The sequence below is a fragment of the Chlorocebus sabaeus genome, chromosome 22 (genome assembly GCF_047675955.1).
Source record: "Chlorocebus sabaeus isolate Y175 chromosome 22, mChlSab1.0.hap1, whole genome shotgun sequence".
NCBI classification, from domain to species: Eukaryota; Metazoa; Chordata; class Mammalia; order Primates; family Cercopithecidae; genus Chlorocebus; species Chlorocebus sabaeus.
Window position 1 is genome coordinate 19,224,700 of NC_132925.1, and position 243,793 is coordinate 19,468,492.

The following is a 243,793-nucleotide window of genomic DNA, read 5'->3' on the forward strand; positions in this document are numbered from 1 at the left end:
GTTTTGGGGTGATTTGTTAGGTATCAGTACATAATTGGAACAGGAAAACATGCAAAGGGATATCGCTGTTGTCTAAGATTGAGGAAGTGAATATTATCAGCAGGAGGGCTCTGTGCCCTCTGTGCTTCCTACATCTAGATTGGCTTTGAATGTTTCAGCCTAACATCCAAAAGTATCCTGCTTAACTTCCATATGGATATGAAAGTTAAACAGACACACACATTAAACAAGGTTATGTATTGGTCAGTTGATAAAAATGTGACAAGAGGCTCACAGGATCCTAAGCCTATATTTCTCCTAGAAACAATGGTTCAGTAATAGCAAATTCAGCATTCATGTAGACTTTATAAAACATTATTGTCATGAACAAGAATCAACTTTACATATTCCAATCTAACATCTCAATGATTCTGCCTAAATTGCAGGTATTTATGTACATGCACACACACACATAAAAGACAACATGATAATATAGGAAATCATTGATATAAACCATGAAACATCAGCCTTGATTCTATATGGTCTTTTATCATATAAAATTTATTAAAATATATGAAAAACTACAAGTGCTATTTTATGGACAGACTCACTAATATGGTGTCCAAGTAATCTGTTTCTCAGTCATCTTTGCCACGTGTAAATTATGTTATCCACACTTTACCTTTTGAAGAAGGCATTATTCTCTGGATGAGAAGTGAGAATAAATCATGATTTCCTACATATAATGTGAACTTAATAAAAACTATGTTAAACTGAAATACATCTGATTAGATAAGTACAAGGCAAAGATGCTGTGGGTTGATTAAATGTGAGTACTCTAAATAGACTGGTTAATACCCCAAACTCTTAGCTGTGATTAAAGATTTTTTCTAACACTCATTTGCTCTTTTCTTTTTGTCACTGATAAAACTCATCAGTTCACTGTCAGGAGAAGACCTCCTTCTGAATATATGAGGATTATATGATGAAAAATCTTTAGTCCCAAATGTTAACTTGTATTTCATTTTCTAAACTTAAACTCAAATCCTTTAGAGTTGGCTCACAGCAGCTGAAGGGTTGGAAACAGAGGAGCACTTAAATCTAACTTTTCCTGCATGAGCTACAAGTAATCATTTACCCTCTGCTCTCTCTTCCAGATGTTCCTAATCACCCCTCATCCTCCTCCCTCCTGTCACACTGAACTTTTTAATGTGCAGCATACTAGAGAGAAAAAGAGTACTTTGGTCAGATAAGGAAACAGAGCTGAACATGGGAAAAAGAACCATATTCTAATTTTGAAGAAAGAGGGTCAGTAGAATCTTAGATTTTCCAAGCTGTGGGGCCTTTATTGTGCTAGGGGCAAAAATGGGAAAATAATACAAAAAATGGATTCTATTATATTTTCCCTTAATGGCAAATCTTAATAAAAGAAAATAGAACTTTAGAATGGAAGGAGCATCTGGGCTCATTTTCTAATGAAATATCTTTACTTTACAAATGAGAAACCTAAGGATGAAAGAGAAAATGTGACTTGTCCAAGCCCTCACAGCTTTCCATGACAGAACCTGAAGTAGAATCAAAGTCTCAATGCTCATATTTTAGTATAAAATATGAGTCAGATTATAGTAGAGAACACTCAGAAAAAAACTTTAACAGTTTGTCAACATTCTTATTTCTTGGGCTATAATGTTGACGACCGTTTTAGGATTGATTATTTTAAAGATATGAAAAATTTTTTTCTGTCCCTTTTTTTTTGCAACAACAGGGCATGCTTTTTTCTCTCCCCATTATTCTGTGGGGGAAATTTTGTGAAATTCCATCCAGTAAAACTGACTGAGGCAGTTGGGAGGATGGCCACTGCTTTCATCTAGTAACGAAAGCAACAATCTCTGGTGAGAAGACAACTGGTTGCAGGCAAGTCTCACTGGTACTATGATAGGGGACCCAGACACAGCAGAGAAAAGCAAATTAACATGACCCCCCGGTCTCTGGAGTCATATAAGACACTAAGTCATATAAATCCCTTATAACATCATAGTCATAAGGGACTATGAAGCCTATGTGAGTTCAGTGTTAGGCCATGGAGAGTGGGGTAATGGAGCAAGGGAGAATGAGTGGGAAACTGTTTGGTGTTTAACTAATGTGCTCATAGAAAACCTGGTAATTTTTGGCTAGTTCAAAGTTGTGTCTGACCTGAAGCAACTGTTATTGCCTACTGACTAGAGTTTCTTTGTGGAGGTTATATGATTCACTTGAAGTGTTTTCCAATACCAAATTGGTTAGCTAATTTAAATAAGGAACCAGATATGTTATTTCTTCTCCAGACTTCTTTCAACAAAAGCTAATTTTCTTTCCTTCCTCCTATCCAAAACACAACTAATAAAATTGGGAATTCTTAATAATTTAGAGAAACTCAGGAGAACTCCTTAGAAGTATAAACTATCAATAAGAAATAATCTGTGACTCATGGTTAAAATATGCTTAGTCAGTGTTCAGGGACTTTGCTTGGCACCACTCCAAAGACGTCATTTGTAACATTTTTGCACAAATGGAGCAACACTATTAGTCTGGTTTGATGAAACACAAATCTGAAAAGATGGGATAATGGAGTAGTATTACAAATCAAGAAAGCCTGAACTATGTGAAAAACCTTGACCCATATAAGAGAAATATGAAGAAAAACATGTTAATCAGAAAAAATGAGAGCCATAATAAATTATCTAGTTTGGGGAGAATGCAGAACATTCTCGAGTCCAGCAGGAGGGACATATGTCATATTTATACCTAGGATCACAAAAATGGCAGAATTGAGGATGCAATGGCAGCAAGGAGGACCTCAGATATCTATCCTTGAAATCTCCAGTAGATCCATCGTTGGGTTCTTTATTTCTACCTTTCTCAATCATGTCTACATCTATTCCTCATCTGTAGTCAAAGTCAACTTGAAAAATATTCCCTGCCTTTCCATATCCTGCCCGCCCTTGAACGTTGATTCCCACCACTGCATTCTTGATTCCTTACATTCAGCAATTTGGCCTTGTTCCTCTTTCTAGAAGATGCAAAGACTGTTCACACCTTAGGGCTAGTGCACTTGCTATTGCTCTGTGTGGAATATTCTACCCTAGGGTATTTTTATGGGTTAATCCCTCTTGGAATTTAGCTCTCAGCTGAAGTGTTACTTCTTTAGTGAGACCTTTCCTGAGCATCTAATTTAATAGTCATGGTGGATATAACTCCTTACCCATAACTTTCTGTCATGTTATGGTAATTTACTTTGTTTATAGAACCTGTAATTAGCTGAAATTATTTTGATTTTTTGTTGTTGTTTACTATGTCCTCTGTCTCCTCTCTCTGTCATGTTTTCTGCTATATTTTTCTCAACAAGAGCCTTACTTGATATATGGTAAGTACCCTTTATATATTTAATGTGAAAATCAAGTTACCAGACTAACCCTGAGGTTGCTTAGCTAACAATTTCATCTCTTAATGAGTCCATAAATAACCAAAAGGAGTTGATAATTTGAATTTAATTCTTAGCAACAAGGGAAAACTGACTGAGTCAACGGACGTGATAGTAGCTTTGGAGAATGTGAGCAATGTTCTTGGAATTTATAATAAAGCTGTGGAAAAGAATCCTGGGGGACAGCCAGATATCTACTCTGGGCTTCAGGAAAGCAGGCCTCAAAAAGTGTAAGACAAATTAGGAATGACCACATGGCTAGAGATTCAAAAGGGAAGACTGCTTCAGGAGATGAAAGAATAACAATAACATTTTGATAATACAGTCACTGATTATATTTTTTAAAACAAACAAAAATTGGAACCCTAGATACTGTCTGGGTTGAGGTCATTTTTAAAAAGACATGTACAAAAGTCAGAATAAACACTGTATAGCCAAAAATAAAAATATAAGAGTTCCATAAACTATAAGAACCATGCATCAAGTTGAAAATGGGCTGTGGAGAACAAAATACAAAGTACGGAACTTAAATGATTTTTTAAAAAATTAAGTTTGCTCTTCCCACAGTGAAAAGAACATATAGAATCGAATTTATTTGGGAGAGACAGAGTAACATTAGCATAACACTAAACTCTTATTTATTGTTTTCTTCCAACTTTTATATAAAGATATTAAATCCAAAAAAAGAAGAAATAAGAAGAGGAAAATGAGGCACAAAATAAAATAAGACAAATTAATGGTGAGATCAATACAGCCCAGAGTATTAAAACAACTTGAAGTAACACAATATTTAAGGAATCACGTTGACTAACAAGGAGACAAAAAGGAGCCTTATCTTAAAGTTCACAATGAATAAAATTAATTTTTGAAACTAGAGACCTGTTAGTTTGTGTCTTTCATGATAAAGTTCTAAAGCATGTTATTAGGGCTAAATGGAGGTGTATTCCATGAACTAGGAACATGGCATTATGTTAATATAAATAAATCCAAACAACTGCTAAATGAGTTTTTTTATACAAATAAGCTTGAAAAATGTTGGATCAAGAAGATTTTCCTTTATTTACTGCAAGTTCGCAGTTTATAATGTGTAATCTGCACTGAGATTTTCCAAGAAAAAGCAGATCATATGTGGTGTTTTTAGTATCTCATGGAACTAGTATCTTAAAGAATATACTTTGGGAAACAGTGTTCTGGTGACGTGCTGCAGGGTTTTATACTTTCATATATTGTGCTCCACACTTTTGCTAATGACTTAAACAAGGACAAGATGGCTTGCTTATCACAAATACAGCCAACCCAAAGCTGGGAGAGACAGTTAATATGATGGATGACTAAATCAAGTTTAAAAAAATATTATGACAGGTTGGAATATTGGGCTGAAACTAACAAGATAATACTGGTCTCCAAAATTATCTCATATGTACAAGATAGGAGACACCTGGCTTAATAGTCATTTCTATCAACAAAATCTAGAGAGCTACAAACTCAGTATGAGCCAACAGTGTGTTGCCTTTGCAAACAAAAACAATGTAGTAACACTGTTATACTGGGATGTCTTAACAGAAGAAAAGGGCTTAGAGGAATTCCTAACTCCGTTGTCTTCAGTACTGGTCAGGCAACATTTGGAAGATGGAGTGATGGAAATACGCTCAGTTGAAAGCTACTGCACCTATCATTAGCCATTAAGACCTGCATTCTACATTAGCTAAACTCTAAATCAACCTTAATAGACACCTACTGTGAAGAATAACTCTTGGCCAGGTGCAGTGGTTCATGCCTGTAAGCCCAGCACTTTGTGAGGCTGAGGCATGAGGATCATGAGGTCAGGAGTTCAAGACCAGCCTGGCCGACATAGCAAAACCCTGTCTCTACTAAAAATACAAAAATTAGCTAGGCGTGGTGATGGGTGCCTGTAACCCCAGCTCCTCAGGAGGCTGAGGCTGGAGAATCACTTGAATCCGGGAGGCAAAGTTTGCCATTGCACTGCAGCCTGGGCGACAGAGACACTCCATCTCAGAAAAGAAAGAAAGAAAGAAAAGAGAATAATGCTTAAACATGGAGGTAAAATAATGCATATAATGTTTTCAAGAGGAATAAAAAAAATGCTCATTCACATTAAAAACCGATTTTACTCAAAAGGAAAAAGAAAACAAAAAGAATAAAATACCAGAAGTCATCAGTCCTAAAATAATATTTCTACTTATTGATCACCCCACATGTATACATATTGCTTCTAATCCTCAGAAAAACTCTGCAAGGCAGATATTATTAATCCCTATCAACAGATGAGGAACTGGGATGTCGATGTAATGCGTCAGTAAGTTGCTGAACCTGAGTACAAACTCAAATTTGTCCGACTCCTGTGCTCATGATATTTCCTCTACAGCACTCAATCGTCTGCTGGGGAAAGGAAGGCAGGCTTGGTCAGATTGTCCTTTTCCATGCATCATTCTCTATTTTATAATATAAAAAAATTACGGAATGTAAATTTGTCTAGGAAAATGACCTTACTTTATACCATTCCTACCCACTCCCACTGCAACCAGTATAGCAATAGTATAGTATATAGTAAGCAATTTAATCCAATTCAAAAAACATTGATTCATTCAGCAAATATTTATGAAAAGTCTATCATGTGGAGGCTATATTGTTGGCTGTGAAATACAACAATGAAAAAAACATGCAAATTCCCAGCCCTCATGAGGCTGATTTTACAACAGGAGTAATTACAATGCCATGAGAAGCTTATGAAAGATATGTTTATTCTTGGCCATTACACAAAAAATATTTAAAATTGCTCATTAAATGATTGTTTTTAGGACTGTGGATTAGTTTGTATTGCTGTGTGACAATTGACCACAATCTGTAAAACAACACTTATTTATAATCTCACCGTTTCCATGGGTCAGGAATCTAGCACCACGCAGCTGAGTTCTCTGCTCAGAGTCTCGCATAGCTGAAATCAAGGTGTTGCCTTGGGATGCTGCCTCACCTGAAGCTTGTGATTCTTTTCCAGGCTCCCTCAGAGTGTTGCCAGAATTCAGTTCAGAGATTGTAACACTGAGGTCCCTGTGTTCTTGATTGATGTCTAGGAGGCCCCTTCTTGATTAATGTGAAGGAGCTCTTCACAACATGGCAAGTCCCATTCAAGGCCAATTAAAAGAGGTCTCTGCTACTTCTAATTTCTGACTTCTGTCCTCAACCTCTAGATTCAAATTTATAGGACTCAGGTGATCAGGCCAGACCCACCCAGATCATCTCTGTTTTGATTAACCCAAAGTCAGTTGATCAGTAAATTTAAGTACGTCTACAAAATCTTCAGTAATTAAAATCAAAATTTACAGTGATTAAACTCTATCATTAAAATTAGTAATCTTAATTATCTCTTCAGAAATCTATTTTGCTGCATAACATAACATAATCAGAGGAGTGATAGCTCATCATATTTTCATCCATCCACGCTCAAGGGAAGGAGACTACACAAGCATGAGTCATTTGGGGGTCACTGAGAATTCTGCCAATCACAAGCTATAAAAGGAGTTCGAGAAATCATTTCTTCCAATTTCTTGCTTTATATTTTTCATTCATTAATTCACTCATTTAAAAGATATTTACTGAACACAATTACATGTGTCCTATGCGAAGAGATGCAGTTACATAAGTAAGACAGAAGTAATTGCTCTCAAGGCCCTAAAAATCTAAAGTAATTCAATAAATTGGGACAGGTGTGGTGGCTCACTCCTACAATCCCAGCACTTTGGGAGGCCGAGGTGGGTGGATCACTTGATGTCAGGAGTTTGAGACCAGCCTGGCCAACGTGTTGAAGCCCTGTCTCTACTATAATATATATAAAATATATTTTTTATATATATATATATATATATATATATATATATATATATATATAGTAGCCAGGAAGTGTGGTGGCATGCACCTGTAATCCGAGCTACTCAGGAAACTGACAAAGGAGAATCGCTAGAACCTGGGAGGCAGAGATTGCAGTGAGCTAAGATCACATGCTGCAACCAGCCTAGGTGACAGACCAAGAGTCTGTCTCTAATAATAATAATAATAATAATTCAATAAATAATAGTAATAATAAACAGTATGATAACAGCAATAAAAGTATGTGAACATACAGATTTGGCACAGAGGGAGGGATCCATCATCTCGAAGGGCAAGAGAGCATTGTGAATATGATGCAATAACTACATATTAGTAAGTGGACTCAAACCCTTCTAAATAAATAACCTTTATTTTGAGTTTCATGGAAGGACTTACCATGATGACATATTCTCTCTTACTAATATTAGTTTGTTTTCATTAACAAGTATGAATGCTAAAATTTCCCACCTCTTCTGAGGTGGGAACACCTCATGTTACATGTTGCAGCTCCTCACTCCAAGGACTAATCAATTTCCAGGTATGTCTGTAAAGTGAAATTGATGAGTCTATAGAGAGGTATTTCTCCTCCATGAATGGAGTCAGAAAGATCCCATTTTCTGTTAACAATAACACTATCTACTGGCTTTATTACTATCTTCCATATGTAGGTTGGAAATACAGGTTAAGTCATACCACTAGTAAATCTGTAGCAAGATCTCACAGGGGAATAAAAAACAGTGAATGCATTCATTTCTTGGCTTACATATGGGGGAAGTACATGAATGCCTGGACTCCAAAAGGAAGACTTTGTACAGTTCTGTTTGTAGTTACATATGGTCTGTATAAACAGATGAAGGGTCTTTGGCTTCCTTTAGACCAAGAAGGGTAGTGAGATTCTAGCAGCCAGAAACAAAACACTGAAGGTTGGCTACAAACAAGTTTGATCAATGGTCTGAGAGCTTCAATTCGCCATTCTATTTCCTTAGCAAGCACTTCATCTTGTGCCAGCCACTGCTGTGCATGCCATTTGATTTTAGGGACTGGCTATTCATCATCTTTTGGTTTTCTCACCAGGCACAAGGGTGCCAATAAGGCTGCTTATTGCCTCGGGATAGCAGGTGGCAATGTTGGCAGTTAAACAGTCAGAGAGACGTCAATCTTACTTTTATTTCTCTGTTCCAGAAAAACATAGGACTGAATGAAAGCACATTTCCCCACCTCTCAAGTTTTCTAAACTGTTACATTATTTGAAAAAAAGAAAAGCTTTGCCACATAGAAGTTTATTTTAGTTCAGAGAGTCTACTTGATATTTATTTCAAGAATAAATGAATGAATTCTTCATAGATTCTCCCTAATGTATCAAGTAAGATTTATCTTTTTTCTGTAAAAGCAAATATGGAAATTGTCTTTTGTAGTAAGACTTTGAGTGATTTACTGTTTCATGGGTTGATCCACACATGTCATCTGCAAGGTTTCATATCATCCCAGTGAAATGTTTCATCCCAATGAAACATGATGAGAACATGTGTTAATTCTATGCCTAGATCCTCTAAGAATCCCTTTATGGTTTCTTTCTGTGCTCCCACCCCTTAGCTCCTCCATGCTGTCCTCCCACAGGTTTACTCCCACACTTTGCTTCAGAGGACTGTCGATGAGCAACTGGAGCTGCTCTTCCCAGAGATGCAGCATGCTGGGAGGTGTTGTTCCCAGGGTAGCTCACAGTTTACAACATCAGTTCTGTGTTGTAATTTCTGTTCTACCCTACCTTAGATAGAGGCTGAGGTTGAGACATGGCTTGACTTCTTCCCTTCTATCTTCTCTCATCAGCTTCTGTTGGAAGAACTTCCTTAATGAATCTACTCAATAAGGTAAGTATTTAAAGAGATCCTTCTAGCTGTGGTATGGAGAAGAGAGGGTTGGCCAAGATTACACGAAAATAAGACTGGTCTTCAAAATATTGAGCATATCATACTTGTTTGGGTAGAAACACTTCGCTGGGGGGGCATGCAGTCCCACCTTCAGTCAGAGCAGAAACTCCTTCTAAAATATCCATTACAGAGAATCATTCAGCTTAAGCTTGAAGATCTGGAAGCTCATCCTCTTGCAGAACAGTTTTTTTCTTAATATAGTCATGCCTGTTATAAACATCTTCCTATAAAAGGATCAAATGAGTCTCCCATGAGTTTTGCCCATTGCTCCTAGTTCTGCTGTCTAGAATCTCACAGATTAAAACTGATCCTTTTTCCATGTGTGTAATGGTTAATTTTATGTGTCCATATATCCCCCTGAACTTAAAATAGAAGTTGAAGGGGAAAAAAAAACAGAAAAAAGAAAGTGCTACCCCCCAAAATAGATTGTTCCCATAACAACAAATTGATGCCTGCATTCTCTCAAGTGTGCATTATTGTATACCAGATCACTATGCACAAACATGACAAGAAAGGACCTATCCCAAAAGTATTTCTGGAAGAGTTTAATATCTGCCTCCAGCAAATGCTTGGCTGTGTGGTTAAGCGCCAGGGTCAACATCACTGCATTACAGTGAATGTAATGCAGGGAGCCTTCTTCACGAGCTGCACTGGGGAGAAGCTTGGGGATTATCTTCCCCCAACACTGAAGTAACACAAATCAAAACTGACACACAACTTTAAAGATGCCAGCCCCAGGATACCAGTACTTAGGATCACTGCCCCTGAGATTACAAATGCAACTGGCAAAATGATCCTTGAAAGTCACTTACATGCAATAAACACATAAGATCATGAAAAAAGAAATCATGTGTCAACTTTACTGGGCCACAGGGTGCCTAGACATTTGGTCATACATTATTCTGAGTGTGTCTTTGAAGGTGTTTCTGGGTGAGATTAACATTTAAAAGAATGAGTAGAGTGAGTAAAGCAGATAACCCTTCCTAATGTGAGAGGACCTCATTCGAGCAATTGAAGACCTGAATAAAACAAAAAAGCTGAGTTAATGAGAATTCCTTAAACCCTGATTGCTTGGAATATTGATCTTTTCCCACCTCCATCTCAAACTGAAATCCAGCTCTTCTTGGGTCTAGAGCCTGCCAGTTTTTGAACTGGAACTACATCATTAGCTCTCAGTTCTCCAGTTTGCCAAGTGCATTGAAGCATATACTACATACATACATACATGCAAACACACACACACACACACACACACACACACACACACACAATTAATTCTGTTTCTCTGCAGAACCTTGACTAATACAACAACCTTCAGGTAGGAATATCCCTAGGTAGTCTAATTTAAGATCTACTGATATCTCAAATATATTTCATCCCCCTTGCCCAGCAGAAATCTTTGGCACTCGTAAGTACAAATGAACAACATGAGAAAACAGTATATTAATTCAAGAATAACTTTTGTTTTACTCTTATCCTAAATTTTATCACCTTTTGAAATAGAAGACACCTGACTAAAGCTGTAAAGAACTGGGTTGTACACCAAGAGTTAAACTAAGGTTGGGTGACCTTGAGGAAGTCATACCATCCATCTAGGACTGCCGCTTTTTCTTCTATGTCAAAAGAGCTTTGAGTGGGTGAGATACGGGGAAGTATATTTTAATTTGGGAAGTAGAAGTATTGATAAGAGAATTAATACAGGAAGTTGGGGTCTGGTAGAGTCTCATAATTGAGGCTTCTGTAAATTCTGGAGTGGCATGAGGTGTTTGAGATAAGGAAGGGTGCAAGAGGGTGGAAAAAGACGTCTGGTCATCTTTTTTTTTTTTTTTTTCTCAGCCCAATATAAAAAGCTCAGCATAAAAAGAAATTTCTACTGATTATTTTGACTGATGCCTAGTTTACACATACTTCTAAAACTAATTACTAAATTTAATATCTTTGTGTATTTTAGACACAAACTATTGTCTTTGATCACTTTTTGTGTGGTGAATTCAACTGTTAAGAACAGAATCAAAAAAGTGTTTCTTGGCTACGAAACAATTGCTAAATCATATGTTAATATCTGACTTGGTTGGCAACTTTAGGATAAAATTCTCTAAGAGTATAAGTCAAGGAAATGAAACCTCATGGCCTTCAATTATGATCATTCCTATAGGCCTGGCTTTTAAAGCTATGGAACAGAAGGATTGCACATGACTAAAACTTGCAAAGAAGTTTTGTGTTTTAGCAACAGTTATTTCCTGATAAAAATTAGTATCTCCTTGAGAAGATTACTTTCATCTTTATAAAATCTTGGCCATTTCTCTTTATGGGTCAAAAATTAATGGGTTAATAAAAAAGATCTGGAAAATGATAACAGGCATTGAACTATTTGAACACCTAGACATCTTAACTGGATTCATTTACTTAACTAACACTACTCTACATTTGATAGTAATTTTCCTTTGGCTACATACCAATAGCATTTCTAACTTCAGTCAACTTTATTTATACACAAACTCTCTGAAGAGAATGTGTATCATTTCAAATGTATGGCCTGAAATTATTTTAATAATCTTCTATCATATCAAATTATTATTTAAATCTTATCCTAGATTTCCTCATCTTTTAAAATAAAAGATAACTTTCTAAAGCTCAGAAGAATGGGTTGAAGTCCAAGAACTAAATTAAGGCTGGGTGACCTTGAGGAAGTCATAACACCTCTTTAGGATTGCTGTTTGCTATTCCTTTTATGTCAAAATAGGCTTTAAAATACAAGATCTCTGAAATCACTCTCAACCAGAAGATTCTACAAATAGGTTCTGTCAATAGAAATTACATGTATAGTCTTATTTAGCAGTATTTACTTTTTAAAAACTTAAATTAAAAAAGTACAAGCATTTTCTTTTACCTATTCACAATAAATCCCCATTGTTAGTAGACTGGATAAAAAAAATGTGGTACATATATACCATCGAATACTGTGCAGTCATAAAAAGGAGCAAGATCATGTCCTTTGCAGCAACATGAATGGAGTTAGAGGCCATTATCCTAAGCAAATTAACATGGAACAGAAAACCAAACACTGCATATTCTCATATATAAGTGGGAGCTAAACAGTATTATATATGGGCACAAAGAAGAGAACAATAGGCAGTGGTGCTTCAGGGTGGAGGGAGAGAGGAGGGTGAAGATTGAAAAACGACCTATCAAGTACTATGTTTATTACCTGGGTGATGAATAATCTGTACAGCAAAGCCCCATGACACACAGTTTACCTATATAACAAACCTGCATGTGTGTCCCTGAACCTAAAACACAAGGTAAAAAAAAAGAGAAAGCATCATGCTTAATGAAATAAGTCAGACACAGAAAGCCAAATATTATATGATTCCACTTATTTGAGGTTACCCAGAGTATTCAAATTCATAGAGACAGAAAGTAGAATGATGACTGCCATGAGTTGGAAGACAAGAGAAAATGGGGAGTTGTTGTTTAGTGGCAACAGGGTTTCATTTTGGAAGATGAAAAGAGTCCTAGAGATTGACTGCACAGTGTAAACATACTTAACCTACTGAGCTCTATGCCTAAACATTATTAAGATGTGAATTTTACATTACCTATTTTACAATTTTACCTTAAAATTAAAAATATATTTAATACATAGAAAACAGAAATACACAGAACAAAGCAAAAAAGCAAGCATTATTTTCATAAATACTGAACAAGCGAGTCTAAGTGAGAAACAAATTTTTTTAAAAGGAAATGTACATTCCTTGGCATAATAGCCATAGCATATTAACTTTACAGTTGGTATCTTATAAAGTTGTGGGAAATGTCAGATGTGGGGTAGGAAAGATGTCTTCCCTTCTTCACACAGTGTTCTGCCTCTAAAATTTAGTAGGCTCATTCTCACACCTTCCTGAGATCTTAAGTTAAAGCAGAGTTTATCTCCCCATTTCAGATTCCCTATGAATACTGGGCTCACATCCTAGTTCGAGTGGGAAATTAGAGCTTTTTGTTGAATTGTAAATGAAACTGTGTGGTTTCAACTGATAAGGAGGATGACGGCCAGGCCACTGGCACACCCACACAGTGTCCAGAATTTGCTATGTATTTGCAGCAAAGGCACCAATAATTATCCAGGGAACGCTCCTGGAAAGCACATAGTGATTTCTCTTCTCTTACAGACATCAGACCCTATGATGACTCTACAGTAGGGCTTTTATTTGAGAGTACACATGTAAAAGAACAGAAAGAATCAGCATACACTGAGAAAAAAAGGGTATTTGAGTGCGAATTCCTCACACCAAATTAACCTCTTTTGTCTTTTCGTTTGGTTCCTAACATCCTGAGCATCAATATATATGTCTTATCTATTTATTGAACAATCATATTTGGAGTGGCTACTAAGTCTATTTTAATGCAGAAGATGCAAAAATGTATGTTACAGACAATGCCTTTAAAGAGATAATCGGAAGAGAGGAACGTAAAGGTCATTTGGCACAAATGCAGCATTTCAAGTACGTATTAAGTGCAGTGATCATGTAGAACCACTGAGGTAACAACGGCCACACATACAAAGGCATGTAGGACTAGAAAAACCATGTCTTTTGGGCTGAAGAAAGTTGTTTGGAGCTGAAGGCAAGGTAAATTGGAAAAGTAGGCAGGTATCAGGCAGCTATAACCGATTTCAAGCCAATTTATGACACAGACATATATTGTTATTGGATGTCAACAGCAGAAATGGATATCAGACAAAGACATTTTTATTCTCCAAAATTATTGGTGACAAGTTTATCTGTTTTGTGGTAAAGTTATACACTTAAGTTTTCTACTTATACAAAGTTAATCATTCAGACTCTGCAAGAAACTGAAACAAAACAAATATAACTTAAACCCAAATTCATCAATTCCATTCATTCTTCTACACAAGGACATGTTATAGCATGAGCATAATGTGAGTCTGAACTCTTGCTGTTTCCTCTGTTGGTCTCAGTTCCAGAGCATTGCTCATACTGTGAGTATGTCTCTTTATTTATTTTATCATTATTATTATTATTATTATTATTATTATTATTTTGAGACAGAGTCTTGCTCTGTCAGCTAGGCTGGAGTGCCTTATTTATTTTATTATTATTATTATTATTATTATTTTTGAGACAGAGTCTTGCTCTGTCAGCTAGGCTGGAGTGCAGTGGCACAATCTCGACTCACTGCAACCTCCATTTCCCAGGCTCAAGCAATTTTCCTGCTTCAGCGTCCTGAGTAGCTGGGATTACAGGCATGTGCCACCATGCCTGGCTAATTTTTGTATTTTTAGGAGAGACTGGATTTCACCATGTTGACCAGGCTGGTCTCGAACTCCTGACCTCAGGTAATCCACCCTCCTCAGCCTCCCAAAGTGCTGGGATTACAGGCATGAATTTCTCCTTATTAATTAAGATTGTGAGATAATGCATATCCTTATCAGATTCTCTATATCTCCTTACTAGATTTGGATTTTATTTAAAAATATATGTGTGTATATATATATTTACACACATATATATAAAGCAATTCTACACAATCTAAATGCAAATCAACTGCCTGATGCTTAACCAAATATAAATACATAAATATACAAATAAAATAAATGTAAGTAACATTCCTATGCTGGAGAAAAAATAATGAGCTGTGTTAGACTACTTGAGAGATGCTAATTTGATCCCCAGTATGCACCTTCTTAAGAGACTTAGAGTAATTCTGATTTTATACTAATTTTATCATCTGCATCTGACTTTGTATCCTAAAGTGGATAAAATACATAATTCCATGGTGTACTCATGTTCTTTTCCAAAAAAAATTTGTAACTTAAACTAATTTTGAGAAAATAGGCAAATGAGTCAATGATGTAATAATTTTATCAATATGAAACCTTATATTTCACATTAATGAAGATTTGTAATCCTAGTGATACCGCTTTCCTAAAAAGCATCACCACATTGTCATCCTTATCATCATCAGGCATGCAGTTTTCAAGAGGAAAACAACAGAATAATAGCAAAACTTGAAGAGATAGTGTCTGTTTTGTAATATTTTAAGTTATTTGATCTTGGTGAACTGTGTCCTTCCTGCCATCCTGACTTTGGCCTGTTTTATGCTTTCCTCCAAATTCCTCACCTGCTTAGGAAATGTGTCCAATCTTTTAAGGAAAGACTTTATAGTTTATCCAGGCACATGCCATTCTGTTGAGGTCGGGGGTGGGGATCCTCAACCTTTATGTTTTAGAGATGACAGGATAATTTTGATAAATATTTTCAAATTTTTTACAGTGATACATTTCTGTGGAAAATCCTGTCACAGCTGGGAAAACCAGTTGAGTATCAAGCATACTGACATTATCAAATCATCTTTTATTTTTTCCACCCAGATAAATGCTTGATGGGTACCGTGGCTCTGCATATCTTGAATCTTTCATGTAGAAGGCAGAGTGTGGGTGTGGAAAGATCATGGTAGGGAGAAGTCTGAGGAATGGAATGTGGTAAGGAAATTTATTGGAATATGGGAACAGACCAGAGCTAAATTGAAAGTAGTCAGCCAGCACCCAGGCCAAGAATACAAGCTTCTCTAGAACAGGAATGTTGGCTGTTCTCTTGTGGCTCATCTGGGCTATGGATTCTCACACTGTGTGTGAAATACCACAGATGTGGGAAAAAATAATGTATGTTGATATTTGAATCTACTATCCACTGACCACTCTGTTGTGATAGATATTAGGTGGAAGATACTCTGCTACCACAAAGCATCATTATTTCATCTTATAAATGTCTAAACCAAGCATGATTTTTTCATAAGAGATAAAATGTGGAGTTTTGCTTTTCCAGGATAGTTAGGCAGAATACCACATGACTTACAAGGGAGGAATAAATTAGGAGAGATGTGAAAAATCAAGAGTTCCTACAGTGTATAAACAAATGATACTTATGCTGCAGTGCCAAAAAATTAAACTTTTTAAAGTATATATATATGTGTGTATATACATATACATATATACACATATGTATACATATATATAAATAAATGAATTACCATGGAGAGAAAAATCCCAAAGATGAAGCATTTTTCTCCATGACTAGTCCTTTCTGACATTTAAGAGAATAAATAAGTGGGAATCTTGAACTTATTTCAATTTTTAAGGAGAAATAGAATTTGAACTTGGAAACAAAGATGAACTCTTCGGGTAAGGGAACAAGCACGATCAGAGGCTCCTTATGCTGGATTTTGGTGTCAATTGGAAGATCGATGTAGCCTAAATAGAAGAGTTATACTGAAGACAAGAGGGAGGCATTAGATTCAGGACAGGATGTAGAAGGCTGGGAATGCCAGTTTCAAGAAATTATTCTAAAAATAAAATTTAAAACTGTTACTCATAGAGATTTCATAGGATACTGTATAATTTTATAATGTAATCTTATTTTTAAGGTTTTTTTGGCAGGCGATAGTATACAGTCTTGTTCTGTCACCAGGCTGGAGTACAGTGACATGAACATGGCTCACTTCAGCCTTTACCTCCTGGGTCCAAGCAATCCTCCTGCCTCGGCCTCCCATGTTGCTAGGACCAGAGGCACATGCCACCACACTTGGCTAATTTTTTTTTAGAGACAAATCTCACTTTGTTGCCCAGTCTGGTCTTGAACTTCTGGGCTCAAGCAGTCCTCCCACCTTGGCCTCACAAAGTGCTGAGATTACAAGTGTGAGCCACTGCACCCAGCTTAATAGAAATTTTTTAAAAAGCAAATATTATAAACCATGAGGAAGATGCAACTAAGTCAAAATTTAAAACTTCCATATGATAAAAATTAAAAGATGATGGATGGTACAGTACTTTGGAAGACAATTTGGCAGCTTCTTATAAAACTAAACATACTTACCCAAAGATCCAGCAATTATTCTTCTTGATATTTACCTTAAACTCATGTCGTGCAGAAAAAAGAAACAAATAACACCCTGGATATGAATATTTAAAGCAGCTTTTATGATAATTGCCAAAACTTGAACCAAAATGTCCTTCAATAGGTGAATGTATTAAAAAAAAAAACTGTGGTACATCTATAAAATGGAATATTATTTAGCAATATAAAGAAATAAGCTCATGAGCCACAAAAAGACATGGATGAACCTTAAATGCATATTGCTAAATGAAAGACACCTGTCTGAAAAGACTACATGATGTGTGATTTCAACAATATGGCATTCTGGGAAAGGCAAAACTATGGAAAGAGTAAAAAGATCAGTAATCGCCAAGGGTTTGGAGAGAGGCAGGGCAGGACAAATAAGAGCACAGAGGACTTCTGGCTAGTGAAACTGTTCTGCATAATACTGCAGTGGCAGATACATCTTACACATTTTTCAAAACCCATAGAAAGTACAACATAAAGAGTGATTCTTAATGTAAACTATGGACTTTAGTCAATAACAATGTATCAACATCAGCTCACGAACCATAATAAACATACCACACTAATGCCGCATATTAATAATGAAGTAAACTTGAGTAGAGGATGGGTTGAGAGGGTATATGGGAACTCTCTGTTTTTATATAAGCCCAAAACAGCTAAAACATCTGTTGATTAAAAAAGGACAATAGGATAAAGATGTCTGCAACATATACAACAGGAAATTAGTGGATGGAATATATAAACAAGCTCCTAAAATCAATAAGAAAAAGACAACGCAATAGAAAATGAGCAAAGGAAATAAACCAGGGAATACACAGAAAAATGCTGAATAGCAAGTAAATATGCACTTGCTGCAGAAAATGCTGAATCTCAAGTAAATATATTCAACATTCGACAAAATATTTATGGAGTCTTTCTGAGCCAGGCACCGTTCTAGGTGCTTGGGATACACGAGGAAACTAAATATGGAGGTGTGTTTCTATGGAGGTAACATTATTGCAAGTATGACATCATTTGGGCAAAAATTAAATATTAGATTTTAGCAACTGTTGGCAAAGATTTAGAACAGAACATTCTATGCCCTAATGGTAGAAGTAAAATGTTTCAAAATTAAAACAAATAAACAAACAAAAAACCAGAATCTTGATAGTATCTTGTAGTATTAAACAGGCATGGTCTATGACCCAAAAATTACACTTGTGAGTATATAACCTAAAAAGACTGTTACGTACACAAGTATATATAGCAATAATGTTTATCACAGCATTGTTGCAATATTTTAAGAATTGGAAGCAATGAGAGATTTGAAAAATATGAGGTATATACAAAGGAAGGAATATTATCAAGTAGATAAAAGAAATTAAGCAGATTTTAATATATCAACATGGCTAGATCTGAAACCACAAGTTTAAGGAGAAAAACAATCAACTGGCAGAATACAGAGTATGCAATAAATTATAGTAATAAAATTATAAATAACATAATATGTATATTTAAATATATTAGAATATTATGGGTATAATATTTGTTGCTTATAGGGAGAGCAGAGTGGAATGGGTAGGGGGAACAAAAGCAACTTCAACTTTATCTCTAATATTTTATTTACTTCATACAAAATTGATAAAATATATATGGCAAAATGTTAACATTAGTTTCAATGAATAGGCATAGCTGTCATATATTTTTTATATTTTTCTGTAATTTAAAAAAGATCTGTAAATATAAATGAAATTGTAAGAATAAGAAGTGAATTTTTTACAACTCTACTCCAAGACAAGGAAATAGTTGTATATACCTATCAGGATTTCTGAGCCAATAAGCTTTAACATAACCACTTCCAAACTTTTATAAAAATTGAGGATGTAGACACCAAAAAGGTAAAAGCTTCCAGAAACACAGTGACAATCTGGGCAGAATTTCCTTTAATTTTTAGACCAAAGGAATTGAAGGAAAAATTACAATCTGTGGAATGCTTAAAGCAGGGGAACTAGAAATAAAGCAAACCTACTCACCAGATAGTAATTTAAAAATCCCCTTAACTTTCCCTGTAGTCTTTTCATTGGTCCAGGGAGGGAACAAAATACCTTACCAGACAGAACAGTTGGCAGCTCTCTTCACTGTGATGGTAGTTCTTTTGTGATGGCCAAAAGCAGGCTCTCTTTATACCTTCAGTCATCAGTATTTCTTGGTCTACAGCTCATCTATCGAGAGGACACATTGACTGAGAAGCTGGGATGGGCAACAAGTACTGAGCTGCCTTCCAGGTAGTGAAGTCTCCACATGTAAAGCATTATTGCAGATGTTCTCAATGTAGACGTAATCACCTGGGAGCCTGTTTATAATATAGGTTTCTAGGTCTTCCTCCTCCTCACACGAAAGATTGTGATGCAGGGGAACTGGGATTAGGCCCAAGGCTCTGCATTCTGGTGCTAACTGGCTCATGATTGTATATTAAAAACCACATTGTCATCTAACCCCCAGCAAAAAGATCCCAAATAACAATGTAAACTTAAAATTGTAGGGGCTTTTTTTTGTTCTTTTATATGTTCTGAGTCCTTTTAGCCATACATTGAGAAAAGTCACAAATCAGTCCAACAAACTGAAAGACACAAGGTGTAGGACTGTAGTTCATACTTATCACCTGTCTTGGGCTGTAGATCTTAGAAGAGAGTTTGAGCACCATCCAACTAAGAATATGCAGAGTCAAAGGCAGTTTGCTTACCTGGTCTATTGACGAAAACTGATCTGGGTATGTTTTTCCTTGTTTAAGGAGAAGTAAACAGAAAGACAACAGCATGGGATCCAGGAAAGACTATGACAGCACAAGTGAAAGCACAAATTTCCCTCGATAATGAAGAGAAGAACAAACTAAATACATCCCTGAAAATAACACATTATAGAAACAGAAATAAAATTTTATAACATTTTGCAGTCCTCTTTAAAATATAAGAATATATTTTCATTTTAGCAGATGCAGAGAATCATCAGAGAAAAATCTGAGGTAATTTGACTGGAAGATGAGATGAAAAGGATAGGAAAAATAGAAGAGAAGAGGGAAATAAAAGAAAAGGTAGAAAGGAATAAAATAGAAAATGCAGAAAATAAAGCAGCCATTGAAGTTAAAACATGACAATTCTCCTATAATATATTTTGAATTTCAGTTGATTCCAGTTGGTTTATGTGCTGCTGGATAAATTCTGCAGCCCAGGAGGAAAGCTCACCCTTGAAGTATGCTCTCTTAACTTTCTCTTTGGATTCCGCTCCTCTGCCAGGTCCAGGTACTGTGTCTACCACCAAATAGCTTATCCCAGAGTTGAGCTGGAGTCTCTTATTATTTTTTATAAAAAGAATGCAATTTTTCTGCTATTTTTATTTAGCACTTGAAAAAAGTATTAAGCTATTTGCATGAAGCGCTTTGCCAATAAAGGTTCCTTACGTATCTCTACAATGCAGAGCCGAAAGAGCAATACCAAGCCAACTACATTGACAAGGACTTGAGGAAATATTTTTTGCGTGGTCGAAGCTCTTACTAGAATGGCTTGTGTAATTTCGTTCAATTAAGAAAGATCAAAAAGCCACCCAAAGAGGATATTAGCTGTCATCATGCCCTGGATCTATTATCTTCTACCTAGGAACTGTGAATGATCCTTTAACTGTTAATCTTTTTATTAATAATTTTTTAATTGACAAATGCATATATTTATCAAGTACAACATGACATACACACACACACACACACACGCACACACATTGTGGAATGGCTAACATAACCTATTTAATGTATGCATTACTTCACACACTTATTGTTTTTATGGTGAGAATACTTAAACCCTACTCTCTGCGATTTTTCAGTTATGCAATATATTGTTATTAACCGTAGTCACCATAATATACAATAAATCTCTTAAACTTACTTTTTCTAACTGAAATTTTGTGTTTTTTCACCAATATCTCCCCAATCCTCCCACCCTCAGGCTCTGTTAACTACCATTTTTCTCTCTATTTCTATGAGTTTGACTTTTTTACATTCCATAAATAAGTGAAAACAAGTGGCATGTGTCCTTCTGTGCTTGGCTTAGTCCACTTAACGTAACGTCCTGCAGATTCAGCCACATTGGCACAAATGACAGGATTTCCCCACTTTTTAAGGCTGAATAGCATTCCATTGTGTATATATACCACATATTCTTTATTCCTTTATCTACTGATGGACATGTAGGTTGATTCCATGTGTTGGCTATTGTGGGTAACGCTGCAATTAAAATGAGAATGCAGGTGTCTCTTCAACATATTGATTCAGTTCCTTTGTATAAATGCCCAGAAGTGGGATTACTGGATCATATGGTAGTTCTACTTTTAGTTTTTTACCTATGATTTTCCATAATGACTGTACTAATTTATGTTCCAACAAACAATGTTAAAGGGTTCCCTTATTATCTATCCTTGCCAATATTTATCTCTCTTTTTTTTTTTGATAAAAGTCATTCTAACAGGAATAAGGTGATATATTATTGTGGTTTTAATTTTGCATTTCCCTGATGATTAGAGGTGTTGATCATCTTTTCGTGTACCTGTCGACTATTTGTATGTCTTTTTTGTGAAATATCTAGTTACGTTTCTTGCCCATTTTTAAATATGGTTATTTGTTTTCTTGATTTTTTTGTGTTCCTTACATATTTTGGACATTAATCCCTTATCAGATGTATGGTTTGCAAATATTTCCTACCATTTTGTAGGTTGTCTTTTCATTTTGTTTGTTGTTTCCTTTGCTTTGCAGAATATTTTTAGTTTGTTGCCATTCCGTTTGACTGTTTTTGCTTTCATTGCTTATGCTTTTAGTGGCATATCCAAAAAAATCATTGCCCAATGTCATGGAGCTTTCCCTCTATGTTTTCATCTAGTAGTTTCACAGCTTCTGGTCTTATATTTAAGTTCTTAATCCATTTTTAGTTCATTTGTGTATGTGGTGTGAGATAAAGGACCAGTTTCATTCTTTTGCCTCTGGAGATCCAGTTTTTCCAACATCATTTATTGAAAAGATTGTCCTTAACCTTTTGTGTGATCTTGGCACCTTCGTTAAACATTGATTGGCTATAAATCTGGGGGCTTATTTTTGAGATTTCTATTTTGTTTCATTGGTCAAATTGTCTGTTTTTATGTAAGTACCATGCTCTTTTGATCATAATCCCTCTGTAATATATTTTGAAATCAGAGAGTGTGACGCATTCAGCTTTGTTTTTTGCTCAAGATTGTTTTTGCTATTCTGGATCTTTTGTGATTTCATACAACTTTACGGGTTGTTTTTTCTACTTCTGAAAAAAATTACGCTGGAATTTTGATAGGGATTACATTAAATCTCTGGATCACTTTGGGTAATTTGCATTGGATAATACAGACATTTTCATAGTATTAATTCTTCTAATCTATTAATGCCAGATCCCTTTGAATTATTTGTATTTCTTCAATTTAATTAATCAATATTTTATAGTTTTCAGTATACAGGTCTTTTACACCTCCTTGTTTAAATTTACTCATAACTATTTAATATTTTTGTTGGTATTGTAAATAAGGTTTCCTAATTTTCATTTTTGGATGGTTTGTTATTAGTATATAAGAATGTTACTAATTTTTTATGTTGATTTTGTATCCTGAAATTTTACTGAGTTTATCAGTTCTTATAGCTTTTTGGTGGAATCCTTAGGGTTTTATATGTATAAGATCATGTTGTTAGTAAATAGAGACAATTCCACATCTTCCTTTCATACTAGGATGCCGTTTATTTCATTCCCTTTCCTAATTGCTCTGGTTAAAACTGCCAGCACTAAGTTGAAAAGAAGTGGCAAGAGTGGGTATTCTTGTCTTGTCGCTGATATTAGAGAAAAAGCTTTCAACATTTTAGTGTTGAAAATCATGTAAGCTACAAGATTTTTATATATGAAATTAATTGTGTTGAAGTACATTTTTTTCCTCTATTTTTTATTTTTGTGAGTACATAGTAGGTATGTCTATTTATAGGGTACATGAAATATTTTGACACAAGCATACAATGTGTACTAAACCTATCAGGGTAAATGGGTATCCATCACCTTTAGCATTTATCTTTTCTTTGTGTTACAAACAATCCAATTATACTCTTTTAGTTATTTTAAAATGTACAATAAATTATTGTTGACTGTAGTCACCCTGTGGTGCTATCAAATACTTTTATATCTTACTCATCCTTATATTAGTCCACTACTCCATAAAGAATACCTGAGACTGGGTAATTACAAAGGAAAGAGGTTTGACTCACACTTCTGCATAGTTGGAGAGGCCTCAAGAAACTTACAATCATGGCAGAAGGCAAAGGAGAAGCAAGGCATGCCTTACATGGCTGCAGTAGAGTGACAGGACAGAGGGGCAACTGCCAATTGTAGAACCATCAGATATCATGAGAACTCATGCATCACAGCCCCCATGATCCAATCACTTCCCATCAGGTTCCTCCTTTGACACCTGAGAACAACAATTTGGGATGAGATTTGGGTGAGGACATAGAGCCAAACCATATCAATCATCTCTAATTATATTTTTGTACCCATTGACTATCCTCTTTTCCTTCCTACCACTACCCTTCCCAGCCTCTGGTACATTTTCTCTATACCTAATCTGTTGAGAGTTTTTATTTATTTATTTATTTTCTTTTTTTTTTTTTTTTAATTTATTTATTATTATTAAACTTCAAGTTGTAGGGTACATGTGCACAACGTGCAGGTTTGCTACATATGTATACTTGTGCCATGTTGGTGTGCTGCACCCATCAACTCGTCATTTACATCAGGTATAACTCCCAATGCAATCCCTCCCCCCCCTCCCCCCTCCCCATGACAGGCCCCGGTGTGTGATGTTCCCCTTCCCGAGTCCAAGTGATCTCATTGTTCAGTTCCCGCCTATGAGTGAGAACATGCGGTGTTTGGTTTTCTGTTCTTGTGATAGTTTGCAGAGAATGATGGTTTCCAGCTGCATCCATGTCCCTACAAAGGACACAAACTCATCCTTTTTTATGGCTGCATAGTATTCCATGGTGTATATGTGCCACATTTTCTTAATCCAGTCTGTCACTGATGGACATTTGGGTTGATTGCAAGTCTTTGCTATTGTGAATAGTGCTGCAATAAACATACGTGTGCATGTGTCTTTATAGCAGCATAATTTATAATCCTTTGGGTATATACCTAGTAATGGGATGGCTGGGTCATATGGTACATCTAGTTCTAGATCCTTGAGGAATCGCCATACTGTTTTCCATAATGGTTGAACTAGTTTACAATCCCACCAACAGTGTAAAAGTGTTCCTATTTCTCCACATCCTCTCCAGCACCTGTTGTTTCCTGACTTTTGAATGATCGCCATTCTAACTGGTGTGAGATGGTATCTCATTGTGGTTTTGATTTGCATTTCTCTGATGGCCAGTGATGATGAGCATTTTTTCATGTGTCTGTTGGCTGTATGAATGTCTTCTTTTGAGAAATGTCTGTTCATATCCTTTGCCCACTTTTGGATGGGGTTGTTTGTTTTTTTCTTGTAAATTTGTTTGAGTTCTTTGTAGGTTCTGGATATTAGCCCTTTGTCAGATGAGTAGATTGCAAAAATTTTCTCCCATATGGTTAAATTTGTCAAATGCCTTTTCTGCATTTATTGACATGATTATAGTTTATTCCTTTCATTTGCTAATATGCTGTGTCACATTAATTTGCATATGTTGAACCATTCTTGCATCCAAGGGAAAAATCTCACTTGATTATGGTGAATAACCCTTTCAATGTGCTATTGAATTTAGTTTGTTAGTATTTTGTTGAGGATTTTTCCATTTTGTGTTCATCAGAGATAGTGGCCTGTAATTTTTATAAATACTGTCTTTATCTGGCTTTGGTATCAGGGTAATAATGGTGGCCTTGTAAAATGAGTTTGAAGCTTTCTCTTCTCTTCACTTGGAAAGAGTTTCAAAAGGATTGGTATTAGTTGCAATCTAAGTGTTTGGTAGAATTTAGCAGTGAAGACATCATGTCCTGCGCTTTTCCTTGATAGGAGACTTTTTATAACCAATTCTATCACTTTATTCATTATTGGCCTGTTCAGATTTTCTATTTTCCTAGGATTCAGTGTTGGTAGCTTGTATGTGTCTATGAATTTATCTATTTCTTCTAGGTTTTCAATTTGTTGTTGTATAATTGTTCAAGTAATAGCTTATGATCCTTTGTATTTTTGTAGTATTTCTGAGTTTTAATGTCTCTTCTTTTGTTTCTGGTTTTATTTATATATTTGAGACTTTTCTCTTTTTTCTTAGTTTAGGTAAAGATTGTAAATTTTATTTTTTTTTAAAAAAAACTCCAAGTTTCACTATCTTTTCTATTTTTTCCTACTCTCTATTTCATTCATTTTGCTATTAACTTTGTTATTCCCTCCATACTACTAATTTTGTGCTTAATTTGTTTTTCTTTTTCTGTTTCCTTGAGGTGTAATATCAGATTATTTGATATCTTCCTTCTTTATCGATATAGGCATTTATTGCTATACATTTTCCTCTTAGAACTGGTTTTGCTGCAATCCATAAGTTTTGATACATTGCATGCCCATTTGTGTTTGTCTCAAGATGTTTTAAATTACTATTTTAATTTCTTTTTTTTATTTTTTTATTTTTATTTTTATTTTATTTTATTTTTTTAAATTATTAAAAGAAGTATGTCCTTTTTTTAAAATTTATTTATTATTATTATACTTTAAGTTGTAGGGTACATGTGCATAACGTGCAGGTTTGTTACATATGTATACTTGTGCCATGTTGGTGTGCTGCACCCATCAACTTGTCATTTACATCAGGTATAACTCCCAATGCAATCCCTCCCCCCTCCCCCCTCCCCATGATAGGCCCCGGTGTGTGATGTTCCCCTTCCCGAGTCCAAGTGATCTCATTGTTCAGTTCCCACCTATGAGTAGGGACATGGATGCAGCTGGAAACCATCATTCTTAGCAAACTATCACAAGAACAGAAAACCAAACACTGCATGTACTATTTTAATTTCTATTTTGATCCTTTGGTAACATATTCAGGAGAGTGTTATTTAATTTTTATGCATTTGTGATTTTTTCAAAATTCTACCTATTATTAATTTCTGGTTTCATACCATTGTGCTCAGAAAAGATACTTTATATAATTTCAATATTTTAAAATTTATAAAAACGTACTTTTTGGTCTAGCATAAGATCTATCGTAATGTTTCATGTGTGTCCATGTGTGCTTCGAAAGAATATGTATTCTGCTGCTGTTGGATGAAATGTTCTGTATACATGTCTGTTAGTTTCATTTGGTCTAAAGTGTGGTTCAAATTCAATGTTGCTTTACTGATTTTCTGTCTGGATAATCTGTCCACTGTTGACAGTGGCATATTAAAATCCTCTACTATTATTATGTTGCACTCTATCTCTGACTTCAGATTTATTTATATTTGCTTTGTATATTAAGTTGTTCCCATGTTGAATGCATATATATATATTTATTATATCATTTCAATTTATTGATCACCTTATCATTACATAATGACTTCCTTTGTCTCATTTTATAGTTTTTTACCTAAGCTCTATTTTATCTAAGTATAGCTATCCCCATTCTCTTAGCCTGCATTTTCATTGAATATATTTTTCCATTCTTTACTTTCAGTCTGTTGGGGTCTTTGTGAGATTCTTATGGACAGCATATAGTTGGTCTTGCTTTTTTATCCATTCAGCTACTCTGTCTTTTGATTAAAGAATTTAATCCAGTTGTATTTTAGGTAATTATTGATAGGAGCTTACTACTGCCATTTTGTTAATTGTTTTCTGATTGTTTGGTGTATCCTTTGTTCCTTTCTTTCTCTCTTGCTGGCTGACTTTATTTATTTATTTATTTATTTATTTAGGAATGGGTTCTTGCTCTGTTGCCCAGGCTGGAGTGCAGTGACATAATTACATCTCACTACAGCCTTGAACTCCCAGACTCAGGTGATCTCGCCTCAGCCTCCTGAATAGCTGGGACTACAGGCGCATGTCACCATGCCAGGCTAATATTTTTATTTTTAAATATTTTGTAGAGATGAGGTCTCACCATATTGCTCAGGCTGGTCTTAAACTCCTGGGTTCAAGTGATCCTCCTGCCATGGCCTCACAAAGCCCTTAGATTATAGGTGTGAGCCACCAGGCTAAGACTGTCTTCCTTTGTGATTGAATAATTTTCTCTAATGATATATTTTGATTCCTTTTTATCTTTTGTGTATCTATGGTAGGTCTTTGCTCTGTGGTTACTATGACCCTTACATTAAACACCAGATGGTGGTTTTTTAAGGCTATTTTAAGTTGATAACAACTTAACTTCAATTACGTAATATAACTTTACATGTTTTCTCCACCTCCTTCCCACATGTTGTATTTTTGATATTAAAATTTACATTTTTATATTGTATATTCCTTAATAAATTATTGTAGTTATTATTTTTAATAGTTTTATCTTTCAATCTTTGTCCTAAAGATATAAGTGATTTATACAACATCCACATAGTATTAGAGTATTCTGAATTTGACTGTGTACTTACTATTACCAGCACATTTTATATTTTCATATGTTTCTGTGTTAATAATTAGTTTTCTTTGTTTTAGCCTGAAGAACTTTCTTTAGCATTTCTTGCAAGAGAGGTCTGGTGATGCTGAACTCCCTCAGCTTTAGCATGTCTGGGAAAGATTTTTTCACTTCTTTATTCTCAAAAGATGCCTTTAGCACTTTTACTATATCATTCCACTCTCTCTGGCCTATAAGGTTTTTTTTTTTTTTTTTTTTTTTTTTTCCTGAGAAATCCATGGCTAGCCTTACTAAAACTTCCTTGTATGTAATTTACTTTATTTATCTTGTTACTTTCAGGATCCTCTCTTTGTCTCTGATTTTTGACAGTTTGGTTATAACATATTTTAGTATAGTTTTGTTTGGATTGAAACTTATTGGAAACACTTGACCTTTAGTACCTTGATATTGATATATTTTCCCAGAATTGGAAAATTTTATGCTATTATTTCTTTAAATAAGCTCCCTACTACTTTGTCCCTTTCTTCTTGAACCCTATAACTCAAAAATTAGCTTTTTTAAATTAAATACATAAATCATGTAAGCTTTCTTTATTCTTTTTCAATTTTTTCTTTTTTCTCTTTCAACTGTATATCATCAAATAACTTGTCTTTGAGTTCACATTCTTTCTTCTGCTGCATCAATTTTGCTATTAATGCTATTGTATTTTTATTTCATTAATTGTAATTTTCAGCTCCAGAATTTCTGTTTGATTTTTTTTTGTATAATTTCAATCTCTGTTAAATTTATATTTTTGGTTATTTATTGCCTTCATGATTCCATTGAGTTGTTTTTCTATATTTTCTTGAAGTTCACTAAGCTTCCTTAAAGCAATTATTTTGAATTATTTTTCAGTCAATTTGTATAACCGCATTTCTTTGGAATCAGCTATTTGAATATTATTCTATTCTTTTGAGGTTTTATATCTTGGTTTTTCATGTTTCTTGCTGCCTTACATTGATGTCTGCACATTTTGTAGAGTAGTCGTCTCTTCCAAACTTTAAAGGTAGTTTCACTATAAAAAGACCTTCCCCTATGTATGGGTAAGGGGTTGCAAGGCCATTTTCTAGGTGGTGTACAGCAGTTCTGGCATCAGTGAGAATGCAGCTGTGTAGTCTCTATCCAACTCTGTCAGCTGAGATCAGTGTTGAAGAAGATTGCAGGTGTCCTTAGGGGTCAAAGCTGTGAATGTCTGTAGTGAGTAGTGGTGAGAGTTGTTGGGGTCTTTGAAGTACTAGCTGCTAAGGCTTTACTGATCTCTTCTTCTCTCACCAGGGACTTGTAGCTGAGGAGATTCTCAGTGGCACTGGGTCTGGTTTATAAACTTGTTTGCAGTGGTTATGGCACCAGTGTCTGATGGGTGGTGCCTATGGTGTGGTCATGGAGTTGAAGTCTGAAGCATGGGCATGAGTGGAAAGACTCTGGCTTTGGGCTTTGGAGAAGTAATGGCACTGGGGCCTGGGGCATAGACACCTCTGCTGTCATCTTGGCAACAGAATTCAATGCATGGATGCTCGCGAAGCAGCAGGGAAGTCAAGAATGGAAGCACAGGTATAGAAAAGTTAGAGTAGATTCAGGGTTGGTGCAGGGTCTAGCTCTCCATGACAGCTCAGCTGGTGCCCAAGGCACAAGCATTCCTGCTGCTACATTGGTAGCAGTATACAAGACACAGATGCTTGTGATGTAGCCAGGGAGCTAAGAATGGGAACACATGAGTATACAAAGTCAGAGAAACTGTAGGATCAGGGTGAGGTCTAGCTTTCTATGGTAACTAAAACAGTTCCTGGAGTATGGGAATGCACAATGAGAGCTTGGCTCTGGGGTTTGGAGTACAAACTCTCTTACTGTGATGGTGACTCCAATGTCTTAGACATGAGCAGCCCAAATGCAGCTACAGAGCCTGAGTCTGAAAAGTGGGCACTCATGAAGTGGTCACAGCTCCAGCGTTGGGGCTTACATGGGGTTGTGTCAGGTGGTGGTTTCTTTCCCAAAGTGAAGGGAGGTATGTGGAGCCCCATCTCTCTCTCTCTCTAGAGTCTCTCAGCAGGAATGGCTGTTGGTTATCTCAGTGGCAAGAGATGATGGTGTCATCTGCGGAGCAGACCACTGGGAACTACAGATAGCCTCCAAGTCTCTAATTTCTATGCACACAAAAGGTGAACAAACATAGGTTATGATTATGTTAATCAAGATGATATTAATGTAAACTTCAAGTGATGTTTGTCATGAAAAAAAAAATCTTAGCAAAGAGAAGGACATCTGCTTTAAACCTATGCTTGATCTGTTTCTGGAGTGATCAAGTAATTTGTAGCATAGCCAAGAGAAGAATAGGCATACATGTTGTATTAATCCTTTTTCTTTGGTTTGTAAGACTGAATAAATGGACACAACGAAAATACAACCTAACATTCAGGATGTGCATGAGGCTGTGTTTGGTACAAATATATATATTTACAACACTTATTTGGGCTACTTTGTTAGAACTGAAAAAAAAAGTTATCCCACAGACAAATACCAGTATTAAGTCTCATCACAACTGCTTTTAATTATGAGTTAACTTTTAAAAGTTAGCTAAATACATCCACCGCACTCCATTCTTCCCAATAATTTATTAACAAGCACTCTTGATCTAGGTTCAGTATACCTTTAGCAGTGAAATCAATTTAGTTCCAATGACAAAAGTGATTATTTTATAATTCCCTTGATACATTAAGTGTACACAAAAGTCACACGTGCCTGTCCTACTGGAGAGCTCTGGCTCACATGCGGTGTCAGATATGCCCATTAGAGCCTTAGCTCGGTTTTGCTCATTTTGGAGTCCTTAGGAATGAATCCTATCCTCCATTCCCATACTAAGGCCTTCATGCAGTGTGGGTCACTCTCACCCTCTCTGATGGTATTTTTGTTGAGGTAGATCAGATTTGTGTTGAGCCCTTAAAACAGCAGCCTGTGTTTCCGTATCCCATACAATATTGTCACGTCTATGCATCCTCAGCTCAGTCAAATGACTTCCACAAATGTAGTTTATAAGGAATATAAAATATCAACATAGGGAGGCAGAAACCTGCATTTCAAGTACCTGTACTTGTCAATTTAACTGGTGCTTTGAGATATATGCTTAAAACACATGGAGTTCATCACTACTTTCAGTGCTAGCGTAATGTCCATCAAATAGATATTTAATAAACAAATAAATCAATAATCTTAAATAAAAAATTAATAGTTCTTTACAACAATTTGTATTGTATCTCTCAGTTGTATTCTGTTTTACCATCTGTCACAACCAATTTGATTTCAAAAGTTAAAACTAAACTTTGGAATTATTAATAAAATGGATACAAAATTACTTTATTTTTTTCCCTACTAATAAGGAATAGAAAGGCCCAAAAGGAATATATTTTCCATTTTAATCTTCAATATGAAACTTTTTAATTTCATTCATAAAAATATCTTCCTTTTTCCATAAAACCTAGAAAATCCAGAGGTTTTTCATAAAACCTGGCATATTAAAACAGAATTATCTCCTGACTTGCCTGTGTAATACGTGTATATATTTCTCTTTGCCACTCCGCCTGAGTTCGAATACAGACAAGGTATGCTTAAGGGAAAACATAGTAGTTTAAAGCGTCATCCTAATCCCAAATCTCATGTGACTGTATTGTTTTCCGTATTTAGAATTAACATCCAGACTAGTCAGGTGTTCATGAGCCAAGCTACCACACAAATGAACCTGATGAAGAGAGACCCACATAACTCAGACACTGGTCTCACCCCATCAACAACAGTCTTCTGGAATACTATTTTGAGAGGCTGTTTGTCTTTCAGTATCTGATCCTTTAAGACATAAGAAACATAGCCCACCATGGCTTGTCCATACTACTCTACCTCCACGTTCCCAAAGTTGCCTTACTTCCTTACCTCCAAGATAGCACAGTTCCTAAGGGTAGCTGAGGCCTTCCCACTGCAGTCTGATGAGAATGCTGCTCCAAGAGATGTGGGATGCAGTTGAAACAATTCTTTACATCTTTACAGCCTCATAAATACCTTTAAAGCAAGAAGGAAACAAAATTCAAAGTATCAAAATAAAAGATTAAAATGTGACAGAATCAATCAGTGTAGATTATGAGCACCCACTTCCTGCCTTACACTGTGTCTACAGGACTTTAAATATACCATTGAAGTGTGTGTGTGTGTGTGTGTGTGTATAATTAATAAGTACAATAAGAGTTTAAGACATATTCACTCTTTTCACTTGCTTGTAATCTTGTGGAGGTAAAATTTACTCACTTAAAGCAGCAAAAGTATAATAAGCTCAGATGCCTATAGTAAGTATAATAGATATTCAAAAGAGAGAATAGATTGTGTTATACGGTTATATAGAGTCAATTTTAATTTTTCTATTAGTGATATTCAAAAGTAATCTTCATTGGCTATCTACCCAGTTACTAAGAAACTATCTTACTTATTTAAACTGCTAAAGCTGAACCCTTCCCAGTAAAGCTAAATCTGAAACTATCACCCCAGAGAATGTAACACAGAGGTTAAGCATACAAAAGCTGCAGCTGGAGTGTCTGCACTCATGTTTTGACTTTATTAGGTATGTGACTTTGGGCAAGTTACTTCACCTCTTTGTGTCTCACTTTCCTAATTTGTAAGATGGTATATTTCTAAATTTTTCCATGGGATTACAGTGAAAATTAATTATATACATATTATTTCTAGTATAGTCCCTGCTGGTAAGCATCATGTAAGTTTTCACTATTATTTCAAATACAAGGATTTGTATAGGCATTATGTGAGCATTTGCTATCATTTCTGGTTTCTACCATCACGTGGCTGACCTTCTCCTACATGGTAATATAATTTGGGAATGATGGGCCAGCACAGTACCCTTAAAACTGGAAGTTCATGGTTGCTGAATGAAAGAGTCCAAACCAAGCAGAGTACAGATAGGTTGAGTGTGCCCAGAAGGCATTGGAATAAGTTATTTGAAAAAAATTGGCCTAATCCTCCATTTCTTTGAGAAAGAAAACAGTTACCGTAAAGGGTTAAGAAGCCTTCACATTCGGAGGCTGACAACCTGTGTCAAAATACTAAAATCATGTTCGAATGTGCTAGTTTTATGAGGCTGAACCCTCAATTAGCCAAGGGAGGCCTGTATACATCACTGCTTCTTTCTTCCTGCGGAAGTCATAAAGATAAATTTATTCAATGTCTCGAGATTTTCAGATATAACAATCAGTGCCACACTGCTTGAAAGCGGTAGGAAATGGTTGGGCACCATGGCTCATGCCTGTAATCCCAGCACTTTGGGAGGCCAAGGTGAGTGGATCACCTGAGGTCAGGAGTTCAAGACCAGACTGGTCAACATGGCAAAACCCCGTCTCTACTAAACATACAGAAAAATTAGCTGAGCGTGGTGGTGGGCACCTGTAATCCCAGCTACTTGGGAAGCTGAAGCAGGAGAATTGCTTGAACCAGGTAAGTGGAGGTTGCAGTAAGCCAAGATCGTGCCATTGCACTCCAGCCTGGGCGACACAGCAAGACACTGTCTCAAAAAAAAAAAAAAAAAAAAAAAAAAGTTTTTTAAATAAAAGAAAAGAAAGAAAGAAAAAGAAAAAAAGAAAGTGGTAGGTAATTAGGCAGACTAGACATGTTGCCTTAAATCACTCAGTTATATTTCCTTTTCTTTTTTTTTTTTTTTTTTTTTTTTTTTTTTTTTTTTTTTTTTTTTGAGGCGGAGTTTCGCTCTGTCGCCCAGGCTGGAGTGCAGTGGCCGGATCTCAGCTCACTGCAAGCTCCGCCTCCCGGGTTCACGCCATTCTCCTGCCTCAGCCTCCCGAGTAGCTGGGACTACAGGCGCCCGCCACCTCGCCCGGCTAGATTTTTGTATTTTTTAGTAGAGACGGGGTTTCACCAGGTTAGCCAGGATGGTCTTGATCTCCTGACCTCGTGATCCGCCCGTCTCGGCCTCCCAAAGTGCTGGGATTACAGGCTTGAGCCACCGCGCCCGGCCCCATATTTCCTTTTCTTGATAGGGAAGTTTTGTATTCCCTTTTCTTTACATGAAAAATCAGAAAGTTCACACCTACCTCCATAGCTGAAAGAGGAGAGCCCAGTTTGACTAGGAATAGCTTTGAAGATAATTGTCTCATTCCATACCTTATTTTGTGCTTCTGCAATGTTTTACAAAGAATTTTTTCAAAAGTCACTTTTACGTCTATTGTTTGTGTATAACCTCACAAAAAAAGCAGTTGTCTTTATCCTCATTTTTAAATGAGTAAACTGTGGATTAAAGACATAAAATATTTTAACCAATCACCTTTTCACAGCAAAAATGGGACTAATCCCAGTTTGGCTGGTCCTCAAACCCCTTCTCTTCCTAATCTTCATTACTGAATATGTTTTTAATTTTTCAGAGACGGTGCAGTGGCACAATCACAGCTCACTGCAGCCTTGAACTCCTGGGTTCAAGGAATCCTCCCGCCTCAGCCTCTCAAGTATGTAAGACTGCAGGTGTGTGCCACCATGCCTGGCTATTTTTTTTTTTTTTTTTTTCCTGTAGAAACAGAGTCTCACTATGTTAACCAGGCTGGTCTTAAACTCCTAGGCTTAAGTGATCCTCCCGCCTCAGCCTCTCACAGTGCTGGGATTACAGGTGTAAGCCACTGTGCCTCACCTGAAAATTTGAATTTTCTTAACGTCTGGTAAAAATACAAAAATAAGGCTTTAAAATTAGTTGGAGAAAATGTATTAACATACTTGTTATTGCTTTATAGTTTATCCAGTTATATTTGTATCCAAGAGGAATGAAAAATCATTCTTTACTATCTTTCTCCCAAATGCTCTTGATCCTTTCCCATAAGGGAGAATCCCAGTTAACATACAGCTTCAAATTGTATATTATGAGTTTCCATGAACTTCCTTTTCATTATTTCTTGGATTCCTCAAACTAATCCCACACAGCTGACAGACAACTGGGGTTTACCCTTTTCTCCAATCCCATTCTTCCAAACAAGAAAAATAAATCCCATGATCAAGGTACAAAGAGCTTTACTGAACTGTTAAAAAAAGTTCACACCCCATTCTGTTTTTGAAAAATTAATTCATTCACACATTCACCAAAATATTTACTAAGAAACTGTGATAAGCTGAGCTCTGGAATACGTGTAGGGAAAGAGATTTTAAAAGTAATAGTACAATGAAATAAATCCTGATCTCAAAGAGCTTATGTTCAGTGAAACAGCCCAGTTGCAAAGCTATATTTTAATGCTATATGTTTAATGCTCTGAGATGTCTAGGGAAGCCTTCCTGGGGAAATGACATAACATATTAAAAAGACTCCGATCTTGTAGCAACACTAAACATTTGAGGAAGAGGAAACATCTGTTTCCACTGAAATGGTACCAGTACCACTGTAAGTTGGCTGGGAACAAGGTGGAAAATGGGGCGTGGAAAGAGTTGGTGCTCCCCTTTCCCCTTCCAAAATATTTTTTTACATATAGATAAAGTCAGCATTGAGACAAATTTAAAGCAAAAGGAGTATACAACAGGCAACCTGGAAGCAAATGGATGGAGTGGGGAGGGTATTTTATCATCTTCCATTGTGGTAGTGTAGGAAGAAGTGCCTAAGGTGAGTCTGTACAGCCACTTCACTACTTCCTTCTGTCTCTCAAATATTTACAGATTCATTGGAAAGGTCAGGCACAAATCAGTGACCCTGGGTGATAAGAAAAAGTACATAAATAAAATATAAGAATTATGAGACTCTGGTTGAGGGAAAGAGAGGGGAAAATAAATACAAACAGACAGAAAAGATGAGGAGCAGAGATTTTAAGCCATTTAGAAGGCAAAAATTTTAGAAACTTGGTGCAAATAAGCAAGATGTACTTTCACTATCAGTAGGATTTTGTCTTTCTATTCTTTCTTCTTTTACTTTTTTTCTTCATTTTTGAAGTATTCTGACATCCTCCTTGAAAAAACTTTTAGCAGAGATACAAAGAAAAAAGTCAAATAAGTATTTCTTAATCTAATAGTCTAATTCAGTTCTGGTACACTCAATGACAATTGATAAGCCAATAAATCAGTCAATCAATCAATGACTTCAGTAGTTTAAAATTTATAATTATAAGCTGGATGAGGTGGTTCATGCTTGTAATCCCAGCACTTTAGGAGGCCAAAGCAGGCAGATCACTTGAGCTCAGGAGGTGGAGACCAGACTGGTTAACATGGTAAAACGTCATTTCCAAAAAAAAAAAAAAAATTAGCCAGGTGTGGTGGTCTGTGCCTGTATTTTCAGCTACTCAGAGACTGAGGTTGGAGGATCCCTTGAGCTTGGGAGGTCAAGCCTGCAGTAAGCCATAATCATGCCACTGCACTCCAGCCTGGGTGACAGGGCGAGACTCTATCAATAAAAAGCATGAATGAATCAGTTATAATTATATAGAGGACACAGTGGCAAACCGTAGTGTGAACATTTGACATAATTGAAGGGAGGAAGGATAATAAATGGTAAAGTAATGAGTCTAATAGTGCCAAGGTGTATGTAAAAGGGAAATCCTAAGTATGTCTCAGTCTTGAAAGGGGAAGGGGAGCCTGTGTTCAGAAGCCTAAGAGAGCAGCAAATTGAAGTCATGTCCTAAGCTGAGGCTATACCTACTGATACGGTTTGGGTCTGTGTCCCCACTCAAATCTCACGTCAAATTGTAATAACCAGTGTTGGAGGAGATGCTTGGTATGAGGTGATTGGATTATGGGGGTGGATTTCTCCCTTGCTGTTCTTGTGATAGTGAGTGAGTTCTCATAAGATCTGGTTGTTTAAAAGTGTGCAGCACCTCCCCTTCTCTCTCTTCCTTTTGCTCAGACCATGTGAGATGCGCATGCTTCCTTTTTGCCTTTCACCATCACTGTAAGTTTCTTGAGGCTTCCCCAGCCACATTTCCTGTACAGCCTGGGGAGTCAAGAACCAATTAAACCTCATATCTTTTTAAATTACCCAGTCTCAGGTATTTCTTTATAGCAGTGCAAGAACAGACTAATATACCCATATACTGATAAAGGAAAATTAGTATGAGACATGTCCAAATGGTGTGTGTGTGTGTGTATATATATGTATTTCCAAGAGGTAGTTAATCTTTAATGTGACTATCTGGGGAACAAGGTGAGAATTGTGGTAAAACCACTCAGTTATCTACAGTAGCTGAATTTTTTATGTTGAATAATTTTAAGGATAAATGCAATCAAACATTTTTAAAGACCACATGTCTGCAATTTCTGATCAGAGGGCTCTAATATAGATTGGTTCTATTAAGATAAAGTCTAGGAGTTTAGAAGAGCTGAGCTGTTTGTGGGGAATAAACACAGCTGATGTCTACCTGCTCTTCATGGTATGACCCCCTGGGTGTTTCTTTGGGATGGGGGCTGGCCATTCTTATTGGTTAGGCACTTCTTTTGATTGATGTGCCTCTGCCATTATGATTGTTACGTATTTTGAACAACACCCCTGGAATAACTCCATGCCAGAAATGTGACCTAACAACACAAAAGCTTCCCTTGTCAAGTGGCATTGCTTGCTCTAAGTTGTATATTATAAAGAGCAATCCTGCTGGTGCACTGGTTTTTTTTTTCCCCCATGGGGTAAAACCCATAAACAAGTAAGATCTCCTAGGAACCACCTATGCTAGAATGAATAACTATGTGATGCCAGTATGTCGTGCTGTAACTATCAAGCAGACTGTCTCCGAGAAAACCAGGACTGTTTATTGGCAGGTAAGAATTCCTTTTGGAAATATAATCCTCCTTCTCCGTTGACATAAGGATTCCCTTCCTATACTTGGGGAGAAGATATGAAAGAGCCTTGATCTCCTGATGTATTCCCAAGTTTATTATTGCCAAAGAGATCTGTAATCCAACCAAGAAAAAAATCTCCATGTACTTGTGGACTCTTCCCAGCCCTTCTGCTCTCCTCAGTACTCAGGTGAAAGTGTAGTCATCTTTCAGATCCAGCCACTGCAGTACACAGACTCTTTGGCTCATGCACTGCAAACTCTGGAACTCTCTTCCACAAACTGTTGTGCAATGTGTAAGGAATATCAGTCGTGTCAATAATTAAATATATGGCAATAATCATTGCAGGAATTTGTGCAATGTCAATCCACGTGGGAACTGAGAAGTAGTAAATGCTTTGGAGTAAATTTTCCAACCAGGGCAGAGACTGATGGCTCTATACAACTGCTTGCTGAAATCTATATGACCTCCACAAATCCAGCTCCTAGCAGGCAAAAGAATTCAATGGATCTGCAAAAGGAAGTGCAGGAGAGGGAAATAGAAAGAAACACTCTCTTGTATCCAATGAATATGTTTTTCTTTTCCTTTTACAGGAAAACAACTTTCTTATTTAGGTGTTTTAAAACACATTTTAGTATATCTCTTGTATTGAGACACGTCACAGGACCTTGTAGAATGTGATTGGCATCTCTGAGTTAGAAGAAAAAACTATCATGGATGAATAAGATTGACATTCAGATGTTCCTTGGATACATTTGACCTCTAGATTTTTCTGGGTTTTATTTTTTCGTGTGTGTGTGTGTGTGTGTGTGTGTGTGTGAATTTAGGAATGATTTTCATAGCACCAACCTTCTAAGACATCTGGTCCTAGATGGCAAAAAAAGTCATGTTGTTCAGACAGTGGCAAGTTCTCAAGACAGCACAGTATTTGCTTTGCTTCATTTCTAGAGCAGCCTACATGTAACAACATGGCTTTCATTTCCCTTCGCGTTCTTCTCTCTACACGTGCCTATTAAAAAGAAGAAAATAAAATGCTCATGCCCCAACCAAAGACTTGTGCCTGCTATTTTCCATAGGGAAAATAGCTTTGCTCTGGTTGAAAAGGGAAATCTTATCACACACTATATGTGTAGGGATGAATTCTGATTGCTTGCCACCAGACCATGAAGCAAAAGAAGAGTGAATAATAACCATACACTTTTCAGTTGGAGATGGAACTGGTAGACAGAATTTGAACACTGGCTGACTGTAGAATTATTTGCCACCTTATTCAATACTGATATTTCTGCAAAACACTTCACTTGGGCTCAAGAATAGAACCAGAGGCAGACAGAGAATTCAACAATGGTTATTTATTTGATTAATTTATTAATTCCACAAATATTTTTAAACCTCTTCTATATGCCATAGACAAAGCACTGAGGATACAGAAATGAAGAGCACAGCCCTATAGGAGCTTGACTTCCAAAAACAACAACATAATATACACTTGTAAACACCTAAAAATATGATATAATGTCGTGTACTGTAAGTGCTGAAAAGCATAATAAAGCAAAAGTTGAAGCTACGATCCAGGTGCACTATAGATGTGCCTTCAGAGGAAGCCTCCTTGATCTGCATGTGTATGTGGGAGAAGTAATTTGAACAATCAAACAAGGGTTAAGAGCATACAGCATGATTTGATTTGATTTTATCGTAGAAGATGGCATGAATTAAAAAACATTAAAATGCATGACATTATCTAAATTCAGAAATGTGAACTCTTCTACACATTATTTATACAATTCTGTGAAGTGGATAGAAGGTGTTAATTTTATCCTCTTCCCCTACAAAGTAAACTGTTAATAAAAAATTTATATAGATTGTGAGAGGCATAACCAGGATCATGAACAAAGACTTCCTGACTCCAAATATAACATGTGCTCAAAACACAATATTTGTCATCTATAACCAAATAGAGGTATTGAATTTTGCAGAGGAGCTCTTTTATTATGGATTCTAAACTGAACTAGACCTGCCCTATTTATGGCCCCCGAATGGAAGCCCATATTTCTGTCTTCTACTCATGTCCTCTTTCCCTCAGATTTTAAGCAGAATAGACTCCTAACCCAAAAGGAAGAGACATCCAAAGATGGGTGAACAGCCCAGATTCCATCTGGTAAAAATTTGTTTTTTGTTTGTTTGTTTGTTTTTGAGACAGAGTCTTGCTCTGTCACCCAGGCTGGAGTGAGGTGGCATGATCTCAGTTCACTGCAACCTCCACCTCCCACTGATTCAAGCAATTCTACCGCCTCAGCCTCCTGAGTAGCCGGGATTACAGGCACGCGCCACCATGCCCGGCTAGTTTTTGTGTTTTTAGTAGGGACAGGGTTTCACCATATTGACCAGGTTGGTCTCAAATTCCTGACCTCATGATCCACCCACCTCAGTTTCCCAAAGTGCTGGGATTGCAGGTGTGAGACACCACACCTGGCCCCATTTGGTAAGAATTTGAACTAAGAGGTCAATGATCTGTAGACAATGGAACTCACAAATCAACTCAAATTGAGAGAGAAACAGAGGAAGTTCATAGGGTGAGAGGGAATAAAAGAGGGAACTAGAGAAAGAAGTAACTAACACTGAGAAACAGAGACAACTACATTCGTCCTGTAGAAAGTAAGGAATTACCCAAGATACTTGCCAAATCCTCAAACATAGCATATGCCATTGGTAGCTAGACTGAGAAAATCAATGACTTTTATCCTAATAAATATCTCTAGGGATAAAATGACTTATTTGACAAGGATAAGATAGGAGCTGAAGAACTGTCATCACTTGTTTACTGATAGAAATAAAAAATGTAAGTCCTCTAAAAATCTCGGTTGTGCTGTCTTTTTCAACTTCTTCACCCACAGTAAAGAGCTATAGCATTTCAGAACTGAAAGAGAACTCAAGAGTTCATCGAGTTCAAGTAGGTCAAAATAATTTGATTTTATTTGGCCACATAATATCCCTGTGAGGTTCAGAGAAGCAGAGATTACAGATGGACAAGCTAAGGCACCCGAGGCTTCACCCAAGTCGTGGGCTTATGTATGTCACAGAACTCCTGGCTTCCAGTTCTGTGTCTCTTCTTCAGCAACAGTTACATAACAGAACATACTTTATTATCTTAAAGCAGTCGCTTTGTCAAACTTAAAAAGAATAAGGCTTAAGAACTCCACTTCACGGCTGGGCACAGTGGCTCACGCCTGTAATCCCAGCACTTTAGGAGACCAAGGCGGGTGGATCACCTGAGGTCAGGAGTTTGAGACCAGCCTGACTGACATGGAGAAACTCCATCTCTACTAAAAATACAAAATTATCTGGGCTTGGTGGCGCATGCCTGTAATCCCAGGTACTCGGGAGGCTGAGGCATGAGAATCGCTTGAACCTGGGAGATGGAGGTTGCAGTGAGCCAAGATCCCATCACTGCACTCCAGTCTGGGCAACAAGAACGAAACTCTACCTCAAAAAAAAAAAAAAAAAAAAAATAGAACTCCACTTCAAAATAACCACAGGCCAGAGGGATCACACAAGAAAAAGACCTTAAATGAATACAAATGAAATAAAAAGTAGAGACTTAGATGAGGAGACTCTTTCGGGGCCTAGTGGCCTCTACAACAGCATGTGTTCCAAAAACTTCTAAGCTTCCTCTCTGGTCCTATCCTGTTTATTGAGATGAATTGCTCAATTCACCAAAATTCTCCAGGCCCAATTTTCATCTGCTAGGTAGAAAGAAGTTCTGATAAACCAGCATGCTATGAGGAATACAAATGAGCAAAATGAAAGGGACACTCTCTACAGCATGAAGAGATGAAGAGCTGTGAAGTAATGGGTTGATAAAGTTGAAAACAGGCCTTGACAGGTAATCTGGCTGCAAAATATAGGATAAGGCAAATTATTATCTGCTACCCTGGCAGCTATTAGAGAGTTGAAAATACATGTATTTGTATTTCCAGAACACTTTGTCATGCAGTTGGGAAGAATGCAGAATGGGGAGCGATTCATTTATCTACTTCCACTGCTCCCCTCCATGATGGGGGTTTCTGCTTAATCCAAGATGAGAGTTGATTGGAGCAAAAGAGGTAACCATGAATTAGAATGAAGTTTATTCCTGGAAACATTCCACCCATTCCCGTTCTTACTGCCACCCCCACACTACTACTCAGCTGCTCCCCACTATCTTTTGCCATATTTAATAAATGTCTTTATGCTATCCATCATTACCCAAGGCTTCACACTATTAACTACTACAGGGAATGTTTTCCCCCAATAAATAAGTTCCTTTCCCCTCTAGATTTACTAACTAACAGTCATCACATCAACTTCATGTACTCTTCCACAAACATTTGTAGACCTTATTATTTATTAGGCACCAGCTTTAGCATGTAACTTCTCACCTCACCAAAATCCTTAATCAGATAAAACGCAGCTAGGTTCCAAAAGATGCTGATGCTACAAATGTCAGCTGCACAGCAGGCCAACAGAACCTGCTACTTCCAACCCCCCGAGATAGGGCAATGAGTCATGTGAGGCAAGGCTGCTGCTTGAATGGCTGAGCAGAGTCAGGACCTGACAGTGGCCCTAGACCTCCTGTTCTCTGAACAGCTGCTGAGCCTGAGCTTTCATCAGCGGACGCATGAGTAAAAGGGAAGTTCAACCCTGGGGAGCTGCCATGCAGTCAGAGGATGTGAGTGACCAGCAGATATTGATCTGGCTTATTCCCTTTATACCCCAAAGACAAATAGATCTTTTCACAAAAAGTAGAATGAGGTCTAATGCACACACATGACCTCAGGTTGAGGAACAGCAAAGTGTTTTCAGATATCTCCATTGATGTTCAGAAAAATGCCCCGATTTTCTCCATGCAGTTGAAGTGCCATTTTTTCAACCCTCATAGCACCTGTTAAGAATAAATCAGACAGGCTTTGTTACCATCTAAAATTCTATAACAAGCATTTTTCAGCCTTGGCCAGCATTCTAAAGAGAACAGCTTAATTCTCACCACTGCAAAGTCCAAGGAAATCAGAATATGAATCCACTGTTGATATATTTTCTTTTGACATACACAATTTTACTGAAACTGCTGACTTGGAGTTTGAAATGCAAAGATGTTTCATTTGAAAATTTTACAGGGACAATAACTTCAGGAAAGCTCTTTATATCCTATTTCAGAAATGCCATATTGCTTATCTGTTTGAATTCACTATATTCTTAAATCTAGAAGCCTTTTCAAAAAGGTTCAAACTATAATCCCCAACATAAACCTCCTTTGTCTTTATTGTTCACTTTACTGTATACCAATGACCAATATGAAAGATGTTTCATTTAGCACTATAGCTAGCAGTATATCCATTCCTGAATTTCTGAGACAGCTGCCAAGGTCCATATTTGAGCAAAAATATCACATATTCTGTGTTGATCTCAATTTCTCAGGAAGATATGTGAAATGGGAATAGGCAAATCAACATTGTACTTTAGTGTCTGCTGGAATTATTTTGGATCCTTGATATATAGAAAAGTGGTTTGGATAGTTGGTCAGGCCAGACATAGTGTATCCCTGTTTCAAGGAAGGCACAGCAATACACTGGGCCATTCCCAAGCATTGGGGAAATGCTGTTTGATTAGGGAAGTTGCTGGTTCTGAAGATTGAGTGATTTAAATACTCTGTGAGGAAAGTTATTGGTCAGTTGATAGGTCAGCCATGGTCTGAAGACTTTTTCTTTTAACATAACAGTTTGTTTTCAGACTTTTGAAAACCTCCAATAGACTCAGTACTAGCCAAGTATTTGGTGGTTTTGTGAAGGTTTTTGGTATTCATGTTGACTGCAGTTCTTCAGAAACCCATTTAAAATGTTGTTTCCTTTCCATATGGCATTCTGAAAGGGAACAAGGGATTACAAATTTAAGATTGTGACAAAAAAGAATGTTCTTTGTAACTATTTCTGTATTTTCTAAGCTTTGTAAATGAGTTTGACTCATATTTTGCCAAGACTAAATACTAGATTTATTATTGGATTGTGATTTAAAACAAAAACAAAGATACATATATTCTTGGCAACTGGAACATATTATATATGTATAATTTGTTGTAGGCTTTTGGTTTTCATTTTTCACTATGTTTTGAAGTTTGATTGACTCTATAAATGAGTCTTGAAGAAGGATAAATCATCTAAGCTTTATTTCAACACTTTCAAAGCAGGTTTAGCACAATTTTAAAGTCTAAGACACTCAGCATTCTTTGCAAGGCTTACCTCATTATCTCACATTGCACACTGGGAATACCACATTTTCATGGACTTTCAAACACTCTTAAGGCTGTAACCTTGTCCACTCTTACAAATTTGACTTTACTAGACAAGCCAAGTAATGTATCCTTCTGAGAAAACTTGGAATCTCTGCTGAGACCACAGCCCCCTTCAGAATGGTTCTCCATTCATAGATTGCTGCACTTTATGTCTTATGATCTTCACCCCTTACCCTTCAACTCTGATTGCAACATCTCTGTCCAGATAATGCGTGGCCAATCCAAACGCAGCATCCACAGACTGGGCAAGAACCACAAGAAGTGCAGCTTGAAAATTCCACTCAGTAACATAATGGAATGACTGATACCATCAGATCTCTCAGTGAGAGATCTGTCTGAGAGATGTACAAACATAGTCAGTAGTGGGAAAGAATTTAAGAGATAAATGAAATAAGATAGAAGGTGCAAACAAGGGGTAGAAGCCTGAAGGAAGCACAACCCATAGGTTGCAGATTTCGTTCTCAAGCAGAAGTTATGGCATGGAAGGAAGGAGAGAGAAGAGAAAGATTTATTAGTGGTAGAAGGTTTCGAAGAGAAAATAGGTAGAGAACAAGGCAGAGGGGAAACTGAACCACGAACATGGCAGAGTATCAATGGGGATTGCCATGCACCACCACAGCTGAGATATTAGAGAAACAGATGCATTCTGACCAGCTGCCCAGTCCTCTGTAAGTTTGACTGTGTATTTCTTGAGGTTATACCCTGTCCTCCTTTATTCCCCTTACAACTCATCCCCCCTAACTAAAACAAAAGAGTAGAGCTTTATCCACTTTCTGATAAAGACATTGAAACCTTAAGTAAATAATTCATTTACTGTAATGAAATATCTATTTTGTGGGTTGGTGCTTTGACAGGTTCTGTGAAGACTATGAATATGAAAATCTGCAATCATTGCTTTCAAGGGGCTCATTTGTTTAAATATATCAGTCCATAGTATGCTGACAAAGGGAGCGAAGGGTTAAAAACAGGCACCATGGAACCAAATTGCCTGATTTCAAATCCTGGCCCCAATATCAACTAGCTGTATGACCTTGGGCCAGTTCCTGAACCTCTTTGTGCCTAGGTTTCCTCATCTATAAAAGAGGGAAATACTCTAAAACCTACCTCATAGTAGTGTTCTTGTAAGGGTAATATGAGTTAAGTCCTACAAAAAGCTCAGAATAGAGTTCAGAGTAACTGAGGTTGTTCAGGCTCTTCTCAGATATCTTGAATTTTTGTGGAAAAGGAAGGAATTGGGTGGATTAGAAGCACCTATTCCTCATGGGAGAACAGTCTTTATGCCAAACCAGGCAGGGTGGTTCAGGAGTTACACCTATATTCCAAGGCAACTATCCACAAAACAGACATCCACCAGTGCTCCTGAGTCTTGGCACAGAAGATCCCTCCTCTCTTCAGTCACTCACATGCCAGGGAAGAAATCTGGCTCTCCTGCCTCCCTGCCTGGCTCCTGTTGGCCAGACATCTGCTACATATGCTGCTGTTGTTTCTGCTTCACCTTTCCCCACATGATCTTATTCTTGCCCCTTCTCTTCCCTCTTCATACTTTCTTACAGGCAAGACGCTGGGGCAATTTTCTTTACAACATATGGAACCATGCAAAACATATATTTCTGCTTGACTCTGGTGGGTTCTCGAGTCAATCAAGACCATCTGGGCTTGCATATCTAATATCCCCCAGTCTACCCCATCTCCTAAATCAAATCCTTTCTGTATAATTTAACAGTGTCTTTGTGCTACAAAGCCCTTAATAATTTTTAAACAAAATTGCCTTAATACATAGCAATTGCTAAATGCAATACGGAAATATTTATTTCTCTTGCCAGCTATGGATTCCAAAGGCTGCCTTGCACAATGTGCAGAACTCTTTGTGATACAAACTATATAAGACATGTTTCTGAAAAGCCACTTTTTTGGGGAGTCTAGCCACACATCACATTCAATTCTACTAGATATGAACATTGAAAAATTATCAGCAAGTTAATTGCCCAAGGAAAGAACTCAAACTAGCCCTGTAATATTTAATTTCCCCTTGTCCCTTCCATGGCTAACATCTGATATGCAGTGCTGAGTCTTTCTGATGGCACCTGTTTTCCAATTGTTGACTTGTACTTATCATTACTGCAAAACACTAAGGCATGAATTCTACTGATAGAGGGAAATCCAGCTGGAAAGTAACACCATCAGAGCATCCTGGAATATGTGATATGGTTACATAATTAGAGTGATGTATAACCACCAAAGATAAACAATAATTTTTTAATCATATACTTATAAAATCATTTAAATGATCAGGAATTTTTCAGTAGATTTGGAAATATTTCAAAGATCATTCTTTCAGGGATTTTTAAAGTCCCACAAGTATGCCATTTTCTTGAATGAATCTTTGAAATTGCTTCAGTTCTTCTGATGCATTCAGCAAATGCTGCGATCTAAACCTTTGTTGTAAGCAGTAGACTTGGATAGATTCTGTGAGGAATACAACAATACATCAGACACAGATTTGAGGCTCCAAGGAGTTTACAATCTAGTAAAAAGAAATAAGACATATATACCTGTGTTCAGCAGATTGATAGCCATCTTAAAGATGTTTGTGCCCTACACTCAGGAACCTGTGAATATATCACCTTACATGGCAAAAAGTACTTAGCAGATGTGATTAAAGTTAAGCATCTTGTGATGGGAGAGATTATCCTGGATTATCTGGGTGGGCCCAACATAATCACATGATTCCTTAAAGTGAGAGACTATTTATAAGCAGAGAAAGATGTAAATGGTCAAAGAAATACAATATTGCCAGCCTTGAAGATGAAAGGGGCCCAGGAGCCAAGGAAAGTGGGTGGCCTGAAAAGCTGGAAGAAGCAAGAAAATGAATTTTCCCCTAGAAAATTTTCCAAATGAGAACTCAGCCCTGCTAACATCTTGATCTGAGCCAAGTGACACCCATGTCACATTTTTCACCCCCAGAACTGTAAGCTAACAAACTTTGTGTTGTTTTAAGCCAGTGAGTTTGTGGTAATCTATTAATGTAGCAACATAAAACTAATACAATGTGAAACTTGAATACAAATCAGAATGTGCCAATTGCTGTAGAAGAGATACAAAGTAAAGGAGATGTTAGATGAAGGTTAGCATGGCAAAATCAACTATCTTCTCTCTGATCTTTATCTTTCTTGACTCTATGACTTGGATTTGTAACAAATAACATCCATATCGAAACAGTATTGTAATGTCCCCCCCATCTTCCTGGGAACTCTGCATCACAAAACTAAGGAAATCATGCAAATGAGATGAGTGACTTTTACAAGATAGGAAGCTAGCAAAATTGGCTATTCCTGCACTGAACACAATTCACACCCAAGAAAAAGTTTCCAAAGCCATGTCTAATGCAGCCCAAAGTAAGTTTCTGAAATCACAAAGGTAGATTTATGATAGGATCACAGTGGCATCAAATGCTATTGCTACCTAAGACCTTTTCATTAAAAAACAAATTATAGCATTTCCAGAATGTGATACTCAGTTTAGCAAAGATGGAGTTCAAATAGGTAAAACGTTTTTGACTCAATTAAAGAGATAATCAAAAACAAAAAGTGGGGGGAAGGAATCTGTATGAGAGTCAATAGAAATAATACCTCATACTTGCACATGCAGATTATATTTATGTATAGGATGACACTTAATACTTACAAGAATGCTGTTAAGGTCTTATTATCCTTGCTTTTACTGGTGAGGAAACCAAGGTCCCAGAGGTTTGATGGCTTGTTACTAAGTAGCAGGGCACAGGCTCACACCTAGGAGTAAGTAGAAACCCAGATGTCTTTTTTTTCACTGGTCTAGTGTAAGAGAAAGATACTAGACTATAGACTCCAGGAGAGCAAGGGCTCTGGATACTCCCAACACTTGGCACAATACCTGCACATAGGAGGATTTCAAAAGTGATTGTGAAATGAAGGAGCGCAGTCTGGTGAGGGACAGTACTCTCTGCACACTCCTTTACCAGACAGCCCTGGAAAAGAAGACAAAATAGCACGCCTTAGGACAACCTCCTCAAGTGATTTTAGGCAGAACTTTTAAGCCTTTGGCACATATTTGAATCATCTGTGGAGCTTTTAAAAATTCAGACATCCTGGCCACACCCTAGACCTGCTAGCATAAGATCTAAATGAGACCCTCTAGAGCTGGATCGCACTGAATCTTTGCTATTGAAAAACAAGTTTTCCATAATGGTTGAACTAGTTTACAATCCCACCAACAGTGTAAAAGTGTTCCTATTTCTCCACATCCTCTCCAGCACCTGTTGTTTCCTGACTTTTGAATGATCGCCATTCTAACTGGTGTGAGATGGTATCTCATTGTGGTTTTGATTTGCATTTCTCTGATGGCCAGTGATGATGAGCATTTTTTCATGTGTCTGTTGGCTGTATGAATGTCTTCTTTTGAGAAATGTCTGTTCATATCCTTTGCCCACTTTTGGATGGGGTTGTTTGTTTTTTTCTTGTAAATTTGTTTGAGTTCTTTGTAGGTTCTGGATATTAGCCCTTTGTCAGATGAGTAGATTGCAAAAATTTTCTCCCATTCTGTAGGTTGCCTGCTCACTCTGATGGTAGTTTCTTTTGCTGTGCAGAAGCTCTTTAGTTTGATGAGATCCCATTTGTTAATTTTGGCTTTTGCTGCCGTTGCTTTTGGTGTTTTAGACATGAAGTTTTTGCCCATGCCTATGTCCTGAATGGTACTACCTAGGTTTTCCTCTAGGATTTTTATGGTATTAGGTCTAACATTTAAGTCTCTAATCCCCATGGAATACTATGCAGCCATAAAAAAGGATGAGTTTGTGTCCTTTGTAGGGACATGGATGCAGCTGGAAACCATCATTCTTAGCAAACTATCACAAGAACAGAAAACCAAACACCGCATGTTCTCACTCGTAGGTGGGAACTGAACAATGAGATCACTTGGACTCGGGAAGGGGAACATCACACACCGGGGCCTATCATGGGGAGGGGGGAGGGGGGAGGGATTGCATTGGGAGTTATACCTGATGTAAATGACGAGTTGATGGGTGCAGCACACCAACATGGCACAAGTATACATATGTAGCAAACCTGCACGTTGTGCACATGTACCCTACAACTTGAAGTTTAATAATAATAAATAAATTAAAAAAAAAAAAAAAAAGAAAATGAAAAAAAAAAGAAAAAAAAAAAAAAGAAAAACAAGTTTTGAGTCAGCACACAGCAGAAACCAAATGGTTTTGTTGTTTCTTTTTTTCACTAAACAAATGACACCTGAATCTTTCCAGACTCCTGAGGTAAGTAAGTACAGTGCTGAACCCTGAGCAGGCCTGGATTCCTTAGTAATGAAGTGCACCCGGATGAGTTCTCCTTGCAACTGACAACCAAATTCTGTTGGTGGAGGGAGAGCAATGGGCAACTGAAAAACTAGCCTTGGCACAGGGAGAGTAACAACACACACTGGGGCCTGTAGCAGGGAAGGGAGAGCATCACAATAAATAGTTGGTGCATTGCGGCTTACTACCTAGGTGACAGGTTGATAGGTACAGCAAACCACCATGGCACACGTTTACCTATGTAACAAACCTGCACATCCTGCACATGTATCCCAGAACTTAAAATATAATTAAAAGAAAAAGAAAAACTGTTCTTGGTATGTTGGAGAGGTCTATATGCTTGTACATATAGCCCAAATTAATGAGAATATTATATCATAATGCTCTTACCTCATTCTTTACTCTGAGGGACCTGTTTTTCTCTTAATAGAAACCTAAAACAATGAGCACTCATAATTCTGAATAGAGCTAAAGTTTGGAATGGGAACTCTGCAAACATTATATATTCTCTCTTATTGTAGCATCTTGTTTATTTTCAGCAGGAGGGCACAGAAATCTGGGTGAGTTAAGAACAATGGTCACAGTTTATTGAACTCACCTGTTTTCTTAAAAAGGATAAATTATGCCTGATGCAGTAAAGGGTTCTTTTAAGTCTCCCAGGGGGATGGGCCAGACACAGAGATTCTTGAAAGATGTCCATAGGTCATTTGGATGCACACCAGAATTGATGACCAATGTTCTGTAATCAAAACCCCAGCTACTCATGTAGGTAAACCATGACCAACCCTTCATTAATTCATCATAAAATGGGTCTGATCCTTGAATCTACACTCCCTCCGTTGTCTTAATGAAGTTACTCTTCTCAAGTCTCCTAAATACAAAGAAAGAAACTGGTGAAATCTAGGAAGGGTAATATTTTAAAACAAACTTTTGAAATTGTAGCTGAAAGGAACTGGAGAAATAACGAATTATTTTAAGAGGTCTAATGGCAGAATTTTCTCAAAAGGAGAAAAACAAATGTTCAAGTATTCCTTTTGCAAGACAGACCCAACGATGAGGTCAGTCAAGCAAAGTGGCATTTTTCCTTGGAATTCACTGAGGTATCCAGGTCATAATTGGCTGTAGGACTTGGGAAAATGTGGGAGAAGAAACTTGGTTTTGGAAAACAGGGGAAAATTATCTTAATGCCCCACAAGCTCTCTCAAACTACAGATCTGCAATGGGAAATTTAGAGTTATAATTTCCAGTAATGAAGACAATATATCAAATCCCTGGATTTCAAACAAGGGGGAAGGTCAGGGAATTGGTTAAAAAAGGAAAATAAAACTCTGAAATAAATAGTCTTGGACAGTTGAATGGTCAGATAATCTAACTGAGTCATAGGAAAGAATGATATGGTGTCTAAATGTTAAGTTGGGGGCGAGTGTCTTGTGCTTATGATCTGATTATACATTGTTAAACAGGGGTACACAAAACAGATGCAACACCCACTAAAAAGTTTCATTTATCAAGTTTAACATAATAATTTCTTCTTTATCATATTCCCTCTTTAGAATCTGTCTTGCTTGCTTTTCATATTCCTTCCTCAGAAATATTAAGGGTTATTGTTATTCTCAATAATAATATCAGTAATCCATCACTTGAGCACATATTTCAGTTGTACCTACTATGTGTCCGATACTGTGTTGAGAAATATAAGATCCACAAAAGAAGTAAAACATGATGTCTATTCACACAAAACTTAAAACCCAAGTGGAATAGAATTTGTTCACATTCAGACATTAAATAATAATTGCCTATATGATACCAATAGGAAGTGTGATGTGATATGATTTCTGGAATGGGAGGTATCAGTACTAGGTTATGCTGAGCCAAACCCCAGAGGGAAGTTGGGGACTTGATCTGGACCTTGATAATGGGGCAGAAGTGGAAGGTGTTAACTATTAGGTTGATGCACAAGTAATTGCAGTTTTCACAATTAAAAGTAATGGCAAAAACCGCAATTACTTGTGCACCAACCTAATACTAGCATGTGGAACTAACTGAGAGACATGAAAAAGCTCAGCTGGTATAAAGAAATTGGTATGTCTGCTTGACCATTGGAATCGAAAAGTCTATATTTAATATTTAAGTTACAAGAATCATAGAAAAAGACTGTAGCCTGATGGAATGAACACAGGTTTTGAGACTGGATTCTGATTTTGCCACTATAACCTCAGATTTCATCTAAAATAAGAAGAAATTTTGGATTTACATATTTGAAAATGACTTCTGACTTATTTCTGCTTGAATATTGCTCCTCAGCCTCCTGTGTTTCTCAAACTGCTTCCCCCTCTGGCCAAATGCCATCATTACTTTCCCCGTTTTGAGCCCCACCTAGAACTCTTAGGTACTGTCCACTTGATAGGCCATTGCTTCCTCTCACGTGGAAAGAGTCATGTTGAACAAGTTTCCTTAAGATCTCTCCACCAGGGTGGATTTCAGACAAACCTGTCTCTTCCTTTGATTGACCCATGAGTAGTTGCTAAACAAAACATATACATTGCTTCCAAGGATAAATATTTATTCTCAGAGACTGTACAGTCTAAACCCATGAAAAGGGTGGAAATATATTTATAATTGTCTCATGATTTCTTCAAAAAATTTAAACTTATTTGCCATTCAGGGCTACATGTGCAGGTTTCTTATACAGGTACTCCTGTCATGAGAGCTTGTTGTACAGATTATTTCATCATCCATATACTAATCTTAGTATCCAATAGTTATTTTTTCTGATCATCTCTTCCTCCCACCCTCCCCCGCCAAGTAGGCCCCAATTGTGTGTGTTCCCTTCTGTGTCTATGTGTTCTTATCATTTAGCTCCCAGTTAAAAGTGATAACAATGTAGTATTTGGTTTTCTGTTCCTGTGTTAGTTTGCTAAGGATGATGTTCTCCAGCTCCATCCATGTTCCTGCAAAGGGTATGATCTCATTCTTTTTATAGCTGTGAAGTATTCCATGTTGTGTATGTACCACTTTTTCTTTATCCAGTTTACCATTGATGGCCATTTAGGTTTGTTCCATGTTGTTGCCATTGTGAATAGTGCTGCAATGAACATATATTGCATATGTGTTTATGGTAGAATGCTTTATATCCCTTTGGGGATATACGCAGTAATAGGATTGCTGGGTTGGGTGGTACCTCTGTTTTCACCTCTTTGAGGAATTACCAAACAACTTTCCACAATGGTTGAACTAATTTACACTCCCACCAACAGGGTATAAGCTTTCCCTTTTCTCCACAACCTTACCAGCATCTACTTTTTTACTTTTTAACTAATAGCCATTCTGACTGGTATGAGATGATATCTCATTGTGATTTTGACTTGCTTTTCACTAATGATCAGTGAGCTTTTTTTCATAGGTTTGTAGGCTGCATGTATGTCTTCTTTTAAAAAGTGCCTGTTCATGTCCTTTGCCCACTTTTTAACAGACTTGTTCTTTTTTTCTTGTAAATTGGTTTAAGTCCCTTATAGATTCTGGATATTAGAGCTTTGTTGGATGCATAGTTTGCAAATATTTTCTACCATTCTATGGGTTGCCTGTTTACTCTGTTGATAGTTTCTTTTGCTGTGCAGAAGCTCTTTAGTTTAATTAGATCTAATTTGTCAATTTTTCTTTTGTTATGATTGCCTTTGGAGTCTTCATCATGAAATCTTTTCCAGTTCCTATGCCTAAAATGGTATTGCCTAGGTTGTCTTCCAGGGTTTTCATAGTTTTGGGTTTTACATTTAAGTTTTAATGCATCCTGAGTTGATTTTTGTATATGGTATAAGAAAGGGGTCCAGCTTCAATCTTCTTTATATGGCTAACCAGTTATCCCAGTACCATTTACTGCATACCATTTACTTTCCTATTTGTTGAATAGGGAGTCCTTTCCCCATTGATTCTTTTTGTCCAGCTTGGTCGAAGATCAGATGGTTGTAGGTGTGTGGCCTTATTTCTGGGCTCTCCATTCTGTTCCACTGGTTGACGTGTCTGCAGAGGTGTGTTGGATTCTTTCCTTCCTTTTACTGCTCCCATTCTATGTCTTTTTCAGTTTGTGGTCACTTTTGAACCACTCAAACATAAGAAAAATGTCAATGTTGTACTGTATCCATTTCATGGCATGCTGTTAGCCAGACAGTAGCCTAAGTTTGAGGATTATTTCCCAAAAGAATTAACTGCTCAAACACTTTTTGTTTCTCTGTGAGGGTTGGAAAAATGTAGTTGTATTCTAGGTAATGCCTAGACTCATGTATAGACTTGGTTGGGTTGCTTAGCCTTTCAGAGCCTCAGTCTTTTCATCTGGAAAAACATAATATTAGCATCAAGCTCCAAGATCATTAGGATAGTTACATCTAATTTATGGAATTATGTATATGGAGCATAATGGATGGAATATGAGAGTGTTCCAAAATTGATCATTATTATTTCCACTCAAAAAAAAGGGCCAGTATCTCACTTTAAGTAGAAAAAGAAAGCAGAAAAAAATAATAGAAGTAGATGGAAAAAGAAGAAAGAACAATTGATGCTATTTGAATGCCCACTATATGCCAAACATTGTGTGAAGTTCTTCACAAATATGTTATCTCAGTAATAACTACCTATGCAATGGGTGCTAATATGCTCATTTTTGTAGATGAGAAAATTGGTACCTAGGGAGTATAATAATCTATTTAATGTAATAGAGAGGAAGTGACTAAGCCAAGATTAGAAGATTGATTTTAGGCAACCTTTATTAGTGAGCTTTTCTTGGGCTACTTTCCTCTCCTATCCCCATTAGATTGTGTACTTGATTCCACAAAGGTTTTTGACACTTGCAGCTCTCTTTAGGAGGTTCAAACCATTGAGAAATTCTCAGTTGTTGTATGTGTGCATGTGTTGCAGATGTGTGCAATTCCTCTCCCCATTTCAGATGAGTTCATTTCCATTCATGCAAGATTCATCTCACTTCTCACTTTATTATTCATTTTTTAAAATTATCATTCATCACATTGGTGCACAAATAATTGTGGTTTTGGACTGTGAATTTTAAATAATTATAACTAGGCTCAAACACATCTTTATTAATTAAAATAGGAACAGTTACAATCAACACATTTTTGCCAATGAGAAATAAGTTTGTTTATTCCTGCAGTATAAAAATCCATGTTTCGGAGCTTGATGAACTCTTGGAAACCATTTTCTGCATCTTGCTGGTTGTGGAAGCATTTTCCCTGCAAAAAGTTGTTGAAATGCTTGGAGAAGTGGTAGTCAGTTGGCGAGAGGTCAGGTGAATATGGTGGAGGAAGCAAAAATTAGTAGCCCAATTCATTCAACTTTTGAAGCACTGGTTGTGCAACATGCAGTTGGGTGTTGTCCTGGAGAATTGGGCTGTTTCTGTGGATCAGTGCTGGCTCCAGGCATTGCAGTTTTCAGTGCATCTCATCGATTTGCTGAGTATACTTCTCAGAAAGCTGTAGTGGATCAGACCAGCAGCAGACCACCAAACAGTGACCATGACCATTTTTGGTGCAAGTTTAGATTTGGAAAGTGCTTTGGAGCTTCTTCTCAGTCAAACCACTGAGCTGGTCATCACTGGTTGTCGTATAAAATCCACTTTTCATTGCCCATTACAATGGGATCAAGAAATGGTTTGTTGTTGTGTTGAATAAGAGGTGGCAACACTTCAAACTGACAATTTTGAAAAAATTTTGGCTCAGCTCACGAGGTGCCAATGTATTAAGATTTTTCACCTTTCCAATTTGCTTCAAATGCCGAGCTATGCTCCTCATCTTCAAGGCTTTCCTTTCCTTTGCAAAACTTCTTGAACCACCATTGTATTGTATGGTCGGTAGCAATTCCTAGGCCAAATGCATTGTTGATGTTGGGAGTTGTCTCCGCTGCTTTATGATACATTTTGAACTCGAATAAGAAAATTGCCCAAATTTGCCTTTTCTCTAACATCATTTCCATAGTCTAAAATAAACATAAAATAAACAGCAAGTAATAAGTCATTAGCAAAAATACATAAAGTGAGAAAAGTCCATTAAAACACTGTATAACATAACCATATTTACTTAACAATGTATTCCAATATCTAACGGCAAATTCCAACAATGCAAAAACTGCAATTACATTTGCACCAACCTAACATTTCACTTCCTCACTTCAGTCATTATTATCCTTCCATGGGACCTCATTCCAAAATGTCTTCAAATTAACCTTTATTTACTTGTACTGTTGGAATAGCTATATTGATGTGTGTGTGTGTGTGTGTGTGTGTGTACATGCATGCTATGATGAATATGTTTCTAACTTTTTCACTCAATATTAATTTTTGGAAATCTGCTTATGCTACTCTGTGAACATTAAGTATTTCTTCTATTGTTGCACATATTCCATAGTGTGCACTAAACCACATCTGCCAATGGCAGACACCAAGTTTGGCTGTAAGACTCCAATGCCACAAACAATACCATTTCATTGTAGACTTATGTGAGAATTTTTCTAGGTTATATATCTAGACATAGGATTTCTGGACCATGTGGTTAGTACAGGAGTGTTTAAACTAAATTGAGCACTACATGCTTCTCATTGGAATGGTCCACATGCAATCCCACTTGTTCCGGAGGGTTTCTACTGTATCCCTAGAGAGCCTTCTGCACTTGCCTTTGTGGAAGAGCATGCCATGTTAAGATAACATTCATGTTTATTAACATTAAGATCTTCAAAAGCCTTTAAAATCACACTTCATAAAATATAAAGAGAGATAGCCCCCAAAAGGACATTTCACAAATCAAATTCAATTCTTACAGCAGAATAGTTGTGATCCTTTTACAAGAGATTGGAACATACTAAGTTTCACGTCTCCCCTGTGGGGACGATATTACATGCCCTCCATCGGAGGGAGAGTCTGTGCTTTAGTTTAATGGGAAAATGTCAAGTTTTTCTTTTGTAACCACTGTGTACTGTGAAAAATGACTTTTAAATGGGAGAATGAGATGGGCACTAGTACCCAGGTACTTGGCAAGCCTACCAAGGACTAAATGAGACATCAGAGCTTCGTATAATGGCGTGGACCTAAGAAGCCTCCAAGACTATGGTGACGAGCAAGATGCAGACAGTCCGTCATCTTGGAACATGTAGTTCATTGTTTCTTATCTCCCAATTGAGAAGCCTTTCTCAGGCTATGTCTCCACTGGCTGCAAGGAACACGAGGTCTCTTGCTTACATAAGCTATTTTATAACTCAGTGTGTTCAGGCCCTCACTCCTTTTATTTAAGCAAGATTGTCTCAATTTAAATTTGTCTGGCACATCCAGACCCATCTTTTTGGCCAGGACTTCACTCAAAAATGTATGGCTCAGAGAATAATGTTCTTCACACTAGATTTCTGAGGAGCTGTTCAATGTCTTTCCTAATTCAGCAGTGAAAATAATGAGCTGAAACAAAAGTAATTGTGACAGGAATTGTCCTCATTAATCATTTTCCCAACATCTCAAGAGGATCTGGTGGGCTCTTGACCTTGCCCCTTAAGTTAAGTACTTGGAATGCATTTTGACTCCTGGCAACTTAGCCAGTACTGTGATAAATGTGACTTAGCTACCTTAGTTCTGGTTTGTGGGAAACAGTTGAATTTTGTATGGTTATGTTAGTGCACTGTTAACAAGAGAGAAATCTTTTTAAAAAATATGTGTGGGCAGGAAGGATTGTGAAGGAAAAATTATATGGCAAATCTGATTGACTCCTGGGATTTCAAATATGACAAGCAGTGCTTTTTCTCTCCACATCATCAATTTCATGCTGTTTAGAATAACTGCTAGGTTTTCTTTTAGGTCTATTAGAAAATATTGGTATGTGACTTACTGTTGATAAGACACATGGGATAAATATTAACAAAAGGGATGCTCACTCCCTACATGATATGTGGGTTATTATGTGTGTTAATAAAAAAGACTGTGCTTTTTTATTTTACTTTGTAGATTTGAAGATCTGTAACAAGGGATGTATTGAAATTTAGGGAACTCTAGTATTTTCTTCTTACAGCCATTTTTATGGCTAATAATTATCATATAAATTATGAAACTCAGAAGATCCTATAATAAAACCATGCACTGGGCATTTACTTCATTTCAGGCATTGCATCATTTGTTCACTCATTTATACATTTAACAAATATTTATTGAGTACTTAATATATGTCAGGCATTTTGACAAAAACTGAGGCTATAATGGCAAGACATAGACAGTCCTTAACCAGTGGGAAAGACAGAACCCAGAAAGATAACAAGCAGACAACCACAAGAAAATGTTTCAAATGTTATAATAAAAAAAAACCAGGACACTATTTATTTATCATAATAAAGAAAAAGAGAACAAAAGGAAAACTAAACTAAGGGACATGGAGAGAGAAAATTATATTTAAGCTGAAACCTAAAGGATGACTGAGAGTTCTGCTGAGGAAGAGAAGGGAGGCGTGATTTGCAGGCAATTAGCTTTTAGGAAGAATATAAACCAAAAGAAAGATTACAGCACATTCACGGAATGGAAATGAGTCCTGGTTTTCCTAAGTTGTGCAATGAAAGGTGGTCATAAGCAGTGGCTAAATTATGAAAACCTCGTAAAGTATGTTTTGGACTTCAGAATTTATCCTAAAACCACAGATAGATAAATACTATACGACATGGACAGACAGTATTATTTTCACATATCAGATTAAAAATTAGCATAGAGAGGTTAAATATGCTTTTGTTTATTCAGCAAGCAATTGGTAAAACCAGATTTATTATTATTATTATACTTTAGGTTCTAGGGTACATGTGCACAACGTGCAGGTTTGTTACATATGTATATTTGTGCCATATTGGTGTGCTGCACCCATCAACTCATCATTTACATCAGGTATAACTCCCAAAGCCATCTCTCCCCCTCCCTGCTCCCCATAATAGGCCCCAGTGTGTGATGTTCCCCTTCCAGAGTCCAAGTGATCTCATTGTTCAGTTCCCACCTATGAGTGAGAACATGTGGTGTTTGGTTTTCTGTTCTTGCGATAGTTTGCTGAGAATGATGGTTTCCAGCTGCATCCATGTCCCTACAAAGGACACGAACTCATCCTTTTTTATGGCTGCATAGTATTCCATGGTGTATATGTGCCACATTTTCTTAATCCCGTCTGTCACTTTTTTTAACAATCACTGCCTGGCTCCAAAAACTCGGACTTTTACTTTATATGTTATGGCCTGTCTTCTAACTCACATAAAACCTAGCTACTGGGTGGCCTTATCTTGACCTACTATTGCATTCAGAGAGACATTGATCCAACATTTAAACATGATTTTTTAAAGATTAAATATATACTACTGTGCCTCAAGAAATTTCCAGGATGGAAGGAAGTTCTATTCATATTTCAAGTAAAGCTTTATATCCTCCTTTTCGTCTCTTTTGGTCTCAATGACACCTACACTTATAAGCTGTTTCCCACGTCTCTCCTCTTTCCACATCCAAAACACAAATTCCCTAAGTCTTATCCACACAGGCACTCATACCCCTTCATTTTCTCACTCTTAGTGTAACCTTCATTTATTTCTGTGAGTAACTCTTGGTTTATTCCAAAGTGAACTTAGCCATCTTCTACAGATTCTCCAATTTTTGTCTCTCACCTTCCTCCAATTAGCAGAGGCAGAATAAGCCAGATAGTACTCTGCCTGACAACGTTCTATTGAAGGACAAAACTCCTAAATAATCATGGCTGAGAAGAATTCAGACATACATTAAATCTTATATGAATAAGGTGCATGAATGGGGTGTTACTGAGAGCCCAGTGACTTGGAAAGAGGGTTGCTTCTGTGCAAAGACAGATGCCACAATTCCAAGTGCCCTGGGATGGAAATCACATGGGATATCTGGCCAGTTACTAACGTGAATTTATTGGAATGGGAAAAAAATACAGCTTGCTATATGCCACTCTAGAAAAGGCAGGCCATTTCCTTAACACAACGGCCCCAGCTGTAAATTTCAAACTGCTTCCATTTCACCCTAAAGAAGAAAAACTATTCCTCTGAAAAGCCTCAAGAGAAAAGCATCAACTTGCCAAACTTATCACCACCTGGAGGAAAAAACTCCCTATGCCATTATTCACTTTCCAACAACATTTATTGATAAGAAAAAGCAATGGGTCTATTTAAGGGACATAATACCTTAAGAGAAGATGATAGCATCAAATAATAAGGACACTGTAAGTGGAACTAATGGAAGAAACATGAGATTCTAATAAAAGCCTTATGAAAGAGACAAATAAGTGCACACACACACAAAGAGTATTTGGACCAAAATAAAGAAAAATCCAAACTTAAAAATTAGAGAAATTGAAAATAAGTTGGCTACCAATAAAAATTATGCTGTGTAATTTGAAGTATAAATTGCAAAGTACAAAGAAAGGAAATTCATAAATGAAATCTTAAGAGATACATAGATGAAAAAAATAGATTAAAAATGATAATCAGGAAGGAACCTCAAGATGACTGACTAGAGGTATCTGATACTCGTTCTCCTCCTCCACAAAGAAAAACCACAAGAGTGAGTAGATAATCACACTTCAAATGGATCATCTAAGAGAGAACACTGGAATTCAACAGAAAAATAACAGGAAACACCTAGCACAAGGAGAAAGAGGAAAATGAGTCAGCCCACTTGGCTGGGATTGGCTGGGGAGACTGAAGAGACTTCCCAATATGGGGAAAGGGAAGTGAATGACCCCCAGGAGTCCATACTCCCAACACAGATTCCTACAATCCTAGCCACAGTAGAGTCTCTAGACCCGTGCAGACCCTAAGACTAACATAGATAGTGTCTGGATATCACATAAAGGCATTGCTACAGGGAGAGAACTCACACTGGGTCCCACGCACCTGTAGCTACAGCAAGGCTCATATTGAGAGCCCAGTCCCAACTAGACTGTATCCTGCCTTGGAGCCTACGACAGTTGGTTCCTGGAACCAACCCAATGCCCATCAATGATAGACTGGATAAAGAATTGTGGCACATATACACCATGGAATACTATGCATCCATTAAAAAGGATGAGTTCATGTCCTTTGCAGGGACATGGATGAAGCTGGAAACCATCATTCTCAGCAAACTAACACAGGAACAGAAAACCAAACACTGCATGTTCTCACTCATAAGTAGGAGGTGAACAATGAGAACACACAGACACAGGGAGTGGAACATCACACACCACGGCCTGTTGGGGAGTGGGGGCTAGGGGAGGAATAGCATTAGGAGAAATGCCTAATGTAGGTGACCAGTTGATGGGTGCAGCAAACCACCATGGCCTGTGTATACCTATGTAACAAACCTGCACATTCTGCACATGTATCCCTGAACTTAAAGTATAATAATAAAAGAAAAAACACTGATGAAATAAATTGCAAAGGACACAAACAGATGAAAAAGTACCACATACTCATGGATTGAAAAAATTAATATTAAAATGACCATGCTGTACAAAGCAATCTACAGATTTAATGCAATCCCTATTAAAATATCAATGTCATTTTTCGCAGAAAAATAACAACTATAAAATTCATTTGGGTGAAATAAAGGGCCCAAATACCCAAAGCAGTCCTGACTGAAAAAGAACAAAGCTGGAGGTGTCACACTTCCTGGCTTCAAAGTATATTACAAGGCTATAGTAACCAAAATAGCATGATATTGGTATAAAAACCGACACATAGACCAATGGAGAACAGAATGGATAACCCAGAAACACATCCGTGCATTTACAACCAACTGTTTTTCAACAAAGGCACCAAGAAAATACAGTAGTAAAAGACCTCCTCTTCAATAATTGGTACTGAAAAAACTGGACATCAATATGCAGAAGAATAAAATTAGACATCAATCTCCTAGCATATGCAAAAACAATTCAAGATGGATTACAGGCTTAAATTTAAGAGCTGAAACTATGAAACTACTGGCAGAAAACATAGAGAAAATTCTTCAGAACACTGATCTAGGCAAAGATTTTATGGCTAAGACTTCAAAAATGCAGGTAAAAAAAAAAAAACATAGACAAATGGGGCCGTACTAAAATAAACAACTTCCACACAGGAAAGGAAACAATCAACAGAGTAAGGAGACAACCTGTCGAATGAGAAAACATCTATAAACTATGCACCCACAAGGGACTAATATCCAGAATGTGTGAGGAATTCAAACAACTCAACAGCAAAAAACAAATAATCTCTTTAAAACGTACGCAAAGGACGTGAATATCAAAATAAGACATACAAATGACTAAACAGGTATATGAGAAAATGTTTAACATCACTAATCATCAGATAAATGCAAATCAAAACCACAAGAAGATATCATCTCACACCAGCTAGAATGGCCATTATTAAAAAGACAAAAAATAAAATAACAGATTCTGGTGAGGATACAGAGAAAAGGGAACTCTTACACACTGTTGGTGGGAATGTAAATTAGTGTAGCCACCATGGAAAAGAGTGTGGAGATTTGTCAAAAAAACTAAAAAACAGCTACTATATGACCCAGCAATCTCACTATTGGATATTTACTCAAAAGAAAAAAAATCAGTATATCAGATGGATACCTGCACCCTTATGTTTATTGTAGCGCTACTTGTAACAGCAAAGATACGGAATCAATCTAAGTGTCAATCAATGTATGAATAGTCATACATTTTGGGTGTCTGTCCCCTCTAAATCTCACGTGATTCCCAATATTGTGTGTGGGGCCTTGTGGGAGGTGACTGGATCATGGTGGCAGATACCTCTTGAATGATTTAGCACCGTCCGTTTGGTAATAATTGAGTTCTCACTTAGTTAGTTCATGAGATAATTAAAAGTCTGGGAGCTTCCCCACCTCACTCTATCTTACTCTTTCTCTTGCACACATGATATGCCTGCTTCTGCTTTATCTTCTACCATGATTGTAAGCTTCCTGAGGCCAACGACAGAAACCAGAAGATATTGGTGCCATGCTTGCACCAGAAGCCAAACAGATATTGGTGCCTACAAAACTGTGAGCAAATTAAACCTCTTTTCTTTATAAATTACCGAGTCTCAGGTATTTCTTTATAGCAATGCAAGAAAGGCCTAAATGGATAAAAAAATGTGATGTATATATACACAATGGAATACTATTGGGTCATAAAAAGAAAGATATCATGTCATTTGCAGCAACATGAATCGAACAGGAAGTTATTATGTTAAATGAAATAAGCCAGGCACAGGAAGATAAATAGTTCATGTTCTCACTCATACATGGGATCTAGAAAGTTGATCTCATGGAAGTAGAGAGTAGAATGATAGATACTAGAAGCTGGGAAGGGTGCGTGGGTTCAAGGAGCAGGGAGATAAAGAGAAGTTAGCTAATGAGTACAAACATATAGTAAGATGGAATAAGTTCTAATGTTTGATAGCAGAGTAGGGTGAGTATAGTTAACAGCAATGTTTGGTATATTTCAAAATAGCTGTAAGAGAAGACTTGAAAGGTTCCCAATACATAGAAATGACAAATATTTGAGGTGATTGACATCCCATATATCCTGACTAGGTCATTAGAGTATATGCATGTAATGAAATATTTCATGTATTACACAAATATGTAAAAATATTATGTATCAGTAAAATTAATCTTAAAAATGATAATCAGAGGAATATTAGAATGCAAATTCAATAAGAATAGGAATCTTGTACTTCTTCATTATTGTCAATTGCTATAATGATCCCAAACCCACGGGAGGTGCTAAATGAATGAGTGAATGAAGACACAGTTAATAGGAGAAAAGTTACCTAAGCTCAAAGTGTTTTAAATAGCCTACTAGATGGGTACAGGCCTGATTGTCCCTACTCCTCTCTAGAAAGTACGACTATAAACTCTGGAAATGGTGTAAACGAACAAACAAACACACACATTAGAAAGAACTCTGAAAGATGTAAAGGAGAAGGCAAGCTAGTTTGGGAGCCTAGAACTAGAGGAATGGCACAGTAGTAGGATGTCTTGCATACCTCACCGAAGAGGAGTGTCACTCAGCCCCATCTTTCCTGGTCCTCAACCTAACAACAGAAGGCAGCTGAGATAGACTCATCCCTTCACCAGATTGAGCAGAAGTCCCTCTGGCAACATTAGGTGAGATAGACCACATGGGTAAGGTGAATGGATTTAGAGCCCTGCCAATAATAAGCAGCCTGAAGAAGCATTCTTCTTTCCTGTAGAGCCTGAGACTCCTGTATTCCATCAACAGACGTTAAGCCAGGTTGGAGAGACTGGTAAAGACACCCAGCCTGTCTAGGAAGTTCTTTGCTCCAGTGGCCCAAGAATCTCTCCCTCCTGCCCAGAGATATCATGATACCCAGGAGGCGTTATCCCTCCCCAGCTGAGAGACACTCAGCAGCTTCATCTTGGGAAACCCCATCTTCAATCCCAGGTAACACTGTCAGAGAGCAACTGTTGTTCCAGAATCACTAGGTAAATCAAGTAGACCAAAAGAATACCACAAAGGCTCACTTTTCTGAGCTTCAGAATAATAACTCACAAAGGTCACAGGATGACCCTAAATAGGACATGGCCTCTAAAAATAGAAGATTTAAATAAGATTCCACATCTCCTCACATAATAGACAAAAATGTCAGGAAAATAATTAAAAATCACCCATCATACCAAGAACCAAGAAAATCACAATGTAAATAAGAAATCAACTGACAGCAAAATAAAGGTGAATCAGATGTTGGAATTACCTTACAAAGATTATAAAGCAACTATCAGAAAAACGCTCCAACAATCAATTACAAATTCTCTTGAAAAAAATAAAACTAGAAAATATTAGCACAAAAATAGAAGTTATAAAAAAGAGCCAAATAGAAATGAAAAATGCAATAGAAATTGAAACTCACTGAATGGGCTAAATAGTAGAGTGGAGATGATGACAGCGAATAGTGTCAGTGATTTGAGGACAAAACAATAGATTGGTTCTTCACCAAATCTGAGCAGAAGAAAAAAACATGAATAAAACAATTAACAGAGTTTTAGAGACCTGGCGAACAATAACAACAAAAAAATGTTCATATCATTGGAATCCCAGAAGGAGAGGGAAGATAAAAGGAGACAAAAAGATTATTTGAGGAAATAATGCCTAAAAATTTTCCAAATTATATATGTTAAAGACAAAGACCTACAGAACCAAGAAGCTGAGCAAAACCTCTCTGACCACCAAAAAAAAATAAATTCAATGAAATCTACACCAAAATCACATCAACTTTTGAAAACTAAAGGCAAAGAAAAAAACATTGGAAGCAATCAGGCAGAAGTAACATACATTTTTTTTCTTTTTTATTATTATTATACTTTAAGTTCTAGGGTACATGTGCACAACGTGCAGGTTTGTTACATATGTATACTTGTGCCATGTTGGTGTGCTGCACCCATCAACTCGTCAGCACCCATCAACTCGTCATTTACATCTGGTATAACTCCCAATGCCATCCCTCCCCTCTCCCTCCTCCCCATAATAGGCCCCAGTGTGTGATGTTCCCCTTCCAGAGTCCAAGTGATCTCATTGTTCAATTCCCACCTATGAGTGAGAACATGCGGTGTTTGGTTTTCTGTTCTTGCGATAGTTTGCTGAGAATGATGGTTTCCAGCTGCATCCATGTCCCTACAAAGGACACAAATTCATCCTTTTTTATGGCCGCATAGTATTCCATGGTGTATATGTGCCACATTTTCTTAATCCAGTCTGTCACTGATGGACATTTGGGTTGATTCCAAGTCTTTGCTATTGTGAATAGTGCTGCAATGAACATATGTGTGCATGTGTCTTTATAGCAGCATTATTTATAATCCTTTGGGTATATATCCAGTAATGGGATGGCTGGGTCATATGGTATTTCTAGTTCTAGATCCTGGAGGAATCACCATACTGTTTTCCACAATGGTTGAACTAGTTTACAATCCCACCAACAGTGTAAAAGTATTCCTATTTCTCCACATCCTCTCCAGCACCTGTTGTTTCCTGACTTTTTAATGATCATGATTCTAACTGGTGTGAGATGGTATCTCATTGTGGTTTTGATTTGCATTTCTCTGATGGCCAGTGATGACGAGCATTTTTTCATGCGTCTGTTGCCTGTGTGAATGTCTTCTTTTGAGAAGTGTCTGTTCAAATCCTTTGCCAATTTTTGATGGGGTTTTTTTTTTTTTTTCTTGTAAATTGGTTTGAGTTCTTTGTAGGTTCTGCACAGTAGCCCTTTGTGAAATGAGTAGATTGCAAAAATTTTCTCCCATTCTGTAGTTTGCCTGTTCACTCTGACGGTAGTTTCTTTTGCTGTGCAGAAGCTCTTTAGTTTAATGAGATCCCATTTGTCAATTTTGGCTTTTGTTGCCATTGCTTTTGGTGTTTTAGACATGAAGTCCTTGCCCATGCCTATGTCCTGAATGGTATTACCTAGGTTTTCTTCTAGGATTTTTCTGGTATTAGGTCTAACATTTAAGTCTCTAACCCATCTTGAATTAATTTTCGTATAAGAAGTAAGGAAAGGATCCAGTTTCAGTTTTCTACTTATGGCTAGCCAATTTTCCCAGCACCCTTTATTAAACAGGGAATCCATTCGCCATTTCTTGTTTTTCTCAGGTTTGTCAAAGATCAGATGGCTGTAGATGTGTGGTATTATTTCTGAGCACTCTGTTCTGTTCCATTGGTCTACATCTCTGTTTTGGTACCAGTACCATGCTGTTTTGGTTACTGTAGCCTTGTAGTATAGTTTGAAGTCAGGTAGCGCGATGTCTCCAGCTTTGTTCTTTTGACTTAGAATTGTCTTAGCAATGCGTGCTCTTTTTTGGTTCCATAGGAACTTTAACATAGTTTTTTCCTATTCTGTGAAGAAAGTCATTGGTAGCTTGATGGGGATGGCAATGAATATATAAATTACCTTGGGCAGTATGGCGATTTTCATGATATTGATTCTTCCTATCCATGAACATGGTATGTTCTTCCATTGTTTGTGTCCTCTTTTATTTCTCTGAGCAATGATTTGTAGTTCTCCTTGAAGAGATCCTTTACATCCCTTGTAAGTTGGATTCCTAGGTATTGTATTCTCTTTGAAGCAATTGTGAATGGAAGTTCATTCCTGATTTGGCTCTCTGTTTGTCTGTTACTGCTGTATAAGAATGCTTGTGATTTTTGCACATTAATTTTGTATCCTGAGACTTTGCTGAAGTTGCTTATCAGCTTAAGGAGATTTTGGGCTGAGATGATGGGGTTTTCTAAATATACAATCATGTCATCTGCAAACAGGGACAATTTGAATTATTTTCCTAACTGAATACACTTGATCTCTTTCTCTTGCCTGATTGCCCTAGCCAAAATTTCCAACACTATGTTGAATAGGAGTGGTGAGAGAGGGCATCCCTATCTTGTGCCCATTTTCAAAGGGAATGCTTCCAGTTTTTGCCCATTCGGTATGTTATTGGCTGTGGGTTTGTCATAAATAGTTCTTATTATTTTGAGATACGTTCCATCAATACCGAATTTATTGAGAGTTTTTAGCATGAAGGGCTGTTGAATTTTGTCAGAGGACTTTTCTTCATCTATTGAGATAATGATGTGGTTTTCATCTTTGCTTCTTTTTATATGCTGGATCACGTTTATTGATTTGTGTATGTTGAACCAGCCCTGCATCCCAGGGATGAAGCCCACTTGATCATGGTGGATAAGCCTTTTGATGTAGTGCTGGTTTTGGTTTGCCAGTATTTTATTGAGGATTTTTGCATCGATATTCATCAGGGATATTTATCTAAAGTTCTCTTTTTTTGTTGTGTCTCTGCCAGGCTTTGCTATCAGGATGATGTTGGCCTCATAAAATGTGTCAGGGAGGATTCCCTCTTTTTCCATTGATTGGAATAATTTCAGAAGGAATGGTACCAGCTCCTCCTTGTACCTCTGGTAGAATTCAGCTGTGAATCCGTCTGGTCCTGGACTTTGTTTGGTTGGTAGGCTATTAATTATTGCCTCAATTTCAGAGCCTGCTATTGGTCTATTCAGGTATTCAACTTCTTCCTGATTTAGTCTTTGGAGAGTGTAAGTGTCCAGGAAATTATCCATTTCTTCCAGATTTTCTAGTTTATTTGCATAGAGGTGTTTATAGTATTCTCTGATGGTAGTTTGTATTTCTGTGCGGTTGGTGGTGATATCTCCTTTATCATTTTTTATTGTGTCTATTTGATTCTCTCTCTTTTCCTCTTTACTAGTCTTGCTAGCGGTCTATCAATTTTGTTGATCTTTTCAAAAAAACAGCTCCTGGATTCATTGATTTTTTGGAGGGTTTTTTGTGTCTCTATCTCCTTCAGTTCTGCTCTGATCTTAGTTATTTCTTGCCTTCTGCTAGCTTTTGAATGTGTTTGCTCTTGCTTCTCTAATTCTTTTAATTGTGATGTTTAAGTGTCAATTTTAGGTCTTTCCAGCTTTCTCTTGTGTGCATTTAGGGCTATAAATTTCCCTCCACACACTGCTTTAAATGTGTCCCAGAGATTCTGGTATGTTGTATCTTTGTTCTCATTGGTTTCAAAGAACATCTTTATTTCTGCCTTCATTTCATTATGTACCCAGTAGTCATTCAGGAGCAGGTTGTTCAGTTTCCATGTAGCTGAGTGGTTTTGATTGAGTTTCCTAGTCCTGAGTTCTCGTTTGATTGCACTGTGGTCTGAGAGACAGTTTGTTATAATTTCTGTTCTTGTACATTTGCTGAGGAGTGCTTTACTTCCAATTATGTGGTCAATTTTGGAATAAGTGCGATGTGGTGCTGAGAAGAATGTATATTCTGTTGATTTGGGGTGGAGAGTTCTGTAGATGTCTATTAGGTCCACTTGGTACAGAGATGAGTTCAATTCCTGGATATCCTTGTTAACTTTCTGTCTCGTTGATCTGTCTACTGTTGACATTGGGGTGTTGAAGTCTCCCATTATTATTGTATGGGTGTCTAAGTCTCTTTGTAAGTCTCTAAGGACTTGCTTTATGAATCTGGGTGCTGGCTGTATTGGGTGCATATATATTTAGGATAGTTATCTCTTCCAAATGAATTGATCCCTTTACCATTATGTAATGGCCTTCTTTGTCTCTTTTGATCTTTGATGGTTTAAAGTCTATTTTATCAGAGACTAGTATTGCAATCCCTGCTTTTTTTGTTCTCCATTTGCTTGGTAGATCTTCCTCCATCCCTTTATTTTGAGCCTATATGTGTCTCTGCATGTGAGATGGGTCTCCTGAATACAGCAAACTGATGGCTCTTGACTCTTTATCCAATTTGCCAGTCTGTGTCTTTTAATTGGACCATTTAGTCCATTTCCATTTAAGGTTAATATTGTTATGTGTGAACTTGATCCTGTCATTGTGATATTAGCTGGTTATTTTGCTCATTAGTTGATGCAGTTTCTTCCTAGCATCAATAATCTTTACATTTTGACATGTTTTTGCAATGGCTGGTACCAGTTGTTCCTTTCCATGTTTAGTGCTTCCTTCAGGATCTCTTGTAGGGCAGGCCTGGTGGTGACAAAATCTCTAAGCATTTGCTTGTCTGTAAAGGATTTTATTTCTCCTTCACTTATGAAACTTAGTTTGGCTGGATATGAAATTCTGGGTTGAAAATTCTCTTCTTTAGGAATGTTGAATATTGTCCCCCACTCTCTTCTGGCTTGTAGAGTTTCTGCCGAGAGATCTGCTGTTAGTCTGATGAGCTTCCCTTTGTGGGTAACCCACCTTTCTCTCTGGCTGCCCTTAACATTTTTTCCTTCATTTCAACTTTGGTGAATCTGACAATTATGTGTCTTGGAGTTGCTCTTCTCGAGGAGTATCTTTGTGGCATTCTCTGTATCTCCTGAATTTGAATGTTGGCCTGCCTTACTAGGTTGGGGAAGTTCTCCTGGATGATATCCTGAAGAGTGCTTTCCAACTTGGTTCCATTTTCCCCCTCACTTTCAGACACCCCAATCCGATGTAGATTTGATCTTTTCACATAATCCCATACTTCTTGAAGGCTTTGTTCATTTCCTTTTCCTCTTTTTTCTTTAGATTTCTTTTCTCACTTCATTTCATTCATTTGATCCTCAATCACTGATACTCGTTCTTTCAGTTGATCAAGTCGGTTACTGAAGCTTTTGCATTTGTCACGTATTTCTCGTGTCATGGTTTTATCTCTGTCACTTCATTTATGGCCTTCTCTGCATTGATTATTCTAGTTATCCATTCTTCATTTTCAAGATTTTTAGTTTCTTTGTGCTGGGTACATAATTCCTCCTGTAGCTCTTGGAAGTTTGATGGACTGAAGCCTTCTTCTCTCAACTCGTCAAAGTCGTTCTCCATCCAGCTTTGATCCATCACTGGCGATGAGCTGCGTTCCTTTGGAGGGGGAGATGAGCTCTTATTTTTTGAATTTCCAGCTTTTCTGCCCTGCTTTTTCCCCATCTTTGTGGTTTTATCTACCTTTGGTCTTCGATGATGGTGATATACTGAAGGGGTTTTGGTGTAGGTGTCCTTTCTGTTTGTTAGTGTTCCTTCTAACAGTCAGGACCCTTAGCTGTAGGTCTGTTCGAGATTGCTTGAGGTCCACTCCAGATGCTGTTTGCTTGGGTATCAGCAATGGAGGCTGCAGAAGATAGAATGTTGCTGAACAGCAAGTGTTCCTGTCTGATTCTTGCTCTGGAAGCTTCGTCTCAGGGGTGTGCTGTACCGTGTGAGGTGTGGGATGCCGGTCTGCACCTAGTGGGGGATGTCTCCCAGGTAGGCTACTCAGGGGTCAGGGACCCACTTGAGCAGGCAGTCTGTCCATTCTCAAATCTCAACCTCCGTGTTGGGAGATCCACTGCTCTCTTTAAAGCTGTCAGACAGGGTCATTTGCATCTGAAGAGGTTTCTGCTGCTTTTTGTTTAGCAATGCCCTATCCCCAGAGGTGGAGTCTACAGAGACAGGCAGGCATCTCTGAGCTGCTATGGGCTCCACCAAGTTCAAGCTTCCTGGTGGCTTTGTTTACCTACTTAAGCCTCAGCAATGGTGGGCACCCCCTTCCAGCCTTGCTGCTGCCTTGCAGTTAGATTGCAGACTGCTGTGCTAGCAATGAGGGAGGCTTCATGGGCTTGGGACCCTCCCGGCCAGGTGTGGGATATAATCCCCTAGTGTGCCATTTGCTAAGACCCTTGGTAAAGTGCAGTATTAGGGTGGAAGTTACCCGATTTTCCAGGTGGTATGTGTCTCAGTTTCCCTGGCTAGGAAAAGAGATTTCCATCCCCCTGTGCTTTCCAGGTGAGGCAATGCCTCGCCCTGCTTCAGCTCTCGCTGGTCGGGCTGCACCAGCTGACCAGCACTGATTGTCTGGCACTCCCCAGTGAGATGAACCCGGTTCCTCAGTTGAAAATGCAGAAATCACCCGTCTTCTGTGTCGCTCGCGCTGGGAGCTAGAGACTGGAGCTCTTCCTATTCGGCCATCTTGCTCCAAAACCCACCAGAAGTAACATAAACCAACTGTTCAAATAACAGTTGATTTCTCACTGGAAATCATGCAGGTCATAGGATGTGGCACTATATTTTTCAAGTGATAAAAAAACTGTCAACTGTGAATTCTATATCTTAAAAAACCCTATTATTTATGATTAAAGGGGAAATAAAAACATTCTGAAAGAAAAAATAACTTTACACTAGCAAGCCTATTCTCAATTATTACCTAAAGGAAATTCTTCCAGCTGAAGTGAAATGAAAGAATGAAAGATGGAAAGAAAGATAGGGAGGGAGGGAAGGAGGGAAGAAGAAAAGAAAGAGGAAAGAAGAAAAGAAAGAAGGAAGGAAGTGAACTTTGGGGTTTGTCTTCAATCAGAATAGTTCCCTGGAGAGTCATCAAGTTGTTTGTATAAATTATCAGTTATTTTTAATTGATAAGTGGTATTTTGTGATATACTTTTACTAAATTTTGTTTAAGCATTCACCTTCAGAAAGGAAAGACAGATTAGTGACTACCAGAAGTTAAGGTTGAAGAGAGGGTGAGAGGTGGTGCAAGAGAACGGAGGGTGTAGTTATGAAAAGATAACAGGAGGAATTCCTGTGGTGTTGGAAACTTGTGGTGCAGTATCTTGACTGAGGTGTTGGATGCACAAACAATGCATGTGATTTAATTGTATAGAACTCAATATATAGATGCAGACACAAGTACACACATGCACACAGAGATTAGTAGCAGTAAAACTAGTAAAGCTAATAGAAATAGGTGGGTTATATCAATGTCAATCTTCTGGTTTTAACAACGTTTCACTATAGATTTTCAAAATGTTACCATTGGGAAAATTTAGACAAAGTGTGCATTGGATCTTTCTGTATTGGTTCTTACAGCTACATAAACATCTACAATTATTTCAGTGCAAATCTCAATGAAACAAAAAGTACACTACTATGTTTGTCAGCCTCAAAGACAGCTCTCCCTGATCCTGGGATTCCCACTCATCCCCAGTATTCAGCCCTTGTGTAGCTCATAAAAGACATTGTAGTTTCTACCTTACTTTTCCATGATCATTCACTTTGGGGAAGCCATCCATCTGGCATCAAATGTCTCATCTTCACCAATGGGAAATTCAAGAGATAGCTACATTTATTGACTAATGAGAAAAATAACTAACATAGAAGATTCTTATACCTCCCTAAGATATCCTTCATTTTCAGATATCATAAAGATCCAAAACTTATTCAGCTACTAACTCCATGCACTATGACTGAAGCAATTACCTGAGAAACCAGTATGATTCACCAAGAAAATTGTGTACAAACTCTCTAGATGTAAACAGTGCCTATAATAGAGCATTGTGCACAATTAACTTGGTAATATTCACAGCGAATCCTGAATAAATGCTTTTAATATAATTAAAAATTATAATATAAGTAAGTGAGAATTCATGTCATAAAACAGACATTCTGTGAAGAAAAATACATGTTAACAAGGAAGCAAAATACAAAACTATTTTAGCAAACCCAGGAGTTGGAAGAGAAATGAAGGATTCATTTGGAGAGTATAACTATCCTAAAGGTCTAGTTCTTGTGGAGATAATGGATAGATTTGACCAAGTAAATACAGTGGGTGGAGATCATAACATCATTTAATTTTAGTAAATTATGTAGATGTAACTGTTACAGGTAAGATTTTAAAGATAAAAAAGTAATCACTAGTTAAAAAGTAGATGCCAAATTATACTTCTAAATTATGAAGGAGAGAAAGAGAATATTTGGAAAGGAATATGATAAAACTGGCTCATAGAAATTAAGGTTCTTGCTTTAGATTAGACAGAGAGGCAGAGATGTCTACACTAGGTCCATCTGGCTCCAAAATTCATGTATTTCTACTCTATTGTGTGGCCTCTATTTATGATTCTAACAGGCTTATACTGAAGATTTTCCAGGTTCACAAGCATCTGTCCCATGTTTTCATCATTTCCAAAATCAGTGAACAAAGCAAATGTTAACAACTTACCCTAGTAGCTTAATTTGGCACTGCAAAATAGCTGGAGTAACTAGCAACAGGAAAAAGAAAGAGAGAGAGAGAGAATAGTCATTCACAAAAGGAAAAACGAGTTAGATATTAGTAAAGGACATCTGACTCATTCAATGACCACCCAGGAGATCAAGAAGGAAGATACTCAGAGAATTGGTGGTGTCTAGGAACTCCAAATATAATATTCGCAATATGTTTTTTCTCATCATCCATATTTATGTTACTAATAAAATAACAATACATAGCAGTTCTAAAGAAATCAGCCATTTCTTAGAATATCATGTTCCGATGATCTTACAACATTGGCTTGTAAAGAACCCCAACAAAAATGAATTTGGATGGCCAATAAACTTATTTTTAAAATGCTCAACATCACTAATCATTAGGAAAATGCAAATTAAAATCACAATGAAATCCTACTTTACATCTGCAAGAAGAGCCATTATTAAAAAGTCAAAAAACAGTAAATGTTGACATGGGTATGCTGAAAAGGGAACACTTATAAACGGCTGATGGGAATGTAAATCAGTACAATCTCTATGGAAAACAGTATGGAGGTTACTTAAAGAAATAAAAGTAGGTCTACCATTTAATTTAGCAATCCCACCACTGGGTATCTACCAAAAGGAAAATAAGTCATTATATCAAAAAGACACCTGCATGCATACGTTTATTGCAGCACAATTTACAATTGCAAAGATATCAACCAACCTAAGTGCCCATCAACCAATGAGTGAATAAAAAAAATATGGTATATATACACCACGGAATATTATAAAAAAGAATGAAATTATGTACTTTACAGCAACTTGGGTGGAACTGGAGGCCATTATTCCAAGTGAAGTAACTCAGAAATGGAAAACCAAATTAAGCTATGGGTATGCAAAGGCATACAGAGTGATATAATAAAATATGGAGACTCACAGCAGGGAGGGTGGCAGAGGGACAAGGTTTAAAAATTTACATATCGGGTACAATGTACACTATTTGAGTGATAGGCACACTGAAATCTCAGACTTCACCACTATACAATTCATCCGTGTAAGCAAAACCACTTGTACCCCAAAAGACATTGAAATTTTAAAAAACTTTGCACCTGGAAAACAAAATTATTTTGGAGATCTCAGAGCATGTAGTGAGAGTGAGTTTGATTTTTAGAGAAATTTGAAAGAAAATTCTCTTTTCTAATCAAAATTTTGTTTTTTGAAAAATTGTATCCTTCCTTCAGAAGAAGGGTGCCTCTTTCAGGATGTTTCTAAATGCTCTGTGGCAAAAGTATTCCTTTTCTTTCAGACAATGCAGTATTGGCCTTCCCCCTAATGGTGCCAAGTGCTGTGAATGAGGTTTCATGGAAAAGACAGGACTTGAACAAGGAGAATTTTATCCAGGCAGAAGCACATTGCTTAATGTTACAACTGAAGCTTATGGCAACTGTGGCCCTGAATTGTTTCTGTCCCGCAATGAGTGTGGATATTATCTTGAAGTTTCCGAGAAAAAAGTCTCATGCTGAGGTTTGGAAATTTTCATTCTGAAGTAGTCAGAACATTTTTTAAAATGACAAGTTCTGAGCACGAATATCAAAATATTGAATAAGTTGGGGCACTGGATAACAGAGAAAGATGAAAGATCTAATTCAAATGACTGGGCCAAATAATGACTAAGGAGAAATAACAACCATCTGTAAATATTTTAGGAAAATAGGGAGCAAGAAGGTGAGAGGAATTTCTCTGAATTATCCAAAGGGGTATAACTAAGAGAAACAGGATTAAATTGAGCAAAGAAAAGGTAGGCAGAGAATGAGGGGGAAAATGACCACATAATGAGATCTGTCAGTCTGTGAAATAGTCCTTCAAAGGAGGTGGTGGAAACCCCATTGCTTGAATCATTTTCAGCTAAGTTGGAAAAATTGATCTATTAAGAGTATTATCCAACCATGGAAGAAGAGAGGCTTGAGGATGAGCAATGTATCTTTTCCATCTTTAACTTCCATATTTTTAGAAAAGGAAAAAAAATGAAGATAAGGAAGCAACCTAGTAGAATATCTTGGAGGAAAACAAAAATAATCTAGAAACCACAGGATAACAGTGATAAGTGAAACAAATGGAAAGAGAAAACCCACAAAAACACACCACTTTCAAAAAATATGTAAACACTTAAAACATGGCTAACGAAGGGGTGACTTCAAAGAGAGGAATTTATTTAAGGGTTTCTGTTTTTCTATTTATAATAAAATATCAAAATCACAACATTCCTCTTAAGTAACTGAAGGATTGTCATGATTATTTGAGTTAGGCTAACACGGTTGTGTTTGTTTAGGACCCCAGCAAATCTGCATGCTTCAGAGAAATCTGGATGATCTGATCCTCTATAGTGGCCAGACCCTGGTAATACTGGTTAAGCAAAGCGATAGAATAATCACAATTAAATAATATATAATTAAATTATTAAACATATAAACTATGTAAAAATATTGAGCATCGACCATAGGCAAAGCACAATTTCAGATAATGTAAGGATTACAAAAGTTTATAAAACTTGGTCATTTTACTCCTTGAGATGTGAGTCTATTGGAAAAGACAGACTGATGGGAAACAATATGTCTCTGGGCAACGAAGCACCAATGCCCTTCTTGGACAGAAATGTTCTTCTTACTCCCACTCAAAGTCTCAGGGACTCATCCTGCTTTTCTCTTCTCAGGGTGGCTGCTTCTTCCCACTCTTTCTCCTTTCCGCAAACTCAGCTTTACCATTTCTTACTACTGTGAAGAAGAGAAATGAGGGCTTTTTCCTTTTTCACATTTAATCAGTACTGGAATAGCAATGGAAACTCATAACAATATCATATTTATTTTGTGCTTATTCTATGCCCAGATACTATAATGGGTCCTTAAAATGCAATGTTTATTTTAATCCATGTCAACATCTTGTGTGTTGAGTAGTAGAATTACCCATATTTTATAGATTTTCAAATTGAGGCTTAGAGATGTTTATAACTTGTCCAAATTCAAACAGGAAGGAAGCAATGGAGCTATGATATGAGCACATGTTGCTATCGACTGAGTTATGTGCCTCTAGATTCATATGTTGATGCCCTAACCCTCAATGTGATTGTATTTATAGAGAGGGCTGACAAATTTTGTATGATTTCACCACAAAAAAAAGACAGACCTTGATTTATATTTTGTTTCCTCCTACTATTAGCACATAGTTGCAAGCATGACTGTATTTCATTTAATAACCTAATTATTGGTTTAATAAGTATATTTTTATAATTTTTAATTTTATTTCTCAATGTAAAATCAAATAAACCCTTTGTTCACTGTTACTGAAGTTAATTTAAGTAGCCTTTCTGCAGAACAAGTTGTAAAGCTTATAAGACTTAGATAACAAAAGTTCTTTCACCTACAGCTCTCTATATACTTTTTAAAAATAAAATGGAAACTTCTTCAGTGTGTTTTATTCTACTTTTGTATCTAAGAAACACAGTTAACAATCAATCCCCATCTCTCCTTTTCTGATATCTGCTACTACAACAATGATAACAGACAGCAAAGTCCATATGTACGGTCCCTGATTTAGGATAGTTTGGCTTACAATTTTTCAACTTTACAATGTGTTTATGGGATATTAAATACATTTCTGACAGGGTATAGTTTACTTATGATGGGTTTATTGGGATATAACTCTATTGCATACCAAGGAACATCTGTATATTATTTGCGTTTAAGTCCTGAATTTAATTAACAATCCTACAACTCTTTATTTTGGTTGACTCTTTTGGTGAAAATCCAGGCTACAAAGAAATGCTCTATGTTCTCCAATGGGACAGTTGTTTAAGCTAAATAAGTCCAACAGGTAAAAAGGAATCCACTCTAAGAACAAAACAGGATGCTATCTGGGAGTGGATAATCATCATTACAAGAAAGCATCCAACATATGTACATTTATGGAGCAAATATATATCCATGATTACAAATAGGAGACTACAGGTTAATATCCTAGGAAAATGCTACTTTGGCAATGTTCCCAAATCAATTTGGTAACAGAAATTCTTGACAATACTACCTAAAACTCCTCAAATCTACTTTTTCTGAGAAAGCATTGTCTTTCAGTCTGAAGCAAGATGTGTAACAGTCTGAAATATCCTTTCCATTGTTGAAAGCTTCAAACCTTTCCACACTAAGGGATTTATGACTATTTCTGATATATTCAGTCATTTCCCCTATATTTTTCCTGGCACTATGTTGAAAGGATAATTTAAACATTAAGATTTATGTGCCATTTAAAGTAAAGGCAATCGGTTCATTCTCTAAGAGGTGTGATTTGACTGCCATCTGGCTAAAGTAATGGCTTCTTTCCAGGTTAGTGACAAGTGAAAAGAAAAAAAGTGAAGACTAGAGAAGCGTATTCCTAAATAAACTCCAAGCAACAGATGAGGGGAGCCATTTGTACACCAAATGTCATAGAGGAAAGGTTAGGACGCATTGGTTTTGGTGTCAGACAAACGCAAGTCCTGGTTCTGAATCTATTTACCATATGTATAAACCTTGGCTGAGCTTCTCAGTACTCTGAGTTTTAGCTTCCTCATAGGTGAAATGGGAACAATAACAGGGTTGTTGTATATATTAAATGGGGTAATACACATATAGTGGTAAGTGGTGAATGGACATATAACAAAGTCAATAAAATTATACATTATATCACTATCAAAATACCTTATAAAAAGTAAATGAAAGTTAATTTTTTATACTCCTTAACCACTAAATTATTCTTTCTGAGAATATGGTATGAGGAAAATTTGCATCAACATCACAACGTGAGCTACTTGTTAAAAATGCTCATTTCTAATGCCCACACAGCTATACTTAATTTTTTCAATTTATTTATCTGTTGAATGAATCAACAAGTATTTTGGAACACTTGGTATATGCCAGTCACAGTACTGGAAATAAAATGATGAATATGACAAACAAGCTCCCTGCCCTTATAGAATTTACATTCTAATGGAAAAGACACAGTAAATAAATAATATAATTAACAGATTGTGTTAAATGTTACATAGTAAGCAGGTTGATGATACAGAACAACCTGAAAAGGCCACTTTAGATAGGGTGGTTTGGTGAAGACATTTAGGGGAGATGATATATGAGTTGATACTTGAAGAAATTGAGACTACTATGATAACAGCCAGAAGAAGAGCATTCCTGGCAGAAGGAAGAAAAATCCAATGGCCTAGAAGTTTGAAAGACTTGGAATGTTTTTATAAGGAGATCAATGTAACCGGAATGTCGTGAGAGAGGAATGGTACAAACTGATATTGAATATATTGAAGAGAAAAGCCCTTGTACCTCTTGGATCCATTTGCTTTCTATTATAAATTCATCCCATCCACTTTTCCAGAATTGTGGTTGGTGTCTTTCTCTGGGGAACTATACTAAGGAAAGTTAATGGGATAAGCTACAAAACCCACCATATTGCTGTCTCAAGATTGCAACTAATGCTCATCTTTCTTCTCTGCTGCCCATTCTAGAATTCCTTCAACTTCAGCACTTCTACTGGTCCAGGTGGCTTATTGAGTGAGGTGATCCAGAACCTCATGTGGAATATAAGCTTCTGGTCACCATGTTGTTCTAGGCCATGACTATTGCACTTTACTACTACTGTTAAAATTAAGAAGAGCTGCAGGAGCATACTAAAAAAATTCCCTATTGTATCACCCAGTTGTCAAACATATTACTTCCTATTTTCACTGTATAGTAGCTATCCTGCTTCCTTCTGGTCTTCAGAGCCTATTACCCTTTGTGCTGATCTCTTTGCATGGAGATCCCAAAGTAACTGAATGGAAACCTTACCTTAGAGTTTAATGGGATTTTTACTGTGTTCTCTAAAGGAAGCATTATCCTTCTCAGTTAACTAGAACTCCTAGCCTCAAAAAACATGAAGCTGCTGGGCTGGAAAGCACATATGTGGACCATTGGAGGTGATGATATGTGGGGATATTCTGATTTCCACAATTTGTTTCAAGAACCAATGTGTTTAACCTACGGGGAACCCTGCACCATATGATAGTCATTGACTTAGAGCAGGGGTCAGCATATTTTTTTTGTAAAAGGCCAAACAGTAAATAGTTTGGGCTTTGCAGGCAATGATCTTTGTTGCAACTCTTAATTCTGCTGCTTTAGTGTGAAAGCAGCCATAGGCAATATGTAAATGAAGGAAAGTGGCCATGTTCTATTAAAACGTTATTTACAACAAAGCTGGCAGGTCCTTGGACTGTAGTTTGTTGACTCCTGATTTAGAGGTGTAGTGCATTCTAGGGAATGGCATTCCATTCTTGCAGAGTAACATATCCCACTGATGCCAGAACTGAATATTCAAAAGGCAAATCCATCGCTCTACTGGGTGGGCAGCTTCTAAGTAGTGGGCTGTCATGTGACAGAACCCACAACTATAACCATTTTATTGTTGTAGGTGGTGTTTTGGGTCTTATTTGTTATTATGAAGGACCGTTTATTATCTGTTCAGTTGATTTAATATTCTGTAGCACTCAGATGATAGTACTAACCAAGACTATGTCAGCAGGAAAGACAAAATGAATCGCTGTCTTCTCCAGAGTAAGAGTGATTCCATGTAATCAGTTTACTATCAATAGGCTGGTTACCCTTCTGCTATATTAGGGGCTCAGTATTAGTACCCTTTGCTGGATGCTGAATATTTAGAAGTGGCAGTAGCTAGATAAGTTTTTGTAAGTGGGAACAAATAGGGGATATCCTCTATTCTTGCCATTCTGGTTACTCCTCTCATAAGCCTATTGTCTCAGCAGTGAGGTGGTAGATGACAGATGCTATCTGATATCAGTTGACTCATAAGTTCAACATTGTGCTTTTCCTCACCACAGAACCTCTGGTAACATAAGGTCTGCTGGGCCTTATGACCCAGATGGTAGAGCTGCCTGAATTCTAGCCTGGACGTCCTGCAGACCTCTTATCTGTGTTGAGCCCTGCTAAGAGCAGATAGCTTTTATATCACTTGGTTAGTGGGTTTAAGAAGTATTCCCAAGTATGTAAAATTTTCTTTCCAGGAACCTGAAGGGGCTTACAAGGCATTGTACTACCTTTCTAATGATAGGAGTTGTAAGTTTTAATAGTTTATCCCTTATTTTGGAGGGGATTTACATGCATGCCCCTGACCACTGTAAAATTCACTGACGCAGCAGTCCTTGAATCTCCACAGGGTGTATCTTCCACCTCTGGACTATACATGATTTCCCAAGGAGCACATATATCTTATCAGAGCCTCCAACATACTTGTCACTTTTTGCTTATTTGTTCCAATTAAGATGGGTCATCAATACAGTGGAACAATATGACATACTGCAGAATATCCAGACAGTTGAGGTCTCTTGGAAATACATTACAAGAGAGGGTTGGAGATTTAATATAGCTTTAGGCCAAGACTGTATATATTTATTATTGTCTGTTCCACGTGAATGAAAACTGGTTTTAAGCCTCTTTCTTGACAGAGATGGAAAATAACACATCTGCTAAGTCAATGGCCAAATGCCATCTACCCAAATCCATGGTAATCTGCTCTAGCGATAATACCACACCTGGCATAGAAGCTGCAATTGGGACTCGTATAATAGTTTGTTGAGTCTGCAGCACTATACTGTTATCCAATAGAATCTCAACGTTTTTACAGGGGCCAGACTGGTAAATTAAATGATAGCATCAATCATCTCTGCCTCCTTTAGGTCTTAATTTCTACCATTCTTGCTGAAATGCAATATTGTTTTTATTTATCATTTTGACTGGGCGTGGAGTGGGCAGCTTCAATAGCTTCCACCTAACCTTTCGTATCATGATAATGCTTATTCCACAAGCCAAGGAATCAATGTGAGAGTTGTGCCCATAATGAATTACATATTTGGAGATAGGAATAAGAACTTACCTGTGAGCCATCCCTGGGCCAGAGTTCCACTTATTACCTAGCTTTCATAATCACCATTGTAAGAAGGACATCCATGACAATGCTTCATGTTTCTGAGTATCAGTGCTAACTCAGAGCTTATGTACGAGAGTCCTTGAAATTTCTGGAAATTCCTCTTTTCCCATTGTATAGTGTTATGTATAGTTACATTTCCTTTGGGGAAAGAACTGGAAGAATTATTCCTATATATATTTACCATAGAGTTGCAGAGCCCCTTGTTCTGAGCACCCAGTCGCTCTCCCCTTCAGTCAGCAGGTTCTGGGCCCAAGATTTCCCTCAAGTCTGGAAACTGGGCCAACGATTGTGGTATATTATTGAGGGAGGTGCTGTCAGCCTCCTAATCATTAATTTTTCTTGTATTTGGTAGTATAAATTAAGCAATATCCCTGTTTGCTGCCCGTGTATCTTTCTCCCCAGGAATTTTGTATTCTGTTAATCATTTTATAGCTCTGTGCGGGTCAGACCCGGAATTGGCACTCCGGTTTGGCCTGTCATTACAGTAACTGTGCACAGCTTGCTTCTGATGAGTAAGCACCTGCCCTCTTTCATCCTCATTGCCTGTTTTGGGACAGCATTTCCTCCTATCAATCCTGGTCTGCAAGGGAAAGCCAGTGTTGAGCTTCCCGTTGACACTGGTATCCCTCTCCCAAGTGCAATCCTTGTTCCTTCGGTAAAAAGATTGTCTGCCTAGCCCTCCCACGAACATTGTCAGCTGGTAAGTTTTCCAGCCATATGTAGTGTATCCTTTCTAACATGTTCACTTCTCTCCTCCTATTGATCCCTCTGTCAGCTGTTTGTCCCTGTAGTTCTAGTATTCTTACTTCATTTAGAGCAGTCTTCGTTTTTGTCAAGCTTCCAAGGAGCATCCTAGCAGTATATTAATACTTTCTTCTAAAGTCTTACCAAGGGGTTAAATCCTATATCCCAGAAAAGCAGCAAATAAAGTCTTGCTTATCCAACTTTATATTCTGCCCCCTGATCCAGCACCTCAGGAACAAATTTCAAAAAACACTCCTGGCCCCTGCTACTGTCTGTTGACTGGGTCTCATTGATCGTTTGGATTACATTTTTCCTTTTTTGGCAGATCCGGCACTTCTCTGGCTGGGATGTATTATGAATTAACCCTAAATATTGATCTGGTGGTCAGGAGAGGAGATAGGGACAGATCCTGAGAGGAGTGCATACTGTCTTTTAAAGCAGGATGGGGAAGCACTGGCCTTTTAAAGGAATGTGTGGGCCATTCCTGCAGGCCCGAAAGGAACAGAGTATCTGGAAATCCAGGATTTTTGATGATTTGACCCATAATGGCCCCATCTCTAGACTCCGAATTCTCCGCCTTCATAATAGGCTTCTGATCTCAGCATGTCAGACTTGCCATGGTTGACAAGTCAACTTTCTCTGGAATTCTACTAGTCTTATAACATTCTTTTCTTCCCTTCAAATTCCAAGAATTGAGTCTCTTTTCTACTACCAAAAAAGTTCTCCAGTTTTTAGAGCTATTATTTAATTAATTGTTAATTATCGTCAGCATTTTAAGGTATTTCTTCAATGACTCAGTAGCACCCAGCAAAGACTGTCTGATTGATTTCACAGCCTTTATAATTACTATTTTCTCAGAATCTTTCAAATGCCTAAGACGATCTCACACTTGTACATTTCCTTTCACCAGGTATCTTGTTCCAGTTCACCATTAGTAAAAGTTTTCACAATAACCACTATAACACGTTAGGGGCTATGAGTACTCTATTCACCTTCTATAATGGGGTCCTCATTTCCAGTTGGCCATAGGTAGATCCAGCTCCTAGATTTTCACTTTATAATCTATTTCCTGGAGTCGCTCCTGACTTCATCTGCCAGAGGATAGGTTCCCTGTGAGAAATACTCTAAGACAAAAATTTGTATGCAGGAGATTTTTGTGGGAGAAAGCTCTTGGGAACACCACCAGTAAATGATGGAAAAACTGCAGCATTAGGGAGAGGAACAAGTGGAACTGCAACACAGTCAAACAGAGGTCTCAGCCAGTCCTCCAGGAAGCTCTGGAGCTGGGAAAGGCCTTCAAAGTAGTCCAAAATGGAGGCAATAAAGTTGGGCCATTGTACCTTCATCAACAATCAGTCACTGGGTGCAGACTGTCCCAGGGAAGGAAGCACAACTTTAGAAGAAGTGGCTTCCTGTAGTTGAGGGGAATTCCCAGAGAGAAACTCAGAGCTGTTTGCAACCAACACCTATAAATTGGGATAATGAGTGTCCTGGTCCTGAAAGCAAGGATCTGTATTGCACTCCATAGCATTTACTAAATCATCACTATTGAGTTCACTTTTTAGTGAGTCTAGAACACTAGATGTCTTTCAAAATCACCATGGTGGCAAAGACACTTGGAGCCAGGAGAGTTTTTGGATGTGTGATCAGTAAATGAGATCTGCACAAGAAATGGTTCATCTCAAGTGTCCAAAAATTTTACTTTACCACAGCTGCCTTCAGTATAATTCACAATTGTTTCCAAAGATCCAAGACAATTACTCACTTATTTCTTCCCAAAAAAATCTCTTCCAATTTTACAAGTGAGGAAAGAATGTCATAATATTTAGAATAATAGAATGAGTTGGTATGGTTGCAGCAAAGCCAATCCTACAAGTGAACTTCTAAGCAGATCTTCCTGTGAATAAATGGCCAACAGAATCAAAGTCCTCCCATCATCTTCTGAGTTTGGCCTATAAGCCTGCACATGTACTGGAATTAGAATTCCCATTTACCCTTTATAATTAAGGTATTATCCAGTTAAGCAAAATATTTGTTAAACTACTGTGTGCCTTTAGCAAGAACTATAAGATATGGGGTTGTTGCAACATCAATGACTCAAAGGTTAAGGATGCAATTTCTTTCATCAACATTTAATGTGGTGAAGTGACTTTTATGACTTTTCACTATGCGTATTTTTTAAGCTGGTAAGAATTATGGTAATCAATGACACATCAACTTCCTAGAACTAAAGAATTAACAAGGTTCAAAAGCAAGTTCGTTGCTCTACTTCGTCACCTGAATTCAGTTCAACTTAGATCTAAATCCCTGGAATCTTCAAAGAGAACCAGTAAGCCCCTAATATCTACCCTAGTTGATTTCTGATGATCCTTGTAGGATATCTTCCTTTGTGAGGAAAGAAGAAAATAATAGTGCATTGCCGTCAATCATTAAATTATGGAAGCTGGTCATGGTATTGAGAAGAAAACTAAACATTTTAGCTGTCAGCAATGTTTAAATACTTTAAAGAATGCCAAATTTGAGGACTTAACCAAAATCCTATTTAAATAGATTTAGTATAAAACCTACATAAGGAAATAAGTCAGTATAAGTATGTGAATTCACATTAAGTTGTTTATAAATAGCAAACAGTTTAGGGAGCCTAGTTTTATGTACAGTGCATTCTTCACTTGGTACTTACAGTGCATTTGGGAAAATGGAAATATTTTCAGTATTACAACTGGAAAGTCAGTAAGCTATTTTATGCCAATGCCTCAGACTTTTCCTAGGACAAGTCTGGAAATATGGATCCCATATTCCTAGGAAACACTTGAGATGGTACTGGAGTTTCAACCTTTTCCTGGCCACAAAGAAACCTGGATATGGCACTTCCTGGCTTCCTTCTATACAGAATAGGCACTGAGAATTTTCTAGGCTGTATAACCATGTTCCTTGTCACAATGCAAGTCACATCACCACTTGTTAAAATCCTGTGAAGGTATTACCATTATCCCCATTTCATAGATAAAGATTCTGAAGCACAGAGATGTTAAATGTCTTGCTCCAAGTCATAAAGTCAGTAAGAAGGGAGACATAATTCAAACCCAGGCAGTTTGCTTGAAGAACTTGTGGGTTTAATTACTTGGCAATGCTGACTTCTGCTCACATTATTTATTAACAGTATTAATAAAACCAGGAGAATTTGAGGAGAAACAGAAATGAAAATATATATAAATCATACCATTGAAGCTGATTACCCCATTTGATTCTGTTTTGTTACCCAGTCAGTCAGGCATCTGCATTTGATTTGCAAATCTTTACAAGAATTATGACTCTCAATGGATCAACAAATGTTCCAGACACTTAAAAGAAACAGGATGAAAAATTTTGGTTTTGGTAGTTGTATTAGTCAGAGTTTTACAGAGAAACAGAACTGATAGGATATATAGATATAGAGAGAAATAGAGATAGAGGTATAAGAGTAGATTTATTATAGGGTTGGCTTACATGATTATAGGGGCTGAGAATTGGCATGAAATGCTGTCTGCAGGCTGGAGAACCAGGAAACCTGGTGTCGTAATTTAGTCCAGTTCCAAAGGCTTGAGAACGAGGAGTGCTAATATTTGAGGGCAGGAGAAGATGGATGTCCCACCCAAAACTTCTGCCTTTTGTTCCACTGGGGCTCTCAACAGATTGGGTAATGCCCATCTACATTGGTGAGAGCCATCTGCTTTACTCCGTCTACAGATTCAAGTGCTGATCTCTTTTAGAAATACTCCCACAGCCCCACCCAGAAATAATTTTTTATCAGCTATCTGGGCATTTCATAGCCCAGTTAAGTTATCATAGTGGTGTTGAAAATACTGTTACCCAGACTACTCCTTTTAAAGTTCTGAGTTATCCCAGTGGCATATTTGCTTTGCCAGCTAACTAATCTACAAAATGAATTGCACATGCAAATCTATCAGATGTACTTCTTGAGTCTCTTTAATTCATTTTTTGGCTATAATTTTCTAAATAGAAATGTGAAATAAATTATATTATCGTATCTCATTTTTTTCTGATTTTAAAGACAATATACACTTACTGTAAAAATTTACTAAATAGTGAAATACATACAATTGAAGATACACTTAATTTATACTCTTACCTAACAAAGAAACTAGTAATATTTTCATAGATTTTTCTTCCTCCTCCTCTTCCTCTTTCTTTTCCTTCTCCTTCTTTTAGCTTTTCAATAAAAGTACATCCTGCAGGTGTGGCTTTCCATTCTACTTTATATCACTGTATATTTGTCTTAGTCATTAACTATTCTTCAAAAGCAAATTTCAGTGGGCAACTGAATAATACCATATTACATGGATACAACTTAAAAGACATTTGGACATTGTATCAGCTCATTTTCATGCTGTCAAGCCGTCTTATAAAACCATCAGATCTTCTGAGAACGCACTCATTATCATTCACTGTCAGGAGAACAGCATGAACAGCATGAAGGTAACCATCCCCATGATTTAATTACCTTCCACCAGGTCCCTCCCATGACATGTAGGGATTATGGGCACTACAACTCAAGATGAGATTTGGGTGGGGACACAGCCAAACCATATTATTCCTGCCCCTGGCCCCTCCCAAATCTCATGTCCTTGCATTTCAAACACAATCATGCCCTTCCAACAGTCCCCCAAAGTCTCAAGTGATTCTAGCATTAATTCAAAAGTCCAAGTTCAAAGTCTCATATGGAAGGGACAAGGCAAGTCCCTTCCACCTATGAGCCTGTAAAATCAAAGGCAAGTTAGTTACTTCCTAGATACAATGGGGACACAGCCATTGTGTAAATACAGCCATTCCAAATGGGAGAAATTGGCCAAAACAAAGAGACTATAGGTCCCATGCAAGTCCGAAATTCAACAAGGCAGTAATTAGATCTTAAAGTTGTGAAATAATCTCCTTTGATCCTATGTCCCACAGCCAGGTCGTGATGATGAGGTGGGCTCCCATGGTCTTGGGAAGCTCTGCCACTTTCACTTTGCAGGGTATAACCCCCCTCTAGACTGCTTTAATGGGCTGGTGTTGAGTGCCTGCAGCTTTTCCAGGCAAGCTGTAGGTGGATCCACTATTCTCGGATCTGGAGGATGGTGGCCCTCTTATCACAGCTTCACTAGGCAGTGCCCCAGTGGGGACTCTGTATGGGACCTCTGACACCACATACATGGTACCAATTTACAGTATTAGTTCATTTTCACACTGTTATGAAGAAATACCCAAGGCTGGTTAATTTATAAAGAAAAGAGATTGAATTGACTCACAGTTCAGCATGGCTGGAAAGGCCTCAGGAAGCTAACAATCATGGTAGAAGGGAAACCAAACACATGCTTCTTCACATGGCAGCAAGAGTGAGAAGAATGAGAGCCTAGCAAAGGTGGAAGCCCCTTATCAAACCATCAAATCTCATGAGATCTCATTAACTATCACAAGAAAAGCAAGAGCAGCATGAGGGTAACCATCCCCATGATTAAATTACCTCCCATTTGGTCCCTCCCATGATACATAGGTATTATGGGAACTACAATTCCAGATGAGATATGGGTGGGGAAACAGGAGAGAATTGGTTGAGAACACAGCCAAACCATATCAGACATCGTTTACTTAAAACAATAAAACTATAACAAACTTTTCTGTTCACTTCTCTAGTCAAATTATTATCACCTATTTCTTACTTTAAACGGTCTCTTTAATGAGCTCCTACAGCTCCTGTTAATTCCCTTCAATCTATCTTCATGCAGCAGCCAACACAATCTATAAAACTAATGGTTACTCTTGGAATAAAGACCGGAGACTTTATTATGGATCTCCAAATCCCTCGTTCATCTCACCGCTGCCTCAATCACCAATCTTATTCTAAACCCTTCTTAGAATTCACCTTTTTCACCATATTTATTTATTTAGAAACAAGGTCTCACTATTTTGACCAGACTGGACTTTAACTAAAGTGATCCTCCCACCTCAGCCTGCGAAATAGCTAAGACTACAGGTGTGTTGTGCCATGTCTGATTTAGACTATTTAATTCCTCATCGTTCCTCAAGTTTCAGGTCAATTACCACTTTTCAAGGGAAAACTCTTATGTCCAGAACTCTGATTTCTTGTTATATGTTTATATGACATGTGTACATTACATTCATAGAAGTAATCACACTTGGTAATTACCAATTCTGTGTAATTACTTTATTAATGCTTATATTCTTCCCTATACAATAAGGTAATTAGATCAGCAACTAAGATCATTTTTCATGGTATTGCTACTGCTTTGCAGTAATTGGCTCATAAAAGTTACACAGTGAATATTCATAAAATAAACTGATTTCTAGAAGAATTTTAAAGCATAATCACATCATTTTGACAGCTTGTCAAAATTTATTTTTATACCAGCAATATAGTAGAAACATCTTTTATCAGTATCATCTTTACCCTTTATAAGGAATTCTGACTTATTTACTTGACATGAAATACCATACCGCTGTTATTTTGTTTCTATTCATTTAAAGAAAACATTTTTTAAAACTTCATACTGGTCTTTCATAGTTTTTCTCCAAATCCTCTATATGGTCATTGCTCATACTTCTATTGTGTTGCTAATGTGTTTCTTATTAATAAGTGCTCTTAATATATGCATACATAAATATATGTGTATCATATATAAAATCAATATATGTATACATAAATATATGTATATATGTATTTATAAATATATATGTTTCAAAACATGTATATATGAATATATATTTGAATATGTATTTATGGACACTTTGCATATTGCTTATTTTTTAATGTCATAAAAAATCGTATGTTGGCAGAGTGTGCTAGTACTTGTTAGTTGTTTTCTTAGCATTTCTTTTTAAGTTTAGGCAGACTTTATTACATTCAAATGCTCAGTGGTTGCTAGATGTGTAATTTGTTTTTATTATTATACTTTAAGTTCTAGGGTACATGCGCACAATGTGCAGGTTTGTTACATATGTATACATGTGCCATGTTGGTGTGCTGCACCCATTAACTCGTCATTTACATTAGGTATTTCTCCTAATGCTATCCCTCCCCCCTCCACCCCACATCTGTCCCCAGTGTGTGATGTTCCCCATCCTGTGTCCAAGTGTTCTCATTGTTCAATTCCCACTTATAAGTGAGAACACGCAGTGTTTGGTTTTTTGTCTTTGCGAGAGTTTGCTCAGAATGATAGTCTCCAGCTTCATCCGTGTCCCTACAAAGGACACGAATGCATCCTTTTTTATGGTTGCATAGTATTCCATGGTGTATATTTGCCACATTTTCTTAAACCAGTCTATCATTGATGGACATTTGGGTTGGTTCCAAGTCTTTGCTATTGTAAACTGTGCCACAGTAAACATACGTGTGCATGTGTCTTTATAGCGGCATGATTTATAGTCCTTTGGGTATATACCCAGTAATGGGATGGCTGGGTCATATGGTATTTCTAGTTCTAGATCCTTGAGGAATTGCCACACTGTCTTCCACAATGGTTGAACTAGTTTACAGTCCCACCAACAGTGTAAAAGTGTTCCTATTTCTCCACATCCTCTCCAACACCTGTTGTTTCCTGACTTTTCAATGATCGCCATTCTATCTGGTGTGAGATGGTACCTTATTATGGTTTTGATTTGCATTTCTCTGATGGCCAGTGATGATGAGCAGTTTTTCATCTGTCTGCATAAATGTCTTCCTTTAAGAAGTGTCTGTTCACGATATTGATTCTTCCTATCCATGAGCATGGTATGTTCTTCCATTTGTTTGTGTCCTCTTTGATTTCACTGAGCAGTGGTTTGTAGTTCTCCTTGAAGAGGTCCTTTACATCCCTTGTAAGTTGGATTCCTAGGTATTTTATTCTCTTTGAAGCAATTGTGAATGGAAGTTCATTCCTGATTTGGCTCTCTGTTTGACTGTCACTGGTGTATAAGAATGCTTGTGATTTTTGCACATTAATTTTGTATCCTGAGACTTTGCTGAAGTTGCTGATCAGCTTAAGGAGATTTTGGGCTGAGACAATGGGGTTTTCTAAATATACAATCATGTCGTCTGCAAACAGGGACAATTTGACTTCTTCTTTTCCTAACTGAATCCCCTTGATTTCTTTCTCTTGCCTGATTGCCCTAGCCAGAACTTCCAACACTATGTTGAATAGGAGTGGTGAGAGAGGGCATCCCTGTCTTGTGCCAGTTTTCAAAGGGAATTTTTCCAGTTTTTGCCCATTCAGTATGATATTGGCTGTGGGTTTGTCATAAATAGCTCTTATGATTTTGAGGTACGTTCCATCAATACCGAATTTATTGAGCGTTTTTAGCATGAAGGGCTGTTGAATTTTGTCAAAAGCCTTTTCTGCATCTATTGAGATAATGATGTGGTTCTTGTCTTTGGTTCTGTTTATATGCTGGATTATGTTTATTGATTTGCGAATGTTGAACCAGCCTTGCATCCCAGGGATGAAGCCCACTTGATCATGGTGGATAAGCTTTTTGATGTGCTGCTGAATCCGGTTTGCCAGTATTTTATTGAGGATTTTTGCATCGATGTTCATCAGGGATATTGGTCTAAAATTCTCTTTTTTTGTTGTGTCTCTGCCAGGCTTTGGTATCAGGATGATGTTGGCCTCATAAAATGAGTTAGGGAGGATTCCCTCTTTTTCTATTGATTGGAATAGTTTCAGAAGGAATGGTACCAGCTCCTCCTTGTACCTCTGGTAGAATCGTGAAAATGGCCATACTGCCCAAGGTAATTTATAGATTCAATGCCATCCCCATCAAGCTACCAATGAGCTTCTTCACAGAATTGGAAAAAACTGCTTTAAAGTTCATATGGAACCAAAAAAGAGCCCGCATCTCCAAGACAATCCTAAGTCAAAAGAACAAAGCTGGAGGCATCACGCTACCTGACTTCAAACTATACTACAAGGCTACAGTAACCAAAACAGCATGGTACTGGTACCAAAACAGAGATATAGACCAATGGAACAGAACAGAGTCCTCAGAAATAATACCACACATCTACAGCCATCTGATCTTTGACAAACCTGAGAGAAACAAGAAATGGGGAAAGGATTCCCTATTTAATAAATGGTGCTGGGAAAACTGGCTAGCCATAAGTAGAAAGCTGAAACTGGATCCTTTCCTTACTCCTTATACGAAAATTAATTCAAGATGGATTAGAGACTTAAATGTTAGACCTAATACCATAAAAATCCTAGAGGAAAACCTAGGTAGTACCATTCAGGACATAGGCATGGGCAAAGACTTCATGTCTAAAACACCAAAAGCAACGGCAACAAAAGCCAAAATTGACAAATGGGATCTCATCAAACTAAAGAGCTTCTGCACAGCAAAAGAAACTACCATCAGAGTGAGCAGGCAACCTACAGAATGGGAGAAAATTTTTGCAATCTACTCATCTGACAAAGGGCTAATATCCAGAACCTACAAAGAACTCAAACAAATTTACAAGGAAAAAACAAACAACCCCATCCAAAAGTGGGCAAAGGATATGAACAGACATTTCTCAAAAGAAGACATTCATACAGCCAACAGACACATGAAAAAATGCTCATCATCACTGGCCATCAGAGAAATGCAAATCAAAACCACAATGAGATACCATCTCACACCAGTTAGAATGGCGATCATTCAAAAGTCAGGAAACAACAGGTGCTGGAGAGGATGTGGAGAAATAGGAACACTTTTATACTGTTGGTGGGATTGTAAACTAGTTCAACCATTATGGAAAACAGTATGGCGATTCCTCAAGGATCTAGAACTAGATGTACCATATGACCCAGCCATCCCATTACTGGGTATATACCCAAAGGATTATAAATTATGCTGCTATAAGGACACATGCACACGTATGTTTATTGCAGCACTATTCACAATAGCAAAGACTTGGAATCAACCCAAATGTCCATCAGTGACAGATTGGATTAAGAAAATGTGGCACATATACACCATGGAATACTATGCAGCCATAAAAAAGGATGAGTTTGTGTCCTTTGTAGGGACATGGATGCAGCTGGAAACCATCATTCTTAGCAAACTATCACAAGAACAGAAAACCAAACACCGCATGTTCTCACTCGTAGGTGGGAACTGAACAATGAGATCACTTGGACTCGGGAAGGGGAACATCACACACCGGGGCCTATCATGGGGAGGGGGGAGGGGGGAGGGATTGCATTGGGAGTTATACCTGATGTAAATGATGAGTTGATGGGTGCAGCACACCAACATGGCACAAGTGTACATATGTAGCAAACCTGCACGTTGTGCACATGTACCCTACAACTTGAAGTTTAATAATAATAAATAAATTTAAAAAAATAAATAAATAAAAAAAATAAAAAAATAAAAAAAAAAAAGAAGTGTCTGTTCATATCCTTCACCCACTTTTTGATGGGGTTGTTTGTTTTTTTCTTATAAATTTGTTTAATTATTTGTAGATTCTGGATATTAGCCCTTTGTCAGATGGGTAGATTGTAAAAATTCTTTCCCCATTTTGTAGGTTGCCTTCTCACCCTGATGGTAGTTTCTTTTGCTGTGCAGAAGCTCTTTAGTTTAATTAGATCCCATTTCTCAATTTTGGCTTTTGATGCCATTGCTTTTTGTGTTTTAGTCATGAAGTACTTACCCTTGCCTATGTCCTGAATGGTATTGCCTAGCTTTTCTTCTAGGGTTTTTATAGTTTTAGGTCTAACATTTAAATCTTTAATCCATCTTGAATTAATTTTTGTATAAGATGTAAGGAAGAGATCCAGTTTCAGCTTTCTACATATAGCTAGCCAGTTATCCCGGCACCATTTATCAAATAGGGAATCCTTTCCCCATTTCTTGTTTTTGTCAGGTTTGTCAAAGATCAGATGACTGTAGATGTGTGGTATTATTTCTGAGGTCTCTGTTCTGTTCCATTGGTCTATATCTCTGTTTTGGTACCTGTACCACGCTGTTTTGGTTACTGTAGCCTCGTCGTATAGTTTGAAGTCAGGTAGCATGATGCCTCCAGCTTTATTCTTTTTGCTTAGGTTTGTCTTGGCAATGTGGGTTCTTTTTTTTTGTTCCATATGAACTTTAAAGCAGTTTTTTCTAATTCTGTGAAGAAAGTCATTGATAGTTTGATGGGGATGGCATTGAATCTATAAATTACCTTGGGCATTATGGCCATTTTCACGATATTGATTCTTCCTATCCATGAGCATGGAATGTTCTTCCATTTGTTTGTGTCCTCTTTTATTTCGTTGAGCAGTGGTTTGTAGCTCTCCTTGAAGAGGTCATTCACAGCCCTTGTAAATTTTATTCCTAGGTATTTTATTATCTTTGAAGAAATTGTGAATGGGAGTTCACTCATGATTTGGCTCTCTGTTTCTCTATTATTGGTGTATAGGAATGGTTATGATTTTTGCACATTGATTTTTGTATCCCGAGACTTTGCTGAAGTTGCTTATCAGCTTAAGGAGACGTGGGGCTGAGACAATGGTGTTTTCTATATATACAATCATGTCATTTGCAAACAGGAACAATTTGACTTCCTTTTTTCCAAATTGAATACCCTTTATTTCTTTCTCCTGACTGATTGCCCTGACCAGAACTTCCAACACTATGTTAAATAGGAGTGGTGAGAGAGGGTATCCCTGTCTTGTGCTGGTTTTCAAAGGGAATGTTTTCAGTTTTTGCCCATTCAGTGTGATATTGGCTGTGAATTTGTCATAAGTAGTTCTTATTATTTTGAGATACGTCCCATTAATACCTAGTTTATTGAGAGTTTTTAGCATGAAGGGTTGTTGAATTTTGTCAAAGGCTTTTTCTGCATCTATTGAGATAATCATGTGGTTTTTGTCTTTGGTTCTGTTTATATGATGGATTATGTTTATTGATTTGCATACTTTGAACCAACCTTGCATCTCACGGATGAAGCCAACTTGATTGTGGTGGATAAGCTTCTTGCTGTGCTGCTGGATTTCGCTTGCCAGTATTTTATTTAGGATTTTAGTATCGATGTTCACCAAGGATATTGGTCTAAAATTCTCTTTTTTTGTTGTGTCGCTGTCGGGCCTTGGTATCAGGATAATGCTTGCCTCATAAAATTAGTTAGGGAGAATTTCCTCTTTTTCTATTGATTGGAATAGTTCCAGAAGGAATAGTACCAGCTCCTGTATGTACCTCAGGTAGAATTTGGCTTTGAATCCGCCTGGTCCTGGAGTTTTTTTTTATTGTTAGGCTATTTATTATTGCCTCAGTTTCAGAGCCTGTTATTGGTCTATTCAGGGATTCAACTTCTTCTTGGTTTAGTCTTGGGAGGGTGTATATGTCCAGGAACTTATCCATTTCTTCTAGATTTTCTAATTTATTTGCATAGAGGTGTTTATAGTATTCTCTGATGGTAGTTTGTATTTCTGAGGGATTGGTGGTGATATCCCCTTTATCATTTTTTATTGCATCTGTTTGATTCTTCTCTCTTTTCTTTTTTATTAATCTTACTAGCAGTCTATTTTGTTGATCTTTTCAAAAAAAAAAACTCCTGAATTCATTGATTTTTTTGAAGGGTATTTTTGTGTCTCTATCTCCTTCATTTCTGTTCTGCTCTTAGTTTTTTCTTGCCTTCTGCTAGATTTTGAATGTATTTGCTTCTGCTTCTCTAGTTCTTTTAATTGTGATGTTAGGGTGTCAATTTTAGATCTTTCCTGCTTTCTCTTGTAGACATTTAGTGCTATTAATTTCCCTCTACACACTGCTTTAAATGTGTCCCAGAGATTCTGGTACATTGTGTCTTTGTTCTCATTGGTTTCAAAGAACATCTTTATTTCTGCCTTCATTTTATTATGTACCCAGTAGTCATTCAGAAGCAGGTTGTTTAGTTTCCACGTAGTTGTGCAGTTTTGAGTGAGTGCAGTTTTGAGTGAGTTTCTTAATCCTGAGTTCTAATTTGGTTGCACTGTTTTCTGAGAGACAGTTTGCTATAATTTCTGTTCTTTTACATTTTCTGAGCAGTGCTTTACTTCCAACAATGTGGTCAGTTTTGGAATAAGTGTGATGTGGTGCTGAGAAGAATGCATATTCTGCTGATTTGGGGTAGAGAGTTCTGTAGATGTCTATTAGGTCCACTTGGTGCAGAGTTGAGTTCAAGTCCTGGATATTCTTGTTAACTTTTTGTCTTCTTGATCTGTCTAATGTTGACAGTGAAGTGTTAAAGTCTCCCATTGTTATTGTGTGGAAGTCTAAGTCTCTTTGTAGGTCTCTAAGGACTTGACTTTATGAATCTGGGTACTCCTGTATTGGGTGCATATATATTTAGGATAGTTAGCTCTTCCTGTTGAATTGATCCCTTTACCGTTATGTAATGGCTTTCTTTGTCTCTTTTGATCTTTGTTAGTTTAAGGTCTGTTTTATCAGAAACTAGGATTGCAACCCCTTCTTTTTTCATTTTCCATTTGCTTGGTAGATCTTCCCCCATCCCTTTATTTTGAGGTTATGTGTGTCTCTGCAAGTGAGATGGTCTCCTCAATACAGCACACTGATGGGTCTTGACCCTTTATTCAATTTGCCACTCTGTATCTTTTAATTGGGGCATTTAGCCCATTTACATTTAATGTTAATATTGCTATGTGTGAATTTGATCCTGTCATGATGCTAGCTGGTTATTTTGCTCATTAGTTGATGCAGTTTCTTCCTAGCATCTTCTAGGTCTTTACAATTCAGCATGTTTTTGCAGTGGCTGGTACTGGTTGTTCCTTTCCATGTTTAGTGCTTCCTTCAGGAGTTCTTGTAAGGTAGGTCTGGTGATGACAAAATCTCTCAGCATTTGCTTGTCTGTAAAAGATTTCATTTCTCCTTCACTTATGAAGCTTAGTTTGAGTGGATACGAAATTCTGAGTTGAAAATTCTTTTCCTTCAGAATATTGAAGAGTGGCCCCCATTCTCTTGTGACTTGTAGAGTTTCTGCTGAGAGATCCACTGTTAGTCTGATGGGCTTCCCTTTGTGGGTAACCTGACCTTTCTCTCTGGCTGTCCTTAACATTTTTTCCTTCATTTCAATCTTGGTGAATGTGACAATTATGTGTCTTGGGGTTGCTCTTCTCAAGGAGTATCTTTGTGGCATTCTCTGTAATCCCTGAATTTGAATGTTGGCCTGCCTTGCTAGGTTGGGGAAGTTCTCCTGGATAATATCCTCAAGAGTGTTTTCTAACTTGGTTCTATTCTCCCTGTCACTTTCAGTTTTATCCATCAGATGTAGATTTGGTCTTTTCACACAGTCCCATATTTCTTGGAGGCTTTGTTCATTTCTTTTTTTCTCTAAACTTCTCTTCTCACTTTATTTCATTAATTTGATCTCCAATCACTGATACCCTTTCTTCCACTTGATCAAATCAGCTACTGAAACTTGTGCATGCATCACGTAGTTATCGTGCCTTGGTTTTCAGTTCTATCAAGTCATTTATGGTCTTCTCCTTGATGTTTATTCTAGTTAGCCATTCATTTAACCTTTTTTCAAGGTTTTTAGCTTCTTTGTGATGGGTTCAAACATCCTCCTTTAGCTCAGAGAAGTTTGTTATTACTGATCTTTTGAAGGCTACTTCTGTCAACTCGTCAAAGTCATTCTTGGTCAAGCTTTGTTCCATTGCTGGTGAGGAGCTATGTTCTTTTGGAGGGGAAGAGGCACTCTGATTTTTAGAATTTTAAGCTTTTGTGCTGTGGTTTCTCCCCATCTTTGTGGTTATATCTATTTTTGGTCTTTGATGATGGTGACCTACAGATGGGGTTTTCTTGTGGATGTCTTATTTGTTGATGTTGATGCTATTCCTTTCTATTTGTTAGTTTTCCTTCTAAGAGTCAGGACCCTCACTGCAGGTCTGTTGGAGTTTGCTTGAGGTCCACTCCAGACCCTGTTTGCCTGTCTATCACCAGCAGAGGCTGCAGAACAGCAGATATTGCAGAACAGCAAATGTTGTTGCCTGATCCTTCCTCTGGAAGCTTTGTCTCAGAGGGGTGCCCTGGGTGTCAGTCAACCCCTACTGGGAGGTGTCTCCTAGTTAGGCTACTCAGGGGTCAGGGACCCACTTGAGAAAGCAGTCTGTCTGTTCTCAGATCTCAAACTCCATGTTGGGAGAACCACCATTCTCTTCAAACTGTCAGACTGGGAAATTTCTTAGCATTTTTTTTTTTTTTTTACCAAGGTTTATCCATATTATTGTATAGAATTGCATTATTTAATCTATGGTTTATTGCACTATAAGAATATGCCACAATTTACTAATCCATTCTCCTGTCAATAAACATTTTATTTCAATTTTTTTGTTATTACAAACGGAACAAAGCTGGGATCACAGGTGTGCACCACCACACCCAGCTAATATTTGTATTTTTAGTAGAGATGGGGTTTCACCATGTTGCCCAGGCTAGTCTCAAACTCCTGACCTCAGGTGATCTATCTTCCTCAGCCTCCCAAAGTGCTGGGATTACAGCTGTGAGCCACCACACCCGGCCCAGAAATAACTTTTTTTCTGAATTTCTGGGATATACAATTTGTTCATTTAATATACCAAGAAAAGTCACAAATCTGGCCAAAGTCATTGTAACAATTTACATTCACCAACAATGTAAATGAGCTTCCCCAGATCTACATTCTCTCCAAGTCTTGGTACTGTCAGATTTTCTTAGGTTCTGCCAAGTGGGTGTAAAGTGGTATCTCATTTGGGTTTTGGTTTTATTTTCTTAAGTTCTGAACATCTCTTCATGTGTGATCATGTGTTTCTTTGTCTGTAATATGTCTCTTTATGTCTTTTACCAATTTTTCTTTTGAAGTTTTTTCTTTTATCATTGTAAGCATTCTTGATATGTTTTTAAGGGTAATCCTTTTGTCACAGATATCTACTACCAGTTTGTACGTGGAAAGCAAGTTTCTTTACTTTGAAAAGTTTTTTCTTAAACATAATTTTAAAATTGTAGCCCAATTACCTTATTAGTCTTTTCTTTTATGGTTAACATATTTGTCTTCTTTAGAAAATCCTTCAGCTATATTTTAACCTAAAAGAATGAGATTTTTCTCTTCACATTTCTTAATCTGCTAAGTTCTTTTTTGCCTCATACAGACAACTGATTTTTCAATCTTCACTTATTGAATAGCTCTTTCTTTTCACAGTGACTTGCCATTTCACTTTTGTCATTCGTGAAAGTTCAAATATTTGTGTTTATAGGCTCTGTGTGCCGTTCCATTGGTTAATTTCCCTATTTTTTCACTAATATTCCACTTAATTGCTATAGCTCAAAAATAAGTATTATATCTGGCTATCCTCCATGTCTTAATATTCTTATTTAAATATATATTGACCATCTGTTATTCCAAATCAATTTTAGAATAGGCTTGTCATATTATACTGAATGTATAGATAATTTAGGAGAAAACTGACATTCTGACAATATTGGATATATCTATTTATCTATAGGATATCTTTCAATTTACATGTATCTTCCTTTTTACTGTTCAGTAAAGTTTTGTTAATTTCAGGAAATAAATCCTGCAAATTTTTATTTGGTTGATCCTAAATTCTTTATAGCTCTTTTTGTCATTGCAAATATTATCCCTTTAAAATTTCATTTTCTAAGTTTTGTATCTAGCATATAGAAATGCACTTGACTTTTGAATATTGAATTTATATCCAATAACCTGACTAAGGTCTCTTATAATTTTTAATAACTCATCTATAGGTTCCACCAGGTTTCTCTGTTGACATTCATATCATTTGAAAATCACAACAGCTTTATTTCCTCCTTCCCAATCATTAGGCTTTTATTTGCTTATTGTACTAACTGGGACCTCAAATATAATTTCTCACAGAGGTGGTATAGCAAATATTTTTATATGGTTGCTGGTTCTACAGGAAATGCTTCTAATATTTTCAAAGGTTGAATTACATTAATTTAGGTTTTTTATGGATGTCTTTATCAGATTTAGGAAATTCCCTTTCAATTTCAGTTTACTAAAAATTTTGCCATGTTTTTTCCCCTTCATCTATTGAGACAGTTTTCCAGGTTTCTCTTTTAATCTACTGATATAATAAAGCATGTTTAACAAATCTTCCTTGAATTTGAGGTATTAAGCTCAATTTCATCATATATGATATATCATGCATTTTATACATTTTTAAATTTAGTTTGCTAACTTTTGGTTCAGGATTTTTGCAGCTATATCCAGGGGTGAAATAAACCAATACTTTTTATTTCCTCTCTTGCTGTTTCCTGGTTTGGGTAAAAAGTTTACAGTATTCTTGTAGAATAAAATGATGACACTTGCTAATACTTCTCAACACTTTAAAAGACTTTACACAAGATTAGATGATGACAATTAGATTAGATAATCATTTAAAACTTGTTAAAACTTACCTGTAAAATTATTTAAGATTGATGTTTTCCCTGAGGGAAGACTCCCTTGGCGACTGTTAACTATTAATTACTACTGTAAGAAACATATAGTCTAGGAAACTGAAACACAAACCATCTCTTAACTCCATTTCATCCAACTTTAAAAATTTATATTAACTTTATATCTGTTGATGCTTTCATGGCAAAAACTCACCAAATTTCAATTAAGGAATTAAAACTGTATGTCTTTCCAAAAAGTTTAAATGTTACAATAATATAATATTGCTCATAATAAGTTCATTCATATTTTCCTAAGATAATTCTCACAGACTAAGATTATTATTTTCCTTATCCAAAATTTTCAACACTGTAATCATAGTTGTATTACAGTCAAATATCTTCCTCATTTGTAAAACACTTGTATTGTTATTTACTTATTTCCTTTAAGTCAACTATTTTTTTCATATTTATTAATGGGAAATTCAAACATCAGAAAGAAATTTGTATTATGAACCCCATGTACTTATCACCTAGTTTAAATCATTATTAAATTGTGGAAAATATTATGTCAAATACATACTCAATCACCTCCTCCAACCTCTAGTTATAGTAAAGTTAGTACCAAAAATCATTTTTTTTCATTTTTAAATATATCAGAATGTATCTCTAATATAGTTGTTTTTTTGCATGCTCTGGTTGACTACTGGTGGTCCCTAAGACCGTTTCAGGGAGTTTACTATAATAATAATAATAAGATGCTGGTTGTCTTTTTATCTCCATTCTTGTGAAGTTTTCCAGAGGCTACATGACTTGTGATATCACAAAGGATTGACTATAAAAGAAAATATGAGACTCCATTTGTCTTCTACTAAAAAAAACTCTTAAAGATTTGTAAACACGAAATAATGCCACACTTATCCTTTTCTCTTGCTTTGGAAAATGTACTTCTTTTTGTAAAAATATGTTAACATGTAATTGGATTCTTATTATAATTTTAAATAAATTAATAAACAAGTTTTGTTTTAATTTTTGAGTCTTAAAATTTGAATGCATACCTATCAGTAAGTATAAAACCAAAAGATATAAATAGATTCTTCCCAAAGGAAGCATACAAATGGCCAACAAGTATAAGAAAAACTGCTAAACATCACAAATCATCAGAGAAATGCAAATCAAAACTACAGTGAGATATCATCTTACCCCAGTTAAAATGGCTGTAATCCACAAGACAGGCAATAACAAATGCTGGCAAAGATGTTGAGAAAAGGGAGCCCTTTTACACTTTTGATGGGAATATAAATTAATACAGCCACTATGGAGAGCAGCATGGAAGTTCCTCAAAAACCTAAAAATAGAACTATCATGCTATCCATCAATCCCACTGCTGAGTATACATCTTCAAAGAAAAGGAAATCAGTATATTGAAGAGATATCTGTACTCCCATGTTTATTATAGCACTTTTCATGGTAGCCAAGTAGAAATCAACCTAAGTAGCCATCAATGAGTGGGTAAAGAAAAAGCAGAGCATATAAACAATGAAATATTATTCATACACGAAATGAATGAAATCCTGTCATTCGCAACAACATGAATAGAACTGGAGGTTATCTTGTTAAGTGAAATAAGCCAGGAGCACAAAGACAAATATCACATGCTCTCATTCATATGTGGGAGCTAAAAAAGAAAAAAAAAATGAACTCAGTGAGCTAGACAGTAGAACGATGCTTACCAGAAGCTGAGAAAGATAGTGGGGAGTGGGGCATAAAGAAGGGATGGTTAACAGGTACAAAAAACAGTTGGAATGAATAAGATCTAGTAGTGAGAAGCACAATAGGGTGACTATAATTAGCATCAATTTATTAAATATTTTAAATAACTAAAAGAGTAAAAGTGGAATGTTCGTACTACAAAGAAATGATAAATGCTTGAGGTGACAGATACCCCAATCATAAATATATATGATTAATACGTATACATAATTAAAAATTTTTAAATGTAATAACTTTGGAATTCTCAATAATTTTTAAAAGTATAAGCAATCCTGAAAGCAAATTTTCAGAGGAAACATTCTCATATTTAAGCACTTTAAAAATCCATAGCCATAATGACACTCTCACAGGTAAAACAAATTATAGTTTCTTTTTTTTTTTAACTTTTATTTTAAGTTCAGGGATACATGTGTAGGTTTATTACAGAGGTAAACTTGTGTCATAAGGTTTTGTTGTACAGCTTATTTCATCACTCAGGTAGAAGGCCTAGTAAACATCAGCTATTTTTCCTGATCCTCTCCCTCCTCCCAACCTCCACACTCTGATAGGCCCCAAGGTGTGTTGCTCTCCTCTATGTGTCCACGTGGACATTTAGCTCCCACTTATAAGTGAGAACATGTGGTATTTGGTTTTTTGTCTCTGTGTTAGTTTGCTAAAGATAATGGCTCCCAGCTCCATCCACGTTCTTGCAAAATACATTATCTTGTTATTTTTATGACTGCATAGTATTCCATGGTGGTGAATTTTATTGAAAGCCTTTTCTGCATCTATTGAGATAGCCAAGTGGTTTCGCCTGTAGTTCTGTTATCTTATTTCACTTTATTGATAGCTCCCTTTGTCCCTTACCACGTGATGAAAACCTGAAATTGACTCAAGTACAGTTTATTATAATGACTTTTTAAAAATTACCCTCAGTATACTAGCAATCCCTCTGCCAGCTCTGGAGAAGGCCATTAACATTTAAGAGATTGTTTAGTCAAACAGCAACAGGGTGGAAGTGAAATGCTGTCAGAGCAATGGTTGCTGTTAGGGCTTCCCACAGGACATGGTTTCCTCTGGCCCACACAGTCAAGCTCAGTATGACTCCACATTGCTGGAGGGGCCAGCTTATGTTCTTAACACAGATGCCATATATTTTGCTTTCACCCTGCATATACTGTCAGCATAAACTGAAGGGAGCATGTGTATATGTTATCTCAATTCTTAAGTGTTTCATTTCTTGTGGACAAACAAGAAAGTATGAAAGGTGGTTTTTCCACCTCTGGCTTCTGCAGAAAACTTCAAAGAGGCCAAAGCTGATGTGCGAATTTTTATGATTAAGGGGTGCAGCATGTCTTCTCAATCAGGCTTCTTCAAAATCTGGTTGAGAGAGTTTGGTGGATTGATTCAGTAAAGAGTTAGAGGATGCATGTTTCAGAGTGCACTAAATGTGCTTGCCACTGATTAATATCGGCATCTTTTTTTCCACTTCAAATGGGATGAACAAAACAATACAAGGAGATAGTAATAAACATTAATTCAAAGGTGATAAAGTTCAGCTATTTAATTCTAAACATTTTAATTAAAAATGAAAGGAGTTCAGAGTATAAGAAAAATGTCCTAGGGGCCAGAGACAAAGTTATAGTGCCAGCCAAGCCATTAAAATTTGCAATATGGATGTCCAAGTGTTTCATTTCATGAATCTCTCATGCTAAGAATAATTTGAGATGGTAGTCTATAGGTACAAAGGATTTTTTTTTTTTTTTTGAGACGGAGTCTTGCTCTGTCACCCAGACTGGAGTGCAGTCGCACAATCTTTGCTCACTGCAAGCTCCACCTCCCGGGTTCACGCCATTCTCCTTCCTCAGACTCCCAGTAGCGGAACTACAGGTACCCGCTACCACGCCCGGCTACTTTTTATATTTTCAGTAGAGACGGCGTTTCACCGTGTTAGCCAGAATGGTTCAGATCTCCTGACCCTGTGGTCCGCCCACCTCGGCCTCCCAAAGTGCTGGGATTACAGGCGTGAGCCACCGTGCCTGGCCAGATACAAAGGATTTTTGTACACTTTCTCTTAGTAAAACCTCATAAAATTTCTGTGACCCTTCTGTGTTCAAATTACATGCTCTTTCATTCAATCCCCACCTAAGCTTTACTTGTTTTGCTTTGCTCTTTAATGAAGTACAGTCAGTCCTTTGTATCCATGGGTTCCACATCTGTGGATTCAACCAAATCCAGATCAAAAATATTCAGGAAAATAACGATTCTGATGCTTAAGTCTGTTACATAAAATGTCACAGTATTTGTGTATAACCTGCATATATCCTATAATAGACTCAAGCATCAGAGGAATTTGGTACATCAGGGGTGTCCTAGAAGCAATCCCCCCAGGATATCAAGAGATGACTGTATTTTAAATATATAATCTCAGCTATGTTTCATAGGAAACTACATGGTTAAGTTGATTTCCAAATTCACTCGGCCAGCAATTGTTAATTATCAAGAGATATGTCAAATTTCTAGCCTAAAGAAGCATATGATTTTCTGAATAGACATGACATGGAAGAGAGTAATGGACAGTTACCAATACCACACACTTAATTTCAGAGTGATCATGAAAACGATGGTCCAAATGATAAGACAAACATTGTCTATAGGTTTGAGAGAACCCAAGGAGTATTTCTTGGAGGAGGTAGAATTTTATCTGGACCTCAAAGGCAGGTAAGACTCAGCTAAGAGGAGTGGAAAAGCCATCTCAGATAAGGAAGCAGATATGGCACAAGTAGATTCCAGTTGGAGAGATATATTCAGTTGAAGCCAAGAGTTCATGATAGGGAATAGAAGAAAGAAAGCTGGAAAATAGATAAAGATGCAGGTCTAGAAGGCTAAATAATTTATCCAATTGGGAGTCATCAAAGATCTTGGAGCAGATAAATATCATGATGATAAATACTGTGTCTAAATATGGAAGTGAAGTGGAGCAAAAGAATTGAATATAACTTTTTTAATATGGATAATGAGAAAAATGGTGTCAGTGACAGAAATAGAGATGCTAGATTGAGAAGTTCTTTCCCCATACCGAACTACGCATATTTTTATTTGAGATTCTCTTCATTTTGGATTTAGTCAATTGAAAGATGTTCTCCAAACTCTAACCTTAACTAAGTACCACTTAGCCCAACTACACAATTGACATTCTCACTTGAATTTCTAAAGCACCTATCAATTTTAGTTCTGCCTATCAGAGGTCTTAACTCCCACCCCCTACCAATTATTCTTTCCTGAGTCTTCCTCATGTTAGTAGATGTCATCTATCCATCAACAAAAACTCTCGGCTCCATCTAAAAAATATATTTCACATCTTTTTATTTCTTTTCACTTCTACCATTTTTCACCTTGGTCTAAGTCACTGCTATCTCTAGCTTTGATTATTATGAAAGCATTATTCTATTTGAGCTTCTCTATAATCTATTTTAAAAGTAAGAGTAGTGCTATGAAAATATGACATTTTTTTAAACCCCCATATCAAAATCTCCAGTTGCTTCCTACTGCATTTAGAACAAAATTTAATTATTTTTCATGGTCCATTAGGTTCTACGTGATTGATCCCATTCTTATCTATGACTTCCTCCCCCTTTACCCCCATCTCTCTATGCTCTTGCCACATTGCCCTTCTAGAGTAGGTTAAGATATTTCCTTTCTTGAGGCTGTTGCCCCTGATGATCCCTCATGCTGGAGTTCTCTTCCTCCAGGCCTTTGCGTAGTTAGTTCCTCTAGTCACTAAGCCTCAGCTGAGATGTCACCTCCTCACTGACATTCACTTACAAGTAGCCCTTCCCCACTGGCCTCCCCAACACTTTCTATTACACCACTCTTATTTCATAGCATGCGCCACTGATCTTATTTATTCGGTTATTTGATTATTGCTGCCTGCTTATCCCAATGCCATCCCTTGAGAGGGGATCTAGTCTGCCTGGTTTAGCCCTCTATGCCTTCAGTAGTGTCTGGCATACAGTCAGCTCTCATTTAATATTTGTTAAATGAGCAAACAAAGTCTCTCTTATATAAGTCAATATAACTCTAGCTATGAGGAATTCCCATTCTATGTTAGTCTTGAGGATGTGAAAATATGATGGGAAATTAACATTTTTCAGCTAGCGATGCCAGAGATCCAGGAGTTTCCCCCTTACAATGGAAAATTTAAACCATGAAGGAAAACAAATGAAGGTTAAATACTTGAGGATATTTGTGGACAGTTATGCTTTCATTCCACAGACTCTGTAAACCTGTAATCAGAAGTTTATACCACATCTTATCTGGTGTTCTGCTGCTTTCTATAGAACAGGAAGAAAATGCAGCTTGTCTATCACAGCAGGACTGGTGGCTTGAAAGGCAGCAGGATTTATGTTTTCAAATGTGACAGGCTCTCTCACCCTCAGCTCCCAGAGGGCGGAGACCAAGGACCACATAACCACCAAAGCCAATGCTCCGATCTCTGGAGGACTGACAGGCTCCAGGATGAGTAATGAGTTGGGCCCGGCAGATTATACAGTGCCCCTGAGATGAAGAAAAACAGAACAGGGGTGGATGAGTGCCTGTGGGAAAAGAAGTGTATCGGCTCTCACACAACCACCGTGCCCTGCGTGACTGGCTTAAACAGAAATCTGGCAGCAAGAAAGGGAACTAAAGGAACTAAAAAAAAAAAAAAAAAAATAGCAGGCAATCTCCTCCCTTTTCATTCTTTAACTTTCTGATGAGAGAATAAAATGCTGCTACCAGATGTAGCATGTGCTGGCATTAATTATCTCATTCTTCCATCATCAAGAAAGAATCGATTCATATCATCGTTAGCGTGAGACCACTTCAGAGAAAGCAGGATGTTGTTGTAATGAATAGTTCAAGCTCTGGATTCCACACAGACCTGGACTCAAATTATGGTTGTTATCATTTAGGGCCATGACACCTTTTACAACGGGAACATTTTACTACCACTACATGAGATTATGTAAGGAAAACACAGACAGTTCATGTGAAATGTTTAATTTAGCACTTGGAGCTCTCAATAAATACTAATAAAATATAAAATTACTATTTTATTATCTAATCTATGTTTTTTCTCCCCCGCCCCTCCCATAAAAAACAAGTAGTCTAAATAAACATAAATTTTCTGCACAAGAAAAATCTATCTGATGATGTTCTGAATTTGGAAGAAATTGAAGAACTTTAGAATTTTAAACTTTAAGAAATTTAGAACTTTAAGAATTATTCTGCATTTAAAATAGGTGTAGTTCTAGCAAGCCATTCCCACCACCGTTACCAAGCATGAGCTACAGAATTTAATCATTAAGGGTAATCACCAAGCAGTTAAATAGTGAATGAATAAGTAAACTTTTAGAATTAAAATAGAAACTTTTATTCCAATGCAATTTAGTGCTGTTATTTTCCATTCACAAGTTTGGCAAAAAATAAAAAGCTGAATAATAGCTTTTGATAACAATAATGTATATGGAAACGGGCTTTCTAATACAGTATTGTTAGAGGCATAGGTAGATACAAACTATTTGAAGGACAGTTTCTCAATAACTGCCAAACTCTTTAGAAACATTTCCCATTAGATCCGATAATTCCATTTCTAGGAGCTCACCCTAAGAAAATAACAAAAGATTTTCACAAAGATATATATATGAGTATCTCATTTTTGGATTGTGTCTAACAATACCTGCTCCCACAAAAAAAAAAAAAAAAAATTCAACCATTAATCATTTGAGACTTGGCTAAATAAATGATGGTAAATATTTTATTGACACTAAAAATGATATGTAGATAAATATTGACATTAAAATGATTACGAAGGGTCATTCACTTAAAATTGTTATAAAATAATTTATAGTACAATCTCATTTTTCCTAATAATAATTATTTTTATGTATAGAACAGAAAAGCACTTGAAAAGATATCCTACAAAATATCAACTCTTATTATTATTTGGATATAGGATTATAGTTTACCTGTATTTTCTTTATGCTTTGGTATTTTAAAAACATTTTATGATGTCCAATTATTTTTCATAATCTATTTTAAAAACTTAATAGACTATGAAAAAATCTTTTATACAGAAGTAGTATCTAGGTCTTAACATTTATAACATGTAGGGCCTTTAAATTATATCGAGTCTTTTGGGAGGGTTCTGTGGATAAGTTAGTATTTTCCTGAACTTAGAAACATGGCAGCAGTTCTTCGCTATATGTATCACTGAATAAAAAGAGACTAGAAAGGCATCATGATGGCACTAAAAATTACCATGCTAACATGGTCAGTGGAACCATTTTTCCTTGGAGTACTATCAGCATTTGCTTGTAGCCTCTCGCTTTGTCTCATCAGTAAAATCAATAGTATAGTATTAAATTATTTTTTACCCATTATAACTTGACCAAAATATTGGCTAGACCATAACACATTAAAGTATATGCTGCTTCGGCACTTAGTGGGAATGATGCTCCTTGTTTGTTTTCAGTATGTTGGTGAAGAAAGGTCATCTAGTTTTCTGTGACCATTTCTCCTCTCATGAATGACAAAAATAAATGCCAGTGTCCTGAAAGCATACAAGTAGAAAGCACGATAGTGAGAACATTTTGAAAACCTACAGGTGTAACTACGAGATATAATTCAAAACAAAAGAAGCAAGAAACAATAGGAGAATTTGCAAATAAATATTTCTAAGACTCAATATTGAAAACCCTTTTCTTCCTTTTTTAAAACCAATGAGAGCTTTAAAAAGTACTGTATTGTTTCCCACTACAACTTACGTCATCACTAACACTTATAGCATAAAGAACACGTGCCTCTTGTCTGCCCTGGGTATTAGTGAGGTTATAGCAGCCACTGAAAGAAAACTCAGATTTTGGCAATAAAAAACATGTTTTACTTGAGTTCTATTTCTCTTTCCTTCCAAGTCAATGTGTATTTAGTTTATAATTTTGAGACCATTTTGGACTGAATAGAATAACCTTTAAGCCAAATGTACAGCTTATTTCATGGTATGTTTAGAATCAGGTCTACACTGCCAAAATGAGAAAGAACTTTGGATAAATCTGAGTAGTACAGACAGCTCCTCTGGAAACTGCTAAGCAAAAAAAGTTTCCTTGTCTGCCTAAAATTACTTGAATTATCAGAAAGTGTTCATTTGCACATCTTGTGTTTCAGGAAACCAACGGAATTTGTTTTTTAATATCCCCCATTTAGTTGGAATCTGTTGACCAAAATAATACATTGGAAAATATGGTGACACATAGTGGAAGAATCTTCACCCCTCCAAACTACGCGAGTTCTCTCTCTGGGACAGGAAATACCAAGCAAGTTTTAAATGAATTCCAAGGCAATGCTTAAAGCCAAAGCATCGTGGAAAATATATAAGAGCTATTCAATAAGTATTTATTAATGTCTGTATCTATATTAATAATTTAAAGCATATTAGCATATTATATTAATAACCAGCTAATCTGTACTGCACACTTACTCCATGTTAGTCCTCAGGCTAAATGCTTTATTCCGTTTAATCCTACATAATCTAGTGAGAGATATATAATTATTATATTTATTTACTGCCAATAAAACATAGAGAATTTAGGAAGCGTACACAAGGTCAGATTGATCAGTACATGATTAGGTCAGGATTTGATCCCTTAACAGGCTTTGAAATCTCAGTCCGATTTCAGAGCCTAACTTTTAGTCACTATGTTATAATTCTTATAGCAGTAGCAGGCATTGAGTGAACTACAAAGAAGTTAAAGGCATGGCCCCAACTCCATAGAATTTCCTTTTCCAGATAAAGTGACTAGCTAGAGAGAATGGACTGAGAAGAGTTCTGGTTCACTTTGGGAAGGACCTGAATTTTCTGTATTACAAAGGTTGGTTTGCTAATAATAGAAAATCCCAAGAAATTCCCCCCAAAATAAACTCCTAAACTAATAAGTGAGTTAAGCAAGGTTATAAGCTAAAAGGTAAAAGTACATAATCAAGTATATTTCTATGTTCTATCAATGAACCCTGAAATTAAACAATCCATTTACACTTCACTCCAATGAAAATTATATACTTAAGTACACAATTAACAAGACATGCACAGGATCTATTAGGTTGGTGCAAAAGTAATTGTGATTTTTGACATTGAAAGGAATTTTTTAATGCTGAAAATTACAAAATTCAGATGAAATAAATCAAAGACTTACACAGAAAGACATACTTCATGTTCATGCATTGGAAGATTCATTTCTCCTGAATTGATGTGCAGTTTTAAAGAAAAACCATTATATAAAAAAAAAAACCTGACTGCGCACAGTGACTCACGCTTGTAATCCCAGCACTTTTGGAGGCCAAGGCGGGCGGATCAGTTGAGGTCAGGAGTTCGGGACCAGCCTGGCCAACATGGTGAAACCCCATCTCTACTAAAAAATACCAAAAAACTAGCCGGGTCTGGTGGTGCGCGCTTGTAGTCCCAGCTGCTGGGGGCGCTGAGGGAGAATTGCTTGAACCCAGGCAGCAGAGATTGTGGTGAGCCAAGATCGCGCCACTGCACTCCAGCCTGGGCGAAAGAGTGACTCCATCTGAAAAACAATAAGCTAAAATAAAATTAAAATTAAAAAAAAAAAAAAACCCTAACAAGCTTTTTTTGTTAAAATAGATATTATTATGAAATATGAATACGAAATGGCAAAAGAATTAGAATAGCTACAGCAGTGTTGAAAAAGATAAATAAAATGAGAGGAATTAGTCTTCCCAATTTTAAGACATACTCTATACCTATAATAATCATGACCGTAAGTATTGTAGAGGATAGAGAGATAAATTGAAACAGAATACAGAACCCAGAAATTGACTCATACAACTATGCCCAATTGACTTTTGCTAAATGTGCTAAAGTATTTCAATGGAGGAAATATAGTGTTTTCAAAAAATAGTGCTGGAGCAGTTGGATATTTTTAAAAAGAAAATAAACCTCAACCTCCTCAACCTAAGTCTCATACCTTATATAAAAATAAAAAAAAAAAAAGATCATGGCCATAAATGAAAATGTAAAATTATACGAATTACATAAAACCACAGAAGGAAATCTTTGGAATCTAAACCTAGACAAAGAGTTCTTCGACTTGATAACAAAATCACAATTTATAAAGGAAACCACTGATACACTGTACCTCACCAATGTTTAAAACTTTTGTTCTGTGAAAGGCCTTGTAAAGAAGATAAAAAGACCTCCTAGAGACTGGGAGAAAATATTTGTAAACCACATATCTGACAAAGGATCCATATCCACATATATAAATAACCCTGAAAACTAAACAGTGATAAATAAATAAATAAACAAACAAAAAAATCCAGTTAGAACATGGGCAAAGGGTATAAAGACCCATTCACTGAAGATCTAAAGATATACAGATGCAAAATAATCACATGGAAAAATATTCGACTTCATTTGTCATTAGGGAAATACAAATTAAAGCCACAATGAGATATCACTACCTACCTCTTAGAATTATGAAAGTAAGTGTAGTGACAATGCAAAATGCTGGCAAGGGTATAGAGAAACTATATCACTCACGTATTGCTGGGGGGAATGTAACATTGTCCAGCCACTGTGAAAAAGTTTGACAGTTTCTTCTAAAATTAAAAATGCACTTATCATACAATCCATAATTCACACCTTTGGGAAACTTTTGGGGATTTATCCCAAAGAAATAAAGACTTGTGTACACACAAAAACCTCTACTGAATGTTCATCACAAATATATTCATATTAACCCCAAACTGGAAACAACCTAGATGTTCCTTCAACGGGTAAATGGTTAAACAAACTGTGATACGATCAGAGCACAGAGTACTCAGAAGAAAACAAAAGGCAGGGGAGGGGGGAACACTGGTGATACACGTGACAGTCTCAATGAATCTCCAGAAAATTAAACCAAGTGAAAAAAATCAGTTTTAAAACTTACATACTGTATGACTTCATTCATATAACATTTTAAAAATGATAACACAATAGAAATAAAGAACAAATTACTGTAATTATTTGTCAGGGATTAAGGAGGTGAATGGGGTAAAAGGGAAATGGGTGTGGCTACAAGAAGCAACATGAGGAATCCCTGTTGTGATGTAAATGTTCTATATGTCTATTGTATCAATGTCAGTATTCTGATTGTGATATTACAGTATAGTTTTGCGAGATGTTAACATTGGGGAAAACTGGATAAAGGGTAGATGGAATTTCTCTGTGTCATTTGTTACAACTGCACATGAATCTATAATTATCTCAACATTAAAAGTTTAAAAAAACAATAGAACAATTTGTGTGTGTGAGTGTGTGTGTGTGTGTGTGTGTGAGACAGAATCTTACTCTGTCACCAGGCTGGAGTGCAGAGGCACGATCCCGGCTCACTGCAACCACCGCCTCCTGGGTTCACGCCACTCTCCTGCCTCAGCCTCCGGAGTAACTGGAACTACAGGCACCCGCCACCACGCCTGGCTAATTTTTTGTGTTTTAGTAGAGACGGGGTTTCACCATGTTGGCCAGAATGGTCTCAATCTCCTGACCTCATGATCCACCCACCTTGGCCTCCCAAAGAATAATTATTTTTAAAGGAGGGAGAACAGCATTGGACATAAGTTCTTGTCCAGTAACACCACTCAGAAGCCGTATGACCTTGGGTAAGTCATATCAGCTTTCACAACCAAAGATTTCTAATGCCTAAATGTGTAGATTAGATAAATTGATTTTTGAAATTGTGTTCCAGTTATATAATTCTTCCATGGTATTTTATTTCCTAGAAAAGACTGTTTCCATAAAATATACTTTTCTCCACACAACTGAAATAAAGTACATGGGAATTATTTTAAATCCAGGAAAACAGTCATACCCAAGTGTAAAGATCTTGCACTTAAAAAAGACTGATCTGTTTGCTTAGTAATGAAAAAATCTCGAAAAAGGGTCTTCAACCCAGCACAAGACAGCATTTTCCCCAAATATTAGATATGAGAGACTGGTTTAAGATTACATTATAAGCCCCTACCTTTTCAGCCAATCAGAGAACTAAAGAAATATGTCCTTTCTAGCTATTTTTGATGTTTTCAGAAAACCAAACTTTTCCCATGCCCTATTTCTCAGGGAAGGGGAATAAGTGCATGGCAGGTCCTTTACTTCACTTTAGCCTCAGCGATGTTGGGTTTGGCTTAGTTTTTAGAACTAACATGTTTACATGACATCGGGGGCACACTTCTTCTGCTCTTCTGTCTGTCACCAGCTGATGGACTCCAAGACAGTCTGGATAAGAATCCATTGCTCTTACTAGAAGCTAGTCTGTCTATATTACCTTCAAACATGGTTTTTTAAAAGTCATTTTCTCATTAAAAATCTACAAAATATCTTAAAGGAACTTTAAAGGAGCAAAATGGTTATTTAAATACCACATGGCTCTTAAATTCACAAACAGTTATTATTCTGAGTTCAAATTACATAGGCACTGTTATATACAAAACATAATAGCATGATGGAATTCCATGTATACAATGCATACCTGGTGATGTATACATAGAACGATGCACTAGATGAGGAAAGTGATACTCTTGTTATTCAACCAACTATGAAAAACATCCTACATGTTAAATGTAAAACTGGGGCCCATGGGCTGTCTTTAAAAAAAAAGTTAAGGTATTGGAGAACTGTTTGAAGATTTTTGAAAGTTATCATACTTGAATTCTTTTCAGAAGCTCAAAGAGTATGCAGAGTTACAGCTTGCTTACATTTGTTATGGCATTTATTTATTATAAATTTGTATCGGAACCTGCCATGTGTCATGTACTGTCTAGGTGCTAAGGAGAGATATGAATAGGCAATTACCTTAACATGAAGTACTAAATTCTATGATAGAGGTGAGTACTAAAGTGCTATAGGAGGACGGGAAATGATCTAACCCAACCTTGAGAAGAGTTTTCACATGCTTACTACTGCTTTTTAATCTCAGACTCCCATGTGAACAGCAACATCCTGTTTTTCATGTTATGAATATCAAACAGGTTCCAATGTTTCTAATAGCTGGGTTACAGATATATCCAGAAATCTGTAAACAACTGACAACTCAAATTCAGACTACCTGGTGCCAAGCAGCCCAGCTCACTTGTCAATACCATTGAAGTAACCTTCACTTCTCATGACAGAGTGGAGGTAAAAATAGACCCACCACCAAATGGTCATCTATACAGTATGTATTACAGGCTCAGCAGAAGTCTGGCCCCACAGGCTTCTCTGTGGGATGTTCACCTACATAGCTTTACTTCTCTCCTCATAGTAACTCTGGCCTTGTGAGTTTTTCCTTCCTTCTCTAATAAACTAGGCCAATAGCTTCAAAGAATGTATTCTGAACCCCGTTACATGACAAGTGAAAACTCAACTGTACTCCTTTGCAAAACAGGCTTCCTAGGTGATGTTGAAATGGAAATCATATGATAGTATGTCAAAGGTTTTTCCCCAGACTTTTCTGACACAAGAGAGTTGGAGTGAAACTTAGAATTCTCATGTAGAGAATGACCTTAGGTTCCCCATGTAAACTCAACTCTCTCCACTCCAGACTGCTGGACTGTGTTAGTGTCTGGTTTGTCTGATTTGATTATGAACCCCCTGGGCAAGAACTTTGTCTAATTCTATGTTCTCTACAGCACCTAGCAATGGTGTTGGCACCATCTAATGCCAAAGGACACTCAATCTCTGTTAACTAGTAATAGGATTGACTTCTCAACTCAACATGATGAGGTTTCTGTCATCTTTATGCCAGTGTTTTTTCTGATATGTATTTCTATTTGTGTCTGGAGAGCAAGCTTCATGTGTTACTGATTCACTCCTGGGCTGATCTTCTTTTCAGGAAATGTAGGCATGAAGTTGAGATTTTTTCAACCACAAGTTTTGGGAACACAGACTGCTGAAATATGCTAGGTTACATGAAGGGGAAATGTTTTTGAAAGCATCGCTTTTTTTTTTTTTTTTTTTAGCAGTCATGGGGATCTTTGTGAGCCAAGGATGCAGACTGGTTAGCAGATGTGACCATAAAACCAGCAGGTCTTTTCAATGCAAATATTTCGTTTTAGTTTCTCCATTCCTAAGGAAAACAGTCAGCCTTTTGTTTGATTGACAAGTCTTTATAATGGTATTTCTTTAATTGCACTTCTTGTTTGCTCTAGTACTGAATTATTAATTAAATTTTCCTCATGTTGTATGAGCCATTGTATTGATCTTTGTAGTCATAAATCAGATGTTACGTATGAAATTTTAGAGCACAAATATAACAAAGGATTTTTCTGTGCGATTCCATCTTAATTCAACTGAAGGTGGAAAATATGTTCATAAAAAAGAGGACTCTTTGTTATATGGGTTTTTCTCTTGCCATTTAGCATGCTTTGTAATTGGCCTTTAGTGTAAGGTTTTAGGCTAATCTGGCTAGGAGTTGGGCTGTGTTTAATGTTTTCTATACTTGTACATACCAGAGGTTTCAAATTCCTCTATTGCTCTTTTCGCCCCTGTGGGTTTTTTTTTCTTTTTTTTTTTTTTTTTTTGGTTTCCCTAAGAACTCCTCCTCAGAGACAGTCTGTGTCCTGTGCCTCTTTCAGCTGTAATTCTTTGTTATACTGTGTTCTGTTGGTGTGTTGGTGTGTTGGTAAGGTGTTGGGGCAGAGGGGGAAGGAGCATTCTGTAATTTTATAATTAAATCTCAGTCTTTACATGGGTCTGTATCACTCAGCCGTGACCTTAACAAGTATTTCTTAGCTTTACTCCCCACTTATATGAAACAAGGTGGCTAGAAAGAGCTAGAGAGGAGTAGATGCTCTTCTCTCAGTTGGGATAAGGCTCTAGTAATATCTTTTACCCTGGAAGGTGAGCCTTTGTATGGTGATTGCTTTGGGTAAGTCACTTTTTCCCCCTTGTGCCAAAGCTACAAGGGGATCTTTCTTGACTGTACCATAAGAATCTGGTGGAGTTCCTGAAGGCAAAGTCCAAGAAAGTTGGCGGGTGGAGGTTGCGGGGTGGGGGGGGGGTGGGGGAGGCTAACACTGTATTCCTTAGGAGTTTCTCATCCATATGCTCATCCACACTCAGCATGTACAATTCATCAAGTTTGCCATGTAAGTGTTACTATAAACTTATTGCTAGAACTTCTGCTCCAGGTAAGCAGATCTTGGTAGTAACTCTGAATTTGCCTGGTTTGGAGGTGGCAATTCAACATGTGACCTCAGGCCTCCACTGGGCCTGAGAAAGGTAATGGTGTTCAGTATGTTTAATTTTCATCTTATAATGACAGGAGTGAAAACTTCCAAGTTCTTGACATGTTGGAGCTGAAACATATGATTTTTCACAGGTAAAAGGGGGTTGAAGTATCACTACAAATAGACTAAAGTTTATTTAAAAGTGCTTGAAAACCAATTTCCAATGACGAAGTTAAATGGATAGGGCAATTGAAATGAAGAGCAGAGCTTAGCAGGGCTTCCACTGCCAAATTTGGGACAATTTGTGCATTATAACAAATAATAAGTGAAATAAATTACAATACATTAAACAAAGAAGGAATCCACTAGCTCTTAATGAAACCTCAAAATAGTAATTTCAAGTGCTGAAGAGAAAATGAATGAAAAGCTCTTTTTTATAGAAACATAACTAATAAATATAGAAGAAATGATGAAATTAGAAAATCATTTGCTGACACTGTAGTAATGATTGATTCAGGCAATATGAATTCATGGATGCCAAAACCATCAGGGTTAGAATCACTGGAGAGCAAGATATTTGCACAGTCTCAAAGTATTGCCCCATAGATTACTTGTTAATCACAAAAAGAAAAGAGCATCTTTACAATGAAGAAATTCAGCAGACATGCCTTAACCAAGTAATCAAGCTAAATTCTTCAAACAAGGGTACACTGACGTCATATACTTCTGACAGGCTGTTCCATGAAGGACACAGCATCTCGTGTGTATTAGTCCTGCCATAAATATTTCGCCTGAATTTAATTATGAGAAAATGCTCATTTTAGGGGATAGTGTGTAAAACAATGGTTTGGACTGTAAAAATATCAATATCATGAAATTTTTTAAAAGCTCGGAACTACTTTAGATTAAAGGAGGATAGACAGACTTGAAAACTAAATGCAATGTATGATTCTTTATTGGATTTTGAAAGAAGGGGCATGGAAGAAGGATTTCATTGGGACAACTCTGGAAATTTGATTATGTAGTGGGTTTAGATAATTGCATTGTATCCATGTTAATTATTTTAGTGATAATTATACTGCCGTTTGTGGGAGAATGTTCTCCTTTAAGGAGAGAAATGTTGAAGTATTTGGCAGTGAGTGTCATGATGTCTGCAATTAACTCTCAGACAACTGAATGTTAACAACTAATAAGTCTAACTGAAGGGCCCTTATTGCAACTTTTCTTTTCTTTTTTTTTTTTTTTTTTGAGACGGAGTCTCGCTCTGTCGCCCAGGCTGGAGTGCAGTGGCCGGATCTCGGCTCACTGCAAGCTCCGCCTCCCGGGTTCCCACCATTCTCCTGCCTCAGCCTCCTAAGTAGCTGGGACTACAGGCGCCCGCCACCTCGCCCGGCTAGTTTTTTGTATTTTTTTAGTAGAGACGGGGTTTCACCGGGTTAGCCAGGATGGTCTCGATCTCCTGACCTCGTGATCCGCCCGTCTCGGCCTCCCAAAGTGCTGGGATTACAGGCTTGAGCCACCGCGCCCGGCCTATTGCAACTTTTCTACAGGCTTGATATTTTCAAAATTAGAAACAGGAACAGTAAATAAAATGAATGACGGTAGTAATCATCACTATAAAATCAAACGTTTTATCCTATGGGTGTTAGGTATCATACAGAGAAAAAGTTAAGCTTACCTTTGATCGATAAACACATTAGAAAATCTTTTAACATACTATATGTAAGTCAACAATTTTTGCAAATGAGATCCCAGTTATAGTTTAAAAATCAGCCAACTACACAGAAACATAAAGAATATAGTAGATAGTCCAAAACTTCTTGCAAAAGACATAGAATTTTCAAGGGCTTTGGCATACAGTTGTAGGAAATTAGAAGTAAAGTTTTGGATGCAATAAACTCACATGTATTTTATTTATTGCTGCATAAACATAAAATGTCAAAAATATTAATAGCAAATATAAATAATTTCAATAAAATGTTCTCCTACCTTAATTAAGCACTTTCCACAAACTTGTTTTCTTCAAAAGGCTGTCTTTTCACTGTACTGGTTACTCTGACAACATGTGAAATAATGAGAACATACACCTAGTCTTGGCTCTGAAGCTTTCCCTAAATAGGGCATTTTTAACGATGCTTTCTCTCCTGCAAGTGATGGTAAAGTGATTAAAACTATGGCAAAATTCAACATAAAGGTCAGACTGAGTCTTGCCAACTGCTAGAAACTTTCGTAGTGTGTGCCTGAGTAATGTTTTTATCCTTCCACATCGCCTCCTCTGCTCATGAATTGTGCCAAGCCATAGGGAAAAGTTAGTCAGTGTGTTCATAGACACAGGGGGAAAGTAATAAGGGGAAGGGGAATTAACTATCTTATCTATCTGGGATAAAATCCTTCTGTCTTGAGACATGCTTTTTAAATTGCTTCATTCCAATTAGCGTCATTGTAAACTATCATACTTAATAAGCAGCACATGCCACAGTCAGCGCTGTAGTGTAGCCATCCTTACAGGATACAATAATTAACTCACCTGCAAATGAATTCCTGCCTTTTTTTCCCCTGCCAAGTTCCAAGAACAAGGAGTCTATTTTCAAAGGGCTGTGTCACATTGATAAAAGGGACGATGGCTTTCAAGGAAGAAGAAGGGGTACCTAGAAAAGAGCAAAGCAGGGACTGAAGAGCCCTGCTTCTCCAAATGCTGTCCTTTCTTACATGCTCTTTGATACTGGGAAGTAGTAGGAAGTGAGTGAGGAGGATGGGGAGAGGCAGAAACTAGTCAGAGATTCACATCTTTACTTCTTTGAGACTTTCATTCTCCTTGCAAGTCACATTTTCTCCTTTTGGAGCAGAAGTAGGATTTTGGCATCTCAGAATCTGCAGAAGAAGCCCGAGGCTGGCTGCAGGAAGCACTAAAGTCCCAGGAATTTTCCTTCCATTTCTGCTCCAGCACAGAGGCCGCTGATCTGGGCTGAGTTACAGCACCTAGAAACCAAATAGCATCATGTTTTTGAGGCACTTCTGATGCTAGTTGCTGTGTCTTAAGGCCCTGGGGTAAAGCTTGAACTTCGGAGTTCACGCTTTGAGGGTTAAATCCCAGTTTTACAATTTTTTTTTTTTGTTTGTTTGATTTTGAAGTAATTTAACCTCTCAGACTCTCAGTATCTTCTGTAAGACAAAAAAAAAGTGGAGATGAGGTATAGATACTATTAGCTGTCTCTTAGGTTAGCATGAGGATTAAATGAGAGCATATCTTAATGGTTCAGCAGCATGTCTTACACGAGTAAGGGCTCAACGAATGACGACTGACCACACACGTCAGCCACTGAGGAATGGCAGGGAGCATCGTCTTTCCTTTGAGTCTCTTCTTGTAGCCACAGTGTGGGTTATAAAGGCTGTGACATTCAGTCCATTCTGGCGTCCTGTAATGTTAACATGAGCACATCATGAACAAAGCCTCTACAAAGTTGTAAAGCAGACAACACTTGTCTTTAATGTTCTTGTCCTGCTCCTTCCAAAATTAGATTTCATGTCCCAGACTTCCTTTTCCCCAACCTTCTCTACAGTGTTGGGGTTTGTGCAGCATGTCCCATACAACCCTGTTTAGCACTTCACTCTCCTGTCTCCTATGGGCCCCAGGTTCCGTTTGAACCCACCACCTGCTACTCCTATTAACCAATCAGTCCTCTGAGGGTAAGTTCAGTTCTCTTTTCTTATTCTATTCACAAGATTTTTCAGTAACAAAGGATTATGGCCCTAGTGCTCATTAAGTGAGCAGTCTTGGAAGTTTATTGCTTTAGAAATTTAAAAAATAAATACAATTTGAAAATATTTTTGATATTTGAAATAAAATACCAAACAGTCTTTAAACATTGGGGATATTCTTTGAGTGAAATTGTGGAAGATTTTCTAGTTTTTCTAACTTTAAAAAAAAAAAAAAGCAAAGAAAAATGCAGAATTGTAGATTTAAAATGAAAAAAAAAAAATGAACCATGACTCAATATAACTTGCAAATTCATCATTTCCCAATTGCCACTCCTAACCCTCCCTAATTGTAAATGGTGGCATTATAGTTGACTCTATACTTATTCTTCAAAGCCCTCAGATTTTTTTTAAAAGTTCTTTGTGTAAGCAGTCTATTAGTCCTTGTCAAGAAATACAATTATTTTACAGCTTTCTGAAAATATGTTTCAGTCATGCACACTTGGGCACACGGTTTGGAAAATTCAAATTAAATTTCCAAGTATTTAGTTCATTACAGAGTCCACGCTAACCACCTGAGGAAAATTGACTTCTTAATACCTTATCATGGTGGTCACATTCTTAAGCTATTAGTTTTTCCTTACTGAAATCCACTAGTTTTCTAAAAGTGTAGGTTTTAAAAATAGGGAGATCATAGCATTTCTTTTATGTAGAGCTTCTTGTCATGATGGGGTAATTTTAAGTGGTATTTGGAAGGCCCATTATTGCCTTTTTCTTGCCAGATTTAAATGTATCTCCATTTTAATGACTTTTTCTGATATATTAGTTATGTCAAACCCTAGCACGTGATAGTGTCCTCCCTTTACTTTATGCCAAGATACCCAGTTCCTTCAGCCCCAAAAGATTATTCAACATTAAACCAGATGTGTTCTTTTGTAACCTATAACTGAATTTTATCCTCTTGGGTACAAAAATTAAAAACAAAAGGTCTCTGACACCTCTTACTACTTTCCAGCTTCCCCAACAACCAAAAAATGCATAAAAATTTAGATTTTCTTTTCAATTTCTGAATAAAGAACTCAAACTCCAGTTTTTGTTTGTTTCTTTCTTTCTTTTTAATTATTTGGTCGACTGTCTCAAAGAGTATTTGCTGTAAAGGTGTCTTTGAAGGTAAAATAAAACCTCCATTATTAGGACTGCATATTAAGTCACTCCACAAGATCTTATAAGCCCATGACTTTTGTCATTTATCCTGGGTTTCCTCCCAAGACTCTGTATTAATGCAAAGAGGAAAAGAGTGAAGCCTCTTTTTTATTTTTCTGCCTATACTCCATGCTCAGGTTTCAAAGCAAGATGTCACACTAGAAATCAAATAAACGCGGGAAATTTTCCTCGTGGCAATACTTTTCAAAGGCAAAGACTAAATAAATAGTAGCAGAGGTGGAAAGAGCATGATAAATATTTTCACATTATGGCGAAGTCCAAATAGGAAGATGGTCACATTGTGAACTTCGCTGTATTGAGATTCTGGTAGAAATCTGCATGGAGAACATACCTTGGACTGACACCCTTGGGAGAGGCCTCCCTTAAATTCTTCACAACTGGACTCTGGAGACAGGCAGAGCTCTGCATGCCAAGGACATGAAAGGAGAGGGAACTACCCAGCTGATTTCTGAGGAAGTTGGCTCCCAACCCAAGCATCAAAATTACAGCCAAGACCCTGATTATTTGTCACGTTTTCCCTGCAGTTTTGAATCAGTAATCATATTTCTTTGAAAGTAGATAACATAAAATTATTGCCAGCCAATTTTACTCAATCTTTAATCATTAATTTGTTTAAACTTTCTAAATAAAGGATATTTCAGTTAAGGTTCTGTTGATATTACACAGAAAATTCAACAGTACTAAGAGCCCTGTTTAATTTCCAAATCTTGTTCCTTTAGGAGGTGAATGAGTTTCTCTTTTCTTTATTCTTTTAGCATAAAGATCAAGACCTACTTTTTTTTTTTTCTTTTTCTGAGACGGAGTCTCGCTCTGTCGCCCAGGCTGGAGTGCAGTGGCGCGATCTCCACTCACTGCAACCTCCGCCTCCTGGGTTCACGCTATTTTCCTGCCTCACCCTTCAGAGTAGCTGGGACTACAGGCTCCCGCCACCGTGCCCGGCTAATTTTTTTGTATTTTTAGTAGAGATGGGGTTTCACTGTCTTAGCCAGGATGGTCTCGATTTCCTTACCTCGTGATCTGCCCGCCTTGGCCTCCCAAAGTGCTGGGATTACAGGCGTGAGCCACCACGCCCGGCCTCAAGACCTATTTTTTAAGGGAGGCTTTTCTTTCTAATAAACACTTGCATCATCTCTAAATAAAAAAATTGCTTGCTGTATTTCCTGTTCCCTTTAACAACTGCTCAGATGAATGCATTAATGATTATTATACATCTCCCATGACTTTATTACTCCTAAACTTCTCAAGACTAGTGAGCATGTTCTCTATTATAAGCCATAAGAGCCTAGAAACATGTTCAACATTTGGTTAATAAGTTACCTTAAGGTCTATTGGCTGTTGAACAGCTTCCTGTGGGAAAGACAGATCAATTTTTTACTCTCATTGCATTATGAAAGATGTAATTATTTTAATGTAAGATACTATATTGAATTATTAGAAAATTTAGTATTTGTAATATAGAGATTAAGTTTATTAACTACCAAAGTTTGATCTTATTATAAGAGTTAGTGGGTGTTGTTTTCTCACCATCTATTTCCATTCTATTCTCACTATTCTATTTCTGCAGGCTACTTTGGGTTTTAGTGTCTAAATGCTCTCTTTTTTATGTCTCCTTATCTGCCTTGGCTACTTTACTAAAGTCCTACAAGGATATACATGCATTACCTGCCAGCTACACAGAAATTTTCTTCAGAATGATATTTACTGGGTATTACTATAATATAAATTCTAATTGATGGTTAGAGTTGGAATAAAAACATGAAATACCTTTCACACCTTGCCATGCTCAAGAATTTCAATATATTTAAAAGAACACAGGAATTGAAATTTGCTAGCATACATGCTTTCCAACAAATTGAGTATTCTACTATGTGTCAGTCCCAGGGGCTATCATTCTGACACTTTCTCACCAGAACTAAACTACAAATCCAATAATAATGATAATAATAATGATAACTTAGCTAAGTAGGTCAGACTGCTGAGAGCCCTAGCACTAAGTTTATTTACGACTGGGCAAGAATTCTCTACCATGGAAGAATGAAAATGACATAATCAATCTACCTTGTGCTTATAAAGAAGTGAGTTAATGAAAAGAGTATATCTCTGATAACATCAAATTGTTCTTTTAACTTAAATCTTGTAACTTTTTTCTCATTTTCTCCCCTCCACATTTTAATGTCATTGGGAAATGTGCCCATTCTTGTTATATCCTGGAACTGTCTAGAGTTCCATTAGTCCATTGTGTTTTTTTTTTTTTTTTTGACTAAATCAAAACTTAATAGGTTAAACCTTATATATACAAATTGATAGATAATCTCCATCTGTATAGTCCATAAGTGTCTCAAACTTAACTCACTCTCTTCCTGCTCATGTCAATTGGCAAGGGGCCAAACTCAGAATTTCAGAAATGTTACCTCTCTTCATACAGTCAACAAGTCCTATGAATTTCATTTTGAAGCTATAATTTGATTCTGTTATCTCCTTTTTACTCATACCCCCACTTCTCTGCCAACAAATTGATTGTTCCGTCTCTGGTCTTCTTAGTTTTCATATATTTTTCATCCTGCCACCAGAGTTTTCTTCCTACAAGGCAAATCCAATCAAACTTTTCTGCTCAAAAACCTCCAATATCTTCCCTTTATGTACAGAATAAAGTTTAAAAATTATTAACAGGAAATTAAGACCTGGTTTGTGACTGATTTCAGTTTACCTCCATGTTGTTTTAAATGAGATTTAGTATCATAATGTGATTAAGAATGCAGGTTTTAGATGTTAAAAGCCCTAAATTTAAACTCTGACTCCCACATTTTCGAGCTAATGGACCATGCTTTACAGGCACAATTGGAACAATTAGAAATGGTTCTTAACTTTTGCAATCTGTTTCTTTATTGATTGCAAATGGAAAGAAAAATGCCTACCTTACATATTTTTTGTGAGAATTAAATTAGATAACCTATATGAGGGTATATAATAAACACTGGATATATAGTAATTATTACTGTTTTTTAACTTTTTGACTTTAGCTACTCCTATCACCTCCCACCACCTTAGAGCTATCCTATACCTGAGGTAGCAAACAGATTTCATTACCCAAGCCAAACTGGTGAAGAGGTAATGTTTGTTTCTTGAGCCCTACACTAAGGATTCTGAGGCAAATCAGACTCAGCAGGAAACAATGTTGAAATAGATTTGTGGAGACTGCCATTGGGCGTAGAAAAGGGTGTTAGTTGCATTGATACCGTATACTACATTGTAGCTAATTTGGAATACATGTGGTCCCTTGTATCTCCTACATTCATAAACTTATCTTCTGCTTCATCTGTCCAAAATATTTTATTGTTCTCTCATTTTCCCTTCTACCTGTCAAAATCTTACTCATTCCTTAAGACCCATATCAAATGTACCCCTTGTTGTAAACCTGCCCTCCCTGGGTCCTACTAACTTTACTTTGTGTCTCTGTTATAACTCTTCTTGCAGCCTGAGTTGAATTATAACTCTTTGTATGTATTTCAGGTTTCTGCATCTTGAAGGTAAGGACTACTGCTCATTTACCTTTGTTTGCACTGGTACACCAAGGGCAGTGCTTGCAATAGACCAATAACAGCAACAACCAAAACGTATGGAGCCCTATCTATGTGCCAGGCCTTGTTGTAAGCAGTTCTCATACATATGAACTCACTTAATCCTCACAACACCTCCAGGAGTTACATTATCCTTTTACAAAGGAGGAAATGAGAGGTAGAAGGTGAAGCGACTTGCCCCAGCTCACAAAAGTAGTTACTAGTAGCAGCCTGTCTTCTCAATCACTACACTTGTATACCTTCTTAAGGAATTTATTATGTTTACTGAATTGAAGTTTTGTAAATTTTTAAATTTGAATTGACAATACATTTTGATGCTATTCTCTTCACTTAAATGTTTTATTTGTGGACAAAATGCATGGCCAGTTACATTGCAAATGCCCACTCTAAATGTATACCATACTATAAACACAAAGGGGTGTTGAGTGCAAACGTTGCAGTAGGGGCTGTGTTTGCTGAAATTCTGTATCATCTATATTGTATGTATGTTTCAGTTCAAGTTATTAATAGATATGTTAGTGTATTCTGTCATGTTGAATATTTTTCTTAAAATAAAAATATTTTTCAAATATCTCTAAAGTGCTTTACAGGCATAAATTTAATGTCAAAAATTTCTACTGTGAGATCATTGGAACCTGGCCAGAGATGCAAACAAACTGAGAAGCGAAATGGTGCTCATATGTGCCAAGTTAAGCCACGTGAAACCAGGGATGTCTTCATCTTGATCAAGCATGCATATCCACATGTGGAAATCTTAAGGGGCACAGGTGTCATATTTAACTTGGATTTGCACTCCCCCTTTCCTAATATGGATATTTTCTTCTACTTATCATGGGCCAAGTCTCATGCCTTTGGAGTCTCTGGTCTCCTCACAGGAGTTTATGCCTTTGCACTTCCCCCCACCAAAATTGAATAACCAAAGAAACAGGTCTAGGTGGGACATTTGCTATATTCCTCTGGTTCTCTTAAGTGAACTGTGATGGTCTACTAAAGAGCTGTGTAACGACAGAGCCAGAGATATTCCTGAATAAAGGATAGGTGTGAGATTATGGACTTGTCTTAGAAGGAGGACTCAGCCAGAGTCTCAGTCCATCTAGCAAACTAGACTTTTGCTTAGAATCCCAATGTAAGCTTTCAGAAGAATCTCAGGCATATGAGATTAGGGAGCATGCTAATGAATACATCTTGGTTTAACATTACAGTCACATATGTCTTGAAGACAATTGGAGTTTCCTATACCATATATGTATGCCCTAACTTGGTTTGCCTTTTTTATATTTAATAGATGTCAATATTTCACTTTTTAAAATGCCCTACATTTACATGCAGTCCACCATGCCTGAGCCCCCTCCCCCACCATGGGCTCCCATGAGGCCGGAGCCTCCCCTGCTCCGCAGTGCCGGGTTCCATCAACCGCTGAAGGGCTGAGGAGTGTGGGCACGTGGTGCGGGACTGGCAGGCAGCTCTGCCCCTGGCCCAGGCATGGGATCCACTAGGCAAAGCCAGCTGGGCTCCTGAGTCAGGTGGGGATTTGGAGAACTTTTATGTCTGGCTAAAGGATTGTAAATGCACCAATAAACACTCTATGTAGCTCAAGGTTTGTAAATGCACCAATCAGTGCTCTGTGTCTAGCTAATCTAGTGGGGACTTGGAGAATTTTTGTGTCTGGCTAAAGGATTGTAAATGCACCAATCAGCACTCAGTGTCTAGCTCAAGGTTTGTAAATGCACCAATCAGTGCTCTGTGTCTAGCTAATCTAGTGGGGACCTGGAGAACTTTTGTGTCTGGCTAAAGGATTGTAAATGCACCAATCAGCACTCTGTGTCTAGCTCAGGGATTGTAAATGCACCAATCAGCACTCTGTAAAATGGACCAATCAGCTCTCTGTAAAATGGACCAATCAGTTCTCTGTAAAAAGGAAAAATTGGTAGGATGTGGGTGGGGTCAGATAAGGGAATAAAAGCAGGTTGCCCAAGCCAGCAGTGGCAACCTGCTCACAATAAATCTTGCTGCTGCTCACTCCTTGGGTCTGCGCCACCTTTATGGGCTGTAACACTCACCACGAAGGTCTGCAGCTTCACTCCTGAAGCCTGCAAGACCATGAACCTACCAGAAGGAAGAAACTCCGGACACATCTGAACATCTGAAGGAATAAACTCCAGGCGCACCATCTTTAAGAACTGTACCACTCATCACGAGGGTCCACAGCTTCTTTCTTGAAGTCAACGAGACCAAGAACCCACAAATTCTGGAGACAGTCTTAACTCTGTACACATACATGTCTGTGTCCTAATTCCCTCTTCTTTTAAGGACATCAGTTACATTGGATTAGAGGCCACCCTAATTACCTTATTTAACTAAGAGTTAGGACTTCAACATATAAATTTGGGAGTGGGGACAAAATTCAGCCCACAAAACCACATATTGATTCTATACCTTGTCTCCTTTTTTGTATATAAACATGTCTTAGCTGAGTCCAATTTGAAGACTATGATTGAGTTGTGAACTCCTGAGAATTTGCTTGAATATAATGTGCCTAGGAACTTTTGCAGATGTTGCTGACAAAGAAAGTGTTTGTGTACAGGAGTGTCTGAGAAGAAGAAAGGTGAATATAAAAGTAATAAAAGGGGAAAACATAAAGTTTCCTTTACCCTATCTTGAATTCTGATCAAGTATTTCTGAACCCATAATAAGAGAGAGAGTTTCATGCTAAACTGTGTAAGGCTTTGTATTAGTTCATTTTTATGCTGCTGATAAAGATATACCTGAGACTGGGTAATTTGCAAAAGAAAGACGTTTATTGGACTTACAGTTCCACATGGCTGAGGAGGCCTCACAATCATGGTGGAAGGCGAAAGGCACATCTCACATGGCGGCAGGAGCTTGTGCAGGAAAACTCTCCCTTGTAATAACTGTCAGATCTCATTAGATTTACTCACTATAATGAGAACAGAATGGGAAAGACCTGCCCCCATGATTCAACTACCTACAACCTGGCCGCTCCCACTACACATGGGAATTCAAGATGAGATTTGGGCAGGGACACAGCCAAACCATATCATTCTGCCCTGGCCCCTCCCAAATATCATGTTCTCACCTTTCAAATCCAATCGTGCCTTCCCAACAGTCCCCCAAAGTCTTAACTCATTTCAGCATTAACTCAAAAGTCCACAGTCCAAAGTCACATCTGACATAAGGCAAGTCCCTTCTGCCTATGAGCCTGTAAAGTTAACTACCTCCTTTTAGATAAATTGTTAGATACAATCAGGGTACAGGCATTGGATAAATACAACAGTTCCAAATGGGAGAGATTGGCTAAAACAAAGGGGTTACAGGCCCCATGCAAGTTCAAAATCCAGCAGGGCAGTCAAATATTAAGGCTTCAGAATGATCTTCTTTGACTCCATATCACTTGTTCAAGTCACATTAATGCAAGAGATGGGTTCCCATGGTCTTGAGCAGCTCTGCCCCTGTGGCTCTGCAGGGCATAGCCCTCCTCCTGGCTGCTTTCAAGGGTTGGCATTGAGTGTCTGTGGCTTTTCCAGGGGCATGGTGCAAGTTATTGGTGGATCTACTATTCCAGGGTCTGGAGGACAATAGCCCTCTTCTCACAGCTCCACTAGGTGGTGCCCCAGTGGGACTTTGTGTGGGGGCTCTGACCCCAAATTTCACTTCCACACTGCTCTAGTGGAGGTCCTCCATGAGGGCCCCACCCCTGCAGCGAACTTTTACCTGTGCATCCAGGCATTTCCATACATCTTCTGAAATCTAGATGGAGGCTCCCAAATCTCAGTTCTTGAGTTCTGTGCACTCACAGGCTCAACACCATGTGCAAGTTGCCAAGGCTTGGGACTTCCACCCTCTGAAGCAACAGCCTGAGGCTGGAGTGACTTGTGTGCAGTCCCTAGACTGCACACAGCACTGGGACCCTGGGCCTGACCCATGAAACCATTTTCTCCTAGGCCTCTGGGCATGTGATGGGAGAGGCTACCATGAAGACCTCTGACATGCCCTGGAGCAATTTTCCCCATGGTAGTGGGGATTAACATTTGACTCCTGGTTACTTATGCAAATTTCTTCAGCTGACTTGAATTTCTCCTCAGAAAATGGGGTTTTTCTTTTCTATCACATTGTTAGGCTGCAAATTTTCATGCTCTGCTTTCCTTATAAAACTGAATGCCTTTAACAGCACCCAAGTCACCTCTTGAATGCTTTGCTGCTTAGAAATTTCTTCTGCCAGATACCCTAAGTCATCTCTTTCAAGTTAAAAGTTTCACAAATCTCTAGGGCAGGGGCAAAATGCTGCCAGTCTTTTTGCTAAAACATAACAAGAGTCACCTTTGCTCCAGTTCCCAACAAGTTTCTCATCTCCATCTGAGACCACCTCAGCCTGGACCTTATTGTCCATATCACCATCAGGCTTTTGATCAAAGCCATTCAATAAGTTTCTAGAAAGTTTCACACTTTCCCACATTTTCCTGTCTTCTTCTCAGCCCTCCAAACTGTTTCAACCTCTGCCATTTCCAAAGTTGCTTTGGAACTGTTACCCAGTTCCAAAGTTGCTTCCATATTTATGGTATCCTTTTAGCAATGCCCCACTCTACGGGTACCAATTTACTGTATTAGTCTGTTTTCATGCCACTGATAAAGACATACCAAAGACTGGGCAATTTACAAAAGAAAGAGGTTTATTTGAGTTACAGTTCTTCGTGGCTGGGGAAGCTTCACAATCATGGTGGAAAGTGAAAGGCACATCTCACATGGCAGTAGATAAGAGAAGACAGGTTGTGCAGGAAAACTCCCCCTTATAATAACCATCAGGTCTCATGAGACTTACTCACTATCACAAGAATGTCATGGGAAAGACATGCTCCCATGATTCAATTACCTCCCATCTGGTTCCTCTCACCACATGTGGGAATTCAAGATGAGATTTGGGTAGGGACACAGCCAAACCATATCAGACATAGATAAATCTTTTGAAGACAAGAAGACAAAAGTGCAACATACTCTTGGGGGGAATAGTGTTTCTTCTTCTTAACACTTCCCCACCCACAATCAGACTACTCTGACACAGATGATAGGACAGCTTTGGTAGACTAGAAGCTTAGTATAGCGTAGCCACTGTCTTAGTCCATTTTATGTTGCTATGAAGGAATACTTGAGATTGAGTAATTTATAAAGAAAGAAGGTTTATTTGGCTCAGGTTTCTGATGTCTGGAAAAGTTCAAGATTAGTCATTTGGTGAGGGTCTCAGACTGTTTCCACTCATGGAAGAAAGGGAAGGGAAGTTGATATGTGCAGAGATCACATAGGGATAGAGGAAGCAAGAGAGAGTGAGAGAGCAGAGGTGCATGTTCCAAAAGGATGTCATGGAAACTAATAAAGTAAGAACTCACACATTAACAGGAGGGAGGATGTCACCCAGACATTTATAAAATCTGTCACCACGAACAAATACCTCCTGTTAGGCCCTAACTCCAACACTGAGATCAAATTTCAACATGAGGTTGGATGGTCACATATCCAAATGATAGCTGCCATCGATAGAAAATATCTGTGCAACATCATGATTGATAGGGGAAGACAATTAAAGCAGAGGCAGTATCAAGGCTGCTGAATGGGAGACCACAGTGAAAAAGAATGGAAACAACCTGAAACCTCAGGTGGCCTATTAAGGGATGGTGTTGAAGTCATTAATTAGAAAGTTCTGGAGTCTACTCAGAATTGTGAATAGCTGGGTATTTATGTAAATGAAATATCATTTATACCCACCAACTGGTAAAGCTGTGTTCTCTTGGGTTGCATTTATTAATAATCTTCTGTATAATCACTTTTACTCCTTTTCCCCCCTCACAGTGAATATTAAGTGGAGAATCTGTCATCTTTAAATGCCATCATGGACCTACTAACAAGCTGGAATCACCTTTGAATAATTTAAGTCATGCATTTATTTAATGTGCTTTTTCCCCAGTCATTCACTACATGATAAGAAATTGACATCCTACTATGTGGTAGACTCTATGCTTCCTAGTTTTCAAAACTTACAGATATTTTTAATGCTAGTAGTTTTCTCTAGAAGGAGAATAGATATTTACATATTTAAGAATTTTTATAACCTGTTTCTCAGTTAATTAGATCAAAGAAAAGAGTCTAAGTTTTTTCACTTCTAGAAACTCAAAATCAAAAGGTAAGAGACATAAATCATAAAATATTTTTTAATATCTGAAATGTCAACTAAAAAGCTTCAGAAACAGGCTTCTATGCTGGATTTCATGGCTAGTAATTACCTTTTGATGTAACAGACACATTTTTAGCGCATATAAAATTATTAAAACTTGGAGTCAGATAGTTTAGATAAAGAAGACTTGAGGGAAATAAATTCTACTAAATCATTGTGATAAATATTCTAGAGTAGCCTCAAATGACTGCGATGAAGAATGTCTTCTCTTCCATCTTCTTTAGTGGTAGGGTGCTATGCTTTAAATGGACATCCCCATCCAACACAGCATAAAGCATGTGTTGGAAACCTAATCCTCAATGCAATAGAGTTGAGAAGTAGGACCTAGTCAGAGATTATTAGACTATGAAGAATATGCCCTCATGAATGAATTAATGATGCTATTACAATAGTGATCTTGTTGTCAAGGGAGTAGTTTCCTTATAAAGAGACATGTTTGGCCCTCTTATGTATATGTGTCTCTCTGTCTCTCTTTGCCCACATGCCATGGAATGATACTGCAAGTAAGCCCTTGCCATATGCTGGCTGCTTGATCTTGGACTTCCCAGCCTCTAGAAACAAGAGACAATAAATTTCTATTCACTATAAATTACCCAGACTATGGTATTCTGTTATAGCAGCAGAAAACTGACTAAGACAAAGGGCTTTTAGTGCTTACCTGATACCAACAGAAAGTAAATGAAAGCAGCTAAGTTGAAATACAGGGGTTGTGAGCTACAGTTTTTCATGTTACAAATGCATTATTGAGTAGTATAACTGTAAAAATATGATGTGGGAAGAGGTTTTATACAAAAGACAATGTCTCTGCTATTGTAGATATTATTGAAAGCCAAATTTTTTTAAATAATAAGAAAAAATACAGAGTCAATTCCTTTGCACTTATTTTTCAGTAATCTGAATATACAGTCAATTTGAAAAAAATTCAGAACCTTCTCAAGAAATGAGATTTTTAAGAAAGTGAATGATTTCAGAAGTCAAAATCTGATGAAGTTGGGAGCTGTAAGAATTTCTCAAGCTTGAATATGAATCTATGGAATTAGGATGTTTTAAAATTTGGCAACTAATGTATGTTAGAATGAGTTATGGGTGCCAGACCCAACTAAGCAGACTGGATACTAATGTTTGTTCTGAGCAGGATTCAGCACATTGGACAGGGAGACCAGTACTCTCTGGAAATAGTCAATTTCAAATTACGGAATAAGAGCTAGAAGTGTTGAAGCATTAGGATAAATTAAGAAATCACAGTCAGTGAAGAAAATTATTTCAGGTAAAAGAAGTCGCTGAGAATAATTATAATTTCACTGAGAACAGTATTTTTTGACCACTATGTACAGACACTTTCATTGTCTGGGAAATAAGGAGTACTACATGCACTAGATTTTTTTCTGGATGGATTTTGGTTTGTTTTTTTCCACATTCATTGTGCTGAGCATTCTTAAGCTCTTTAATCTATGGTTTTACATCCTTCAATTATGGATGCATTTCTTCTATTATTTCTTCGATAATTTACTTCTTTTTGTTTGTTTGTTTGTTTTTCTTTAATGGAGTTTCGCTCTGTCACCCAGGTTGGAGTGCAGTGGCACGATCTCAGCTCACTGCAACCTCCGCCTCCCGGGTTTAAGCTATTCTCCTGCCTCAGCCTCCCGAGTAGCTAGGACTGCAGGTGCGCACCACCATGCCTGGCTAATTTTTGTATTTTTAGTAGAGACGGGGTTTCACCATGTTGGCCGGAGTGGTCTTGATCTCCTGATCTCGTGATCCACCCACCTCGACCTCCCAAAGTGCTGGGATTACAGGAGTGAGTTTTTCACTCAATTCCTACTAGTTGTATACTGATGTTCCCATTTTCATATCTGTTTTATTTCAATATTCCTTCTCTTTGCTTTTTAAGACTGTGTTCTGAGTCATCCTCTTGATCTTATCTTTTAAATATTCTAGGAATTTTATTTAAAATTTCAGCTGTTTTACACCAAGGCATACAGAGTGATATAATGGACTTTGGAGACTCAGAAGGAGAAGGTTGGGAGTAAAGTGAGGGATAAAAAAACTATGTACTGGATACAATATACACTATTTGGTTGATGGGTGGACTAAAACCTCAGACTTAATCACTATTCAATTCATCCATGTAATCCATGTAACCAAAAACCACTTGTACCCCAAAAGCTATTGAAATAGAAAATATTTTTAAAAATAAAAACTCAGCTGTTTTAACTTCAATTTATATTTATTTTTATTTTTTTACTTTTTCTGTTTTTTATCACGTCTTTATTTCAAGGTTACAACACCTTCTTAATTAACTGAAAGCATTAAGTGTTAATGTACTTAAATTTTTTTTCTCTGTATTATCTCTGTTTCCTCCAAGTTCCTTTTATTAGATTTGTTGTACTTTGACCTTTCTCTTCTACAGTAGTGGATTTCCTTCAGTAGGTGTTAATCTTTGTCTTCTGCAAGAGTCAGGAACCAAAAAAGCTGATTGGAGTTCTGTGTGCATAGATATGGCATGCCAGTCAGTGAGCTTTCTTAAAAGCAATTGGATTAAAAAACTGGTATTTTGCTTTCAGGTGTTACAAATGTCAATACCTGCATACCAATTTTATGTCTCCTCTAACCTTGCTCCTGGAGGCTCCTCACTGCTAATGTTCAGCTGGTAGGTTTGAGAAGAATTTAGGGTTTCACTAGTTACTGTGTAGACGTACACGTAATATCTTCATTTTCAATCCATTGCCTCATGGTTGCCGTCCTTTGTGCTTGGTGCTTCAGCATCTGGAACCTTGCTGATTCCTCCAGAGTGTAGAAGGGAGGCCACCACGTGATGCTGCATTAGGGTGGGCACCTGGGTCCTAACAACTCCACAAATGGGCTTTCAAATCTCTATTTTCAGCCACCTGCCTAACTTACACCTTTTGCAGTTCTTCATGCTCCTAATTGTTGAGCCTTTCTTGAAATCCTATGTTTTAAATTGGTTTACTTTTTATCAGTTATCTCCACTTTCTCCACCATACGCAGGTACTTGAATTTGATCTTTTTTTTTTTTTCCTGCTAAGATCTTCATGGTTCCTCCATCTGTTTTCTTTCTTTAAATGTTATAATTTAGGATTGTAGATGTCTTTGTGTTTGATTAAGCAAGGGGTTTATGTTGCTGTTTCTTTAACTCTTTGATTTTTTGTTGTAACTTTCAACAGAAAAGGGGGATGGAAAGATCTCTACTGCCCTGTCTTAGCATTGGAAATCTAATGCAATACTTTATAACTTTGAAGGTAAAATAATACAAATATATTGGGGCCAACTATATAAATTTAAAAGTGGGATATTTTAATGTAGCCAGTTCATTTTATTGGCAATATCCAGGCACAAGTCTTTATTTTCATCTGTGGCATTATATTTCTCTGTGTTCCTTGATTTTACATTAAAAATGAAAACACACAGAGTCTTAGTAACAGAACTTTCATATTTCACTTGTCATATCCCTAATGTGTCCTGTTCTTCAAAACCTTCTACTCTCCTCAAACTATGGATGTGCCATCTCCTCATTCATCCTCAGCAGACAGTGTCAGCTTGGACTTCTCACCCAGTAAATGTCTCCATCTCTTCCAACTTCCGGCCACTATATCTTTGCTCCTTTCCTCCTCTTACTAGGATGAAAGAGGGGTTTTTAATTTTTTTTTTTTTAACTAATGCCTCTGCCTAGACACTGGATTTCATTCTTTTCTGTTTCCTCAGAGCCTCTGCTCTTTTTATTTATTATTTGCTCTTTTCCCTCTCTTCACTCTCTATTGCCCCCTACTTATCAACATTTTTACGTGTTTCAAGTCTCCATCTTTAAGGAAAATCACATTTATGATTTTTACATTTCTCTCCAAGTACCAAGTCAATTTTCTTCTCACTTGCACAGACAAACTTCCTGACTTTTCTACAATCACTCTTTTCACTTCCTCATTTACTCCTCAACCTCTTCTAGTCTGGTTTCACACTTATCACTCTATAGAAACTATTCTCACTAAAATGAAAAAAGTTTAAAAAATGGTTTCACTGTAGCCAAATTCAATAGACATTCTTTAGTCCTATAGTCTTTAACTGCTCTTCAACATTTAGTGTTACTAATTAATCCTTTACTCCAGAAACACTCTTTCTTTGGTTTCAGTCAGGATGAGTTCGCTTATACCACAATAAAAAATCCTTTATATTTATAGAAAATTGACCTTGGGCTCCAATATGATTTCTCTTCACTCCTAGTCATGGTTGATGAAACAGCTAATATCTAGAACATGGCAAAATATTAAGGCAAAGGAAGAGAGAAAGCATGGCAAGTCATACAGTAGCCCTTTAGCCTCCATCAGAAAAAAATGCATGCCTCTTCTGTTTACATTCCATTGCCACAGCAAATCACGCCACACCACCTATCTCCAACGGAACCCGGAAGTACAAATTTACCAAGTGCTTAGGAGAACTAAAAATAATTTGGGAAACACACTAAGGACAATCTACCACAAACTACCTTAATATGCAAATTGAGGCAAGCAATATGAACCAAAATACACAATGTTTGGAAATGTTATTTTATCCATTTTACCAGCTGAATGAACCAATCAATGATAGACACATACAATAGGAATAAATATGGCTAAAATGACCACCTAGGTTGTACTGAAAACTAAATATATAAGTCCATTCTGTTTTAGTAACTATCTTTGTCCACTTGCGCTGCTATAACATAATACCTAAGACTGCGTAATTTATAAATAATAAAACTTTATTTTGTCATAGTTCTAGAGGCTGGAAAGTAGAAAATCAAGGCCCTGGCAGGATTAGTGTCTGGTGAAGGACCATTCCACATAGATAGGGGCCTTCTAGATATTTTCAATGGCAGAAGGGAGAGAAAAGAACAAACCAACTTCCTGAAGCCCTCTTATAGGGGTTGTAAACCCATCCATGAGAGCTCTGCTCTCATGACTTAACCACCCCTTAAAGACTCTGCCTCTTAATACTGTCACATTGCTCTTTAAGTCTCAATATATGAATTTTGGGGGACACACTCAGACCACAGTAGTCTTCTTGGGCTGATATAAGAAAAACACCATAAACTGGCTGGCTTAGGAATAAGAAACATGTATTTCTCACAGTTCTGGAGGCTGCAAATTTCAGGATTAAGACACCAGCAGATTTTGTGTCTTGTGAGAGTCCATTTCTCAGAGATGCTGCCTTCATGTTGCATCCCCACTTGGTGAAAAGGGCAAACAACCTCCCTTAGGCCTCTTTTATAACAGTGCTAATCCCATTCATAAGGGCTCCCCCCTCATGACTAATTACGCCCAATGAGGCGTAATAACATCACTTTGGGGGTTAAGTGAATTTTTTGGAGCACAAACATTTAAGTCAGAGCACATCCATTTATTCAATAAATACTAAGCATTTACTCTATTTCCCATAAGTACTTTATACTTGGCATAGTGCTAAATGATGGAGATTAAACAAAACATAACAGAAGTAGGGAAAAATCATATAAAATTTGTAATTTTTAATTCTGCTTCCTAGTCATCAGTGAATTTCTTTACATATGTAAAAAGTGAATCTGAACATAATGTTTCCTACAAAATAGAAATCTGAATATTTGCAAATCTGAAATACCTATTAAGAAGAAAGTAAAACCCTTTAGTTTAATTGCTTCATAGACTATATCTATCAATCAAGTTTATTCTGGTCCTTAGAGATGGGTTATTAAGATCCCTCTTCCTTTTATTACCTAAATCAAAATCTTTCTTCAAATTAGCAATCTTATGAAAATTCTCCAAGATAGCAGTTGGCAATTTCCAAGGGAGTACAATTTTCATTTGGAAAGAACTCTCTGGTGAGGTCATTAACATTAATCTCTCAAAAAATATCACCAGGTAAACATTCACAAGAGAGGAGGTTTAGAATGACTACGATTATATCCAGTCAGTGAATTCATATTTGGAATGACAACCTGAAGTTCTAAACTAATTTCAAGCAATATGTAGGAGTCTGAAACTGGAAACACAAATGCTGAGCTGCCACTCCATTTCTACTTCTTGTACACACTTCCTCTTTTTCTAACAGACAGGAGCATGTGAACAAATGAGATAATAGCTGGAAACGTGAAGCCCTAGCCACCAAGAACAGAGAGCTCTCCAATTGTAAGAATTCTTCAAAGTACCTATTTTTTAAAAAATCACAAGATTTTTCAAGTTCTTCCTAGGAGCATGCTGAGATGCAAAGAAAGTTAGATGAAAGATAGTGACTGAGAGCAGTTACTTAGAAGTCTTGTTATGAAATATTTTTTAGGTGGGAAAACCATGCTAGTACTTCCCAAATCAGGCCAAATTTATTTTAGCTTATGCAGTTGTTTCCTACTGAGTCAGTGCACTATAGAAGGCAGAGACATCCAACACTTCGGTAATAGGTCAAAGAAAAGAATCTGTGACTGGAGGAGAGAGAGTGGATGAGGCTCACCACAGCGTGTTAGGGCTGCCCCAAGAATCATTGTGCATGGAGATCTTACAGGGTGACTTTTTAATCTCAAGGGCAGGAAACATATGTATGAGTCAATGTACATAAATGCAAATTCATTTCAATAGGTCTGTATTTGGTTACTTTGTGAAGGTCCCGAGTCCTGCCAGTCAGGGAGGCGGCCGAGGCCCGATGAGAATTGGAGTGCAGCATGGGCGGGCCAGCAGTGCTGGGGGACCCGGCGCACCCTCTGCAGCTGCTGGCCTAGGTGTTAAGCCCATCATTGCCCGGGGCCAGCGGTGCCAGCTGGTCACTCTGAGTGTGGGGCCCGCCAAGCCCGTGCCCACCCGGAACTTGTACTGGAACACCAGCGCCTTGCTGCAGGCTGGGTTCCCGCCCAGGCCTCTCCCTCCACACGTCCCCGCAAGCAGAGGGAGCCGGCTCCGGCCTCGGCTAGCCCAGAGAGGGGCTCCCACAGTGCAGTGGCGGGCTGAAGGGCTCCTCAAGCACTGCCAGAGTGGACGCCAAGGCCAGGGAGGCACCGAGAGCAAGGGCTGCTAGCACGTTGTCACCTCTCAAGATCACGTAAAGACACTAGGAAAAGACAGCCATCTGCAACCCAAGCAGAGAGGCCTCAGAAGAAACAAATTCTGCCAACCCCTTGATCTTAGACTTTTAGCCTCCATAACAGTAAGAAAATAAATTTCTGTTTGTCTGCAGTACTTTGTTTAGCAGCCCTAGCAAATGAATAGTTGTGGCATAAAATTTAAAGCAGAATAAAGAAGGAGGGAGGGAGGGAGGGAGGGAAATAAGGATAAAAGGAAAGTAGAGCAGTATAAAGTTTCATCTCAAGAACTTTTTTCAGTACCTGAAGATCTCAGTTTTAAGGATTTTAATTAGACAAAAACGGAGTTGGAAAAGATATGAGGCATTTCCCTTTTTTTAACTCATTTTTCAATTAAAGGATTGAAGGCTCAGAGACATGAAACTCCAAGTTCAATCAGTGAAAAGAAATCCAAGTACCCAATTCTAGAAATAGAACATTATTGAAAACTCGGGAGGAAAGTCCATGTCACTTCCAGGGGCATGGTGATTAGAAAGGCAGAATTTGGCTGATGTGGTGGCTCATGCTTGTAATCCCAACATTTTGGAGGGCCAAGGCAGTAACTGAAGCCAGGAATTTGAAACCAGCATGGACAACAACAAAGTGAGAGCCAATTCAAAATAAATAAATACATAAAATAAAGAAAGAAAAAGAAAAGAAAGAAAGGTTTTTAAAAAAAAAATGAAGAATTTTTAAAGACATCTTAGTATCAGAATATCAGAAAAATGGCCTCACAGAGAGGATGACTGATAGTCCCATTTCTTTGAATGATGTAATTTTGTCAACCAACTAAACCCCTCTGACTCTTCCTCCTACTTGTTCTTTCCTTCCACTGATTTTCTCTACATTACAAATTTAGAAGCATATACGTTTTTAAAATCACTTATTTTTGAAAAAGGGAGAGTTACATGGGATGGCTTTGGGTAGCTGAACCCAAGGAAACCTAGTTACTCATTTTTTTGAGTGCCCACCCCAAATGACATAAATTAAACTAAGAGCAAACTGTAGGAGTTGTCTCAGAAGCTTTAGGAAATGTGGAAGTGACAGCTGGTAAAGATTCAATATAACTGATGTACTTAAAAGGAGAGGAAATTAGGACACAGACATGTACAGGTACAGAGGAAAGACCAGGTAGGCACTAGGAAAAGACAGTCTCTGTTCTAAAGGCCATAATGGGAAAGGAAATCAATATTTTTTTAACAACAAAAACCCTTTTTATACACTGTCTTCCAAAGCTTAATATATACATCTGGTGAAACAAGGTCATTTGTCTCTGCTCTTCCCATTGTCTCAATTATAGCTATTTTAGGACTTGATTCACAAGAGAGGTAAACAGGTTTTGGTTCAGAAAACAAAAAGCTCCTTTGTTTTCCAGGGAATGGGATGCTGAGGTAATACACTACATTTGTGGAACCTTTCCCAAGGGAGAAAATGGCAGGTTTTCCACCAAGAAATAGTTGCTTTTAGAATGATAAGAAAGGAAGTTAGTTACTCTTGCATAAGTGTATCTGTCCTTACCGGCTGTAATTTTTGTTTTTAGTTTGCTCTTTTAGGTCAGATGGTATAAATCATCATATTCAGACAGTTTAATGTTGTTCAGCTACAGTGTGATTTTCTGGCATACTAAATCTAAGTGTTAAAATAAATTGGAGCCAAGTTTTACATCGAAACAAAGTCATAAAACTCTACATATTTGAAAATGAACAGCTTAAAAAGACTTAGTATTGACCTTGTCTATTGTTTCCTGTAGAATAGTATTTACATTAATGTCAAATTCCAAAAAGCAAAACTAAATGAGTCTAATGTGAACTACATATTAATTCATACACACACACACACACACACACACACACCCCTACATTATTGTGCCTATGTCAGGAAAAGATAAATATACAGCCAGTTCTCATGATTTGCTTTTGCAATCTTTTCTCTTTTGGTTTGTATTGTGTCTATTTAATCAAAGTCTACTTCTGATCCCATTTCTCCCTATATTGTTTCTCTGAATCAGGCACTTTATTTTCCTTTCAAATCCAGTCTTAACTTTTTCTTTTTCAATTTTCCTCTCTGCTTTGGGACTTCATCTTATTTTTGTTCCCAGTCAATCTTTCAAAAATGTATTGAGCATCAAGTCTGCACATTAACATATACGTGATTATATACAGATGTGTATATGTGCATACACAAAGACACAGAAAATCTTCAACTTGTGAGAACTCAGCTTCTAAATTTCAAAACTTCTACCAAGTCCTTTGCATAACATACAAGACTCTTCATGATCTGGCATCTGCCTACTTATGCACTCTCTTCTCCACCCCTTCCCCCTTATTACTTCACACTACAGAAACACTGAGCTGCTTGTAACACCTCTCTTCTGTTTGCCTTTGAACGTGATCCACACCTTAGCTAGAACAAACCTAAATCCTCTTCTCATGGGTCGTAGCCTCATTACTCTTCAAGTCTGAGTTCAATAGCCACCTCCTCTGAGAAGCCTTCCATAAGCAACCCCAAGGGGCTCATAAACTCTTTCATCTCTTTCACCCAGGCTGTAACCTCTGTGAAGGCAGTAACAATGTACAGGCAGAACAGGATTATTGTTATATCTTTGTCCCCTCAATTCCTAAAATAAATCCAAACATATAATAGAAAGTTAATGAATACAAGAGTAATGAATCATCAAGGGAATATACCTCTTGTGCAAAAGTAATTGTCTTGTTTATTGGACATTTAATTCTTAATTGGACATTTAGAATGCCAAGAAAGTATATTTTTTCAGGAGATCCTTTTTGTAACCAAGAATTACTACCCTAGCATACTAGTAATGGAGCTCCTTCTTGCCAATGCCTCTTTCAGGAAAACTGTTGCTCTTCAGAGTAAAAACAGATGTATTAGAAGCTGGGATAAATTTATTGACAGAAATGATGGTATACAAGTTGGATAGGCATGGTTAAAATATAAATGATCTACTTAAGCCATGCTGTAGATTAAACTGAAGTTTTATGAGCACATCTGGAGATAACAGACATTCAATAAGCCTGTATCTCTATGGTAAATTGATTATAGGACCCCAGAAACTGACATAAAATTGAATTTCCAGAATTCAACCAAGCTGGATGCCTCCGAAACGTTAATTAATTGGTGTCTATATTAGCAGCTTAAAACAACACAAATGTAACAACACAAGTAACTAGTTTCTTTGCTCCATGTTTCACAAGGTTTAAATCAAGATGTTGGCTAGGTGAGCTATTATCAGGGAAATAGAGAAATAAGTAGTCCCATTCAAAGCTCATTTAAGTTGCTGGTATAAGTCATCTCCTTTCAGATTGGGACCGATGTTCTTGTTCCCTTGCTGACTGTCAGCTGGAGATTACTGTTAGCTTTTAGAAATCTCACTCTGGGCCTTGCATGTGGTCTCTGAATCTCAGACCAGCAAAGCATGTTAAATCCTTCTCACACTTGGGATCTCTTATGATTTTTACTTCTGCCATTTCTTTTCTTCCTCTTGTGCTGCACTTTTCTTTTCCTTCTAGCCAGACAACCTTCTCCATTTTAAGGACTCATCTGATTAGATTGAGAGGCTAGCTAGATGATATAGGATAATCTCCTTATTTTGTATTCTGTAACATTAATAACATCTACAAAGTCCCATTTGCCATGTAATGTAATATATTCACAGATTCTGGAAATTAGGATGTGAACATATTTGGGCAATTATTCTCCCTATCCTAGTGCCAATTCAAAACTATAGTTTTATGATGTTTCTTGTTCATTCATTTACAGGAGCAAAGAAAAACTAATTTTATATTAATAAAAAATACATTTTGGATTTATCTATTAATTTACTTCCTCTGGCCAAAACAGAGGACAATGTTAAAGAAAGTATTTCTTATATTTTTGTTCTCTTTGGGTTTTATTTATTTATTTATTTTTGCAGTTATAGTTAGTCCATTCTTGGACCCAGATTTGAACGTAGTGCATTGATAATTATGATTTCTTCTCTGTGTGTGTTTGCCTACACTCAACTATATATACAGAGGTATGAGAGTTATTTAGAAAACATTCTTGCACAGTTTACCATCTGTAGCTTGGTAAAGCATTAAAGCAATTGTGCAACATAGAATACCTAAATCTTATGTATCTTGTCTAAAGTATCACTGATCCCCCAGACATGCAGTTGTCACTTCTTTCAGGGATTCTCTTTACACAAGCACTTACTGGGGAAATTTATTGCCAGCCTGTTGAATTTATGAAAAGGAATGTTTTGCCCAGATGTTTATCAACATTCCAGGACCTACCAGTGTTCCCTGAGCCTAGGACTGTATTTAGTCCGTGGTCAGTGGATAATTGGTGCTCATGTATTTATGAAATAAAATAGAGAAGAAAGGGATAACATGAATGAGGTCACAGAAAACAAACAGTAAAAAATACATATTCTTGACTGTCACTACAAAGATGTAAATTAATACAAGATATCAACTTGCAAAATATAACATCATAAAATGAAAATTAAGTCATCTGTATTAATGCATTAACATTAATTTCTCTTTCAAAGAGAATTACATGTCTTAAGGGGAAGTCTTTAAGACAAGTTTTAAATGTCATTATGAAAATTCTATTTTGCTTTCCAAATCTTTAGTTTATACATTAGAAATCATCATATCCAGTTTATACATTATTTATTTATTCAACAAATATTTATACCAGGCCCTTGCATTCTAGAGGAAGAAAACAGACAATAAGCATAACAAATATGTAGTATACAAATTATGGATTAAGTTATAAGGCACTAAGTAAATTATGTAGTAGTTTAGAAAGCAATAAATGTTATGCAAGGAAAAAGAAAACACAAACCATGTTAAGGGGTATCAGGAGCACAAGGGTGAAAATGTGGGCTTAGAATTATTAAGGTGAGCCTCATTGTGAAGGTGACATTCAAAGTGGTGAATGTTAGCTACACAGTTATTGGGTAGAAAGTATTTTAGACTATGGTAGAGTTCCAAAAGTAGGAACATGCTAATAAACTAGAAAATTATGAGAGCCAGTATAACTGTGGCAGAATGACCAGTGGCAAACAGAGTAGATGATAAGGTTGAAGAAATAATGGAGAGTCTGCTCATATAGTGCTTTGTAGGACTTTTAATAAGTTTGACTTTGAGTGAAATGGAGATCTATGAGAGGATTTTGAGCAAAAAGTTACTTTTTTTACTTGCCTTACTCTTTCAAATTATATCAGTCATGACTGTAGAGGGACAAAGATGGAAGCAAGAACTGCAGTTGGGACGGCATTGTAATTATCCAGGTTAAAGATGATGATAGCTGAGACCATTGAGATAGAAAAGAAAGTGGTATAAAGTGGTTATATTACACATGTTTTGAGGCTTGTCCCAATAGAATTTCCTGAGAAATGGCTATAGAGTATGAGAGAAGGAGAGGGTTCAAGGATGGTGCTAAGGTTCTAGTCTAAGCGGCTTGAAAGATGCTATCAACCAACATAAGGAAGGCTGTCAATAGAACAAATATTAAGGGAAGAAACAAAAGTTCATTTTTAGACACGTTTGGTGTCAGATGTTGATATCGTTTGGATGGTTCCCACCCAAATCTTATCTTGAATTGTAGCTCCCATAATTTTCATGTGTTGTGAGAGGGACCCAGTGAAAGATAATTTAATCATGGGGGTGGTTTCCCCCAAACTGTTCCCGTGATAGTAAGTCTCATGAAATCTGATGGTTTTATAAGGGGAAACCCCTTTTGCTTGGTCCTCATTCTCTCTTGTCTGTTGCCATGTAAGACATGCCGTTCACCTTCTGCCATGATTGTGAGGCTTCCCAAGTCGAATGGAACTCTAAGTCTATTAAACTTCTTTTTCTATATAAATTACCGAGTCTCAGTTATGTCTTTATCAGCAGTGTGAAAGCACTATTCAGCAGCGTTAAAACACACTAATACAGTAAAATGGTACTGGTAGAGTGGGGGCACTGCTGTAAAGATACCCAAAAACGTGGAAGCAACTGTGGACCTGGTTAACAAACAGAGGTTGGAACAGTTTGGAGGGCTCAGAAGAAGACAGGAAAATATGGAAAAGTTTGAAACTTCCTAGAGACTTGGAGGGCTCAGAAGATAGGAAGATGTGCAAAAGTCTGGAACATCCTAGAGACCTGTTGAATGGCTTTGACCAAAATAATGATAGTAATATAGACAATAAGGTCCAGGCTGAGGAGGCCTCAGATCAAGATGAGGAACTTGTTGGAAACTGGAGTAAAGGCAATTCTTGCTATGTTTTAGCAAAGAGACTGACAGCATTTTGCCCCTGCCCTGGAGATTTGTGGAACTTCGAACTTGAGGGAGATGATTTAGGGTATCTGGCAGAAGAAATTTCTAAGCAGCAAAGCATTCGAGAGGTAAGTTGGGTGCCATTTAAAGCATTCCATTTTGAAAGGGAAATAGAGCATAAAAGTTTGAAAAATTTACAGCTTGACTATGTAATACAAAAGAAAAATCCATTTTCTGAGGAGAAATTCAAGTCAGCTGCAGAAATTTTATAAGTAACCAGGAGCCAAATATTAAACCCCAAGACAATGGGGAAAATGTCTCCTGGAGACATGTCAGAGGGCATGTCAGAGATCTTTGCAGCAGTTTTTCCCATCACAGGCCCAGAGCCTAGGAGGAAAAAATGGTTTCCTGGGGCAGGCCTAGGACACCCCTGCTGTGTGCGGCCTATGGACTTGGTGCCCTGCATCCCAGCTGCTCCGGGGGCCAAGCTAAAGGCTAGAAGGGGTATCAGGAGTGCAAAGGTGAAAAGATGGGCTTAGAATTCAGAGCCAAGTACCATGGCTAAAAGGGGCTGTGGTATAGCTCAGGCCATGGCTTCAGAGGGTGCAAGCACCAAGCCTTGGCAGCTTCCACTTAGTTTTGAGCCTGTGGGTACAGAGAAATCAAGAATTGAGATTTGGGAACCTCCACCTAGATTTCAGAGGCTGTATGGAAACACCTGGATGTCCAGGCAGAAGTTTGCTACAGGAGTGTAGCCCTCATGGAGAACCTCTGCTAGGGCAGCATGGAAGGGAAATGTGGGGTCAAAGCCCCCTCAAAGAATCCCTACTGGCGGACTGCTTAGTGGAGCTATGAGAAGAGTGCCATTGTCCTCCAAACCCTGGAATGGTAGATTCACCGACAGCTTGCACTATGTGGCTTTCCACAGACACTCAACACCAGCCTGTGAAAGCAGCCAGGAGGGAGGCTATACCCTGCAAAGTCACAGAACAAGAGCTGTCCAAAACCACAGGAACCCAACTCTTGCATCAGCATGACCTGAATGTGAGACATGGAGTCAAAAGAGATAATTATGGAGCTTTAAGATTTGAATGCCTTGCTGGATTTTGAATTTGCATGGGTCCTGTAGCCCTTTTGTTTTAACCAATTTCTCCCATTTGGAATAGCTGCATTTATCCAATGCCTGTACCCCCCATTGTATCTAGGAAGTAACTAACTTGCTTTTGATTTTGCAGGCTCATAGGCCGAAGGGACTTGCCTTGTCTCAGATGAGACTTTGGAGTGTGGACTTTTGAGTTAATGCTGAAATGAGTTAAGACTTTGGTGGGCTATTGGGAAGGCATGATTGATATGGAAATGTGAGGACATGAGATTTGGGAAGGGCCAGGGCAAAATGATATGGTTTGGCTGTGTCCCCACCCAAATCTCATCTAGAATTGTAGCTCCCATAATTCCCACATGTTGTGAGAGAGATCCCGTAGGAGATAATTGAATCATGGGAATGGTTTCCCCCATACTGTTCTCATGGTAGAGAATAAGTCTCACAAGATCTGATGGTTTTATATCAGATTTCTCCTTTTGCTTGATCATCATTCTCTCTTACCTGCCACCATGTAAGATGTGTCTTTCACCTTCTACCATGATTGTGAGTTCTCTCAAGCCACGTGGAACTGTGAGTTCAATAAACCTCTTTTTTAAAATAAACTATCCAGTCTTGGGTATGTCTTTTTCAGCAGCATGAAAACAAACTAATACAGACGTCCATCAGACATACAACTTGAGATGCCAGGTAGGCAAATGTGTATATAAATCTGGTATTCTAGAGTGAAATTTGGCCTGGAGATAAAAATTTAGGGGTTTTCAGCATACCGATGGTATTTTTTAACAGAACTGGATAATACTACATAAAAAGTCAATGTAAATGGAGAAAAGAAGAGGACCAAAGAGATACACTGAAGTGCTCCAGCACTAAGCGATAGGAAAAAGAGGAAAAATTGCGATGGAATCTTTGAAGGAGCAATCAGTGACATAGAAAAAATTCCAAGACTATGTTGGGAACTGGAAGCTAAGTGAAGAAAGTATATTAAGAAGGAGTGATCTGTAATCCCAGCACTTTGGGAGGCCAAGGCGGGTGGATCATGAGGTCAGGAGATTGAGACCATCCTGGCTAACACGGTGAAACCCTGTCTCTACTAAATATACAAAAAATTAGCTGGGTGTGGTGGCTGGCACCTGTAGTCCCAGCTACTTGGGATGCTGAGGCAGGAGAATGGCGTGAACCCAGGAGGCAGAGGTTGCAGTGAGCTGAGACCACGCCACTGCACTCCAGCCTGGGCGACAGTACGAGGCTCTGTCTCAAAAGAAAAAAAAAAAAAAGGAGTGATGAGTGATCACTGTGGTAGGTTACTAAAGATAAGAACTGGAAGGTGACCTCAGCATTTAACAGTCAGAGATCATTGGTGACGTTGGCAAGAGCGATTTTAGAGGATTAGGGGCAGTGTAAGTTTGACTGGAATGAGTTTAAGAGAGAACGAAGAGGTGGAAATTTGAAGACATTGGAGACACTGAAAATCAAAGAATCTTTCAAAAAGTTTGCTGCAAAGGGGAGATAAAAAGTGGGAGAATATCTAATGAGGGGAATAGGAGGAAACAACTGAGCAAATAAGTGGCAGAGCTTCAGTATCCCATAAAAGAAAATGGCAGAAAATGCTTGTCACTATATTATATTGACTTTATATGGATACATTATTTTTTAAAAAGAGCTTCAAAGATCACTTACTATAATCAGGCTTTAAATCAGTCCATACATGCAGTCAGAATCATACAATTTCATAGCAGTAAGCAATATTCAAAATTCTATATTCCAAACTCCTTATTTCATAAACAATAACTCTGACAATAGAAAGGCTAGTCTCTTGCTCCAGTGTACAGTTTGTTACAACCCAAAAACTACAATCTAAATATCTTGGTTTCCAATAGAGTATTTATTGTTCATGGTGGTGGTACTCTATTTAAATAAAAATGCAATAGTTTTTTGAATGCATTCCTTCCAAGGGTTGTATAATGTACATATATTCTCATATTCTAAATCCCTCCCCTTTTAAAACCATAAATTTTACTTGGACATCTATAAAGAATTGTGATCTCTTAATTTATTGCTCCCCCTTCACCATCCTCCTCAGCCATTCTAATAATCAACTCTATGTTACTCTAAATTATTTCTGAAACAAGGTACTATATAAACCCTAAAATTAAATAAAGCCATTTGGCACTATTAAACTCTCCCTCTTTCCCCTTTTTTATGTTCCACCAATGTTTGTCAAGGTTTTATTAGTGTTCTGGTTTTCATGTTTTTGTTAAGGAGGAGACAATTATAGGCTCACTAGTGTCATTTCACTAGAGTACAGCAAAAGTTAAGCACAGCGAGAGAAGATACTAAGAACTAGGCACAGGAAGAAATGAGCACAGGGTGCTGTTGGAGCTTAATTAATCCACTGTTTTCCTAGTTTCTTACATCTGAAACACAGATATTCTATCCTTATTTCATTTTCCGAGACTACAAACTCTTTCTTTTCTTTCTCTTTTATTAGTATCATGTACTTCTCCATATCATCTACCAACCTGTGAGTGTGTATTCTTTTTTAAAAATTTTATTTATTTTTTATTATTATTATACTTTAAGCTCTAGGGTACATGTGCATAACGTGCAGGTTTGTTACATATGTATACTTGTGCCATGTTGGTATGATGCACCCATCAACTCGTCAGCACCCATCAACTCGTCATTTACATCAGGTATAACTCCCAGTGCAATCCCTCGCCCATTCCCCCTCCCTATGATAGGCCCTGGTGTGTGATGTTCCCCTTCCCGAGTCCAAGTGATCTCATTGTTCAGTTCCCACCTATGAGTGAGAACATGCGGTGTTTGGTTTTCTGTTCTTGTGATAGTTTGCTAAGAATGATGGTTTCCAGCTGCATCCATGTCCCTACAAAGGACACAAACTCATCCTTTTTTATGGCTGCATAGTACTCCATGGTGTATATGTGCCACATTTTCTTAATCCAGTCTGTCACTGATGGACATTTGGGTTGATTGCAAGTCTTTGCTATTGTGAATAGTGCCGCAATGAACATACGTGTGCATGTGTCTTTATAGCAGCATGATTTATAATCCTTTGGGTATATACCCAGTAATGGGATGGCTGGGTCATATGGCACATCTAGTTCTGGATCCTTGAGGAATCGCCATACTGTTTTCCATAATGGTTGAACTAGTTTACAATCCCACCAACAGTGTAAAAGTGTTCCTATTTCTCCACATCCTCTCCAGCACCTGTTGTTTCCTGACTTTTTAATGATTGCCATTCTAACTGGTGTGAGATGGTATCTCATTGTGGTTTTGATTTGCATTTCTCTGATGGCCAGTGATGATGAGCATTTTTTCATGTGTCTGTTGGCTGTATGAATGTCTTCTTTTGAGAAATGTCTGTTCATATCCTTTGCCCACTTTCTGACGGGGTTGTTTGTTTTTTTCTTGTAAATTTGTTTGAGTTCTTTGTAGGTTCTGGATATTAGCCCTTTGTCAGATGAGTAGATTGCAAAAATTTTCTCCCATTCTGTAGGTTGCCTGTTCACTCTGATGGTAGTTTCTTTTGCTGTGTAGAAGCTCTTTAGTTTAATTAGATCCCATTTGTCAATTTTGGCTTTTGCTGCTGTTGCTTTTGGTGTTTTAGACATGAAGTGCTTGCCATGCCTATGTCCTGAATGGTATTACCTAGGTTTTCTTCTAGGGTTTTTATGGTTTTAGGTCTAACATTTAAGTCTCTAATCCATCTTGAATTAATTTTTGTATAAAGAGTAAGGAAAGGATCCAGTTTCAGCTTTCTACCTATGGCTAGCCAATTTTCCCAGCACCATTTATTAAATAGGGAATCCTTTCCCCATTTCTTGTTTTTGTCAAGTTTGTCAAAGATCAGATGGCTGTAGATGTGTGGTATTATTTCTGAGGACTCTGTTCTGTTCCATTGGTCTATATCTCTGTTTTGGTACCAGTACCATGCTGTTTTGGTTACTGTAGCCTTGTAGTATAGTTGGAAGTCAGGTAGCATGATGCCTCCAGCTTTGTTCTTCTGACTTAGGATTGTCTTGGCAATGCGGGCTCTTTTTTGGTTCCATATGAACTTTAAAGCAGTTTTTTCCAATTCTGTGAAGAAACTCATTGGTAGCTTGATGGGGATGGCATTGAATCTATAAATAACCTTGGGCAGTATGGCCATTTTCACGATATTGATTCTTCCTATCCATGAGCATGGTATGTTCTCCCATTTGTTTGTGTCCTCTTTTATTTCACTGAGCAGTGGTTTGTAGTTCTCCTTGAAGAGGTCCTTTACATCCCTTGTAAGTTGGATTCCTAGGTATTTTACTCTCTTTGAAGCAATTGTGAATGGAAGTTCATTCCTGATTTGGCTCTCTGTTTGTCTGTTACTGGTGTATAAGAATGCTTGTGATTTTTGCACATTAGTTTTGTATCCTGAGACTTTGCTGAAGTTGCTTATCAGCTTAAGGAGATTTTGGGCTGAGACAATGGGGTTTTCTAAATATACAATCATGTCATCTGCAAAGAGGGACAATTTGACTTCTTCTTTTCCTAACTGAATACCCTTGATTTCTTTCTCTTGCCTGATGGCCCTAGCCAGAACTTCCAACATTATGTTGAATAGGAGTGGTGAGAGAGGGCATCCCTGTCTTGTGCCAGTTTTCAAAGGGAATTTTTCCAGTTTTTGCCCATTCAGTATGATATTGGCTGTGGGTTTGTCATAAATAGCTCTTATGATTTTGAGGTACGTTCCATCAATACCGAATTTATTGAGCATTTTTAGCATGAAGGGCTGTTGAATTTTGTCAAAAGCCTTTTCTGCATCTATTGAGATAATCATGTGGTTCTTGTCTTTGGTTCTGTTTATATGCTGGATTATGTTTATTGATTTGCGAATGTTGAACCAGTCTTGCATCCCAGGGTTGAAGCCCACTTGATCATGGTAGATAAGCTTTTTGATGTGCTGCTGAATCCGGTTTGCCAGTATTTTATTGAGGATTTTTGCATCGATGTTCATCAGGGATATTGGTCTAAAATTCTCTTTTTTTGTTGTGTCTCTGCCAGGTTTTGGTATCAGGATGATGTTGGCCTCATAAAATGAGTTAGAGAGGATTCCCTCTTTTTCTATTGATTGGAATAGTTTCAGAAGGAATGGTACCAGCTCCTCCTTGTACCTCTGGTAGAATTCAGCTGTGAATCCATCTGGTCCTGGACTTTTTTGGGTTGGTAGGCTATTAATTACTGCTTCAATTTCAGAGCCTGCTATTGGTCTATTCAGGGATTCAACTTCTTCCTGGTTTAGTCTTGGAAGAGTGTAAGTGTCCAGGAAATTATCCATTTCTTCTAGATTTTCTAGTTTATTTGCGTAGAGGTGTTTAAGTATTCTCTGATGGTAGTTTGTATTTCTGTGGGGTCGGTGGTGATATCCCCTTTATCAGTTTTTATTGTGTCTGTTTGATTCTTCTCTCTTTTCTTCTTTATTAGTCTTGCTAGTGGTCTGTCAATTTTGTTGATCTTTTCAAAAAACCAACTCCTGGATTCACTGATTTTTTGGAGGGTTTTTTGTGTCTCTATCTCCTTCAGTTCTGCTCTGATCTTAGTTATTTCTTGCCTTCTGCTAGCTTTCGAATGTGTTTGCTCTTGCTTCTCTAGTTCTTTTAATTGTGATGTTAGAGTGTCAATTTTAGATCTTTCCAGCTTTCTCTTGTGGGCATTTAGTGTTATAAATTTCCCTCTACACACTGCTTTAAATGTGTCCCAGAGATTCTGGTACATTGTGTCTTTGTTCTCATTGGTTAAAGAACATCTTTATTTCTGCCTTCATTTCGTTATGTATCCAGTAGTCATTCAGGAGCAGGTTGTTCAGTTTCCATGTAGTTGAGCGGTTTTGATTGAGTTTCTTAGTCCTGAGTTCTAGTTTAATTGCACTGTGGTCTGAGAGACAGTTTGTTATAATTTCTGTTCTTGTACATTTGCTGAGGAGTGCTTAACTTCCAATTATGTGGTCAATTTTGGAATAAGTGCGATGTGGTGCTGAGAAGAATGTATATTCTGTTGATTTGGGGTGGAGAGTTCTATAGATGTCTATTAGGTCTGCTTGCTGCAGAGATGAGTTCAATTCCTGGATATCCTTGTTAACTTTCTGTCTCGTTGATCTGTCTAATGTTGACAGTGGAGTGTTGAAGTCTCCCATTATTATTGTATGGTAGTATAAATCTCTTTGTAAGTCTCTAAGGATTTACTTTATGAATCTGGGTGCTCCTGTATTGGGTGCATATATATTTAGGATAGTTAGCTCTTCCTGTTGAATTGATCCCTTTACCATTATGTAATGGCCTTCTTTGTCTCTTTTGATCTTTGATGATTTAAAGTCTGTTTTATCAGAGACTAGTATTGCAACCCCTGCTTTTTTTTGTTTCCATTTGCTTGGTAGATCTTCCTCCATCCCTTTATTTTGAGCCTATGTATGTCTCTGCATGTGAGATGGGTCTCCTGAATACAGCAGACTGATGGGTCTTGACTCTTTATCCAGTTTGCCAGTCTGTGTCTTTTCGTTGGAGCATTTTGCCCATTTACATTTAAGGTTAATATTGTTATGTGTGAAGTTGATCCTGCCATTATGATATTAACTGGTTATTTTGCTCGTTAGTTGATGCAGTTTCTTCCTAGCCTCGATGGTCTTTACATTTTGGTATGTTTTTGCAATGGCTGGTACCAGTTGTTCCTTTCCATGTTTAGTGCTTCCTTTAGGGTCTCTTGTAAGGCAGGCCTGGTGGTGACAAAATCTCTAAGCATTTGCTTATCTGTAAAGGATTTTATTTCTCCTTCACTGATGAAACTTAGTTTGGCTGGATATGAAATTCTGGGTTGAAAATTCTTTTCTTTAAGAATGTTGAATATCGGCCCCCACTCTCTTCTGGCTTGGAGAGTTTCTGCCGAGAGATCTGCTGTTAGTCTGATGAGCTTCCCTTTGTGGGTAACCTGACCTTTCTCTCTGGCTGCCCTTAACATTTTTTCCTTCATTTCAACTTTGGTGAATCTGACAATTATGTGTCTTGGAGTTGTTCTTCTCAAGGAGTATCTTTGTGGCATTCTCTGTATCTCCTGAATTTGAATGTTGGCCTGCCTTACTAGGTTGGGGAAGTTCTCCTGGATGATATCCTGAAGAGTGCTTTCCAACTTGGTTCCATTTTCCCCCTCACTTTCAGACACCCCAATCCGATGTAGATTTGATCTTTTCACATAGTCCCATACTTCTTGAAGGCTTTGTTCATTTCCTTTTCCTCTTTTTTCTTTAGACTTCTTTTCTCACTTCATTTCATTCATTTGATCCTCAATCACTGATACTCGTTCTTCCAGTTGATCAAGTCGGTTACTGAAGCTTTTGCATTTGTCACGTATTTCTCGTGTCATGGTTTTATCTCTGTCAGTTCATTTATGGCCTTCTCTGCATTGATTATTCTAGTTACCCATTCTTCATTTTCAAGATGTTTAGTTTCTTTGTGCTGGGTACATAATTCCTCCTTTAGCTCTGAGAAGTTTGATGGACTGAAGCCTTCTTCTTTTGTCTCGTCAAAGTCATTCTCCATCCAGCTTTGATCCATTTCTGGCGATGAGCTGCGCTCCTTTGCAGGGGGAGATGCGCTCTTACTTTTTGAATTTCCAGCTTTTCTGCCCTGCTTTTTCCCCATCTCTGTGGTTTTATCTGCCTCTGGTCTTTGATGATGATGACGTACTGATGGGGTTTTGGTGTAGGTGTCCTTCCTGTTTGATAGTTTTCCTTCTAACAGTCAGGACCCTCAGCTGTAGGTCTGTTGGAGATTGCTTGAGGTCCACTCCAGACCCTGTTTGCCTGGGTATCAGCAGCAGAGGCTGCAGAAGGTAGAATATTGCTGAACAGCGAGTGTACCTGTCTGATTCTTACTTTGGAAGCTTCCTCTCAGGGGTATACTCCACCCTGTGAGGTGTGGGGTATCAGACTGCCCCTAGTGGGGGATGTCTCCCAGTTAGGCTACTCAGGGGTCAGGGACCCACTTGAGCAGGCAGTCTGTCCCTTCTCAGATCTCAACCTCCGTGTTGGGAGATCCACTGCTCTCTTCAAAGCTGTCAGATGGAGTGGTTTGCATCTGCAGAGGTTCCTGCTGCTTTGTTGTTGTTGTTGTTGTTGTTGTTGTTGTTGTTTAGCTGTGCCCTGTCCCCAGAGGTGGAGTCTACAGAGACAGGCAGGTTTCCTTGAGCTGCTGTGAGCTCCACCCAGTTCGAGCTTCCCAGCAGCTTTCTTTACCTACTTAAGCCTCAGCAATGGCGGGCGCCCCTACCCCAGCCTCGCTGCTGCCTTGCAGTTAGATCGCAGACTGCTGTGCTAGCAATGAGGGAGGCTCCGTGGGCGTGGGACCCTCCCAGCCAGGTGTGGGATATAATCTCCTGGTTTGCCTGTTTGCTTAAAGCGCAGTATTGGGGTGGGAGATACCCGATTTTCCAGGTGTTGTGTGTCTCAGTTCTCCTGGCTAGGAAAAGGGATTCCCTTCCCCCTTGCACTTCCCAGGTGAGGCGATGCCTTGCCCTGCTTCAGCTCTCGCTGGTTGGGCTGCAGCAGCTGACCAGCACCAATTGTCTGGCACTCCCTAGTGAGATGAACCCAGTACCTCAGTTGAAAATGCAGAAATCACTGGTCTTCTGTGTTGCTCGCGCTGGGAGTTGGAGACTGGAGCTGTTCCTATTCGGCCATCTTGCTCTGCCCCTCTCCGAGTGTGTATTCTAACATAAATTTTTAATGATGACTCTCTTTTTTATCAATTTTTTTATTTTGATAGTTTTTAGGGGAACAGGTGGTGTTTGGTTACATGAATAAGTTCTTTAGTGGTGATTGGTAAGATTTTGGTACACCCATCAACTGAGCAATATGTTGTATCCAACATGTAGTTTTTTATCCCTCACCCTCTCCCACCCTTTCCCCTGAGTCTCCAAAGCCCATTGTATCATTCTTATGCGTTTGCATCCTCATAGCTTAGCTCCCAATTATGAGTGACAACATATGATGTTTGGTTTTTCATTCCTGAGTAACTTCACTTAGAATAACGGTCTCAAATTCCATCCAGGCTGCTGTGTATGCCATTATTTCATTCCTTTGCATGGCTGAGTAGTAGTCCATGGTGTGTATACACATATACATCACATTTTCTTTATCCACTTGGTGATTAATGGACATTTGGGCTGGTTTCATATTTCTGCAATTGTGAATTGTACTGCCATAAACATGTGTGTGCATGTATCTTTTTCATATAATGACTTCTTTGCCTCTGGGTTGATACCCAGGAGTGGGATTGCTGTATCAAATGATAGATCTACTCTTAGTTCTTTAAGGAATCACCACACTGATTTCCACAGTGGTTGTACTACTTTACATTCCTCTCAACAGCGGAAAAGCATTCCCTTTTTACCACATCCACAACAATATCTTTTTTTTTTTATTATTATGGCCATTCTTTCAGGAATAAGGTGTTATTGCATTGTGGTTTTGATTTTGCATTTCCCTGATAACTAGTGATGTTGGGCATTTTTTCATATATTTGTTGACCATTTGTATATCTTCTTTAAGAATTGTCTATTCATATCCTTAACCTACTTTTTGTTTTATTTTATTTTAAGTTCCAGGGTACATGTGCAGGATGTGCAGGTTTGTTACATAGGCAATTATGCGCCATAGTGGTTTGCTGCACCTATCAACCCATCACCTAAGTATTAAGCCCAGCATGCATTAGCCATTTTTGCTGAAGCTCTCCCTCCCCTGGAGCGTTTCTCCAATGCTTTCTTGTAGTAGTTTCATAATTTGAGGTCTTAGATTTAGATCTTCAATCCATTTTGATTTGATTTTTTATATGTTGAGAGATAGGGCTCTAGTTTCATTCCTCTACACATGAATATCCAATTTTCCCAGCACAATTTGTTGAGGAGACTGTCTTTTCCGCAGTGTAAGTTCTTGATGCCTCTGTCAAAAATGCATTTACTATAGTTGTATGTATTTGTTTCTGTGTCCTCTGTTCTGTTCCATTGGTCTTTGTGTCTGTTTTTATGCCAGTACTGCAGTGTTTTGGTTACTAAAGCTCTGTAGTATAAATTGAAGTCAGATAAAGTGATTCCTCCAGTTCTTTTATTGTTTTGCTTGGGATAGTTTTGCCTATTCTGGGTCTCTTGTAGTTCCATATAAATTTTACAATTTCTTTTCTTCTCTTATTAATTTCATTGGTATTTTGAGAGGGACTGCATTGAATCTGTAGATTGTTTTGGGTAGTATAAACATTTTAACAATATTGATTCTTCCAATCCATAAACATGGAATATGTTCCTTCCTTTTTTTTTTCTTTTTTTTCCTGAGGTCCTCTTCAATTTCATTCATCAGTGTTTTATAATTTTCGTTATGGAGATCTTTCACTTCTTTGGGTAAGTTAATTCCTAGGTATTTAATTTTATTTGTGACTCCTGTAAGTGGGATCACTTTTTTATTTCTTTTTCACATTGTTCATTGTTAACATATAGAAATGCTACTGCTTTTGTATGTAGATTTTGTATCCTGCAACTCTACTGAATTTGTTTATCACTTCCAATAGTTTTCTTGTGAAGTATTTAGGTTTTTTCAAATATAAGATCATATCTGCAAATAAGAAAAACTTCACTTCTTCCTTTCCAATTTAGATGCTCTTTATATCTTTCTCTTCTCGTATTGCTCTAGCTAGGACCTCCAGTGCTATGCTGACTAACAGTGGCAACAGTGGGCATCCTGGTTGTGTTCTCAATGTTAGAGGAAAGGTTTTTAGTTTTTTTCCAGTCAGTCTGATACTAGCTGTGGGTGTGTCATATATGGTTTTTATTACATTGAGGTATGGTCCTTTTATCCCCAGTTTTTTAGAGTTACTATCATAAAATGATGTTGAATTTTAAAAATGCTTTTTCAGCATCAATTGAAATTTCAGCTTTCATTGTTGGGGTCCACGTGTTTTCTAAACAAAGGAATGAACACACAAGACAACACAGGACAAGACAAACATGGTGGCCACCCCGAGCAGCACGCTCTGCTTTATTTTATACATGCTTGTGGAATTTTACTACGTCACAAGACACAAGTTGTTTTTATAACACAAGTTGTTTTTATGTCATGAGTTGTTTTTCTGACCTTTCCCTAACTTTCTGATTTCTCAAGATGCTTAAACATTAACCAGTTCCCAGAGTCTGCTGTTTGTGGCTGCCTCTTTTGTTCTTCCTGTTTGCAGAGAAGAAACGTCCTGCTTTGTTTGCAAGAGCAGGACTTATCAGGAACATCTCGTTTGTGAGCATGTAGTCCTCTACATTCATCCTTCATTCCGTTGTTGTGATGCATCACATTGATTGATTTGAGTATATTGACCCATTTTTGCATCCCAGGGATAAGTCCTGTTTGATCATAATGAATGATCTTTCTGATATATTGTTCAATTCTGTTTGCTATTATTTTGTTGAGAATTTTTGCATCAATATTCATCAGAGATATTAGCCTGTAGGGTTTTTTTTATGTTTTTGTCTGGTTTGGGTATCAGGGTAATACTGGCCTTGTAAAATAAGTTTGGATGTATTCCCTTCTCTATTTTTTGGAATAGATTGTGTAATATTGGCATTAGTTCTTCTTTAAATGTTTGGTAGAATTCAGCAGTGAAGCCATCAGGTCCCGGGCTTTTCTTTACTGGAAGAATTTTTACTATGGCTTCAATCTTGTTACTTGTTATTGGTCTATTCAGGCTTTGGATTTCTTCCTGGTTCAATATTGGTATGTTGTATGTATCTAGGAATTTGTCCATTTCTTCTAGATTTTCCAATTTCTTGGCAGATGGTTGCTCAAGTAGCCACTAATGATCCTTTGAGTTTCTGTAGTATCAGTTGTAATGCCTCCCTTTTCTCATTTCTGATTGTATTTATTTTGATCTTCTCTCTTTTATTCTTAGTCTGGCATTGAAGAGTTAGGCATTTAGTGCAGTCTTCACTGTCTGGGCTAATTTGTAGCCGTCCTTCTTGGAAAGGCTTTCCAGACATTTGAAAGGACTTGGGTCCTGATCTAAGCTGTTTCGGCTTTAGGGGTCACCCCACCCACAGTAACACTGGTTCTTGCAGACTTGTAGAGGTACCACCTTGATGGCCTTGGGAAAAAATCCAGGAGAATTCTCTGGATTACCAGGCAGAGAATCTTGTTCTCTTCTTTTACTTTCTCCCAAACATACAGAGTATCTCTTTCTCTGTTCTGAGTCACCTAAAGCTAGGGGTAGAGTGACACAATTATCCCTGTGGCCACCATCACTAGGACCTTGCTGGGTCAGACCTTTCTGGTCAAGGCCCCGAGGCTCTACCACTAGCCACTAGATGTGCAGCCTGGGGTTACAGGAGGGGTGATGCCAGCACTCCCTTGGCTTCCCCAGCTGATGTCTCAGTGTGTTGCATGCTTCCCCAGTCCACTGTCTCTGGGCCTTGTTCAGCCCTAGGACTCTCCTAGACTGCCTGTTAATTTTACTTAGAGACCCAAAGCACTTTGGCGACGGGTTTGCAGGCACTCATGTCCAGACCACTGGGATTGGCAATTCCTCTCTGGCTAGGGCTGGTTTAAATGCTCCCTCTGTGGGCGGGCATCCACTGAGTTTGGTCTGGTTTTCCTTCCTGCTCTAACAAGACAGCACTGAGCTCAGTGCCTCACAGTTGCTGTGTTCTCCTCCGGCAGCCCCCAGAGATGCTCTCAGGACCACACTGTTGCTGCTGGAGACGAGTGAGACCAGCAGCAGTGATTCAGGATTGTGTTTTCTATGTCTTCAGTTCCTCTTTCAGTGATATGAAGTTAAAATCACGTACTATGAGTGTTTATTTGATTTCTTGTTGTTATGAAGCTGTGTTTTTCTGTGTAGATAGTTGTTGACTTGGTGTCAAAAACTCCCTGCAGGGGAGAGGAGGAGGGGTGAGTGATGGAGCTTTCTAGTCCACCATCTTGCTCCACCTCCACAGATGCCAGCCCCTAAAACATAAATTTTAAAATATACTTAATGTCTTCATTTGCCATGGTTGATAATTCTTTCTCTGCAGTACTTCAAAATTTGACCCTTTTTTTCACCACCCATAGGCCTAACTTCATCAGTCCATGCCTAAATTGGTGAATAATCTCTTTACTGGTTCCTCTGTGTCTCATTTGTTTTTTGGTTTTTTTTTTCTTGGAGACAGAGTCTCCCTCTGATGCCGAGGCTGGAGTGCAGTGGTGCTATCTCAGTTCACTGCAAGCTCCGCCTCCCCTCCCGGGTTCACACCATTCTCCTGCCTCAGCCTCCCGAGAAGCTGGGACTACAGGCGCTGCCACCACGCCCGGCTAATTTTTTTGTATGTTTAGTAGAGACGGGGTTTCATTGTGTTAGCCAGGATGGTCTCGATCTCCTGACCTTGTGATCCACCCCCCTCAGCCTCCCAAAGTGCTGGGATTACAGGCGTGAGCCACCGTGCCCCGCCTGTGTCTCATTTGTTTTCTTTCTTGTCTGGACCCCTATCTTACTAAGACCATCCATCTGTCACTTCCTCAATTAAAAAAGATACATAATGAAATTTGGGTGAAGACTATCAGTGGAACATTCACAGAAGAGGAAATCTAAATGGCAATAAATATTTGAAAAAATGTTAATTTCTATTATAATTAGGGAAATGCAAACTAAAAGAAGCAATGAGTTTTTTTATGATAGCATTGGCAAAATTTTAAAAGGCTGACAATACTGTATTGGGGAAAATATTGAGAATATGATACACTTATATACCACTGGTGAGAGGACACATTTTTACTATCATTTGGAGAGGACCATTCATGATAAGATTACAAGTGTGCATATTCTACAATCCAGATATACTACTTCAAGGTGCATGCCCTAGAAAAGCTACACATATCTGTGCAAGGAGACGCATATAAGAATATTAATTGTTCTTGTGTTATAACAATAAAAAATTAAAACAGACTTATTGTAAGTTAGAGAAAAATATATTTTATCAATATAGTGAAATCATATAAAAAAATTAAAGGTATGGATTCTGATAAGAATCAGTAAGGATAAATCTTAGAGACACAGATACAAATCAACAGTGTAGTACTATTTAAGCACATTTAAAAACAGAATGTAAAACCGTGTTTATGAATGCATATACATACGGAATGGATGGGCACACACGAAGACGTGATAGTGGCTATATTTAGAGCAAAAGAAAATGCATAAACCTGGGGCCATAGTTTAAGCAAATATTAGCTTTATCTGTAGTACTTACTTTTAAAAATTGGGAGAAAAATATGATAACATTTAGGGGTTAAGTCATTAGTGTAATTTAATTTTGTTTCTCCACATGTTTAAACTTTAACCGAATCACTGATATTAAATGAAATTTAATTTAAGATGTAAGCTAATGCTTTATAAAATCCTATTATTCTAAATACATTGAGATATTTTTAAAATATGTATTGGTTTATTTAAAATATATACCTATACATCTCACATGTATATGTAACTGCATACTTGCATATATATACAGTGTTTTATATATGCATATTTTTAATATTATATGTGTGTGTATATGTAAATATCTCTGCTGATCAGAAACAGAACCCCCCTGTAAAGCAGAGAGGGGTTCAAGCCAAAAGCCTGTTGGATTTGGTGATGGAAGTAAGCTCTGGGAATGAAGCATCTGGCCCTGCAAGATACAGAAACAAAATGTGTTCCACACAAAATTGTAGAGAACCTGAGCCAGGTTTACTACTTGAAGCCAAGAACTAGGGAGGGGCTGCTGTATTTGTAAAAGGAGGCTGGAAATAAAGTTGTTCAAAGGCAGCCTAAGGCTACAACTTAAATGAAGTTTCAGGTCTATGAATTACTGAGGTCATAGACACAACAACAAAATTGTAAATTATATTGCAATTCTAACCACAGAAAACGAACTCCAAAGTGCCATTATAAGACTTAGTTCTGAACAAATGGTCCAAAACTCCAGGTGGAGAAAATTACAAACTATTAGAAAGAGCAAAAAGGAAAACGTCTCATTCAAAAAGGGCCTGCAAATCAAAACACTTGAACAATTTTAATGCAAAGAAAGATAGGCAAAAAAAAATTAATATAAATTCCCTTTGGATAAAATAATGTTACTAACCAATCTGACCAAAACTAAGGAGTTTGGAAAAGATAAACTAGACACCTTTAAAATAAAATTTTAAACTATTTAGTTTTTAATTTCAGTAAATAGGGTAGAATGTAGACTGAATAGAGTGAAAGTGAAAGTTAGAAAAACGATGGATTGCTCTGAGGAATTCATTCAGCCTGTACTACAGAGAGAAAACTTAAAAATATGAAAGAGTTGTTAAAATATGTAAAGAGAGATTGAAAGACTTGAGCACATTCCTAATTGAACCTCCAGAAATATGGTATTTAGATTGATATAAGCTTCAATTGTACCTTCAATTGTGAGAGCAAAACAAAGACAACTTCAGAAATACAAAGAGTAAGAGTGTTTATTCCTACTCTGCTCCTAATTGAATTAGGATATTACATTAGGACATAATTAAGCATTCAGAAAATTAAATCTGTAAGGAAAGCAAAGGTTAAAATAAACAGTGGGGAGCACAGACAATAATAAAATATTCTGATAAACTTAATAAACTAATACATATAATATTAACTTTTTTGGTTTAAAAATAAATTAAAGCCTGCATCCTAAGGAAAAGTAACAAGATCTAGAGGCATAGCATACAATAGGTAGTAAAGGATAAATAAGATTGTCGTATTCAGGAAGAGGATATGAATGTTAAATAACTATAGATTTACTTTTCAGTGTTCTAGTTAAACATGAAAGTTTAAAATATAAGGCTAACCATTAAAAATATAGAAATATATTACTTAAAAACAAAAAACATCAGGGAAAAGAAAAAAATTTAATGTTATCAATTCATAACAAATTAGGAAAAGAGTTAACAAAGCAGCAGAAAAACGTAGAGAGACAAAAATAAGATTTTTTTAAAACAAAAGTGAAAATAAAATTAGATTTAAAATAGTCTAAAATATTAATAGTAATAAATGTAAATGAAATAATCCCATCTATTAAATAACAGAGATGATCTGATTGGGATCTAAGAAAAAAATAATACTGCTGTAAGCTACTAAAAGTGACACATGATAAAGTCACACAGAAAATAAAAGTACAAAAAAGATATTTCAGATATTTTTTGATCAAAATGAAGCTGGTATAACAACTCATCATCAAATATAATTGAATTAAATGCACAAACACCACGGGAAATTAAGATAAGTACTATATAATGAAAGGAATACTCTAACAGGACGATAAAACAAGCATTTAATATTGATGTGGTTTTTCTCTGTATCTCCACCCAAATCCCATGTTGACTTGTAATTCCCAATGTTGAGGGAGAAACCCCGTTGGAGGTGATTGGATCATGGGTGCTATTTTCCCCATGCTGTTCTCGTGATAGTGAGTTCTCAGGAGATCTGATGGTTTAAAAGTGTGTAGCACTTCCCCCCTCACTCGAGCTCTCTCCTGATGTCATGTGAAGAAGATTCTTCCTTCTCCTTCACCTTCCACCATGATTGTAAGTTTCCTGAGGCCTCTAGTCATACTTCCTGTTAAGCCTGTGAAACTGAGTCAATTAAACCCCTTTTTTTCATAAATTAACCAGTCTAAGGTAATTATTTTTAGCAGTATGAGAATGAACTAATACAAATATTAACCTATAAAAAGGCCTGAAATTTCATTAAACGAAAACTCAAAATTAAAAATAAATCTTACGAATCCCAAATCATGGTGGCATATTTTTGAACACTTGTCAGAAATCAATATACCAAGCACATTAAAAATTAGTAAAATTACAGAATTTTTGAATGTCAAATATAATTGATCAACTAAAAAACTCTGCATCCAACAGGGAATATGTAGTCTTTTCAACATTGAATGTTTTCTAAAATTGTCTAGGTCAACAAGAATCAACACCTATCAAAGAAATGATATTATATGAACAACGTTCTCTAAACCCAGTTAAAAGATATTCTTAATTATTTGTAGGATATAAAAATCAAAACAGGTCTGGGTGTGGTGGCTCATATCTGTAGACCCAGCACTTTGGGATGCCGAGGTGGATGGATTGCTTGAGCCAAGGAGTTAGAGACTAGCCTGGGCAACATGGTGAAACCCCATCTATATTTTTAAAAAATTAAATTAAAATTAAAAAATAAGTATAAAAACAATTGAACTCATAGAGATAGAGAATAAATAGGAGAATGGTTACCAGAGGCTAGGAAAGGTAATGGGGGACTGTGGGAGAGTGGGAAGAATTAATGGGTACAAAAAAGTAAAAAGAATGCATAAGACCTAGTATTTGATAGCACAACAGAGACTATAATAATAGTCAATATTAATTTAATTGTACATTTTAAAATAAAGAGTAAAATTGATTTGTAACACAAAGAAAAAATGCTTGAGGGAATGGATACCCAATTTGCCATGATGTAATTATTATACACTAAATGTCTGTACCAAAATATTTCATGTAGCCCATAAATATATACACCTACTAGGTACCACAAAAGTTAAAAATTAAAACATTGTTAAAAGTAAAAATAAAACAGTTCCCAATGATTTTAAAATAGTTTTTTAAATTTATGTTTGTGCATTAAGAACTATAGTTTTAAGTAATTAGTGGGATAAAGAGGAAATCACATTGGAAGTGACAAAATATTTAGACTTGGAAAATAAAAGCACGACATTTAAAAGTTGTAGAATGTTGCTAAAGCAGTACATGTAGATAAACCTTAAGCCTTGAAATATTTCTACCATAAAACAAGAGTGTTTGAAAATAATGGGTTAGATATTCAAATTAAGAGACTGAAATAAAAACGTAGAGTACTTAAAGGAAATAAAATGAAAGAAATTATATAACTAAGTGTAGAGAATAATAAAATAGAAAACAAAGGCACAAGAGAGAAGATTTATAAACCAAGAATGTGTTACCCAATAAAAAAGACAAATAAAATATTAGGAATATTGGCCGGGCTCACACCTATAATCCCAGCATTTTGGGAGGCCAAGGAGGGTGGATCACTTGAGGTCAGGAGTTTGAGACCAACCCGGCCAACATGGTGAAGCCCCATCTCTACCAAAAGTATAAAAAAATTATCCAGGCATGGTGGTGGGCGCCTGTAATCCCAGCTACTTGGGAGGCAAGAGAATCGCTTGAACCCAGGAGGTGGAGACTTCAGTGAGCTGAGATCATGCCACTGCGCTCCAGCCTGGGAAGTAGAGTGAGACTCTGTCTCAAAAATATATATATATTAGAAATATTAAAAGGTCATTGAAACAGATAGAACAGACATTAAAGCTATATGCAGAGAATAATATAAACCTTACAGAAATGTTTTATAAATAAAGTTGGTACTATTATGAAAATATGAAACTGACTGAAGAAGATACAGAGAACTTGAAAAGTATATAGCACTAAAGAAAATAATCATTAATTAATCAAAAGTCTTCTCAACAACCTATAGAATGGAGGAAGATATTTGCAAGTCATATATCTGATAACGGTTTGATATCCAGAATATATAAAGAACTCTTATAACTCAACAACAAAGACAAACAACCTAATTTTAAAATGGACTAAAGATTCCTTTAATATTTATCCAAAAATGATATACAAATAGCCAACGAGGACATGAAAAGGTGTTCAGCATCATCCTCCATTAAAGAAGTGCAAATCAAAACCAAGATATGATACTACTTCACACTCACTAGGATGGCTTTAATCAAGAAAAAGGAAAATAACAAGTGTTGACAAGGATTTGGAAAAATTGAAACGTTTATACTTGGCTGATAGTAACATATAATATAAGGATGTCATTGCTGTGGATAACATATTGGCTGTTCCTGAAAAAGTGAAACATACAATTACCATATGACCCAGCAATTCTACTCCTAAGTATATGCACAAGAGAAATGAAAATATATGTACACACAGTATTCATTCGTAGTCCTAACTACTCAAGAGGCTGAGGCAGGAGGATCACTTGAGCCTAGAAGTTTGAGGCTGCAGTGACTTATGTTCATGCCACTGTGCTCCAGCTTGGGTGACAGAACAAGACCCCATCACTCTTTAAAAAAGAAAAAGAGACAAAGAAAATATATGTCCATACAGAAACTTGTAACAGCATTATCCATAATAGCCTGAAAACAGCAAAGCCCAAATGCCCATCAATGAATAAATGGCTAAACAAATTGGGGTATATTACAAAGAATGAAACATTACTTAATCATAAAAAGGAATAAAGTACACTCACGTGCTACAACTTGGATAAACTTCTAAAACATTATGCTAAGTGAAAAAATCCAGACACAAAAGGTCACATACTACACGATTCCTTTTATATGATCTATCTATTATAGGGAAATCCATAAAAACAGAAAGTATATTAGAGGTTACCAGGGGATTTAGGGAGAGGGAAATGGGGAATAATTACTTAATGGATATGGGGTATTTTTATGGTATATTAAAAAGTTTTTAAGCTAAAGAGAACTAGTCGTTGTTCTAGTTCTCTTTAGAGAACTAGAATTGTACCCTGAATTGTACCCTAAATACTACTAAATTGAATCCTAAATACTACTAAATTGTATTTTAAAATGGTTAGTTGTATATTATATGGCTTTCACCTCAAAAAAAAGGAATCTTCCCCATAGAAACACCAGAAAAAGTTAACTTTATAAGAAACATTTAAAAAAACATATACAATAAGTAATCTCAGTATCATAAAAACTAATTCATTGAATAAGGAGGAAAAACTACAAATGTATTTTATAAGGCTAGAAGACTTTAATGTCAACACCCAGTTCGGACAGTACAATAAAAGAAAGTCATAGAGTAATCTCATTTTTAATATATCAGTAGAGAAAATATTACATTCAATGCAGCTGTTTATTAAACATCTGCATTATCACTATAAGAATGCCTTCAAAAGGCTCATCAATCAACCTGACACAACTATAGAATCAGTGATCTTGACAGATCAATAAAATTTACCCAAACTAAACACAATTTTAAAAGAGAATTTTTAAGAAAGGTAGGGGAGTGACAGAACATGTTGGTGTTATGGTACAAGCAAAAAGGTCTAACCAAGTGTAATTGAAATTTCACAAAAAGAGGAGTCTACCCTGTGAGCTTCTCATATCTACTTGTTCTTGCATGTTCTTGAAGCAGCTTTTTCAAGATTTCGGTAGAGCTCTCTTGGGCAAACCTAGAAGATTACTTAGATGAATGATAGCCTCTACACTACTGCTAGTCTCCAGGTTGCAAATGGCACTTCTTATCTCATTCTTTACTATCAATTCTCAATTCTCCTTACCTTCAGCTAGCACCTATCCTGTTCTTGATAGCTTGACCCATGACGTGATCCAGACTTCAGCCCTAAGAGATCTGGGTCCATGGCCTTCATGTCCTTCTGAGACTGGGGTGCTGCATTCATTCATTTACCTTCAGTTGTTGGCAAGGGACTACCAATAGGTAGCCAAGTAGTTCACCTCTGTGCCAAACATATTGACAACTATGATCTATTTCTATCCATAGAACACTTCGTTTTTTAGATATGAGATCTCCCAGGCTGAAGTTGGAATGCAGTGATGCGATCACAGCTCCCTGCAGCCTTGAACTCCTGGGCTCAAGCTGCCCTCCCACCTCAGCCTCCTGAGTAGACAGGATAGCAGGTTCATGCCACCTTGCCCAGCTAATTAAAAAAATATATATTTTTTAGAAATAGGGTCTTGCTATATTACCCAGGCTTTTCTCAAACTCCTGGCCTTGAGTGATTCCCCTGCCTCAGCCTCTCAAAGCACTAAGATTACGGACGTGAGCTACCACATCTGGCCTACTTCTGACACAAAGTCGGCAAGGAGGTTTTCCTCCCACAATCAATTCTCCAACTCTCTGTACACTAGCTGGGTGTCCTAAAACTTAATTCAATTCTGATGCTAACTTCCTAAAGACACAGAATTTTTTATTGTTTTGATTCTGTTTCACCCATATTCCTCAAATGCCTGATATATGAAACCAACTAGTGGATTCCCTTATGCTGTTATACCATCCCGATGTACCACCAGCAAAACCTTTGACAACTGGATGGTTGTACCAGGGCTCTCTGTGCTTCATCTACCACCAGGAATGGTGTCTTCATTGTTGGCCAAGTGGCAGGTAATCTGACTCCAGAACTCCATTTTAGCACTTGTTTTCTTAAACCACTCTTGGTATCAACTTTATAGGTTGGGTTTCCTGGAAAACAGATCCTAAGACAGGGTTTAGATGTTTACTAAAGTGTATGCTTGAAATCAGTACTTGTAGAAAGCAGAAGTGAGAAGAGGGAGAAATAGGACCAACAACAGTGTTGGCTCAGCCATGAGGAGCTCTGGAACTAGCACACCTTTAAGACTGTCTGTTGGAACAAGATAGCCAGGCCTTTATCAGTCATTGGACTTGCCCATTTCCCACCCCTGGAGGCAGCATGACATTGTGTGAAGTGGCTTGCTGAGGGCATTCCTGGTGGGGTTGACAGCTGAAGCCTGTCTGCTAACAGCACTCTCATAACTGGTGCAATAAGTTCTGCATGTCTGACATCTTCCTTGAGGAGTCAGGTTCATAGATAAGTATAACCTACATTTCTGTGACTTCTGTTGTCTGGGCAATACTCACAGATCTGCCTGGTGAGTTTCAGTATCCACTACATGTCCCAAACCAAACTCTTAAAATTAACCAACACCCTCCACCCCTAAATATGACCCTTCTCCAGTCTTCTCCATTTCAGGAATCTACCCACCAGTTTTAAAATTAGAAATCTAGAAGTCCTTCCTAATATCTCTTTTTTGTTTTAACCGGGCACTCACAATATAGACAAGTGTTAAGTCCAGCCACTTGTTCTCCAACGTATATTTCATATTTCGCCGATTTGTCACCACAGCCACCCACCACCCCTGTCTAAGCTACAATTATCTCATCTGGAAAACTCCATAGTCTCCTTGCTCATCGCTCTGTTCTCTCTCTTGCCTTTTTCCAATCTATTTTCCATACCAGTCATTATAAAATTTGTGAAATATAAATTAAATCTCCTCAACCCTCCTGGCTTCAAACCCTTAAGGGATTCTCACTACATTTCAAATTAAATACAAACACCTTCACATCTCCTACAAGGCTTTGAATAATTGGTACCATCTCCAGTCTCAGCACAAGCTCGCTCTCTATCACTCATCACTCCTTAGCCATGGTGGAATTTTTTCAGTTCCTGGAAGCTGCTAAGCATTTCCCTGCCATAAATAAAACATTCACCATTTTTGTCAAACCACTAGCTTTTGCCTGGCAAGTTCTTTATCATCCTTCAGATATCAATGTTGATGTTACCTTCTCAGAGAGCTTCTTCATAAGCTACAGTGACCTTCTTTTGTGGCTGGCTAGCATCTCTTTAATATTCTTTTATACTAATAGAAATTCCAAGAATGTAGTAATTCTTGCATTGTGAATCCTGCTTCCCCAAAGTAAATACCAGAACTCAACTTCCCAGCTCCATTGCTCCACTGCAGCTGGAGTACAGGTCTGTGATCCATGATCTGCCAGTCAGCTGCACCAGAGTTAGCCTTCCACTGAGAAGGGGCTAACATGAAGAGCGAATCTTACTAGTACTCACTTTTCAGAAAGCAGGTGGTGGAGATGACAAGCTACTCTGAGCAGTAAGAGTGGAGATTCTGACAGCCCACCCTGAGCCTCACTGGTGGGGTTGGGGATTTGTGGAAGTTGTAGTTTCAGAGCCAAGTGGTGGTGGCTATGCTGCTTTTGTTGGAGCATACCCTGAATTATGTGTGGACATTGTTCCTGGTTCCCCAGTCTTCTCAGAGACCCTGTGAGTCACCTTTTATACGTTGATAAATTAATTTTCTGCTAGAACAAACCACAGTGGATTCCGTTGTTTGGAACTACAACCTAACATTTATAAACTCCCATCTAAGGCATATTGAGTCTATTATTCTCTATCATAAAACACTTTTTGTTTCCTTTATTGTATTAGCAAAACTTATATTGGGTGGGGGACATCAGGGAGGGGGTGTCTGTGTGCGTGTGTGGCGTCTGTCTATCTACCAGATTATACACTTCTTGAGGGAAGGGGCTCTGTATTATTCATTCAGCACTGGATATCAGGCCCCTAGTCCATTCATTCAGTCAAGTTTATGGAACCATTTCTGTGTGGTAGACACTAACACAGGCACTAAGAATACAGCCTCAATAAGATACAATTCCTCCTCTCAAAGTGCTCACATCATAGTTGAAGGAATAAATCATTAAAATCTAATATGGTAAATATATTGATAAAAATTGCAAAGCATTCTTATAAGCTCACAGAGGAGGAGCATCTAATATAATCTGCAGGGAAAGGGAGGTGAGGCTTTAAAACAAGTAGAAAAACAGGTGAGTGGAGGAGTAGGAAACCTACTAGGAAGAATTCTTGGAAAATGCAATGCCAGTGCTTCGAGGTGTGAACAGAAGTCTGATAGGTGAAAGGAGGAGTGATGAGGGATCGTGTTGAAAAAGATGATTCCAAATATACAATCATGTCATCTGCAAAGAGGGACAATTTGACTTCTTCTTTTCCTAACTGAATACCCTTGATTTCTTTCTCTTGCCTGATTGCCCTAGCCAGAACTTACAACACTATGTTGAATAGGAGTGGTGAGAGAGGGCATCCCTATCTTGTGCCAGTTTTCAAAGGGAATTTTTCCAGTTTTTGCCCATTCAGTATGATATTGGCTGTGGGTTTGTCATAAATAGCTCTTATTATTTTGAGGTACTTTCCATCAATACCGAATTTGTCTCAGCCCAAAATCTCCTAAAGCTGATAAGCAACTTCAGCAAAGTCTCAGGATACAAAATTAATGTGCAAAAATCACAAGCATTCTTATACACCAGTAACAAACAGAGAGCCAAATCAGGAATGAACTTCCATTCACAACTGCTTCAAAGAGAATAAAATACCTAGGAATCCAACTTACAAGGGATGTAAAGGACCTCTTCAAGGAGAACTACAAACCACTGCTCAGTGAAATAAAAGAGGACACAAACAAATGGAAGAACATACCATGTGCATGGATAGGAAGAATCAATATCGTGAAAATGGCCATACTGCCCAAGGTAATTTAGAGATTCAATGCCATCCCCATCAAGCTACCAATGAGCTTCTTCACAGAATTAGAAAAAACTGCTTTAAAGTTCATATGGAACCGAAAAAGAGCCCGCATCTCCAAGACAATCCTAAGTCAAAAGAACAAAGCTGGAGGCATCACACTACCTGACTTCAAACTATACTACAAGGCTACAGTAACCAAAACAGCATGGTACTGGTACCAAAACAGAGATATAGACCAATGGAACAGAACAGAGTCCTCAGAAATAACACCACACATCTACAGCCATCTGATCTTTGACAAATCTGAGAGAAACAAGAAATGGGGAAAGGACTCCCTATTTAATAAATGGTGCTGGGAATATTGGCTAGCCATAAGTAGAAAGCTGAAACTGGATCCTTTCCTTACTCCTTATACGAAAATTAATTCAAGATGGATTAGAGACTTAAATGTTAGACCTAATACCATAAAAATCCTAGAGGAAAACCTAGGTAGTACCATTCAGGACATAGGCATGGGCAAAGACTTCATGTCTAAAACACCAAAAGCAACAGCAGCAAAAGCCAAAATTGACAAATGGGATCTCATTAAACTAAAGAGCTTCTGCACAGCAAAAGAAACTACCATCAGAGTGAAAAAATGCTCATCATCACTGGCCACCAGAGAAATGCAAATCAAAACCACAATGAGATACCATCTCACACCAGTTAGAATGGCGATCATTAAAAAGTCAGGAAACAACAGGTGCTGGAGAGGATGTGGAGAAATAGGAACACTTTTACACTGTTGGTGGGATTGTAAACTAGTTCAACCATTATGGAAAACAGTATGGCGATTCCTCAAGGATCCAGAACTAGATGTACCATATGACCCAGCCATCCCATTACTGGGTATATACCCAAAGGATTATAAATCATGCTGCTATAAAGACACATGCACACGTATGTTCATTGCGGCACTATTCACAATAGCAAAGACTTGCAATCAACCCAAATGTCCATCAGTGACAGATTGGATTAAGAAAATGTGGCACATATACACCATGGAATACTATGCAGCCATAAAAAAGGATGAGTTTGTGTCCTTTGTAGGGACATGGATGCAGCTGGAAACCATCATTCTTAGCAAACTATCACAAGAACAGAAAACCAAACACCGCATGTTCTCACTCATAGGTGGGAACTGAACAATGAGATCACTTGGACTCGGGAAGGGGAACATCACACACCGGGGCCTATCATGGGGAGGGGGGAGGGGGGAGGGATTGCATTGGGAGTTATACCTGATGTAAATGATGAGTTGATGGGTGCAGCACACCAACATGGCACAAGTATACATATGTAACAAACCTGCACGTTATGCACATGTACCCTACAACTTAAAGTATAATAATAATAAATAAATTTAAAAAAAAAAATGATTCCAGGCGAAGGAGAAAAGTCCCACAGCGATGAGCAGCCTGGTGGAGGGAGGGGGAGCTTTCACAAGAGGGAAGCAGAAGAGATGGGGCAGGCATGGGGGAGCTGGGAAGGAAGGCAAAGGACTGGAGTCATGCTCCATTGGAGATTCCTAAAATTATGCCTGCATACAGAAAAAGCTTAGAAGGGAACGTGGGAAAAAAAATCAATCTAAGAGATTAGTTTGAGGTATTTTTTTTTTATTTCCTTCATAGCTATTTAAATATCCCTTGTAACATTATTTCATCAATTAACTGAGGCTTGTAAAATTCCTCCCCTAACTGTCTTCACCACACACAGTGGCCTTGCTTGTACTGTGTATTTTTCGGCACTGTGATATCATTTATGTAATATTAATTATACGTACACTTGTTTTTGTATTTATCTTATTCTCTTTATAGACTGCATTTCTCAAATAGATTGTGTGTATTCTGTCAATTCAGATCCCAATGATTTTAAATATCTCGGTAAGCCTGCAGTAGCATTTTATAAATGGTTGTGGAAGGAAAATGCAGTCATACTTAGGAAACTTAACTGTAAAGGAAACCTATCCCTTTTCTATGATTGCTAATGTATAGTATCCACATAAAAGGTTCAAAATATTTCACTGCAATCTGTGTTATTTCATGGCCTATCCCTGCAGAGAATTTTTTAATACATTATTTAGTTAGATAATAATACATATCAACTTACATTTAGCTTTTGTAAATGACAAAGCAAGACCCAAAGACTGTAATTATCAAATCAAATGAGATTCATAATTCTACCTAGATTCAGACAGATTTCATCTCCACAACCCAGACAAACTACTTGTCTAAGCAACCTTTTAACGTCTTGATTCCCAATTAAAAAAATGTCTTGAAGGTCTTAATTATATGACCCCCGCTTCACACTCCAGGGGAAGGGAGGTTTCTCATAAGACCCTCACCAGTAGCATGCAAACAGAGAGTGAAGTGAAAACAGTAAAATGAAAAAATACCATTGGCTGGTTAAGAACACAAATCACTTCTTACCACCCCCTATTTACTTCTCACTCTGTGGAGACTCTGGATTTAAAATGCTGACATACAGACTTGTGAACAAGCTTTTATAAATGTATCACCAACAATGCCATCTGTAGGATGAATCTTCAGTAACTTCATCTGTCTAACTCCTCTCTATCTCTATTTCTTAGAGCCACACGGGCCTATTCTGCTTTCAGTGGGTTAATTACCAAGGAAACATTTTTCTTCTGTGGTCTAGACATAGAAATATCCAGATATTGTTTCCCTTGAAAGGCAGCCATCCTGCTGAATGTACTTGATCACCAATTCTTATGTTTTCCTAAGGCCAAATGGGGCTACACACAATTTCTAAAGACTCCCCCAACCCCCACCCCTTTTTAACCCATTCACAGCTTGTTTGTTTTTCCTTGAGGATGTTGCCAGACAAACGGAGGGAAGGAGAAGAAAACCCCTTAATTTTTAAGGTAGAGAAACTAGAGAACGATGAATTTGCTATTGCCAAAAGGAAACCATCCTTGGACCTAACAAATAAGTGTGGAAAAAAAGGTTACCCAATATTATATAACTTCAGGAGTATGAGTACACAATGGAGATTTTAAGAAAAATGTTAAACAGAAAGGTGTACGTGATGGTGTGTAATTACAGCTAGGTAGAAAGTGAAAGAGAGACAAGAATATCAACCTTTGAAAAACAAAGTCTTAATCTTGACCTTGCTCTCTATATATCTATGACCTTGGATAAGTCACTTGACTTGTTTGAAGCTTTGTTTCTTCATATGTAAACCAAAGGATTTAGATAAGTTTACATCCAAGGTCTCTCTCCATCTCTAAAATTCTTTGACCACCCATGTTTCTCTGCCAAGAATATTCTACCTGGAAATGGCTCTATTTCTCTTATGTTCTCTCCCCACTTCCTCACACCCTCTATCTTCTTAGATAGAAACCATCTCCTTGCTTCTGTGGGAGTTACATAATAAGTGGGAAGTGAAGACAGCTGAGCCTGCTCTGAAACCAAGAGAAATAGCCCCAATGTCCTGAATGTGCCTTCCCTGTGGAGACCAAGGGACTCCATACAGACTCAGGAAGGATTATCTGGTACTCCAGCCGAGTGCAGGCTGGCACAGAGGCCAGGCACATGTAGGCCACATGAGGTTACTCTGAAGCTTCTCCTTTCTGGGAGGACTTGGACTTCCCTTCTTCCATCACAGGCTCAGATTCCTGAGTCCCGGAGGCCAACGGCGCAGCCACAATGATCAGTGTTGCCAGGAACAGTGGTGAGTAGCAAGAGCAGAACCCTGACTGTATCCGGACTCACTCCAACTCTTAATGATTCGGGCAACTCACTTGGCCACCAGCTCTGTTTTCTCCCAGCTTTGCTTAAATAGCCAAGTCTATGATGGCTGATGCCCAGTAGTGACATTTCCATTTCAGTCCAGGGAATGTAAAAATAAAATTAAAAATAATATAAAAGAGTTAATATGATTAATGTTCTTGAAAATTGGTTTTTTTTTTTTCTTTTAGTACCAAAACATCATTAAAGTGACTAGAGGAACTGATCACTTTTAGTCACTCTGTGACTCGAGGGACATACTGCCTAAGCGCCCAGCTGACAGGAGGCCAAACTCTCCTCAGCTATTGGTGAGCCACGTGGGAATAACAAAGGCCAAATTGGCAAATGATAGGAACATTGCCTCTCACAGGCCAAACCCTCAACAGAGGAGCTCGGCACCCTCCATGGAGTTACTGAGACTGAGCCTCTCATTTCTTTCTGAAGCGCCTGTTCCAACAGTATTAGACACACTCTGGAAGCAGCTACACATTTCTGAATGATGAGTTCTGAAGTAAAGACTTGTCAGTAGTATAGTAATGTGGATTAAAAAAATATATTTTATTTGGTGGTAGAATTGCCTGGCTCTTAAAAAGACACTGCAAAACTTAGTTTGACAGCAAATGAATTTAACCATCAAGCGTTTCTGTCTTATTCATCGTCAGGAAAAGACAACCAACCTTCCACTTGTTTTTTCTTCTCACTGCACATTAGATGTCATATGAAAACATACCAGAATAGCAATTTCAGCCTCAGGGACAGATTTGTAATGCAAGGCTCCTCACATGAGAGTACTTTTGTCAAACACCTGTGGGTATATTTTCCAGCTCTATCTCCCCGTCAAAAAACAACCAGCAAAAAAAGAAGATGACTTTCAAGATCTAAACATACTTTAGCTCTATCCCACTGGGAAAATGCCATCAAAGTGGTTGAAAGGATTGATCACTTTTAGTCACGCTATAACTGTGCATCCTAAGGGATGCCTTCACCAACTCAGGCAGCTCAGATACTGCTGAGCCACATGGGAATAACGAGGGCTGAATCGCAAATGATAGAAACGTTGCCTCTCATAGGCCAAACCTCTCACCAGAGGCTCACGGAGCCCTCCATGGAGTTAACCCCATTGGGCCTCTTGTTTCATTCTGAAATGTCTGTTCCAATAGTATTAGACACACTCTGGAAGCAGCTACACAGTTCTGAATGATGAGTTCTGAGGAAAATACTTGTCCACAGTATGGAGCTATACAGTGTTTCACTTTGTGAAGATGCCACAATTCATTAATCCATTCTACCCTTGGCAGGCACTCAAGCAATTTCCAGTTTTGTATTTTATAAATAGTCCTACTAAGATCTACTAGGACGTGTCTTTTGATAAACCTATGCTCACATTTCTGTTGAGTTATATACCTGGGCATCACATGGCTTAGAAGATATTGCCAAACTGTTTGCCAATGTAGTTGTACCAATTTAGACTCCTACCAGCAGTGACTCAGCCAATAACTTCTGTGGCTTCACATCCTTACTAACACTCAGGATTCTCTGCCCTTTCTGTTTTAGCCATTCTAGTGAATGTACAGTATTGTTGTATACTGGGGTTTTTTGTTTGTCTTTTCCTGATAACTAATGAGATTGAATATTCTCTATTACACTGTCTACTTCAGCCTTGTTTATTTCTCTACTGGTTATATGCCTTTTTCTTATTGATTTTTAGTTCTTTATGTATTCTGGATACATGTACCTTGGGGTTCTTAAAGCAGTTATTAATTTTGATATAAACTGAATTATCTTTCTTTTTGTTTTAGAAATAGTTCTTTTGGTGTCCCATTTTAAAGTCTTTGCCTACTCCAAGATCATAAAGATGATCATCAAACTTTTCCTCTAAAAGTTTTATCATTTTGCCTTTTACATTTGAATCTATAATCCATCTGAATTTGACTATTTTCTATTTAGTAGGACTCAGCATCATTTATTGAAAAGACTATTATCTCTTTGCTGCACTGCATTGCAACTTCTTCTACTGTGTGTTACAAATCCAGTGACTATGTTAGTCTGGCTCTGGACTCTGTCCCAATGGTCAGTTTTTCTGTCCTACAAACACTACACTGTCCTGACTACTATCATTTTATAATAAATTTTGATATCTATCTTGACTACTATAATTTTATAATAAATTTTGATATCTGGTCAAAAAAGCCCTCTAGCTGTGTTCTTCTCCAATAACACCTTGGATATCCTTGGCCTTTTGCAGTTCCAATTTTCATTTAATAAAAAGTATGCTGGCTTTAAAAATTAGAATTACACTAAATATGTAAACTAATTTAGGCAGAATTAATATCTTAACAGCATTGAGTCTTCCATCTATGAACATGGACTATTTCACCATTTGTTTAGATCCTCTTTCATTTTTCTCAATAATGTTTTGTAATTTGACTGCAGACGTGTTTGCCCATGTTTCATTGTATTAGTTCCTATGTGCTATGATTGAAATCTTGTTTGTCCCCACCAAAACTCATGTTGAGGTTTGATCCCCAGTGTGGCAGTATTGGGAGATGGGGCCTAGTGGGAGAAGTGTTGGGTAATGGCAGCAGTTTCCTCGTGAATGGCCTGGTACCTTTCTCATGGTAATAAGTTCATGCTTTACTGAGACTAGATTTATTCCTCAGGAATGGATTTGTTTCTGCAAGAAGGGGTTGCTATAAAGCGAGGTTCCTCCTTACTGTTGGTATCTCTTCCCATGTGTTTACATCCCCTTTGACCCTCTCTGCCATGGTTTGACTTAGCATGTGGCCCTCAGCAGAAGCTGAGCAGATACCAGTGCTATGCTTCCCATACTTGCCATCTGGTATAACTGTAGCTAAATAAACTCTGTGGTCTTTATAATTTACCTAGTCTCAAATATTCTGTTATAGCAACACAAAATGGGCTAACATACTAGGTATATGATTTTTGATACTTTGGTAAGTGATAATGTATTAAATTTATTTTTTCAAGTGTTTCTGACTTATTAAATTATGAAGATTATTAGATTATTATTAGATTACTAGAAAGACTTACTAAATTATGCAGATTAACCTTGTATTCAGTGATGTTGCTAAATCTACTTATAAATTCTTATTCCTTTCCTATAATCAGTTAGTGTAATGAATTACATTGAGTGATTTCTGATGTTAAACTACTTTTGCACACTCAAAATAAACTCCTCTTAATGGTGATGTATCATTTTTTGTGTATTGCTCACTTGAGTTTGTTAATGTTTTCTTAAGAATTTTGCATCAATGTTCATCAGAAAACTTGGTGTATAATGTCCTTTGTTATTCTGCCTTTGTCAATTGTATAATCCATATTATGGTGCCTCTTTAAAAGAACTAGGAAGTGAGGCGCAGCTTGCAGTGAGCTGAGATCCGGCCACTGCACTCCAGCCTGGGCGACAGAGCGAGATTCCGCCTCAAAAAAAAAAAAAAAAAAAAAAAAAAAGAACTAGGAAGTTTACTCTTTTTCTTTTTTCTGGAGGAATTTGTGTAATATTGCTATTATGTCTTTCCTAAATGTTTGAAAGAATCACCAGTGAAATTATGTGGGCCTAACAAAAATTTGAATATGAAAAAATTTTGATTAAGAATCCATTTTTTCAACACATATGTCTGATTGTTTACATTTTCTATTTCTTCTCATGGCAAAATTAGTAAGTTGTTGAGATTTTTGAGTCATGAATCCATTTCATCCTAATCAGTAATTTTATTGGAGAAAGTGTTCATAATATTATCTCACTGAATATATTGTTATCTGTATATTTTCAATTCTGAAAACTTATGGATTCTTTATTTTTTCTTGATCAATCCTATTAAAACTTTATCAACTTTAAGTCTCAAGCCTCAGTTTTGTTAATTTTTCTCCTTTTCATTGTTTATTTCTGTTCTTTTTATTTCTTTCCTTAGGTTTTCTTTAGTTTTGATGTGCTTTTTACTGTCTAGCTTCTTGAGTTGTAAGTTTAAATAGCTGATTTTCAGTCTTTCTTCTTGTCTAATATATGTAGCATATTCTCTGACCACAATAGAATTAAGCTAGTAATTAGAAAACATTTTGAACTAAAATAAAATAGAAACATGCCAAATCAAAATTGTAGTGCTACAATTTCTCTCTAAGCACTGCATTACCTGCAGCAATATAATAATATGTTTCCATTGTAATTCAGGTTTTTTCATATATAATATATACTATATGCAAATATATATGACATTACAATTCTTGTTTCATACATACAGGCACTAGTCATTTGTATTTATCCACATATTTACTCTCCTGAAGTTTGAAATTTTCTCCTATATTTTCATGTTGCATCTGGAATCATTTTTCTTTTTTTTTTACTTTTTATTTTCATTTATTTATTTTTACTATGCTTTAATTTCTGGGATACATGTGCAGAATGTGCAAGTTTGTTATATAGGTATACACATGCCATGGTGGTTTGCTGCACCCATCAACCCATCATCTACATTAGGTATTTCTCCTAATGCTATCCCTCCCCTAGTTCTCCACCCCCCAACAGGCCCCAGTTTGTGATGTTCCCCTCCCCGTGTTCATGTGTTCTCATTGTTCAACTCGCACTTATGAGTGAGAGCATGCAATGTTTGTTTTTCTCTTCCTGTGTTAGTTTGCTGAGAATGATAGTTTCCAGCTTCACCCATGTCCCTGCAAAGCACATGAACTCATCCTTTTTTATGGCTGCATAGTATTCCATGGTATATATGTGTCACATTTTCTTTATCCAGTCTATCATTAATGGACATTTGCGTTGGTTCCATGTCTTTGCTATTGTGAATAGTGCTGCAATCAACATACGTGTGCATGTGTCTTTATAGTAGAATGATTTATAATCCTTTGGGTATATACACAGTAGTAGTAAAGACTAGCTGGGTCAAATGGTATTTCTGGTTCTAGATCCTTGAGGAATATTCACACTGTCTTCTACAATGGTTGAACTAATTTACACTCCCACCAACAGTGTAAAAGCATTCCTATTTCTCCACATCCTCTCCAGCATCTATTGTTTCCTGACTTTTTAATGACTGCCGTTCTAACTGGTATGAGATGGTATCTCATTGTGGTTTTGATTTGCATTTCTTTAATGACCAGTGACAATGAGCTTTTATTCACATTTTTGTTGGCCACATAAACATCTTCTTTTGAGAAGTGTCTGTTCATATCCTTCACTTACTTTTGGATGGGGTTGTTTGTTTTTTTCTGGTAAATTTATTTAAGTTCCTTGTAGATTCTGGATATTAGCCCTTTGTCAGATGGATAGATTGCAAAAATTTTCTCCCATTTTGTAGGTTGTCTGGAATCGTTTTTCTACTTGAGAGAAGTTCATTTAATTTTACAATGGTGGGCCTTGTAGTGACAAAGTCTCTTATCTTTTATTTGACTAAAACTATGTTTATCTTCATTTTTTGAAGGATATAAAAATATTGCATATGAAATTATAGGTTAGCAGTTATTTTTAACATTTTTAAGATGTCATTTCATTGTTTTCTAGTTTCCATCATTTCGGTTAAGAAGTTAGATTTTAGTCTTAGTGTTTCTCTTTTTAAAGCAAAAACTTTAAGCTTTTCTCTTTATATTTGGTTTTCAGAAGATTCTTTGATACACTGTGGTGTAGTTTGCTTTGTTTATCTTCAAGTTGGGGTTCTCAAAGCTTTTTGAATCTCTCAGTTGTAATCTTTCATCAGTTTGGAAAATATAAATAGTAATTCCACCCATTTTCTCTTCTTACTTCTGTGATACCTAGTATGTTAGACCTTTGGATCATCCTATACATCTCTATTCATTTTTTCTTCTGATTTTTTCCATGTTCTTAATTGTGTGTGTTTTTATTGACTTATATTTTAATTCACTTGTCCTGTATACTTCTGTTTCTAATCTACTGTTAAATCCACCTACTGAGTTCTTAATTGTAGAGATTGTATTTTTCAATTGTATATTATCCATTTCTTTTTATTTAACAGAATATAATTCTCTGGAGAAAATCTCCACACTTTCATCCATTCTTTTTATCTTTTTTCTAATTTATTTAATATATTAATTATTGTTACTACAAAGGTTTTGATTGGTAACTGATATCTGGATCACTTATTAGTCGCTACTATTTCTATCTTTTTCTTCTTCATTATTAATAAAAATTTTCCTGTCTTTTTGCATGTATAGTAATATTTTATTGTATGTCAGACATTAAGTACAAAAGAAATAAAGAGGGTCCAAATAATGTTATCTTTCACCGGCCAGGGTTTCCCCTTTCTTCTGTTAAGCCACTCAGTTAAGCAGCTGATCATTTTGCAGAGTTAGGAAATGATACAGGTTTGAGCTGGACTATAGATTGTGTAAGTCCCAGTATACATCTGTTTCAGTCATCTTGTTGAAAATGATCATCTCAAGCTTTTAATTAAAAGCCTAATCGGTTTCTTTCTCTGCAGTTCTGAAAGACTTCAGAATTTCTATCATTCATAAGTTTCCAGCCCAGTTCTTTAGCTTGTCACTTCAGACACCTTAAGAGTCTAGCCCATGTCTTATTTAGAGACTAATGGAGTGTCTAAGGTACTCCCCCAGTATGTCTTTTTGAAGCTTTTAGATGACTTTCTCAACCTCCAGTGTGGCTGCAGGTATCCATAATTTTGCCAAGGTCATGTGGGATAAATTAGCATTTGAAGAAGCCCCTAAAATTTCTAGTTTCCCTCACCAGCCTCCTACAATGGCTAAAACAAACAAACCAACAAAAACTTTGCTGGTTTTTCTTTCTCGCTGGAAGTGGCTCAATGTCTAAACCAAGTCCAATCTGCAGGCTGTGCCTTTAATTAGCTATATTTTCCAAAAGACAAATATCCAGGATTCAGCAAATGTCCTCAGGAAACATTTCTCCTCACCTCAGAAGTGTTATTCCCCATCGTAGAGCCTTCATCTGTTTTCCCCACGGCTGGCAGGGAGGAGGGGAGCACAAGGTACACCATTAGTGAACTGACTAGCTAAGTATTTTTCCAATCTATTATGTAAACCAGAATTCCAGCCCTTAGAATTTTAAGTGCTGACAATTAACCATTTTGCATTTTAGCTGTGGCCAAGAGACCAACATTTAATATGAACAGGGTAAGGGTGAAGTAAACAAAGACCCTACAGAGATAAGAAAAAGTTAGGTTAAGCTTATGTCATCCTCGTACAGCATTATGATCTGCTTCTGCCTATATTCGACTGAACTTTACTTTCAAGTGTTCTTTCTCTACTCACTAAATCAGATTTTGCTTTTTATATACCATTCCATAGAACCAGGTATAGTGTCCTAGTGATGTCAGAATCCAAGGACAATCATTTGATGTTTTGCTCGGAAAATATTACCCATCTTATTGGTCTTATCCATTTTTAATTTAAAAATAGAGTGCATGTTACAATCGTAGTCATACAGATAATCAAGATTTTTGGTTGCATAATCAAACAAAATATCCCAGTACTATAGCTTATATTCAATTTAAATCTACTATAAGCATTTTCTAATCTATAAATCTGATATAAATGCGTAAATGTTACACTTACAGAAGAGAGAACATGTATTACTGCGTTTTCCTTTAAGACATCCAGCTACAATGACCAAAATGTTTCCAGCTTGCTAATGTATCTGAATCATGGTCATTAGTTTATGCTTACTTTTGTCCAAAGTTCTTTATTGTCACAACATGCAACAAAGTTAACTCACTGTGAAAAATTAAGACCATAGAACTATTACTTTTGGTTATTTGACTATCAAAAATTAGCTTGTTAAGCACTTAGGGTTGTTGGCACAACTGAGATGGCATGAGAAAGAGAAAGAAATTGCATGCCAGCTTTATTTGTTTGAAAGCTTTTAGCACTGAGTTACACAATGGAAAAATCTCAAGGACATTCCCTGTGTCTGTGTTTGTAATGATTACACTAAAGTCAAGCACAACTCCAATAAACGAATCACACTCAAATGCTTTGGAATTAAAATACTGGGTATGTAGATTAGGTTCCCTGAAAGAGACCAATATTTTTAATGAAATTATTTGAAGGAGATCAGGACAGGATATTTCCTGCTTTATGAAGGTAATCTTGATAATGTTGTTAAGCCAAAGTAAAAGGTTATTTTAGATATCAACACTTAGATTAATATAGTAATTCACAAATTTATAAACTTGAGAGTAAACAGTATTTTTCCCACTTATGGGTAATGTGGGAGTTTTTGGTAAATAACAATGTTTGTCTTCTTTCTAAAATCTGCCTATTTAAAGTCCACTTAGAACACCCCACAAACTCCTTGTCTATTGCCTATAAAGACCACCATGGTCAGGCTCTTGCCTATCTATGTAATCTCATCTTGCCACAAATATCCTCTGTATGAGCTACTTTGAATCATTTGCGGTTCAAGATGCAGGAGGCTATTTCTCGTCTTTGTGCTTTAGCACAAGCTATTTTCTCTATATAGAAGTTCTTACCCCACCTTTCACACACAGTAAACTCAACTCAAATGCCACCTTTTCTGTGAATCCTTTCCTGACCTCCCTAAACACAGTTACTTGCTTTTTCTTGCTCCTGTAACATCCTATTTATACATCTATTACAGCCTCTACCTCATTACCATCTCTAGCTTCTGCATCCTTCTATGGCAGGGAAAATACTCTAAGCACACTGATATCCTTAAGAGCAGCACTCCACATGACACAAAGCAGCTCTATAGTTAATACATGTACAAATAACCAGGAGGGGGAGGGAGAGAAAGGAGGAAGGAAAGAAAGAGAGACTTGAAGCTTTTAAAATGACCAAAAATATTTCCAAAACCTAAATTTACAATTGCTAAGCTCACAATAATATTTATTGAATGATCTAAGAGCTCCTGAATACTCAAAATGTGTGATATAATAAAGGCAGGTGGTTGCACATAATGTATAGGCTTCCAATGTTATAACATCAGGCATAAAGATATAACAACTTCCATTTTAGTCTCTCTTTTTTGTCTTTTGCCTTCCTTCAGGGAGACTTCATTTTCTGTGTTCAGGAAATTTGTTTTCTGTTCTGTTATGTTATCACTCACCAAGTTTCTTAGGGTCTTTTTCTCTGTTTGAGGATGACAGTTGATATGGGTTTTGGGTGTTGTGGTATGAAATAATTCTGGAAAGTATTACAAAATATCATTTTATTAGTATTACATTTTATACTTTTAAACTTAGAGTTGCTGACTTACAGAAAAATGAAATGGGGGCTGGGCACGCCTGTAATCCCAGCACTTTGGGAGGCCAAGGCGGGCAGATCAGGAGGTCAGGAGATTGAGACCATCCTGGCTAATACGGTGAAACCCCATCTCTACTAAAAATACAAAAAATTAGCCGAGCATGGTGACATGTGCCTGTAGTCCCAGCTACTCAGGATGCCGAGGCGAGAGAATTGCTTGAACCCAGGAGGCAGAGATTGCAGTGAGCCAAGATTGCGCCACTGCACTCCAACCTGGGTGACGGAGTGAGACTATCTCAGAAAAAGAAAGAAATGGAGTGGTACCATGCCAAATAGTAATTCTATTTTCTGAGATAGAATCAGGGATTCATTAAAATCTGTGCACAGTTCAGACAAGTCCAGGGTTCAGAATAATGTATTCTTCCTTTCTGTGATGGTTACATAGTGCTTATGAGTCACAAAATATTTTGCATGTAATATCCATCTGATTCTTTATCTTTCACGTGGGGACTCCTAGAGGACAAACAATGGACACATAATCACTCATGCAGTAAATTGCAAAGTTAGAGACCAAAACTGGTCTTCTGACTTCAACTCCTGTCTTATTTTTTACTATACTAAGGTGTTTTCTTGTACTTGCTCATTCCCTGGCCCCTTGTATGCACAACCCACAGAAGATGATACTCTACAACCAATGGCTTAGATATGGTGGCATTCTCCTAGCTAACTACTCACCTGCTCCTTTAAGCTTTTCTGCTACATTCTACATTGAAGCTCATTTCCATGGTATGAAGAGGACAATTTACCAGAAGTACAGGTGTAAGACTAGCTGCCTCTAGCTGTCTTTGTAAGACACAGGGACTTGACAGATAAACTCTTAACTAAATACACTTAAGCATTTAGTGGGGTTCACATGAATTAAAGTTCATCTGGTAGTCATTAATATTGTTCACCAAAGTACTTCGTTTTCTTTCTTAGAGATTGACATGGTTACACTTCCCTGCCCCTCAAAGTTAGGTGTGGCCATATAAATATCTTTAGCAGATGATATGTGAGCAGAAGTGATGTGTGTCACTTCTGAGAGGAAGCTTTATGAATCATTATGTCATTTGCTTTCTTCCCTTCTGCTCTGCATCATTTCCTCCCACCCTGACTTTTTTTTTTTTTTTTTACTTGACATTCTGGCAGTGCGGACATTTAGTTTCTCCTATCAGGGTTCTTGACAAAAGACAATGTAGAACACATCCTTCTTTCCCACCCTCCCACCCCCACAAGCCAACCCACCAGGGACATGAAGCACTAGCAAATGTTTTAAACCTTTACAATTTTAGTTGTTTGTTTGTTTGTTTGTTTATCAAGCATTACTTAGACTATCTTAACTGGTGCACTTACCTTAATATATTATTTCAATCCAGTAGTAATGCCCAAGGGAATAGGTCAATGGAAACGTTTTGGAATCTATAAAATGTTAGTGCAGACTGCTCTTAATTAAGAATTCTCTTTAAGAATATTGATGGGTTTTAGGACATACTATCCCAAAATGTGGCACCTTGCATTTTGAGAAAACAGCTGAAGCTGGAAAGTCTCTCTCACATGCTCCTACCCTTTTCCCCTAAAGAAGGTCGTGAAAGAGTTCTTCAACCTTCCTCTACAATAGAAGACAGTTTCATGCACCTTATTTGAAAGGTGCCCAGCCAATACTTGGAAGATAGGAATGTTTTTATCTTTGAAGACACAGGATCACAAAGAAAATTATGAACAGGCCTTGCTAAGTTCTCCAACCCATTTATTACCATTAGGTCATTAACCCTCTGTTCAATCAGACTTCCCCATGACTGTCCACTCTTCATCAAACCTAAGCATAAAAATATACAGGTTTCTTGGTTTCTCTGGGTCTTCATTTCTGAAGGCTCAACGTCACATAAAACAAAAGATTAACTTTTGGTAATCTGTATTTTATTCACCCATGAACCTTGTGATGTGTGGAAAAAAAAAAAAAAAAAAGATGTTGCTTTTTCTTCCTTACACTATTGTTTAAACATTCAGAGGCCCATTGGCAGATACTTGCTAAAATCCTTTTTGAACAAGTGTTTTAGTCTATGACACTGAAAAATAAACCAGTGGAAGAAACAATTTCATGGATAGCCATCTGTGTATGGGGATCTAAGAAGACTAGGAATGGCTGTGTTTATGAGAAGCTCATTTTTTTCTCCTCCCTCAGCTTCAATTGCCTCCAAAGGTCATAGTTTCAGGAACAATTCTTTTTATTTAGACAAATCTGACAATCCTTCCTTTAGAGACTTCAGACAAGCGCTAATCTTAGCAGACTCTAAGAATAGACATAGGTTGAGACGCACCCTGTTTTTGCAACTAGATTCGCATCCAACTTAAGAGGTTTGATGCTTCTCCTGAAGCTTAAAATCATTTAACAGATTGAAGAGTCCCTTTTGACTTTTTTAGTCTCAGCTGGCAGCTCCAGCAAAAAGATGCCCACAATGAATAATTTGAGAACTCATAATGAACCCAACAATTTCTAATCCTGTGCACGACAGTCATTCAGATCTCGCCACCCCAGGCCAAACCTTGTCGACAGGGGTGCCTGCAAGGTTCCCTATCAAGGCCTTAAGGACTGTATGAGTACAGCTAAGGACAGGGTTTGCCCAAAATCTGTGTTTTAACTTGATATCTGTGTTATAATTTTCATCAGGAATTGACCCTAAAGGGTCAGAAATGAGTATCCCAAGATAAGATCTGAGTAAACAAAAGCTGAACACAGAGATGTGCATTTATCTCTCTCAGTTCAACAGAAAACAAGATCTGCCCAAATTCTACCACAGTGGTTATGCTTCTCACCACAATCAATGCTGGGTTATCACATGTAACAGAAAACTTAATTGGACTCAATTTGAGTTTAGAATGTTCCCATCCTTTGACTTCTAGTTAGATTTTCTCCTCCTAGTTCAGAAATATGAAGTTAGGATTTTGTACTAGAAATTAAGAAGTGTGATTTAGTTAATAGGAGGGAAGAACACTCTTTAAACTTTGTTAAATGGAGTGAGTTCAAATAAAACAAAGCTAACCAAATTTTTTCATCTGTTGAATTAATAAAAATCACAAAATTGAAGGTGATTTCAATAGGTCCTGTTTACTTCCTGATGGTATTAAACTAATATAATGATCATCGATACTTCTGAACACCAACGGTTTAGATACAGTGGCATACTCCAAGATTTCTTGTCATTATCCCTATTGCACAGTTAAAGCAAAAGAAATAAAGGGCCAGAACATTCCTGGGAAGGTATTTTTTGGTAGTATATTGTAAAAGTTCCATTTTTCGATTTGGACATATTTGTTTTAAATACTAACAACTTTTAATCAGTGTGCAAAATGTAACCATTACATTTTACAGTATTTTTTTAAATGTGGCAATAGTTTCTTTCGTAAATGCTATGGAAAATTATATTAATCTATGTTTACATCTAATTAAATAAAAATGAAAATAATGTGCATATGGATTTTGGGATGCAAATTCCAAAAGCTTCAGGAATAAAGTATACTTGGAAAAAACTGTAGAATGAAGACATGATGGCACACAAGTCCACAAGAATAATTTAAAGTACATTTTAGACACACTTCCTTTCTAGGTCACTTGAGATATACTGTTTTCATACCCTTGGCGCCCCGGGGGAGCTCAAGGGAACACCAAACCACATTCATTATTTCTTGCCAGGAAATAGTTCTGCAGATTTTTTGTTTGTGGCTACATCCCTTCCTTCCTCAATAGCTGGATTTGTGGGTGGCACACATCAGGTCTGTTTGTTTCCAAAGAGGAATCTGGACCCCCTAAAGTGTCGCAATGCCTCCTGCCTCTGTCGGGGGGGGTCCCTGGCTCCTGTGGATGCCACTTTCTCTTTTTCCACTTTCTGCTCAGAGAATTGAAGCATTGGGATAAAGTTGGGATTGGCCGTATGTGGAATGGGAGAAGTACCTGAGAACACAGACCTGGCATCTGTGGAGACCACCAGTTTGACAAGACTAATTTCGAAAAGAAAAGGAGCAACCATTTCCTCCCTTCAGTTCCAATAGCTGAAATCCTTCACACATCTGTTATTCCAGGTTTTGGAGAGAGTAAGAACAAAAGAGAAGTGGGAAACTCTGCAGTGGTTTGGCTGCTTAGATGTAGGCAAAGCACAAGGAAAACCACCAAGAGAACAGCAAAAGTCTCATCTCCATATATCTGTAATGTTAAGCATGGGCTGGTTTATGCTGTTGTACTACCCCATCCAGTACCATAAAGGTTTACTTCTCATTCACACAAACATCCTCTGCAGTTCAGGATACTTTCCAGGGCAACCGCCCCTAAACCCAGTTCCAAACCCAGGCTTGCAGAGAGGTTGCCTCGACCTCTACTCCTATCCCCACCACCCCCCAACACACTGCACGATCTGAAGCACATGGTCCGTTTGGAAGGTGTGGCAGTGGGAGAGAGCAGGAAATCCCATGCCAGTGATGGGGACTAATGGGGATATGTCATTCCTGCTTGCATTTCACTGGCCATCTCTATTCACTTCTCGGCAATGCCTGACCTCAAGGAACAGAGGAATCACAGTCCCTGTATATCTGGAAGTGGAGGAGAACTAGATATTTACAGCCCGTATCCTCTGAACCCCTAAAATTAAGTTCTAGCTCTATGTAGCCTCAGCTTTCCAGTTTTCCAACAGCTAAGGAAGCCAGGTGATAGATTATAGGACTTGGATATAGCACAGAAATAACAAAATCATTGAAAACAGTAGAAAGGAGAGTTTTGCATTATCTGTGTCAACCCTCCCTTAGAGCAGAGAGAGATACCCTTTGAATTGGGGGGAGAAGAGTGATGTGAGCATGGAACATTGCCTCAGACTCCAGCAAGGGGCACACTCCAGTAGGATCCAGCACCAGTCAGAACACCACAAGCCGTCTCCAGGCCAGTCTCACTCCTGGCCAGTGGGCTCCAGTCTCTAGCCCACAGACTCAGTCTCAAGCCCACTCCAGTGCCAGTTCAGCCCCCTCAGACTCAGTCTCAGAGCCTGACCCACCATTAGGCTAGTCCCAGTGGCACCAGGTCCTAGGCCAGCTCCTGAAAACTCAGGCTGTAGACCTGCTCAGGACTGCAGGCCCACCTTACCGAAAGGCTGGCTCCAACAGCCCCAGGCTCCAAACCACCCCCCAGCACCAGGCCAGCCCCTATCTAACCAGCTGTAGACTTCCCCCTTAGCTTCAGACTCCAGGCAAGGACTCACCAACCCAGTCTTTAGACCCTTCCTAACATTATGCTAGTACCCATAACCCTAGCTCCACACTAGCCCCTACTGACAAAGAACCCAGTCCACCTGAATATCAGGCCAGCCTCCATAGCCCAGGTCAACACCACTGTGAACCCAGGACTTAGGCTTGTCCCCACAGATTCAGGCTCCAGGCCCACTCCCCACTCCCCCACCCAACAGGCCATCCCTGATGGACTCAGGCTTCAGGCCAATCTCACTGCCAGCCCAGCCCCTGAAGATTCAGGCTCCAGGTTAGTTCCTGCTGATACAAGATCCAGGCCCACCGCTGTGGACTCAAGATCTAGGACCCCTCTTGGGACCCAGTTAACAAGTCCACTCCAATGGACTCTAGTGTCACACTGTCCCATGAAAACCCAGGACCCAAGCTTGCCCCATAGACTCAGGCTTCAGGATCACCTTTATGGACCTAGACTCTAGGCTCAACCCTGTGAACCCAGTCAACAAGTTCACCCTGGTGGATCATCCTAGGGCCAGACCCCTGTGGACCCAGAATCCAGGCTTAATCCCACATATCTGGGGGCCAGGACCACCCACCTGCTGACCCAGGCATCAGGACAGCCTGGCCAAGGACTACAACAGAAAGCCCTCCTGGGGACCATGCTAGAAAGCCTGCCCAGAATCTCTGGATAGACTGTTTAGTGAAGAGCTTTTTCTGCCAAATCCAGTCTTTAAAGACTGCAATAAATTCCTAATTCTTCAAATGCACAGACAGCAATGCAGGGCCACAAGGATTATGAACAATCAGGGAAATATGACACCATCAAAGAAATAAAATAAAGCACCAGTGGCCAGCCCTAATTAAATCAAGATTAACTGTCTGACAAAGAATTCAAAATAATCATTTTAAAGAAGTTCAATGAGCTACAAGAGGACAATTAATTTAAACCATGGACAATACACAAATAAACTGAGAAGTTCAACAAATCGATAGAAAACATTAAAAAAAAAACCAAGAAGGAATTCTGGTTTGAGCTAAAGAACACAATGACTAACTTTAAAAACTTCATAGAGAGATTCAACAGCAGACTCAATCAAGCAGAAGAAACAGTCAATGAGCTTAAGACAGCCCATTCAAAATTACCCACTGACAGGAACAATAAGAAAAATCAATGTAGATGAGTGACTAAAGTTTATAAGAACTATGGGACACCATCAGGTTAACAAATTTATGCAATATGAGAATCCAAGAAGAAACAGATAAAGGAAGAAACAAGACCAGAAAGTTTATTTAAAGACGTAATCAGAGAAAGCTTTCCAAACCTGGAGAAGAAAATGAACACTCAAATTCATAAGCTCTCAGAGCACCAAATAGATTAAATATAAAGAGATCTTGACCAAGGCACATTATAATAAAATTTTTGAAGGTCAAAGACAAAAAAAAATTGTGAAAGCAACAAGGAAAAGCAGCTCGAAACGTAAAATAGGACCACTTGAAGACAAACAGCAGATTTTTCAGCAGCAATCTTGCAGTACAGGAGAGAGTGGGATAATAAATTTAAAATTCTGAAGGAGAAATCTGCCAATCAAGAATAATATGCCTGGCAAGAGCATCCTTCAGAAATGAAGGAAAGATAAGGACTTTCCCAGACAAACAAAAGCCGTGGGAGTATATCACTGCTAAAACTGTCTTATAAGAATGCTAAAGGAAGTTCTTTGAGTTGACATGAAAGTATGCTGACTAGAAACAGGAAAACATATGAAACTAGAAAACTCATTGTAAAGGCAAGAATATGGTAAAATTCAGAATACTTTAATGATGGTGCATAAATCACTTCTGACTCTAGAATAAAAGTTAAAAGACAGTATTAAAATAATAATGATGATGATACTTTCTTAATGGATACACAATATATAAAATATGTACATGTTGATATTAATAACATAAAATGTGGGGATAAGAAGTAAAAGTGCAGTGTTTTGTATGGGATAAAAGTTAAGTTATTATCAGCTTAAAATTGGATGTTATAAAATGTTAGCCTCATGGTAACCACAAAGAAAAGTTCTGTACTAGGTTCACAAGATATCAAAACTCCCTACTTCAGAAAATCATTAAATCACAAAAGAAGACAGCAAGAAAGGAAGAACAATAAAATCATAAAACAATCAGAAAACAACAAAATGGCATACTAAGTCCTTAGCTATCAATGATCACACTAATTGTAAATGTATTAAATTTTCCAATCAAAAGACATACCATGATTGAATGGATACAGAAAGAAGATCTAACTATATGCTATGTACAAGAGGCTTACTTCAGCTTTCACACATCTACTAAAAGGTAAGAGATGGAAAATAATAATCCATGAAAATAGAAACTTAAAAAGAGCAAAGTTAGCTATTCTCATACCAGAAAAAAATAGACATTAAGTCAAAAAGTGTAAAACAAAACAAAGAAGGTTATCATATAATGATAAAAGGGTCAATTCAACAAGAGGCTATAACAAATGTAAATATATATGCACCCAACATTAAAGCCCCTAAATATATAAAGTAAATATTGACAGAATTAAAAGAAGGAATAGACAAAAATACAATAATGGTAGGGAGCTTTAATATCCCACATTCAAAATGGATAGATCATCCAGACAGAAAATCAATAAGGAAACAGCAAACTTGAATAATGGGTGACCAATGGACATATAAGACATACACAGGAAGAGATGCAGAGCAAGATGGTGGAATAGAAAGCTCCAATGATTGCCCCTTCCATCTCCCACCTGCCCTGCAAGGACACAAAGTTAACAACAATCTACACACACACAAAAAACAGCTTCATAAGAACCAAAAGTCAAGTGAGCACTCATAGTACCTGGTTTGAACTTCATATTGCTGAAAGAGGCACTGAAAAGATAGAAAAAACTGTCCTGAATCACCAGTACCACCCCTCCCTAACCCCCAACAGTGGTGGTGTGGTTCAGAGAGTATCTCTGGTTTCTGAGGAGGAAGAACAGAGCAACTGTGAGGCATGGACCTCAGTGCCGTTCTGTTAGAACAGAAAAGAAAGCCAGACCAAATTCAGCTGTACTTATACCAGAGGAAATAGATTTCAAGACAAAAACTATAGGAAGAGACAAAAAGTGTTGCTATATAATAATAAAGGGTCAATTCAGCAAGGAGATATAACAATGTTAAATATAAATGCACCCAAACTGGAGCACCCAGATATATAAAGGAAATATTAGAACTAGAGAGAGAGATAGACTTCAACTCTATAATAGCTGGGGACTTCAATACTCCACTTTCAGCATTGGACAGATCTTCTAGATAGAAAATCAACAAAGGAACATCAGGCTTAATCTGCACTTTAGACCAAATGAATCTAATAGATGTTTACAGAATATTTCATCCAAGACCTGCAGAATACATTATTTTCCCTAGCGTATGGAAAGATCACACATTAGGTCATAAAACAAGTTTGAAAACATTGAAAAAATTGACATAATATCAAGCATCTTATCTGACCAAAATGAAATAAAACTAATAATTAATAACAATAATTTTGGAAGCTATACAAATACATGGAAATTAAACAATATGCTTCTGAATGACCTGTGAGTCAATAAAGAAATTGAGAAAGAAATTGAAAAATATTTTTAAACATATGATAATGGAAACACAACTTACAAAAACCTATGGGATAGAGCAAAAACAGTACTAAGAGGAAATATTATAGCTATAAGTGTTTACATAAAAAAGAAGAAACATTTCAAATAAACAGTCTAAAAACATATCATATAAAACTAGAAAAGAAAGAGCAAACCACACCTAAAATTAGTAGAAGAAAAATAATAATAATAAAGCAGAAATAAATGAAACTGAAATTAAAAATACAAAAGATCAATGAAACAAAAAGTTGGATTTTTGAAAAGGTAAACATAATTGACAAACTTTAGCCAGACTAAGAAAAAAGGGAGAAGATCCAAATAAATAAAATCACAGATGAAAAAGGAAACATTACAACAGATACTACAGTAATTCAAATGATCATTAGTGACTGCTATGAGCAACTATATGTCAATAAATTGAGAAATCTAGAAAAAAAAGTTTGAATTCCTAGATATATGCAATATAACAAGCTTGAACCAGGAAAAAAATCCAAAACCTGAACAGACCAATGACAAGTAATGAGATTGAAGCTGTAATAAAAAGTCTTCTAGTAAAGAAAAACCCGGGACCTGATGACTTCACTGATGAATTCTACTAAACATTTAAAGAAGAACTCATATCAATTATACTCAAACTATTGTGTAAAACAGAGAAGAAAGTATACTTCCGAACTCATCCTATGATGGCAGTTTTACCCTGATACCAAAACGAGACAAAGACACATCAAAAAGGACAACTATGGGTCAATATTTCTGATTAATATTGATGCAAAAAATCCTCAACAAAATACTAGCAAACTGAATTGAACAATATGTTAGAAAGAGTATTCATCACAACCAAGTGAGATATATCCCTGGGATGTAAGGATGATTCAACATAAGCAAATCAATCAATGTGATGCCTCATATCCACAGAAAGAATGATAAAAACCGTATGATCATTTCAGTTGATGCTAAAAAGCATTTGATAAGATTTAACATCCCTTCATTTCAAAAACCCTAAAAAAACATGGAATCGAATAACATACATCAACATAATAAAGGCCATATATGACAGACCCATAGTTAGTATCATACTGAATGGAGAAAAACTGAAAGCTTTTTCTCTAACATCAGAAACATGACAAGGTTGCCCATTGTCACCACTGTTACTTAGGATAGTACTGGAAGCCCCAGATAGGGCAATCAGAGTAGAGAAAAATATAAAGACGTCCAAATTGGAAAGGAATAATTCATATTATCCTTGTTTGCCAATGATATAATCTTATATTTGGAAAAACCTAAAGACTCCACAAGAAAACCATTTGAACAGATAACTAAATTCAGTAAAGTTGCAGGACACAAATCAACATAAAAATCAGTAGCATTTCTCATGCCAACAGTCAACAATGTGAAAAAGACATAAACATGTAATTCCATTTACAATAGCCACGAATGAAATGAAATACCTAGAAATTAACCTAACCAAAGAAATAAAAGATATCTATAACGAAAACTATAAAACACTGTTGAAAGAAATTAAAGAGGACTCAAAAATGGGAAAGTATTCCATATTCATGGATTGGAAGAATCAATATTGTTATAATGCCCATACTATCCTAAGGAATCTCTATCAAAATACCAATGACATTCTTCATAGAAATAAAAAAAGAAAAAAAACCTAAAATTTATATGGAACCACAAAAGACCCAGAATAGCCAAGGCTATCCGAAGCAAAAAGAACGAAACTGGAGGAAACACATTACCTGACTGTATCAATCCGTGCTCACACTGCTAGTAAAGACATATTCAAGACTGGGTAATTTATAAAGGAAAGAGGTTTAATTGACTCACAGTTCACCATGGCTGGGGAGGCCCCACCTACAGGCTGGGGAGGCCTGCAATGATTCTACAATCACTGCAGAAGGGGAAGTAAACATGGCCTTCTTCACATGGCAGCAGCAAGGAGAATTATAAGCCAAGGGGGGAAATGTCCCTTAAAAAACCATCAGATCTCATGAGAACTCACTCAGTGCCACAAGAACAGCATGAGGGTAACTGCCCCCATGATTCAATTACCTCCACCAGGTCCCTCCCATGACACATGGGGATTATGGGAACTACAATTTAAGATGAGATTTGGGTGGGGACACAGGCAAACTATATCACTGACTTCAATTTATACAACAGAGCTATAGTAACCCAACAGCATGGTACTGGCACAAAAACAGACACATAGACCAATGGAACAGAACAGAGAAACCAGAATCAAATCCAAACACCTACAGTGAACTCATTTTTGACAAAGTATCAAGAACATATACTGGGGAAAAGAAAATATATTCAAAAAATGATGCTGGGAAAACTGAATATTCACATACAGAAGAATGACACCAGAGCGCTATCTCTTGCCATATACAAAAATCAAATCAAAATGGACTAAAGATTTAAGTCTAAGGCATCAAACCATGAAATTCCTACAAAAAACTGATGGAGAAAAATCTCCAGGACATTGGTCTGGGTGAAAATTTCTTGAGCAATACCCCACAAGCACAGGAAACCCAAGCAAATGTGGACAAATGGGATCACGTCAAATTAAAAAGCTGCTGCACAGCAAAGGATACAATCAACAAAGTGAAGAGGCAATCCAAGATTTGGAGAAAATATTTGGAAACTACTCATCTGATAAGGGATTAATAACCAGAATATATAAGGAGATCAAACATCTCTGCTGGAAAATATCTAAACATTCGATCAAAAAATGGAAAAAACTGAATAGACATTTTTCAAAAAAAAAATGGAAAACACGCTTATGAAAAGGTGCTCAACATCACTGACCATCAGAGAAATGAAAATCAAAGCTACGATGGGATATCAACTCAGCCAGTTAAAATAGCTTATATTCAAAACACAGGCAATAACAAATGCTGGGGAGGATGTGGAGAAGAGGGAAACCTTGTACACTGTTGGTGGGAATGTAAATTAGTACAACAATTGTGGAGAAGAGTTTGGAGGCTTCTTAAAACACTGAAAATTGAGCTACTATATGATTCAACAATCACGCTGCTGGGTGTATAACCAAAAGATAAGAAATCAGTATATCAAAGAGATGTCTGCATTCCCATGTTTGTTTATAATAGCTAAGATTTGGAAGCAACCTAAGTGTCCATTAACAGGTAAATAGTTAAAGAAAATGTGTACATATATACAATGAAGTACGATTCAGCTACAAGAAAGAATGAGATGCAGTCATTTGCAACATAGATGGAACTGGAGCTCATTATGCTTGGAGAAATAAGCCAAGCACAGAAAGATAAACATTGCATGTTCTCACTTATTTGTGGGATCTAAAAATCAAAAAAATTGAACTCATGAACACGTAGAGTAGAAGGATGGTTACTAAAGGCTATGAAAGGTTTTGGGGGCTGCAGAAGAGGCAGGGATGGTTACTGGGTACAAAAAAGTAGAAAGAATGAATGAGACTGAATAAGAATGAATGAATTTGATAGCACAACAGAGTGACTATAGTCAATAATAACTATACATTTTAAAATAACTTAAAGTGACTAATTGGATTGTTTGCAACTCAGTGGATAAATGCTTAAGGGAATGGATAACCATTCTTCATGATGTGCTTATTTCATATTACTTGCCGGTATCAAAACATCTCATGTACCCTGTAAATACACATACCTACTATGTACCCACAAAAATTTTAAAAATTTTAAAAAGAAAGACGTATACAGAACATTCCTTTTAAGAGCAGTACAATACACATTCTTTTCAAGTGCACTCAGAACATTCTCTAGCATAGATTATTTTAGGCCACGAAAGAAGTCTTAACAAATTCAAGAAGATTCAAATCATAGCAAGTATCTTTTCTGACCAAAATGCTATTAAATTAGAAATAAGTAACAGAAAGAAAATTAGAAATTCACAAATATGTGGAAATTAAACAACACACTTTGAAACATCCAATGGGTTAAAGAAGAAATCAAAACAGAAATCAAAAGATATGGTGAGACAAAGAAAAATGGAAACACAATACACCAAGACTTCGGAGATACAACAAAAATCACTTTTAAGAGGGAAATGTATAGCCATAAGTTCCTACATTAAGAAAGAATAAAGATCTCAAATAAACAACCTAACTTTATACCTCAAGGAACTAGAAAAAGAAAAAAATCTAAGCCCAAGGTCATCAGAAAAATGGAAATAATAAAAATTAAAGCAAAAGCAGAGACTAGGAAAACAATAAAAAAAATCAATGAAACTGAAGAGTTAATATTTTGGCAAAATAAACAAAACTGATAAACCTAAGAAAAAAGAGAGAAGACACATATAATTAAAATTATGTATAAATTAGGATACATTACAACTGATGCTACAAAAAAAAATTTTAGGAGACTATTCTGAAAAATTATACATCAACAAATTGGATAACCCAGAAAAATGAGTAAATTCCTAGAAACATACAACCCACTAAGACTGAGTCATAAAGAAATAGAAAATCTGAACTGACTAATGACAAGTAAAGAGACTAAATCAGTAATCAAAAACCTCCCAACGAAAAGTTCAGCGATTGATGGGTTCCCTGGTAATTTCTACCAAACATTTTAAAAAGAATTCATCCCAATCCTTCTCAAACTCTTCTAAAATATTGAAGTGGTGAGAACACTTCCAAACTCATCTTGCAAGTCGAGCATTACTCTGATATCAAAGCCAGACAAATATCTTATAAGAAAAGAAAATTATAAGTCAATGTTTCAGATAAAGATATATGCAAAATTCCTTAAAAAACACTGGCAAACTGAATTTAATAGCTCATAAAAAGATTACATACCATGATTAAATGAGATTTATATTTTATTTGGGGGGGATGGAAAGAGAGCTCAACACATGCAACTCAATGAATGTAATACACTACATTGATAAAATGAATGACAAAAATCATATGATCATCCCAAGAGATGTAGAAAAAGCATTTGATAAAATTCAACATCTTTTCACAATAAAAACTCTTCAACAAATTAGATATAGAAGGAACATACCTCCACATAATAAGAGCCATTTATAACAGGCCCAAAGTTAACATTACACTCAGTGGTGAAAAGCAGAAAACTTTTATTCTAAAATCAGGAACAAGATGAATGCCCACTCTCATCACTTCTATTCAATATAGTATGGTAGTGCTAGTTACCACAATTACATTAAAAAAATAAATACAAGGCATCCAAACTGGACAAGAAAAAGTAAAATTGCCTCTGTTTGCAGATGATGTAATCTTATATATGGAAAATTCCAAAGACTCCATCCAAAAACTTTCAGAACCGATAAATTCAGTAAAGGTGAAGGATACTAAATTAACATACAAAATGACTTTTGTCATTTTGTCATTTTGTATGTTGTACTTTTGTACATACAAAAGTGGTATTTGTATACATTAACAAGAAACCATTTACCAAAAATTTAAGAAAACAATCCCATTTACAATAGCTTTAAAATATGTGTAAAATATATAGAAATAGAGGTAAAATACCTGTACACTGAAGATCACAAAACATTGATAAACAAAATTGAAGACAAAAAGAAATGGAAAGGTATCCCAAATTCATGAATTGGAGGAATTTATATTGTTCAAATGTTCATACTACCCAAAGTGATCCAGATTCAATGCAATCAAAATTCCAATGACATTTTTCACAGAAATAGAAAACAATCCTTTGTATGGAATCACAAGAGATTCTGCATAACCAAGGCAGTCTGGAGCAAAAAGAGCAAACCTGGAGACATCACACTAACTGATTTTTTAAAATACTACAAAGCTATAATAATCAAAACAGCATGGTACTGGAATAAAGACAGGTACGTAAAACAAATTTAATTAAATCACAAAGCCCGAAATAAATCTACACAATTACAGTAACTGATCTTTGACAAGGTGCCAAGAACATACAATGAAGAAAGAACAATCTCTTCAATAAATGGTGTTGGGAACACTAAATATCCACAAGCAAAAAAAAAAAAAAAAATTGAAATTGGACCCTCATCTCGTGTCATGTACAAAAATCAACTCAAAATGGACTAAAGACTTAAATATAAGACCTGAAACTGTGAAACTATTAGAAGACAACATAGGGGAAAATCACCATGACATTGGTCTGGGCAATGATATTTTTGGGTATGACTTCAAAAGCTCAGGCAGCAAAAGCAAAAATAGACAAATGGGATTTTATTCAACTAAAAACCTTCTTCACAGCAAAGGAGACAATCTACAGAGTGAAAAGGCAGGCCATGGAATGGAAGAAAATATTTGCACAACTTTCTTCTGATCAGGGATTAATTTCCAGATATGTAAGTAACTCAAACAATTCAATAGCAAGAAAAAGGTAAGGTTAAAAAATAGGCAAAGGACTTGAATAAACATCCCTCAAAAGGAGACATAGAAATGGCCAACAATTATATTTTAAAAATCCTCAACATCACTAATCAAAAGTACAGTGAGATATCACCTCACGTCTATTAGAATGGCTGCTACCAAAAAAGACAAAATATAAAGATTAACAAGGATGTGAAGATAGGGGAACCCTTGTGCACTGTTGGTGGGAATGTAAATTAAGTCATTACGGAAAACAGTATTAACATTCCTCAAAAAAATAAAAACTGAACTACCATGTGATTCAGCAACCCCACTATTGGGTACGTGTACATATTTTCCCAATAACGAAGACATGGAATCAAACTATGTGTGCTAATCTACAGATGAATGGATTAAAAAAAATGTGATACACACACAGACACACACACACACACAATGGCCAAGACATGGAATTGACCCATGTGTGCTAATCTGCAGATGAATGGATAAAGAAAATGTGATACACACACACACACACACACACACACACACACACAATTGCCAAGACATGGAATCAACCCGTATGTGTTAATCTACAGATTAATGGAGAAAGAAAATGTGATACACACACACACACACAAACACACACACACACAATGGAATACTATTGAGCCTTTAAAAAGCAAGAAATACACAGATACACTTAAAGGCATTATGCTAAGTAGAATAAGCCAGGAACAGAAAGACAAATACTGCATGAGCTCACTTACACATAAAATCTAAAAAAGTTGTAAACTTATTAATGCAGACAGTAGAATGGTGATTTTTCAGAGGGAAGAAGGTAGAGGGATGGAGAGATGTTGGTCAAAGAATAAAAGCTTCAGCTAAGCCGGATAAATAATTTCTAGAGATGTATTATAGAGCATGATGACTGTAGTTGATAATAATGCATTGTAGACTTGAATATTGCTAAGAGAGTAGATAAATGTTCTCACAACAAAAATGATAAGCATATGAGGTTACAGATATGTTAATAAGCTAATCATTTCACAATGTATCAAAGATCAAAACATCATGTTGTATAGTGTAAATATATACAATTTTTATTTGTCAACTATACCTTAATAAAAATCATTAAGAATTATAAAAGAAATAAAAAATTTAACTTGTGAGGAATAATACAGATTATAAAGTTCTTTTGAAGATGTCGATTTATGTAAGTTTCAAAACAATCCTGTGAGAAGAACTTATATACTTCACCTAAGTTACCAGTGAAGAAACCAAGACTCAGAAGGTTACATAAAGAAAGTTTAAGGCAAAGGCAGGAATGAGTGTTAGTTAGGGGCAGTTTTACTTATTTCAGGGCCTTTGAAAACCCAGACAAGACCATACTTTAACACATACCTTGTCTCTTCTAAATATCAGCTGCCACTTGCCTTTTATGCCAATGGTTATTTTCACTGGTAACATCTGAATTCACTTTCTCTAAGTGTTTGCTTATAGTTCCTGGTCTCCTCACCTGCCTGGAATTCACCAAAACTAAACCTGGGAACTCACACTGTGCTTGTCCTTACTTTGGATCACATCTACGGCATTCTCATGGGTCCCCTAAGGCTTCTTTTCCAGCCCTCAATGCCAACTCACAACCTATGGACGCCCAGCTGATCCTGTCTCACCTCCCCACAAATGAGGCTGTCATTCAAACCAGCTCACTCTGTGGTTGTTTGTTTTGCACCCTGAGCCACACCTCAGTGATTACAGGTAGGCATGGGAGGAAGAGACGGAAGGTCTGTGTGTTTGTGGGCACAAAGCTAAATGTTCCCTTCAGCCCAACAATTAAAAGCCAAGCTCAAAACAGAGAGGCAAAGGCTCCTATCTGCCAAGCTACTTAGAAGAAAAATGTAAATGCCAGCAGCCCAGACCGCCAGCAGGACTGCTGGAAGGTATGGGGACTTGCAGAATGAGGCTGCAGCATCATGATCTCCTGGAGACAGGACCAAGGCAGGCCAGGAACTGTGCAGGAGGGAGGGAAGGAGGGAGAGGAATGTGTCTCCCAACAGCATGTTTGAGAACAAGCAGTTATTTTCCCCAAAGCCATCTGTGAGACTCTCAACTTGTGCCTGAAAAAGAAAAGGGCGAGACAGAGAGAGAGAGAGAAAAAAAAGTGAATTACTGGAAAAAACAGGTATCTCTTTGGGAGTTTGTGAGGGCAGCGAAAAGACTGTCTACCAGTCTGTTAGTCTTGGCAGCTGCATATCTGTGAATCTGGCCACGGTCAGGGTTTCCAAGGCCCTACTTCTGGAAAATGCAGGAAGGGTTTAACCTGAAACGTGGACTGTGGATGGCTCTGGCATGATCTAAGTCAGAGGGAACTGTGAGGTCCCTTGGCACAAGGGGTCACTCAGGTGATATTGTGACTAATTGCATTAAAGATTGTACAGGAACATGTCTCCAATTAGACAGAAGTCTCTCAGGAGGCAGGTTCATACAAGTTTGTTTGTTTGTTTGTTTGTTTGTCTCTATCAATTGCAGTCTGAGAAGTGTTTTAAACTGTACAGGATGTTTAAGAAATTCCTCATTGCCAAAGGAAAGGGCATTTGCCCAGCACTCTGCATCCACCAGAGGGCAGATGTTCTGGCTAAAGTGGCTGCTTCCTCCAAGCTACTTTGTATTATACAAAAAATAGGACTTTTTCTTCTTTAAAGCTGTAGACATTTAGGGATGTCTTTGATTGCAAGCAGCAGAAAACTTGCTTCACAGCCGCTCAAACAAATGCAAGTGTATTTTTCTCACATAACAAGATTTTGAATCTAGATAGCAGCTGGCATTGGTTCAGTTGTTCAGTGGCATCAGGGCTAGTATCTCTGGAATTCTCTCACACTTTCCCTCAGACTTGTCTCTCTCATAGTCACAAGATGGCTCCTGTATCATTGGGCATTATGTTCACGTTCAAGATAGGAAAAAAGTAGAAGGGCACAGTCCCCTGTGTTAATCCCAAATTATCAGGACTATAACTCCATCAGAATCTCCATCAGACCTCTGCATGTGCTCTACTGGTCAGATCATCACACAGCCACACCTAGCATAAATGGAGCCTAGGGATATGAGAACCTAACTGGACACCCTGTCAGTCAGAACAAAATCAGAGTTCTATCAACTACAAAGAAGACAGAACTACTACTGGGGAGGAAACCAACAGTGTCTGCCACACCCTGTGCATAACACTGATCAAATTGCATTAAAATATTCTGTTTCTTTCTCTCTCTTCTCTTTCACCAGAATTAACAGTGCTTGGCAGACAGAGACGCCCAGTCATTCTTGTATTCCCAGCACATGGCACACACTGCCTGGTACAAAATAGACTTAATAAGCATAACTTAAGTTCAAAAAATATAGGCAGAACTAAACTCCAAATAATAGTGAGGCAAAACAATTGCATTTAGGTTCGTTTTTGCCTGCACATCTCCCTAAAGATAATAGGAGATATTGATGGAAAAGAAACATAAGTTAATCAAAAGATAGGCACCCAGAGAATGAGAGGATGATGCTCTTTGGAGGCACAAAGTTTCTAACACATACACTGAAATAGGTAATGATAATAATAGCTACTGCTTATTAAGTGCCTAAGAAACGTTCGATGTTCTGTATATACTACCTCTGATCCTAATATCTTTATAAGTTACATATTATTTGCCTAATTTTAGAGAAACTGGGAAAGTGGCCTGAGGTCTAAGAGCTGGAAACAAACATTAGAACCAGAATGTGAACCCAAGTGAGTCTATCTTTCTCCACTCTCCATCCTGCCTCCTGCATGAGGGTGTCCAATACTCTCATTTTACTCAAGGGAAACTCCAGTGCCGGGAGGTCACATGAGGACTCACTCCAACTACATAGTAAGTTTCCTGTCTCCAAGGACACATTTCTATCTTTATTCTCTGCTGCCCTCAACACCTCACTAAGCAGAGAAACAGTGTGCTGTGCTGTTGAAACTACACTGGTGTTGTTAGCTGTGCTGTGCTGTGTTAGCTATGCTGCACTGTTAGATACAATGGTGTTGCTAAGTATGAAGAAAGGCTTACTGACAGCGGCTTTCTTATCCAGATCTATGATAAAACTATAGAGAAGAAGATGAAGCCAGAAGTGTGCAAGTCCCTCCCTTCTCTGACTCCCATCCCATCCAGCGGAAGAGGCAAGTGTATGTGGTTTTGGAGCATTAGATGAATCATCTTACAAATTTCCTGTAAACATGTATGATAAAATGTGAACAAAGACGAAACGGCTGCATTTTGATTCCTGGCTTCATGTTGCCCACAATGGTCCACAAGTGATTGGACGTCCCTGATCACCACCTTTCTCTCTAATTGATAAGCTGAGCTCTGTGCCAAGAGCTCAGAGTCAGGTACGCCTTGGTGGGAAAATGTAATATTTCAATTCTGACTTACCTAAAGGCCAATATCACATGGCCTACAGTCTGTGGATGTGTCCAAAGGGTATCAATTGCATTGCTTATGGCAAATACAATACAGATGAGGTCCTTCATCAAGAAATCAGAACCTAATTCAATAAAACCTGTTCACGCAAGCAAAAACAGTCTTGAGTATTTCAGGATGCCCAGGGGCTGAGAGACAACCCCATCCAAGTAGTGTTCATGGCATTTGCACTCTTCTAAAGCATTCACTTCTGAGAATATGTACAAAATAAGGGTGGAGTTGGACGTAGTGAAAAACCTCAGATACGTCGCAGCAAACCAAAACTGGCTTTTAAGGATCTTGAGCTCAGCAGCAAGATACACACTGAGGTCTTATAATCCTTTGGATGGAATAAGGGAATTCTCTTTTATACGAAAAAAATATTCTGAGCTATTCAGGCACAAACAGAGACTGTACGTTTTGGCAGGAAACTCATCTGGAATTTTAAAGCCAGAATTATAAGCTTGAAATGAGAGAAAAGAGAACCAGAACCAGGGTTGTCATAAATAGAATAATTTTATTCTTCATGTTTTCACCAAAATAACAATCATACATTTCAACAGTGGGGTTTTTTTTTTCCATTGGTACCAAATGGATTATTCAGAACATCTCATTTTGATTTACTGAGAGCAAACATAACAACTGTTCAAATTAGAGTACAGAGTTTAAAATTAGGTAAACACTGGGAAGGAATCAAACAAAAACCTATTTTGCGCTAAGCTGGGAGTCTCTTGTGTGTTGAGGAGTGGTGTCACATGCAGTCCCAGGGCCCTCAGCTCCAAGTCCACATAGCCAGGCACTCCTGGGGCTGTGCCCAAGGCCTTCAGGGCAATGGCGTCTGGTTGCTGTCTCCCAGCTTCTTTGCTGGTTTGCATAACTCTTGCAATCAACTCTAAACCAGAGGTATATCCTGAATTGGACCTCCTGGGAAGTGAAGTGATTACTTCCAAATTCAGCAGTCAGAATCTCTGTAATCTGGAGCTCTTGGCTGTGGCCAGAAAAGAGCAGGGTGGATGGAAGGTGGAGAGTCCTCCCTTGAGCTCTGCCACTGGTTGCAAGTTATAGTATCAACATCATACAGAAGCAAAATGACCAGGTCAGAGTTTCACCAGCCACCCTTGCGTGGGCTACTAAGAGCACCCTTATTATTCCAAAAAACATGGTGCGTTGTGGAAATAGAGGATAGATGCTGGCCAAGCTATGCCTGCAGATGGGGAACTTCTAGTCTACCCTTTGGGAGGCAATCTCATTCTTGATGAAGCCATTACAAATGCAACAACAGAAGATATTATGGTCACTGCAGTGACAACAGAGATCTTATGGGGAAAAATCAACATCTTACTTTCTTTTGGATTTTTTAATAGAAAAGTATTTTCTATTACAATTATTAAACATGAGCATCAGGAGGAGTAACTAGACTAAAGTTTTGGGTCAGTACATGTAATAGAGGAACATTCTTGTTTGTAATAAGCTTGTTTCTTCCTTGCGTATTTGTTTTCAAAGTAAGGGCTAAATTCTCCCCTCTCTGAAACCTGACAGGAGAAAACTACATAAATACAGTTGACAATTATAATAAAATGTATATTTTTATATACTTTTGTATATCAAAACCTGTTAAAATTTGAGGATAAAGGCATATTAAATGCTATGAAAAAAGTATATCTATTACTTTCATATGACACACTCTACACCTAACCTTGTGTGCGCTAAACATTCCAGTTCGGCATCCTTTATTCTGAGAAGTCTACTTCCTGACCTGATACATTCACCTCCCTGGCAAGGTATGAGTAGAGAAACTGGAGTATTAGAAATAGAAATACAAACGCCTATGCAGTTGAAAGCTGAGAAAGAGAAACTGTGATATGTACTTTACAGGCCAGCTTTCTCTCCCCTAACTCAAAATTAGAGCAAAGGGAATGAAATCTGAGCAATCATAACTCACATTTCTATAGCTCCTGCGGTGTACAAAGAGACTTTACACATGTGATCTCATTGAAACAGCAAAACATTCCACCTTCTGAACAATTTCTAGGGTGAGAAAGCGCATGTGTAAAACAGAATGTGGCCTGTTCTTAAATAAGGATCTTCTTTGTTCATAGTAGGTCAACACAAACATAGCTGAGTCCCTTAGGTTTGGGTTCCAGAAGCAGACTCAGACTCTGACTGAACAAAAAAATAAATTAATAAATAAATAAAGAGATAAAATGTGAACAAACGTGGGAATGATTCACTCCCAACCAGGAAATTGGGACAGGGAGGGAAAAGTAGCCAAGCAAAGGTGGGATTGCAGGCAAAGTCCTAGCTTCAGCCTGATCCCCAAAAGGAGTCTGGAATATAAGCCACACTTCAGAGTTTGTCCTGACCAGTAGCACAGGGGCCAGGCTTTCATATTCCTGAAGATACACTCATGGGCTCAGAGCTTAGGGGAGTGGAGTGGAGTGATCGGGGAACACAAAATCCCGGACTCTTCTGGCTGTCTGCACAACTCCAGAAGAGTTGCAAGTGAGGACTGTCAGGAGAAAATCAAACAAACAAAAGAGGGGAAGCTCACAGACATAAACAGTAAAAGGGATTTGAGGGAATCTGGGCAGAGTAATAGCACAGTCCACTGTGGGTTTAGCTTTACAGACAACAGACTTTGAAAAACAGAATATTAAGGCTATCAATTCAAAGCCCAATACAAAAACTACCAAAATGTTTGCAAAAAGAATGTCATGCTGTAAGTGTGAAAAGTAGTCGAAGGAGAAAGATCAAGTGGAGCCTTACTATATGGTTGTTCAAAGGTGGCTTAAAACATAAAATTCTATTGAGTGAATCACACGGTTCAATTAAGGCCAACACTAAATTAATTCTGACTGTTACTGACTAGCCACACAAGATATAAGACAAATCTTTTCACAATACTGAGTCCCAAGCTGCTTTTTAAATGGAGGGATAGGAGATAAGGTTATAATAACAATTAACATGTATTTGTATATTTATACTGTGCCAGGTGCTAAGTGGTTAGCCCAAATGATCTCATTACATGTAAGTGTTATAAATCTCCCCACTTCATAGGTCACACAAGCTAGTAAAGGGCAGAGCCATGGTTTGAACCCAAACATGTCAGTTTCAAAAACTGGGTGTTAAACTGTTCCAACACTGCTTCCCAGAGGGAATCCACATCATTTATAGCTCTGGAATTCAATTGTTTGAACTTATGCCCTATGAGTTCACTTGCGGCAGATGTAAGAAAAGAGGAACACGGAGTAAACCAAGACATTCATAGACAGGATACTGTCTCCACGATGCACGACTCCTAAGGACACTGGTTACCACCTGTATCCACCATCTGGGGTTTTGCATTGCTGGGATATTCAACATGGCCCTGATGAAGCAAGTTTGGATGATTCCTGCCATCTCAATTCTTGATGATGTGCCTAATCAATATGTTGTAAACTTAGTTGTATGGATTAGCTTTAGAAAAAGCTAATTGAGATGTCAGGGCCTAATGACCACATTTTCCTTTTTTTTTTTTTTTTTTTTTTTTTTTTTTTTTTTTTTTAAGCCTTTCTTTTCTATTGCTAGTTATTAAGGAAGTTGCTGGCTGTCCAAGTAATTCTTCACATTTTTTAAATCCACGGTTTTCCCTAACTTAGTGTGCTGCCTCTCTCCAATAAAAAAAGCCTTCAGACCACACTAAACACAAATGTCACCTTAAAAGCTTGTACCATTTATGATGGCAGTGTGGGGAGTAGGGTAAGGGGGGAAAGGTTTTCACCTCACACACACACATCACACAGGAAACTTACCTATGTTTTAAGCACTACCCATGACTTTGGTCTAGATTTGAGGCCTGAAAAATAGCATAAAATTTGTGTTCTATTAAAGTACTTTTCAGACAGAATTGATTTTGTCAAAGAACTCAAAACATTTTGACATGAAGATTTATTCCCACATTCCTGGGATAGATCTCCATTACAGAAATTATCAAATTATTATTATCTGTTTATATAAATTTGTGAATGCTTCCTCTTGAAGGTAATCTCTTTGAGAACAAAAGCCATGACTTAGGTGTCTCTCTTTCCTCAGGTCTGGAATATGACAGCTATTCACTGTCAAGGACTTAATCAGTGTCTAGTACTATGCAGCACTGAGCATGTTCTCCTATGTCCTTAAAGAAGAGAGAGAACCATTACATTTACTTATCAGAGAACTGAGAAAACGAAACCACATTCTTCATGCGTGATGAATCAAGTCACATTGTACCCTAGGGACTCAATAAGGCTACTTCATCTTGCAAAAAAAAATCTCACTAGAAATATTAAAATAAAATGTCAAGACATGTGTATTAAATTGGGTTGGACCAGAAATGTATATTTTTTATTCAAACATGAAATGGATATGTACCTATCTAATGTGGTTTTCAGAGTCTATGACCTCATGTAGGGGAAAAAAATTCTCCCTCAATCACTTGCCTCGAGACCCGCCCTTAGAGCTGTATTTTCTTTAGCACAGTGTTTAGGGTGGAATGGAAATCCCTGTGGGATAGGAAACACTTTAACTGTAGTTATCAATCACTTATAATTTAATATGAATAAAAGCTCTCAGAGCGGAATTTTTATCAAAAGCACTGAGGATGCGAAGGTGTAGTTACACTTATATCAAGGATCATAAAGTAAAATGAAAAGAGAGCAGAGTTTTTCTGAAGTCACATTTCACCTCTTCACTGACTTGCCTTGGGCTGACCTTGACTGCAACCAGGCAGTCATTTGTCTGCGGGCATCAGGACCAACTCTCCCCTCCAAAGCAGAAACTCAAAATACACTGCAATCTTCAACCATTCTTTCTGTGGGTCCAACACACAGCTGCTGTTGCTTCCTCCTCAGTCTGGGGAATCACCCGAAGATCATTAGATTCAGAATGATTTGGCAAAGCAAAAGTTTAGAGAGTGCAGTCGCGTGGCCCAGTCACTATTCCACAAGTCCTCGGCTGTGAGTCACAGTCAGAGTACTTCACAGACCTTAGCAAGTGATGCAATAATCTGGAGCCTGAGAATTGTGAAATTGAGGATTTGTCACCATTAACCCTGTAACTGTAAGGCTTTGGTTTCCTTAAATGCTAAACCAAAAAAAAAAAAAAAAAAAAAAAAGGAGGGGAGGGGAGATATTGCATAATCAAATAAAAGTAGGAAATGCTGCATTAAAAGAAACCTAATGCTTTTTTTTCATTTTGGGACTCCCCAAGCCTATAATATGTTAATATGAACTGCAAATCTCCAGGAGGGGAAACCGTGTCCCGTGTTTCCCAACCCCATTTGATTTTGGAACCCTAGTTTCTTTTTTTTTTTTTTTTTTTTTTGAGATGAAATCTCACTCTGTCACCCAGGCTGGAGTGCAGTGGCAGGATCTCACTGCAACCTCAGCCTCCCAGGTTCCAGCCATTCTTCTGCCTCAGCCTCCTGAGTAGCTGGAACTACAGGCGCGTGCCCCCATGCCCAGCTAATTTTTGTATTTTTAGTAGAGACGGGGTTTCACTATGTTGGCCAGGCTGATCTTGAACTCCTGACCTCGTTATCCACCCACGATGGCCTCCCAAAGTGCTAGGATTACAGGCGTGAGCCACCGCGCCCAGGTGGAGCTCTATTTTCAAATATCATTTTTTAGAACTCGTATTCCAGTAGAATGCTAGTCTAAATGATTCCCAAAGGCCTCCCAAGCAGTAATATTCTAAAATTTTACTCTGTGATTCTTTTTTCCCACTCTAATCCTAAAAAGGAGCTCCAGTTGAGATTCTGCATATCCAAACTCTTTGCAAACTTCAAAATACCAAATAACTGTTAGCTATTATAACATGGGGGCAGGACGAGGGAGATGAAGCGTATCCTCCTGTCAACACCCTGAGAACATGGGTAACAGTCTCCACTAGAAAATCTCTGACCAGCAATTATGTCTTTTCTTTTTTAATGTGCTTAATTACATACTTAGAAAATAAATTCTAGAATTCCAGCACAATTTTTGTTTAAGGAAATAAGAAAACCCTTTGTTTTGCATAAACGGTGTTGTAACTAATTAAGGGAGAAATTAGCTGCCAGGTTACATGAAAAGACAAGACCCGATTCCATGACATCTTTGCATTCATGAGAAGCGAGCTGATGGTCTGCTGCCTGTGTGGTGTTTAACTCAGCCTCCACCGACTGGGACTCATTAGCCGAGGGTTACAAAAAATGTAACCAATGCTTTTTCCAGATATTCCACCGCAAACCAAGCAAGACGGTGTCTGTCCCTTGCCTTGAAGGCCTGGGTCTGAGCCACTCACGATGCTCCCTCCAGCTCAGCTTGCAGCATGGGATTTTCATTAGATGGTGTTTCTTGCATTCAAGCGAGTCCTGCTGGGGTATAAATACTGCTCCTTTCTTTTTGGAGAAGTGAAGAGGGAGGTAAGCATGTTAATAAACAGCTATTCATTAACTTTTTAAATAATTTTAATGTTTAATAAACAACGTCTTGTTCTACTCTTGTTTTTCCCAAGGATAAATCAACATATATTCCAAGTGGCTTTGGGAATTGGCTAAATACTGCCCATGCTTTTTCCCTTAGTGAAAGTTTATCCCATTTTGTGACTTGAGAGGCTTATTCACCAGCAGCATTCACCAGGAGAGCCACAGAACTGCGGATGCTTGTAAGGCTCAGGATAATGGGATGTGAAATACAGACATTAGAGGCCTGAGTGAGCACAAAAAGCCACACAAGCCCAAGAGCAGGTCTCAATTTCACTGCTCTGGAACTGCTATGGGCAGTCCCAAGGCCACAGTGGGCAAAGGAGGCTCCCTCGATGTGGGACGCCCTCTCCAGCTCTCCCCATATTCCTCTTGGAGATACTCTGCTAGTTTAGAGAGCACTAGCAGATTCTCTCTCTCTGGATGGCTGCTGTTAAAAATCTACAAGAGTTTGTTACTTTACATTTACTTATCAGATTTAACGGTCCTTTCAGAAGAACTAAGAAAATGAGACCACATCTAAAGAGCGTTATTATGGGGCATGAGATTGGATCCTGACAGGACCTGGGTGGCAGGGAGTGGCAAGGACCAGACACAAGGACAGCTCATAAGATATTCACATTTCATGGGGCTTTGCCGTCCAGAGCAGGAGTGAAGAAGTTAGAGGAGTATGTCAAAGAAAAATCCCAAAAGGGAACTCTGAAAAGGAAGGTAGCCAGCTTCACAGGGAAATAAGTGCTTCCCCAGCAAGTCCTGCCCGGCCCCCAAATCAAGCTCTAATGAGTTTTTCTAGTCCAAACAATATTCACACACTCAAGCAAGAAAACAAAAAGGGAAAACAGCAAACCTAAGTCACTTTAACAATTTAGCTCTTCCATGTACCCTGGACACAAGAAGGACAAGATTTTAGAGAGAGTGGTACAAAAGCACACATTTTCTCAACAACCAGAGGTTCCATACTCCTGAACTGTTGCCAATTCAATTCAAGGAGAAATGTATGGCCCAGAGATAGTGACTTTGCTGGTGCCCAGAAGAGAGTGGAAGGGCTCTGGTAAGAGAGAGGTGAAAATTAAAAGTGACAGTATCATGTTTTGGAAATATAATTGCAAGGAAAATAATGAACAGGACAAATAAACTGAGGATCCAGATGCTTCTCCTAGTAAATTGGTTGAAAGAAAGAGAAATAAACAACTGAGCTGGGTAGCCTTGTTTTCCTCCCACTGAGACTATCTCCTCAAATATCACCCATCCATCCTCAGCAGTGAGAACTTCCAACCTTGGTGGTTCTGTACTTTTGCCACAAACTTTATTCTTGAGAAGCCAAGGGCAGCAGAAAACCTAACTTTATGTTTTCCTTTTTGAGAGAGCCTTGGACTTCCTTCTCAGAAATTTACTAAACAATGTAGAGCAGGCTTGGAGGTAGGTGGTTTAAAAAAAAAAAAAAGAAAGAAAGAAAGAACAGACTTCTGAACATCCAGAATGATATTCAGCCTGAACTGCAGTTAAGTTTCAATAAATAAATACATAAACTATATCATCTAAAGTCCTTACTATTAGACCACCAGAAACCTTAAAGGAACCCAAAATGTATAACCTTAGAGGAAACCCAAGGGCCACTTAAAGAAGCCTCATTTTACCAAACCACAGCATAGCTGATCACTGATGCACCCTCAGAATTGCATAGTTATACTCTTGTCTGCTAGTAGAATAGGTGGCTGGGCTTTTGTTTTGTTTTGCTTTATCCAAGTGGAATGCATTTCTCTAGGAGCACAGCATATCTTGGACCTGGGTCTGGATGGAGCCCAAGGAATGCAAGATCAGAGAGTGCCTGAAGTTACCAGATAATGGCCAACAGGCAACGAAGCTTTTGATTCTGTAAAATAGAGAATTGGACGAGATGAACTCTAAGAGTCTTCCAGCTTGAACATTCTGTGATTCTATGCTTCCACTCCACATTCCATATTCATTGACAAACAAGGAAAATCTGATCTGGACTGGTGGTGGTTTTTAAAACCTCACGATTCTATAAAGCACCAGGAAAATGTGGTCATACCAGACATATTTAATTTGTGTGTATTTCATCATTGCAGAGCCCTTCTCAAATGTTAAACTAGGGCTAGGGTTCAAGGGTATTTGAAAAAAAAATTTTTTTAAATCTGGCCTTTAGGTTTGTGCTATATTAATCTATGGGAAAAACAGCAAAGATTCTTAGGGGGCTGTGATCCTGAGGGCTATAATCAGATATACACTAAAGAACTCTATGATGAGAAAAAAAATCCTTGAGGGAAGGGTTTGGAAAGGGAGATCTGAATGGTCAGTGTTTGCAATGAACTAAATGTGTATTCACCTGCCCCCATTCATATGTTGAAATCCTAACCACCAAGGTGATGGTAGGAGGTGGGGCCTTTGGGAGATGATTAGGTTACGAGGACGGACAGATACCTTATGAATGGGATTAGTCCTCTTATAAAAGAGACCTCAGAGAGGTTCCTCACTCCTTCCACTATGTGAAGTTACACGGAGAAGGCACATCTATGGAGAAGCAAGAATCTGTCAGCACCTTGGTCTTAGACTTCCCAGCTTCCAGAACTCGGAGAAATAAACTCCTATTGTTTATAAGCCACCAATTATAGGAGTATTTTGCTATGGCAGCCTGAACAGACCAAGACAGGCTTGAAGTTATGTCCAGCTATTATTAAAGATCTTTTGACTGAGCTAACAATATGTTAGAAAAACTAAAATGGTTTTGTTTGCAAAAACAAAATATATTTAGATAACAAGAACAAAAAACTACATACTCATTTTTTAAATTGAGGTTTAGCTTAGATCCAGCAAAATCCACCCTTCTTAGCATACAGTTCTGTGGGTTGACAAACACATATGATCATGTGTAACTAGCACCAAGATCAAGACAAAGAACAGTTCCACCATCCAGAAAAGCTCCCCAGGCCGGCCCCTGGCAGCCACCTACCTGTTCTATGTCCCACAGTTTTCCTTTGAAAGAATGTCATTTACATGGGATAGTATCCAGCCTTTTAGGCCTGGTGTGTTCATTAGCATAATACCTCTGAGATTCATCCATGTTGTTGCATATATCAATAGTTTGTCCTTTTTGTAGCTGTGTATTATCCTATTGTATGACTTTATCACATTTGGGAAACATCTGGGCTATTTCCTGTTGTTGACAATTACAAATAAAGCCACTGTGAACATCCCCATACAGGTTTTTATGGGAATGTAAGTTTTCATTTGTCTATGGTAAATACTTAGGGAGTGAGATTTCTAGGTTTGTATGCTAAGTGTATGTTTAACTTTATAAGAAACTGCCAAATTATTTCCTAAAGTGACCAAACCATTGGCATTCCCACCCACAATGTAAGAGGTCAAGTTCTTCTCCATCCTCACCCACACTTGGTATGAACAGGTTTCTCTTTAAGCTTTTCTAATAAGTGTGCATTGACATTTCATGTGGCTCTAATTTGCCTTTCCTTGCTAATTAATGATGTCGAGCATCATTTCATATGCTTATTTCCATCCATTTATTTCTTTGGTAAAGTGTCTACTCAGATCTTTTGCCTACTTTTTACTGGGTTATTTGATTATTGCCTTTCAAATGTTCTTTTGTATTCTGGACATAAGTCTCTTATCAGATATGTGATTTGAAAGTATTTTCTCCAGCTTTATCTTTTTATTCCTCTAACAATGAATGTTTAAGACCTATAGGCCACTTTGAAGCCCACTTTTGAGAGTTGATAGAAAATGGAGAGACAGTGAAAGCCCATATCTCTCATTTGATCTCCATCTTCTCTCTGGAGAATGTTCTTCAGAATGGATATTGTGCTACAAACACAGCAGGATCGGATTAAGTTTATTAAATGTATTAAAATTTACATAAGTGCCAAGAGAATATCTACATTCTCTAAACAAGCTCTATATTTCTATCAGGGAGAATTTTAACCCCTGTGGCTGAGAGAAATGCAAACGTGATGTGTGCCCATGAGGAAATGGGAAAACCAACAGAGGATCAAGAATATTGCAGACCCACCAAATGTTTTTCTTATTCCAAAACAGAGAGATAGATGGAAATTGCACACACCAAAGGACAATGAACTACCCTCACTCAGAAGAGGGAAACATGGTGAAGACACAGTTAACAGTTTCTACTAGTAGTTAGCATGAGTTCATTAATAGGCCACAAGAGATTAACCTATTTTTCCTATCAGGCAGGCCAAAAGGCCACATGTAATAGCTATGGAACATGTGACGTCTGCATTTTACAAAGTCTCTCTAAATAGTTTAATTGATAATATGAGAAAACAAGGGAGATGACCATTTGACTAGTTGCATTTGTAATTTTTGAATAACTGTACACTATGCAATAGTCATCTGTGTATCAGTGGCAACCTAGAGAGAATTGTTCTTAATTATATCATAACACATAATTTTATCAATAATTCACATAAAAATGTGAAAGACAGATATCCCAAATTTGTAGATGGTAGAAAGCCAGAAATTATGATGAATGATTTAGGACCAAATAAAGACCAAAAACATCTTCTCAAGCCAGGCTGAATACAAGGAGATGAAATTTAAAGGAGACGAATTTAAAATACTTCACTGAAGGCTAAAAACAGTTTGAGTTCTGAGTGGTGAAGGACACAGGGCTCAGCATGACAGGTGAAAACATGACTTATGGTTTAAATCAACAGCAAGCCTGAGATAAGTCAACAGTGAAATATAATGTCCAAAATTCCTAATATGCAATGCTGGGATATGTTGATGAATGTTTATCATTTTAGAGTGAAGAAGGATGATAGTTCTATTTGGCCAAACCCAGAGTTTTGTGTCCAATTTAGGGCATTACACTCTAAGAAGCCTATAAACTGAACATGTCCTGAGAACAACAGTCTGCCATATGATGTAAGCAGTGAGCAAGGAAACAGGAAATGATAGACATGTGAGGAAAGAGAAAAAGACTTTGGGACCCATAGTTGTTGACATACAACAGTTTAAGGTTTGCATGGGATTGAAGAATCAGACTTGTTCCAGATAACTCCAAAAAGGTTAGAACTCTAAGAGAACTCTAGAACTAAGGCTAGGAGCAGAAAGGTCCTGAAAGGAGAATATTACTGACATAGTTGTTCAAATATAAGCTACATTGTTTTGAAAGTTAATAATTCTCGTAAGAGGAATTCTAGAATAAGCCAGATTATCTCTCAGAGGGGATGTCTGTATATAAAGGAGATTTAAAAATACAATGAATAGATGAATAAAATAACCATGAAAGTCTTATGTAACCTAATCACTATGTGATTCCATGATCATATGGTACTTGTTTGAACTCTCATTTCTCTGAAACTTGGGATAGGAGGAGGAAAATTAACAAATATGTAGAGGGAAATAAGACCCATAGCTACAAAAGAATATTTGGAATCAATTTGGAAGTGCTTCCAAGAATTTACATTTGAACAATTTGAGTTGTTTTTTAAATTTTGCATCAAACTGAAGATTAGATTTTATGATTTTATAAGTTGCAGGGATATTAAATTTTTTACATTGTTTCTTCCACTTGACATTTATAAGAAATGATAAGCAATTGAAATGAAAGTAATAAACAAATACAACGTTAAATACAGTGAGAATTTCTCATTAGACATAGTGGGAGCTTTAGAATTTTGCTGAAATTTAGGAAGAGAAAATAAATTAAAATTTGGAAGGGGGAAAAAAGAGAGTGTACTGGTAGTTGGGCTCAATACTGATCAACATATTGACAATTCTCCAGAATAATCAGTGGAAAAATCAATGAGAATTCTTCACTGATTATTTTGGAAAATTAAGATGGAAAAAATCACCTTAAATAGTGTAAATCATATAAAACAAGATAATAAACTAAAATAACAAAGGAAATGTACATTGATACAAAAACGTGTCTAGAACCACATGGTAAGGAAACTGAAAACCATCAAAATCTTGTTAATAACGATGAATTGCATGCCTTCTCTAAAAAGGATCAGCACTCAGTATCGCCAGGAAATCATCCCAGAATCAGATTGCTCTGGACTGATAGAGCCCAACTGGTTAAACAGCTAAAAATAAGCAATCAATTCATAAACTGAAAAGTTCACTTGCCCTGCAGGTGGCAAATGAGAGTGCTAGACACAAAAAGAACTGAATTATAATTTCCCAGACCTTGTGATTCTTGGTGCCACAATCAACATCATGTAGTGCAATGACATGCTGTGTGATATATCATGCACGTACACATATACACATACACACCCATAAATACATACACATACATGTATGTATAGGGATCTATGTAAACACATACACATGCTTTTTTCTGCCAATTCTTTTTTCTTTACCCACACCACTCAAGTCTACACTGGGAATAAAAATGTAGATCTTGCATATATATAAGTAAGCCTTAAGTCACGGAATTCATTCATGAGTTTATAAAGTGTAAATATATCATAACTACATTAGGAGTTTACAGTCTTATGGGTTCTGTCATTATAGCTTAACTAAATCTAAAAATCCTTCAGGGGAATACTCAGGGAGGGCTGTAAATCAAGGTAGTCACCTAAGCAAAGGAGGAAGCATTTCTTCCAGGGATTTGGAAAGACACTTGGTAAAAGTATATTCTCTACCATCTAAATGTCTTCATATCAGAAATTTTATCATTCTTTTTAAACTAAGCATTGTTTTCCTCCTATAAATCTCTTTGAAAATCAAAGTTCCTATAGTAGGGTTAACTTATTATGTTCTAAAAGCTAAATGCCAATTCCATTATCAATTTCTTTCCTAACCAGCAAAGAGAGAGAAAAATGGGTGAACCCCAGTTTTACATCACAACTGTCAAGGGAAACAAGAGAAGGATCCAAGAGAAAAAGGATGAGAGAAGATGAAGTAAGTAGAAAATATCGCTGACAAACTTCACTTCCCTTCAAACTTTTGCTCCAGTGGATTCTGACCTTCGTAATGGTCATTCCCCAAGTCATCAAGCACAATGCAACGTGATAGACCTGGTTTTACCTTAGCAATAATCAAAATAAACCAAGCTATGAAAAATGCTTAATCTTTTCATTTCAGGTTAACTTTAAAAAGCATTCTAAAGACAATTCCTCCTGTTGATCAATTCACTTTTATTCTCACTCTCTCTTTTTTTTTTTTAGACAGGGTCTCACTCTGTCATTTAGGCTCACTGCAGCCTTGACCTTCCAGGCTCTAGTACTTTTCTTACCTCAGACTCTCAAGCAGCTGGGACTACAGGTGCATGCCAGTGCAGCCAGCCAGCTATTTTTTTTTTCTTAATTTTTGTAAAGACAAGGTGTCACTATGTTGCCCAGGCTAGTCTTGAACTCCTGACCTCAAGCAATCCTCCCTCATTGGCCTCTCAAACTGTTAGGATTACAGGAGCAAGCCACCACACCCAGGCTCACTTGTTTTTTAAGAACAACATCAAAATGGCGTATTCATCAATGCACCTGTTGTATTATAGAGGTGATTTCATGTGGCAACCTATAAAAAATTCTCACAAATGTCACCTCCTCCATGAAGCTTTCTCTGATTCCCCAACCCAGATCCCCAATCATCACTCTTCACGCTACTTGAGGACTCTGCTAGCCCTTCCCTTCTAACTTTTTTCAACGTATTGAATCATTTAAACTTACCACTCCAGTTAGATAATAATCTCTTTGATGCACCCAGAACCTGGCACAACGATGGTGTTTAACAACAGTGTGACACCTGAATGATCAACTACCAAAATACTTATTACACTGTAAATGTGTGTTGACTGTCTCCTTGACTATGAGCTCCTTGGCATATACCCTTAATTATAGGACAGGCCTGTTCAGCAGTGATGCTTCCTCCAAAGTATCTCTTTTGGGTCAGATGTAATTACCTAATCTTTGATAAATAGTAGGTAGTGATCCTGTACCACCAGGAAAATGAATTAGATGACTTCTTTGGGATTCTCCTTCACAGAACCATTTCAGAAGCATTAGCAAGGAGATATTACACTAACTGGAAATTCAGGCATCAATTAAAATGTCTTCTTTGCCATCACTGCCTTCATTTAATTCTTACAAAATCATCAATGTGTTTGGGGAGGTCCCAAACCTAGTTAGAACAACTCAATTCTCCTTTCTTTTGAGTCTATATCATCTTAAGTCGACAGACCAACGTAAAAATCATTTCCCTCCTGCAAAAGAGTCTGCTTCTGCCAAGACAAACAGCAGGCCCAAAAGTAAATCGAGCTGGGGCCTTGGCTCTGCCTCCAGGCCCTACCTTTGGCAATAAGCATTTTCTACCTCTCCACCCTACGCCTTCCACAGGATGCTCAGTAACCTCTCATGGAGCTTCCAAGTTCTTTGGCAAATGCTCATCATGGCCAACTGGATTTCTCTTAAAGGGTTTAAATTTCTCCACCCTACCACCTAGTCATGAAGAAATTCAGAAATTATTAAGCTTCTGGAATCAATGACTTCTTTTTTATATAAAAAAGAATATCTTACTCTGCAATCTCTGATTAAAATAGTATATACATTAAGTGTCAGCAAATGTCAGTGTTCACTTTGGGATGGTACTAGATACTTTAAGGACTAGCAGTAGGACTGAAATGTAGTAAGACTGAAACTTGTAATATTTACAACAATTGAGATATATCCTATACTTGTTTTTGCCATTGTCTACAACTTTTCTTTCTCTAGAACGTCTTTTTAGGCAGGAGGGAAAACAAAACCCTTCTCTTTGAAATTAGAATTACTTCTTTTGAGTTAATCCAGTCAACTATAAGTGTCTCACTGATTTAGGGGTTTCTCCCTTCTGCTCCATCTTCCAAAGATGGCATCTACATAGTGGGAAGACTCTGTATATCCTCCATGGCTGTTTTCTTCCCTGTCTACCACATAGTAACTGATCTGGTCTTGCCCTTAGAATCCTTCCTTGGTATTTGTTGAAATGAAACCAGTGCCTGGCATAGATCAGTTTAATACCTTCTGCCATTTCCTTGTCCTCAGTTTTTAGTGCTTAGGTGTCTACTTGCCAAGGGATACAGAAATATTCAGAACCCCTAAAGGCCACACTCAGACTACAAGTTACCAGCACATCACGTGTGGCCTATCTAACCTGGCTGCCATCAAAAGACTCCAACACATATGGAAAGAAACAAATTCTGTAAAGGGCTGATTTCAATATTCCCTGTTTGAAAAGTGAGGAGCAAGCCTCCCTATGCTGGGAGTTTCCCAAAACTATCTGGGTATTTCTGCCTTTCACTCCCACTCCTTAGGGTTTTGGCCAAGAGAGGAAAAGTAGGACAATAACATCTGATTTCTTGTTTCTCTTCCTCTTGCCTTTTTCTCTTTATGGGGCGGGGGGGGGGGGGGGGGGGAACAAATAAAAACAAAAACCTAAGTACCTTGATGAGAACTTTCCTTAAAACAGACTCCAATATTTCTATACAATGGCTTATAACAAAACTTTCTGAAGGAAGTCTGCCAGGCTTGGTTTTTGATATTTATTGTGGGAGAGAGTTAGAAAGTTAATAAATTCTTTTCTTTCTCAAAGAAACCAAAACCATTCTAACACTATGGACTCAAAAACTCATCTTTGAGATTCATTTTCAAGGCAAAAACCTTCTTGTCTTTTTTTTTTCAAACAGGGTCTCATTCTGTTGCCCAGGCTGGAGTGCAGTGGCACGATCTCGACTCACTGCAACCTCTGTCCCCAGGTTCAAGCAATCCTGTCACCTCAGCATCCCCAAGTAGCTAGGACTACAGGTGCATGCCACTATGCTCGGCTAATTTTTGCATTTTTTGATAGAGATGGGGTTTCACCATGTTGGCCAGGCTGGTCTCCAACTCCTGACCTTAAGTGATCCGCCTGCCTCAGCATCCCAAAGTGCTAGGATTACAGGTGTAAGCCACCATGCCTTGGCTTAGTCTTAACGACAGGAAGCATAAAGGAAAAGATGATTTAAGAGAGAATGAGATCAGGCACAGTGGCTCACTCCTGTAATCCCTGCACTTTGGGAGCCCAAGGCAGGTGGATCACTTGAGGTCAGGGGTTCGAGACGAACCTGGCCAACATGCTGAAGCCCTATCTCTACTAAAAATACAAAAAACTTAGCCAAATGTGGTGGTGGGTGCCTGTAATCCCAGCTACTCGGGAGGTTGAGGCAAGAGAATCACTTGAATTCGGGAGGCAGAGGTTGAAGTGAGCCGAGATAGCATCACTGCACTCCAGCCTGGGCAACAAGAGCAAAACGCTGTCTCAAAAAAAAAAAAAAAAAAAAGAGAGAGTGAAAAATGTAACTGATAAGTATTTTTTAAATTGATACCCTTTTAGATTTCTGATAATATTAAAAAACAGCAGAAATTTTGTATTAAACCACGACTTTATTTTCTACCATGTAGCCTACTATAAAGAGTTAATAAAGAGAAATAAAATGGAAAAAGGCTTGACAAACTATAAATACACAGAAATAATTTCCCTAAAAACATCTGGATGTGATGTTTTAAGGTAAAACTTGCTGTTTAGCATTAAATAAACTCAACCTAAATGTCTTGGGCCTATCATATGCCAGGCACTGAGGATAAAGAAATAAATAAAAATCAAAGTCATGATCCTAGCTGTTTTCATGCTTGTTCCTGATTATATTATTCTGTTATTCCTTTAAAAATCTATACAGACACATACTTATACATAGATATATATTTACATCTATATTATATACTAACAGCGAGGGAATGATAGTACCTTTCTCTTCTTCAAATACTGTGACAAGAAGGAAAAAGTATTTATAACCTTATACATAGACAGTAAATTAAGATTGAAATTTTGGGTAACCTGCCCAAGGTCACTGAAGTTCTAAGTTGAGACTTAAACCCAACTCACTTAACAATCAGTCTGCTACTTCTTTCAGTGCATCATTCTACATCTCCTTGTAACCAAATATATCCATGAACTAGTTTAATTTTCCCCAAGGAGCCAGGAAACATGAGATTCAGAACCCTATATATTGTAAACTGGTTCTAGGATAGTTATGGGACCGAAAGGGACAAAGACAGACTCCCTGTCCCAGTATTCTGCGTACTGCTGCCTGCCAGGTTAATTATGTTTGACCCTTGTTTCTTAGTATTTTTATATGAATAGAATCTCTGTATTTTAGCTAGACACCTGCCCTCTCCATCCTGCTTTCCTGTAGCAGTCATATGGAAACAGAAGCAAGCTGTCATGGACCATGTGAACAAGAATGAGCCCTAGGGATGGTGAAGCAATAAGATGGAAAGATACTGAAGCCCTGACTCTGTGGAGCCAATCTGCCAGCCTGGACTGCTTAAGTCTAGATAGTTAATAAACTGAAAAATAAACTTTTATCTTGTTTAAGCCACTCTTACTGATGGTTTCTGTTAGACCAGCTGAACCTTTAATTAATACGTTTATCTTCCCTAATCACTCTTTAACATATGTTGACATTTAGATACCATTGACAGTTCTCTGTTGCCTACAGAATGAAATACAAACAGCATTCAAGGGCTTTTATAATCTGGCCAACACTTACCTTCCTCTCATTACTTCCTCTACTTCTTGTCTCCCCAGTCAGACATGGATTCATTGTTTCTTAAACATTCCTCCACTATCCATCCTCCCCAAAGACTCTCCACAATGAACTCTGATTTCTGAAACCCCCTTTATTCTTTCAGTGAACTCTTTACAGCCCACCTTTGAGCCCACAGTATCTTATGCCCAGAAATGCTTAACAAAGATTCTTTTGTTGAAAAGGGGAAGGCAGAGGAGGAGGGTAGAAGAAAGAGGAGGAAAAGGAGGAGGGGTATGGGTGGGGATATAAGAAGAAAGAGTAGGAGAAGGGGAAAACAATTGGAAATGGGTGACTATTGTGTTTTGTTAATGTTGATAATGTTAAGCAGCAATGTATGCAATGGGTTCAAAAATAAAATGTAAAGCTATGAAAGCATGAGAGGAAGTCTGTGGCCATAAGCATGTTTTGTATACTTTTATGGACTTTCTATTTGAGCATTTTGTATTTATTTCTTTGGAAAACAATTGGGCAAATGAGAAACATTAAGAAATGGGTTTCCACTCGTTTACTGAGCTATTTTCAACTCATGTAGCATAATTTGAATAAACCACAGATTAATTTTCTATTGATGGTACCAAAATGTCTTTGTGCATTTTAGGATTCTCAGAGTGGCTATTTGAAACTTTATTTATTTTTCATTATATTGCTGAAATAAAGATAAAAATCTCAGCATATTGCTATATTTGAAAGAAGCTGCATTCTGTTTTCATTTAGGACTTTCTGTGTTGTTTTCTCCAGAATAAAACAACAGTTGTGTCTAGGCAACATACAACATTATCAGGGAGAGTTGATTTGAAATATTGAAAAAGATAAGGGAGGAGCATCAGCAAAAGAATCCTATGAAAAAGTGTAAGTTCATAAAAAGGAAAATTTCATGAAGATTATATAAGTTATATAGCTTATTATAGGTTAACTAAACATATTAACTTCAATCCCTGTGTAAATAAGGCTGAGTCACCGGAATTTTTCTTCTGGCTTTAAGTTTCCATGTCTTTGTCCCCAAATATATATTCCTAAGTATTCCCAATACTCTTGAAGAGTACAACCTTATGAGTGAGAAGTTATCTCTAGTTTTCCCAAATAGCAAAGACAACAGGCGTCCCTCATGGTAGCTAACAGAAGTAAGTACTATATGTCTCTACATACAAAGAATGGGGCTTCCTTTGTCAAGCAGTGGACCCAAAGCAACTATATATGCAGTCTCTTTGGTATCAGATTTAGCCTGAGGATGAAGATAATGTGAGTCAGTTTAGGGGAGGGCCAGGATAATCCACTTGTTCCCTGCAGCCAGGAAAATGACAAGCCCTGTAGAGAGAAAGACCTAATGTGTATATTTTATTGTGTTGCTATTACAGTCTATTACATAACTTGAACTGAAATGTTTGCATTCCACCCAAATGTTGGATCGTCAAAAGCAGACTCAAGTCTGCTTTCGATTTGTATTTTCCAGGCCCACTACACTTGTACCATGGTTTACTGAAATATGAGTCAAAGATACAAACACCTTACACTCCCTTGTCTACAAGATCGAAATTATGATTATTATTTAATGCCAAGAACTCTTACCATGTTACTCAAGCTATTTTTCAAATAACAACAATATCTTACATTTGTATCAAATATTGTAGTCTCAAGTTCATTATTTCATAATGCAGGTGCAGTTTCTGTGTAATTCTCTTGTTAAATTTTTGAAAAATGTGTCATCTCATGTTGCCAATGATTTTATTTAATACACACCTAATTAAATTAAACCATCATTAATTAAGCACCTACTACCTCTCAAGCTCATGTCACCCTGTAAACATATTTACAAATGTTCTTCCATTGCAGCCTCAGACAAATGGAACATATCGTAAACCCCACGTCTGTCACATGAATAAACTATACCACTCTACATGATGATTCTAGTAGAAGAAAGGAGGTTAAGAACATATCTAATACAATTAAGATTTGGACAACTATCAAAGGTTTTCCTTGAATATGGTTCTATAAGTTGGGGTAAACTTATAAGCTTTTTCTGCTTAAATAGCTTCCCATTTCCAATTACTAAATATGCCATAGGAGAGTTCTGATGTCATGTTGCAAATACATTATCAAAACTGTATAAACAGCATTACTTTCTTTTACATAAGGGAATACTCTCCCCTGATACTTTGGATTTACATTAATCTTCTCATGGTACCCACAGCGAGAAGCTATCCTTATGTGCCCTCAGTTTTTGTAACTACTTGCTACCCACTCTTCTTATTCCACAGGCACGCCTTAAGGTCTTTTAGCCAACATTTACTTTTGCCTCCCAGTTGACCCTTTCCCTGGAATACACCCTTGTCTCATCTTTTTCTCCCAGACAATCTGCTCTTCTCCATAGACAGTATGTCCAAACAACTCCAATTTGTATTCCATGACCTTTCCAACAACCCACACACCCTCTTAAATGGATGTTTTACTCATACAATCATGATGCTTTTCTTATTTCCCTATGATTCTCTATATTAGATAGTTTAGAGAACAGTGCCCCAGTTTTTTAATTATAGGATTAAGAACTAAGATTTATTGGATGCTGCAATGTGCCAGGTACCATGATAAAAATCTCATTTAAGCTCCATTACAATTTTTGGTGGTCAGTATTAACCCCTCTACAGATGAGAAAACAGCCTTGGACAGTTTAAATAACTTGTCCAAATGTGTTGCTCATGACAGTTCAAACACAGATTTTAACTTGAATCTATCAGACTGTATCATTCATGGTGAAGCCAAGAACATAATGCCTGTGTTTTTAAACTCAGAAATTCAAGAGGGAGTTTACCATGGGGTATTATTCACAAAGGTGTTAGAAGATCCCAAAGAGCAAACATTGGAAGGGGAAGCAACCAAGAATTTTCAACTGGAGGCTCCTATCATCCCCAGACTCGGATGAACAAAGGAAGCGACAACATTACTAAAGCTCAGGAGGTAGATGCAGTAGAAGCTGAAACGAAACAGGCTCAGACAGTGGGAGTTGGGGCCATGGAAGAACAAGCTGCCTGGCAGGAGCTGGAGCTTCACAAGACACACAGTCACTAGGAAAAGCAAAGAGACATGGAGGCAAGTACCCTAGGTTATCTCTTCCTCCACCCCTCCTATCTCCTACCAGTGACCTCTAATGAGACTTCTAGGGAGAAGTTAATTAGCAAGGAAGTCTTGGAACTAATTCACAAGAATAGCTTCTCTCCAATACAGAGAGGTATACAAGGGAAGGAGCTTGAGAATAAACAGGCAAAGACTCACTGGACTCCAAAGCTCACGTTAACCTCATTAAGCTATGTCGCCTACACTCCATCATTTACATCCAATAGTGTTAACTGAGTATAACCTGTAGCTATGACAAAAACAAGCTATCCATTTGCCAATATCATAATGCCTTTTCTGTATCTTAAGCATTACCAAGCACCTCACATAGTGACTAGAACATTGTGGGCACAATGACCATTAGTTTGCTTTTTTCACCCTCTCAAATGTTGACTAAGCCAATCAAATCATCTATAGGAAGAGTAAGTATAAGCATAAGGAATGGATCTCAAGTAACTAAATACAAAAAAGATAGAAAATTCTTTTCCATGATACAAGAAAGACAGGAGACCAGCGTAATGTTTTTCAATTTTGGCCTTTATGTAACATTATTTTGTGAATTTATTGCTAAATCAGTTTGATGGCTCAGATGACTGGATCACTACGCAAGCCGAAATGCTGTCTAGGTAGCCTGAGAGGCCTTTAGACAGCTGACTGTTCCTTCCTACCCAGCCCCAACTTCTCTTTTCTGAAGAGAAAAGGTCAACACCACTTTAATGCTGTAGAAAAGTCACTTGCTCAGCTTTTTGGTACAACAATTGATATTATTTTTGGAATTCATGATTCTCAAGTGTCCTTTATTTAATCTATTTCACATTCATAAAGGGTATAGAATCCAAAACCAGCATAGACTCAATTATCCTCATTACTTGATCTTAAATGTAATTCCCTAACATATGGAAGAGGGAACATTTTGGGAAAACGTCAATGGGTCTGAAGCATCAGGGTGACAAAGTTCTCAAAGTTGGATACTCATCTAAACATATTTAATCCCCCTCATTATAAAAATTACACTAGAAATTTCATAAGAACCATCTTACTAGCAGAATTCTAGGTATTTCCTGTTCCCAAGGGCAGAGAAATACTGCAAAATCAACGTTTTTAAAATGACATTTCAGTACTGTCTCTCTTGGCTGAAAACAGAAAAAGCAAGAGACACATAAAAATGAAAAAGAAAAAAAAAGTTAATTAAACACTTTCAACTCTTAAATAGTTGATTTTTATGTTAACCTTTAAGCAAATTTGTATTTTATCCAAACGAATTTGCTATCCTTGGTGACAACATCATGAATACATTAAACACATCTGCTTCCTCTAAGTTTAATTCTTCCACGATTACTATAAAGAGAAATGAGCATTACCATTTCAGTGTAAAGAACAAGCATCATTTGATTCAACTGTTTGGCTGTTATAGAAAAAAAAAAATTCTATCTTCTATCACTCATTTTGAATACAATCTGAGATAAGCTCATTTGAACTGGTGGTAGAGTCTAATGTTTATTGAAGTCTGTGAAATGAATTCACTTTGAATATGATCTCTTGGTCTGAAAGTTGAGTATCAAGCCAGCATAAACTCTTCTAGCAGTAAAGTTATAAATTCTCTCAATTCGAGAAACTCCCACCCCACCACCACCACCACTCATAACACATGCACGCGCGCGCACACACACACACACACACACACACACACCTTCCATCACATTACCTACAAGCCTCCTCCTATAAAGTAGAGCAGGCTGCTCCTTTGTGTGTTTGTTCTCAAATCTTTTCTTCCCTGGCACCATATTTTGCTCTGTAACGAGGATGTGCTGACTCCTGCAGGCTGCATTCCCCAAGTTCCCAGTGGGCCTCTGGCATTTGCTAAAGAGAGGCAACTTGTGGGAAAATTGGAAAGCAGGAAAAAAGGAAATACTCGATATTTCTACCTCTCTGTTTTCCTCAGGCTGCGTCTCCAGCATGGTTTCATGGCAGGAAAGGCCACCCATAGTTTCAGATTCCACTGGATGACTCTCAATCCCTAGGATCCCATAAAAATGCCCCTCCCTTAGTCTCTCTTGGCATGGCTTTCTTTGTTACTAATCTCTGGGTTGCCTCTCTATCTTCTGTTTCGTTTCTCAGATCTCTCATCATGCATATAATCAAATCCTTCTATTAAGCTTCCATTATTTTACATACTTAGGGTGTTTCCTGTGTTCCTCCTTGGAAACTGACTAATACAGTTTCAATCAAAGCTGACAAGGATTATAACTCACTGTTTTCTGTTACTCTTAACATTTGCTTCTTAGAAACATAAACTGTGAGAGAAAGTAGGAAAAGAAAGGAGAGAAGAGGCGAAGAAGAGAAAAGAGGAGAGGAGAGAATGGAAGAGAAAAAGGAAGGGGGGGGGGGAGAACAGGGGAGGAGGAAAGGGAAGGGGAGAGAACTCTCTTCCCACGTGCCTACAAAGGTTCAGTGTGGTTCTCTGTGGAGATTACTACCTGGGTATTTTTGTTTCTTCCCCATTTACCTAGAAATGGAATGGATTTGGACAATATTGGCTATAACATTCTTCACCCCTCTGCAGAGTCTCTTTGCTCTTCTTGTAATCAGAACAATCCAACACTCAACACAATCCCCACCAGAATCCACTTCTCACAGCAAAGATGGGAACAGTCCATGGCTGACTGATCCATCTGAGGTCCTAAGTCAGAAGATACCCCTGCTCTCCACCCTTTTCATGGAGAAGCAAGAGCCTGGAGTGGCTAAGGACTCCTCAAAAAATTCAAGAAGTTCAGTTGCTTAAAGCAGCAGCATGATATCCTATGGCACACAGACTCGGGCCTGAGAAGCCTCACTTCTGGCACTGCTGGCCCTGAGAACTCCAACACGCCTGCCAAGGTAGTTGCCTCCAGAAGCTCCCAAAACTTACGGTCTGCAAAAGGCATGAGCATTTCTCTGTGACTCCGAACTTCACTTTCCACCTGGTCTCCAAAGAATCTCTGCCGGCCAGAATCTCCAACACTCTCTTGAATAGCCAGTTCTTTGACACTCACTTCTCTAACAATAGGAATTGAAAACTGTCCACTTAAGCAAATGAGAGTGGCCATCCTCATCTTCTTGCTTCCCCCTTCCTTTGTTCAATCCTACATCTGCTTTCCCCCAACACCAAAACAAAACAAATATGACGGGGGATATCAAGAAATGTAAAAAGTTCCTTAGCAGTAATGAATAAAGCAACTATAAAGAAGGACAGAGCTTCTTTAGGAAGTTATATAAGATTCAACCTCAGACCTCCATATATTTCTGCATTCTGAGAAAAATGAGTCCATACATATGAGTGATATCGCTCTATGTACAAAGTGCCATGGGACAACATGGAAGAGAGAAGCCAAGCCTGCTTCGGAGGCATTAAAGACAGGCCTCTGTCCACACTCCTGCTGCAGCCAACAGATCAAGAACACAAGGATCAAAAATCACATTCACTTTGGCTATAGTACCTTATAGTCAGTTGAGGTTGCCATTACACAGTATCATACACTGGGTGGCTTATAAGTAAGAAAATTTTATTTCTCACAGTTTTGGAGACTAGAAGTATGAGATCAAGTTGCCAGCATGGTCACTGCCAGTAAGAACCCTTTCTTGACTGCACACTGCCAGCTTCTCCTTGTGTCCTCACATGGCAGAGAGAGGACTAGAAAGCTCTCTGAAGTCCCTTTTATAAAGGCACTAATTTCATTCATGAGGGCTCCACCCTCGTGACCTAATCATCTTCCAAAGTCCCCACCTCCTATTCCTAATACCCTCACATTGGAGGTTAGAATTTCAACATATGAATTCAGGGAGGACACAGAGATAATAGGGATTAAAGGAATTCAATTACTCTTTAATTTTCCCCTTTCCCCCTTTGGGCTTTTATTGCTGTTGTTGCTTTTGTTCATTTTTCATAAAAATCCGAGTTCTGTGAAAAAATTCTGCTTGCTGTAAATAAATGCTCTTGTTGCCAAAATTTCTTACCATGAGAAGTACTACAAAGTAGAAGAAGGAGCTGGGAAAGAGAAGTTAATTCTGAGTTCATGGGCCTAATAATTATTCTTATATTGTATTTTGCAAAGCTTTTATGAAATACTCTGATTTCTTTTTTTCCTAGTGAGTTTTTCCCTCTAATTTTTAAATAAAGGCATCAATATTTATAAATAACCATGGGCTGTGTTGATTAGATAGAGTAGCCTAGACATCCAGGCCTTGTAAAGCAAGTTGATCTTCGTTTTTGACTGGTCAGTTAATCTTGAGACTTGGTACTCACAGACTAGTACCTTGCACTTTAGTTCACTGTTATCTTTTTGGGTTTTTCTTGTTCTCTCTCTCTCATTGATGCTATAAAATTCCAGTGCAGGCCTAATCTTTAACAAATACATAGCTAGAATGCTTTATTCCTTAGCTGCATGTACATTTAGCTTATGAGAACGAACGATACTCACAGTAATGTGAAGAACTTCCGGAGGGGTCTCTATGAGCCGAGATTTCCATATTAGTCCTTTTCAGGGGGGAAAAAACAAGTCTAGGTTGCATACTTGAAATGTTTTCAATCGGCAGCTTCACATGCCAAGCTAAATCCGCTTTCTACTTCCCTGGTCAAATCTCTGAGATTTGTAAGGACTGTGGACTTTTTCAACTGGTCAGCCCCTTTTTGGAGTCAGATGTTCCCATCCTAAGCTCTAAGTTCAGTTGTACAAAATGAACCGCCTACACTATGGGCAGCTTTCTGTCAGCCAGGTTTATGTGGGCCCAGTCTCTGTCATTCTTCTTGGACTGGGGAGTTTGAAAAATCATCCCAAGGCTACTTTGAATCTCTAAGTTAGCCCATTCTTCACTTTGATTTCTGGAAATTAACAAGTCATTCTGTTACACTAACCTCCTGGCCATAGACCACAGTATCACATTAGAAATGCAAAGGAAAGTAATTTCTGTTTCTACTTTTCCCATATAATATAAAGCAAGACAAAGCAATTTTTGAAGGCTAGTAACACCAGATACTAGCTATAATATTTTATCTCAAAACCTTAGTTTTTTATCTGTGAAGTGGAGATAGTAAGAACTGTACTACTGAAATTGTTATGGAAATTAGAGATGACAAACAGTATGTAAAGCAGTTCCTGCTGTTATTAATATTAATAGTGTGTTTTCAGTGAGAAACACAAACAGACTTCTATTAGATAATGGCACAACTGAGAAAAGAAAATATGCACATGGGAATATAAAATGGACAAATATCACTGCCCGGGGACTTCACCTGGGCACAAGCAGAAATTCTACAGCCATGTGTTGAGAAGCCTATAGCCCTTCCTGGAGGGAGGCACACTGTTGAAATGACATGCCAGGAAGTTAGAGAAGGTAACTATCCCATAACTGTCAGCTTTAATGCAGTTTCACCAAGTGAGTGCCACAGCAGCCTTTCACTAAATAAAAAAGGGTCTTTCCCGTGTGAGTGAAAGAGGCTGTGGTGGCTAGCCAGGGTATGGAGTAAGTCTGTAGTAGGAAACACTCAGCAGCACTCGTACTCCAGGCTACATCCAAAACCATGGGGTCAGGCCCTAAAGAACAACAGTATTTTGGGAGACCTGACAGTTGTCATTTTGTTATTTAGCCAACTTTTTCTTTTTTAAATTTATCCTGGTTGATTTTTAAAGCAACCCTCTTACTTGATCCTTAATTATTTTTCTTCTTGATCTTAATGGGTAAGTTATTTATAGCTATCTATATAGTTGTGGGCTGGGTTTATTAGACAGCAATTGTAAAGAGAAAAAAACAGTGTAAAAGACTTGAAAATGCTATGATGCCCCTGCTCTTTCGGCTCTTTTAACAACTGAGCATATCTTCAAATAGTTTTCCCAGGCACATGGCTCTGAACTTGGTTTAAACTCAATAAAAGTTTCTGGAACCCCTGCTAAAATTAAGGACCCATTCTGCCTTCCTCTAATTGACAGCATTACTTTTTTAAAAGGAGATTATAGTACTTTCCAGTCATCAAAGCTTCCCATTGTTACAGATTGGCATTTCTGGTATAGATTAACAAATGCCAGAATTATCCTTCAACTCACAGCATAGATTCAGGTTTGAACTCTGTATGTAGAGCAGCTTACAATTTATGGGCAGCAGAAATGACATCATTGAGAAAAGTTAGCATGAACCACAAACAAAAGATTAAATTGTTTTCCCAGATGCAGCATCTGAATTTTTAAGTTTTAAGTAAATCTTTCACCCAATTAAAGCTTATTATAACTACAGAGGTTTCATTATTAATACATAGCCAGAAAATTCATTACCTCTATCGAATCTCTAGTTTTCTCTAGATTAACCTGAATCATTGAGTTTTAAGTGTGTTCGGGCTTTCTGCTGCTTGAAACGTGACATTTACTGGGCTAATCTCTGTCCTATGTTGGGAAAGATAGGAAAATTGAGATAGAGATGAGCAAGTCATCAAATTGTCAAACCTGAAACTACATTGGCCAGAGTGAAAAGCATTCAGGTGGAATACATGCGTAGAGCTCTGTTCAATATGTCAGATATCTACTGAGTAGTTCAAAGCTAAAAACTATGGATAGAAGTTCAGATCAAAGAAGTGCCTGTTTAAATATACTTTAAACACATAAGCCTGAGCATTAATTACATTTAGAAAACTTGAGAACAGCTGGAGAAAGAGTTAGCTCAATCTTGAGTAAAATTGGTAATTTGAGAAAAAAATGAACAAAATTGTTTCCACCGTGTCAATAGCCATAGACATTTTCACTGACCTTTAAGAAAGTCCGTACACAGCAGTCTTATAAAACACATAGTGATTTCCCATTTTACATGAAGAATTCAGCAAAATTCCGTCTGACATTTATGACTTGTGATTCAAATCTATCTCCTACTAGGTAAGCCCAGAGATCGTCCTTGTATTATATAAATAACCTAAAGCTGAGGTTCTCAAAGTATGATCCATAGTCAAACCGCATCAGTATTATCTGGGAACTTGTAGAAATGCAAATTTTAGCACATTTATGACTTGTGATTCAAATCTATCTCTTACTAGGTAAGCCTAGAGATGGTGCTACTATTATACAAATAACCTAAAGCTGGGGTTCTCAAAGTGTGACCCATAGTCAATCAACATCAGCATTACCTGGGAACTTGTAGAAATGCAAATTCTAGGACACTTCCGGAGACCTGCTTTATCAGAAACTGTTGGGAGTGAACCCAGCAATGTTTGTTAGCATTCTGACAGCAACTGGCCTACAGACTTACAGTTACAGATTGCAAAGTAAAGATGCTTCTACCTCTATTCTCTTCTCTGAAATCAGCTGAAAATTACAAGGAAAAAAAAAAAAAAAAAACCAAGGAAATTCCATTTTAAATGAAATTAGCTACTACAATACCAAACCAAAAACTACGAGGAATACAGTGAGATTTGGATTCAATTGAGCATAATAGATGCATACCTTAACAGACCTCAGGCAGAGCATGGAATTCTACAAAGGAAAGAGACACAGCCCTGAGGCGCCTGACCAGGGATTTTTTATTTGAAACAGCAAATTGTAGAGTGACAGGCAATGTGAGACCAAATGATGAAGGAGGCAGATATCCCGTCTTTCAAACTACTAGGCTGGCAATATGGCAAGGAGAGATGGTGGGTAACCGTTGCTGTTTTACAGCTGCTGTTCAAAATTGCTAAAGTAAAATTAATAAATATGAATTCCAACACATTGCTCCATCGCAAGATAAGCAAACTGAAAGGGCACATCTGTGAAAGAAGTGAGCAAAAATCTGTCCCCTGGCAGAAACTTTGGAAAAAGAATTGAAACAGCATAACCATAATAAAGCTATATTCTGCCCCAACTTACTTCCCTAGCCCTTTTTCAGACTATTGTTTAGCAAATAGCTAGCTACCCTAGAAACAGTGGCCCCATTTAAAGATGAGAAAAATATCAGAAAGAAGCTGGAATAAAACCAACATATAGAGATACTACAAGAAAAAAAATGAAAAAATTATACAAAAGAGACACACAAATTAAATGTAACAATTATAGAAGAAATATATTATTTCCTCAAATAATTTTCAATGATATTGAAAAAAATTTAAATAAAGCCTTTTTGAGGAAGTATTTAGAACAAGACAGAATGGCTCAAAGAAGAAAAGAGAAGCCAGTAGAAGGATAATAAAAGTAAGCTAGCAGAATTTAGCAAGGAAATAAAAGAAATAAATATGACTCATTCAGAAATAAAATCCACTTTAGAAGCAGACATCTTTTAATGGATATCACCAAAAATACAGAATTGATCATGGAATTTAGACTTGAGAACACCGAGTAAAATGAACAGCAGAAAAATAATTTGAAATCATTGGAAAGAAGAATTAAAGATAAATAAAAATTAATAGGGAAGACAATTAAATAAGATCCAATATGCAGATCCATGAAGAGAAGTAAATAAATTAGAAACAAATTCAAAGATGTATTAGAAAAAAACATTCTAGCACATTTAAATTAAAAAACAAGTTACAATTTCAAGGCAAAAATTATTAAATTAGTCAAAGAATGGGACTTGATAATGATGAAGTACATACTCTGTAACAAAGACCTAGCTATCCTTAATATCTATGCACCAAATAATATATCATCAAAATGCATAATGCAAAAATCTGGAAGAAGTAGACATAAATGGATAGTAACACAAAACATACACACAGCTTTTGACAAATGATATAGATTTAAAATAAGTACCAATACAGAAAAAGAAAAAAGTAACATAATAATATGGATGTTATATACATACACACACATATAAAATCAAATGAAGCAACTTTTAAAGACAAATGGAAAATGTGTTAAAGCTGGCAGGTAATAGTCCATAAAGAAAATTTCCATAAATTTTGTATTATAATTAAAGAATGTCTGTCATCTATACTATTTTGCACTAGCAAATGTATTAAGGTTTCTTAAGAGCTATACATAGATAATAGTTTTTAATTATAATGCCAGACATAAGAAATTTGCAATAACAATTAAGGCCAACAAACCAAGAACTGAAACATTCTCAAACAATTCAAGTCAAACAGGAAATCAAACTGAAATAGCCATATTAGGAGGCTGAAGACTTGAGGGTCCTTGGTTTTAATTTCCAGCCAAGGCCATCACCTTTCAAAATAACTTCAAAAAGAAAATAAGGGAATACATAAGATTATAAATAATAAAAATCATACATAAAAGTAATTGCTCTCCAAACACAAGTAAGAACTTTTAAAATACAGGAGCTAGAAACATTTCACTTTCAATAGTGACTCTCAGTCAGGGCCTAGCTAGCAATACAGAGTCCTGACATATAATAATTAAATAAGAGAATTTAATGTGGGAACTAATTATAAAGGTATTAGACTAGCTGAAAGAGTAAATGAAGGAAGGTGCCATCAAAAAATTATTCACAGTGGAAAGCCGCTAATATCCCTAACCCGTAAGGACAAAAGGAGAGGATGATATTCCTAGGGTCTAGGCACTGGGCCCACCAAAAATGCTGGAACTCTGACAGGACTGCCTCTTGAAATCTGTGACTAAAGAGGGAGTTAAAGCAAGAGGAGACCGGACCAGAGCTGCCACCAGGAGCAGAGGAGTCAGGAGAACTAGCCTCCCTTCTTCCCAGCTCCTTCCCTCCAGTATCTTCCCAGTGCCCCCTACTGGCTAACTTTAGATGAAAGTCACCAGGCAAGGGAGCCTGGGAATGCAGTTCACGTGGTGGTCTATCTTGTAACCTGCAGGGAAAGGGAGAGAGACGGAATTGAAAGCAAACAGAAAAAAGACCATTGGCACAGCAAGCAAAAGAAAAAGAAGAAAAGAGAGAGAAAATTAGCTCTGTCTCCCATACTTCACCTAAAGGTCCTTGATAGGAAATGTGTTATGGGCAATGCATGTGTTTATTTAATTATTTTAAAATATGAAGGGGAAAACCCACATATATTGTATACAAATTATATACAATAAAAAACAAGTTTATCTCTCCCTTCATACACCCAGTCACTCTACACAGCATAGCCACTGTTACTTATTTTGTGTATGCTTCTTGAAATTTCCCATATACACACATGAATATTTTTAAATGTCCACAAGCATCAAACACATATTATTCTATCTCTGTTGTTTTCCACTTAGGTATATATGTTGGAAACCTTGCCATAATTTATTTTTAAAAGTCTCCATTTGATGCATAAATAGGCCATTTCAAGGTTTTTTTTATTCTAGAGAAGATATTACAAAAGTAAGGGAGTACTGATAAAATTATTTGGCTAGTGTCTTTACATGTCAGGTATTTGAAACAATCCGGTTAGCATGTGTTGGGCCAGGGGCGATATAGCTAAAAGTAGAACATAAGTGGGCTATGGGATTTAAAAGTAAGTCACTAAAGCATGGAGCTATGTCATATTCATTGTTACTTATAATTCATTCCCATATGTTTGTGAATGTTTGGAAGGACATGCAGATGTAATCCAATATGTGCATTTTTACCCCCAAGGCAATTGCACATACCAATGTTTTTATTCTCCCAAAACTAAATAAAACCTGATCCCCTCTGTTTTAGCCAGGCCTGTTCACTTGCCTCTGAAATTTTTCGGGTTTTTAAGATTGCTTAATTGTATAACCTTGGACAAGGCCGTAACCTCTGTGGCCTTCAGTTTCCTCATTAAAACGAAAGTGTCATCGTAATCTATCCTGCTCTTACAAATTCAACAATTCTACTTGTCCTAGCTCTGACTATCACATTTTCAAGAGAAAAGAAAGAGCAGGCTGGGCATGGTGGCTCAGGCTTATAATCCTAGCACTTTAGGAGGCTTAGGCGGACAAATAGCTTGAGCTCAGGAGTTCAAGACCAGCCTGGGTAACATGTTGAAACCCTGTGTCTACAAAAAATACAAACAAACAAAATAGTCGAGTATGGTGGCATGCACCTGTAGTCCCAGTTACTTGGAGGCTGAGATAGAAGGATAGCTTGAGCCTAGGAGGTGGAAGTTGCAGTGAGCCAAGATAGTGCCACTGCACTCCAACCTATAAGACAGAGCCATACTCTGTCAAAAAAAAAAAAAAAAGAGTGGACAAAATCTCCTCCCTTTAAAGAGAGGACAGCTTGGAGCCCATTCTCCAATAATTTAAAATTTTCACATTGGGGCCGGGTGTGGTGGCTCATGCCTGTAATCCCAGCACTTTGGGAGGCTGAGGCGGGCAGATCACCTGAGATCAGAAGTTCAAGACCAGCCTGGCCAACATGGTGAAACCACGTCTCTACTAAAAGTACAAAAATTAGCTAGGCGTAGTGGCAAGCGCCTGTAATCCCAGCTACTCAGGAGGCTGAGGAAGAAGAATTGCTTGAACCCGGGAGGTGGAGGTTGCAGTGAGCAGAGATCGCACCACTGCAATCCAGCCTGGGCAACAAGAGAGAGACTCTGTCTCAAAAAAAAAAAAAAAAAAAATTCACATTGATCTTTCTCTGTAATCCCTGTACTCTCCCCTTGATTCTTTTAAAGCTCTGGAGCTTCCACAAGTTTCCTCCAAGGAAGAAAATTAGAAGAATAAAATATTGGAGAGAGTAAGAGAATGAAACTGTTGAACATTCCCATAAATTCAGACTGCTATTGCTTTTACTGTCTTCAAAGAGAATAAATTATGATGCAACCTTAAAATGAAAGTTCTATACTCAGTCAACCACTGTAACATGACAAGTCATGAAATTAAGGCAATAAAAGTTTCCAAATTTGGGGAAAGATCATAGAATTTTTAAAGTTAAGAGAGTTTAGTGGGAATACACAGGTCATGACAGACTACTACCCGGCAAATTCTAAATACTTGGCCACTTAAAGTTTTCAGAAAATTTGTAAGGAAGTTGTTTAATTTTCAGTAACATGTAATTCAGTTAAGGGAAAAAAAATCAAAAGTTTCATCAAATAGGAAATGAACTTAAAACTCTGATGTTCTTGAACACATCTTAGAATTATTTTATGAGTTCTAAAAGTGAAACTGCCTAAATCTGCAGCATGGATTATGAAAAACAAAGAGTTCTCATGTCTTCAAACACCACTGCCAAAGGACAAAGGTCCTGAAAAGTCTTCAGACGAGCAATATTAAAAATGTACAGACTCAACTTTGGGATGTTGAGAAAAGTGGTAAATCGATTTGCTTTTAACAATAAGCTACTCTTCCTTTAGAAATTATTTATACATTAAATACAATGCTTTGGAAAGTTGACATTAAATGAATAGCTGCATTGAGGAATTATAAAAATTAGCTGAGCTATGTTTCAGTAGCCTATGACTGAGCTAGAGAGGTTAAAGAGTACTGTGAGGACATAGAATTGGCAATCCCCAAAAAAGTGATTCATTAAGTCAGCCCAGGAGAGTCAGGAAATATTCTACAGAAGAAGCCAAATTTTAAATCAATTTTGAAGGATGAGATGTAGATTACCAGTCTTAGAAGAGGGAAAATGTATTCCAGGAAGAGAAAATAGCAAGTACAAAGGCACTGAGGCATGTTTGGAAAGAAAAGAGAAAAGTTTAGTATGATTTCTGGAACAGAATTGTGTACGCATAATGGGAGGGGATCAGGCAGGAACGTAGGGTGGGGCTGGAATGTGCCATGGAGTTTGAGGTATGCTCAGACACCCTGGCCTCTTTAACAACAAGAAACTATGCTAAACTATGGAACCATATGTTTTATCACAACATATTAATGACCACATGTTAACAGAGAGGGAACTGGAAAATAACCGCTGGCTATGGCAATGACTCAAACATTCTCCTATTTCAGTCTTCAAAGCACCAGCATGCAAGATGACACTCGAGAGTATACTTTCTTTACATCATATTAAAATAAGCAGAAGTCCAGCAATCCAGCGTTTTAAAAAACACTAAATATTGGATGAAAACTAACTAAATAAAAGTGGTGGAGTTAAATTCACTTCTTGGAGTGTTATATGTCTTTATTATGGTTAATGGAAATACACCCAGGAAATAAGTAAAAAAACATAGTGTCAGAGAACCACAGAGCTCTCCAGATTCCAGCGTTTCTCAGTTTCTGAAACCAAAAAGCAGATTTGACTTTTTTAGAACTTATGTAGAAAGTAACTGTGATTTTTTTTAGAACTTATGTAGAAAGTAACTCTGATTTTCCCAGTTGTATCTCCTATTTTTCCCACCCTGCTGGCATATTTACTCTTGCACATGCATATCTTGGTTTTTGCCACATTCAGTGTTCATGCCATTCTCAACACCCTCTTAATCAAATCTGCCCATTCCTTTTCCTTCCAGTTTGAGCATTACTGAGCACGTATAGGAAGCAAGAAATATGTTTTTGGCATATGGTGGTAGTGAAACAAAAGGAATAAAGCAAACATATGTTAAACACCTAGAACTTATTCAGCTTGGGTTCAGTTTTAAATGATTAATTTGATGTCATCATGTGTCAAGACCTTTCAGTGCCTTAGAGTCTAGACCCAAATGCCTGCCACTTTTCTCTCCACTGATTACAGTCTCATGCAACCCTGGCCCCTTCCTGCCTTTATCCATTCTACTACTCTTTCACTGGATTTATTAAAATCCTTGTGTTTTCTTATTGTCTTTATAACAACCTTTTCTTCAAACACTTCTTATCCTTCACTAAAACTAAAAGGTCATTTCAAAACCCTACAAATATATTTAAAATTAAAAAATTGTAAAAACATCATTGCGACCATCATAAAAACCCTTCTGAGTCAGTTTTCTCACCTATCGAAAGGGGACATTTTCAAGATCATTTCTCTAATTCTTTCCAGGTATTTGGTAGTAAATATTAAGAATTTCCCTAATTTAGTTATTGTATTATAGTCCTGATTTCTTAGAAGTGACAACTCAATCATTTCTTACTTCAGCCAAATCATTTCTCTTCAGGGAAAGAATATAAGGTACCCAAGAGATGAAGACACCCAAATCATGATATTGCACTCTCATGACTAAGACTTATTAGTTCAAGTCCATCAGTCTCCACGCTGCTCCCTTCTGGGTAAGCCAGCAAGCCACAAGGATTCATTCAAATGGTGAGTGGGACACAAAAATATTAAAACTAACATCAAAGATCAACTGATTAAGGTCAAGGACTATTCAGTGTGAATTTCTGCATTTTGAAGGACGAAACTGCATCATTTTGCACTTCAAAAATGTGGTGAATTAGGTATTTAGAACGTCAGTGTTTGTCAGACAGAATGTGTTTCAAGGACTTGATTACAAAATCCTGCCAGAAACAGGAATCTGATCCCTAGGGAATTATTAAGTTCTGTTTATTTTAGTTACATGAAAGCACATGTAAGTGAAAAAAGTTAATGTTAGTTAAATCAGATAACAAATGGCTCTTTGGAGACTCTGGTGTGACTCTCATGTGAGTCTGTGGTGTTTCTGTAACACTTCAGCTGGCTGAGATGTCCTGCCTCGTATTGTCATCATGCTCCCTCCACTTTCTGTCTTCTATGAGACTGAAACATAGATATGAGAATTCTTCTAATCCAAAACCCCAAACAGGTGAAATTAGAAGTTTGACTTAAATTTTATCTCAAATTTGAGAATTATCAAGCAGCATAAAAGGCAAAGCTGATAAAAAGGCAAGCATCAAAATGGAATCAAAAATGAAAATCAAATACATAGCCACGCTCTCCACACAGTCTCAAGAAACAAAAGCAACTGAAATGGGAACAACTCTCCTTGCTTACCCTTCAGAGACAAAGCAGCAGGAAATTGTGAGATTCCTCCCAGAGCCCCACTTGCGAGGAAGCCCATTTAGTAAATGGTATGAGTTGTGGGATCTGTTGTTATTGGTTTTCTTCCCTGGGAACATAGCACACTGGGGATTCAACTGTACCACAAAACTGTCTTCTAAAGCCTCAGACATGTCAAATGCAGACTGAGAACTGCTCCTTCTGGGTTTGCAAAGAGCCATAACTCTCCTTCTTGGCCCACTCATTCTTGGCACTCTTGAATTGCTGAGGAAAAGCTTTTGAACCCATCAGTCGAAGAGCTTGGTGCCATGGGCAGCCATTAGCTCAGCCTCATAACATCTGGTCTGTGTTTTTGTTGTATAGGGAACCTGAAGCCCACAGGATGAAAGTGAGGGGACCAGAACCAAGTCATGGACAGGCTTCAGGGAGAGAAGCCCCTAAAACGTAGCCTGCAACTTCATATTTACCAAAATGTGCTCTTTTTTTTGGCATTAACAAAGGTTGCTCTCAAAACGAAAAGGAAAAAAAATGACCTCCAAAATAGTGTGTTATAACAAAAATATACAGAAAATAATTCCCAAATATATATATTTTAGGTGAGATTTGTATTATGTATAATAGTATCTTCTGGGTGCCTCCTACATGCCAAGCACTACTCTAAGCATTTTACATTTATTAATTCATGTAGTACTCACAATAAGCCACAATAAATCAGCTGGGTAGTATTCTCTTTTTCTCATAGGTGAGGGAAATGGGGTATATCACATGTCTAAGGTCCCAGAACTAGAAAATAGCAGAGCTAGGACTTGAACCCATGTAGCCTGGTTCCAGAACTCAGATTCTTAGATTCTTAGCTATCAGGTCATATTGCCTCTCATGCTTACTAAAACATAAAAAGTCAAACAGAAAAATGAAAATCCAGTTTGGAGGCAGAAAGTTCTCTTAAAGTACTGGTAATTGCTCCCACAGGAATCTAGAAATACCTAGTATCTCTTTCTGGTGTCCATGGTGGGTGCACAGGACTCCACAAAGGCATAAAAGGCATCTTTGAGTTCCTTCTGATTCGTAGACTGAGCATCGCAGTGCCACATCAGGCAGCAACAGTGCTTGCTGCACTTCCTACACTTGTGTGAGAAAGAAGTCAATGTGCCATTGGAGCGATCATTCCCCTGTCGATAATAAGCTATGTGAGTTAGCAATTGTGTCTCTTGGGCTCATTGCTGTACCTCCAGTGTATAATACAGTATCTGACTACAGCAGACATTCAGTTGCTGTTTAGTAAAAGAGTTAATTCTGCCATGTGCGTGTCACATGCATGCCATATATTTATGCTTTATTTTATTTTATTATGGAGAGGGTTTTCCATAATTGTGAGTTGACAGAAAACAAACATCGTACTTGACGAAATACCTAAATTAGTGCAGACTAGACTGTAAACATTACATTTTTAAAGGAAGAAGGATTCTCTGCTAAATCTAACTAAAATTAATCTGAGAAAAATTGCACATTTAATGGAAAATGGTTGAATAAAATATAGATGATATCTCTTTAAAGCATTTTTAATAAATTGGGGGCTCAGAATAAATGAGAGGTTCTCACTATAATTTAGAGCTGCCAACTATTTATTAGAAAGATTGACTTTGGTGGATATGATTTTTATGATACTATTTTTATTGCCAACATAGTTTTGAAAAGTATAGTCTATTAAATAGGATAATGATTTCTATTGAAGACTGTACCAAAATAGTAAAAAAACAAAAAAATATCAGTTGCATTTCATCCAGAACAAAAGGAGATTAAATTTACCTCATCCCTGGATATGGTATTTGGCCCAAATTGCAGTTTTGCAGTAGGGTGGAGTTTGAGATCAAAAACACCAGAAAATTATGCATTTGATGAAAGCCAACTTTCTGGCAACTAGGGTAAGCATTGTTTTGTCCTATTTCTGTGGAATTTTGGTGACATCCCAGCTATCAAAGAATATTCTTTATTCCTACAGAACTACAGCCTCAAGAAAGATGGATACCATATTTGCAATAGTCCTTAATTTCAATGTCAATTGTGTTTCTCCATGCACTGAAATGAAAGTACATATGCATAAACCAAGAGAGAACAGTATACGTTTAAACCTTTCACTTTAAAAATGAAAAACAAAGGAAAGAAAGAGGGTGACAATTGATTGCCGGTTATAGTGGCAAATCATTAACATTTTAGAGCTAAAAAGGAACCTTGAAAATAATTGTGATGGTTAATACTGAATGTCAACTTGATTGGATTGAAGGATGCCAAGTATTGATTCTGAGTGTATCTGTGAGGGTGCTGCCAAAGGAGATTAGCATTTGAGTCAGCGGACTGGGAAAGTTAGACCGGCCCTCTATCTAGGCGGGTACCATCTAATCAGCCACCAGCGTGGCCAGAATATAAAGCAGGTAGGAAAAACATTAAAAGACTAGACTGGCCTAGCCTCCCAGCCTACATCTTTCTCCCATGCTGGATGCTTGCTGCCCTTGAACATTGGATTCCAAGTTCTTTGGTTTTGGTACTCAGACTGGCTCTCCTTGCTCCTCAGCTTGCAGTCAGCCTATTGTGAGATCTTGTGTTTGTGTGACTTAATATAACTCCTATATATATATATATCATCATATATATGATTCATATATGCCATATATATCATATATATGATTCATATATATGTCATATATATCATTTATATATGACATATATATGATATATATCATATATGATTCATATATATGTCATATATATCATATATATGATTCATATATATGTCATATATATCGTATATATGATTCATATATATGCTATATATGAATCATTATATATATCATATATATCATATATATGATTTATATATATATATCATATATATCTCTCTCCTATTAGTTCTGTCCTTCTAGAGAACCCTGACCAATACAATAATCTATTCCTATCTTCTGGTTTCACGAACAAATAAATGGGAATAGTAAAAAGTACAATGATTTATCCATGAACTCACAGTTACTGAAGGACAAAGCTGAGACTAAGACCCAGGTGTTCCATTTGTAGTCCAGATGTGTTTCATTGTCCCATGCAGTCCAGCTGCAATGCTGCCTTGTGCCACTCTCAGGAGACGTTGCTCAGTAGCAAGGCATACTCAGCCTCTGGTGATAGTTCTGTGACTGGCTTTAACTTGAAGATACAATGCATCTCCCTTGGAACCTGACACCTAATGCCCTTGAGTCTATGTATGGTGGTTATCAGCACCATTGCCTGAACTTTGTTGGTTGGTTGTGCAGGAGTTTAGTTTCTTTTCAATTGTGTCATTCACTCATGACAGCCTGAATCAAACACATCATGGCCACATATATTTTGTGCTGTTATGTAATAGAAATCTCTAAGAAATTTATCTAAGAGGTTTTTTTTTTTCTGAGTAGTAAAATTCACTATATTTGCCATTGTCTGAAAAGAAATCTCTCTCTCAATCCCTTGTCTTCATCCTCTTTCAAAAAAAATCACATCTAATTTTTCAAGGAGCATGAAAATTCCATGATAGAGCAGCACATATGAGAGTCAGAAAGACAAAACTCTGGTGTAACAAGTAACTTGTAAAGACTTGAGATGATTTCTTTGGTGCACCCAATCCTGTAATCCCAACTAAACCATCAGTCACCAAGCCAGAAAAGTCAATCCTGATGGTGTTAGTCCACCAACAAAAACTTTGTTTCTGATGATATTTCTGTCCATTCAGCTGAAGTTTTATCACACAGGCTACCAGCAGATGCTTGGTTGTTCTCAGTGATGGCCTGATACTGTCATGTCCATGTTCACACATATCATCCCATTTACATTCTCATTTAGAAAACAAATTCCTTCTAAAATAAAGAATTATGTCCCATTTACTTCATCTCTCTCATTTTGCAAAACCTGGAGATGAACAGACATTAAGATAATCACAACAGCCTATATGATTATAATGAAGAAAGGCACCTGAGTTCGAAGTAAATCCAAACACTGTTTCATAATTGTTCAATTTCCTAGAATTGACAGATGCACCATTTAGAGAAGCAAGAAGCAGGGCAGTTGAAGTAATCATCAACCTAATTGCCTCAACCCTTGGCTCTGTTTGAGCCCCAGGGCTCCACTTTTGGGAAGTGACAGACTTAGATTGTGATGCCAGCCTGGTTTCTTGCATGCTTTCACTCAACAAGCCCCTTCATGACCACATGCATTTGATATCCACCAAGAGGACATAGCATCTGCTTCCTCTCAAAAGTTCCATGTAATTTGTAGAGATCAACGGGAAAAAATCTCTGAAGCACAGAGCTATCAAGATTATTACTATAAATTCCTAATTCTACCTATTTCATTTTAATTGAAATTCCAGTTTCATAAAATAAAAATTATTGGTAAGAGAGACTGGGGTGACATTTATAAGTCCTTTATGTAACATTTTATAGCTTTACACATTATAATTCAGTAATAAGAGGAAAAAGAAGAAACATTCCATATTTTCTCTCAAAATTATTTAGTTGCATATACTCTTAACAGAATTTTTAAGATAAATTATCCATTTTTATGAAATGACCTTAGTTATACCCATTGTATAAGGATATTTTAAATTATATTATCAGTTGCATATTATAATTGTTGATAATAATGACAGATAGTTCTCCAAAATATTCTAGCAGAAAACTGGAAATTTATTTCCTTTTTCATATACTCAAAGCATCATTCACTTCAGTTGTTGTTATCATACTTTACAACTCAATAACGATTGTGTCTGTTTAATTCTGTACTTTGCCTCAGTCAAGATCCCACATAGCAAAAATTTCCAAACCTTTTGACGTGGGAGCATATTTTCAAATTTCTAAACTATTTATAAGAAGTAACTAATACATAACAAAGCGAGTAGATGAGGTGTAACAATATCTCATCCATATCTATATCTATAGGATATATCCTGTATCTCAGGAATAGCAGTTAACAGCACAACTCAGAATAGAAGCCCCAGTGTGAACCCCAACCTAAGTCTGAGGTAGAAGTAGAATTAACTGACTAGAGTGGATGAGTGGAGTTGGTCTTTATTATTAGTGATCTGAATTTTTTTTTATTAAATACAATCACAACCATTCATGTAAGGTGCCAAATCTTGTGCTAAGCCCTTTACATAGAATTTCCTCATTACTGATTATGGACTTGAAGCTCTAAGAAGTAGATCACACATAAGAAGCAAAGCCAAGAGTTGAACCCAAGCTCTCTGAGTCCAAGGCCAAGATCTTAATCTCATATGTAAATAGGTAGGTAAAAATTTTAAAACTCAGGAGTTCAAGGCTGCAATGTGTTATGATCTTGCCACTACACTCCAGCCTAGGCAACAGAGTGAAACCATGTCTCTAAAAAAAATAAAAACAAAACCACACCATATTCTATCCCTTAATACATTCTAATAACCAGAAAACTAAATGGTCAATTTCAAACAGACAATTTCAAAAGAAGTACAAATGACTCTCAACGTCAGAGAAGCTGTTGAATCTCTATTAATCAGGAAAACACAAATTGAAACAGCAATTTATTATCTGTTTTATCATCCATTATATTTGGATGTAAGTGTTAAAAACATTAACAATATCTGTTTTGGGTGAAGATGCTGATCTTCCTATTTCCTGTTATTTTCAGGAGATTTTGGAGAGGTGTCTGTCTCCCCTTGTCCTGGCAGCCTGGGACACTGTTATCACATTTCCCTCACTCTGTAACACAGAAAATCCCATGGCTAGCCCCTCTATGTGTGTTCTAAGTTGAAGGAAGATATTATGTCTGAGTTCCCTTTCTACTGAATTAGAAGCCTCTAGCAACTTCTACTCCTTCATTGTGACAAAGTAGCAGTGGGATTTCAAGGTCTGACTTACCTGGCATTTATTCCAGTTCCAAGACTACCACACGCACCAGGGAAGAGCTCTGCTGTCCTCTCAGCAGGCACCTGTGCTGCAACCCTGCCTCTGAGGTCACTTCTTTTTCACATTCCTTTCTATCGATTTTGCAAGGCCCATTCCTTGCTGCTTAATCTCACTTCCTCTGACTTAACCCATTTCCTGTCTAGTACCTGTCTGCTCCTCCCTTCCTCTGGCACTCAGTGTCCTTGTCTGCCTTATTTATAGAGTCTGCAAGATCTTCCTTTTCCCCTCCAAGCTTTCCTGGCCACCCCTGTTCCTGAAGACCTGAACACCCTAGTTTCCCAACTTTGGGAATTCAACAACCAGTAAATTTTTTATAAAATGTAGAGAATTGTCAGAAAACTGCCAAGTGTCAATGTTGCCAAGTTGGCCCATCAAAAACAAGAAATACCATCTATCATCACCCTCATTTTGTGAACAAAAGGCATTTTAAGTTTAAAAATGAGGAAAGGTCATAATCTCAGACAATAAAAGTGTTTCTCAAAGAATACCAATCAAACAACTTTGGGTGGAGGGGAACCCTGATGTGGGGGAGGGATCGATGACTAGAAGAAGCTGATGTATTAGAAAACAGTCTGCCTGTCCAGCACAGGGATCCTCTTGGAAGTCAAAGCAAAACCACATTTTGCAGCCCATCCCCACCTCCTCTCCCATCTCAAGGTCCCTTGTTTGAGTTCCTCACCTGCTTATGCTAAAGGATCACATTACCTGCTCATCTCTCTCAGAAAACACCGTGCATCAACAGCTGCTGGCAAGCCACAGCGGAAATGCCAGCAAAATGAAGCTCACTCATGTCTGGAGCATGCTGCCCTCCAACCAGAGACACTACATA

At 37.5% G+C, this 243,793-nt stretch overlaps 1 long non-coding RNA gene across 1 annotated transcript; it reads right to left on the minus strand.

Moving 5' to 3' along the window:
* Nucleotides 1-116,480: 116,480 nt before the first annotated feature.
* LOC140709763 (uncharacterized) lies at nucleotides 116,481-243,335 on the minus strand. The gene is made up of 3 exons (XR_012090486.1): nucleotides 242,917-243,335; nucleotides 118,199-118,341; nucleotides 116,481-117,904 (listed from the first exon to the last, which is right to left on the minus strand). It is a non-coding gene; the product is annotated as an uncharacterized lncRNA (long non-coding RNA).
* Nucleotides 243,336-243,793: the final 458 nt, after the last annotated feature.